This window comes from Anabrus simplex, chromosome 3 (genome assembly GCF_040414725.1).
Source record: "Anabrus simplex isolate iqAnaSimp1 chromosome 3, ASM4041472v1, whole genome shotgun sequence".
NCBI classification, from domain to species: Eukaryota; Metazoa; Arthropoda; class Insecta; order Orthoptera; family Tettigoniidae; genus Anabrus; species Anabrus simplex.
Genome location: NC_090267.1, coordinates 486,848,172 through 487,136,529, shown reverse-complemented (window position 1 = coordinate 487,136,529; position 288,358 = coordinate 486,848,172). Strand labels below are relative to the sequence as shown.

At 39.2% G+C, this 288,358-nt stretch overlaps 2 protein-coding genes across 4 annotated transcripts; one reads left to right on the top strand and one right to left on the bottom strand.

Moving 5' to 3' along the window:
• Positions 1-58,894: 58,894 nt before the first annotated feature.
• On the bottom strand, positions 58,895-99,903 carry SdhD (succinate dehydrogenase, subunit D). 3 transcript variants are annotated; one of them, XM_067143624.2, is made up of 2 exons: positions 99,791-99,903; positions 58,895-61,208 (listed from the first exon to the last, which is right to left on the bottom strand). In XM_067143624.2, the coding sequence occupies exon 2, from the start codon at positions 61,177-61,179 to the stop codon at positions 60,628-60,630; it is 552 nt and encodes a 183-aa protein (XP_066999725.2). In that variant the 5' UTR covers positions 61,180-61,208; positions 99,791-99,903; the 3' UTR covers positions 58,895-60,627. The 3 variants fall into 3 exon arrangements, with proteins under 3 accessions (XP_066999725.2, XP_066999724.2, XP_066999727.2); XM_067143623.2 differs by having other exon boundaries at positions 99,763-99,879; XM_067143626.2 differs by lacking the exon at positions 99,791-99,903 and adding an exon at positions 80,463-80,483.
• Positions 99,904-100,342: 439 nt separating this feature from the next.
• Positions 100,343-269,013, top strand: Rtel1 (Regulator of telomere elongation helicase 1). Its single transcript, XM_067144670.2, has 16 exons — positions 100,343-100,415; positions 109,231-109,346; positions 112,881-113,109; positions 115,682-115,848; positions 129,065-129,316; positions 142,413-142,526; positions 146,040-146,243; positions 147,446-147,637; positions 165,809-165,924; positions 179,589-179,795; positions 206,429-206,591; positions 231,052-231,309; positions 243,298-243,537; positions 249,229-249,828; positions 256,382-256,523; positions 267,974-269,013. Exons 2-16 carry the CDS (start codon positions 109,245-109,247, stop codon positions 268,048-268,050), a joined length of 3,063 nt encoding a protein of 1,020 aa, XP_067000771.2. The 5' UTR covers positions 100,343-100,415; positions 109,231-109,244; the 3' UTR covers positions 268,051-269,013.
• The last annotated feature ends 19,345 nt before the right edge of the window (positions 269,014-288,358 follow it).

The following is a 288,358-nucleotide window of genomic DNA, read 5'->3' as shown; positions in this document are numbered from 1 at the left end:
TCCCTTCCAATCTTCCCATCCCTCCACAAGGCCCCTGTTCAGCATAGCAGGTGAGGCCGCCTTGGCGAGGTACTGGTCATACTCCCCAGTTGTACCCCCGACCAAGAGTCTGAAGCTCCAGGACACTGCCCTTGAGGCGGTAGAGGTGGGATTCCTCGCTGAGTCCGAGGGAAAAACCGAACTGGAGGGTAAACAGATGATGATGATGATTATTATTATTATTTCTAAATCCAGGATTGGTTTGGGGGTTTATAGGAATTCGAAACAGTGATTTTACCCTATAAAATATACATGGCCAACCTTGATGAAAAACTACCACAGCCTTAATGGAAATCAATTTCTAAAAATGTTTTTTTCTGGTGCGCACCTTTTCGCTAGGAGGATAACAAGGGAGTTATGCACTGTTTTGCAGGCTTTCATGTCGTTTCAGTTTGGGTTAGATGTTTTAACTACACGGCTATTTTACTCTTTTCGATAGAACATATAATAACGGAGGCTATCGTCAGTGATTGGTTTCATGAGTCTTCAGCCACGCTGCCACTCCCGGTTTCAGATCAGAAATAGAGAGAATTACGCACAAATTAGGACCAGGAACTGTATCGTTCTAAAAACTCTGTGATCTGCCCCACTATTTCTCCACTTTGTCCAGCTTTATCGTACTTCACGTTACTGTCACGTGTTTTCGTAGGAGAATATCAGTTTAAGATGCCGTAAGAAACGTGTGAATACAGGCATGTAACATCGCATAAATTGATGAAGGAATCGTGAAATCGATTACCAATTTCCGTGCAAAGAACGGGCATGTATGCTAGTCATCTTTATATCTTAAAAGTTATTTGAATACATAGAATTCATCGGGGGTTAGCTGCCCGAAAATTAATACACATTGCAGCATTTTTAAAAATTCAATGAAAATTAATTAAATGTATTTTCTTATTGTCCTTACGGATTAATCAGCAGGCTGAACCTTTGTAGTTTCCCTAATATCAGGGCAAGTAAGATCAGTGAAGAAAGCAACGGGAAACTACCTCGCTCCTCATTTCCCTAGTACGCCTCTTCAGTGATACCTGGGCCAACTATGACGGCTGATGGCGGAGCTATTGAGGTCCAAACCAGCCTCCAGGCTGAACACTCAACATACACATATTCTAAGTGGATTCTCTCTCTCTTAGTTGAATCTTGTGCATTTCCTTTTGTTGATATCATCCTGTAGTCTTGGGTTCATCTCTCATGAGATACAGTCTTCGCTACTATTTCCCGTCGTATTTTGCAGTCCAGGTGCTGACTGGGATATTCGTCTTTCTTGTAGCGGTACTGAGTTCACACTGCGATAACCCTTCGGTCATTGCCTAGTTCCGGACGTACTGTATATGTGAATCACATATAAACCGAGATAAGTTTAACTTATTAACTATGGTATTCATTTTATTAGAGCCTCCGTGAATCAGGCGGCAGCGTGCCGGCCTCTCACCACTGGATTCCGTGGTTCAAATCCCGGTCACTCCATGTGAGATTTGTGCTGGACAAAGAGGAGGCGGGCAGGTTTTTCTCTGGGTACTCCGGTTTTCCCTGCCATCTTTCATTCCAGCAAAACTCTCCAATATCATTTCATCAGTCAGTCATTAATCACTGCCCCAGAACACTGTCTACCGGGCGAGTTGTGCCGTGCGGTTAAAGGGCGCGCAGCTGTGAGCTTGCATCCGGGAGACAGTGGGTTCGAATTCCATTGTCGGCAGCCCTGAAAATGGTTTTCCGTAGTTTCCCATTTTCACACTAGGCAAATGCTGGGGCTGTACCTTAATTAAGGCCACGGCCGCTTCCTTCCAACTCCTAGGCCCTTCCTATCCCATCGTCGCCATACGACCTATCTGTGTCGGTGCGACGTAAAGCCACTAGCAAAAAAAAAAAAAAAAGAACACTGTCTTCGCAATATACAGGCCGTGCTGTTGAAAGCGCGTCAAACCCATCAGCTGATTAATTGAGGCGAGCTAAACGAATGTTACAAATTGTACTTGTGAATGTAATTCATAAGGATTGGGGACGTTCTTTAGATAATTGTGGCTATTGAAAGACAGAATCTTATATTTAAGTATATTGCTTGTTTGTTCTTTACATGTATCACATCAGGATTTACGAAAACAGCTGTTATTAAGATAATGAGACCTCATAGTTTAGGTTAGGTTTTTTGTTGACGTCGCACCGACACAGTCAGGTCTTATGGGGACGATGGGATAGGGAAGGCATAGGAGTGGGAAGGAAGCGGCTGTGGCCTTAATGAATTAAGTATAGCGACTCTAACCGCACGACCAACTCGCCCGGTGGTTAGGTATGTTACCTTCACGTGGTGAGTGATATAAATTCAAGGTACGTAGTACTTCTCGTGGAATGTATTCATTTAATTGTTATCGTATAATACATTTTTGTAGAAATATAATGTGTTGCGAATTTAAATACAGTGTATGAAAGTCCGCAGTTGCCACAATGCTAAGAACTTGTGCGTTCCGCGGCGAAAATGCGACTATACAAGTAAATATATACTAATATTTTCATTTTCCTCGCATTAGGCAGGATACCTTCACGAAAAACGGAAATCCCAACCGAAAATATACCTGTTACGAAAAACAAAGAGTATTTTCCCGAGCTGATGATGAGTTCTGCTCTTGACTTTCTTATTACACAGATTTACAGCAGGGCGTTTTATCGTTGAAACACAACAAGTATAAAAGTGGAAACAGGGTTATTTATTGGATGTTGAGCACGCGTTGCCTTTTCTCTCCAAAATTAATGCGAGTAAAGACAAAACCCAGTCTAAAAATGTAGAACTGAATGCAATTTATAAAACCTAACCTTTTGCTAAATTATTTTAGAATATTTATGCATACATTTTAAAATTATAAAATTAACGATTGCTGGTAAATAACATTTAGATGTTAGAAGGAATACAACTTAAGAATTAAGTAATTGATACGTAAGTAATAATTAAGGAATTATTCCTCGGCAAATTCCATGAATGTGGGAAGTAACTAACAGAACTTGCTGATCAGCGCATTAATATTTGGGAAAACATGGGCTATTGCTAAAAAAAAAAAAAAAAAAAAAAAAAAAAGATACAAATATTTGTGTGGAAGAAAGGGTCTCAAGAAAGTCTTCAAAAGATAGCACCAGAAGTGTCAAGAAAGCTACTGTATTTGTGGACATCTAGAGTTATGGAGGTAAAGTCTGTTGTTGTTGTTGTTGTTATTATTATTATTATTATTATTATTATTATTATTATTATTATTATTATTATTATTATTATTATTATTATTATTGCACGTTCGTTGTCTCCATATTTGTATTAATGCATAATAATTATTTGTTGGGTACATTGACGAGTAAGACGCTCAAGCTTTGACTGCGTGGATCACACTTCAAACCTACTTCTCCTAAAATTACATAGACCTGGCTTACGAGTTACGATGCGATTACATGTGTTAATGACATCACCTGTTATACTAATACAACATTTGTGAATATTTCATAATTACAAGGTACAGACGTATCAAGTCTTAGCGTTGCACGGTTCGGACGGAGGAAACAGTTCGCCTCTTTGCGTGATGTCATCGGAGCTACAGTACGGCATGTACATCATAAAGGCAATGCCCAGAGGAGTGAACAGGCTTCGGTAGCCAGCACAATTGCTATCCTCGCCGCTAGATGGGGCTTCATTCATTCCATTCCTGACCTGGATTCCGTGGTTCAAATCCCGGTCACTCCATGTAAGATTTGTGCTGGACAAAGCGGAGGCGGGGCAGGTTTTTCTCCGGGTACTCCGGTTTTCCCTGCCATCTTTCATTCCAGCAAAACTCTCCAATATCATTTCATCAGTCAGTCATTAATCATTGCCCCAGAACGCTGTCTACCGGGCGAGTTGGTCGTGCGGTTAAAGGGCGCGCGGCTGTGAGCTTGCATCCGGGAGACAGTGGGTTCGAATCCCATTGTCGGCAGCCCTGGAGATGGTTTTCCGTGATTTTCCATTTTCACACCAGGCAAATGCTGGGGCTGCACCTTAATTAAGGCCACGGCCGCTTCCTTCCAACTCCTAGGCCCTTCCTATCCCATCGTCGCCATACGACCTATCTGTGTCGAATGACTGGAAACAGACTGTGGGTTTTTAATTTTTTCACTTACTTTATTTTTGATCATTCATTTCTAGTTGAAAACCACTACTGCACACAAATACAAACTGTTAGTGTTTCTTTTCTTTCATTGGATCCGCCTTGTCAATACCAGTGCCTAAATATAGTCACGAATTATTTCTACATTATTTCAAAAGTATATGTTTCGAGAACCTTCAATTCTCTTCATCAGGTCACAAATTCTAAAACCTCTTAACATATCTAGACCTTTAAAAATTATAGAATCACTAAATCTACTTAAAATATAATCTAAAAACTATGATTTTAAAGTTATTGGACTTTACAAACACATTTTGATGATCGGCGTGTGATAACCCTATAACCAAAGCCCATGGTGCAACAGCTCCGAAGGGCCATGGCCTACCAAGCAACCGCTGCTCAGCCCGAAGGCCTGCAGATTATGAGGTGTCGTGTGGTCAGCACCACCTGATGAACTTATAACAAGTTATAATAGCTGTAATGTTCTATAGTTGATTATGTCCAGCGCTGTAGTCCCAAAATGTAGTATCCGACTCCTCGGCTGAATGTTCAGCGTTGGGGCCTTGAGATCACAGGGTCCAGGGTTCGATTTCCGGTTGGCTCAAGGATTTCAATCGCGTCTGATTAATTATTTTGGCTTGAGGACTGGGTGTTTGTCCAAACAGTTTCCTCTTCAAATTGAGACAATACACTACACTACCAACCACCACAAAAACACGCAATAGTGATTACATCCCTCCATATAGCGTTGGCGTCAGGAAGGGCATCCGGTCGCAAAACAGGGCCAATTGTGCAGGAAAAATTACAGAAAAGGACTCTAAGTCAGGGCAGACAACCCTGGTGTCTGAAATTAGTGGGTTATAGCAACAGATACTTCCCTCACTTTGGCATAAAGGAGGAGTAGAGAAGATATTTTAAGAAATCTATATTTTAATCCACTACTTTGCTTATATAGTAGACTTGTGCTGGACCTACTTGCAGCTCCAAAATGCCTCTTTTGATTTCTGATCACACTTCTCACAGGAACAACCGCTTGAATTGACGTGTGTTGCAGTATGGTGGTTTTTCAGCCACGTCTCCGCATATTTCACTGGCTTAAACCGGTAAACTGACGGGGAATTTGAATCAGTAATGCTGGAGGCGTAAGCAACGAACAGTGATGACCTTAAATCAGTGACGGACTGATGATGATATTCACCGTTGATGTTCGCGATTACGATTATGAGCTTAATCGGAGAGTAGATCTCACTGACGGAATGGTGAAATTAAGGGCAAAAAAAAAAAAGCTGAAGATATACGCAAGAAATCAGAAGGCATACTCTAACGAGTGGAGTTAAGCAGAGGACATACAGCGTATACTCACGTGTGCCCTTAACTACAGCCCTGAAAATTTCACAAATTAAAAAATTTTAAAGCACAGGTAGGTCTGTTCACAGACATTGAATCACCACTTTGATGTACAAATGCGACGTTCTGAACTTCAGGAAGGTCTATTGGTTATCTATATTTCGTTTGCTGCCGGGATGAGTGACTCAGACGGTTGAGGCACTGGCCTTCTGACCCCAACTTGGCAGGTTCGATCCTGGCTCAGTCCGGTGGTATTTGAAGGTGCTCAAATACGTCAGCCTCGTGTCAGTGTATTTACTGGCACGTAAAAGAACTCCTGCGGGACTAAATTCCGGCACCTCGGCGTCTCCGAAAACCGTAAAAGAGTAGTTAGTGGGACGTAAAGCAAATAGCATTATTATTAATATTTCATTTGCGTTTAGCTTTACAATTAAAATCAAGCAGGTCTATTGATGCAGTCTAACGATATTTAAATCATATAGTTCCTCAGAAGTCCATTGTCAATTGATGCAATCTACTGACCAATTTGCTTTGACCTTGACCTTGACCTTGACCTTTGTACAAAGTGTTAAAACTAAACATTAGCTGATGTCTAATTTTGCTATAATACTCACCAGTTCCTTGGCAGTATCTGCTTCTATAAGTAACCGCTGGAGCTGACTGATGTACTCTATTGCTTTGTGTAACGTCTTTACCTTACTCACTCTCTTGCCCCTGAAATAAAAACAAAAAACCAGTGAGGTTTACTTCTTTCCAATATCAACAACAGACTAAATATTGCTGTGTTCAACTGGAAATTGTCATCGCTCCATAGTGCTGAATGAGAACTAGGGCTCAAGAAAAGGCTCGCGTACTATACACACTTTCGAACATGGTAGTGTAAGCGACTGATGAGCCACTCGGCTCATAATATGCTCGCAAGTGGGTACGCGCCGTAAGAGGCCCACCTTACGCCTTCAGTGTAAGTAATTAAATCTTGCTAAATAAAAATCGTCAATTTGCAATTGCATTCGTTATCGGAAACGATCAATTAAAACATAATAAAGAAACTGTTGCAAATAAATGACGTCCATTTTTACAGAAGCGGGATGTTTATTGTTTTCAAGGAACTTGGGAAATTGCTGGTAAACTATTCCAATTCTCAATTCCTAATTCCTCTTCCTATAAAAGAGATATTTTCCCCAACTTTTCCTCTTGAATTCCAAATTAATTTTTATAATAACATTTTTCCTGCATCCGCCGGGCTGGATAGCTCGCACGGTAGAGCGCCGGCCTTCTGAGGCCAACTTGGCAGGTTCGATCCTGGCTCAGTACGGTGGTGTTTGAAATGTGTCGGTAGTTTTACGTCACGTAAAAGAACTCCTGAGGGGCAAAATTCCTGCACGTCGGCGTCCCCCAAAACCGCAAAAGTAGTCAGTGAGACTTAAGCAAAAAACATTATTATTATTACTGACAACAGTCCCAAAATTGGTTTTCCGCTGTTTCCCATTTTCAAACTAGGCAAATACTGTGGCTGTACCCTAATTAAGGCCACATTCACTTCCCTTCCCACTTGTAGCACTTTCCTATGCTATCGTCGCCTTAAGACCTACCCGTGTCGGTGCGACGTGGAACAAATGGTAAAAAAAAAAAAAGTTTAAGACGACGACTTTTAATATTGAAATCTCGTCTAGGATTACAAAAACATTACATTTTTATATAAAATACTTCTTTACACCTTGCTTTACGTCGCACCTACACAGATAGGTCTTACGGCGACGATGGGATATGCCTAGGAGTGAGAAAGAAGCGGCCTTAATTCAGCTACAGCCCCAGCATTTGTCTGGTATGAAGATGGGAAACCACGGAAAACCATCTCCAGTGCCGCCGACAGTGTGGCTCTGAAATTTGGAGCGTGGGTTGGCGACCACGGGGCCCTCAGCTGAGTCTTGGCATTGCTTCCACTTGCTTGTGCCAGGCTCCTCACTTTCATCTATCCTATCCGACCTCCCTCGGTCAACTCGTGTTCTTTTCCGACCCCGACGCTATTAGGTTTGTGAGGGCTAGGGAGTCTTTCATTTTCACGCCCTTCGTGATCCTTGTCTTCCTTTGGCCGATATCTTCATTTTTCGAAGTGTCGGATCCCTTCCCTTTTTCCCTCTGATTAGTGTTATATCGAGAATGGTTGCCTAGTTGTACTTCCTTTTAAAACAATAATCACCACCAGTGGAGTTTGAACCAACTATCTCCCGGATACAAGCACGGCCAAGTCGCCCGGTATATAATGAATGATACCATTGTAATCTCCAACAATGGTAATTAACACAGCAAGATGTGTGAACCGCTCGAAAGGATGGGGCAAAATGCTGGATTTACTGTAACTTGGTGCGTCAATGATATGAAATCTCGTCTAGGATTACAAAAGCAATGTTTGTGCTAATAGAAACATTGCATTTTTATACAAATTACTTATTTTACACCTCGCTTTACGTCGCACCTACACATAGCGATGGACAAGAAACGTCTTGGGGCTGCTGATAGGAATAATTTTAAGAATATTGAAATGTTGACAAGACAGAGGAGAAAATACACAAAGGAGGAGTTTTTTTTCTTTACGTCGCACCGACACAGATTTGTCTTATAGCGACGATGGGACAGGAAAGGGCTAGGACTGGGAAGGAAGCGGCCGTGGCCTTCATTAAGGTACAGCCCCAGCATTTGCCTGGTGTGAAAATGGGAAAGCACGGAAAACCATCTTCAGGGCTGCCGACAGTGAGGTTCGAACCTACTATCTCCCGAATATTGGATACTGGCCGCACTTAAGCGACTGCAGCTATCGAGCTCGGTAAAGGAGTTCAAAGAAGGAAAAGCTGGAATGTACTTAAAGGTAATCTCAAACTTCTTTTTTTTTTGCTAGTGGCTTTACGTCGCACTGACACAGATAGGTCTTATGGCGACGATGGGATAGGAAAGGCCTAGGAGTTGGAAGGAAGCGGCCGTGGCCTTAATTAAGGTACAGCCCCAGCATTTGCCTGGTGTGAGAATGGGAAACCACGGAAAACCAACTTCAGGGCTGCCGATAGTGGGATTCGAACCTACTATCTCCCGGATGCAAGCTCACAGCCGAATCTCAAACTTCGTCGCTATATTCCTAAAATCTCTTCTTTTGTTGAGTAAAGCGTACATTTTCTCAGGATCTACTCAATTGATTTGTTTCAGATTATTAGGGTACGTACACTAACATCGTTTGCTGTATAACACGACGGCTGTGAAGAAATTATTACAGAAATTCTATTACAAAACGTGTCAGAAAAATTGTGCAAAAAATTATCATAGAAGTAAATATATTTAAATAACGGATAAAGATATATTAAATATCCTATATTCATTTATGGATAGATAATCTATCTGTAACTTGCAAAAATTGTTCTTTCTTAAAAAATTGTGCAAAAATGATCATAAAAATAATACTTACTCAACGAAGAAAGATATATTAAAAATCCTGTATTACACCATGCTTAAATAAACCTGTAAAGACTCCATTTCATTAAAATTAAAAATTTGCCAGAAAATTTTGCGAAAATTATCATAAAAGAAAATGTCATACTTGTATAACGAAGAAAGATACGCCTAGTAGTCTGCTCTTAAATTATGGCAAAATTAACCGACTGCAAACCGTAAAAATTATTTTTAATGTGAAATTTGTTGGAATAAATATGAATAAATCATCACGAAAGAAAAATAATATATTCATAACTAAGAAAGATATATAAAAATGTGCTCTGAAACACTATGGCTAAGTAACCCACCTATAACTTGTAAAAAATATCAGTCCCTAGCTCCCAGTACTTTCTGAGCAAACGTACACTTTGTAAAATGCTACTGTTTTAACATTGTTCAGGTAAGCATTCCAGGACAGCACAATGTCTAGAATAAAGTAAGTCCACTACAAAAAAGTCCGCAACCAAAAATTCGAATAAAAAAAAGATCACAAATTAAAGCGCCAAGTTTACAGAAATGGCCAAAAGTCCAAATATGCGTTATATGATTTAATTGTATGTTTGGTTTACGTTTCCAAGAAATATAAATGTTTGCTACAGAAAAGAATGATATTTCTTATTATTATTTTTTTTATTATTCTTATTCTTCTTTAATCCATTTAATCTCCAGGGTTGTTTTTTTCTTCCGGACTCGGTGAGGGATCTCACCTCTACAGCCACAAGGCCAATATCCTGGATGACCAGTACTTCGCCCAGGTTGCCTCCCCTTCTATGCTGAACAGAGGCCTTGTGGGGGATGAGAAGAGATAGACAAGGAAGAGGGAAAAAAGCAGCCGTGGCCTTAAGTTAGGTACCATCCCGGTATTCGCCTGGAGGAGAAGTGGAAGACCACGAAAAACCACTTCGAGGATGACTGAGGTGTAAATCAAACCCCAATCTACTCAGTTGATCTCCCGGGGCTGAATGGACCCTGTTCCAGTCCTCGTAGCAGGTTTCAAATGTCGTGCAGAGCCGGAAATCGAACCCGGGCGTCTAGGGAGTGGCAGCTAGTCACACTAAACACTACACCACAGAGGGGGGCTTAGTTTCTCGGAATAAATTGAAAGACTTTTTAGTCGATATAGGGATAAAATATAGGTTCTAACGTCATTTTAGGCACTATAGGTCCACCGTTCTTAATCTTATAAATACATTAAACGTGTAAATACAACTCCATTTTATGTTATTTTTTAGGGAACACAATAGGCTTTTGTCTAAAATCCGAGGTATAATAATGGAGCATTACCTGTTATTTTCTATCGGTACCACTTTCCGCAGACGACTGAAGGCTACGTTGACTGCTTGAACACGGCGTCGTTCTCGGGCGTTGCGCCTTGCCACAAGTTGGGGTGGCTTCTCGCGATGTGGAACGTGCTTGTAGTGCGAAGACGTCTTCCCCTTCGCATTGCGACCAGGTCGTCCTTTGATCTTCTCCTCCGATGACGATGGATCTTCCGATGTCAGTTCCCAACAACTAGAACTGCTGTCGTCATCTCTCGCCCACAAACATGAGGACGTATCTTGGCCCGCGACGTCGCCAGTGCGAGCAAACATGCAGGAGGGCAACACTACTGCTTTATCCTCCGAGTGCGTCATCGCACCGAACGTAGTCTCATGCCTCATGAAGCACACTGTAGAGAACTAATTTAATAACACAGAGCCGCAGCTTTCGGTGCTGGAAGTCATGAGCTACACCCAAACATCACCCTATCTCACGAAGAAGAAGGATCGGTGCACCCTGCGCTGTGGGAAGGAAGTCGAGAACTCACTTCCCAGTGTCCATTGATGATGCAAGATTCTGGTTTGATTTGATTTGATTTGATTTGATTTGATTTGATTTGATTTGATTTGATTTGATTTGATTTGATTTGATTTGATTTGATTTGATTTGATTTGATTTGATTTGATATAATTTTATTTTATTTTATTTTATTTTATTTTATTTTATTTTATTTTATTTTATTTTATTTTAATTTGATTTGATTTGATTTGATATGTTATACCCCGGTCCCACGTTGTACTGTATGTGTATTGAACCTGCCTCTTACCGGAGGCTAGGTCAAGGATTTTCTTTTACCTGGATCTGAGAGCTGGTCCGAGATCCATTCGGCCTACTTGAAAAAATCAAGGAAATAACTGACAGTGCCATAACAGTCACTAAGGAACTAAGAAACTGGCCGAGAGGGTTTGTCACGATGACTACGCGTCACCTCCTAATCTGCAGGCTCCGGACTGAGCAGCGGTCGCTTGGCAGGTCAAGGCGTATCATAACTGTAGTGCCACTAGATTTGTTTCTTTTTTCTTTCCTTTTTTTTTTTTCACTGCATCTAATTAATCTTAACATACATTGATGAGGCTGTCACACAAAATTTTGAACACTGGCTTACAAAATATACAAAAATTTGAATGACTTAAATCTGTGTTCTTTCGATTACTCCACAAACACTGAACCTGATTTTCTTCAATAACTAATGCCGACTTGGACAGAACCTCAAAACCGACAAATTTCGAATCATTTTCATCGGCTATGAGCTTTACCAAAATTTGAATGGCATAAAAATATTGTTCTTTGAAGTATTCGACAAACACTGTAGTTGTTTTTGTTCACGACCAACTCGGGTAGAACCTTAAGAACGCACTAGAAGATTACTAGAAGTTATCTTTGTTTAGATCTATCGAAATCAATGCCCCAGCACAGTCGATCACGTATGACACCGTAATTGTCCCCTGATAGCATATTTAAGCAGACACACTTAATACATTTCTCGTGTAATGGATGAGTATAGGGACCGCCTCTCACTCCCGTGGATCAATGGCACACGACTTAAAAAGTGACTGACACTCATACCGCCAGGTATTGCCTTATATCTGGGGCCCCGCATGCTCAACCCAACACCTGGCCATGGCAGAGGAGGAGTTCAAGGGGGTGGAGGAAGGTGTACGTATCTCTTCCAGGCAGAAGAGCATAGGGGTACAACAAGGTCGCAACCCAGGCACATACTCTCGCTAATCCATTCTCCTCCTTCTTCTTCTTGACCTTTTCCCAATTACAGGGTTGTTTTCTTTCTTGATATCTGAAGCCATGTCTTTCCAGCTTAGTGTTTAACTGTTAGGTCCTTCAGTGTGCCGAAACTTATTTTGAGTAATAAACCTCCTGAAGAAGAAAACATGTCCGCCTCTGTGGTGTAGTGGTTAGCATGATTAGCTGCCACCCCCGGAGGCCCGGGTTCGATTCCCGGCTTTGCCACGAAATTTGAAGAGTGGTACGAGGGCTAGAATGGGGTTCACTCAGCCTCGGGAGGCCAACCGAATAGAGGGGGTTTCGATTCCCTCCTCAGCCATCCTCGAAGTGGTTTTCCGTGGTTTCCCACTTCTCCTCCAGACAAATGCCGGGATGGTACCTAACTTAAGGCTTCGGCCACTTCCTTTCCTCTTCCTTGTCTATCCCTTCCAATCTTCCCATCCCCGAAAAGGCCCCTGTTCAGCATAGCAGGTGAGGTCGCCTGGGCAAGGTGCTGGTCATTCTCCCCAGTTGTATCCCCCGACCCAATGTCTCACGCTCCAGGACACTGCCCTTGAGGCGGTAGAGGTGGGAGCCCTCGCTGAGTCCGAGGAAGACACCAACCCTGGAGGGTAAACAGATTAAGAAAGAATATTAAAAACTCTTAAAAATGACATCCTCAGGCACGCACACATTCATACTTCAACCACTCAGTCAGCTGTCCTTAACAGGTCATCTCGGCAGGTGACCTTAAATCTTGATAACGAGCTAGTTTCTCTGACCTGAGCTGGCAGGGAATTCCATAATCTGGCGCTGGTCACTTTTTGCTAGTGGCTTTACGTCACACCGACACAAATAGGTGTTATGGCGACGTTGGGATAGAAAAGGCCTAGGAGTTGGAACGAATCGGTCGTGGCCTTAATTAAGGTACAGCCCCAGAATTTGCCTGGTGTGAAAATGGGAAAAAACAGAAAACCATCTTCAGGGCTGCCGACAGTGGGATTCGAGCCCGCTATCTGCCGAATGCAAGCTCACAGCCGCGCGACCCTGACCGCACGGCCAACTAGCCCGGTACAGCGCCGGTCACTTAAAAACACTTTAAAACGTTTAGAAACGTATATAAATTTATTTCAGAGCCTCCATGACTCAGGCGGCAGCGCGCCGGCTTCTCACCTTTGATTTCCGTGGCTCAAATCTCGGCCCCTCCGTGTGAGATTTGTGCTGGAGAAAGCGGAGACGGGATATAATTTTCACCTGGAACACCGGTTTTCCCTGTCGTCTTTAATTCCAGCAACACTCTCCGATATCATTTCATCTGTCAGTCATTAATCATTGCCCCAGAGGAGTGCGACAGGCTTCGGCAGCTGGCACAATTCCTATCCTCGCCGCTAGATGGAGGCTTCATTCATTACATTTCCGACCCGGTCGAATGACTGGAAACAGGCTGTGGATTTTTCATAAACATTTATTTTATGCTAGAGTTGAGAGAAGTGAAGACTTCATTAAAGTTTCAACAGAAATAAGTCCTCCTCTGTGGTGTAGTCGTTAGTGTCAGTAGCTGCCACCCCTGGAGGCCCGGGTTGGATTCCCTGCTCTACCACGAGATTGGAAAAGTGGTACGAGGACTGGAACGGGGTCCACTCAGCCTTGGGAGGTCAACTGAGTACACAGGGGTTGGATTACCACCTCAGCCATCTCGAAATGGTTTTCCGTGGTATCCCACTTCTCTACGATGCAAATGCCGGGATGGTACGGAACTTAAGGCCACGGCAGCTTCCTTCGCTCTTCCTTGTCTATCCCTTCCAGTCTTACCATCCACCAAAAGGTCGCTGTTCAGCATAGCAGGTGTGGAAGTCTGGACGAGGTACTGGTCCTCCTTCGCAGTTGTATCCCCGACTGAAAGTCTCGTACTCCAGGACACTGCCCTTGAGGCGGTAGAGGTGGGATCCCTCGCTGAGTCCCGAGGGAAAAATCAACCCTCACACCTTCGCGACCATAACCGCACGCACGGCCAACTCGTTCGGTAAAACTGTATTTATATTTAACTACCTAGCACCGGATTCAATTACAAGTATTTACGCCGACAATCAGACCACAGTGAGAACTGATGGTCGATAGAGTTATTGGTTCAAAATACTTACCGGGGTTACGCAGGGGTGTAATCTTTCACCTTTGTTGTTCATAGTATACATGAACCATTTAATGGAAGTTTAAAATGGCAAAGAGAGATTGAGTTGCGTGGAGATTGGCTGACGACTTGGTGTTAATGGCAGATAGTGCTGAAAGCCTGCAGACTAATATTTTGGAGCTTGGAAAGTCATACAGAGTACGATATAAAATTAGCATTTTCACGACTAAAGGGAAAATTAAAAATAAAATTATTGAAATCCAGGTAGGGGAATGCAAAAGTAGAACAGGTACCAGTGGACCAAGCATTAATCCGTGTGGCCTATGTGGGATTGAATCAAGGTGCAGTAGAGATAACTCAGTGAGCTCGCAGTTGCGATCAACAGTATTCCGTAAGAAAGAAATCGGCTCCCGGACGAAACCGTCTATTTCCAGACCGACTTTACTGTATGAGAGTGAAAGCATAGTGAACTCAGGATATCTTATTCTTAAGTTAAAACTAACCGAAGTCCACCAGTGGTGTAGCGGTTTGTGTAAGGTCCGGGTTCGATTTCCGGCTCTGCAATAAAATTTGAAAAGTGGTACGAGGACTGGAACTGGGTCCACTCAGACTCGGAGGGTCAACTGAGTAGAGGGGGTTCGATTCCCACCTCAACCATCCTCTAAGTGGTTTCTCACTTCTCCTCCAGACAAAGCCGGGATGGTACCTAACTTTAGGCCACGACTGTTTCCTGGTACTGACCCTCCTCCCCAGTTGTGTCCCCGTCCCAAAGTCTCACGCTCCATTACACTGCCCTTGAGGCGATAGAGGTGGGATCACTCGCTGAGTCTGAGGGAAAACCAACCCTGTAGGGTAAACAGATTATGAAAGAGAGAAAGGAGGAAAGAAAGAAAGAGAGAAAGACAAGTAACAGACAAAAGAAGTGAAAATTATTGCTGGTGCAAAGAGGTGTGAACAATGACAGGAGGGTGCTCGGAAGGAGTACCGGTAGTTAAACGCTAAGTTAGGAATAAACTCGATGGAAGAAAGTGTTCGTATAAACGGGCTTTGGTGGTTGGTTCAGGCGAGGCGAATGGAGGAAAATAGGTTTCTAAGGAGACTGATGGACTTGGCTGTGCAGGGTAAGAGAAGTAGAGGGATACCAGAACTCAGGCGTTGAACTAAACAAGGTTATGAAAAAAATTTTAAAGTATTTAAAAATACAATGCACCGGGCGAGTTGGCCGTGCGCGTAGAGGCGCGCGGCTGTGAGCTTGCATCCGGGAGATAGTAGGTTCAAATCCCACTATCGGCAGCCCTGAAAATGGTTTTCCGTAGTTTCCCATTTTCACACCAGGCAAATGCTGGGGCTGTACCTTAATTAAGGCCACGGCCGCTTCCTTCCAACTCCTAGGCCTTTCCTATCCCATCGTCGCCATAAGACCTATCTGTGTCGGTGCGACGTAAAGCCCCTAGCAAAAAAATACAATGCCGGCCCCGTGGTGTAGGGGTAGCATGCCTGCCTCTTACCCGGAGGCCCCGGGTTCGATTCCCGGCCAGGTCAGGGATTTTTACCTGGACCTGAGGGCTGGCTCGAGGTCCACTCACCCTACGTGATTAGAATTGAAGAGCTATCTGACGGTGAGATAGCGGCCCCGGTCTAGAAAGCCAAGAATAACGGCCTAGAGGATTCGTCGTGCTGACCACACGACACCTCGTAATCTGCAGGCCTTCACGCTGAGCAGCGGTCGCTTGGTAGGCCAAGGCCCTTCAAGGGCTGTAGTGCCATGGGGGATTATTTGGATTTAAAAATACAAGTTTATCATCTCCCGACTGTAACCGTTTCGCAGCTGAGAAAACCATGCCGTATTTAAGGGTTAAAATCAGAGCTACTCCACCACGCCTACTGCCCGGGGCGCCTCGCGTGCTGACCAGAGCTAACAGCTGCCCTCGCCAACACCTTGAGCACCGAATAGTGATCAATGGATGATGAGACGGATACATTGTTATTTGGCAGCTGCAGCTGGAAGGAATCAAATTAGCTGCTTGTTCATCAATCAAAAGACCTCTGATTGGTCGGCGTAAAACACAGGCTGTAAACCAACGTTTACATGTGCTCTCAACTCGCTGTTTTTTTTTTTTTTTTTTTTTTTTTTTCAGACAAGGGTATCATATGGGAGAAAAAGAAAGCAACGCATTATATGGATTTTATTTATTTTGCTTACATGTCGGACGAAATAAAGAAGAGTTGCTTAGGGTGATCGGTTTTACCGTCCAAAAGTGCTCAAAATCTGCGTTTTTTTATACAGTAAAACAGTTACATACAATTTTAGGAGAGACAATATTAGAAATACACTTGAGTTACCGCTCCGGAGTATGATATGAAATTTAATTTAAATTGGTGTCAGAAGGGAACGCTGAAAGGCACAGCAGTCTATAACGAAGATGTACGTATGTCGAACTACCGCATAATATTGTTTAACTACGTTACTACGGTGACCAACAAAACTAATCAGAAAAATGAAGGTTAGTTTCAATTCCTTCATTAATCTACAACCTGTGACAATAAAATTCGGTGAATGAAGTCAGAGCGGTCAATCCGGCAACACTGGCGACACGCAACGCTGCACCTGCATAGCAGCAGGTTTTGACCACCTGCTCCCAACGTTGTTCAGTTGAGCATCATGTGTGTGCCGAGTAAGACCTGTTTGACACAGTGCGTGTTTAGTGCGGTGGTTCTGAACTGCGAACAGGAACATGAACGACCAAAAGATCAATATACAGTTTTGTTTTAAGCTTGGCAAGACACCGAAAGAAACGCATGCGATGCTGGTGCGTGTTTATGAAAATCAAGCACTGTCCTTGAAGTGTGTGTACGAGTAGTTCGCCGATTTTCGAGGAGGCCGGGAACGAGTTTCTGACAACCCCCGTAGTGGAAGACCGGAACGACGTTGAATGCTGTACGGTACATTGAAATTTTGACCCGTTTTATGAAACGTCTACGCAGGGTACGGCCCCAGTGCGCACAAGGTTAATGGTTTTTGTCCATGACAACGCTCGCCCACACTCAGCCAATATCGTTAAACAGTTCATGGCAAAAAAAAGGGGGGGGGGGGGTGTGCAACTTGAACATCCCTCATACTCGTCAGATCTCAATCCTCCAGACTTCGTCCTATTCCCACGACTCAAACTCGCTTTGAAAGGAGAGAGATTTGATGACATTCCTGACGACCAACGAAACGTGACGAGGCTTTTGAACACCATCCCAAAGGAAGCCTTCTTCCAAAGTTTCCAGGGTATGTATCGCCGATCTCAGCAGTGCATAGTTATTTGGAGGGAACTATTTCGAATGACAGTAAGGCATACCTGCCAACTTTTGAAAAGAGCTGTCAGTAAAACTCACGCGCAACGAAAAATCTAAGGATTTTCGACATACCCCGGCTTGACGAAAATATTAATACTTCTGGGCTACAGAATGCAATAATTCATGCTTTAAACAGAATATTTCAATGAAATCAAATCTACCTAAATCATAGGCCAATGATTTGTAGTTGAAAATAACAATCAATAAGAAATCCATGTTAAACAGCAGCAGGCGTGGTGAATATTAGTTTGGAGCATACATAAGAGGACATCCTTGATAAATTAAGCAGATACGTGATAATCGAAAAAGGCTTTACACAATAAAACTTGTTTAACGTAACACAGGCAAGAAAAAATATAATACACACTGCAAATCACATCTACTTACACCATAGGCCAATGATTTGTAGATGAAAATAACAATCAAGAAGATTAATTAGGTGGCAAATGCAACCTATGACGGCAATACCTGGTTGAACTTCCTTCGTAACTGCTGAAACCCCATGTTCGTGTCCTATCATAACAGGAGCATTGTCGGAGCAGAAAGCCACACAGTTTTCAATTGGTATGTTATGAGAATTCAGCTGTGATAACATTAGGTTACCTATGTTTCGCCCTGTTGAGTCCCCCTCCAACGCTGGTATGGATAGCACAGTACTCACTACTTTTTCCCGCGGAATATCGTAGAATGCAACACAACAGTAGGATACAACTTGACATTCGTATCATTGCTTCCATCTGTTGCCAAAGAAAATGGTCCATTCTGAAGGCACTTAACAACTTCAGATGATGCATTTTTTGCCATTTTATTAACAATGCATGCCGTTTTTGTGCGACCACAACTGTATTTCTTTGCAACTTCTGATGTGGGGAACATCTTCTTAAATGCACCAGCATGATCAGCCGCATTAAAAGGCACATTGTGTTCCAACAAAAAGGAAGTAAACAGACGCTCAGCCCTAATTACGTCATTGTCAACGTTTCCAGACTTGGCAAAAAAAGGTGTTGATTTTCTTGTTGTCTTCCTTCGATTTAACGTAAGTTACGTGTTTACCGCACTCCACATGATTACCTAAATCGTTTCTTTCACCATGTGCAATATTAATATCACACCCACATACCGTACAAAAGGCAATTTTTTCTCCCTTTCTTGATTTCAGTATGCACGGAAAACCAACATAATATGATTCTTTAAATGTCTGGAAGTACTGTTTCTTGTTGGTTTTATTCATGATAACCTATAATAGGAATATAGCGTATGAAAATGTCCGAGAAGAAAATGTCTCTGTATCCATTCAAACATCGAAAGGAATCTGGATCACTGAACGTCACATAACATTATAACAAACACTGAAGGCAGTCAAACACTTCCTTAAAACATAGCAAAGCACACAAAGCCTTAAAAGATTAAATGAACACGACGCCAACCTGGTGAATGAAGAATGTGCACATGGTAAAAAACACACACACGAGGAACGAATGTAATTCTTCTTCTTCTTTTTAATTTAAGGGGTTTCGCTAATAGCGGTATACCCAGTCATTGGAACGAGTGTAATTAGTCCAAGGAATACAGGAAACTGCGAAGCACGAAGTTATAACACAAAACCTGGAACCCCTCATTAAAATATGTCAAAACTCAAAAGGCCACCAAAGAACAACAATCACGTGGTCAAAGAATATAGGAAAAATCACAAGAGAACGGAGCATCATAATAGTTTGTATAAAAATGATTAAGAAAAGGGAAAGAGCAGCCTATAACTCTCAGACATTTCACTTCACAATCCAACGAACGCGAACGGAGCGGAACAAAGAATTTGCGGAGCAGAGCCTGTCGACACCTAAGATTCACACGGAAGTACTGTTATCCCGGCTTTGAATTCAATTCCAACGACACAAACATCACACGATTAAAAATACCAATCATATCAAAGAATGAGTTATCGACTATCGTGAACGTGCCTTCGACCAAGACAGACCACGATATATTTAGTCGGTCTTGCCAAGACCGAGCGTGCTTCGACCCACGCAAACAATCGATTGTACGAAAGTGAAGCGATTATCAAATGTTAACGTTTCAAATTTCTGTCCGCGAAGTCGTAAAATGACACCGCCCATCCGTAAAACCGTAAAATGCTGCAAATTCCGTAAAAGTTGGCAGGTATGGTAAGGTCACTGTCGTGCATTGTTCATCTATGTTGACAGTACAGGACTATTCACCGAACTTGATTGTCACAGGTTGCATAATATTAAAAATGTAATTTCCTGACAGATTGGCAATAAACGCCCAGGCAAATCTAATGTACGTACAGAAATTACATTTTGGAAATACATTTCTTCCACAATTTAGGCATGCACTAAGGAAGGGTTTCAAAAAAATTCCACCTCTGAGGATTTGAAATGAGGGATAAAACCTTAAAAACCAAAATATTCATTACTCCGAAACCGTTCACCGGACAAAGTAGAAATTTCACTCAATGATAGCTCCTTTATGTACTAGATGTTAAATAACACAAGCTTAGAAAAATATCATGTTAAGGAATATGCCACAAAAGCATTACTTACCAGTGGACAATAATTACATGTGAAAGCGGCACGACCCACCCCAGTACTAGAAAGGCAAGGAACTAATATTAAATGAAGGTGTCAGCTCATTTACCGATGTCTCATGAAATGAGCAACACTAAAATAAAATAAAAAAATGAATAAATATATTCATAAATAACAGATGTCGTCTCAGTGGTGTAGTGGTTAGCGTGATTAGCTGCCACCCCCGGAGGTCCGGGTTCGATTCCCGGCTCTGCCACGAAATTTGAAAAGTGGTACGAGGGCTGGAACGGGGTCCACTCAGCCTCGGGAGGTCAACTGAGTAGAGGTGGGTTCGATTTCCACCTCAGCCATCCTGGAAGTGGTTTTCCGTGGTTTCCCACTTCTCCTCCAGGCGAATCCCGGGATGGTACCTAACTTAAGGCCACGGCCGCTTCCTTCCCTCTTCCTTGTCTATCCCTTCCAATCTTCCCATCCCTCCACAAGGCCCCTGTTCAGCATAGCAGGTGAGGCCGCCTGGGCGAGGTACTGGCCATTCTCCCCAGTTGTATCCCCGACCAAGAGTCTGAAGCTCCAGGACACTGCCCTTGAGGCGTTAGAGGTGGGATCCCTCGCTAAGTCCGAGGGAAAAGCCGAACCTGGAGGGTAAACAGATGATGATATATAACAGATAACATATACGAAGTTAAGTGGGGATCTATATGTTAAAACTGCCTGATAATTAAAATAATAACTTTAATATGATTTACCTCATATGTTTACTTAAATATACTAATTTCTGATAATCAATTAATTAATTATTTAAAATATCCCTTGAAGGAAACTGATTACTCCCAAGTGGGTTAGAGCACAACATCCGGAATCCAAAAATTATTACTGTTTGATAAGATCAGTAAAGGTAAGATCAGGAATATATATATATATATTGCAAGTTGCTTTGCGTCGCACCGACACAGAAAGGTCTTATGACGACGGTGGGACAGGAAGGGGCTAGTAATGGGAATACTAGCCGCACTTAAGCGACTGCAGCTATCGAGTTCGGTAAAATAAAAATTCTCAGCTTTTAAGGTTCAAGAATTCAGGTGACAATAAATTAAAGGTTGAGCCAGTATTAAATGGATCACTATTTAGGATACCACCACGAAGTGACAAGCTTAAAGAATATATGTTATATTCACCTGGCAACAATCCTTCCAATCAGTAACATCTGAAGTCTGTCCTTATTTTTAAAAACAAAAGAAAGGGCAAAAAACAACATCATCAAATAATTGCCAGTGGCCGGCAACAAAACCGGAACAATAGGCAAGGCAAAATATAACCTAAACTAGCCTTAATGCAGCTAATAATTTTGAGGTTTCGTTTACATTAGAAGAAATGAATGTGACGATATACTATTATCATTATTAGGCCTAACCTCACATACAAAACACTTCAATAGACCTTGAAGAAAGTTTAACCAAGAATTAGAATAACAACATAGATTCTAAATTTTACAGAAGAAAAGTTTTAGATTTAGCAGTTATTAAGGATTCCGAATAGACTTATGAACTGCAAGTACAGTTTACCTGCCGATAAAATCGACACAGGAATTAGCCATACATAAAATTTTGATTTAAATATCCCCCAAAACAATTTTAGGTTCCGGAATCAACACTTACTTAGTTAAGCTGAAATACATAATGAAATCAAACTACTACATGGGCGTAAGAAAAAGCAATTTTCCCCAAATTAAATAAACCTGTAAAACATCATTTCGGCGGCTAGCGCCAATGAAAAGGGTTTTTCAACCCTAAAACCAATTGAGATCCTTAGCCAGGATTATAATTCACTCCTTTAGACATCCTTTTTTGCGAGTAACACGAAATTCCATCCGAGGCTGACTCCATGTTAGTCCAGACTACAAAAGTCGTTCGCCTTTTGTCCATATCAAGTTATTTGGCACATTGTCACCAACTGGATGAAACTTTAGTAAATAGCGTTGCCTACGCTATAATACAAGGCCTTGAAATGCACTCGTGGAAACGGGTTGCTTCCTAGTTCACCATTCAGCCGCTAGGATCGCGGTCTTGCCCCCTTGTATTCGCATGGCCGTATATGTCAATAAGTAAAGTATATCCTAAATAAAAAGAACTGAATGTTTTTGCGAGTATTGACAGTACTTTATTTATAGAGCGGTGCTGCATTGGCTTGGATATGCCATTGAAGTTTCAAAACTTTCCTTCTGAGGGGCTTCTTATCATCATCATCATCATCTGTTTACCCTCCAGGTTCGGTTTTTCCCTCAGACTTAGCGAGGGATCCCACCTCTACCGCCTCAAGGGCAGTGTCCTGGAGCTTCAGACTCTTGGTCGGGGGATACAACTGGGGAGTATGACCAGTACCTCGCCCAGGCGGCCTCACCTGCTATGCTGAACAGGGGCCTTGTGGAGGGATGGGAAGATTGGAAGGGATAGGCAAGGAAGAGGGAAGGAAGCGGCCGTGGCCTTATGTGAGGTACCATCCCGGCATTCGCCTGGAGGAGAAGTGGGAAACCACGGAAAACCACTTCCAGGATGGCTGAGGTGGGAATCGAACCCACCTCTACTCAGTTGACCTCCCGAGGCTGAGTGGACCCCGTTCCAGCCCTCATACCACTTTTCAAATTTCGTGGCAGAGCCGGGAATCGAACCCGGGCCTCCGGGGGTGGCAGCTAATCACGCTAACCACTACACCACAGAGGCGGACGCGGGCTTCTTATCAAGTTTCAAAACTTACTCTCTTCTACTTGAGTGGCTCGAAGCAATGTTGTCTAACAGAGGTCTCAGAAATTTTCATAGTAGAAAAAGAGGTGGTTTGTCGCCTTTACACTTTCCACACTTAATTTCACTGTTCAACATGTCTTTCAAAAAAATTAACGTACATCTTTTAGTAACTCTCTTCGGGACAAGTACTGCGTAGTGGAAGTGACAGATTCCGTCGTTCACTGCAGAAGTGCCACGGACGATTTTCGGTATCTGAGGGCTCCTCGATCTTGAAAACGAATAAGATACAATGTTGAACTTTGAGTAGCTGGAGAACAGATATGTTCTAAACAGCCTTTATAGTCTGTTTTTTCTTTTGTCACACGAACCATAATGTCATTGTATTCCGCTTGGCGTCTTAGGTAGCTGAAGAAGAGCTCGATGTCATAGCTCGTTAGGTTCCTCATCAATGCATAATGCAAATGTATACTTATGAGGTATTTTACGCAGGCCACAGTAGACTGGGTAGTCAAGATCTATGCCTGATACATTTCTCTCATGATTCTTTTTTACTTTCTCTGAATGCATTTTTAAGTTTCTTGATATATGACAGGAAATCATTAATTAACCAACTGAGGAGTTCATCTTCAGTACTAAAAGATGCTTTTTTTTTTGCTAGTGACTTTATATCGCACCGACACAAGTAGGTATTATGGCGACGATGGGATAGGAAAGGCCTAGAAGTTGGAAGGAAGCGCCGTGGCCTTAATTAAGGTACAGCCCCAGCATTTGCCTGGTGTCAAAATGGAAAACCACGCAAAACCATCTTCAGGGTTGCCGACAGTGGGATTCGAACCCACTATCTCCCGGATGCAAGCTTACAGCCATGCGCCCCTAACCGTACGACCAACTCGCCCGGTTAAAAGATGCTCGTTTGTTCTCGTTCCTGAATATGTCCAATGTGAGGTGTTGCAGACGTTATGCGCATTAGTGTTGGCTACTGAATGAATGATTCGAAGCAGTGTATCGATTCATTCAAGTGTCCGAGTGAATCGATTCACAGGAACGGCGAGCTCACGGCACACGATTCAGCTTACTCCCAGCGGACAGTGCTGAGTGGCGCACTCACTAGACGTTGACGGGGAGCCGAGCTTCCGCTGCAGCGAGACAGTGAATCATGGCACATCGAAAGAATCGTGAACGAGCGCGGCTCAGTGAGACACATGATACACACGGCTCCTTATCGGCTCACTGGACACGCGGAGAGCCGAGCTTCCGCTGCAGCGAGATATACAGTGAGCCATGGCACACGGAAAGAATCGTGAACGAGCCGGCTCAGTGAGACACAAGATGCGCACGGCTCCTTATCGGCTCACTGCAGCGAGACATACAGTGAGCCATGCTACACTGAAAGAATCGTATGCTATAATGGACTCTCGAGCTCAGCTCATTTGAAAATAATACCCATTTGAATTCACTGTCCTCTTCTTACAGGGAGGTTTAAAATAGATGGATTTATTTGCAGTGTTAAAAAAGGTAGTCACAACATAATTCTGAAGTAGCTAGTAAGTAGGTAGGCTATTAGGTTATACTATTTATTAGTTTAATAAATCTTAGTATTATAACTTAGTTGACATTTGACAATTAAACTCGACTCTAGCCTGCCCTATGACTATGAGTCATGCTCATGACCACTCAAAAGTACCTGTTTTATATTGGGAAGAACGACTCAGTATTTTCTCAGTTCATATGTCACATCGTTGCACAAGACTTCAATCATATGTGGACAGACACAATAACAGTATGTTGAATCAGAAAACCAGCGGGCTACTGTACATTTCGGGTAGCCTATACAAAGTATGACGATTTAAAAAAATCCTCAGCTGATAGAAAAATACATATTTTCAAAAATGACTGAGCGAGTTGTCGTGCGGTTAATATCGCGTGGCTATGCGCTTGCATTCGGGGGATGGTGGGTTCGAATCCCACCGTCGGCAGCCGTTAAGATGGTTTTCCGTAGTTTCCCCATTTTCACACCAGGAAATGCTGGGACTGTACCTTAATTCAGGCCATGGCTGCTACCTTCCTAATCCTAACCTTTCCCACCCTGCGTCGCCGGAAACCTTCGATGTATTAGAGTAACTAGCATTTCTTCTAAGAAAGGAGTTCATAGTATGAAGACCAGATGGCAGCTGCGAGCACTGAATGCTGTTGCTGCCGTCTTACCAGCACATACTACACAGATGCAGTAGGAGCGGTGACCAATGAGCCGTGAATCGGATCACTGTATCGATTCAGTAACGTGAACGGAATCAAATGAATCGAATGTCCCATCACTAATGCGCATTAAACAATTTAATAAAATGCTCCAAAACAAATGGCTTATTTTAAACTGTATTTTATGCTCTCGGGACAAAACCACCTCCATACTTTACAAACCGGAGATTGTTTCAGGGGAAAATACAATTTTTTAGCTCTTGCTACATTCATTTTCGTGAAATTTGTTGGGCAAATTATTTTCCTCGTTGGTTTCCTAATTTAAAATTTCTGAGTTTGAAGATGCCTCTCAAATGATTGCTGGTCACGGTAGCATAGTTGAAAAAAAGTCCAGTGACAAATTTTGGGATCGTCCGATTCTTATGACGTAACTCGGATCAAAACTTAGGAACAGAGGCCTACTTCGATCAGCTTGAAGTCGTATCTCATGCGTAATACTTCCTCTGTATAATGTTTCGAACATTGAACATTCACTGGAAACTTGTGAAACGAAATTCCACTACCTTTAATTTCTCGTGAATAAACCATGACCGGAAGTGCGAATGCTTAACATCAGACAAATACATAATACATTCACAACCATCTCAGTTAATGAACACGTTTAAAGGCGCGAGCCTGGTAGACAGGGGGCAAGATAGCGACCCTAGCGGCCCGGCATTGAACTTCAGTGTAACCACTTCCATAGCGTTTTACGGGCTCTATTTCCAGGCCTTGTATTATAACGTAGGCAACGGTAAATAGTCACGCCTGCAGCGTTGAAATGCGTAGCAGCTGCATTTCCTCGTAACTTAAGAATTGAGTCGATACAAATTTCCAAGTATTTCTTAAAGTTTTTAAATTCCTTAGTAACGTTATGGGATAGATAGGCGTTAATAGCTGAAAACAGAAAATATTCATTTATCTGAAACCGTTTGAAATACAAAGTTGAAATTTCACATGATGAATACTCCTCAATATCTTAGATTTTAAATAAGAAGTGGTCTTAAAACAATAAACCCTCAGGGGCTGTGGGGGGGAGGGGGATGAGGACTCATGACAAAAATATCCATTTCCCTGAAACCGTTCGACATTACGAGGTTGAAATTTCACAGTATGGATGCTCCTCTATGTCTTAAATTTTAAATAAGAGCCAAAAAATGATACACACTTACGGGTTTTTGGCTGGGAAGTAGTGAGGCCTGATAACAAAAATATTCATTTCTCTGAAACTGTTCGACTTACGAAGTTAAAATTTGGTCCTCTTTGCATCAGATTTTAAAAATTAAGTAGTCCTCTAACATTACATCTCTAAGCGATCTTGTCGTGTGTGTGTGTGGGGAGGGGGGGGGAGTTTCACTTACGAAGTTGAAACAATACACCAATAAGGGGTTTTAACTAGTTGAGGGGGGGGGGTTGAGTGAATATTTATCACAAAATTATTCACCCCTCCAATGCGTTTGACTTATGAAGTTGTAATTTTACAAGAAATTGTTCTTTCATCTCGCAGGTGTCAAATATTTTATAAATCAAAATATTTCATGTACGTAAGGATTGCAGCCAGCCCCGTTGTGTAGGGGTAGCGTGCCTGCCTCTTACCCGGAGGCGCCGGGTTCGATTCCCGGCCGGGTCAGGGATTTTCCTCTGGACCTGAGGGCTGGTTCGAGGTCCACTCAGCCTACGTGATTAGAATTGAGGAGCTATCTGACGGTGAGATGGCGGCCCCGGTCTAGAAAGCCAAGAATAACGGCCGTGAGGATTCGTCGTGCTGACCACACGACACCTCGTAATCAGCAGGCCTTCGGGCTGAGCAGCGGTCGGTTGGTAGGCCAAGGCTCTTCAAGGGCTGTAGTGTCATGGGGTTTGTTTATGTAAGGATTGTGGTCATACACATGATGTGCAAGTTCTGAAAGTGACCAAGGGTTCACAACTGCCAAGATATTGGACAAAATTGTTTTCTAATTTACATTACCTACCAGCAAAATCTGTTTGTAAAATTGAGGGGTGTTACTGAAATAATCTTAATCTTAGTACGCGACTGGAAGAAAAACTATTCATACTCTATACCAGTAATAGTACCTGGGTACTCATTCCCACGTTTAACGTCTACATTTTGAAAAAATTAGACCTATCAAATTACTAATCAATTTTTTTACAAGCTTAATACATATACCAGAGTAAGTAGTGCTGGCCTCTATACACACAAAATGAAGTTTGATAGCAAAAATATTCATTTCTTTAGAACGTTGGACTTACGAACTAAATATTTCAAATCATATCCTAGGCGTTAAAGAATAAAAGGTTTGGAAAATTACCCCTCAGGGAGTTAAATGGGCGTTACGATCCAAAAACCAAAATATTAATACCTCCAAAACCATCCAACGTACGCAAACGGAATTCCAAATGGCGGGATATATTTTAAATCCTAGCTCCAGAAATGAAATTATTCATTCCTCCATAACCGGTTGACGTACGAAGTTGTAATTTTACAAGAAGGTTGTCCTTTTATATCATAGGTGTCATTTCTCGTGTAGGGGTTTTGAACGGGTATGCCTTTGACAGTCATTAAACACACGTAATCTTTAAGAATACACTGATTCATTTCACTGCAGTTGTCTGAGCACCAAGATTTTATTCGCATTTTCATTCCATGTTGTTTATGCATAACTGCTGGTTGCTAAGTTCATAGTTACGGCCAAATAACTTCCTTATGTTAGGTCCATGACCCAATCACGGTTTCGGTACTTAGGTGCGATCTTGGCCTAAGTGTGCTGCCCTCTGAGTGCGTCCTACAGTAGACAGAGAACAGCACTTGACTGTGGAGGTTTACTCTTCAGTTTGTTTGTCCAACCCTCGTTCCGTTTCTCTACGGGGTTGGGTATGAGGTGAGGTGAATCTGTTGTGGCGGGTTTTTATGACAGGATGCCCTTCCTGGCGTCAACCTCATCAGAGAAGTTAATGAGATGAAATGAATGGCGTAGTATATGACAGTAGGAAGAGAAAAGGTGAAATCCGGTGCCGGCACATAGCCTACTCCTGTCCAATAGCACCAAGGAGTCTAGTCAACGCTTAACGTCTCCATCCTACATACGAATCACCATCAACAGGGTCATATGCCCTCACTCCGTATGAGCACTGCGGAGAGGTTTAGAATTTAATCCAGGCTTTTGGCACGCCATCTAGTGATTAGAAATTGTATACCACCACCTCTCCTACCCTGCCGGCCAACATTCTGACGGTGAACATTTTTTTTCGACCAACGGGACTCTTCATAGTAAACACAGTATTCACAGTCTTCATCCTTCCGAAACCATTTCACATGCGAACATCAAATTTGGTCTTCTGTATCCTAGACATTAAACATACATACATTACCTATAAAGACTGTTATGCATTTCAGCGTTCAGTCTGCAACCTCTGTGAATATTTACTAAACGTCGCCACAGTCCTCTATTTGCAACTAGTGCTGTGGCCTCATTTACTTCTATACCTCTCATCTTTAAATTGTTAGAAACTGAGTCTAACCATCGTCGTCTTGCTCTACCTCTACTTCTCTTACCCTCCATAACAGAGTCCATTATTCTCCTTGGTAACCTATCCTCCTCCATTCGCCTCACATGACCCCACCAACGAAACCGGTTTATGCGTACAGCTTCATCCATCGAGTTCATTCCTAAATTATCCTTTATCTCCGCATTCCGAGTACCCTCCTGCCATTGTCCCCACCTGTTCGTACCAGCAATCATTCTTGCTACTTTCATGTCTGTTACTTCTAACTTATGAACAAGATATCCTGAGTCCACCCAGCTTTCGCTCCCGTAGAGCAAAGTTGGTCTGAAAACAGACCGATGTAAAGATAGTTTCGTCTGGGAGCTGACTTCCTTCTTACAGAATACTGTTGATCGCAACTGCGAGCTCACTGCATTAGCTTTACTACATCTTGATTCAATCTCACTTACTATATCACCATACTGGGAGAACACACAACCTAAATACTTGAAATTATCTACCTGTTCTAGCTTTGTATCACCAATCTGAATTTCTGACCTACTGACATCAATTTAGTCTTGGAAAGGCTAATTTTCATACCATACTCATTGCACCTATTTTCAAGTTCCAAGATATTAGACTGTAGGCTTTCGGCACAATCTGCCATTAAGACCAAGTCGTCAACATAGGCCAGACTGCTTACTACAGTTCCACCTAACTGAATCCCTCCCTGCAATTTTATACTTTGAGCAGATGATCCATGTAAACTACGAACAGCAAAGGTGAAAGATTACAGCCTTGTCTAACCCCTGTAAGAACCCTGAACCAAGAACTCATTCTACCAACAATTCTCACTGAAGCCCAATTGTCAAAATAAATGCTTTTGATTGATTTTAATAATCTACCTTTAATTCCATAGTCCCCCAGTATAGCGAACATCTTTTCCCTCGTTACCCTGTCATATGCTTTCTCTAGATCTACGAAACATAAATTCCTCTCGAAGCATTTTTCAATTACCTGGCGCACACCAAAAATCTGATCCTGACAGCCTCTCTGTGGTCTGAAACCACACTGGTTCTCATCCAACTTCCTCTCAACCACTAATCGCACCCTCCCTTCCAAGATGCCAGTGAATACTTTACCTGGTATCCTAATCAATGACATATCTCGATAGTTGTCGCAATCCTTCCTGTTCCCTTGCTTATATATAGGTGCAATTACTGCTTTTGTCCAATCTGAGGGTACCTTACCAACACTCCATGCTAATCTTACAACTCTATGAGGCCATTTCATCCCTACCTTCCCACTATACTTCACCATTTCAGGTCTAATTTCATCTATTCCTGCTGCTTTATGACAATTGAGTTTATTACTATCCTTTACACTTCCTCAAGCGTAATTTCATCAACATCATTTTCCTCCTTTCCATGAGTTTGGCTGTTCGCAACACCAGCAGGATGATTTCCTTTTACGTTGAGAAGAGGTTCAAAATATTCCGTCTACCTCTCCAGTGATTCCCTGGGATCTATTATGAGTCCACCTGAATTACTCAAAACACTGTTCATTTCCTTTTTCGTCTCCCTTCCTAAGATTCTTTATTACTGTCCAGAAAGGTTTCCCTGCTGCTTGACCTAGACTTTCCGAGTTATTACCAAAATCTTCCCACGACTTCTTTTGTATTCAACAACTATTTGTTTTGCTCTGTTTCTTTCATCTACGTACAATTTCCTGTCTTCCTGGGCCCTTGTTTGGAGTCATTTCTGATAAGCCCTTTTTTACGTTTACAAGCTGCTCTCCATCATTCCACCAATATGTTCACATTTTCCCCATCTTTACACACAGTTGTTCCTAGACATCCCCTTGCTGTTTCTACTACAGCATCCCTGTATGCCACCCATTCTCTTTCTTTATCCTGAACCTGATTACTGTCTCCCGTTCGAAACTTGTCACTAATCATATCCATGTACTTCTGTCTAATTCCCTCGTCCTGGAGATTGTCTACCCTTATTCGTTTGCAGACAGATTTCACTTTCTCTATCCTAGGCCTAGAAATACTTAGTTCACTACAGATCAGATAGTGGTCTGTATCATCGAAAAATCCACGAAAAACTCGTACATTCCTAACAGATTTCCTGAATTCGAAGTCGGTTAAGATATAGTCTATTATGGATCTGGTATCCCTAGACTCCCATGTGTAGCGCTGAATAGCCTTATGCTTGAAGAATGGATTTGTAACTGCTAAACCCATACTAGAACAGAAGTCCAGCAAACGCTTCCCATTCGCATTAGCTTCAATATCTTCCCCACATTTACCAATCACCCTTTCGTTTCCTTCATTTCTATTTCCAACTCTCGCATTGAAATCGCTCATTAGCACTATTCTATCCTTGCTGTTGACCCTGGCCACGATGCCACTCAATGCTTCATAAAACTTGTCAACTTCATCCTCATCTGCACCCTCACATGGTGAATACACTGAGACAATTCTCGTCCTAATTCCTCCAACTGACAAATCTACCCACATCATTCGTTCATTTATGTGCCTAACAGAAATTATGTTGCGTGCAATGGTATTACTGATGAACAGCCCTACCCCATACTCTGCCCTTCCCTCTCTAACACCCGTCAAGTACACTTTATAATCTCCTATCTCTTCCTCGTTATCTCACCTTACACGAATATCACTTACTCCTAGCACATACAGATTCATCATCTTTGCTGACTTAGCCTGTTTTACTTTCTTTCTTCCATAAGCCCCATTAATATTTATAGCTCCCCGTCGAATTCCATTTTGTTCGCCAAGTTGTTTCCAAAGAGTCCCTCGCCTGTCAAATGGGAGTGGGACCCCGTTACTCCCATAGGTCCGAGGCTTGCTTAAAATATTCTGAGCTCGGTAAATTCATGAAGCAGGATGCTACCCTACTTACACATAGTCCAAGTGAGGATCTCTCCTCTAACGGTTTAGGGACCACTGGTGGATTGTATTGTCCTAGCCGTCTGAGCACGAAGAGGGCCATAAATCAGAATATGTCCGAGATGCCCACTCCCATTCCACAGCAACTGGTATCCTGCCTCTCAAGTCCACTTACTAGGCCACTCAGCCGTTGCCCATGGTTCACGAACTAGGATGTGACTACAGTAACCCACACCATGAATCACCTAGATATTAAATAAGATTTTTTTAAATATTCTACCCTTAAAATAAACATTCCTCCATTAATGTTTGACATATGAAGTCAAAATCGCTTCTAAGTACTATGTTCAATAAGATAGGGTATAAAATATTTCAATTTTGTAGGTTTCAAATTAGTGTTAGATTCTAAAATAAATAACCGAGCAGCTGCTGTCGCTTAAGTGCGGCCAGTATCCAGTATTCGAGAGATAGTGGTTCGAACCCCACTGTCGGCGGTCCTGAAGATGGTTTTCCATGGTTTTCCATTTTCACACCAGGCAAATGCTGCGACTGCTCCTTAATTTAGACCACGGCTGCTTCCTTCCCTCTCCTAGCCCTTTCCTGTCCGAACGTCGCCATAAGACCTATCTGTGTCGGTGCGACGAAAAGCAACTTGTAAAAAAAATCATTCGTGAAAAACCGCTTGAAGTACCGTACAAACTGAGGCTCAGTCCACAGTGGACTCACCAAATTTTAAAAATTTTAATTGATAATATTCAGTTTAAAAGCGCAGCAAAGCACGGGTATCTTTCTATTAATAAAATAAATGAATAATGTACTTGAATCACATCATGAGGTAATTTCATACTATCTGATATTTAAGGTGCTATCTATCTATACTCACTGCCTTACAAAAAAATTAATCACCCAGAAGGAGTGGTTGAAAGTGAATGAAACTATATATGCTGAAGTGATTACCGTATGGGATGAAAGAGACAAGGCCGTTGGCAGTTACAAGTGGAATGTTGGCGCCAGGTCAGTAGGGTGTCGCACCTCCCCTGGCCGAAATGCATGCCCGTATGCGGTTCGGAATATTGTCAGACAAATCTTTGGATCCTCTCCTGGGGCAGGTTCGTCCACAGTTGTTGCAACTGTCCCTCCAGATCCCACAAGTTGGTACTGGGACGGAGTCCCCTTTCAATGTCATCCCACACGTGCTCAATGATGGAGAGATCCAGGAATCTTGCTGGCCACGACAGGACCTCAACATGCTCTAGGCCAGGGCCTCTCAGGGTGAATGCGCCTGGTGCATGCACTGTGCACGGTGCAAGAAACGACTTCGCTTGGTTGACCAGAGTGCAGGCCCCCACTCCTCTATTTGGAGCAATAGCGCTGTCTCGCTCTTTCCCCAAGCTTGTTTCGCTCGCTCCCCCCTGTCTCAGTCTTCCTCACTTGCTCCGTAGCGCTCCAAATCCGAGCTGAGTTGAGCCGAGCTTAGCCGAGTAGCCCAGGGACGAAGCGTTGGTCCGAGCTGAGCCGAGCGGGACCGATGCACTGTGCACAGGAACTCTGTGCCGCTGTTTGCACGCGTGAGATTTTGGGCGTTTGAGAAGCCTTGCTCTAGTCAGTCCATAGACACATGTGCTGTGAGTGGACGTGCATTATTTTGTTGGAACACTGTCCCAGGGTACTGTGCCTTAAGGGGTAGGACGTGCGGACGCAGAATGGCTGTGGTGTATCACTGTGCCGTCAAAGTTTGCCGAAGCACTATTAGAGGTGACCTGAACGCATATCCTTTCGCTCCCCACACCATGATGCCTGGGATTACGCTTGTGTGTCTTTCCACAAAATGGGCAGGATCTGCCCTCTGCCCTCGAGGCCGCCAAAACCACACGCGATGGTCATCGGAGGTTATGGAGAAGCGGGACTCATCACTGAACATGATGCGACGCGTCCTCTATCCATGCCTTCCGGGAAAGGCACTGCTCCAGGCGCAGGCGTTGGTATTCTGGTGTCAATGGAAACCGACGCATGGGGTGGTGGAACCCCAATCTGGCGGATGCCAGCCGTCGCTCGCGACACTGCAGGAACTCATAGGATGTTGTAGAATCTCCAGTACATGTTCGCGGATGGCTGGTGCCGAAGTTATGGGATCCGGCAATGATTGGTGCACAATACGACGGTCCTCCCTCGGGGTGGTGTTTCTTGGTCGATCCGAACCTGCACGACGAGAACATTTTCTGGCTCTTGAAAGTTGAGCGGTGGTGGTGGTGGTGGTGGTGATTATTGTTTTAAGAGGAAGAATAACTGGGCAACCATCCTCCATATAACTCTATTAGAGAGAAAAAATGGGAGGGATCCGACACTTCGAGAAATGAAGGTATCAGCCAAAGAAAGACAACGGACACGAAGGGCGTGAACATTAAATACTCCACAGGCCTCGAGAGCTCGAATGCCGTCGGGGTCGGATAAGAACAAGAGTTGACCAAGGGAGGTCGAATAGGATAGATAAAAGTGAGGAGCCTTGCGCAAGTACGTTGAAGCAATGTCAGGACTCAGCTAAGGGCCCCTTGGTCGCCAACCCACGCTCCCAAGTTAGGAGCCCCTGGGGACCCTTTCAGTCGCCTCTTACGACAGGCAGTGGATTGAACTTTGAGTACGGGTAAAGCTAATCATTAGGTTTAGCTGGAAGATGTTGTAATAAATCCTTAAGTTCTCCTCTGGTCATGATTTCAGCGCCATAAAAAATTCTGGAGAATTTTATTTGTAGGTACTGTCCGAAAATGGTATAGTAAGCTAGGGTATACTTAGGTATTCATGAATACTATTCCCCTGTGGGTGGGGACGGTAGAATAACACCCACGGTATCCCCGCCTGTCGTAAGAGGCGACTAAAAGGGCACCAAGGGCTTTCAACTTGGGAGCGTGGATTGGCGACCACGGGGTCCTTAGCTGAGTCCTGGCATTGCTTCCACTTACTTGTGCCAGGCTCCTCACTTTCATCTATCCTATCCGACATCCCTTGGCCAGCTCTTTTTTCTTTTCCTACCTCGACACTATTAGGTTCTCGAGGCCTAGGGAGTCCTTTATTTTCACGCCCTTCGTGGCCCTTATCTTTCTTTGGCCGGTACCTTCATTTTTCGAAGTGTCGGACCCCTTCACTTTTCTTTCTGATTAGTGTTAATAGAGGATGGTTGCCCAGTTGTACTTCCTCTTAAAACAAAAATCACCACCACCACCACCACCACTCATGAATACTAATTTTTGATCCATCTGTACATGGTACGATATGACACGTTCAAGGGTGTGTTTAAAAGTTTTCAAGGCCATTGCAGAATCGAAGTTAATTACAACTGAGAAAGTTACTCCTATAAACTGTTTTTACACAAGGTATTTCATTTTCGGGAGAGACCATGAAGTTTTCTTCTATCATACGACCGTTGTCATTACAAATTCCGTGAATTATGCCGATATTTATACCTATAACAGACGTAGTTCGATCAATTCTTGAATGACATCGGTGGAGCAGAATCTGTTTCCTTCCCAACCTGTAACGGTTAGCGCAGGTTTTGATCTGTGAGTACTTGACAACTACCCACAAACAGACTTATCAGATCACTGAGCTTACTCAAGATGTGGACAATTGTGAGTTTAAACAGTCCCGGTGACAAAGTTGAATCATTACACTTCCAGCCAACGTAACTGATTTAGTTAGGAGCCCTTTATATTGAACTAGCAAGATACCCGTGCTTCGCTGCGGTAGTATAATGGAATTTGTAATTGAATGCTTAACGTTGAGACTTTCCTAACTGTCTGACTAACTTTTGAAACATATGAAACTGCTTTTATATTGAAAAATCTGAATATCTGCATTTAACATGAAAATTATGAAAATTAACATTCATTAAATAAAATACACAATCGTCGAACCCTGGACTCACACTTACTTCTTATCTGCTTACTTACACATACGTTATTCGAAGGGCGCCAGCTACCACTCAGTGCAGCAATAATAGAATGAGAATATTGACTATCTCTAGGGTGTGGGGTAATGAGCTTACTTTTCACAACATACCATATAATCTGGGAAAAGGAGATTGGCGTTCGGTTTCCCCATTCATTTTGAGGTTAAGATATTTTACTGTCATTGAAATAAAACTATGAATTCGTTTGATAGAACAAAATATATTCTTTAAATAATATATAAAAAATAGTGAGTCTTGTTGCGATAAAACAGATGAGAATATGAAATTATGACATTGCAACTGAAAGAAACTAGGCATGAATTTGAATTCTTCTTGACCGGACATTTAACAATTTATACGAAATATTTCCCTCACTGATTCACTTGACTGTACCTTCAACACTTTGAGTGTAATTACGACGTAATCCTTTGATCTGGTGTTTACTGTAGATGTGTCACGCCTAACTTGGTGATGCATCCTTGTTACTGCTTCTTCTCCATATCATCTGACTTCTTTGTAAGTCAATATGGTATTACCTCATAGCAGGTGGTATCCCTCTCTGACTCCATGGTAAGCCCTTGCGTCTGTGTCTTCAACTAAGTAACCTCACTCTCTCAATGACCAATAATTAATGGCTCACTGAGTCTTCTCCATCTCTCGTTCACACTCGTTGACTGACCAACTGAGGCCTCTTCATCTCGTAGACTTCTTCACTGTTCAGCTTCCGTTTAACTAATGACTGACGCTACAATATGCATCCATCTTTTATAGACGTTGGTTGACACAGCTACGTAATCTCCAGAAATAACAATGACATACTCCCACAACGCCTCAAACCGTTGCATGTAATGGTGAAATCCCCTGGGACGGCTGAGTCTCTGAGCGCATCGCTAAAAGCTCACGATGACGTAGCCATGACGTAGCAATGACTTGGCAGAATCGCCAGTAGTATTGTACAATATAACAACGTCACATCCACATCTGATATATCGAAACTCTCACTGTACAGGTATTTAATGTTAATCTACATATACGTATATATGCATACACTCAATTACAAATACGCAAGCGACAAGCATTGCTTAATGGATTGAATAATAATTATAACAAAATAATAGTAATCTCACAATAAAATAATAATGATACGGACATAATAATAATAATAATAATAATAATAATAATAATAATCATCATCATAATAATAATAATAATAATAATAATAATAATAATAATAATAATAATAATAATAATTGTACCGGCGGTACACCTCCGCGCCGCTAATTCAAACTTTGCGCCAGTTGAAACTCCTCTACTGGAGGAAGCCTGAACTTTAACAACCATGTTAATTCTAAAGTTTCTCAGAAGATGTCGCTATAGTAAATTTTGTGGAGTTCTGAACTGTGTCTTTTTCGATTTATATTTGTTTTCTCTGTAGTGAGAAGTGTGAACATTCTCTTCTAGATGGCACTACTGAAGAATTACAATTGTGCACCCTGGTGCGAAGTGAAGGATCTTTTTTTGAAGAAATTTTGTAGTCATAAGTTTGTTCTTTGTTAAATTTCTTTCTGTCATTGTTTGAGTTGGCAATGTTAATCCGTTCGTTCCGCCAGTTTTGAAATTAGCCAATCCCGAATTTCTTAAATTCATTTTCGACCAATCGGGGCTTTCTTCCCCATCCTGCTCTGTAACTGTGTTCGGTAACCAATAAAATTTTGTGGGCGGGTTGTAATCATTCATGTAACGCCTCGAATCTTCCACGAGGATATATAAACTGCTGATTTTCTGGTCTCCTGGCCACTTCAGTAACATCTATCCTAGTGTGATTATGTAGCAGGGGGCGGGAAGCGCCTCTTTCTTCGGGCAGCAGTTCATCCATAAGGTAATGGCCTTTTAATAACTTCTTTTCTTGCTAGCTCAGCAGTTTAACCCTCGGGGCAGGTTCGAAACTTTTATCATGTAACCTTCCTTTAAAATGTAAAAGACACTTGGTATAAAGTTCCGTCTCCTTAACTACAAATCGGGATAGAGAGTGCCTAACCCTCTCGAGCTCCCTCTCATATTATTTTTGAGGTGACTACGTTTTCATAACTGTTTTTCTTCGCTTCATAATGTAATTAATGTTCCTATCGTGTCACCTCCGTAGTATGGGATTAGCCCTTGCATAAGCGGCCTAGGGCCAAATTAGGTTTTAATAAAGTGTATTAGGAGTGCTGAGTACGCCTCCACTCAAGTTGGTATTTTGGAGCCATGTCATTGTCCTGTTTCTTTACTGAATAGGCCTCAGTAGGTTGGGTATTTTTACCCCTGTTTTTATGTGTCCGGAGGACAGCTTGAAGGTGGAGTTTGGTGTGGCCGTTGATGGGCTTGAACTTTGAGAGCGGGTTGCTCTTTCTTAAATTTGGTTTCTGTGTGCCTCGAGCAGGCTTTACTGGGTAATTGGGAGCAAGTGCTCCTGGGCATGATTGGGGTTTTCTGCCCCTTTGTCAAACCTTGTATTTGGGTAAAGTTGGGCTAATTGCTCAAGAATTGTGAGTCTGGGGCTCGAAGCCCAAATCCTGTAGCAAACTGTAATTGTACATTCTTAATTGGTTGATATGCTACTGAATACCTGTTATACTTGTTATTTCTTGATCTTGAAAAGAAAATATAACCTTGTTAAATTTTAAATTAACTTTAATTTCGTAAGTTGAAACCTATTCATCCCAGCACCTTCTTTCACCTCTAACTACCACGGATAACTCCGTAACAATGATAATGATACAATAATAATAATATATAGATATTACCTTGTAACGGGATTTGAACCGTTACAATTCGCCTCCCTCATAAATAAATCGAAGAACAAAGAATCGATTGATTTATGAACAAAATTATATACTGTATATATATAAAACACTGACACATATGAACACTTTAAATGAATATACATCAATAATTTTCTTTTTCAACATCCATACATTTTATAATACATCACATATATGAGAATTTTTCTCGCACATTGTCATCGTAGATAACTGTCCAGTGTCCCATTCTCTGTCTCTCTCATACAATTCACAAGAGTATAGCACTTGATTAAACACATACAAATAATTTTAATTGATTATACTACATTCTTCTTTTTTGTTTACATATCAAAACATTTTGTGAAAATTCACTTATATGAGAACTTTTCTTGCATTTTGTCATCACAGATAACTGTCCAATGTCTTGTTCTCCGCTTTGGCACACAGTACGTGACAATGTAGCACTTATTCTTCCAATACACCAATACGACACTTGGTTCACACGCAAATTCATATATGCTACTTTTATTTTGCCAGTTTCTTAGAACAATTAATCATCTTATTCTTATCTCAACAAATCTCACGTGAAGTACTTCTTCAAATTCCTAATGTTATAAGTACCGACAATCTTCCCTTCCTGATCTTTTAAGGAATATGCACACTTCCCGATACGGTTCACAATAGTGAAATACCCCTGATACAAAAGAAAGAATTTAGACATATTTCCCGCCTCTGCAGATGATGGGAATGGAACTCTGAGTAACATCTTGTCACCCAAAATTGAATTCGTCCAATTTTGCCCTTTTCTGCTGGCGAATGCGTTTATTGCCTGCTTTGATTAAATTTTCCCTAGCCAGCTGGATATAATAATCCTTAGATTTTCCCTCTCCCTAGTCTAAGCCTAGCATACTTGCAATATGATCGGTTGGCTTCCTACCAAAATGAATTTCATAAGGCGTACGTCCCGTAGACTCGTGTAACGTAGTGTTACACCATCGTTCTACATCACCCAGTCGTGAAAACCACGAACTGTGCTTATCATGTACGTATGCTCTGAATATTCTCCCGATCTCTCTCATGACCCGCTCGACCATATTACCTTGTGGGTATCAAATAGACGAATATATGGCCTTAACACACAATTCATTCAACTTGGTAGTCCATATCTTTGAACTGAACTGACTCCCGTGATCTGATAATATTCTGAGTGGACATCCAAACTCAGGAATATATCTGTCAATAACCTGCTTTAGGCAGCCCCTTCAGGTAGCTTTTCTCAGGGGATACATTTTGACATATTTGCTGAAGGCACCAATCAAAACGAACACATACCGGTATCCATACCGAGATTTTACTAGTTGCCCGAACAGATCTACGCATATAAGTTGGTCGGGCTTGTCTACAATGACGGCTTGCCGTGGGCCCTCTAATGTCCTGTTAGGATGCTTACTACGTCGACATAGATCACAGGTCGCAAGTAATTTCCTAATACTCCTTCCCATATTCTTCCACACAAAATTCCCTTGAATAGCATAAAGAACCTTGTTTGCCCCAAAATGACCGAGTTCTTTGTGATAATACCAAATCATGTCTTCCTGTAATTACTTTGGTACACAAACTTTAAATTGCCCAGAATGACACTTCCTTGACAGGAAACCACTACTTAGTTTGTACTCATGTTTACCTTTCTTCACAACAACATCTGCCTCCTTATCTCTTAGCCAGGTCAGGATAGCATTCATCTCATCCTCCTTCTCTTGTTCCAACATGAGATGACGTAACCGATCTCGTTCTGTCATGTTGTCCGTTAACTTCCCCATACATACCAGTATTCCTTCTCTTATATCTACATACCTGGACTCCGTATTACCTCATAAATTCCTACTGAGGAAATCGGCTAAGACATTATCTTTACCTTTAATATGTCGAATAGTGAAGTCATATTCACTGATAGCTAAAATCCACCTTGTCATTCTATTACTTGTTAACTTACATGTCTTAATAAATACTAATGCCTGATGATCTGTCCATATCTCAAACTTATTTCCTAATACATACATCCTAAATTTGCTTAATGAATAAATAATGGCCAAGAACTCAATTTCCGTGATGGTATACCTCTTTTCTGTCAAGCTGAGTCCCCGACTCGCCAAAGAAACAATACCCAAATTTCCTTCGTCATCCCTCTGACACAAACATCCGGAAATACCCTTTTCCGATGCATCAGTCATGAGTACGAACTCGCGATTAGGTATAGGGTATTTTAACATAACGGCATCATTAAAACCTTTCTTCAGCCTAATAAAAGCCTCATCATGTTCAACCGTCCACTTCCATTTAGTTCCACCTTTCAGTAAATCTCTGAATGGCTCTAACAACGCTGCATATTGGATAACAAAACGTCTAAAATCATTACAAACCCCTAAAAATAAATTTAACTGTTTACTATTATGTGGAGTGCTCGTGTTGTTAATCTTCTCTAATCTCGTTTGTTCTGGTTTTACCCCTGTGCCGATACAGTGTGTCCTAAAAATGTAATCTGTTGTGTGCAAAATATTGACTTATCCAGTTTTAATGTGAAGCCCCCCTCTCTAATTTTCTGTAAAATTATGTTCAAATGTTCCATGTGTTCTTCAAAAGAGTGAGATGCTATTACCACGTCATCAATGTACATTGTAACAAAATCCCCTGTTTCCTGACCTAAAACTCTAGACATAGCACGAGTCAACGCTGCGGAAGAGGTTTTTGTACCAAAAGGGACTCTAGCAAATTGATACAAACAATTCTTATATGCGAAAGCTGTAAGAGGTCTGTCCTCTCTTCTGAGGGGAATTTGCCAAAATGAAGAAGACAAACCCATGATGGAAAACCATGTTTTCCCTTCAAAACGCTGAATGAGTACTTCCACTGTTTCAGGCCTCTGTTGGTCTGCCTCAATCCTCTGATTCATAAGCCTGGCGTCAATACACAGTCTGACTGACCCATCCTTCTTGGCAACGATAATTAAAGGATTAATACTGTGGCTACAAGATGGTTCAATTATTCCGTAATCCAGCATAATGTTTATCTGCTCTTCGACAGCACTAGCATATTTAAATGGAATGGGGTACTTAGGTCCCACAAATGATGAATGGTCATGCACAACACACTTGTGTTCATTTACATGTGTTCTTCCTGGTTTATCACTAAATACATCTCGATGCTCACCTAACATCGAACACAACTGCTCCTCCTGTAATTCACTCAAATTACTTCTCGCCACTGTCTCATACAGACTATCCCTTGGATCCTGCCGTATACACACGTGACACACGTCAAAACATCTCCTCTCACTAGAAACACTTTCACTCACCTCCCTAATATCTTTACCAGAACACACTTTATCAACACTTACCTCAGACCCTTCATAATTCACACATACTTGTTTGCTAGTTTTCCCCTAGGACAAATACACATTACCCGAATCAAAGTCTAATCTAGCTCCATGATTTGTAAGCCAGTCCGCTCCTAAAATAACTGAATACACCAAATTTGGCACAACAAGGCATGGTTGAAAGTTACATTCATCTTCAATCGTAATTGGTACCGCTATCATTTTATTTACCCTCTGTGACTTGCTACCCACCGCTGTTATAATGAAGGTTCGCCTCATAGGAATCTCTGTTATATTCTGACTTTCTTTCAGAATTTCCTCGTAAAGCTTGGAGCTAATACATGACCTTTCACTACCAGAATCTAATAGTACCTTCACTTTTCTTCTCCATATAATGATTTCTATCGTCGGAGTCACAACCTCACTACTTATATCCTCAGTATTATAATTACTTACATCACTTAACAGATCACTCCTTATATCTACTGTAGATTAATACTACTATTTCTTACTTTATGATCTATGACTACGTCATCACTTAAAACATTTGACTTATCACTACTTAGGTCACAATCACGTTGTTCTCTTAAATCTACTTTTACTACATAATTATCTACACTACCTACCATTTTTGACAACTTTTACCTTCGGACTGTTCTCGTGACCTGTTTATGCAGTCCGCTGAGAGTTTAAAGTGCGCTGGCTCAAGGGTGGCTCATGAATAACATTCGTGTTAGGCCTATTTTCATCTCTATGACTCAAATCCCCACGCCTCCCATTGTCGGATTGCCTCGGGTAACTCTGCTGACCTCTATCACTATTGAAATTCCTATTAGCCCTCGTCTGATCATAATTGTTACCTCTCCTCTGATAATTATCTGACCTGTTTCCCACTCCCTCTACAATTCTACTTTGTGGTCGATTACCACCTATGCTACTATTCAAGGCCTCAAAACTATCTAACAATACCTCCATTTCTTTGATAGTACTGACTTTCTGCATACACGCAGCTTCCCTAATCCTATCAGAATAATGTTTTAACATAATCTTTTCGATATCAACTTCTGAACCAATACTATTAAGATTTTCCAGATAAGCACGTGTGCCAGAAAGTATTCTGTCATAGACACTCCCTCCTTTTGTCTATATTTACCAAACATAATCCGTTCTCTCTCACGACCCTGGACAATTTCAACCCAAAACTTATTAATGAACTTCTCTTTAAATTCTTCCAAATTAGACATATTATTACGGTACACTTGAAACCAGGTTTTACTTTCACCGATGAAGGAATTAGACAAGATCTCTAACACGTATTCTCATTCGATAATATTATCCCTCAACTTATTTGCAAATCTTTTCTCAACTAATGTTAGAAATTCCATAGGATTAAATTGTTTTCCAGTAAACTTAGGCAAATCTTGGTCCCTATTGTATAAACCACTCGTTACTACTATTTCTCTTGTAATCTGATCTCTCATTTCCTGCCGTAGTACCCTCTGGCAATTCAAAACTTTCTCTTCCGCCACCTTCTCCGCATTCTCTTTCATTATTCTCAATTCTTCCTGTAATTTTTCCTCTTTCTCTGTAACCTTCTGCGACAAAGTTTCTTGTTTGTTCGTTAGTTCTCTGACCTCCCCAAGCTCTTTTTCAAACGTTTCTACCTTACTGACACATTCCCTCATATCTTGCCCCACTGCATTATGGATCTTGTCTAGTTTTTTTGTCTACAATCTCGTGAATTTCTTCCCGATTACTAGAAATCTTATTACTTAACTCTTTGATATTCTCTGTACATGTTCCTTTGACATGCTCAATTTGAGTATGAAAATCTCTCCGACTCAACTCCATTTCTCCTCTAAGGTCAACACACTCTTTATTTACGTTTTCTAACTTAGATATTTGACTAGTTACCTCCATTATCTTAGTATCTATTTTAGAATTTAGTGATTCGCTTAGCCCATCTATTTTATCATTAATCGCACTGTTACCACTAATCAATTCTTCTATTTTACTACTTAAAGAGTTAATCTGTTTATTACAATTTTCATTATTAGTACTAATTAATTCTTTCATCTCTTCCTTACTATTTTCGTTACTACTAATTATTTGTTCCATTCGTTTATTACTATTTTCGCTACTAATATCAATCTTTTCCTCCATTTTCACTACTACTACTAATTTTTTCTTCCAACTTACTACAGCTACCACTAAGTAATTCTTTCATTTCTTTCATCTCTACCTTACTATTTTCACGCAGTTTTTTATTTTCATTACTGATCTCGGTAAATCTCGCCATCATCAGATTTATAAAATCTTGGTTAATTCCCCCCGCGGTTTCCTTTTGAGTTACAGTGTGCTTCTCAATTTCTGCACTTTCCTGAATTACCTCACAAGCTTCCATCGTATTCACCTGCTCCCTACTCTGAATGTCACCTTGGATGTCCGCAGAAGCAATGACCTCGTCGTCACATGACTTGTCATTGTCTTCCTTGTCCATCTTTGGTTCACTAGTGATAGTGCGCGATTTCAAATTAATTTCCCTCTTCAATTCCTATACATAACCCAAAAATATAAATATATATGACAAAATTACACTCCTGATATTTACCGGTAATAATTCCGTTGGCTTAAATTGTGCATATTCCTCCCAAAATGAACCTATGATATGCTGTCATTCAGAACAAATTCTGAATTTATTCGTGCACCACGTTGCGTCGACACATTGTAAGAGTGTTCGTGACTTTCTGACTAGCTTTTGAAACATATAAAACTGCTTTTATATTGAAATATCTGAATATCTGCATTTAACATGAAAATTATGAAAATCAGCATACACAATCGTAATTAAATCGTAATTAAAATACACAATCGTCGAACCCTGGACTCACACTTACTTCTTATCTGCTTACTTACACATACGTTATTCGAAGGGCGCCAGCTACCACTCAGTGCAGCAATAATAGAATGAGAATATTGACTATCTCTAGGGTGTGGGGTAATGAGCTTACTTTTCACAACATACCATATAATCTGGGAAAAGGAGATTGGCGTTCGGTTTCCCCATTCATTTTGAGGTTAAGATATTTTACTGTCATTGAAATAAAACTATGAATTCGTTTGATAGAACAAAATATATTCTTTAAATAATATATAAAAAATAGTGAGTCTTGTTGCGATAAAACAGATGAGAATATGAAATTATGACATTGCAACTGAAAGAAACTAGGCATGAATTTGAATTCTTCTTGACCGGACATTTAACAATTTATACGAAATATTTCCCTCACTGATTCACTTGACTGTACCTTCAACACTTTGAGTGTAATTACGACGTAATCCTTTGATCTGGTGTTTACTATAGATGTGTCACGCCTAACTTGGTGATGCATCCTTGTTACTGCTTCTTCTCCATATCATCTGACTTCTTTGTAAGTCAATATGGCATTACCTCATAGCAGGTGGTATCCCTCTCTGACTCCATGGTAAGCCCTTGCGTCCGTGTCTTCAACTAAGTAACCTCACTCTCTCAATGACCAATAATTAATGGCTCACTGAGTCTTCTCCATCTCTCGTTCACACTCGTTGACTGACCAACTGAGGCCTCTTCATCTCGTAGACTTCTTCACTGTTCAGCTTCCGTTTAACTAATGACTGACGCTACAATATGCATCCATCTTTTATAGACGTTGGTTGACACAGCTACGTAATCTCCAGAAATAACAATGACATACTCCCACAACGCCTCAAACCGTTGCATGTAATGGTGAAATCCCCTGGGGCGGCTGAGTCTCTGAGCGCATTGCTAAAAGCTCACGATGACGTAGCCATGACGTAGCAATGACTTGGCAGAATCGCCAGTAGTATTGTACAATATAACAACGTCACATCCACATCTGATATATCGAAACTCTCACTCTACAGGTATTTAATGTTAATCTACATATACGTATATATGCATACACTCAATTACAAATACGCAAGCGACAAGCATTGCATAATGGAATTGAATAATAATTATAACAAAATAATAGTAATCTCACAGATAAAATAATAATAATATGGACATAATAATAATAATAATAATAATAATAATAATAATAATAATAATAATAATAATAATAATAATACAATAATAAAATATAGATATTACCTTGTAACGGGATTTGAACCGTTACAACGTTTTATATATATAATATATATATATATATATATATAATCTAACTCGTTTTCTGAGAGAATCCACCAAAATTACGGCAAAGTACCTCCCATTTTTCAATCTTTGTTTCCAACAATCGATTTCGTACTTCCCGGGCTAGGTCCAGGTATTCCACCAGGCCAGTTGGGTCCCTAAATCTTTGCCATCTTTTCCTATAAGCATTTTAATATGGATCAAATCCTTGAGGAGATCCGGCGTGGTGTCGTCTTGGGTGCTTTGGCGGTACTGAACCCGCGACCGGACTGCAATCGTAGTCATTACCCGGCCAGGACCCGTTTCCAGCGCGGTCCGCACATTTTGACGACGGTGCAGAACATTATTATTATTATTATTATTATTATTATTATTATTATTATTATTATTATTATTATTATTATTATTATTATTATTATTATTAATAGTCTGGAATCTACAGCAAGATGCGAGACCGCTACTTGACGGTAAATTACATCTTTTCTCTCCTCCCGCGCGTAGGCAAGTGCGCGAGATTTCGGCGACACGAATGATATACTTCCGTGAATTATTGACCTTTTTATAGAGGTGAACAATTGCACGATCAATATCATTCGTATCGCTTATTTCAAATGTGTTTAAATTTTTATTTATATGCCAGGAGAATCTACTGTAATCTAACTTTACGTACTCCAAAGGAAAAGAGCGTTCTTGAAAACGAACTCAGGAAAGATTAAAACTGATCAGTTTATGATCAGAATAAGTACATTATGAACAGTAAAATCAATTGGTCTCATCTCCTTTTTCACCCCACTGCCGTTAATTTGTTTTACCCCCCCCCCCCCCACAGAAAAAGAAGGCGTGGTTCCTTATGTTTAAAGGAGATTCCAAATACCAATTTTCACGTCTGTTACCTTCAGTTCTGAGATATAAGTATCCCCATAAAATTAATTCACTTTTTTCACTTCAACTCCTTTTCACCCCTGCCCCCAAAATGATTTCGCCCAAAAATGCTTTTTCCTTCGTTTTTAAAGGTGATCCAACTGTCAATTTTTACGTCTGTAACAATTTTAGTTTTAATTAGATGTAAGTATCCTCACACAATTAATTCAATTTTTTTAAATTTTCACCTCCCCTCCTTCATTGGATTTTCCGAGAATACGTGTTCGTTTAATTTTAAAGCAGATTCCAAATACCAATTTTCACGTGTGCGAAATCTTTCGTTTTTGGGATGATAGTATCCTCATACAAATAATTCAACTAATTTTTCAATTTCCCTCCTCCCTTTAGGTGGATTTCCGAAAACAAAAAATACGCATTCCTTTATTTTTAAAGGAAATTCCAAATACCAGATTTCGCGTCTGTAACATCTTCAGCTTTTGAGATATCAGTATCCTAATTAAAAGAATTCAACCTCATTTTGTCACTTTTAACCCTCCACCCAAGTGGTATTTCAGAAAACAAAAAATACATGCTTCTTTACTTTCAATAGAGATTAACAAAATACTATTTTTCACTTCGGTAACATGTTAAGTTTTCAGATAAACTGTAGAAATGCTCATTTTAAAATTTCACCCCCATTTTTAGTTCCCCTTAAGTGGAGTTTCCAAAAACAAATTACCTATGTTTCTTTACTTTTACAGGAGATTCCAAATACCAATGTTTACGTCTATGATATTTTACGTTCCTGAGATATACTGTAGACATAGTCTTTCTAAAAATTCCCCCAATTTGTCACTCCTGTTTTTAACCCCCGTTAACTGGATTTTCCAAAAACAAAAAAAATGCGTGCTTCTTTTTTTTCAAAGGAGATCCCAAATACCAATTTTCAGGTCTGTAATATCTTCTGTTTCTGAGATATAAGTAACCTCTTTAAGGCATTCAACCCATTTCTCACCCTTTTTCACCCCTCCTATTGGGATTTTCTGAAAACAAAAAAGTATGTGTTTTTTATTTTTAAAGGGGATTCTAAATACCAATTTTTACATCTGTTCACTTTAAATGTTTTGAGATATAGATACACTCATTTCAAAATTTCACCCCCCACTGATTGAATTTTCCAAAAACAAAAAATATGACTTTCTTTATTTTTATAGGAGATCCCAAATACCAATTTTCATGTCCGTAATATCTTCAGTTTCTGAGATATAAGTATCCTCATTAAAGGCATTCAACCCATTTTTCACCCCTTTTACCCTTCTATTGGTATTTTCCGAAAACAAAAATTACGTGTTTCTCTATTTTAATGAAGATTCTAAATACCAATTTTTACATCTGTAAACTTTCAAAGTTTTGAGATATAGATACACCCCTTTTAACCCTCCCATTAATTGGATTTTCCAAAAACAAAAAATTACGTGTTTCTTTATTTTTAAAACAGATCAAAAGTACCAATTTTCATGTCTGTAATATCTTCAGTTTCTGAGATTTAAGTACCGGTATTCTGATTAAAGGCATTCAACCCCTTTTTCACCCCTCCTGTTGGGATTTTCCGAAAACAAAAAAATACGTGTTTCGTTATTTTTAAAGGAGATTCTAAATACCAATTTTTTCATCTGTAAACTTTTAAAGTTTCGAGATATAGATACACACATTTTAAAATTTCACGCCCCTTTTCACCCCCTTAGCGAAGGAATATCCAAAAATCCTCCATTAGCGGGCACCTACATCGTAATATGAATGTATACCCAAAATTTCATTTCTTTATGTCCAGTAGTTTTGGCTCGGCGATGATGAATCATTCAGCCAGGACAAGTTATTTTATATGCATATATAGATTTGCATATCGTTTGAGATTGGCCACTAGAGAGACAGGTAGCTTGGAATCGGAAGATGATTGTCTAGAAAACAAACCGTCATATTTCGCGTCTTCATCTTGGCTGCTCATAGGTTGTGCTGGTGATAATTGTTGTTTTAAGAGGAAGAACAACTCACACTGGTTTGGCTGCTGCTTTTGATGCAAGTGTAATGGACTAGTTGACTTGGAAACAATTCTATAACCCATGGATAATTAATGAAAATATCGAGCTCGACGAATTATTACTTGTGAGGTGTGCCTATGAAGTTGTTTACATCTATTAGTATTAGTATTATTTATGTCCGACTCGTTGGCTGAATGGTCAGCGTACTGGCATTCGGTTCAGAGGGTCCCGGGTTCGATTCCCTGCCGGGTCGGAGATTTTAACCTTCATTGGTTAATTCCAGTGGCCCGGGGGCTGGGTGTTTGTGCTGTCCCCAACATTCCTGCAACTCACACACCACACATAACACTATCCTCCACCACAATAACACGCAGTTACCTACACATGGCAGATGCCGCCCACCCTCATCGGAGGGTCTGCCTTATAAGGGCTGCACTCGGCTAGAAATAGCCACACGAAATTAGTATTATTTATGTAGTTATGTACGGACGATCGCATTATTTGTGAGGTTATGTCATGAATCATCTGCTGTATCTATATTAATATGAGTTTATTTAAGGGAAGAACACGTAATTAATTGTATATAACTTATTATTACCTGTATATGGGTATGATGTATAAATCCAATGTAATATTGAGCAACACATGGTTATAGTCCAAAAACGCATCTTGTCACTAGAATCGTGTAGAAAATTCTTTTAATTATAAATAGGCTTTCGGAGACTGTCAAAACTACGGTAAAACATGTTGTGTCATATTCTTCTAGAAGCCTGGACAGGCAACGTATATAAAGAGGCAGTCTTGGGAATAGAGTTGAGTTGTTTTAACGAGACTTGTGTGGAAGTCGTGTTAGCCGAGTGTTTGAAGTCAAGTATGTGAAATGTTTACGTTGGTAGATGGTTGACATGCAAGTGTGAAGTCTTCTTCTTATTCTTCGTAACAGTGTTTTGTTCATGATGGCAGTTTATTAGTGCGTGTGTGTAGAATATGTATATATAATTTATAAATACAATAGCGTACACAATTGACAGATTTCCGTGTGTGCGTCTTTGTGGTAACCTCACATTCTTCTTGGTACCTTGAAATTTTCTCTTGCCCTGAATTCCTTCATATTCTTCCTGAATTTTATCTTGCGTTCCTTGGACCATTATTTCCTGGTCATATTGTGGTTTGCTTCTGTAAGGGATGTTAGAACGGGTCTGGTTTTAATACGTCAACTTCAACGGTAGTTACTTCTGTTAATTATTGTGGCTTGATTAATATTAACTTCTGTCAGATACTTCTCTACCTGCTCGATCCACACCGATCCACTGGCTTTAACCGTGGTGGCTACTTTGAAGATCTTATGGGTAGAGCCCTGAGCGGATATATAATTATCCGCATCCGCACTATCTTCATCCACACCCGCATCCGCGAATGATTATCCGCGGATATTGCAACTATTTAACTATATTACACCCAAGATATTGAAACGGATAGATCTGTTCACATAATCCAAGAGGTCTGATACTTGGTACCAACTGACAGGTTTTTGTGGGGTATCCTCTTGCGACAATAAGTACCAACATAATGAGCGTTTCTCATTCGGAACTTTTCTTCCCTCCTTCCACTAACTGCAGCAGGAGCCAGTTAAGTTTGGGACAGATTTACATTGCTCAAAATTTAAAAAGGTTGGCATTTCTGTATCAGTCATGTCCATAGTAACAAGGAAATGCACTTTTTAATTTTCCGTAATTTCTGTCTGTCTGTATGTATGTACACGCATCACGAGAAAACGGCTGAAGAGAATTTAATGAAAATCGGTATGTAAAGTCGGGTGATGAAAAACTACAATCTAAGCTATAAATTATTTTATTCACGCTGAGAGAAATGGTAGTATAGGGGAAGGCCTAAAATTTAATTCTCATATATTTATATTATTAGTGGTCCTATGTTAATGAAAATCGGTATATAAAGTTATAGAATAAGTCGCTACAATATAAACTGTAAATAATCGTGTTCACTCTGAAAGAAATGGTAGTTTAGGCGAAGGCCTAACATTTTATTCGCAAATATTTGTGTTAATAGTGGTCCTATCTCAATTAAAATACAGTAGGTATGCAAAGTCGGCGAATAAGTCGCTACAATCTAGGCCATAAATAACTGTATTCACGCTCAGCGTGGTCGTTTAGGGGAAGGCCCAAATTTTAATTCTCGAATATTTGTGTTTTTAATGGTCTTATAGACAAATCTATAAATATAAAATAAGAGTTTTGTCTGTACATTGCTCAGAATTTGAAAAGAATGGTATTTCTGTATCGGTCATGTCCACAGTAAGCAGGAAATGCACTTTTTACTTTTCCGTAATTTCTGTCTGTCTGTCTGTCTGTCTGTCTGTCTGTCTGTCTGTCTGTCTGTCTGTCTGTCTGTACACGCATCACTAGAAAACGGCCAAAGAGAATTTAATGAAAACCGGTATGCAAAGTCGGGGAATAAGTCGCTATATTCACGCTGATGGAAATGGTAGTTTAGGGAAGGCCTAAAATTTAATTTTTAAATATTTACGTTATTAGTGGTCCTATTTCACTAAAGATTGGTATGCAAAGTCGGAGAATGAGCCACTACAATTTAAGCTATAAGTAATTTTATTTACGCTGAGTGAAATTGTAGTTTAGGGGAAGGCCTAAATGTAATTCTCAAATATTTATATTAATAGTTGTCTTATCGATAGCCAAAGTCATAGAGAATTAAATTTCCGGTAATTTATGTCTTATACATTTTTACCGTACCGGCTATGATAATACAGATATTCATGAATTTGTATTTTTGTTGCTAAATCCATATCAACCCCGAGCCACGAGAAAATGGGTTAACAGAATTTAATGAAAATCGGTATATAGAGTCGGGGAATAAGAAACTACAGTCGATGGTGTAAACAATTTTATTCATCCTGGATGAAATTGTAGTTTAGGGGAAGGTGCTTAAAATGTAATTTTTAAATATCAATGTTATTGGTACTATCGAATGGTACTATATAAAAAGGTTATAGAGAAGACAATTTCCGATCATTTATCTTTTATTCAGTTTTACCGTACAGACTATGATAAGAGTGGTATTTCAGAGTCGGAAGAAAACGAAATGTGAAGGCCTATAATATCGAAAGTCCATAACATTGATCAACAATAACATTACATTGACCATTGTTTATTGTGATGTTCTTTGTCTCTTATGCTGCCTCTCAACTCCGATAGATGGGATTACTGCTGCGTTACGAGTATAACAGCCTGACTGAATACTGGCGGGAAATACCCGGGGAGTCAGAAAACTTTCTTCTTTAGAATGCCATTCCTCTGTTTCATACATTTTCTGATACAGCTGGTACGTAACACACTGGATCATCATAGTATTTCAACTATTCAAACCCTACTCTGACGCGCTGTTTTGAATGAGCAGTGTGCATACTTAAGGCAGAGCCTCACTTAGTAGTAGTAGTAGTAGTATGGCCAGGTTTGGAATAACAATTTAGGCCTTTTCCAAATTATAGCACCACAATATTCACTAAATAACTCAAAATTCAACTCTGAAAAGAGTCGTTTCTTAAGAAAAGCTTCTTTCTCTTCACTTGTATTAAATTCTACATTCAATTTATTCCAAACTAGCAGTGAAGATGGGGTTTCTCTTCTGGCTTGGAGGAAAAATTTGCCTTGAAGTCAGATAGATTTTTCCGCCGCCAGTGTAGTGAATTGATATTTTCCGACTCATCGGGTACTCCTAGGAAACAGAATAGTAATTGCCATAGTTTTTGCCCTGGGAGTTTCCACTATTCGACCCTCTCCCCACCGAAGAAAGCCGAAGAGTGTTCACGGATCACGGCTGTCTGCGGTTTGGTCATTCCAGGTCTGGAGCATTGGACTGTTAGATAGGAAGGGTAGTCCTGTTCGTTAAAGTGATAAAAATGTGTGGTGTTTCATTCGAACAAGTATTTCGTAATATGAAAGCATTGCTTTTAATCGCGCCATTCCTATTGACGTCATTGTATGTTCATTTCAGTTGCGAAAACCACTAAGACAGTCTTTCTGAGGATGTAAAAAGGCATTATAATGAAAACATCCCAACCTTATTGTGACTGATGGTATGAAATTGGGTCTACCATTACAGTGAAAATTCCCTCAGTCTTCATATGAGAAAAGATGTTTGGTGTCCTCCGTCGTGTTTCTAGGGTAACGTTAAGAGCTATACAATTTAAGACAATCTTGCTCACAACGTGTCTACACTACCTAACCTAGAATTCTGTATACAGTGTAGAATTCCGTAGCGAAGCACGGGTACATCAGCTAGTGGATAAATAAATTACGTCTAGAAAGAAAGTGTTACTAAGATATCAACTTCAAAGTTGTTAAAGCAATTATGGATAAATGAATGAAGAATTATTTAACAGGTTATTATATAAAGACTGAAATTAGATATATAATCAAGGTGTGAAGTGGACTGCTGTGAAAGGGCTTGATCGTTCATTTATGCATTACATTTTGAGCTTCAGCATTCCTGCCTGAACGTTCACGGCTAGATTTGTCTTTCTTCTCTTTTAAAAGCTGTATCATAACTGTCACAGGTGAACAATATTGTGGAAGTGAAAAGTGTTTTTGAAGACTTTATTTGTAAAGTATAATATAACGTTTTATTTGTAATGACCTAACCTGTACTGTGTAATATTTGTAACATATGTAATTGTAAATGGTAGATTTCTGTTCTGTACTTACTGGAAGTATCTAGAAAATTGTTGAACAGGGTGTGTGCATTTTGTGGGTTATGCTTTCTAGAAGGAATTTTCTTACTATTCTGGAAATGGAAGATTCGCGAACGTGTGTCTTCGAGAAGGTTAGTTAAAGTTCGCGACGGGAGTAGGAATTGTGATTGGTGAACCTAGGAGGGGATGGGCGGACTCATACATTCTGATTGGCTACTCCAAGCCAGAGTTTTCCTATATATAATAAGCGAGGCAGCGATCGTGATTATCGTCAGGTTTTACATGTAGGCTCTTTCTTCTTTCTGCCTATGTGGGTTTTCCCTGACCCTTCAATACCATACCTTAACACTATCCAACCAATACAAACTTTGCCGTGGTAGCGAGTCTGACTCGGAAACCGGCAGATACTCCTTGTATCACCTCCCACTCCTCCCTGCTATCTCTTTCTTCTTCTTAGAAATAATAGCATGTCGGAGGCCATGTAGATTGAGTCGATGGTCACGCGGGGGGAGCGGGCTTCGGGGGCCCCCCCGATAATAAAAAAAAGATCGTGATTATTCGGTCTTGTCTTGGCCTGATCTGCCTTTAGTCTGTGTTGGTCTGCGTCATGTGTAACGCCTCGTTCGGAAATGGCGCATCCTCGGGTAAGCACTCTTGAATTCCGTTTCTGCTAAAATTTCCGTAATGTTCCGATTTGCTTTTCATATAGGAGTCTGCCCTAGCCTAACCTAGATTCGCCAAATTAATTATTTAGGACGCCCTAGCTTTTCAGCTTGCCTGTTTGTTTTCGAGGCTTCCCCTTTTCTTATTTCACAAAATATGTAGATTGTAAGTAAATATATTTACCTTGGGCTTTGCCTCTGGTAGTTCTGTATCACTTGAGGTACGCTAGATTTTGGAGAACCTGTTCACTTCACTGTAAATTGAATTGCATGACTGCATTGGTAACTTGATGTATAGTTGATTTGAAATTTGAATTTATACTGCTACGAAGGTATTACCAAAGAACCTCTAAGTTATGTATATCACAGAACTTTTAGTTCGTAAGTCGGGATTGTATTTGGAATGTATTTGTAATATTCTTTTGTAAATAATATTTTTCAAATCTAAGGATCACGGCGATTTATTTCGGAATCCGCAATCTAAGCCATGTCCATGCCTTTGGGAGGTTCCCAGCCCTTTCCACCTTCCCAGTTTGTTGTCCAGTAGTTGGCCGTACTGATATTTACGTACATGTTGTTGGAGATCCGCGTAATACCAGCTAATGTTTTTCTGAGTGTGTAGTGTTCTCTGATATTGTGTAGTTGCTCTTACCTTCCCCCTTTACTGTGTTTGCGCCTTGTTTTGTGTAACCACTGTAGTTAAGGTTACATTTGAAAATCACCCATATTTTCTTCAGTGCCTGACAACGCATTATGACATTCCAAATGGGGTAACTTGGAACACAACCAGCCACACACATATGCATATGTATTTTCCTGAATTAAATGAAACCCACAGATCACACCTTCAACAACACATCAGTATTGAAGGTTAACTGCTGTACTATACAATAAAATAAGATTATATTTTAAACCAGTTAAAATGTGGTCGCGCAGGTCAGAAGTTTAGGAAGTACTATAAAAATCTCTTTGTAACTGGGAGAATATATATGCAAACACAATATTTACTTACATTTTCTTGTCACTAGGGAAACGGAAGAAAGACTGCAAATCCTTCTGCACTTCATAGTTATTGCAGCCAAACACAGCACATATCTTTCCACTCATATTGAGAGGAGATATAAAGGAATGATACGCGCTACTATTTACCTAAGACGAAACGCTGGTTAATAGAGCAAACGCCTGAAAAGCCTTACATCTGATCTGTTTTTTTTTTTTTTTGACATGCTCTATTGGTGGAAAAATATCTAATTCCCTCTAAGGGAACTTAGCATTTCCAGACAGAGCTCTAATCGCTGTCCCTCGATATCTCGCAGAGTGTCGCGTATTGTCTCTACTGTATGTGCTATCACCTCCATCCATATTTTTGAAATATACTTAACAAAAAAACCGGATCTAATATATATTGATCTGGCAACTAATACATTAAATACATAAGCCACTCCGTATCTAATTAAACTCTATAATAAACCAAATCACTTTATTACCTTAATACTAGGCTAAACTCCTGTGACATTCTCACAGGACTTCAAGAGGTAAACTGTGCCCAAAATGTTGTTTTCAAAACTAATATTTAGCAAAAAATACTAAATTGGATGTTCTTTTCTGGGACTCTGAAAAATCAGACATGCCAACTTTCAAGAGTAGAAAATCAGAATTGTTGTAGTGTAATGCAATGTATTATGACAAATCACTTATGGCATGACTTGTACTAATTCAATAACATTCAATACATTAACACCTCTATTATGAAGATGGACAGAACGAGAACAGCAAGGAATTACTCTGACAGAGAAGGGGAGAGGCCAGTTGGAAGGCCAAGGAATCGATGGATAGACACTGAAATAGGATGACACCATATCAGAGGACATAGAGGAACAAACAACTAAACTTTGACAGGAATAAGTAGCAAGCTAGTGATGGGCAGTCTGAGACGAGGTCTCGAGATTTCTCGAGACTAGCCCAGGCACTATTTCTCGCGAGAAATTTCGAGAGATCTCGAGAGCGTTGTTCCCGCATTGTGCGGCGAGCAGCGTGTCGTAAGCCTACAGGTAGTCGGAGCTGAATGTTGTTTGTGCCGAGTATGCGAATAGACAACCATGGGCCTTCTCAACTTCGTAAATACGTGTCAACAAGCGACTAGGGCGTTCACTTCTACCGAGGTCTATTTTGACGCAGTATAACAATTATAAAGGATACGCATTCTGGCATTGTATGCACGGGTAGGTACGCGAATGAGTGGTTTAAGTACAGAACCTACGGCTACTGTAGGTACACGTACCTGGATAGGCCCTACTAAATGCGTGAATTATTCGAACTCGAGACGAGGCAAGATGCGCCTTGCTGCATATGCAACCACCATTACGCATGAGTGAGATGTGTGATCTAAAATGCTTCAGTTTGCTCCAGTTCCTTCGACAGGTAGGTGTACATCGTTATCAGACCCCGCATTCAATAACATATGACCACTCCTTGTGTTTACCGATATTTTGGTGACGAAGGAAATAATTCCTTTCAATGTTATAGAGTATTCGCGTCATAATTAGGTAGTTCGATATATGACGGTGCCATGTGAAATTGTCTATAGTTGTACGCGACAACTTGAAGACTATGTCCGAAACGCAACGTAAGTCGTGAATGTCAGTTCTTTTAAAGAGATGTCACATAGCACAGCCCACTGTGTTGCTTATTCAAAAGAAGTAAATTACATCGGCGGAAATACTTCTGGGATGATCCGTCACTTACAAACGCATATCAATGAAGAGGAATCGTCACAGAACACCTCCGGCCCGATCTGAATCACAATAAGCTACCCTGCCGAAAACGATTGTAAAGCATCCAGGTAGGTTTACACCCTAATAACAATTAAAAAAAATATACTGGTTATTCAGCTAAGAAGTCCACCTGACATAACTCGTGAACAGTTTAAGATACTGGCATTCTGTATTCACTTTCGTTAATGGTATTAAGGAGCTCATAGTGCAGTGCTTTCCTAGGCTTTTGACAACATTTATCGTCACACACGTTTCCATATGAGAACTGCTGGTTTACACTCGTAGTTACTGGGACGTCGCACAGCTCGCAACACACGAGAATCGGTCTCGAGAGCGTAGCCCATCACCCCTGCTGAAAGAATTGGAGCAAAGTCGGGCATTTTAGATTACACGTTCCACTCATGTGTAATGGGGGTTGCATATGTAGCAAAGCACATCTTCCCCGTCTAAGGTTCGAATAATGCACGCCTGTAGTATCCAAGTAGGTGTACATCCTATCTACAGTTATTCAGCGAAGATGTCCACCCCAAATAAGTCGTGAACAGTTTAAGATACTGACATTCTGTTTTAACTTTTGTTAATGGTATTAAGGGGTTCATAGTTGAACATGCAGTACTGACAAAATGTATTGGCTCACGTTTTTCATATGAGAACGTTATTTCAGGCAATAACTGCCAATGATATACTATCAAGTTTACAGTCGTAGGCACTGGTGCGTCGCACAGCTTGTACCACAGGAGGATCGGTCTCGAGAGTCTCGAGCGAGAGCGTTGCCCATCACTATGGCAAGCGCTTGTACACCACACCTGGGAAACTGGAGGTGGAAAATGATGATTATGATCATATTTCTTTGACATTTTGGTCAAAAAATAATTGAGACATACAACCAAGAAGCCCTACTATGAGACGTTCCCTCTCAAGACGAGCACTGACGCAAGTCCTACCCCAGGTAGATGTCTATGGTAGTGGCATTCAAAGTGTGGTAAGCATACCATTAGGGGTAAGCTGGGGGTCGTCTCAAGGGCAAAGAGTTAAACCAGCTCATTTTCAATAAAATCTTGTTTTGATTTAGTGTTTTTGTCTATCATTACACAGAGCCCCCTTTTCGAACTATTCAGTCTACAATATGTGTCGGTTTGTACCTCGCATTGACTAGGTATATAAAAATGCTTCTTTATGCTGCACTGCTCTTTTTAATTTTTTTTGGTTCCAAAATCCACTCATTCACTTCAATTTTCTTTTTAACAGTGTAAATAGCACAATGGTAATTGTTGTATTAATAATTTATACCCGTGTATACATCGCTGCTAGGCAATGAAAATCTCGTAATTACACTCACACGAAAACAATGTTTCTCTACCTGTTTTGTGGAGCCTTGGGGGAAGGGAACAGAAAACTCCAATGATCCAATAATTGGGCTATCATTAACCAATGAAAATGCCAGGAACAGTTCTCCAGCCATTGCTTACCGCTCAGTATTGGCTTCTTCTGTGAACTTTACTCCGAAGGGGTTACGGGGTTTCCTTTGTCCAGCGATGATATATACACAATACATTATTGTTATTGGGGAACATGGTGGTGTAGTGGTGTGGTTGCTTGCCAGTCGTCACAGCAACCATGGTTTGATTTCTGGTGTTGGTGGCCACAACTCTTTCATGCTTCATAGCATGCAGAGTTCCTAAGCAAGTGGGATAATCTGCAGGTGGATGATGATTATAGTTAATATTATTTCATTTATTTCTGGTATAATAGCAATATACTCATACGTCGGAGGTACAAAAGTAAAACAATTGGATTTTGGGGGTACGCCAATGAAAAAGTTTGAATACCACTGGTCTATGTCATTGCTTCTTACTACTACTACTACTACCACCACCACCACCTACTTTTGCTGGAAGAGATCATGCCGCTATTTCACTGGCCACAAGGTCTACTGTATAGAGACCTTTGTCTGCCACCCTGCCCCGTAATACAACCATGATGTGCAAGTGTCAAACATATCTTACCTCTATACTTTACTCAATTTCTGTAACTGTGTACTGGCACGAGAATATAGGTGCTGCTAGTAAATGAATTTGAAGGAGGGGAGGGGAAACTTCAAAGAAAAAATTAAAATATGTATGCCTACATTCTGTTTACATACCTTTATTTTCAGATACCAAATGAGATTTAAACTTAAAAATGTACAAATGAAATAAACATGGGAACTATGGCTGTATATACAAAATTATGTTGAAAAGAAACTCAGAAAATTAGTTCAAAATACATTTATACATGTACAGTTCTCCAAAGACAAAATGTTGCAATTGAAATTCCAAACTTTTAGAATATTTACAGTAGGAAAGTTTAAATCAGACATTTAAGTCACTGAAACTGTAACACATCAATGTATAGTACAAATCATATACAATAATTAATTATCCACCCCCAGAATACATGAACTGTATTATAGGAGATATCTACACTCTTACATGAACTTCAATTGCTGCCTCCTAATTGAAAGAAATATTTGAATAATGTTAAGAAGCAACCACAAAAATATTCCTTCAACATGTTAAATAAATACAGAGTTATTTTAAAAGGAGATCTTACAGTGAGCAGAGCATATAATATTGCACATTTATTTGTCATAATACCTTTGGATATTCCAGTCATTCAATACCTAATGCAAAGAAAAAGGTAATGCTACGCAACATGTGTACACACTTAAAGAAACAAACACCAACAGAACTACTAAAATAACATGAGGGCAATGAGATAGTTGCCAGGTAAGTTCTACAACGGCAGTATGTCAGAGACTCTCCTTATATAGTTACTCTTTAAATTATAATAAAGATAACTGCTGTGTTCTGTCACTGACAACAAAGCAATTATATACTATTCAGAACTCTGTCATGTGTTTAGTATGACAACAGATTCAAATTACAGCATCTCAGTAATCCTAACTAATTGGTGCTGTAATCTGTATGGATTCAGAATGTCTGGATTATCCTGAAAAAACTGTATACACAGTACAGCTTAAATAATAATATTAAAGTACAGTCATATGATTGACTCCTTTCCTTATATTGCAAGTAGGACTTTAATTGTTTACCTCTATCACATATTCTGTTCGGATTATTCAAAATTTTGGGTCTGAAGGATTCAGATTGAAGGAGTTCTACTGCACAAAGTTCGAAGTTGCATCTTAACCAGGTACAGAACTCTGATTTTCCAATCAGATGTATCATTAGTTAAGATCCCACCATAACCACTCACATTAAGTCCACACAGAACCAAACTTTCAGGCACTTAACATTTGCACACACCGGACCCAAAATATATCTTTCAACACAACTTTATGTTACTGAAATAATTATTAAAATATCTGAATTATATAACTGAACACACTGAAATATAAATGGCAAGTATCTTCCTGAATTCTATTTCCCACATGTGTAGACATGTCACCAGCATTCACAAGTTCCTGAGAAAATATACAAATTTCAGTTGCCAACATGCATTAGTTGGCAGAATTATCACAATCATTGATTATAATTATGATCTGGTAAGTAAAGTCTTCTGGCGTGCACCTTCAAACTTAAATTGAAGGTAAAATAAGAGTGTTCACAACAAAATAGTGACATTCTGCTTGTAATGTATACAGTGGAGGATCTGTTCAAAGATTCCGATTTGTTTAGTTCTCCTTAGCTAATGAGTTTTTGGAAATATCCATAACACTTTGAATAATAAACAATATTACCAAAATTTCAGTTATACTGTACTCCTCCAATAACTTATTTACAACATAATCTACAATGTAAAATCTACTATTTCTTGCAATAAAGTTAGTTTTTACATCTGATCTTTCCTGCAAAACCTGTTACAGCCTCCACAGAAGTCTCAGAGTATTTACAATACCACAACCATCAAAAATTAGGTAGAACAGACCCACCAAAGTCACAATTGATAAGGCATAAACAAGACCATGAGCAATTTTAGGGATTACTGGTCCAAACAAAATAGGCCTCACATAATCTACCACAATAGCTTCAATGCCCCAATGAGTATGCATTACTAAAGAAACTGCCATAATGCACTCCAGGGGCTGGGATGGTGCCACTAATGCGGCTGGCACAATACCAAGCAAGGCAAGTGCAACTATGCGTTCAGCACTCCAGAGTTTGGAATGATTTTCATGTGCTTTAGACTGCAGTTTAGAACTTACAGAGAAGTCCATTTTTTGTAATAAAGGCAAAGCTACAACATTCTGTTTCCACACAAATTTTTGATGATCATTAAGAGGCTTGTAGTTAAATACTGGACTGCCAAGAGCTGGAGAGGTCCTCAGTAAGTGCCCAGTAGAAATAAACCTTCTTGTGCCATCTCGTAAAGATGAAGGGATACTCCTCAGGAAACAATTCAAAGCCATCATTCAGCTGATGAAGGTTTTCTCCAATAAACCTAGAAATGAAATTAAAGTCATCACTAATCTTATTAAACTGAAACTGATCAATTCTCTATCTCTGACACAATCATCAGAGATTTTAAGGTCAGCAATGACAAAGTTAGAAACTATTGATCCTATCACTTAAAAAAAAAAGTTTACGGCTGATTGCAATCAATTTTATAAACATACCTTCTAAATTTAAATACATTTTCTGAGTTATAAAATATTTAATCAAACTAATTACTGGATTACTAAAAAAAAGTTTTGTAAGCATCAATTTTCATTCTATTCCATAGATTTATCATCCATGTCAGTTTTATAACTGGCAAACGAGGGATATACCGTTAGTGATGGGCAGGCTGAGACGAGGTCTTGAGATTTCTCAAGACTAGCGCAGGTACTATTTCTCGCGAGAAATTTCGAGAGATCTCGAGAGCACTGTCCCCGCACTGTGAGGCGAGCAACGTGTCGTAGGCCTACAGGTAGTCGGAGCTGAATATTGTTTGTGCTGAGTATGTGAATAGCCAACCATGGGCCTTCTCAATTTCTTAACACCTTGAGTGCCACGTGAGACCAACGTTGACTCACAGAGCTTAATGCCATTCGGGCCGCGTGAGTCCGCCGTGGACTCGCGCACAATCTCAAAGTCTCAGGCCCTGTGATGCCATACTGTCATCACACTTGACATGTAAACGTATGTTAAATGAAAGTAGGTGGCCAGTACGTCACAAATCTATTATTGGCCTGTCCATTTGCGAGTCCGATGTGGCACCACGTAGCCTGTACGTCACTGTAATATATCAACCAAAATAAATTATGATGACATTATTGTTTTCTGATCGTGTCACGTGTACAAATAACAAAATATAGTACTGTATAGTGTACTCATTGTTCATTGTCTCATATCGGGGTCTATAGACAAATTGAAAACATAGGACAAAAAAAATTACATGAACTTTCTAGAAAAAATATTTGTAACTTTGTCTCATTCGTAATCACACCTCAAAATTGGTACACTTTTTGCATATGAATTTAAAGTATAATAAATGAGACTTTCTGAAGAAATATGATTCAAACTGTGTTTTACAATCACAATCACACTACAAATCTGTGCACTTTGAAGAAACAGTCCAAACAGAAGAAATTTTCACAGGTTGGTCATTTGAACTTAGACTGTAGAGTCTTCCTCATGGCATATTGCCTTCTTGATTCCCGATGGATCTCTTCATAACAATTACTGCATCTCCGTCTTCCCTGCCGGCCTACATCCTCCAGTCGGTGGGGTAATACCTGTTTCTTTGGTACCTGTGAGGGAATGTGAAAATTTTTGATACTGGTACCTGTTAACTATTCAACAATGTCCTCTTTGAACTGGGTAACAGATATACTCTCATTCCCAAGTTGATTGGAAATATAGATGGCATTTACTATACTTGTGCCGATCAATATCTCTATAGCTATTTTTTGTACCATTTTACTCCATCTCAGGGAAGTACTATAGCTCTTTTTATGATCTGATAAATCAATGTACGGTTTGTATTTGTTATACTAACACTCCATGGTTTTTGCTCTTCACCATCCCTCCTCTGAATAGTGATCATCTCACCAGTGTGTTTAGTTGTCAAAATTAAGATGTCTCTTTTATCATGCCACTTCTGAACAACCACATCAGTGTTACTTTCACGGGCTCTTGTCTTTCCTCTTGCTAACTTCCTTTTAGTAACATCGGTTGGATTATACTTCTGATTAGATTTCAATGTTCCAAAGAGATGAGTTTTATTCTTTAGTAGTTCATGAGCTAATAAGACAGACGTATACCAGTGTGTCAGGAAGGTGAGAACTGTGCTAGGATACGTGGTGACACATTGGTCTCAAATAAGAATTAAATAAAAACTTTTCCACCTGATCGATACTTTTATTATTTAACCTTAGGCTAAATTATGTCATTAAAAAAAACTGCAGTACATGTTTCAATTGCTTGGCAATCATCATCAGCTGCTTATCTTATAGCTTAGGCAAAAGAATATAAAAACATCTGATAATTAAAATTTAGGTAAAGAACACTTAATGGTGAGGGAGTGTGGGGGGTATGTTAAAATTAGATGTACAAATTAAAAAACCATTTCTAAACTAAAAACTTCCTTCTATGGCACTATATTCATTCTTCATTAGTTTCAGCTGTGTTTCACTCAATGCACAGTTCACTTGTCTTGATTATGTTGTCCTTCATTTTTCTAGATCATTCTTATTGTCCACTAGAAGAATTTATGCTAACTATGGTCGAATTTGTTCAGTATTTCACTTAGACTGATAGTTTGAAGTACGACCTGTAACCGGCAGGAAAGATATACAGTAGAGTCTCGATTATCCGACTTAAACGGGACCTGGAGTACGTCGGATCACCGAAAATGTCGGATAATACGGAATAACTTTGAAAATGAACTAAAACAAACAGGAAGACTATACTGTATTACGTACTATGTTTTACGGGACTCTATTTATTGACTTATTAATTCAATTGTACAGTAGATGCAGTACTCTTTTCTTACTACGCCTGTAACCAGGTGCAGACGTCTTGGCTTGGGCTGCAAGAGTTTTCATGTCAGCATTTTGAAATTTAGCCCAGTCTCAACACAATTAAAAATCTGATCACCGGTTAATCCTTCAGCAAGAATTATTTCTTGAAATTGTCTTTTAAATTTCACAACCTCATCGGATTTAGCTGACAGTTTTTCTCCACAGATATTAAGCTGCCCAATATCGTACCGTTTTTTTCCACCGATCAAGCCACCCAGCACTGGCAGCAAAATTAGGGTCCCTTTAGTAAACTCCTTCTGGATATACACCGCCATTTCTTGCAGAATGGGGCCAGATATTGACAAGCCCTTTTCCTGGTCTTTAGTGAACCAAAGAAACAGTGCTTCCCTTACTTTTTCGTACTCACATTTTTAATTGTTTTTTTCTAATTTTCAGTGCATCACTTGTTGCTCTCGTAGAGCACCACTTTTCAATTTATTCCCTTGTATGTTTCCAGTTTCCCACTGTAACACGTCCAACACCATAATCTGAAGCCATTTTTTGGAGTTTCCCCTTTGTCCAGTCTCTTTAACCCACTCTATTGTCTTCCACAGAAACAATCACTTTCTTACGTTTACTCGCCATACTCACAGAGGATATGAAAACTACTGTATAACATCCGCACCCAACCAATACTACATTGAACAATCCTACCGCATGACTGCCAGTGCTTGTCCCACAGTCGCACCCTCCACACCCCGTGTCCCAGAATTGCATCCACCTAAAGTTCAAGTAAGACTTCCAGTGTCGGATAACACGGAGTGTCGGATAAGCGAAGGTCGGTTGAGCGAGACTCTACTGTAATTATTAATTAAAAAGATTTTTGTTTAAGATTCTGTTATCCAAAGGAATTGTACGTATTTGAAAAGAATTGTAAAGGCCGAAACTTACCCCTATTTAATTGTTCGTTGTGTAAATTTGTTCTAAATCTTTTAAAGATTGGCACATTTGGTGTGACCTGAAACCGGCAGAAGAACGTGTTGGTTATTTAAGATAATCTGGAAACATGTTACTTGCACGGAGTTATTATGCCGTAAAGAAACTATTTTAAACTTACCCCTGTCCACTTTACTCTGGTTACGGAGTTTACTTGTTTATTTCCTTCTCTGTCTTCGACCTAGTGTAACAGCTGTGTGACAGGTGCGTTTTACTGGCTTGGTTTGGAGGGGGAAGGGGAAGTGAGAGTGTGTTGTCATTTGTTGTCGAGTTAAGGGGAATGGTTTCTATTTGTGACGTAGCTGCTTTGTGATAGGTTCCTGCTTTCACTGGGCGTGTTCGATTGCTTTCTAATACTTCCATGTATCTTAAAATATGTTCAAATAAGGGGTTTCTTTGTTCGTTTGTTTCATTAAAATGTTTATCCTTAGTAACATTTTGTCCGGAAATATGTGTATATTTTCAAAACTATTCATTAGTCTTCCCTTACTTAGTCTTTTGATAATTACGAGATCCTGGTTGATGCTTGTAAATTTGTGTCCTGTCAATAGTTTTGAAAGTATACACATATTTCTGGGCAAAATGTTAAATAAGGATAAAAATTTAAATGAAACAAACAAACAAATAAAGAAACCCCTTATTTGAACATATTTTAAGATACATGGAAGTATTAGAAACCAATCGAACACGCCCACTGAAAGCAGGATCCTATCACAAAGCAACTACGTCACAAATAGAAACCACTCCCCTTAACTCGACAACAAATGACAACACACTCTCACTTCCCCTTCCCCCTCCAAACCAAGCCAGTAAAACGCACCTGTTACACAGCTATTACACTAGGTCAAAGACGGTAGAGAAGGAAATAAACAAGTAAACTCCGTAACCAGAATAAATTGGACAGGGGTAAGTTTAAAAACAGTTTCTTTATGGCATAATAACTCCGTGCAAGTACCATGTTTCCAAATTATCTTAAATAACCAACACCTTCTGCCGGTTTCAGGTCACACCAAATGTGCCAATCTTTTAAAGATTTAGAACAAATTTACACAACGAACAATTAAATAGGGGTAAGTTTCGGCCTTTACAATTCTTTTCAAATACGTACAATTCATTTGGATAACAGAATCTTAAACAAAAATCTTTTTAATTAATAATTATATCTTTCCTGCCGGTTACAGGTCGTACTTCAAACTATCCGTCTAAGTGAAATACTGAACAAATTCGACCATAGTTAGCATAAATTCTTCTAGCGAACAATAAGAATGATCTAGAAAAATGAAGGACAACATAATCAAGACAAGTGAACTGTGCATTGAGTGAAACACAGCTGAAACTAATGAAGAACGAATATAGTGCCATAGAAGGAAGTTTAGAAAGTTTTTAGTTTAGAAATAGTTTTTTAATTTGTACATCTAATTTTAACATCGCCCTCCCCCCACCCTCACTAACCATTAAGTGTTCTTTACCAAAATTTTAATTATCAAATGTTTTTATATTCTTTCGCCTAAGCTATAAGATAAGCAGCTGATGATGATTGCCAAGCAATTGAAACATGTACTGCAGTTTTTTTTAATGACATAATTTAGCCTAAGGTTAAATAATAAAAGTATCGATCAGGTGGAAAAGTTTTTATTTAATTTTTATTTGATTACAATATCGATACGGAATGAAGTGGATAGTATGTAATACATTGGTCTCACGCGGCCACTGACACTACCTTCCAGCTGTATAGCTCTATAGTAAAAAAAAGAAAGAATGGCCTGCATGGAAATTTTTTTTACTGCATATGTGGCACTTAAGGTGTTAAATACGTGCCAACAAGTGACTAGGGCGTTCATTTCTACCAAGGTCTATTTTGACTCAGTATAACATAATTTTAATGTATACCGTACGCATTCTGGCATTCTGCACTGGTAGGTACACGTACCTGGATACCAGAGGAGTGCATTATTCGAACGCGAAACGATGCAAGATGCGCCTTGCTGCATATGTAACCACCGTTACGCATGAGTGGAATGTGTGATCTAAAATGCTCCAGTTTGCTCCAATTCTTTCGACAGTTAGGTACATCGTTATCAGACCCCACATGCAATAACATATGACCACTGCTTGTGTTTACTGATATTTTGGTGACGAAGGAAATAATTCCTTACAATGTTATAGAGTATTTGCGTCATAATTAGGTACTTCGATGTATGACGGTGCAATGTGAAATTGTGTCTAGTTGTACGCGACAACTTGAAGACGATGTCCGAAATCCAACATAAGTCATAGATGTCTGTTATTTTGAAGGGATGTCACATAGCACAGCCCGTTGCTTATTCAAAAGTAAAATACGTCGGCAGAAATACTTCTGGGATGATCCGACACATAAAAACACATAATATAAAGAAGAACGGTCACAGAACACCCCCGACCCGGTTTGAATCACAAGAAACTACCCGACCGAAAACGATTGTGAGGCATCCAGGTAAGTTTATATCCTAATAACAATTATTAACAAATTATACAGGTTATTCGCTAAGAAGTCCACCCGACATAACTCGTGAACAGTTAAGTTACTGGCATTCTGAATTCACTTTCGTTAATGGTATTAAAGAGCTCATAGTTCAACATGCAGTGCTTTCCTAGGCTTTTGACAAAATTTATCGTCACACAGGTTTTCATATGAGAACTGATGGTGATAACTATCAAGTCTACACTCGTAGTTACTGGGACGTCGCACAGCTCGCAGCACACGAGAATCAGTCTCGAGAGCGTTGCCCATCACCCATGCTGAAAGAATTGGAGTAAAGTCAGGCATTTTAGATTACACGTTCCACTCATGTGTAACGGGGGTTGCATATGTAGCAATATACATCTTCGTCGTCTCAGGTTCGAATAATGCACGCCTCTAGTATCCAAGTAGGTGTACATCCTATCTACAGTTATTCACAAATAAGCATGATTATTCAGCTAATATGTCCACCCCAAATACGTCGTGAACCGTTTAGGATACTGACATTCTGTTTTCACTTCCGTTATTGGTATTAAGGGGTTCATAGTTGAACATGCAGTACTTTTCCAGGCTTTTCACAACGTGCATTGGCTCACAAGTTTTCATATTATATTGGTACCGTAGTTACTGGTACGTCGCCCAGCTTGTATTACAGGAGGATCGGTCTCCAGATTCTCGCGAGAGTCTTGAGATCTGCGATGTCAGTCTCGAGATTCTCGAGTGGGAGCGTTGCCCATCACTATATACCATGGATGGTACACATGGGGAAGATATAAATAATGTACAAGCAGTCAAGAAAATACAAGGATACTAGTGCATTTGGCTTGCAGGTGCCATTTTGACTTTGAAGTGTTTTGATGTATCTTTTCCCTTTCCACGTAGGATAGCAACTTTTTATACAAATCAAAGCATACCCTTGCGAGCAACTGACATGTAGGCTTCCCATACCAACTTCCGTTATTTGTATATTGATGAAAAATTGTACAAACTTTCAACCTCAAAGCATGACTCAAGGAACGTTTTGAAGGAAACAGATCATAAATTAATTTTGTTTTCAGAAAGATGCAAACAAACATTTGTATATACTGTAATATGCCTCGTTTGAAACTGCCCAGACCCACAGATAGGTCCTTTTGTTACACTTTTCACTCTGTTATTTGTGATAAACAGCCATGGCAACCCAACACTAGATGAGCTAATAACAGATACAAATAAATATTTTTAAAATCAATAAATCTACCACATTACATATGTCAGCGTGACCTTGCATAGCAACGTACACATTTAAAAATGGATCAAGCATGAAACTATGAAATTTCTTCTCTATGTAAATTAAACAGGCTATATTATATAGGAAATAGTTGTTAGACCTGCAAATTGTTGTCTAATGAACAATATTAACCATGGATGGAAAAAAATACAAAATATTTCACTCCCATTTAATCCACCCTTCAAACCTCTTAGAATGTTCCATTCTTCCACCTGAGGTTGAATACTGATTAGAATGATACTGTGCTGAACTACCCAATTAATTTGTTCAGCACTGCTGTACAAATGAAACATTCAAGTTATCAGAATTTCATCTCATATAACTTATTACTTTGGAGTAAGTAAAATACCAACAACAGTTCTAGTGTATTTTATTGATTAACTGAAAGAAGCACAGTTTCATATAAAGTAAGAAAATCGTTTGTGTGTGGAACTTCGTATAAAGTAAGGAAATTCATTAAACCATTAATAGAGGAAACTAAATCCATAAGAAAACATTCCATTACTACAGAAATTGTTGCATATTTTTTATTAACGGAGAGAAGCATATTTTCATATTAAGGTAAAAAATAGCCTACATAATGATATTCCAAACAATGGACAATAATAAACAACTTCAGTCAGATAACGTTCCCGACTTTAAAATATTTGAGAGATACATCCCACAGTGCTGATCGTTTTAAAACTGATGGAATCGATTCTTGTGTTCCAAAAGAGGATGGTGAGATTGGGACAACACGCTTTTAGCTGAGCAGCAAGAAACAAACTGATCTGACTTGAAGCAGTGTTGGGCAGTAAGCGTGTGAGCAGTAGAGGTGACTCTGCTCTCTGGCCATGCCCATGTTCAACCGCTGGTTTAATTCTAACATATGAATAATAACACAGTAAAGGTTTCCACCTATTCAATACTAATATGTATTTAAAATATTGTAAATACTAATATGTATTTAAAATATTCAATACTAATATGTATTTAAAATATTGTAAATACTAATATGTATTTAAAATATTGTAAATACATATTAGTATTGAATAGGTGGAAACCTTTACTGTGTTATTATTCATATGTTATTCTCAGTTCAATACGGACCAACAACATGAAATTCATAACCCTTGGTGGTTTAATTCTACGCGCTCAACTGCTCAGGACCGCTTGTTAATGCTTGCTGCTTCAAAACTCTTTCTGCATGGCCTTACCCTTAATGGAGAAAGCCTATCACATGAGGGTTTCTCACTCCTTAAGAGGAAGAGGAGTCTCAGTATACACCGACCAACCCGAAACCAATTTTTGGGTGAATAATTGCATAGAATTGCCTTCGGAGTGGATAAACACCCTTAAAATTGCCGTCCAATATCTTGGGGGTTTGAGTATTCCCTGGAAGGTACATAAGCACAATCTGCTGCAATCATCCTGACTGTGGTGAGACAAACCTTCGCATATCTGCTTGGTATGTGTCCCAAAGAAACACTGCATCATAATAACCACCATCAATGGTTAGATCAGCTCTGTCTTCAGCAATAAGAGAAATGAAGTGGCTAGTTTATAAGGAAACATTGTACATCTTCAGTGGGGTCTTTTAGAAGAGCCAACATCATTGCAATTCATCCAAAAAGCACACTGCTTTAGTATTAGATCCAACCATGTTTTCAATAAACATTGAGCAGGTGATGGAAGTTCACTCAGAAAAGGAAGACATTTATGAACCTTATAACCCATACTTAAGCAAACATTACAACATCTGAATTAAAATTACCCAGTTTAAGAATTATTGGGTAGCAAGGGAGGTATTTCAAAATACACCAGGAATATTTTAAAAGGATTAAGTATCCCCCAGAATATACACTCATGTTCATAAAAACCAGAACATCTTGAAAGACTAAAGATAGGAAGTTCATATTCACAGGACACATGCAATAATATGTTCTGAAGAAATGATCAGCATTTGAACAATGTTGGCCCTTCAGGTTCAAAGTCCACATCGATATCTCGGCGCACAACCACCGACAGGTAAAATGTGCCCACGGCTCTCGTCACTTTAAACCGAAAGTAATGTATCAGTGTGACTTGAACAGACATGCAGAATGCCTCGATGATGTATGCGAGAACCATACCATCAAATGAGTGAGTTTGAAAGAGGGCACATTATTGGCATGAGAGAACGTGATGCATCCATCCAGGAAATAGCTGCTCGTGTGGGACGAAGTGTGTCGGCAGTGCAACAGGTGTGTACAGAATAGTTCACAAAAGGCCATAGAACACGACGAGTTGGGTTTGGTCACACCACCCAGACCACCCCACAAGAAGATCGACATCTCATCCGAACAGCATTGCAGGACAGATCTGCGACCCCCTCGGCTCTGGCGCAACAGTGGAACAGTGTAACACATCATACATCATCAGAAGTGACAGTCCGTCGCCGTTTATTGCGGTCTGGGTTACCGCGCGTCATCCACTTCTCCACCTACCTTTGACTAATGTGCAAAAACATGCCTAGACTGCAATGGTGTATGGAACATCGTCACTGAGGACAAGAATAGCAGCAGATAGTGTTTTTGGATGAATCCATGTTCTGTTTGTTTGAAAATGATAGCCGCATTTTGGTTCGCCACAGACAGGGGGAGAGGCATCATACCGACTGCATTTGCACAAGACATACAGCGCCAACTCAATTCCTTATGGTGTGGGGTGCTATTGGGTACAAACACAAATCACAGTTGGTGCGTGTTCAGGGCACTGTGACCAGTTTGACCCACATGAATGACATCCTGGGACCCGTAGCCATACCCTTTCTGCACGACACCCCAGACACCATATTTCAGCAGGACAATGCACGACCACATGTTGCTGCACGAACACTTGCCTTCTTGTTGTCACAGAATGTCAGACTGTAGCCCTGGCCCGCCCGATCATCAAACTTGTCGCCAATCGAAAATGTGTGGGATATGGTGAAATGACGGGTGCGGTGCTGTGACCCAATGCCAACCACCAAAGATGAACTGTGGAACCAGGTGACTGCAGCATGGATGATTATACTCCAGGATACCATTCGCGCCTGTACGGGTTGATACCATCACGCATGGAATAAGTTATCAGTTCCCATGGAGAACACAGTGCCTACAAGGCAACAGGACACATCTGAACCTAGGTAACTGAAATGCTAATAGTTTCTGCAGAACATACTAATGAACATGTCCTGTGAATATCAACTTCCTATCTCTAGTCTTTCAAGGTGTTCTATTTTTTTATGAGCATGACTGTACTCGTAATCATTATCAGGGAAAAGTGTCAAGTTGCTGTGTCCCATCTTCCACAGTTTCCTTGCAAATTTACCTCGTGGACTGGAAATCTTGAGTAGATTAATGCCATGGCAAGATCCGCACTGAACTCGAACAATGACCGCTGCTTTTCAGATACTGAAGCAAAGGCGTGCAGAGTAGTTTGCTTAGGTTTCGACTTGCGAATTTCAATGTTCTTTACACGTCTGCTGTACTGGATGTGCAGTTTATACAGTTCCCTTGATGCTTGTCATCGATTGCAATATTTACTACACAGACGGCTCGTCAAAGAATGATGCCATCAGTTTTGATAAAGTGCATACAACTTCTCTTTCTTAACCTTTGGTATGATTTTGTGTTGTGAAAAATACGTTCTGGTCTGGACTGGTAAAACACTAACATGACCGATAAGAGAGTAAAAAGTCAATAGGTTGAACTGATAACCCTTTCACTCCCAAACATTATGACAGGGTACGTGCAAGAAATCCCAGGCCCTTTTCTTGCTTTGTTGTAGTATTTTACTAAAATATGTATATTTCACTTATTTATTGTCCAAATTGAATAGTTTTTGTTTTATTTGTAAATGTATACTCGAAAAAATACTAAATGCAAAAAAATAGTCATGCAAAAAAGATATATAATTTTCCAAAATCTACTGATCAAATCAGAAAGTTTTTTTCTTCACATTTCTTCCAAATTTCAAATACAAAATAATAGCTGGCCTCGAACCATCCATATCACTTAAAAGAACATTTAAAAACGAACAAAACCACTAAATTTCAGAACTACAAACAACACCGTTCATTTCCGTCCAACAACGTAGACAGCTAATGCACAAGGTCAATTGCCTTCTAGATTTCGCTCTCTTCTTTTGGCACTGTATACTATACTAAAGTTTGTTGAAGCGGTTGATATGAATAGAACATTTCTTCCCAATTAATTTCGTGTATGTTATGCATGTATCTGACCCAGGTGTTATAACAGACTGTAAACTAACCTTCTCTGCTCACATTCACTCTATAAAATCCCGTGCTATGCGTACTCTAGGCATTCTTTACAGGGTTACTGAAATTAATGATATTAATGCCTTAAAATTATACTTTGTCTCGTATGTTCTCCCCATTATTGACTTTTGTTCCCCTACTTGGTCCTCATCTACTATCACAAACTAATCTCAACTAAATAGTATTTTTAACTTTTTCACTTTCATTGTTAAGACTCACAATCCTGTTTTTAAGAACAAAACTAAATCTGACATTATGAACTATCTGGGTATACTTGACCCGAGAAGCCGTTTACAGTTCTCTGATCAATGTTACATTCACAAAATAATCGTTGGCTACACCAAATGTAATACTCTTCCGGCGTACTTCCCTATACACGTTCTTCCCCACCCTACATGCAACCGGCGCACTCATCATGTGTCCCATCCGCGCCTAACTTTACAACAACGCTCTATCTTCCACCGTCTCCCTACTCTTGGTAACTCACTACCCGATATTGACATATTCACACCTTTCACATCCTTCAAACAAAAAATTAGCAGATTCCTCTAAGTCCTCCCCAGGTTTTCACTTTCTTCCATCCCTCCACCCTCGACCTTTCTTCTTCCTAATTTCAGTAACCGACACTTGCCAGTTACCTTTGTCATTGTTGTTACATTGTTACTGTTAAAATTGTTAATTTATTGTTGTTACTTAATATTGCTGTTTATACCTTTGTTATCTTTTATACATATTTAAACTAATTATTATTATTATTATTATTATTATTAGTGTAAAATGGCCCTCCATAGCCTGTATCTAATAATTAATTAAATAAAAAAAGTATATTTTCAAAAATTATTTATGAAACTTTTGCACATACTGCCGACGTCCGTATATACGGACCCTGGGAGCGAAAGGGTTAAATACATGCCAGTACTAACTGAACATCGCATAAACTGATGCAGCACCATTGTTTAAATTTTAATTTGATTTCACAGCTGCAGGTTGGCTACTATTGGTGGGATATGAATTACTGATGATTTCCATCAATTATATTTTAATATTTATTTATTGACTATTGTTGACTTCTGAGTAAACACAGTTTGAAATATCTGTTCAAGAAGATGAAAAATTCTGCCTAATATTTTAAAAACACAGATAAAAGTGTGGGGAAAAGGTGCTGAAGCATTAAACAGAAGGAAAAAGGTGGCAAAATGTAGTATTTCACAAAAAGGTGCAACAAAGTTTTTATGCTCAGGAGTACGATTTTTACAGGGTATTAGTACATATTTAGAGGAACATTTCTTGAAATTTTCATAAAAATATCGCTATTTGTTTTGAAGTAATTGAATATTTCGTTTATGATCATTGGAAAGAAAGTTGCTATATTTTGAATACTTACGGAGATCTCGACAGTGCAATCTGGGGATTACATTAAAAAATTTGTTACAGAGAGAGACAGATACCTGTAGAATATTTATAGTTCTAATAGAGCAACAGAATATGTTCCCACTTTCAAAAATCCTCCCTAATAGAACCACAGAAAGAGGCCATAAAACTAACATACCTTGACCCTAGCTGGACAGGAGATCCTTTAAAGCCACCCAAATCGTTTGTGTGTCATGTTATAGTGGTATATTTACACTACAGTGTAACATACAAACGATCTCCGTAGCTTGACGGGTCTCCTGTCCAGCTAGGGTCAAGGAATGTTTGTTTTATGACCTCTTTCTGTGGTTCTATTACGGGGGGAGGGGATTTTTAAAATGGGAACATATTCTGTTGCTCTATTACAATTATAAATATTCTACAGGTATCTGTGTTTCTCCATAACAAATTTTTTTAATGTAATCCCCATACTGCACTGTCGAGATCTCCTCAAGTATTCAAAAGATAGCAACTTTCTTTCCAATGAACATAAACAAAAAATTCAGTTACTTCAAAACAAAGAGATCTATTTTAATGAAAATTTCAGGAAAAGTTCCTCTAAATATGTACTAATTACCTGTAAAAAATCGTACTCTGAGACTAAATATTTAACGACAGGAATCATATTCATGAAATACGCAGTGTCCTTAAACTTTTGGTAGGACCTGTAAGTTTCAAATGTCTCGTCATTGTGCCAGTTGAAGATCCGTTTGCAAACAAAATAGAAGAACACAGATTGCATGTCACCCTGTCCGGTTTTATTCCAGTAAAAAAGTCGTAAACAGGACTCCAGTGCAACATCATTCAAAGTTTACCGTCTTTCGTACGGTATATATTACTAGGCTTCAATAAAAACACTCTTATAAAACAGAACGCATTAAGTTATCCGCAGGTACCGAAGGCCAGTTGCTGGTGCAACGGAACTCACATAACAAAGAGGATAACACGGAACACTCCAGCACATGGCGGCACACTGCCGGTATCGTTAGTCAGCTAGTAGGTGAAGGGCAGTGCATAGTGGCGCTTCTGACGGAACAGCGAGTCACGTCTAGTCTTGTTTCAGAACAACTGATGCTCCGTGTTCCGGAACAGCGGATCATAACTATGCACCGGAACAGTGTGCCGAAACAGGGACATAGTGCCCAACCCTAATCCACAGTACCTTCTGAAAAACATACAGACTTTTAAAATTATTAGAGTAAACATGCTCACTTCTCTTGTATATTTTTTCATGAGGCACCACATTATTAATAAAATCAGCCATTTCCTACTCTCAAAAACAATAAATCAGTACATACTCAAGCCTGAGACAACTAGCAGCCATACTCAAAACAAAGTGACCATATACTCCAATCTGAGAAGGTACTCTCTTTTTATTCATACCATGTGAAAATCTACAGTTAAAATTGAAATAATTGATAAATAGATTCAACCTATTCAATACAAAAGAATAAGAAATGTAGTAAATTACATTCCCATTTAATAATAAGTAGAAATGGTACCGGTTTCGACCCTAGTCCAGGTCATCGTCAGCCGTTTAAAACATGAAAAACAATGCATAGGAAAAGGAAAAGATTAAGTACACTCCGGATCAGTAGAAGAGGCGATATAAATGAACGGGGGTAGACACTGTAAAACTCAGAAGAAGTAAAATGCAAGTCACTCAAAAGAAAACAGTGCGCAATTCTCTGAGCGGCAGCATGGCACACGCAGCGCTAGGTAAAGTCCCACAATGTTTACGAATAGCGGAGAACGGTTAAATGAGCCAGTTTTTAAACACTGTCAGGCACAAAGTCACATCACAATCGAACACATACGAAGATCCATAATCGTGCAGGAGTTGAAGACAAGTAGATCCATTGAAGCAACTTGCCAGCTCCCAGTGATCACCGCGACACATTCAATATCAGGCACTGTGGTTTCAAACGCCAAAGTAAAATGGAGAATAGCTTGAAGATCCAGTAATTTTCCTCGGTCGCGGGAAAGTAAGTATATAGATAAATATAATACAATTCAATATAATTGGATAAGCAATTGTGCTCCTATAGAATACTTAGAACAGTTGACGTGAAAAAACAATTGTGAAGAGAAAAAAATATAGTAAAAAGCGCAATACCGGAAATAAATGAAAACCAATCAATCAATACTGATCTGCATTTAGGGCAGTCGCCCAGGTGGCAGATTCCCTATCTGTTGCTTTCCTAGCCTTTTCCGAAATGATTTCAAAGAAATTGGAAATTTATTGAACATCTCCCTTGGTAAGTTATTCCAATCCCTAACTCCCCTTCCTATAAATGAATATTTGCCCCAGTTTGTCCTCTTGAATTCCAACTTTATCTTCATATCGTGATCTTTCCTACTTTTATAAACGCCATTCAAACCTATTCGTCTACTAATGTCATTCCACGCCATTTCTCCGCTGACAGCTCGGAACATACCACTTAGTCGAGCAGCTCTTCTTCTTTCTCTCAATTCTTCCCAACCCAAACATTGCAACATTTTTGTAACGCTACTCTTTTGTCGGAAATCACCCAGAACAAATCGAGCTGCTTTTCTTTGGATTTTTTCCAGTTCTTGAATCAGGTAATCCTGGTGAGGGTCCCATACACTGGAACCATACTCTAGTTGGGGTCTTACCAGAGACTTATATGCACTCTCCTTTACATCCTTACTACAACCCCTAAACACCCTCATAACCATGTGTAGAGATCGGTACCCTTTATTTACAATCCCATTTATGTGATTACCCCAGTGAAGATCTTTCCTTATATTAACACCTAGATACTTACAATGATCCCCAAAAGGAACTTTCACCCCATCAACGCAGTAATTAAAACTGAGAGGACTTTTCCTATTTGTGAAACTCACAACCTGACTTTTAGCCCCGTTTATCAACATACCATTGCCTGCTGTCCATCTCACAACATTTTCTAGGTCACGTTGCAGTTGCTCACAATCTTGTAACTTATTTATCACTCTATAGAGAATAACATCATCCGCAAAAAGCCTTACCTCCGATTCCACTCCTTTACTCATATCATTTATATATATAAGAAAACATAAAGGTCCGATAACACTGCCCTGAGGAACTCCCCTCTCAACTATTACAGGGTCAGACAAAGCTTCACCTACTCTAACTCTCTGAGATCTATTTTCTAGAAATATAGCAACCTATTCAGTCACTCTTTTGTCTAGTCCAATTGCACTCATTTTTGCCAGTAGTCTCCCATGATCCACCCTATCAAATGCTTTAGACATGTCAATCGCGATACAGTCCATTTGACCTCCAGAATCCAAGATATCTGCTATATCTTGCTGGAATCCTACAAGTTGAGCTTCAGTGGAATAACCTTTCCTAAAACCGAATTGCCTTCTATCGAACGTATATGCACAGTGTGCAATTTTTTAAAACATAAAAAATTCAGGTCTTGATTGAAGTAGTCGAAATCGGCGCAAGGCAGAAGTTGAGTATGAATGAGAAGAACCGAAATGAAGGTGGAATTGATTTTTTTTTATAAAGAAAAGATAGAATAAATTAATAGAGGAAGAGGAATAGTGGAATAAGATAAGAATAAAAGAAACTGAAATTAAGTGGTGTTGAGGAAGGATAAGATAGGGAGATAGATGAGGGAGGGGTAGTTTAGGGTGGGTTAGGAGGGTGGGTTATTGGAGGTAGAAAATGTGGTTAGGAACTTTGTAAGGTATGGAAAATAAATTGGGGTTTTGAATTTTAGAATTTTTGAGAAGAAGAATTAGGAAGTCGAAAAGGATATTGGGTTTATCAGAAATGTCGTTTAAATTGAAATTACGGTTGAAGTATTGATCAAGGTGAATAAAACAATTTTCAGTAGTGTTTAAGAGGGGGCCTTTGTTTATGATTTTAAGTATTTTCATTTGGTGAAACTATGGTTGGAGTCTTGTATGTGTTGTCCTATGGCGGAGAATCTGTTGTATTTAATGGCGTTGATATGTTCGGAGTATCTGATATTGAAGTTGCGGCCAGTTTGTCCGATGTAGGAGCAGTTGCAGTTGTTACATTTGAATCTGTACACTCCAGATTTAGAAAAAGCATTAGATTTATTTAGTGATTTAGAGTTGTATAAAATATCTAAATTTCTATTGTTAGTTCTAAAAGAAATTTTCATGTTGTGTTTTTTAAAAATATTAGTTATTTTATAAGCATTTTGAGTGAAAGTGAAAGTAGAAAAAGCAGTTGGTTTTGTTATGTCTTTAGATAAAGTGGTTTTAGGATGGTGTTTGAATTTGTTGATGATGCGGTTTATGAAGGAGTTGTTAAAGCCATTGAATTTAGCGATGTTACGGATGGTGTTCAATTCATAATTTAAATCTTTTTTTAGACATAGGGGTGTTGAAGGCACGAAAAATTAAGCTGTTATAAGTAGCACGTTTATGTGCTTGAGGGTGCAAAGAATCTTGTCGTATTGTGGTTGCTGTTTGGGTTGGTTTTCTGAATATTTTGTAAGATAAAGAAGAAGGATGTCTAGTGATAGTTAATTCTAGAAAGTTAAGAATTTGGTTGTGTTCTGATTCGAGGGTGAATTGAATGTTAGAGCCTAAGTTGTTGAGATGAATAAGTGTAGAGGCTGCGTTGGTTGATTCATCATTTAAAATTACCAAAGTGTCGTCGACATATCGGGCCCAAAAGAGGATGTTGGAGAAATTATTATTATTATTATTATTATTATTATTATTATTATTGATTTTTGTGTTTTCTAAGAAGTCAAGGTAAATTTCAGCAAGAATGCCTGAAGCTGGTGAGCCCATAGCCAACCCATCTTGTTGATAAATGGTGTTATCAAAGGTAAAATAATTATTATTGAGAACCAATTTTAAAATAGACATGAAGTCTTGAATTTCAAGTTTACGTAGGTTACTGAATTTGTTTAGGTTGTTGTTTATTATGGGGAACCACAATACGACAAGATTCTTCGCATCCTCAAGCACATAAACGTGCTACTTGTAACAGCTTAATTTTTTGTGCCTTCAACACTCCCATGTCTAAAAAAGATTTAAATAATGAATTGAACACCATCCGTAACATCGCTAAATTCAATGGCTTTAACAACTCCTTCATAAACCGCATCATCAACAAATTCAAACACCGTCCTAAAACCACTTTATCTAAAGACATAACAAAACCAACTGCTTTTTCTACTTTCACTTTCACTCAAGATGCTTATAAAATAACTAATATTTTTTAAAAACACAACATGAACATTTCTTTTAGAACTAACAATAAAAATTTAGATATTTTACACAACTCTAAATCACTAAATAAATCTAATGCTTTTTCTAAATCTGGAGTGTACAGATTCAAATGTAACAACTGCAACTCCTCCTACATCGGACAAACTGGCCGCAACTTCAATATCAGATACTCCGAACATATCAACGCCATTCAATACAATAGATTCTCCGCCATAGGACAACATACAAGACTCCAACCATAGTTTCACCAAAATTGAATAAGACATGAAAATACTTAAAATCATAAACAAAGGCCCCCTCTTAAACACTACTGAAAATTGCTTTATTCACCTTGATCAATACGATGACCTGGACTAGGGTCGAAACCAGTATCATTTCTACTTATTATTAAATGGGAATGTAATTTACTACATTTCTTATTCTTTTGTATTGAATAGGTTGAATCTATTTATCAATTATTTCAATTTTAACTGTAATATTCTTCAATACGGAACAACTTAACTTTAACTTTAAATGTGAGAATCTATTCGCAGACTCTCGGAAATGTGAGTATATATTACACCACTTCCATAACATGAGTATATACTCAGGCGAGTGAGTACATCAAGTACTTTATTCTTATGGAGTGGAGTATATGCTCAGAAAAATTGAATACATATACTATGTTCTCATTTTTCATGCCACCCACTGAAGACATTCTGTGTAAACTTATGTGTCAGTTCATTTCTTTAGTGCTAGATGACAATCACATCTTATCTGACATGTCTTAACAGGAATCTGTTGGATTTAGATTACTGATAGAAAATACAAATTATATAATAAATATACCTCATTTCTGTTTTTCTGTATGTTGCCCACAACAACACCGGCAACATAGAGGCCATTCCCTGCTTGACAGATATACAGGGTGTAACAAAAATGTACGGCACAAATTGCAGGACACATTCCTCATACATAGATGAAGAAATATGTTATATGAACATGGGTCCGGAAACGCTTTGTTTCCATGTTACATCTCATTGTCTGCAACTCGTTAATCATGGGAAACACACAAGAACAGAACGTACCAGCATACCACATGCAACTCTTTCTCACAGAAGATGTTAAATATGCCCTCCGTGAGCTTTGATACATGCTAGCCAAGGTCGTACTGATCAATGGAACAGCTGATGTTACCTGTAAACAAGCAATGTCGTAAGTCGCATGGCAACAGGGACATGTAAAACAAAACACTGGCAGTACACCTACAATAATGACACCGTTACCAGACGTGACCAAGAAAGCATGTTTCCCATGATTAATAAGTTGGAGAAAATGAGGTGCAACATCGAAACAAAGTGTTTCCGGACCCATGTTTATATAATTTCTTCATCTACGTGTGAGGAATGTGTCCTGCAATTTGTGCCGTACATTTTTGTACACCCTTTATCAAGTTTATAGACCAGATTTATAACTGTTACAGTCATTGTGAAAATTGGTAGTCAAAATCTTGAAATTGTGGACTGTTTCAAATACCTAGGGAGTGAATTAATGTAGAATCCAAGACTGGACATGGAGATTAGAAAGAGGGTGCAACAGGGAAATTAATTCTTCTAGAGTGTAAGAAAACTTGTCTGGAATAAGAAAGTACCAAGGAAGTGTAAAGAGATAATGTACAAAATGTATTTTGCACCCATACTGATTTATAAGGCTGAGATCTGGACAGTGACAAGTAGGGAGGAGAGTAGAATTCAAGCCAGCAAAGTGAGATACCTAAGAAGTATGATAGGAAATACATCTACCAAAGATGTTAGAAAGGAAGTCTGAATAAGAAACCTAAATGAGAGAATTATTAGGAACAAGCTAAGATGGTTTGGACATGTAAAGAGAATGGAGGAGAAAATACCAAAGCAGATTTTGAATTTCAAAGGAAAGAGAGCAAGAGAAAGACCTAAGGTTAAATGAAAAAAAGAGTGCAAAACGAAGAAACCTGGAGTGGCATGAAATGATGGAAGAAGAATGGTGGAAAGAGAAAGGAAGGTGAATAAGTGCCATAAATTCCCTGATCCAGCATGAACTGGATAACGGAAAATAATAAATTATGTTCCAAGAAATCAGGACCTAATTTTAAAACCAAAATCTTTCCTACAAATTTAAACAGCCAACAAAGTACCATCCTTTCTTTCTTCTTGAAACAATTCTCATTCATCTCAGATTTTTAATAAGACGAAAATGTAATTGACTAAACAGTAAGAAATAACCGAGTCTTAAGATTCAACACAAAATGCATTGTATCAATTATAAAGAACAGAAAACTCATTAACTTCACAATAATGCCAGATATAAAAAGAGAAGTTTTAACAGAACCTGTGCACCAGTTCTGCATATTTATAGTATAGAATAGTTTGTGGTCCTTTATTTATTTTAAAGAAAGTATGTACTTCACACTTAGTTGCTATGCAATGCAATATGAAGGTGTTTTTCCTGTGCTTCCTTACCACTGGGGCTTAAATCTGTACTGGTGTTTCATTTGAAGAGCAGAACAGTTGCCACAGAGAGTTTGAAACTTTCACATGTCCTGGACGCCTGTCCATATGGTGATTTACCTTGCACCTCATGCCATAATGTAGCCAGATCAATGATAGCTAACGCTTTGAGAGGACAACGCTATAATGTCTATGAAAAAGTACACGGTCTCTCTAACAGAGGAAGCAACCAATGCATTGACATTATTTCCTTTGCTTGTTGTTTAGAGGGGCCTAACATCTAGGTCATTGGCACATTATTTCCTTTAAGCCATCTTGTTCTGAAGATTTCATCATTGATCCAACAATAGATTTGAGACCAACAAAAACCAGGCAAAAGAAGTCAATGCAGAAAAAAAGAAGAAATAGTCAGTGTTACCTCCTCTTGTACGCCGACGACCTGAATCCTCTGAATCCTAAGAGAAGTGTCTACGCCTGATGACTGTGATGAATTACAGACTGTTCTTAATTTGTGTGGTGACTGATTTAAGACGTGGAATCTTTCTCCCAATGTTAAGAAGTGCAATACAACCTCCTTTTCATTGCTAAAGCAAGGAATGAACATTGCATATACCATCCAGGGAAATACATTGCAATCGGCTTCTCAGGTAAGACACCTAGGTGTTATAATAGACTGTAAACTAACCTTCTCCGCTCATATTCAGTCTATAAAATCCCATGCTATGCGTATCCTAGGCATTCTTTACAGGTTCACTGAAATTAATGATATTAACGCCGTATGTTCTCCCCATTATTGACTTTTATTCTATATGGTCCTCATCCACTATAACCAACATACCTCAACTAAATAGTATTTTTACCTTTTTCACAGTGGCGGCTTGTGGATATCAGTTTCATAATTCCATAATATATCTCAAGTTCTTCAAACCATGTCATCAAGATACACACTTCAAACACTATACGGTGCAATGCATATGCAATTATTATTATTATTATTATTATGCGTGAATGGTCCCTTTTGGAACACACGAAGCTTTATTTATGATATGCTTTCATCTGTTGACTAAAGATCCTCTTCCTTTCTTACATCTACTTGGTACCTGCTCTTTTTGGTACTTCATTCTCTGGAGTAACTTCCCACGTGTCAATTTTCTTTCTATATATGTTTCGATTTAAAATGTCTTCGAGTTGAATTTGTGTGTTCTTCATGTCCGCTTTTGTTTGTTGTATTATTATTATTATTATTATTATTATTATTATTAACATTTGCCTGTTATTGTCCACGATCGAATTATGTTTACGAATAATTTCACTGTAGTGATCACTTAAAGAAGACACGACATTGACTTTACCAAGCATTTCAAAGTCCATGGTACTATTGATATCACCCCTGTGGTGATCCATTTATCTCCTTTCCTAGAACGGGAGAATAGCAGGCAAGGAATGCAGTAAAAGGTTTCTGAGATATCACTTCCACATATCCGCGCGTTCTTATTATATATATCAGGAGAATGAATTTGTCTTTGGAAAGCCCTATTTTCATTTTCCTTGGTCTCCGGTCTTTTCAACGAGAAGTCTGGTGTCGGCCTACCACACTCCTTCAGTTCGACTTTCTTCTCGATAGAAAGAGAAGAAAACGTTAGTTCTTTAATATGTTTGACGGTAATCATACTGTACGAAGTGCAAACATAACACTACGCCTACATATAAATCACAACCTTTCTCCTAACTTCACCTCGTCACAGTCACCTCACGACATCATTCATCAACACACAGCTAAACATCGCGCTCTCCAGTGAGTATGGCCAACATGAGTTAAGTGCGAGGAGATAGTAGTTACAGTCATTACTCGTTTCGTTAGTTAATAATCCTAAAAATTACAAGACTATTTTAAATATATGCCGGCACATTTAACTCAGGTAAGTGCCTCAGTAAAATAGTTCCTAGTTTTAGGAGAGAAATGGCAGAAACTGACCCCTGTTAAACAGAAATCAAATCAGCAATGTTTCGGGTAGGTTGGCTGCAACCATGGGCCGCGGCAGAAACGCGCCGGAATCTCCGTTAGAACAGCACATCTCTACTGTGCCTCTCATTGGCTCCCTCAAGGCCAGTCGAGCGAGACTTGGAGTATTTGGTCCGCTATGAGAGAGCGCCCTCCTGCGCCGGGCCAGCAGCGCATCGGGCCGCAGTACAGTACAACTCGCGCCCTTGATAATAATAGTAAAATATTTCGCTAATTTAATGGAACCCCGTGGGGGGCGCGCGCCTTAGCGCCTCCCAAACGAGCCGCCACTGCTTTTTCACTTTAATTGTTAAGACTCGCAATCCTGTTTTTAAGAACAAAACTAAATCTGACATTATGAACTACCTGGGTATATTTGACCTGAGAAGCTGTTTACAGTTCTCTGATCTATGTTACCTTCACAAAATAATCAATGACTACACCAAATGTAATACTGTTCCGACGTACTTCCCTATACACATTCCTCCCTGCCCTACACGCAACTGGCACACTCATCATGTGTACCGTCCACGCCTAACCTTACAACAATGCTCTATCTTCCACTGTCTCCCTACTCTTGGTAACTCGCTACCCAATATCGACATATTCACACCTTCGCTTCCTTCAAACAAAAAATTAAAAGATTCATTTGAAGTCCTCTCCAGGTTTCTTTTTTCTTCTGTCCCTACAAGCTTCGACCTTTCTTCTTCCTAATTTCTGTAACCGACACTTACCAGTTATCGTCATCGTTACATTGTTACTGTTAAAATTGTTAATTTATTGTTGTTACTTAATATTATTGTTTACTCTTTTGTTATCTTTTATACTTATTTAAACTTATTATTATTATTAATGTAAAATGGCCCTCCATAGGCTGTATAAAATAAATAAATAAATAAATAAATAAATAAATAAATAAATAAATAAATAAGCTCTCATGCATCTCTGTAACTGGCTTGATATTAGGTACTCAAAGAGCCATTCCTAAATTTTTTGTCAACTTTTGCAATACCTTTGGGCTGAAGTGAGATTTTATCTGCAACATTACCATTACTACTCTCAAGAAGTCCATCATGATTTTGAAGAACCATGGTTGTGGACCTCAAATGTTTGACGTGCCTCACTCTTCTCCTACTCATAAACTTCATACTCTCGCTTGTATCTATCTGTATCTATTATTATTGTTCAGGTAATCTTTGTCGTTGGGCAACCTGCAGCTGTTGCAGGAACATTGTATAATAAAATCTGATTGCTGCACAATCACAATATATCAATTAGCTCCCTCTGTAGCTCAGTAGTCAAATGTTGGCCTCTGGATCCCAAGAGTGAGGGTTCAAAACCAGCAATGTAGTCAGACTTTTGAACAAAAAAAAAAAAAAAAAATCCATTTGGCACTACATGTTATACGTCAATATGTTAAAAAAAAAATCTCTGTGACAAACTGAGCACATACCCAAAAAAAAAAAAAAAATTGAAGCTTGGCAATAGATTGACCAACAGAGTTCCAGTTTCTCTGCCATCTGGTAGAGTAAAATAAAACATCAAAATTGACTACAATATCAAGTCACTTTCACTAAAAACTTTTGTGCATTTTTATGACTGCTTAGCTTCAATTGTTCTTACAATCAGCAAAATCAGTGTATATCTCACATCTTCCAAAATTCCTACAAAGACTGGCTCATTGGCAGATGAAAACAAAATACTAGATAGCTCGGTGTTCATTTTAATGGCATGCTTGTTGATCCAGAGGGCTGTGCCAGCTCAGAATTACCCATGCTCGACTGGCCTCGATACAGAACCAGACTAACAAGGTACCCCCCCTCCCCAGGTTGCCTGGGAGATGTCTGTAATCTTTATTTTTCATTTCTACGTTTCTATCCTAAACTTCTTAAATTTCATTTCTCTTACTGTCTAGCCAGCCTCTCTGCCTGTGGTAGAATAAGTTTTCCCCACTGTGGGTGGGGGTGATAGAATAACGCCCACGGTAACCCCTACATGTCGTAAGACCCGATGTCTCTCAAAATGGAAGCATGGTATGGTGACCACGGGGACCTTATCTGAGTCCTGGAACTGCTTCCACTTGCACCAGGCTCCTCACTTTCATCTATCCTATCCGATCTCCCCTGATCAACCCTTGGGTTTTTTCCAACCCCAACAGTATTAGATTGCGAGGTCTAGGGAGCCTTTCATTTTCACTCCCTTCATGGCCCTTGTCTTCCTTTGGCCGATATCTTCCAAGCTTTTTCTCTGATTAGTGTGAATAGAGAATGGTTGCCCAGTTGTACTTCCTCTTCAAACAATAATCACCACCACCACTCTCCTGTCCCCATGGTCTGTCATTACTACAAGTAATACACTGCTGTGCAAAACTTAAGGACGAGATAGATAAAGCAACTCTGTGAAAATGAATAAAAGTGCGGTAACATGTTGCCAGAGGTCTCCCACACATGCAGAGAAACCTGGTGTGAGGTCAGCGCAACTATAGTATCAAGTGGGTCTGGCCTCACAAAATGAGGCATCTGAAGGAATGGAACAAGACAGTGCAAGTCAATCAGTGAGCTGTTACGGTGCACTGGGGTGGTGTTACTCATTAAAACATAGCTCAAAGACAACATTCGGATGACTTCACACAGGGAAAAATCATCAGAAAACTGGAAGGACGAAGTGTGACGAGTGTAGCCCAAGAGTTTGGTATTGCTCACAGCATTGTTTGATGTGCATGAAGAGCTTTCCGAATCACAGGCACTGCTGCCCAAAGGAGAGGAGGGTGTCGACAACAGCCAACTACACCAGCAGATGACTGCTACATTGTGCAACAGGAAGAGGAGACTCGCGTTAAACAGCGGGTGAAGTTGATATCACATTTAACAGAATTGCAAGTTACCCAATCTCACGCTCACCAGTGGCACGGCAACTGCATAGGGAGAGAGGGGGGGGGGGTGTGTGTGTGTGTGTGTGTGTGTGTGTGTGTGTGTGTGTGTGTGTGTGTGTGTGTGTGTGTGTGTGTGTGTGTGTGTGTGTGTGTGTGTGTGTGTGTGTGTGTGTGTGTGTGTGTGTGTGTGTGTGTGTGTGTGTGTGTGTGTGTGTGTGTGTGTGTGTGTGTGTGTGTGTGTGTGTGTGTGTGTGTGTGTGTGTGTGTGTGTGTGTGTGTGTGTGTGTGTGTGTGTGTGTGTGTGTGTGTGTGTGTGTGTGTGTGTGTGTGTGTGTGTGTGTGTGTGTGTGTGTGTGTGTGTGTGTGTGTGTGTGTGTGTGTGTGTGTGTGTGTGTGTGTGTGTGTGTGTGTGTGTGTGTGTGTGTGTGTGTGTGTGTGTGTGTGTGTGTGTGTGTGTGTGTGTGTGTGTGTGTGTGTGTGTGTGTGTGTGTGTGTGTGTGTGTGTGTGTGTGTGTGTGTGTGTGTGTGTGTGTGTGTGTGTGTGTGTGTGTGTGTGTGTGTGTGTGTTCGCCTGACGACCATTACATTGTGTTCCGTTGACACCTGCACATCGGCGGCACCGTTTGCGATGATGCCAAGAGCATCAGGTCTGGACCGAAGAGCACTGGGGTCTAGTGCTCTTCTCAGAAGAGAGCAGATTCAGTCTGAGTAGCGATTCACGTAATCTCATCTGGCGAGAGGTGGAAACACGTAATGCAACATGTCCACAGGCACCAACAACCATCCAACAGTTGTCAACCGCGCTGGTGGAGGAATGGAACACCCTACCACAAAAACTACTAACCAATCTTGTGGCCAGCATGGGAACCTGTTGCAGAGCATGCATCGCTGTCCGTTGTGATCACACCCCCTTTTAAGAACCATGTCCCTTCTTTTGTGATGTCATGAGTCACAGTGACTTACGTGTAATTTATTATCTCTGTATAAAAGTGTCATTTCTGTTCGTCTCATCGCATATCCCTTTCAGTTGCGTACCGTACCATACTGTAGCAGTTCTTCCTATGTATGGTTCAAGATGATTTTTTAAAAATAATTTGCTTCACGTCGCTCCGACACAGATAGGTCTTGTGGCGATGGGAAAGGCCTAGGAGTGGGAAGGAAGTGGTCGAGGGCCCAGCATTTGCCTGGTGTGAAAATGGGAAACCATGGAAAACCATATTCAGGGCTGCCAACAGTGGGGTTCAAACCCACTATCTCCCGGGTGCAAGTTCACAGCTGCACGGCCAACTTGCCCGGTCTTTGCTGATGACATTGTAGTTTAGTGAGATAACGAAGAGGAAGTACAGACACAAGTTGATTTATGGAATGAGGAGATAATAAATTTTGTAATGGAGATTAGTACTGCAAAAAGCAAGACTTTGATCTTGACAAGAGGTAACAGAAAATCCAGGGGAGTGATAAAAATAGGAAATGAACCTATTGAACTAGTGAAAATTTTTAAATATTTGGGTAGCATGATGTCACAAGATAGAAATTTGGATGGAGAAATTGATTTAAGAATACATCAGTCTGCAAGTTCCTACCAGTGTGTGACAGACATTGTATGGAACAAAGTGAATGAAGTGCAAAGTTTTATATTTGTCCTATTACAAACCTATGCTGACCTATGCTTCAGTAGCCTGGACGTTGACTAAGCGGAACCAAAGTAAGATACAAGCAGCTGAAATGAGGTTCTTGAGGAGCATACAAGGAAAGACAAGACGAGATAGAATACGATATGAGGAAATAAGGAGAAGAGTGGGAGTGTGTAAACTTCAAGAAGAGATTGATATACAAAGCTAAAATGGTTTGGACACATGATGAGAATGCCAGGAGAGAGAATACCAAAGAGAACATTCATGGATACAGAGACTCGAAAAAGGCCTAGGGGATGGCCTAGAATGAGATGGAGGAACTCAGTTGTGGACTGTATTGCAAATAGAGGAGTCGATAGCAATAAAGTACAGTATGCGCCAAAATATACAGTACTGGAAATTATGTTAGTCTTAATGTCATTACTGTACCCGATGCATTTACTGGACGTATTAAAAATGGCGCCTACGGAAGGTAGAGGCCAGTCAAGGCAAAGAAATGTATAATAGGATATCGATATTGACGTATGCTAGGAGGCCATGACTAACTTAAACCTACCACTATGAAGGCGGTGTACAATGGTGTAGAATCGATAGAATTGTTTTTTAAAAAATAAGAAGGATCAAACAGATTATTATAAAAACTGACTTAAAAAAATTGACGTGGTGAGAACAAGACGTTCCGAACATCGCTCTCAGAAATAAGCGAGATTGGCAATATTTAGCGTGAAGTATTAAGCTGAGAAGACGGAAATATTGAGCGAATCGAATAGATAAGCGTCGAAATACTGTAAAGAGGGGAATAAAATCCTGAAGCTTTGAAAAATACGTCCAGATACTTAGACGCAAAGTCGTTTGAGAACCAGAACTTGATTGAGACGTGAGAGCTCGAGATTGAGCCACATTTAGTAAAAAAATAATCTCAAGGACAACCTAAAATAAAGTAGCAATCACCATAAAGAATATATATATTCTACGCAGAACCATGATGGATTTATATTTTCCAGAATCAACGCATATTGTCTACTGTGTTGCTGAACAGATGATGGCTTGCTAAATCGGCATAGACCAACCTGGAGGGAGATGTCACCCTGGCCGTTAAAACCACCCGACCCGTGTGGAGGAGGTCACTCTACCTGAAATACCAGTGGTGGAGATCCTGCCCAGTTCCCGATCCAAGGACTACGACCACACCGAAGAGCAACTAAGGCCTGAGATATTGAATGGCGAGCTAAGTAATAGTATTAAGTAGTATAATTTCTTATGTAGAGTATTACCAGTATATACAATAGATCTGAATAGCCTAAGCGTGAGATGATTAAGTGTGCTGTGAATATGAGAAAGTGCAGTGTGAAATATTTAAGACGATATCTTGTTACAGAATGGTAACGTGTTTACTACATTATTTTATCCAAGGATGAAGGTATACGAGTTAGAAATGCAACATAGTGTTACAGCTGTTTTCAAAGAATCCCGGTTAGTTAGAAAGATCCATGAGTGATGTAGTACTAGTCAAACCCAGTTACGTCACAGAGGGACGCATATTGAATTGGTTAAGTTACCATACTCTTTGCTGTGTGATTTTATTGAAAGGAAAGATACTGAATTTGGGGTTATATATGGAGTTGTATGATAAAATGCGTTTTGAGGAACGAATTCTGCGCTATTGATGAGATACGTATCGTCGTGTTTAATTAATATTGGAGGTTAAACGCGGTAATTATGGATGTTAAAAGAATTAAATATGGATTGAATTGAAGGTTAATAGTGAGATAATGGAAGTGTATATAGTATTTTAATTGATATATTGCGCAGATTAATAGGAAGTAAAGCGTATTTGATATATCTAATGTGCGATGTTGGAGCACATGTAATGCGACTACAGAATATAAGTATGCCCCAGGGAGGAACCATAGCAAGGTATGGACAATAAAATTACGTATATTTTAATGAAGTGTGAAAGTGGTTTGACAATAATAACAACCGGTGATGGGTAAATGAATACATGATTATATCATATTCTGAATGAATGGTTATTGCATGGAAGAACAAGCTTGTATGCAAGTAGTATGATAATGTAATGTTGAAATATCTTTGTGTTGGCATTAGCACACCTATATATGAAAAATGCTTACTGGCTACATGTATATCGAGCTGGAATACGATACATAAGAAATTATTTAGCTAGAGTAGGGAAATTATTTGAGATTTACGTAGGATATCATCAATGTTTTGTTAATCTGAAATATTATTAGAGCGAATACTTAGTTAGGAGCCGTAATTTAAGTGGCAATCGGACCGAGAAACTTAGTGCGTCATTCAATATTTCATTTTCTTCACTGTAGTCTGCACCAACGAACTCAGATAATTTTCAATGTAAATTAGGTCACTGATATTTGTATTCAGGACACATTATTCAAAATTCAGTTCATTTCTGCGATAACTTGAACAATGTTATGGTTGTATTTTTCGATGAAGGTATATAATTAACACCGTGAGTGATGGAATAATTTATTGATAAATCGAATTTTGACCGTGGTCTGAAGACTGTGATGTAATACACTTAAGTGACCAGCTGTAAATTTTAATGGGAAGATAATTCATTTCAGGAATACGTAACCTAGAATGTTAAGATGTAAACTTAGTTTAGGAATTAGGCAGCGCTGACCTTAAATATTTAATTCAGTAATTAAAATATTTATTTATTAGATTGATAATTGAAAGCTTATGAGCCATATTTGACATTGACCATTTCTTTTGCTAATCTTGACAGTTTAATAAATGTGTTTCTTGATTAGTTTTTTATATAATGAAATGAGTTTTCATTTATACAGGTAATCAATAGTTGTACTTAGTGAGTAAGGTTCTCGTTGTGCGGATATATATATATATATTTTTAATGGATGACTGAAGTTTGCGTTCACAAAACTACTACTGAGCGTTGAATTACGTTATTCTGAACCGCGTATGATACCGTTATTTCTCTTCGAACACACGTTAAACCAAACATAGAAAAATTAACCATTTTTCTGGAGGCATGAATACCCTGAGATATATATATAACTGACTAGTTGGGAATTACTGTGGTTACCCTGACCCGTAGGGTGCATTACCTTACTTATCGAGATGATAGTGTAAATGTTCAAAATATGCTCCATTGCGCTGTAGGCAGTGTTCATAACGATCACGCAGATTTTCCAACATATTCTTGAACATAGGTTGCTGCAGAGTCTCGAAGAACGAGACCATCTTCTAACGTAATGCAGGCACAGTTTTGGGTGGATCTCAACAACTGAAAATTTGCTCCTTTAACATTCCCCACACGTAAGCATCAAGTGGTGCGAGATCGGGGGAATGTGATGGGTAGGGGAACTCGGCCCCGCAGGAAATTACTCGTCCTGGAAAGGTTTCTTGCAGCATAGCCATAGTCTGTCGAGTGGTGTGGCAGGTCACCCCGTCTTGTTGGAACCACTGTCTATTCATATGCATTTTCCTGGCAGGACAAAACCTTCTTTGATCCTGAATAAATGGCCTGATCACCATGTTCCTATAGCATTCCTGGTTAACAGCAAGAGGTGCATCATCATCATTCTCTATGAAATACAGACCTAACACACAGTTTCCTGACACTGCACACCAAATTGTCACACGCACACTATGTAGTGGTTTCTGGACTATAGTGTCTGGCCTCTCGAAACTAAGAAAGCGAGTTGTTTGGTGATTGATGATGATGATGATGATAATAATAATAATAATAATAATAATTTCGTGTGGCTATTTCTAGCTGAGTGCAGCCCTTGTAAGGCAGACCCTCCGATGAGGGTGGGCGGCATCTGCCATATGTAGGTAACTGCGTGTTATTGTGGTGGAGGATAGTGTTATGTGTGGTGAGTGAGTTGCAGGGATGTTGGGGACAGCACAAACACCCAGCCCCCGAGCCATTGGAATTAACCAATGAAGGTTAAAATCCCCGACCCGGCCGGGAATCGAACCCAGAACCCTCTGAACCGAAGGCCAGTACGCTGACCATTGAGCCAACGAGTCGGACTGGCAATTGAAAAAACCGTCCAAGTGCTGGATCCTCATACACCATGGCCAAAAATCGTGCACAATATTCCACCCTGACTTGCCTATCGTGCTCCGTCAATCGTTGCCCAACCTGTATTCAGTACGGAAATCCACCTATGTCTTTAAACAATCGTCGAAGTGACGCAGGGCTGTTCGGCGAAGACTTCGCTTTGGAGACTGCAACACCTGACTGAGGACACGTCCATGAATTTCATTTGTGGACACAGTTACTGGCCTACCAGACCTTCCCTTGCGTTGACACAATACACTACCCGTACGATGAAATTTTTTAACAATAGATAGCATAACTGTGTTGCTAGGTGCTGGCTTATTGAAGTGTTCACGATATTGTTCCGCCACTAACTTTAAACTCTGCCCGCCTTGATATCCGTTTCCGTACGAGCGAAAATAATACTCCACTATAAACACTTTTTCCTCTGTCGCGAGACCCATTGTCACTTCCACTCACAGAGCACAACGTTCTTTACACAACTAACAATTCATCATGGCGATGTAACAACACGCAGACGCTCAGGCGTGCGTGTGCGTAAAAATGAGTACTGTATATTTTGGCACATACCGTACTAGAAGAGGAATGATGGAAAGATTGAGTAAGGTGGAGGGCTTTGGTACACTACCCTACCCAGAGAGAATCTGGAAAAAGGAATAGATGAAGAATATTTGCTTTACGTCCCACCAACTTCTTTTATGGTTTTCGGAGACGCCAAGGTGCCAGAATTTAGTCCTGCAGGAGCTCTTTAATATGCCAGTAAATCTCCCGACCTGAGACCGATGTATTTGAACACCTTCAAATATCCCCAGGCTGAGTCAACATTGAACCTGCCATGTTGGGGTCAGGAGGCCAGTGCCTCAAACATCTCAGCTACTCAGCCCTGCCCACTTTTAAGTAGCTGACCATTTAATGGTACAGATTTGCTGTACTACTGTCCAAGGTCTGTCTAGGGAGGTCAAGTCACAAATGCTTCTTATGGAGCCGCCATATTGGGTCTGTAAACAAGCGTAACCAAAGGCAAGTGTATTCGAATTTAGAGGATTTCAGTGCCGTACATTGAAATAAAAACAAAATACCAACTATTTTTCATAAATAATTTAATTGGGCATCTACTGTTCATGTATATATAACCGTATAACACTCACATGATATGAATACATTCACAGCTATTTGAATAGGAAGATAATTGACAGAGCCTGAATTTTTTTTTTTTTTTGAGAAACAAGAATCAACAGAAAAGCTCATGTCCTACTCTTTTACTTCCTTACAACTTTGTCTTACTGTGTTTCTTATTAATATCATCTGTCAAATACGTAATCTTATTGACAGAAACATAGAAATCTGTACAGTACCTCTGTCATATGATTACCGGTAGGCCCTACATGAAATACTGAACTTGAAGTACTGTACTTAAAGTAATAAAAGACAGTTGTAATAAATTACCTTCAGGGTTTTCTTTATTACGAAAGTAATTACGATACTGCATTTCTAAAAGGTTATTCCAGTATGTTGACAAGCACTGAATCCCTCTTGAGTTGAGTGCATTAAATTATGTACGGTAACCGTTGTTAACCAGTCTTGTGGTATTTCTTTAGGTTCTAAGGAAAAATACTCTGCACATGTGCAACAAGAGTGATGTTCTTAGCTACTCTTAACTAGTTTATTGATAACCCATGCAGCTATATAGTACAAAGTGGTGGTGGTGATTATGGTTTTAAGAGGAAGTACAACTGGGCAACCATCCTCTAAACACTAATCAAAAGAAAACAAATGGAAGGGGTCCAACACTTCGAAAAATGAAGGTATCGGCAAAAGAAAGATGAAGGCCACAATGTGTGTGGAAATTAAAAACTTCCTAGGCCTCGAATGCACTAATGCCGTTGTGGTCGGGAAAGAACAAGTGTTGATCAGGGGAGGTCGGATGGGCTAGAATAGGTGAGAGCCTGACACAAGTAAGTGAAAGCAATGTAAAGACTCAGTTAAGGGCCTCATAGTCACAACCCAAACTGATTTCCCCCTGTGGGCGGAGGCAATAGAATAACACCCACGGTATCCCCTGCCTGTCATAAGATGAGACTGAAAGGGGCGTCAGGAGCTCCTAACTAGGGAGCGTGGGTTGGCGACCATGGGGCTCTTAACTTAACTGAGTGCTAACATTCATGCATATAATAATAATAATAATAATAATAATAATAATAATAATAATAATAATAATCATCATCATCATGAAAATGAAAACCTACAACCTGTTTTCCAGTCATTGACCGGGTCAGGGATGGAATGAATGAAGCAGATATAGGCTATTAGTACGTTGGGGTCGCCTCTCCCAAAGTGATTTATTAACGACTGACAGATGCTATGAAATGAGAATGGAGAGTGTTGCTGGAATGAAAGATGACAGGGAAAACCGGAGTACCCGGACAAAAACCTGTCCCGCCTCCGCTTTGTCCAGCACAAATCTTACATGGAACGACAGGGATTTGAACCACGGTATCCAGCGGTGAGAGGCCGACGCGCTGCCGTCTGAGCCACAGAGGCTAATAATAATAATAATAATAATAATAATAATAATAATAATAATGGTTAAGAAAATTAAAGCCATTGGTAGACAAGATTCCATAAGAAATAGAAATTCAGTCACTATTATTAAGTTAACCTAGGTTAGGCTATTTTAGGGATTACATTAGGATATTATGTTAGGCTACAGTACGTTAAATTACAGTAGTTGGTTAGTGCGAGTGTTGTGATCTTTAAGTATTTGTCCAGCCATATAATGTACTCCATAGAGCATTCAAGATGAATGAAATATAGCTGTAAATAATAACTACAGTACCGTATAAGACTGCTATTAATAATTGTTGTTGTAATGATGGCAAGCTGGACACAAATTGTTATTTTGAAGTGATAGGCCAGCGAAATTAACCATTTACGGTCAAAATTCCTGACCTTTCCGAGAATTGAACCCGGGACCCCTGTGCCAGCACGCTAACCATTTAGCTATGGAACCGGACACATGAAAAGGAAATTTTCATAAACATCAATACTACTATTACACATTTCCTGATACTTTTCTTGCTTGTTTTGAAATACAGTTCTCTTTCTTTGGGAGGTTTCCTATTATATGTCAAAGACTTTGGTGGATTAGGGACGTTGAAAATTGTTGGGATGGAATTCCACTTGAGTAATTTACGTCCATATGCCCTCTTTAGTTCCAATTGCAATTCTTAAAAATCATGCTAGAAGAAAGTACATAATAAGACCTATAAATATAAAACATCGTTCATATAAACATATTATTATTCAGGAATACTGTAATACGAATGTATAACTTCACTAACCGCGCACAAGACGGAATTATCTGTAGATTGCCATTTGTCACGCCTACAGTTTTGTACCCACTGAGCTCTCCTTTGCTTATCTCTCGGGAAGTGAAAAACACTAATTCCGTCAGTTGTCTTATTTTGACAATTTGGTGCGGTACAGTATCCCAATTTCCTTCAAAATACAAGTAATAACTCACGTCATTACATCGAGCACGCCCACAAAACAACGATATTTAAGACCCAATATGGCCGCCACCACAAAGGATTGTGGTAGCGTGACCAGACCTCCCTAGACAGACCTTGCTACTGTCCATTATCTTAAAATTATGTTTATATACGGATGTATAATATGCAGGAAAATATTTGAAAAATAACTAATAGGACAATGGGGTGCTAGAATCCTGAAACGGATACAATGGCACGGCTTAGGAATTTCCTGGGTGTTGCCATTTCAAAACTGATACAGTCGAGGAGAGGACGAAGTTCTTTTGAGAATTCTACAAAAGTCTTATGGGGAGGGAATCCTTTTTTCCACAAATCCAATATCCAATGTATAGAATTGTACGAATAATAAAATTACCGAGCGAGTTGGCCATGCGGTTAAGGGTGTACAGCTGTAAGCTTGCATTCGGGAGATAGTGGGTTTGAACCCCAGTCGGCAGCCCTAAAGATAGTTTTCCGTGGTTTCCCATTACCACACCAGGCTGTACCTTAGTTAAAGCCATGGCTGCTTCCTTCTCTATCCCATCGTTGCCATAAGACCTATCTGTGTCGGTGCGATGTAAAGCAACTTGTAAAAGAGAATTATAAGAATAAGAAATTTGGAAAAAAATTACCTGATAGTGCTGTATTTGAAGATCTGCCATGTTAGACCTACTTATATTTCAAGTTAATCTGATGATTCTTTTCCAAGAACACGTCAATAACAGAGTCCTCAAACGATGGGCGTTTCTGAAGTTCCCGAAGCAATTTCTTTTCCACTGATAATGCAGAGAGAGCAGTTAGATTATTTTGAACATGCGTATTGCGTAGATGGGTATGAATTCTCTGGACAGCTGAAAATGAGTGTTCTGCTGAATTGCTACTCACAGGAATTGTCAAGATCAGTTCACTAAGCATCTTCACTTCTGGCAGAGCATCTGCAACTCCCATCTTATACAAATCTTGATGAAATTCATAAATCTGTTTATTTCGAAATTCAAGACATGAATAAACATAATGAAGTTCACTTCTTAAGCGCATTATGTTAAAGTATTGCCCATAATGTTTAAGTAATGCATTAAACTTATCTTCTGGGAAGGCCTTGTCATACTCATCATATTTCGTACTATCAAGTATTGAAAGAAACTGCAACTGATCAATGTCCGAGAATCTATTATTCACTTGTGTGATTATTGTATCGATGATCTCATTAAATAATCTATGGTACGATTCTTTCATTTCATTTCCGTCCATATCCATTCTCTGTCTCTTTTTAGCAGTCTCTTGTTCTTCACTAGATTCAATCTTCGACCAAATCACCTCATCAAAATGTTCATGCAACAAACTCAGATGGTTTTTGAAGTCATCTACTTTTTGTTTGCAATAATAAATATCATAGATTTTTTCCTGCAAAATGCCAAACAAAAAATCTAACTGTGGGAACACACATGAAAATACTGTCAGCAGAAATATAAAATCAAAGCTCAAAAGAGCATGATAATATCCCATGGCACATGCCCTCGTTTCACCATCCCATATGTCTTTATCTACCATCATTGACTGAAAGAGCATTACAAGTTCAGTTTTGAAGTGAAAAATAACGTCTATCATTCTGCTTCTATAGTCCCATCCAGAGGCAGATACTGTTGACATGCGTTCTTTTACCTCATCATCTAGAGCTTTCGTTCTTTTTTGTGATTTGGAAAAAAATGAAGACATTCCTGCAATTGTCTGAAAAAATATTTTGCACGGTTTAATATGACTAGTTGATTGCTGTAAAACTAAATTAAGCTTGTGAGCATAACAGTGGACAAAGACAGCCTGTTTGTATTTTTCTCGAACTATTGTTTGTAAACCACTGTGCTCGTCAGCCATCACAGCTGCCCCATCATAGGTTTGTGCCACAAGTTTATTTCCACATTTAAATTCCTCCATGGAATCAAATAAAACCTTGGACAACCTAACTGCCCTGTAGTCACTACTGACATCACAAAAACCTATAAATCTTTCTTCAAGATTTCCATTACATGTGACATAGCGAAAAATTGTTGATAACTGGGATATATTGGGCAAATCACTCGATTCATCCATGATAACAGCAATAAAATTTGTTTCACAAATTTCCTTCTTAATTTCATTAGTCAAAACACGAAAAACACATTCAATTAAATCATTTTGAATGTCATTTGAATTTGATGTTCCAAAAAACATGGTAGCAGTCTGAAGGTTGTGGTCTAATTTGTCATCAGTTTGAGCAAGGAGGTGTAAAAGTTCCACATAATTGCCTCTGTTCATTGAGTCATCGGACTCAGCCCTACCCCCAAACGGAAGTTCTCGCTGGGCCAAGTAACACACCACACTTATTAAACGAGACATTACATATCTGTTTCTTTTCACAGATTCATTGTATTTTTCTGTTGATTTTTTAAATGTCTCGCTTAATGAGAAGTCTATTCTCGTTTTGCCAAAACGTGCCAGAGAAACAACGGATGAAACATGCTTTATAGAATTTTCGTGACGCACGCGAATAACACGGAAACTATCCATATTACTTACACCATATCTGCTCCAGTTGTTGTTTTCATTTGAAAAAAGTAAACACGGCCAGCAAAAGAGTCTTGATAATTTTTCACTACCGCACAGCCACGGTGATTCTGTATACCATGATACATTAAAATGTCTTTCGAAACTTCCATGTGATTTAGTCTTTAACTCTTTTAATTCAGGAGTTGGTCTACCATTCGAAATAATATTACTTTTCTCAATAAATGTACGTGATCCTAAGGGGCGGTTTAAAAGGCTTTCTATAACACAGTCACTATCATAGGAGAATAATTCCCCAATCAATTTAGAAGCCATGCTTGCGGAATACGGGCCGTAATTTTACCAGGGAAGCAAATTACCGTTCGTCTTTGTGATTAACCGGTAAATAATTCACACCAAGCGATATTCAGTCACCATGGCATCGAAGGTCACTTGCTACACTCAGCGTTGGTCAGTTTGCCGTTGGAGTGCTGTAGGCAACATGGCGTAAATCGGAAACATTGAAGGTGGTGTTTGTATGTAGGCTTATAATGTATCAGTACAATTATTCGCTGCTAGATAGCAATAATATCTTTCCTTGACATGTGTTACAGAGATCTGGTGGATTTAGATTGCTGATCGCAAATACAAATATAATGTACCTATTTTCTGTGTGTTGCCGACGAGCAACACCGGCAACGTAACGCCAGTCAACCCCCCCCCCCCCTCCACTTGCATACTATCAATTCTGGTAAATTTTGAATGGCGCTTTATTGGTCCAAAACACCTAAGCCGCCTCCTATCAAACACATTGTAACCTATACCTATTACCTGATAGTAATTCGCAGCTACAGTTTTGTAATCTGAAACTAGTATATAAAACACGAATGCTGTTTTCGATCTCCAACTCTTGTACCTAAAATCCGATATTCCACAAATCGATTTCGAGTAGCTCGTAGTTCGAACCATGGACGCTTAGATGAAAATCCAGTAGTTTCTTATTTCCTAATATTGGCGTTTATAGACAGAATACTGTTAAGAAACAAATCCTTATCCAATACAAGCCCAGCTACCAATCAATGAGAAAATGATGCTCAACCATGGAGCCAACCAAAATAGGGTTAAGTTACGTACTTATGTACTAATACCGAGCGTTCGTAAAAATATGTGATATATTCACCAAGATAATCACTCAAGAAAAATAATTTCATAAAAAACGTGGAGAGCACTTTCGATAGTAACCACTAAAGACAAAATCTGATACAGTACCCGAAATATCTTCAGAAGCTCAACTTACTCGAACTCGAAGAGAAAATATTTCGTCCTTCGTCGCAAAGATTGCTCTTCTTGCTCGCACCTCACTCTCTCGCAAAATTATTCTTCATAGCCAACTATAGAGAGTCAACATTCCTCGTACCGAGCATTTGTGTTTTTCTGCTGTGAATTGAATATGTTATCGTTGTAAATATATATTATTTCTCTTTTCTGTTTTTGTTTTTTGCTATTTGACCGCACCGACAAAGACAGGTCTTATGGCAATGATGAAATAGAACAGGAATATAGGAATACTTGCTCTTTACCAAAGATTATGTGACACTTTACTATTGTTGGCAATGCTCACTTACATGTGGTAGCTGAAACGCGCAACTCAACTCCTCCAATGGCGGTAAAAGGGAATGTATAATAGTTAACTTCGTTATATTATACGTGTGCTATTAAGAAACTTTCTTTTGCCGAAATGGTATTGGACTTCTATAAAATTTTCTAAGGGTTATATCATACAAGGAAACATACAGCCCGTTGATGGAGAGATGCAGAATATGTTTTCTTTAATAGAGATTCCATTATCTAACCTATAAGGTTCACAGTAATTATCGACATATTATAAAATAAATTAAGAATACATCCGCATCGATTCAGTCGTGAGTATCAATTCGTATGATTACGTATCTTTAGAATTCTGTTCTCCTTACTATTGAAGTAGCATCATCTTACTTGTAGGCTACTATTTCTATTGATCAGCTGTATGCGAGTGACATTCAGACCACATTCTCTTAGGTCCCGGCGGGCCAGTGAGGAGTTCTAGCCCATCGACCTCTTTCAGGCCTTATAGGTAGTGTGTGGTACTTTTTTTAAGGGATCGAACTGGCCAGAATATGGCCTGCGCCCCTTGTTGGGCGGGTGGTGCCCCTTGCGAGGCGAATGTTGCGGGGGGGGGGGGGGGGGGACGACGTTGGCACTCTGTTACCAGAGGCCAGCGGGGTAAGGGGTGGAGCGGTATCGGGTGGAGGGTCACCCATCCATTGGGTGACCACGCCCGATGTTGCTTAGTCTTAGCTTTTCCTTTTTATTAAATATGCTCAGAACAAGTAAGGGAGGTATGACAGGGGAGTCAGAGAAGGTGCTGGCGCTGTGGCAGGGGTATACTGATGAGGGCTTGATGAGAGGAGTTAAATCGTCTGGGTGCAGGGCGGGTATCAAACAGGGGGGATTAGCTAATGATTAGCTGTCTGCCTGGTAGTGGAGGCAGGTTTAGGTTCGAGAGTAACTGGGTAAGGAGCATGTTTAACAGGGTGGAGTTGTCAAAGCTTGGCGGGGCAGTATGCTGGGTAGGTGGCGGTACTGGGTTCGAGTGAGGAGTTACTTGGTGTTTGGGTAGAGGGGAAGGATTGGAGTGAGTGTTCAAGTGCTGAGAATGTCTGTAATGTACCCTTATTGCCTTCTTTAAAAAGGGGCAGCCAGGGAAGGAGGCGGTGTGACTACCTTCGCAGTTCACGCAATTCGCCTGGTCCCTCGCAACCTTGCAAACGGTATGACAGTGGGGGCCACCGCATCTGTTGCAGCGGGTATCTTCTGGGCACGAGGTCGCAGAGTGGTTTAATTTGAGGCAGTTGTAGCACTATGTAACAAGAGAGGAGGTGCGGGGTTGTGTAATTGTTTTGGAAGTATGAGGTGTTGTTGTAGGTTTGGGCATGGGGGCAGTTTGGTTACGCCTGCTCCCAGTTTGAGTGTGTTTGGATTGTGTGTCCTTGTCCGGTTGTGAGATTGAAGGGGTCTCACTTCTGGGCTCGGGAGGTGGCAGGGAGTCGGTGAGTGAGGGTGGTGAGATTGTGGAAGGTGTTGTCTGTAGATCAGGTGGAAGTGTGATGTCAGATTGAGTAAGTCTGGTGATTTTGGGGGGGGAGGCGGGAGAATAGTGTTTGGCTGTGTTTATGATTGATGGATGGGGAGGTCTTTGACACCTGGTGGGTGGTCTGTGGTGGGATAGAGAGAGGAGGGGTGGGTGTCTCAGGTGGGAGTGTGAAGTCAGTTTGAATGGCCATGTCATCAACCTCGATTAGCTGTTTACAAGCGTAATAGAGCACCTTGAAGCAATCCAGTTGGTCAGCAATATTGAGCCAACCTTCTCTGTCGTGTGTGAAGATGAGGACATAGCCATTTTCGAGTTCCTGAAGGAATTGGATGTGACGTTGGACGGGAGCAGTGGCTGTAGTTATGACTTGGCGGAGATTTTGGAGTTTGGTGAGATTGCCGTAGGGGTCATCAGTGGGTTTGAGAGGGATGACGATAGGAGTAAATGTGGTATTTAGTACTTTAGTGCGATGAAACAAAGGGGAGAGGTGGGGGGACTTGGGCGGTGGTGGTTTGGAAGTTGGGAACGGATTCATGGCTGGGATTGTCGGGGTCCCAGCTACTCAATCCACCAGGATTAGCCCGACTGGAGGGGCCAGGGGGGGTGTGGTGAGGATGGAGCACATAAGGGTCAAACTCCGAAGAGGACCAGAATAAAGCGCACTCAGTGGGCACCAGTCATGTCAGGTGTAGTTTTAACGGATCGCGCCGGGACAAGACACGAACAGGTGATCCACTGAGTATTAGACAGATTTGCTTCTTGATGCAGGTCAGCCCTAGGTATGGGACGGGCTGGTCGGAGAACTGGTGCGAATATGGCAGACCGCAGAACGATGGTACCCAGAGTATATCCGGGAGGTCGGACCGCGCCAAGAACTTGGCTGGCTCGTCGCTGATAGGCTGGCTTTGTTGGGGCAAGCGGGGGCTCGCAGCGAAGGCAGAGCGAGTGGGGAGTGCTGGCGCTTGGCGGGCGATGATGGCGAGCTGGCAGGGTGCAGCTCGGTAGGTAGCTTGATTCTTCGTCGTACTCAAGTGTTCAGGCTGAGGGTGGTGTGTGACAGTGACATTTGTGAACATCGATTGCCTTACTTATGTCTTTGCAAGGCAGTATAAATGGTATGTTATAACGCCTATGTTTACGAGATGCTAATTGGATCAAAAGGCCCTTACATTTATTTATTGTAATTCAGTTCGCAGGATAAATAAAGTTATTTAAAGTGATATGTTTTTAATATTAATTGCTTGCAATAAACCTGCCTGTGTTGCCTGGCAGTACATCTTTAGGTCAAAATATTTGGGAAAAAATGGCTGGAATGGTGTGTTGTCATGTAGGCAATGTCTGGCTCCAGGGCTAAATGGTTAGCGTGCTGGCCTTTGGTCCAGTGGTCCCTGGTTCGATTCCCGGCCGGGTCGGGGATTTTAACCTTAATTCATTAATTCCAATAGCTCGGGGGCTGAATGTGTGTGGCGTTTTCAGGATTAGAAATCATCCTGGGTAGGGCCCTCATCTTCACGGACATGCAGGTCGCCTAATAGGCCGTCTACGAGAAAAAGACCCGCACCAGGCCTCTCCGGAGGCCATACGCCATTATTAATATTATTATTATTATTATTATTATTATTATTATTATTATGTAGGCTATTGTGGTAAAACTGAAGTTTCAGTTATGAGATGTCCTATATTGAGATCTGCAGAATGTCCAAGTCAGGTAATTGGTCTTTCTCTGCTAATTCACTCACAGAGAAAACACTCATCTAGAGAGGTTAGTTGCCATTCTTCTGGAATGTGTTGGCAGTTTCATCATTTATGAATTACATATTCATATATCACAGAGGTTCACACTACTCAGCAATGTACCCAGCGACACAGTACGACGACAGATGAGCATTGTACCCATTACAGAGAAGATGTGCAATCTAATTGAGTTATCTTCCTCACAATATCGGTCTCGATAGCCAAGAATAACGGCCGAGAGGATTTGTTGTGCTGACCACACGACATCTCGCAATCTGCAGGCCTTCGGGCTGAACAGCGGTCACTTGGTAGGCCAAGGCCCTTCAAGGGCTGTAGTGCCATGGGGTTTGGTTTGGTTTTCAATTGTTAATAATCCTGATATACAGAAATTACAGCAAAAAGGAGTCAAAACTAACAAACACTGAATTTTAAAAAGACTCAATTTATGGAATTCAAGGCTTCTAACTACTGTGACGAAACTGCTACACTGATGGGACCATCACCCTACCTAAAGAAACTCATCCGCCCGAAGCTGTTGGTCACCTTAGGGGATCGGGTTATTTACTGCCACCGGACTCTCAGCATTGAGTCTCTCTGTATCCGTACTAGGGTAACCGGCCAGACAGTAATAATGTCCATAAATATCAGTTTTTTCATTTGATTATTTTGACCATTTTAACCATGGTCAAAGCCACCTACTGGACAAAATTGCCAGAGGTCTGAATCACTGTGATGGGTTAGAGAATCTGAAAAAAAGGAGGGATAGATTAAAGTTGAATGTACTTGGTATGACTGAGATGTGTTAACTGGAAGAGTCAAATTTCTGGTCAAGCAACTTCACAATTATTAACTCAGGATCAAGTAAGGAAAATGCAGAAGTTAGCTTAATAATGAATAAGAAAATAAGGCAAGCCAGTGCTCAGTACTTAAGCTAAGGTATAAGATTTAATATAACATGTAAAAGGAGATGAAAGGTATTATCGGCACACTTTTTAGCGATAGATTTACACCCTAGTGCTGAATCGGTCGACCTCGGCAATCTTCGAGATTCGTACTGGCAACCTTTGAAACACAAACTATGAATCGCTTATGCATCGCTGTGCGACATTTGGCGTACACTTTACGTCCTAGTACTGTTGTTGTTTACACAATAAAGCCAAACTATAGAATTCATGCTAGCAACAAGATTTAATCAAGAAATGTTATATAATGTGTGTGTGACACAGTTGTTGACTTAAGATAATAAAGGTTTAGAAAATTCATATCAAATGATCATATTATTGATTCAATTCAGATTTCATTTCCATTCAGTTGGCAGTAGTACCGGAACCAAGAGAGCTCCCTCCTTACTTCTCATCCTGTATACAAATCTATTGCTAAAAAGTGTGCCGACAATAATTGCTAATTGCTATGGGATACTGGAGTACAATGGTAGACCATGGAAGTGAAGGTAATGAAATAGGAGAATATAGACTAGAATAAAGAAATGAAATAGGAATTTGCAGATAGAATTCTGCATTGGTTATAAATTAGTTCTTGCCAACAGTTGGTTCAAAAATGAAGAAACCTAGGAAGCCTGTACAACAGAATCAGCTGTAAAGGGAAAGAGAAGCAGAGGGAGACCTAGAAGATGATGATGATGATGATGATGATGATAATCATACTCTGTATTAGACTTTGTACAGTTAGGTAGAGATTCAGAAACCAGGTGTGTGATTACAAAACCTTTCCTGAAATACACTTTGAATCTGATCACAACTAAGTCTTGATGGTCAAGAAATGCTGACTAAAATTGAGCAAAAAAGAAACAAAAAAGTAGATACTGGAAAAGAGAAAAGAAATCCACGAAGTGTGCTTCCAAAGAATTAACTGAAGAGATTGAAAGAAACTATAGATAAAATGGACAGTCGTAGGGAATAAGATTAGTATGGCAACTGATGAAAAATATAGACGGAACCAAGATCAAGTGGGAATTAATGGATAACTGAGAAACTAGAAGAACCTACTTGAGAAGTTAATAACGAACATGTTGGTTGAAGCTAAGGTTATGAATCATCTGTAATGTTGAGGTGGTGTGAAGAAGAATGATAAGAAACCTAGGAAGCCTGTACAACAGACTCAGCTGTAAAGGAAAAGAGAAGCATAGGGAGACCAAGAAGATGACGATGATAATAATCATACTCTGTATTTATCAATCAATCAATCACTACTGATCTGTATTTAGGGCAGTCACCCAGGTGGCAGATTCTCTATCTGTTGTTATCCTAGCCTTTTCTTAAATGATTGCAAAGAAACTGGAAATTTATTGAACATCTCCCTTGGTAAGTTATTCCAATCCCTAATTCTTCTTCCTATAAATGAATATTTGCCCCAATTTGTCCTCTTGAATTCCAACTTTATCTTCATATTGTGATCTTCCCTACTTTTAAAAACACCACGCAAGCTTATTCGTCTACTGATGTCATTCCATGCCATCTCTCCACTGACAGCTCGTAGCGTACTGCTTATGACTTAAAGGGCATCTTCAGCTGTATACAATCTTAAAAGTATTACACATAATATTAAAAAGAAGCTAGAAAATTAGCCTTGTAACCGTATTACTTAAAATATTGGTACATATAATGTGAAAATGGAAAACATTTGATAAAATCATGGTAAAATGTCAATGGAGCACTGTCTATGGTCATTTTAAAATCATTTGGTCTGGGATAAAAACTTCTTAATAAATTTTGAAGTTCTAATAAAATGGTTCAATTCAATTTGTCTGTTATTTCTCCTAATGCGATAGTACATACAGTTTTTGTCTAACAAAATAAAAGCGATATCACCAACACAGAAAAAGATATCTTACAAAAGATGTGGTCACGGTCGCTGCTTTTGTCATTAATGTGAAGGTAGTAAAACACTCGAAGGGTAGTTGAAAGTGATGTGGAAACTGAAGCCTCGGTATACGATCATGAGAAATGTGGATCGTCATGTAGGCATAATTTTGCAGAGTACCCTTGCCAAGAACTTTCAATAGTCTACTGGAATAATTGTTCTCTGTAAGGAGAAGAAAATAAAGTCTTAAAAAAGTTGTAAACAAAAAGAGAGAGAGTTCTTCTATTTGACTATATTAGAGTGAGGACTTACGTGTTTGTTATAAACAGTTACCCACTACCTTCCATTATATCAGTAAACACTCTTCTGTTGGCTCTGTGTCTTATATTGTATCTGCAGAGGCAGTGGTGAACTCAGGGGGGAAGGGGTTGAGGAGTGTGGAAGGGAGGAGGAGACAGGTGGAGCTATCTGTGTCGAGGCTGACGAAGGAGCGGAGTTATCAAATTTGATGGAAGCGGGCTTGCTATTCGGAGAGCTGGAAGGAGCTTTAGAGCGTGAAGTATTATACATATTAGGGATCCTAACTTTATCTGAACTAACCGTATTTAATAATCTAGGTGTTAATTCATGTAATATAAGTGGACAAAAGTATTGAATAGGTGGATTAATAAATACCTTCATTGGTTTTTAAGTCATAACAACTTTCAATATGGATTAATCATGAGGTTTATAACATGTAACATACCACTTAGTCGAGCAGCTCGTCGTCTTTCTCCCAAGTCTTCCCAGCCCAAACTTTGCAACATTTTTGTAACACTACTCTTTTGTCGGAAATCACCCAGAACAAATCGAGCTGCTTTTCTTTGGATTTTTTCCAGTTCTTGAATCAAGTAATCCTGGTGAGGGTCCCATACACTGGAACCATACTCTAGTTGGGTCTTACCAGAGACTTATATGCCCTCTCCTTTACATCCTTACTACAACCCCTAAAAACCCTCAACCATGTACAGAGATCTGTACCCTTTATTTACAATCATATTTATGTGATTACCCCAATGAAGATCTTTTCTTATATTAAGACCTAGGTATTATTTGCACACTTTTTAGTGATTGATTTTTGTACAGGGGTGAGGAGTAAGGAGGGAGCTCTCCCGGTTCCGGTAATACTGACAACTGAATGGAAATGAAATTAGAATTGAATCAATAATATGATCAATCGATATGAATTTTCTAAACCTTTATTATCTGAAGTCAACAAATGTGTGTCACACACACATTATATAACATTTTTCAATGCGAATCTTGTTCCTAGCATGAATTCTGTAGTTTGGCTTTGCTGTATAAACAACAACAGAACTAGTACATAAAGTGTATGCCAGATGTCGCACCGCAATGCGTAAGTGATTCATAATTTGTGTTCCAAAGGTTGCCAATACGAATCTCAGAGATAACCGAGGTTGATCGATTCAGCACTAGGGTGTCCATGTATCACTAAAAGGTGCGCGTACTATACTTACAATGATCCCCAAAGGGAACTTTCACTCCAACTCAGTAATTAAAACTGAGAGGACTTTTCGTATTTGTGAAACTCACAACCTGAATTTAACTCCATTTATCATCATATCATCCATCTCACAACATTATCGAGGTCATTTTGCAGTTACTCACATCTTTAACTTATTTATTACTCTGTACAGAATAACATCATCTGCAAAAAGCTTTATCTCTGATTCCACTTGTTTACACATATCATTGATACATATAAGAAAACATGAAGGTCCACTAATACTGCCTTGAGGATTTCCCCGATTAATTATTTTAGAGACAGATAAAGCTTCGCCTACTCTAATTCCCCGAGTTCTATTTTCTAGAAACATAGCCTCAAGTCCAGTTGCACTCATTTTTGCCAGTAGTCTCCCATTATCTACCCTATCAAATGCCTTAGTTAGGTCAATCACAAAACGGTCCAATTGACCTCCTGAATCCAGGATATCTGCTATATCTTGCTGGAATCCTACAAGTTGAACTTCAGTGGAATAACCTTTCCTAAACCCAAACTGCTTTCTATCAAACCAGTTATTAATTTTGCAAACATGTCTAATATAATCAGAAAGAATGCTTTCCCAAAGCTAACATGTAATGAATATCAGACTGACTGGCTTGTAATTTTCAGCTTTATGTCTATCACCCTTTCCTTTATACACAAGGGCTACTATAGCAACTCTCCATTCATTTGGTATAGCTCCTTCATGCAAACAATAATCAAATAAGTACTTCAGATATGGTACTATATCCCAACCCATTGTCTTTAGTATATCCCCCAAAAGCTTATAAATTCCAGCTGCTTTTCTAGTTTCCAACTTTTGTATCTTACTGTAAATGTCATTGTTGTCATAGGTAAATTTTAGTCACCTCCTCTATCTGGACATTATCCTTGTAACCAACAATCATTACATACTCCTGACTGAATACTTCTGCCTTTTGAAGATCCTCACATACACAGTCCCCTTGTTCATTAATTATTCCTGGAATGTCCTTCTTGGAACTTGTTTCTGCCTTAAAGTACCTATCAAATGCCTTAGATAGGTCAATCGCGATACAGTCCAAACTGCCTTCTATCAAACCAGTTATTAATTTAATGTTGTGAGATGGACAGTAGGCAACGGTATGATGATAAACAGGGTTAAAAGTTCTTAAAGTACTTATTTATTGATTCTAAGACAAGATATATGGAAATAGAAGGTAATGGACATTCAAGAGACAGCAAGGCTGAACATTGTATAATGCAAATGTAGATTAAACAAAAGGAACTATATATTGCCACTTCTCCAATCCTAGTTTGGCAGTCTTTTAGGTCATCAGTTAGAATGAGGCAACTGCTGTGATTTGATGAGTTTTTTAACTAGTAGTTGTGATAGAGAAAATATCACCTCTTTTCTACCCAATTTTGATTAGTTTTACTAAAAATCTCTTTTTTTTTTTTTTTTTAATGTATCATTTCCTGTTCAGTTGTAATGAGTCAATTTAATGATGTTGCTTGTGATTTTTAGGTGTCGTCGAGGCAATGCCAGAATATATGATAAGTGGTGTTCCTGTTAGTTTTCCTTTTGAGCCATACGATGTGCAGGTCACATACATGGAGAAGGTCATTGAATGCCTTGAAAAGGTGAGTGATGAAAATGTATTAAAATATTTAAAGTGGCTTTACTCCAGAAATAATTATATTTGTTTGTTTGTTACAATGAGCCATGGAAAGCTACGTCCATTAAAATGACGCCTTTTTTACCATCAGTTTCCCTTTTCCAGCTCCTGCTAGGTTGATGCTTTTCTATCTTCCTTTATGCACCCACTGTTGCTGATCAACTGTAACCCCCCTGGTGGTCGTGATCATTAAGGCACAATGTCTGTATGGTCTGACAGCACGGTGAGCTGGTTCGAGTCCCATTGGTGGAAAAGTATTTCTCCCTCAGAATGTTAGCTGATAGGGCAGAAGTGGTGGTATACAATTTCTAATCACTAGAATGTGTGCCAAAAGCTTGGATTCAATTCCAAACCTCTCCGCAGTGTTCATATTGCACGAGGGCTAATTGTGCTGTTGATGGCAACCATGGGGTCCTTAGTTGAGTCCTGGCATTGCTTCCACTTGCTTATGCCAGGCTCCTCACTTTCATTTACCTTTTCCGATCTTGGTCAACTCTTGTTCTTTTCCAACCCTGACTCTATTAGAGCATTTGAGAGCTTGGGAGTCTTTCATTTCCACGCCATTTGTGGCCCTTGTCTTTCTTTGGCTGATACCTTCATTTTTTCCTCTCTGATTAGTGGTATATAGAGGATGGGTGCCTAATTGTACTTCCTCTCAAAACAATAATCACCACCACCTCGTCTGTTGGATAGAGACATTTAAGTCGTGAGCAAACCCCTTGTTATTATCATTTAGACTTTCACGGCCCGTGTAACTATTTATGAAGTATATTTTGGGCTTATGCCATGTAATTAATTATAAACACACACTACGCGTTTCGAAAGGAACCTTGCCTTCCTTCATCAGGAGACAATAGAGAAATGAAAACGACGCATTAAAGGTTGCTAGGAGAAAGCAACAAGGAACTTGAATTGGTGCCCTAAGATGTAAAAGGGACGCCATTTTAGCCCCATGCTAGAGAGAATGATTGGCAATGGTAAAGCATTATTCTCTAATGGTTCTGATAATAGGTAGCCATGATTCACTGAGGTTGTAGCCTGTATCACGGTTGAAATTATCTGGGTGTTCACGTATTTTGATGACATTAATTTGTTGGGAAAAACAACAAGGACAGTTAAAGAAGTATTTGAAGACTTAAGTAGAGAAGGCAAAGAGATTGGACTTAGGATCAATGAACAAAAGACTAAGGTAATGGTGCAGGCTCGAAGAAGGAAGTATACAGATGACCAACTTGTCCCTAAAGGATCCAAAGTGTAGGTGATGGATGAGTTTAAAATATCTTGGCGTACATCTAACCAACAAGAATGAGGAAATGGTAGAAATACAAGCAAGAATTCAAGCTGCCAATAGAGCATACTTCACAGTACTACCTCTTTTCAGAAGTAGAGATATAAACCAGAGCCTAAAAGTTATGCTATACAAAACCCTCATTCACAGTATAGTGATGTATGGAAGTGATTCGTGGACCCTCCCAAAGAAAGCCATGGAGAAGATAGATTCCTTCGAAAGGAAAATCCTGAGGAGAATTTATGGACCCATATGCGTACAAGGGGAATGGAGAATTAGATATAACAATGAACTATATTCCCTGTATGGAGGGGCACCCCTGTCGCATGCCATTCGAATTAAGAGACTTAAATGGGCAGGTCATCTAATTAAGATGGAAGAACACCGAATCCCAAAGAAGGTAATTTTAGGAGACTTTGGAGGAGGAAGGTCTGTGGGAAGGCCACGTAACAGATGGGAAGGTGGTGTACATCAGTACGCAGCACACATTCTCAAGATCCGGAATTGGAGAGTTGATGCGCGAGATCGATAAGTTTGGCGGAGAGCAACAGGGGAGGCCATGACCCGAAAACGGGCTGTTGCGCCATAGGGAGGGAGGTTTACGTATTTCAACCACTTCCCTGATCATTCTCGGCCGATATTACTTTATACGGGCAAGATCATCCACTCCTTGGAACAAGACATCATAATCCGGTGTTAAGGCTTTTTTTTTTCTATTGGCTTTATGTCACACCGACACAGATAAGTCTTATGGTGACGATGGGATAGGAAAGGCCTAGGAGTTGGAAGGAAGTGGCCGTGGCCTTAATTAAGGTACAGTCCCAGCATTTGCCTGATGTGAAAATGGGAAACCATGGAAAACCATCTTCAGGGCTGCCGACCGTGGGATTCGAACCCACTATCTCCTGGATGCAAGCTCACAGCCGCGCCTCTGACTGCATGGCATAGCTGATTTATCAGGTTGGTTGAGTCTGATACATCTGGTATGTTCTTTGATGTGAGTACATACCGTTCTCGAAGTCTGCCCAATATATACCTTGCCACAAGTACAGGGAACTCTGTAGATACCAGGTTGTTGCAATTTAGACAAGCTATCCTTAGTTGGTAGCAGGAGTTGCCTAATCTTAATTGATGTTTTGTATGTGGTACTTACGTAAGATTTTAGCAATATGATCCGTCGTGTTATGTATGTAAGGTAGGTAAGCAGTTCCTTTTACATCTTTTTCCTTAACAGACGTCCAAATTATGTGTCGATTTCAGAACCGTTGAGATCAAAGCTCTGCTGTAACCATTGCTCTCAAAGGTGGTTCTCAAGGTGTTAATTTCCTCTTGTAGAGCTGACACTTCACAAATCCTCCTGGCCCTGGTAGTCAGAGTTGTAAGGATACCATGTTTCTGGGAGAATCTGCGTGGAGATATTTATAGAAGAGTATGAACTTTTTCTCTCCCACTGTACAGAAGAATATTTTGGAATATCTCTGAAGAGCAATCTTGCAGTGCGAGGAGCTAAGCCTCGCGGTAACATTACGTCAGCTAGTGGTAGCCAGTAGCACACATGCTTGGTGTCGCATGTTTTAGAGTTGACATCATGGCTGACATCATGGCTGCTTAGAGTCATTGTGACTCAAACCCCAGACACTATTCATGAACCTGAAATGTAACAAGAAATTCATGTTGAAGTAAATCTGAACCTAACTGCATTTTAAAACAAGTAATTGATAAAAATTTGACTGTAGTAGAAGTAACAGTTTTTTATTTCATTTTTCAGATTTGGCGATTTGGAGCTGATATTCTTCAGATCAATATTAGGAGACAATTTTAATTTTTCTGTAATTTTTGGACTATGAATAGTTGTTTATGAACCAGAAGTGTGACTGTTAATGCGATAAAGACAAATGCAAAACTCAAAATATCTCAGTACCATGTCTGTGTGGTTTAGCTACCTCTCGCATTCTAGCAGTCAGTTTCAAGGTTTTGTTCCCCAAATTTTTTCAGTGCCTTTTCACTTCACTTTCTCCAATTGTTGCACAACAGTTTTATGATGAATAACTTGTAATTGCTCTTTTTGCTAATTATTATGTTGATTTACTTTTACACATTTCTACAAAATGTAATTGATTTAATTTCAAGTGTTAAAGGATTCTGTTAGTTTTTGTAGACATTACTATAACAACATTCATAAACTGAGTGACGATTTAATTCATATTCTAGAGACAAAATGGAGTTCTGGAGTCCCCAACTGGAACTGGTAAGACTCTCAGTCTACTTTGTGCATCTTGTGGGTGGATGATGCAAAAGAAGGCTCAGCTGCAAGCAAAACTACAACCCCAAATGTTTAAACTACAGGATGGAGATTTTGTGGCTGGACTTCAGAATAGTCTGAATATACAACCGGGAGCTAATCCCAACTCTGCTATTAATGAGCAGAGCTTCATGTTTAGTAAGTTGCACATTATTTTTGAAGGAGTATCAAATATTTTATTTTATTGCCCCATCACTGGGCATCATCTTTTTTTTGTCTTTTGTTGACCCAACAATTAGGTGGAACAGTAAGGAAAGTGTATGTATGTATGTAACGGAGGTCAAACCTGAATGTTTCAGTATCTTGTGCAGTGGGTCGCTTTGTGTGTTTCGATTGATTGATTGATTGATTTATTTATTTATTTATTTATTTATTTATTTATTTATTTATTTATTTATTTATTTATTTATTTATTTATTTATTTATTTATTTATTTATTTATTTATTTATTTATTTATTTATTTATTTATTTATTTTATCAATGATTGATCAAGTAACTTAATGTATAATTAAATTATAATTAAAGGGAACATATCTGAAAAATCAAAAGTAAGTTTGTTCATTATGCAATTCCACAAGACTCCACTGACACATACCAAGATTCACACCAAGGCACGTGAGGCACTCAGACGAGTCATAGAGGTAGTTATATTGTCAAATTCAAATTTAAACTCCATGCTGATGCTCGAAACAAAAAACAAAAAAAACAAAAGAAAATCCATAAAATAGGCATAACATCGAAGTTGTCAAAGAGGATCAGACACAGCTGTTTTTTACACCCCTCACTGCAACAAACAGTACTCGGCAAGGGGACTCCAGAAACAACATTTTAAGGCCCTAAAATCAATCATTTCCAAGATATTTCCAAAAAAACTTCCCACTCTTGGAAACTGATCAGGGATTGGCTAGCAGTAACTATGGAAATACCAGCTCGAGATGTCCCATGCATTTTTCCTACTAGCTTTCTAAGAGGCAGTGCCCCACCCATCTCTTGACGTCCTCAAAAAATGCTTGTTTAAGTCTTCAAGCTCTTCTGTGATGCTCTATGGCACAATCTAGCAGTTCATTCTCTGGAAAATTTACCTCAGTTCCATTAATGAGTATGGAATGATTGCTTTCAGGTGATTGCTTCAATTGTACGTATAAGGGCAATTCAAAGAGAAACAAACCGGAGGCTATAAAATGAAAGCCTGTACAGTTATTTCAAAAGTATTGGCCAGCACTGTTGAGGCACTTGTCTCACTGCAACACAAGGCGATGAATCCCCGTCTCGTAAAATTCCTGGGGCTGCGTTGTGAACCAGTTCTGAACATACTGCTTGACATCGGTGTCCAAGGTAAATCGTTTGTCTCTCAGGACCTTCTTTAGCACACATTGGATTTTTTGGGTGACAATAACCCTGCATACTTCCACTGGAGACTTTGTCGTTTTGACTCGGGTTTGAAATGATGACACCATGTCTCGTCTCCAGCGACCACTCTTGACTGGAACTCATTCCCTTCCTTGGCACAGCACAGCAGATGTTCAAGAGAGAGGTCCATTGGACATACTTCCTGTGCTGGTTGAATACTGTGAGGCATCCATTGGGCACACTTTTAGCAAAATTTCAATCTGTCATTAATTCTTGTAGTGCCAGGTGGCCGATCTATTGGCCATGGGAGCTGCTGCTAAAAATGCTGGGGGCCGATCTGTCGGCCATGTTTTTCTTTCACCTGTATATTGAATTCTCGCTGCACGATGGCAGCATAAGTAATACCGCTGAAAAGATTGAAGCAATTACTCTCCGAATATATAGATAATAACATGTGATATCGATATCAGTGAAGTTTTATAAAAGCTTTCTTTCAACACATTGTATGTTTTGCATGTGGTAGCTCTGCACTCTGCCACTTCGTGTCAGTTGTTTGTTATCTCGTTTGTTTATACGTTTGTTTATTTAATTCCAATAGTGTAAGGATGGATGAAGCCTCCGTGGCTCAGACGGCAGCGCGCCGGCGTCTCACTGCTGGATATCATAGTTCAAATCCCGGTGACTCTATGTGAGATTTGTGCTGAACAAAGCGGAGGCAGGGCAGGTTTTTCTCCGGGTACTCCTGTTTTCCCTGTCATCTTTCATTCCAGCAACACTCTTCACTATCATTTCATAGCATTTATCACTCATTAATAAATCACCTTGGGAGTGGCGACCCCATTGTAATAACAGCCTATATATGTTTCATTCATTACATCCCTGACCCGGTCAATGACTGGAAAACAGGTTGTAGGTTTTCATTTTCATTTTTATTCAGTGTAAGGATGGATAATTATATTATAGATAATTAAAATACACAATGTTTTAACATTAAGTGATTCATTAGAGAATAATTTATCAACTGACAAGTATTCGAATAAAGAAGAGATTGTGTACGTAACCTGTGCGTGCATAATTTTGTAAAAATTCATAATTCTCAAAAAGTACTATCAAGAATTGTATAAAACATGAGTTTTTTAACTCAATATTAGCTAAATAGGCTTCTAACACACTTTTCTGCCCTTAATAAAGTTAGAATTTCATAGATCAGTTCATTTATTCCATGGTATTGAACCCTGGAGAATAGTGCATTATTTTTAAAATATTCTTTACTGTGAATTGTCATGTACTTTCTCATCATTACAGGATACCATTATATTTTTAGATAATTTGAAATATAACTTTTTTTTTCTTTTTCAGAGCCACCTAAGGTTATATATGCATCTCGTACACATTCACAACTTTCTCAAGCCATACAGGAGTTGAAACGGACTTGCTATAGCCACATCAGAGTGGCTGTGCTTGGTTCTCGAGATCAAATGTGCATCCACCCGGAAGTATCCAGAGAACCAAGCAATAGCATGAAGGTCAGTAAACTATCCATATGATCCTTAAGGTTGAAATTTTTTTTAAAGCATTTGTACATTTGTAAGTTAGTGTTTTAAAGCATTTTGAAGGACAACATGGAATTTTGATTAATAGGCAATGTCTCTAGATAATGCAGTATGCGGAGAGACAAACAGTACTGTGTTGAAAATGTACACTGGTACGTCTCATGCATTGTTCATAACAGTCCTGTAGAATGTACACTGTCGAACATGTAGGTGAACACAGGTTGTTGCAAGGACACAAAAATTGACTGTATCTTCTCTCGTAATTCAGGGCATGGTCAAAGAATCTGGTTTCCAGACAGATAACCCAGCTAGGAATGATCCCGAATTATGAAAGAAGATACAGGCATTTTGTGTGTCCTTGCTCCAATTTGTCTTTATCAACATGTTCGACAATCTACAAGACCATTATGAACAATGTATAAGACATGGAGGTACATATTTTGACCACTTGCTGTGCTGACACTGTTAGATACATGTTGCCGTTGTCACTTTTAAGATGTATAATGTTCAGAGCAAGTTTATAATTTGAATACAGTGGGACCTTGATTCTCCGTTTTTGGAGGGACCACGAAAAAAACGTACAACACGGGCAAACGGAAAATCTGGGAACGAATGAACCATCAACAATTTGGCTAAACATGACAAAAATGAAATATGTATACTTATAATCTTACAAACGCCCCTAAACCAAACCAAACTACAGCTCCAATGGGCCTTCCGCCTACCAAGTGACCACCCTTGGTCCGAAGGCCTGCAGTTTTCCAGGTGACTCGTGGTCAGTGTGATGAATCCTCTAGGCCATTAATCCTGGCTCTCTAGACTGGGGTCGTCATATCACCATTAAATAGCTCCTCAGTTAAAGGTAATCGTAGAATGACTGAACCTGGAACCAGTTTTCATTACCAGCTAAATTAGACCGCGGAGCTGGCTTCTATCGTTAATTACGGTACGAGACTTAAAAATCTCGAAATTTTACATTCAGTTTTACCGGGGAAACTTCGTCAGTTTCCTCTGAAAACGTTGTCATATTCCTTTGTAAACTTCTTTCAGTTCAGCAACTTTGATCAGCCAAACTCTTCGAAAAATTTAATACCCGTAACACCAAGCCAAACAACAATAGACCACAAGTAGTTTTTAATTCTCTAATCTAATAAAATAAAAACACAATAGAAATAAAAGCGTCCAGCATGATGGCGAAATCTTTTTTATTTTTTTATCTTCCATTGCAATTTGGTCACCAGTATACTGTTCCTAGTCAGTTTATGGAAATCTTGTGCCTACATCAACTTTTAAAGGTTATCTTGAACTCGACAATATGGTTTTGAATGTATCAATCCTCAGGTTCTCAAAATGCATTCATTATATTCAATTCTGCCCGTCACTAATCACAATCAAATTGGAAAGAGAAAAATATCATTAACACTTCCGAAATTAAGATTATTCGCAACCTTGAGCTCAGCTGGAAAGCACGCTCACTGTACAAGTGCGAAATGATACAGAGTTTTTAAATGTAATGTGCATAAATACAACTATTGTGGTTTTTATAACATTTTAACACAAAAGCGTGAATTTCCCAGTCTTATATTAGGACGAAAACGGTAATAAGCAATCCCAAATACCTCCCATGGCTTTACGTATGTAAGGTGCTGTATGTCTTTTCATGAGAGTTTAATCCTGATATAAACAAACAGGCGGAGCACATTGCCTTTGCACGTGGACATGGACGTAGTTGATTGGAGAAGCAACCGTCGCACTCACTCGACCATATGCGAGCTCGAAGAAAAGTAGTACGTGGCATTAATTTTTTTTATTGGTTTATTACATCTAGGGAGTTTAGAAGAGTACGTAATCAAATTAAAATATGTTTTTCATATATACCGGTGTATATATATATGTGTTCTTTTTTAATATAAAATAGTGATTAAATAACGAGAAATGAAGGCTTAAGGCGTGGTGTAATACAGGAAGTCTTCTCGTAGTGAGGGAAAGTCCCAAACTGTACAGCGTGGAGTTAAGGTGTTGCCACTTGCAGCAGCAGTCAGTGTCAGTATTCATAGTGAGAGAAATGAAGCAATAGGTAGGACCATCACGTGTAGTGAAGCACAAAAGAGGAAAACCGCTCAGAGGTAACCATAGGCGGTGCATTGTGAATGTGTTCAATAAACTAAGTGAACAGAACCAGGTTTAGTCGTTTATTTAGAAGTTCAGATCTTCGCACTGTTATCGTATGTGATGCGCAGCACTGTACGTCCGAACACGAGATGTTGACGAGGTGGAGGTCGGTACTACACGTCAGCGAATCACAACTCTTTCTTTGGCGGAGGCGTGGACATACCATGTTTACATCAGGATTAAACTCTTGTGAAAAGACATATACATCTGTTCTGGTCTTGGTAACCTAATCGTATATGATAATATTAAAATACTAAATTTGTGTTACTTACGAAGGAGCAGTTTCGATTCCTGCGTGAAAGCTCAGTGACTATACAGTGCCCTGAGGGAAATGCCGAAAACCTGTTCGGCGATACACTCGAAAAAAGTAAAATAAATAAATAAATAAGTAAACACCTAACCCTGGACATAATGTTAATGTAGACGTTTTGCAAACATTTGAGGAAACTCATTCAGTCTTCAAATAGAGCTGTCGAAATGCGCCCTGTCTCCTTCCAGTTGTTGTTGGCACTCTCTGCTTTATGATTTCCGAGTATTCTCTAAACAGTACTACCCGAATGCGATGTTAGGATGATCCCTTATGCAAGTTCACCGCCGATCGCCTTTCCAGTACAGTACTTCCTCAAATTATCGCAATGACGGGACGTCAACACCAAGATCCGTAAGTATGCCGTAGCCGTCCTTTCATAAGATACAGTTTCTTGAAAAAATGCGTAATCGAGGATTTAGCATTGATGGGACTGAAATTTCTGGACGGTTGATCAGGGAAATTGTTTCTTTGAGGAACGGAAAATGCGGGATTTTTACAACGTGATTTAATTAGGATGCTCACGGGACCACGTAATTTGAACTAATAATACAGGGAAACGAAGTTTCCGGGAACGTATAATCGAGGTTCTACTGTAATTGCATCATAATTGCATAGAGCCCTGATCTACGAAGCCAAGAATAACGACCAAGATGACTCGTCGCGCTGTCCAACACCTCACAATCTGCAGGTTCAGGCAGAGCAGTGGGCACTTGGTAGACCAAAGACCTTTCGGGGTTGGTAGCACCAGTGTGGTATTCTTCTTCTTCTTCTTCTTCTTCTTCTTCTTATTATTATTATTATTATTATTATTATTATTATTATTATTATTATTATTATTATTATTATTATTATTATTATTATTATTATTATTATTATTATCATCATCATCATCATCATCCCCAGAAATTTTTGTCAGTCGGGTAGCAGGAATGAGTAGGTGGTGTGAGGTATACTACTTTAAAAATTGAATGTAATAAAATATCAATTTATTCCCCTCAGGGCATTAACAATTATATGAAGCTGGTAAACAAACTGGAAAATTTAATTCTTTTAGTGTTATTATCATGAACAAGACATAACAGAGGTATTTTGAACTTCTAGTGTTCTCCTGCTTGTTCATAATCATGTAACTCGGGGGCTTACCACTCGGTTGCTGTGGAGTGCCATACGGGTTTGTGACAACGTGTGGAATAGAGTGCTCTCATGCGATTCCACGCTAATTCAGGCACTGCTCGCGCACACTGTGTGATAATCAAGCTAAACATTTAAACTCTGATGTAACAGATGCAATATACAGACAGTAATGATTTTTCATTTAAATAAACATTTATACAGTATTTTAATTTAGAACACTCATTGACTCAAATATGTATTAATATTATGTAACTAGCACATCTAGGTTATGGTAGCCGAGCGGTCAGTAAAAATGGCAGGGCGGTGATTATTATTATTATTCTGCCGTTTTTCCCATACCTGTAGGGTTACAGGTACAAACTGGAACACATGGATTTGACCCCGTTTTATGACCTTATGCTGACCTGATATTGGAGAGATGTAACCACTATTGCATGTTTCTGTGGTGGTTGGTAGTGTAGTGCATTGTCTGAATATGAAGAGGAAAGTGTTTGGACGAACACAAATACCCAGTCCCCGAGTCATAAGAATTAATTAGATGCGATTAAAATCTCCAGCCTAGCCAGGAATCGAACCTAGGGCCCTATGAACCACCAAGGGTCTCAACGTTGAACACTTAGCGAAGGATTCTGAATTATTCTTTTTCTTCTTCTTCTTCTTCTTCTTGTTCTTGTTATTAATCAGCACCACTGTTGACACATTTTGTTCAGTCTTTCATGTTCTCCCGTCACTTACTATTAAATTTTATTTTCTGAAATATATTTGAGCCTAGCTGTCACCAGCTTTTGCAGGTATTTCAAGAGAAAAAGTAATTCTTCAGTTTAAGTTTCCAGAAGAAGAATAAAAAAATGTAAGTTTTATTTAAAAGAAATATTGGTTATACAGTTATTTCTTATGTTAGTATAAATTTTAGATTTTGAGTACCGGTATTTTTCACATTTTATCGCACTTTCGAAACACTTCAAAAGTGGATTACAGGTTGTGAAAATGAAAATACAAAGTACTTAAGCCTTTGAAGCATTTCCGTACGGGTAGTATCATTGTTGTTAAAAATCACTACTGACCACCCCTGACGATGTATGAGGTCCAGTTTCACCAACACATGTTTGTTGAAGAGGTTCAACAGATAATTTAACTTTTGGAATGTGTCATCAATCTTTGTTGGACCTTACATTTGTTAACTTTTCTTTGAAACTTAACAGTCCATCTATGAGCTGTTAAACTGATTATCATTTATTTAAGGTCAAAACGGTGGCCAATTACATATCTGCTATATGTGCATTACCTTAATGCTGCTGAAGCCAAAGATGAGAGTTACTGCTAGAAAGAATAATTTTGGAAAGATACAGATCATCAAAGAGAGAAGTGGGAAGAGTATTTTCTGAAATTGGACATTTAACAGATGGGAATCTCCCTCTCCCTTCAGTGCAACAATTTCTAATTGCTTTGTGAACTTTTTTTTTTTGTGATAGAGTCCTTCTAGATAATTGTGGGAGACACTGCCAGAGTATCAAAAGCAACCGTATGAACAACAGTTCACAGGATGTCTTCTGGTGAGACTATTGCCCCCATTTTACTGGGCAGCTCAGCCAGTAAGCAAGAGTCCCAGAGGCGGAACGTTCACTTACAGGCAACGCAAAAATTATTGAGGACAGGGACAACCTAAGGACTGACGACAAATGAAAACACTAAAAATGGGTTTTTAACATTTATTAAAAATTATTAGCACTTTTCAAAATTCAATTCATATTTCCAAAATCTTGAATAAAAATATTTAATTCTTCCTTGTTGGAATTCACCCACAATTCTTCATTAAATTGCATTCTGCAAAGATACGAAACTGAGTTTTTTAAATCATATTAGAAAATTAATTAACTTATTATCTGAGAAAATCCTATCTCAAAATATCAAAAATCTGATTTTTCATATCATTATTTAAATTAACAATATTCTGCTATTTACTCTTAAATGAATCAAACTTTCACCTCTCATGAAAAATCAAATAATCATTTATATTAATTAAATATTATTCTGATGAATTATTTATGCTTCAAATTATTTAATTAAATTACTTTGAAGTCCTATATTCAACTCCTTATATTTTCAATCTCGAGTTATTTGACCTAGTGTTGTGCACAACTCACAATAAAGACTTAAAATTCTCACTGTGTAAGGTTAAACGTTTTACATTTCGTGAGCTTAGTTCATTGACGTGATCCTTAAGTATTTTTTTCGAAGCAAAGATCCTAATCTGTCTTATTTTATCATAAAATCGCTTAAAGATTTATAATTGAGCCAAATATGCTCGCCACAAAACAACAAGAAATCGAAAAACATTATGCGCACTGCGTACACATATCATGACGAAATATCACCATGAAAAATCACATTTACAAAATATCAATCATTCATCCATCTCACATTCAAGCTTAGGTTCCCGGTAGTATTATCAAATAGATTTATCGAAACCTATCTCTTGATTTTTATTTTTAAAAATTATTTGAAATATGAGAGTTTTCCCGATGACGATATCAGATAAGGGCTACCATTGCGATCGTCTGGCGCGTGATTGTAACAGGATTATCACTTTTTCAACGAAATAGATTCCACAACGATGTTCCAGGGTAATTTTTTGGTAGAAATCATCATTAAAATTCCATAGAATTGCCTACAGTCATAGATAAATAAGCATTCGCGCATACGGTCTATGAGTCACGCCTTCGTTATTTTAATCTCCTATTTTCTCAAATTACCGATCAATATGTGCTGCATAAGAAGAAGTTATGTTCAAAGACATACACTCTTCCTTAAATGACTCATGTAATGGACACACAAATAAAATCCTATCTCAACATCCATTTTTCAAGTCTCAAAAATACCACACAACAGTAAATGCAAAATTTGTGAACATTCAAGTCACGACCAATATTCCAGGCCTACATCTACTTCAATATAGCACACATTAATCACTTATAAGCACAGTAATAATTACACTCATGACCTTTAAACATTCTATTAGACCGTAATAATGTTTATTATTATTATTATTATTATTATTATTATTATTATTATTATTATTATTATTATACGCGCGCGGTCGCGTCATCGTAGGCTAGGGTTTAATGAAATCATAGATGACTCTATCCTATCTCGAATCTATGATAAACCACAAAAACATCAAGGAAAAATCCTAAATTCACAGAACACGTCGATATTCTGTCCCAAATAATTAAAAAAATATTCCAAAATTATTGAATAAATTAATAAATGTTATCGCGTGGGTCAAATACTTTTAACACTTTCCTCGACTTATTATGGGACAGTGAGAACATGTCACGAAGCACTCACTCAAATAGAATGAAATAAAGGTCCCAAATACACTCTCACACACATCAAACCTACCAACACCATAGAAAGAAGAGTGAAATTTCTAACTACAAAGACTATTAGAAATTATCTCAAATATTCAAGCAATGACTACGTCAACATAATTATTACAACAGAAAATAGAGAAAAATATAATTTAAAATCTTAGCTGTAGTAGACTTGGCTTCTGGACTTCTGAATATTTAACCGGACTTCATCTCGGATATTATTCTCCCCTGGGCTGAATTATGCCTCACATTTTAATTACACATGGCTGCAGCAGGCGAAGACTTAGGACAGTTACAAACTCCGTCGTAATGTTGAAGTTCCATTCTTTCGAAATAATTCAGGACTGCTAGTGATCTTCCGTCTTCTGGTGAAAGCTGAAACTAAAAAGTTTGTTTTAGTAATAGTTCCCAACACACACTTGATTCTCCAAGTTGGCACAGTTTTTACGTACTTTAAAAGTTCCTCAGGTTTGTAAAATTAAGGAAATCTGAACTGCGGTGTTTCCAATATTTTCCGTATCTCAAAATTTCCTCAGAAGCAGAAATAATATCATCCTTCATCAAATGAACGCTTATAATTTTTAATATCGTATATGCCGTCTCCAATTATACATGTGCTCTTATAACACGACGACGAGTACTTGTACGAAGCAATTATTCACGTAGAAAGCCGAAGACAAAAGAGCGCAAATTTCCCCAGATACATGGGTATTTATTTCTTCAAGACGTAGGTGTGTTTGTCAGTTGAATTTTATTGGCTGAGATTTAGCGATCGGGCTAACCTTGCGATCCAATTGGTTAAATATCATGACGTCAAAATCTCAAAGTATTGATCGCTTTTGGTCTGGTAAAATTCGTGTCCACGTGCTACTCAGCTGAGGTCTACAACAAGGCACAAAAAAAACCCATACTTGCTTGCACGGCAGGGAAAAACCTGTTCTGCTGCTGGCTAGCAGAGACAGTGCAGAGTTGAAATCTCCTTCCTAAATGATAATTTTATGCATTGTTCCACACCAGTAATAAAATATTCTTTCCATACAGGCCAATAACCAATTTTCAAGGGTACACTATGATCTGTTAATTTCCCTGATGCAGTTTGAGGAGGTTCTGCAATTAGAAACTTCTTTAAAACAGCACATTTTCCAGGTGTTTTAGGGGCTATGGAATGTATACATACTGGAAGTGCAATCTCTTGGTGGTGGTGATAGAGGTGAAAGGATACTTTTCTATCAGTGTTCAGGGAATCTCTGACACTAAACTTATGATAAGGGACATTGTTGTTTGATGGCCTGGTTCAGTCCGCAGTAGTATAATTTTTTAGTTACTGTCGGGTCAGAGCCTCATTTGAAACTGAAAGGATATACCAAGGAATTCTCCTTGGAGACTGCCGTTACTCATTCATTGTTTTATTTTTTAAAATCTTTATCTGTCAACTCTAAGGAAAAAAATGTTTTTTCTTGAGACTTGTAATTAACACTACAGGGTCTCTTGTACAAACTAAGACCGTCAAAGCGGCGTTTTTACTCTCTGAGACACGCTGCAGTATGGGAGGTGCACACATAATTTTTGACCTTGCAAGCAGCCTTCACGTGTTCAATCTGGCAGGCATGAGTCGCCAGCCTGAATATCAGCTGTTAACATGGTGAGAAAGTTATCATTGCAACACCATATTTTGGTATGTAAAAGTTCTGGTTTCATCTTAATGGTCGTGTGAACAGTCGTAACTCTCGTTATTGGTGTGCAGAAAATCTTAATAATGTTTATGAAGTCCCCCATTATAATAGGAAGATTGCTGTTTGGTGTGCTGTTAGTGCAAGATGGATAATTGGGCCTACTTTTTCTAAGATGACAGTGAAAGTAGAGAGGTACCAAGCTGAAATTTTGATGCTGTACTTCCATCACTTAACAGAGGAAAAAGAAGAATCATGTGGGTGGTTTTAACAAGCTTCAGCCCCTGCTCATGGAGCAAAAGATTCCCTTCTTACAATCTCGGAAGTGTCTACAGACAGAGTGATCAGTGCTGGTCTATTTCCCCCTCATTCTCCAGATCTAACAGTGTATGATTTTTATTTGTGGGGTGAACTGAAAGAAAAAGTATATAGAACAAATCCTCACACATTGGAGGAACTAAAAGAAAACATTACGAATGAAATCAGAAATGTTACAGTGGCAGAACTCACTTGCGTCGTTCCCCCCTGTGGGTGGCGAAAGTAGAATAACACCCACGGTATCCCCTCCTATCGTAAGAGTAATAGGGGTTCCAGATACTGTGAACTGTGGAGCATGGGTTGGCGACCACGGGGCCCTTAGATGAGTCCTGGCATTCCTTCTACTTATTTGTGCCAGGCTCCACACTTTCAACTATCCTATCCGACCTCCCTTGGTCAACTCTTGTTCTTTCCCGACCCCAAAGGTATTAGAGCAGTTGAGGCCTAGAGAGTCTTTCATTTTCACGCCCTTTGTGGCCCTTGCCTTCCTTTGGCCAATACCTTCATTTTTTGAACTCTCGGATCCCTTCCATTTTTTCTCTCTGATTAGTGTTATATAGAGGATGGTTGCCTAGTTGTACTTCCTCTTAAAACAATAATCTACCACCACCACCTCACTCGCGTCAGCCAGAATGTGGTTACCAGATACAGTGCCTTTATAACACAGGAAGGACGACACTTCCAGCATCTTTTATAAGTTAAGATTTCATATCAAATTGTATACACGCTTAAAGCAGGACGGCCGCGTACGACGTAAGTTGGGCTGAGGCAGCTGCCGTAGCACAGAGTACAAACAATGTGGGTTCGGTCTTAGTTTATATGAGAGACCCTGTACATGCATCGATCCTTGCTGGTTTCAGTCTCCATTTGTACAAACTTCCTTTCTGCCATGGCAACAGACAAATGACTATAGTAAGTGTAAAAGATTCTCTTTATGTTGTTTCTACACTCTCTTGGCAACATTCAGGAATACAATACCAGCCAGGGTCTTCTAAATTCACATAATTTCTGACTGAATGAACTGTTACCGTAGTTAACATGGAACTGACATAGATTGATGAAACACTTTGATTTTAACATGTTAAATCATTTATCATTCTTGCATTTTTAACAGATTGTGAAAATGAGCCAGATGTAATTTTATAAGATCATACCTGTTAATCATTTTCTATTCAGGATAGGGAAAATTGAGAAACTTCATGTAATAATCTTTTCGAAACAGACTTTCAACGTATTTGGTCGTGTTACGTACATGTAGTACGTATTGAAGAGATGTTAAGTACAGAACAAAAATGGCCAGCCAGACACCAGTGGGATCCAAACCCACAACCTCCCGATTTCGCGTCGGTTGCTCTACCAGTTGAGCTATGGTGGCCTAGGCCATCTTTGTTCTGTTTGAAAGGATCTGAGCTACAGGTCTGACACTGCTGCTAGCACACTGTAGAGTGCGTTTAAGTCTCCCGTTGTGGGGCATGTCAATGAATATTGAATTTTCATTAATAATCTTTTGTTTGTGTATATCATCTCTGGATAAAATGTTTACCTCTATAAATGATGTCAAATTATCAGCATACTTCTGGTGTTACCATAATGATTATTGATGTTTGATGTTGCTAAGCTTTCTGACATAAATACCATGATTTGTGACTTGTTTGTTCCTTTCTGTTATTAATTCATTCATTGATTTTATGGCAGGTGACACTTTGGTTATCATTGCTGTATTTTTCTGTGTGTCTAATCAGTATAATTAGTTGAAATATACTTCTGGCTTATTAGACCTGTTGCTCAGATCCCTTCCAACAGAACAAACATGACCTAGGCCACCATAGATGAATCATTGAAGGACCTGATGCAAAATCATAAGGTTATGGGATTGGCCATTTGATCTGTACTTAACATCTCCTGGTGGCCATGATCGTTAAGGCATTGAAGTCTAAACGGTCTGACACCGTGGTTGGCCGGTTCGAGCCCCGTTGGTTGAAAATAATTTCACCTTCAAAATGTTGGCCGGTAGGGTGGGGGAGGTGGTGGTATACAATTTCTAATCACTAGATTGCATGCCAAAAGCCTGGATTAAATTCCAAACCTCTCCGCAATGCTCATACAGAATGAGGGCATATGCCGCTATTGATGGTAATTCGTCCGTCGGATGGAGGCGTTGTTAAGCCTTGAGCAGACCCCTTGGTGCTATTCAACAGGGGTAGGCTGTGTGCTGGCACTGGGTTTCACCCTCTCTCTTTCTACTATCATATATCACGTCATTCATTTCATCTCATTAACTCCTCTGGTGAGGTTGATATCAGGAAGGGTCATAAAAATACGCCATGACAGATTCATCTCACCTCATACCCAACCCCGTAGAGAAACAGAACAAGGGTTGAACAAACAAACGTAACATCTGTTTGACACCGAGCGGAGTGGATGCGCATGTTAATGCACTGCAGGTATGGAACGAAGCTCTGTATTTGGGAGACAAGTAGGTTTGAACCCCACCTGATGGTTTTCTGTGGTTTGCCATTTTCACTTCTAGGCAAATGCTGGGACTGTTCCTATTCATAGGCCACAGCTGATTCATTTCACCTAATTAGCTCATTTCATTCACCATCGTTCATCTTCATTAACTCCTCTGGTGAGGTTGTGTCAGGAAGGGCATCCAGCTGTAAAAAAAACATCCTATAAATTATCATCTTACCTGATCCCTGTTTCAGAAAATGGGAGTGAGGGATACACTTAACATAAGAGTGCTAGCCTTCTAAGCTCAAGTTGGCGGGTTCGATCCCGGCTCAGTATGGTGGTATTTGATGGTATTTGAAGGTGCTCAGATACGACAGCCTCATGTTGGTAGATTTACTGGCACATTAAAAACTCCTGCAGAACATAATTCTGGCACCCCTGCATCGCTGAAAACCATAAAAGTAGTTAATGGGACATACAACATGACCAAATGAGCTAGAAGTTTATTTCAACTACATTGCAGTCGTGAAAACTTAATATTCATAGTGTAATAATTAGGTTAACCCTCTTGCTCTCACCCTATATGCAGGAGATCTGTTCAAAGCAACCAAATTACAAAAAATCAACACGTAGACAGTTTAACACATATTAATAAAATCAAATAAATCCCACTAATATAGGAAACTGTAAGCATTTTAGAAACAAATATAATATCTTGGATGTATTGTTATACATAAAATGGTGGTGGTGGGGGAGTGTATTAAACTTTGAAAATAATTTTTGAAAAATAAAAATTGGTTTTCAATGACAGAAATAATAGACTTTATTTCTGTCATTTCTTTACTATGAAACCTGGAATTCTGAATAACTTGATGTCAGTATGATTTTGTGCTGCAATTCACTCATGAAGTATGACACAAAGTTATTCACTGTACACATAACTGTCATTGATGTCAGGTTCTTCACAGTCCACTGCACGGTGAGCAGCTGTGTCTGGCGGAAATCTTCAGAAGTATAGTCGTCACTTCCCGCATAATTGGAATCACTTTCAATAACAAAGTCACTACTGTATTAGGGTCTAAATCATTTGATTATTCAAAGATATCAGAACCATTCGGCCTTGTACATGGCCCAGCCATTGAGAGGGAAAGGTGATGCAAGCACATTCAACAAAGAGTAATGAGAATATCTATAACTATGGTTTGGGAAGTACAGCGAACACTCCTTATACCAATGAAACAAATTTGTCAAAAATAAAAACATTTCTTAGGGTTGGTGGTTTTATCTGTTGATACAAATTCAGAGCTTTAAGTTACTGTCACAATCATATGTTACCATTTAACAGCCACACAAATGATCAAAACCCCTAAATAGGACAGAGTCAATGTATCAGCCATAATCTGTCGCGACGATAGATTGGCGCGTTGAGTGCAAGAGGGTTAAGCAAATAATCTTGCTCATTGCTATTTGTCCTGGAATCACTGGTTTACATTTGGATCTCTCTTCTCTTATTAAGAATAGATGGTTTTCCATGGTTTCCCATTTTCACACCAGGCAAATGTTGGGGCTGTACCTTATTTAAGGCCACGGCCGCTTCCTTCTCACTCCTAGCCCTTTCCTGTCCCATTGTCGCCGTAAGACCTATCTGTATTAGTGCGACGTAAAGCAAATAGCAAAAAATATATATATATATATAGATATCATTGCCAATGGTAATTGAGTTCATTCGTAAACTGTAACTTGTGTTCCCTCTTCAGGTTATTATGTGCCGTGCCAAAGTGAACAGCAAAACTTGCCATTTCTACAACAATGTGGAGAGAAAGAAAGATGATATTGCTAACCAGTCCGGTATTCTGGACATTGAAGATCTGGTCAAAGTTGGTCGGAAGATGCAGTGTTGCCCATACTATGCTGCTCGAGAATTGAATGCAAATGCTGATATCACGTTCATGCCGTACAACTACCTCCTTGATCCAAAAACAAGAAAAGCTCTTGGTATAGAACTTCTGGTAATTATCTTTGTTATATTCTCTTAATTATGATTGTCTTTGGTTCTCCTCACAATGCTGGCAACCCTTCAAATCCCACCGCTCTTCTGAAAATCTGGTTGCACTGTCCCCATTGCTCTTTGTCCTTGTCATGGACACAATCACACAGGACCTACAAAGGATTGTCCCTTGGACTTACTCACATGCAGATGATGTCACCCTTGCTGATACCATCAGAAGAGGATTGCAGCATCATGTTGAAGACTGGAACATGCTGCAAGTGTGTAGTGGACTAGTATAACTTGGAAAGAATTCTCTAAACCCATGGGTAAATAATGAAATATCAAGCTTGATTAGTAGATGCTGTTATTGTTGTTGTTGTTGTTGTTGTTGTTCTTCTTCTTCTTCTTCTTCTTCTTCTTCTTATTATTATTATTATTATTATTATTATTATTATTATTATTATTATTATTATTATTATTATTATCTCCATAGTTATGTAAGACAGGTTGTCAGTACAAACTTTATTTGGTATAAATCGTGGCGTATCATTTATTATTTGTGTGTTGTATGATCTGTCTTGTGTAACAGAACATGTGAGGTTATGTCACGATACTTCTGCTGCTGTTGTTGTTGTTGTTGTTGTTGTTTGGGTCATCAGTCCATAGACTGGTTTGATGCAGCACTCCATGCCACCCTATCCTGTGCTAACCTTTTCATTTCTACGTAACTACTGCATCCTATATCTGCTCTAATCTGCTTGTCATATTCATACCTTGGTCTACCCCTACCGTTCTTACCACCTATACTTCCTTCAAAAACCAACTGAACAAGTCCTGGGTGTCTTAAGATGTGTCTTATCATTATATCTCTTCTTCTCGTCAGATTTAGCCAAATCGATCTCCTCTCGCCAATTTGATTTAGTATCTCTTCATTTGCAATTCAATCTATCCATCGCATCTTCAGCATTCTTCTGTAACACCACATTTCAAAAGCTTCTATTCTCTTTCTTTCTGAGCTAGTTATCATCCATGTTTCACTTCCATACAATGCCACGCTCCACGCGAAAGTCTTCAAAAACATCTTTCTAATTCCTATATCAATGTTTGAAGTGAGCAAATTAATTTTCTTAAGAAAGCTCTTTCTTGCTTGTGCTAATCTGCATTTTATATCCTCCTTACTTCTGCCATCGTTAGTTATTTTACTACCCAAGTAACAATATTTATCTACTTCCTTTAAGACTTCATTTCCTAATTTAATATTTCCTGCATCACCTGCCTTCGTTCGACTGCACTCCATTACTTTTGTTTTGGACTTATTTATTTTCATCTTGTACTTCTTACCCAGGACTTCGTCCATACCATTCAGCAGCTTCTCGAGATCTTCTTCAGTCTCAGATAAAATAACAATATCATCGGCAAATCTCAAGGTTTTGATTTCCTCTCCTTGGATTGTGATTCCCTTTCCAAATTCCTCTTTGATTTCCTTTACTGCCTGTTCTATTTAAACATTGAAAAGGAAGGGGGACAAACTGCAGCCTTGCCTCACTCCTTTCTGGATTGCTGCTTCTTTTTCAAAGCCCTCAATTCTTATCACTGCTGACTGACTTTTATACAGATTGTAGATAATTCTTCGTTCTCGGTATCTGATCCCAATCACCTTCAGAATCTAAATAGCTTGGTCCAATCAACATTATGGAATGCCTTTTCTAGATCTATGAATGCCATGTACGTGGGCTTGTCCTTCTTGATTCGATCCTCTAAGATCAGACGTAAAGTCAGGATTGCTTCACGTGTTCCTACATTTCTTCTGAAGCCAAATTGATCTCTCTCAACTCAGCTTCAACTTGTTTTTCCATTCTTCTGTAAAAAATATGTGTTAAAATTTTGCAGGCATGAGATACTAAACTAATGGTGCGATAGTTTTCACACCTGTCAGCACCGGCTTTCTTGGGAGTAGATATAACAACATTCTGCCGAAAATCGGATGGCACTTCTCCTGTCTCATACATCTTACACACTAAATGGTATAACCTTGCCGTGCTGGTTTGTCCTAAGGCAGTCAGTAATTCAGAGGGAATGTCATCATTTCCAGGTGCCTTGTTCCTATTTAGGTTGCTAAACTGACACTAAGAACACGACAAAGACCCAGTGCGGTGGATTTGGTCAAAACCAGCAAAAAACTGCCAGGAACTGGACCCCGGCCTCTTACAGATAACAAACATAATTATAAGAGATGCAAAGAAATAAAAATATAACAGTAATAAGGGCAAGAACTTATATTTATTATGGAGAGAAAATCAAAAAAGAAAAAAGAAAAAAGGAAGGTTGCCTAGGTAAAACAAGGGGGCCAAAAATCAAATAGGTAATATTAATAATATGTAGCCCATAATCAAAATACACAAGATTCATAGATGCACACATGCTTACCTTCATAAAAGATGTGATGAAAAGATTGGTATAAGGACTTGGCATCTATTATAATTAATTGAAGAATATGAATTCAGGTGAGTACAAAGCATTTCTTTGTAGCACATCAGGTCTAAACAGCCAAAAGTTTAGGGAGTAACAGCACCTAATCATAAAATTCTCCTATTCATTTCATAAGGTAAGACTTGAAGCTCTCAACAATAAAAATCCACATCCCCCAAGAAAACAAGGTCATTAAGTAAAAGAGCTTAAAACGGGAGAAGAGGGAAGGGTGCACCGAGCTTATAAAATAAAGCGAAGAGAAAAGGGGCAGTTAACATGGTTTCACGCCAAACAACTAAAATAACGCAGAAGGCGCCCAGCAAAGAAAAAACAAATTAAAGTAGAAAATAGGTAAATAAAGCCAATGACGGCAATGTGAAACGAACAATAAATAAATTAAGACACAAAAGGTATCATAGACCCAAGCGTCAGAACCACCCACGCTCACACAGAGACCAAGGGGTTAGGTCGCCGAATAGAGGGACGTATAAGAACGTCAACGCACAGCACATAACAAAATAAACAACCGCACACGAGCTCAGACAATATAAACCAGAAAGTGGTCCATTTTACAGAGACGGAGTGTCTCCAGCACAAACACACAGAAGCAGGCCAATCGCGTTGTTAGCTTGTATTCATACCAAGTCTATGAAGTTTACATGAATTATACAGAACACGCGATGTTAATGAAGCGACATGAGTAAAAGGTCTCGGCCGCACACAGCAAATAATCTCATACACACACACACACATGAATCCGTGTCGCCTTCTGTTCTCATAATAAACATAGTGGATCAGTAAAAGAAAATACAGAAAGAAGCGTGTAAAAGTAAAGTTAACACACAAATAAATTAGAAACACACGTAATGAGAGAAGCCTTTCTAACCCAACCATGGTGAGCACAGAACGAAGCAATAATAAAACCAAGAGAAGATTAAAGAAAAATAAATACCTCGATCACATAAGCAATTAACAGACTCGAAAGGCCGAGATGTGTACAGACATCTTGAATCTGTTAAAATATTTTTTATATGCCACAAAGGCGACTTGGAAATCAAATCCTTCCATCTTCTCAAGTCAAAACTCCCCACACAACCAAACAGAAAGATAACCCAACAAGACGGGGCAGAAAAGAAATGCTTTGACCTATGCTATTGTATGAGATGCCATCTACTGGAATAAGGAAAGATTACATAGTGGTAACAACACATGATGGTAAAGAGTAACAGTTCATAAATACAAGAGTTCGCTAGGAACGTGAAGACTTCAGAAAAGTCAAACGTACCATAAAATGATATGGTGCGGTTGATCGCTCACAGCTCTGTCAAACTCTGACCTCAAAATTGGATCTCCCATTTCATCAGCATCAACAGCCTCTTCTTGATCCAGAACCAAATTATCTACATCTTCACCTTAATACAACTGTTGGATATGTTCCTGCCATCTTTCTGCTTTGTCTTCTTTCCGTAGAAGTGGCTTTCCATCTGAGCTCTTAATATTCATACACCTGGATTTCCTTTCTCCAAAGGTTTCCTTGATTTTCCTGTATGCAGCATCAACCTTTCCTAGGACCATACAACCTTCGACATCCTTGCAGTTCTCCTTCAGCCAGTCTTCCTTAGCTACCTTGCACTTTCTATCCACTTCATTCTTTAATCGCCTGTATTCTTTTCTGCCCTCTTCATTTCTGGCTTTCTTGTATTTTCGTCGTTCATCAGTCAGGTCTAGTATCTCCTGAGTTATCCATTGATTCTTAATCTTTTCTTCCTTCCTAACATTTATTCAGCAGCCCTGCTGACTTCATTTTTCATGACTGTCCACTCTTCCTCTATTGTGTTTCCTTCAGCCTTTTCATTTAGTCCTTTTGCAACATGTTCCTTGAAACAATCCCTCACATTTTTTTCTTTCAACTTGTCTAGATCCCATTTTTTTTGCATTCTTTCCTTTCTTCAATTTCTTCAGCTTCAGATGGCATTTCATGACCAACAAGTTGTGGTCAGAGTCCACGTCTGCTCCTGGAAAAGTTTTGCAAACCAACACCTGGTTTCTGAATCTCTGCCTAATTATAATAAAGTCTATTTGATACCTCTCAGTGTCTCCAGGTCTCGTCCACGTATAAAGCCGTTGTTTGTGGTGTTTGAACCAAGTATTGGCAAGGACTAAATTATGATCAGTGCAGAATTCAACCAGCCGACTTCCTCTTTCATTCCTTTGTCCCAATGCGAATTCTCCTACTGTATTAACTTCTCTTCCTTGGCCTACCACTGCATTCCAGTCTCCCATCACAATTAGATTCTCATCACCTTTTACATATTGTATTAAATTTTCTGTTCATTCGATTTCCTCATCATCCTCTGAGCTAGTGGGCATATAGACCTGCACTATTGTGGTGGGCATTGGTTTGGTGTCTATCTAGACGACAATAATTCTTTCACTATGCTGGTCATAGTAGCTTACCCGCTGCCCTATTTTCTTATTCATTATTAAACCAATTCCTGCAATTCCTCTGTTTGATTTTGTGTTGATAATTCGGTAGTCACCTGACCAGAAATCTTGTTCTTCCTGCCAACGTACTTCACTTATACCAACTACATCTAACTTTAGTCTATCCATCTCCCTTTTCAGATTCTTTAATCTACCACAACGATTCAAACTTCTAACATTCCACGCTCCGACTTGCAGAATGTCAGGATCCATCTTCCTGATGATCGCCCCCTCTCGTGTAGTCCCCACCCGGAGATCCGAATGGGGGACTAGTTTACCTCCGGAATATTTTACCTAGGAGGAAGCCATCATCAGTACATCATTCATACAGAGAGAGCTGCATGTCCTCGGGACTTAGTTACGACTGTAGTTTCCCGTTGCTTTCAGCCGTGTAGTAGTATCAACACAGCTAAGCCATGTTGAGTATTATTACAAGGCCATATCAGTCAATCATCCAGACTGGCGCCCATGGAACTTCCGAAAGGCTGCTACCGCCCTTTCGATGAACCATTCCTTAGTCTGGTCTCTCAACAGGTACCCATCCGATATGGTTGCACCTGCGGCTCGGCTATCTGCTTCATTGGGACACGCAAGCCTCCCCACCGCGGCAAGGTCACTTGGTTCGCTGTATGTTTATTAGTACGACTTTATTTAATGTAGGAACACGTGCAAGCTTGATCAGTAGGTGTTGTTGTTGTTCTTCTTCTTCTTATTATTATTATTATTATTATCTACATAGTTATGTACGACAGGTTGTCATTATGGACTTTATTTGGTATAAATCATGGTCATATCATTTATTATTTGTGTGTTGTATGATCTATCTTTTGTAACAGGACATGTGAGGTTATGTCACGATACTTCTGTCGTATGTTTATTAATACAACTTTATTTAATGTAAGAACACATAATTAGTAGTACATCATTTATTATTACCTTTAAATATGGTGTGTAAATCCAATGTAATGTTCTGCAACACAGGTTAATAGTCTAGAAAAATGCACCATGTCACTCGAGTTTTACAGAATCTTCTATCCATTTGTACATAGGTTATTGGAGTCTCGAGAAGGTACAAGAAAGCATGTTGTGGTATACTTTCTAGAAGCTGGGTTAGGCAAGGTATACAGAGAGACAGTCTTGAGTTGTTGAGATGTTCACAAGTTGAGATGAATTGAGTTGTTAGTGAGGAGTCGTTAGTCGAATTCAGTGTGTGAACTCATGTTGTGATTTTGTTGTGTTGGTAGCTTGTTCACATGCTAATGTAGCAGTCAAGTGTTTCAGTTCAGGATGGTGGTTCATTAATGTGTGTGTATAATGTGTATATAATTTGTAAATAAAACAGTGTACACAATTGACAGCATCTCGTGTGTGCGTCTTTGTGAATACGATAAACAGCTGTCTGTCATAATACGGTCTTAGAGTGAACAAAAAGAAGACCAAAAACCTGGAAACCATCCCAAGCAACGGCTCCATCCAAGTTAATGGAGAGTGACGAAGAACGTACGCTTCAGGTATCTAGGATCTCGCTTACAGACTGTTGGTAGGATAGATGATGAAATGCAAAGTAGGATAAAGGCAGCATCGATGAGATGGAGGGAACTCACAGGCGTACTCTGTGACAGAAGGATACCACTACATCTAAAGTCCAAACTGTACCACATAATAGTACATCCTGTTGCTGTATAAAGTGTTGAATGTCGACCAGCTAACAAAGCTACGAAGTGCCAATTACATACCATGGAAATGTATGCTCCATTTGTCGATGGACATCACTCTCCTGCATCAAGTAAAAAATGACACTGTTCGCCAGCAAATGGGCATTGCACTCATTACCGAGAAGGAACGGGAAAAATGTCTCCAATGGTAAGACCAAGTCCTGCATGTTGCATCTGGAACAGTTGCCAGTATCACCCACTCCTTTGAAATTAATGGGCAGCGTCCATATGCACGTCCGAAGCAGCGCTGGCACGACACAGGAAATGCTGATATGAAGACTCTGAATTTAAGACCAGATGATGCCTAGAATCGTACAAAATGGTGAGCCAAGCTTAGAACAGCAGACCCTGCACCAGCGGGAAAACACTAGGAAGAGGAAGATTCATTTTAATGACAAGTGGCCTGTGCTGATTCACCTCAAATCAGAGCTGTAGTTCCTCCAGCGGCATTGTACATGACTGAGAGCTGGCCAGTTACCAAAAGCGCCGAGTCCCTCTACACACCATGGAGATGTACAGGTTACATTGGTCTCTTGAGTTTCACTCCTTTATTACATAACCAATGACATGATCCAGCAGAGGATGGGAGTTGTTCCCATTCAGTAAAACATGTGAGAAGGGTGTCTGAGATGATACAGCCATATCGTGAGAGATTAAAACTTCAGTGGTGTTCACACAACATTATTACCATGGTTACTGCTTACATCGCCAATATCTACGCGCGGTATGACTGTCCTATGTTTATTCTTGCAGGTGACTCGCAGACGTTGTGATTGAGCGAAACACAATGCTACCAACCACTCTACTTAGGAACTAGACCATTAGTGAGCAAAGGGGGTCTGGGGCATAAGCCCCCATGTTAGAGCCACGAAGCGTTCTTAGGCCTCTACTTACCTGAGGAAACACCATTGGTCTGCACTGGTTAGGGTAGGGCCTGGACAAGACCATTGGTCTGGATTGATTAGGGTAGGAGCTGGACAAGACCAAGCGGCAAAACCCGATAATTTTATCTAACACCCTCAACCATTGCAGGATACTATCCTCATTTTTCCGTATTGAAAGTCAGTTAAAGGAGAACAATAAAACTTTGATTTCCACCTATTCAATACTTTAAAAGCAATTATAAAATTAGGATCTCATCCTTATTTTATTGCTAAATTATTAAAAACATAGGACATGTTTCGTTCAATTTTTTAATATCTTCAGCTATACACATTTTTAACAAGGTTACAACCGGTAACATTATTCTATGACTTGTACTTATTGTTTACTGCTAACAGACTTAATCATCATCATCATCATCATCATCATCTTCCTTATTGGGCCATGTGACCCGTTACGGTCTTGCATTTTACTTTTTGCAAGATTTGAAAGCAATCAAATGTCCTTCCGACGGGTTGCTAGCCTGAAGGAACAGACTTAATCATAATAACTATTAAAATTCTTTTGAATATAAAACATTATATATTACGTCGTCTTATTAAAACAATATAACTATTTGTAGTGTTTGAAACTTTAAAATCTTGTTCTAATATTTGAAATACAATGTCACAAGTTAGTCATGTATAAATACATTTACAATCTGTTAAAGTTGTTGAATATCTTAAAATTATTTGTTGGAATACGCATTAAAATCTTTTTGTTACTACTGGCGTGAGCTTTACCACACATTGTACCTTATGGATATAAAATCTTAGTGCACTCTCAAAACAGCTGATTTTAAGCGTGACTAACATTCTTTTCGTCCGTAAATTAACAAAATGAAGCACACTGTTGATTATAGGTTATAAATTTGTCGTACTTTAAATATTTAACATCCAATTTTTCAAATTCACGACTTGCTTGTAGACTTTAACAGTGTAGAGCAATTCTACAAACGTTAGCAAGAACTCAGAACCTGAGGTAGTTGTCAAACAGCTGAGTGCACTAGGCAGGCAGAAGTAGAAAGGAGATGTCAACAAACTTACTTTCGTAAAATTCGATGAAGTTACCACTTGCTTATCGTCAAAACTTCACTGTCACCATTTGACTGAGTTCTTGCTAACGTTTGTAGAATTGCTCTACACTGTTAAAGTCTACAAGCAAGTCGTGAATTTGAAAAATTGGATGTTAAATATTTAAAGTACGACAAATTTATAACCTATAATCAACAGTGTGCTTCATTTTGTTAATTTACGGACGAAAAGAATGTTAGTCACGCTTAAAATCAGCTGTTTTGAGAGTGCACTAAGATTTTATATCTATAAGGTACAACGTGTGGTAAAGCTCACGCCAGTAGTAACAAAAAGATTTTAATGTGTATTCCAACAAATAATTTTAAGATATTCAACAACTTTAACAGATTGTAAATGTATTTATACATGACTAACTTGTGACATTGTATTTCAAATATTAGAACAAGATTTTAAAGTTTCAAACACTACAAATAGTTATATTGTTTTAATAAGACGACGTAATATATAATGTTTTATATTCAAAAGAATTTTAATAGTTATTATGATTAAGTCTGTTAGCAGTAAACAATAAGTGCAAGTTATAGAATAATGTTAACGGTTTTAACCTTGTTAAAAATGTGTATAGCTGAAGATGTTCAAAAATTGAACGAAACATGTCCTATGTTTTTTATAATTTAGCAATAAATTGAGATCCTATTGCTTTTAAAGTATTGAATAGGTGGAAATTAAAGTTTTATTGTTCTCCTTTAACCCTCAACCATCACAAGGCCCCGCTTTACTTGTTCCAACGTAACAATTTTACTATAAACTTCACTTGAAGTGAGCAACGGTGATGTCTCTTTACTAGCTTTAATATGTTTTAATACTCCATTTGGAATTATCAACTACATTTTTTCTTTTATCATTATTCTAACACCCTCAACCTCCACAGGGCGCCACTTTACAAGGTTTAACGTAACAATTTACGTTCTTATAAAATTACCAGTATACAGTTTGTTACCAATTTTTAAACAAGGACTTTCAAGAAAGTGTATAAATTTACGACTATTTGTTTTTTAAGACTTTATTAAGGCTTCATTTTAAGAATATCATAACTATTGTTAACCATTTGCTCACCATTTGAAGCACATTTCCAACATCATCCTCACTTTCATATATAATTTTAATACAATCAGGTACCTGATTAATTACCTTTTAGATTGAGATTAAGGCTGAAGATGTCCTTAAGTAAAGGGCGAAACATGTTCCCATAATTTTATTCAAGATTTAATTTCTTAATTAAAATCTCTATTTATGTATTGAATAGGTGGAATAAATAAATTTTAATATTTATTTGACTTCATTGTACATTTCAATATGGACCAAAACATGAGAATTATAACATATAAGCCAATAGCAATGTGCGTAGCCATTCCAGCAATGGAAAATGATGTACTTTTTGGGGTGGGTTGGTGGGTCCCTGGCCATGGCAATGGACACATCTCTTCTCTAAAAGGAATTCCACGTAAGTTTTGCGTGCTTTATTCTACATCAGCCCCTTATAAAACTTGCGGGAATACAGCTGAAGTTTCACCCGTGAGAGCGGCAGATGGCTCTGCCTTTTGTGATGCATACAACTTCACTGTCGATGGTAAGTTTCCACGTGGAAGGCCAAGTACAATGGCAAGACACCCTAGCTACAGACATGAAGATTGCTCGGCTGACTCCGAACGTTGCATCTGATCACTTAAGAAGGTGTTCATCGATCCAAAGAGCGGACCCTTTGCCTGCGAGAAAACTTTCAGTTAAAGAAGAAGAATATTCTTGTAGATATTGTTTTGCAATTGCCACTTAAATTCTCACTTTGTTGAGTGATTTATTTTCTCCATTTCTAAGTAGCATTCTGAAGTTTTAGTATACTTGTTGGCAAATTGTACTCTCCAGTTTTGTTTTGTGTGTTTCTTGTGCTTTCAGTTTACTTTATACTTAAATAAGTAAAAATTAAATATTATGTATGAAATAGTTCTCTGAAATTGCTGCCTTTAAGTAGGATGGAAAATAAATGGTATCAATCAAGGACAGGTACGCAAGGGTACATGTACAATAGAGGCAGATGCAGATTGCCAGCAGTAACCTGCACAAGAAAATGTCTCACATTTTCAAATGGGAGTGCACATAGTAACAGCTGGCATCGGCATGTGTAAACTGAGTCAGACTGTTTGCCGGAATGAAATATTCATTCTTGTTCCGATATGGGTTTGATCAATTGTCGCTTTATGTGCGTTTTTATTTATTTTTAATTCCTGTTGTGGTTCTGGCTATGGATACAGAAATAATACTGATATCATAGTCTTCACTTGTCATCAAAATTAATGCGACCAGAGTTTCAGAAGAGCAGTGGGGTTTGAACAGTTTCCAGCATTCCAAGGAGAACCAAAGACCTAATCAATATTTTGTTTTCATATGACATTTGCACCACATTATTAAGTAAAACCAGTAAAATTATGGGAGGATAGATAGAAATTATTATATATTTTTATTAGTTTATCAATAATATCATTGTTCTCTAGCTTCATTTAATAACCATTGATTGAGAACTGATAAAGTCAAATTTAATTTAATTAAATAGAGCTAAAAAATTTCTGTTAGAAGCAACTATGGGAATTAAAACTAAAATGAATAACATATCTTACCTCTAGGTAATTGCAAACTGTTCTTCTGGTAGAATCTTCTGCTTAATAAAGTTATGCCAATCCTTGATTAATCAGGGTTTAGATTTTATCTAAAGTGTAGCCAAATATTTTGGTTTCCATTCTAAAGTATTTTAATAAACTGTCTCCTATCTGCTGTTCACCGAGGGAACAATTATGGTATTCAGCATATTTTTCTTTTATTGCTGGGTTAATTTTGTCTGTTTTTAGTAGCAATTGATAAAAAAATTACTTTCTCGTTATTTGACTCCTTGCTGTGAACAAGCAGTTTCAGAGCCTACAATATGCCTTTACCAAGTTGTAATGCTGCTAACCTGAATCTGACCTTGTATCTGCATTTCCAAAGAATAGTTTCCAGTGCAGTCCAATATAAATCATGCAATTGCTTCGTGTCTCTTTCACTTTATTGTACTTCTGTCTCCTTGATTTTCTGTTCATTCTTCTGTAATGAAGAATTAGTTGTGTGATAATGTTTTATAGAATTGTCATCAGGTGTGGGAATTAACCTGGTTCTCATTTTTGGTCTTGGCTTAGTGAATCTCAGGGCCATGTGCACCTTCAAAATTGGAAATCTTGTTTCTTAAATTTTTCAACTTCCTGGCAGGGAATTTAAGCCACATCCTTTCAGGTGAAATGAACATGCCTTTCCTGCCTCTGCTAGGCAGCCCCTATGGTATGACTGGGTGTAATATAAAATGTATGTATGGGTTATAGTAGAAGTGGATGGTTAGGGAAGGTAAATCTTCCCTAGTACGTGTATACAATCACTAAAATGATTGGTGAAAGCTTACCATAAAATGAATAAAACACATCCACTAGTGAAGGTGTACCATCACTGGCTCCAGTTAGTGGATGTGTACAGTAGCAGATTATTAATGAACACGACCTCCTATTAGCGTCCAACAATGGTACCAGGCATCAGTATGAATGTAGTTGTCATCACTTGGTTGTTGTTATGCTATACATCAGTGCAGTTATGGTTGAATCAGTGAAGTTCTACGAACATCTTAGAGTGGAACGGGGAAACCCAATTATAATTGTCTTCATGGACAGGGAAAAGTATTAGTCACTTATCAGCAAGGTTAAATTACTCAAATCGGGGCGAAAGAGGGATGGCAACGACTACAGATTTTTTAAGAGATATGAAGTGCTCGAGGTGAACGGAATAATGAAATTAATACAACCTGTTACTGAAGAAGGCAAGATTAATTGCTGTAATAAATGAATGTTCAATTCTGTTTTGTTTTGTTTTTTGTTTTTTTTTCATTTCATAAACTAAAATGCAACATTCAGTACAGAAAATTATTTTTTCTTGTTTTCCAATTGCAGCTCATAAAATGCAACTTTTGAAATATGACTGTGTTTGGTTATTGCAGCACCATGGTTCACATTTCTTACCTCTTGGCAGTGAAGGTATGCCATCACTAGCGATGGTGCACTATCCCTAGTAAATGTGTATTGTGTGGCAAAACTGGTATCAGTAATCCACTTTCACTAAAGGAGTCACCTTCACTGAAACTTTCACTTCCACTATAACATACGTACAGTATGTATGTCGAATCCTCAGCCCGAAAGCTGGTTGGATCCCCAACAACTCTGCCATCAGCTTCTGGGGAAATGTAGTATCCCTTTGCTTTCCTCATGGTAGAAAAGAGTTTTACGTAAATAACACCTGTAACATTTACACAGCAACAGCATGATTAATATTTTTTAAGTGTAAAGAGGGAAAGGAGAAATTATTTTTTTGCCTATGTATTTATGTTTTGTTCTGTTTTGAGATCATGACATTACCTGTATTTCAGGATACCGTTGTTATTTTAGATGAAGCTCATAACATAGAGAAAATGTGTGAAGAGTCTGCATCTATAGAGTTCAGTAGCACTAACATTGCCATGTGCATTGATGAAATTACTGTGGTAAGTACCATGTATACTCGTCTTTTAATATTTTCATCAAATTGCCTCAGTGTTTTTCTTTTCCGATTTCCTTCTTGACTTCCTCATTTCTTGCCTTGTCAATTTTTTTTTTTTTTTTTTCCTTTCCCTGTGATACTTCTTAAAAATTTAATCTCACTGGCCTGGATTTTACTCTCCATTTTTTCATGTGTGTCCAGATCTCTGCTGTATTTGTTAATACGCGGCAGTAATATTTGTAATATTTGTACATCTCTTAAACTTCCTGGGAACTTTGTTGTTCTTCAAGTTCTTTACACTCAGTTAAAATGCATTTACCTGTTGTGTCCTCTTACTCTCTGCACCCTGCATCAGTTTGCTTTCCAAATACTTGAAGTTTTCTACAATTTCAGGGTCTCACATCCATGCAATTTAAAAAAAATATGTTTACCTTCTCTTTTTCATATAGTCGGTGCTATTACTTTGCTTTCCTCCTTACTTATTTTAATTCCATAATTACCAATATACTCACCCAATATGTCCTTTGCCATTGTACTTCCTCTCCGTTTGCTTGCCACACTAAATTGTCATATGTGAACCTCATAATTTTCTGCTCACTGTCTCCATATTTACTTTTTATCGCCTTCACAATTTCATCCATTACCATTGTGAGGTCAAGAGGTCAGCCAAGGAAGAGATGGATCGATGAGATTGGAAATGATCTAGTTGGACGAGGTCTGGATTTAAAGTAAATGAAGAGCGGTCATTCACTGCACCCAGGAAACTGGATGAAACTGGTTTAAGATCATAGGATATAAACTTCATGGTTTTGATCCGTATTGAATTGTGATCACAATAATAATTATTAAATTAATGTCGTATGGTCCACCTTTTTCAATACTATATTATGCAATATTATTGAATTACATTACTAAACTAGAGACTAGTTTTGGCCTTGGCTGGCCACCTTCAGTCTTAATGTAATACATCTGATAACTAAACAAATGTAAAAACACACAATTGACATGAAAACTAATGTACAAACAGATAATTAACATTGAAATCTGGGATGAACTAAGTGTAAAATCTGAAAAATAAATTAGGCTCTAAATTCTTAGCATCTGGAGTATGCTCATCATCCAGACTCTTTCTTGTATTGATATTCATAGAATTGTTAGTTCCATCACTGCTAATCATTACAATTTCAATTGCATATGATGATGATGCTTGTAGTTTAAGGGGCCTAACATCAAGGTCATCGGCCATTTCAATTGCAAAATGTGATGATGAGCATACTCCAGATGCTAAGAATTTAGAGCCTAATTTATTTTTCAGATTTTACACTTAGCTCATCCCAGATTTTAATGTTAATTGTGTGTTTGTACATTAGTTTTCATGTCAATTGTGTGTTTTTACATTTGTTTAGTGTTAGATGTACTGTATTATATTAAGGCTGAAGATGGCCAGCCAAGGCCGAAACTAGTCCCTAGTTTAGTAATGTAATTCAATAATATTGCATAATATAGTATTGGAAAAGGTGGACCATACAACATTAATTTTATCATTATTGTTATTGTGGTTTAAGATGTCATAAGCGCAGACAAAGAGTGTGTGTGGGAGAGGAGTAACAGCTCTGTAATAAACCTTTGTCCAGCTGGCCCGGCCAAGGGCTCCTTGCCAAGGTTACGGTGAAGTTCTTAACAGCAGCTTTGGTGGAGACCAGCGGAATAACACAGTTGGTGGATGAGGCATTCCGGTACTCAATCTGCTGCCTTTTACTTGATGTATGGGACTACCAAAGCCCAAGAAAAACTCTCGACTGTATTAGGCCTAGCAAGTCAGCAGAAGAGGAGGAGGGATGACTTTCAACAATAATAGTACAAGCCTCACCTCGAATTATGTGGGAAACCGATAGAAAAATGCCTGGCCAAGAGGAGCTCAAAATGGCAGAAGATACTGGAAGAAGCTTATTCATTCCCACATCCGAGCTGCTGGAGTAGAGAATCGATGGTGATAACCATTATGAAAAAGGATGGTTACAGCACCCGTATTTACTTGTGTATTATACCCCCCTCTCGCGTATTAGACCCCCTTGGCTTTTCGAGACGAAGAAAATTAAAAGAATAAATCTCACATACAAGACCCCCTAACGTAATTCGTCGGAGAAGAGTAATTCCGCTTCTAAGCAGGTACAAGCCTTACTGCATCTCTGATGATATCACACAAATTTGTGAATAGTTTCATCCGTACGACCCACACAGTGAAAACACGCATCGAAGTCATGCGGTACATCTGTGTTTCATAGTTAAGAAATGCCCACCTCCGTAGCGTAGGCCTACTTCAGCTCTGGTGATGTCTCACAAATAGGTGAATAGTTTCGTGTCCGACAGTATAATTTATAGCTCTTTTATCGCATATTGGTCCCTCCCTCCCTCTACTTTGTTGGGCTGTAAAAGTGGAAAAAAGGGGTGGTCTAATATGCGAGTAAATACGGTACTTTCATGACAGTCTAGTTACATTCCAAAACCACTCTGGCCTAGCAACAGGGGTCTGGTTAGTGAAATTTTAATTTTCCCTTGCCACAGTGTAACATGCATCCCTCATAAAAATTACTGGTATATAGGAGTAGTAGTTTTATATTTATTACTGTTCAAATGTTGGCTCTACCAAAAAAAAAAAAAAAAGCCTGGAAAGTTGCATTTGAGTAGCCTCAAAGATCTGTGGGAGAGGGTTAAAAGAGGCTTTTGTCTATCCACTGTGTTCAAGTACTTACTGTACATTGCATTGTTACAAATTACCACTTTCACTGAGCAGTGGAGCATGTCTGATCCTAACTCCTAGTACTAGCTGATCCAGACAAGTGCAAGGTCAGTTAGGGCACCACATTAAAGATGAGTATGATCTGAACAGTAATTGTGGAAACATTTTCCTTTCATCTTTGGTAAGTTGGTAGAGTGAATGAATTTCAAGCTTTGTTTGGGAGAATATTCCAATAGAAAATAGGTTGCAGTTGTGGAAAAAATTGATTATGGGTTGTATAATACTGTTCGAACCAACCCCATGATCTAGGTGTAGCATGCTTGCCTCTTACTCAGCGACTCTGGGATCAATTCCTGTCCGGTCATAGCTTCCGTTACAGGATCTGTGGCCAAAGAGGATCTGAGGGCTTCTTCAAGGTCCACTCAGCCTACAAAATTACATGAATAGCTATCTGATGGTGAGATAGCGGCTCCAGTCTAGAAAGCCAAGAATAACAGCTGAGAGGATTCTTCCCTCTGACCACACATCACTTCGGAATGCTATGGGGGTTAGTTTTATTTCTAGAGTATTGATTGAATAAAACTAGATAAAACATGGCCTGTGAGAAATCTGGGAGAATTATTTGTTAAGGGAAAAGTGAAAATTCATTCTCTAAGAAGTATTAATACTGATTTGGTTTTGAAACTTGCTTAGATTCCATTAATATTTAGATTGTTCTTTTAGTAGCACCTTTGAAACAAAATTACTACTGTTTACTCTGTTTCTTTCTGCTGGCAGGCTATGAAAGATTTTGCTGATGAGGCTCAACTCAGCTCAGAATTTGGAGATGATGGAGGTTTACGCAAAGAGAAGGACTTTACTCCTGATGATTTATGTTTGCTAAAAGCTATTTTTCTTGAATTGGAGAAGGCAGTAGATGAACTTACAGAAGGATCAACGTTTCCTGGCGACTACATCCTTGAACTGTTAGCCAAGGCCCAGGTATGTTTAAAATTCAATGTTTTGAACCATACTTGTTGATATCTTAGAAGTGAAGCTTCCACGGTGTGAAGAATTATTTAATTTATTTTCCGGGTTGAACCGTGTTGTACTTGTACGCATATCACGTACAGTTTGCCGACGTTTTCGAATACATTGCAGTATTCTTTGTCAAGGCGACTGAAATACCCCTACTCGATCCGAGGTAATCAGTCTCCCAGGCAGAAATTACACTGCTAGAGTGGCCTTGATCTTGGCCTTTTATATCCTAGCCTATCTGGCTGACGTAAGCCCTGGCTGTCTCGCGAGGCTTCTGGAAAGTTTATGTCACAGCCAGGTAGTGGGGGCTTGCCCGCGCTGTTATGTAATGGGGTTGTGGCCCGTGTGTTTATGTTGTGGTCTGTATGTCTTAAACTATGAATGCCAAGACCTACAGACCACAACATAAACACACGGGCCACAACCCCATTACATAACAGCGCGGGCAAGCCCCCACTACCTGGCTGTGACATAAACTTTCCAGAAGCCTCGCGAGACAGCCAGGGCTTACGTCAGCCAGATAGGCTAGGATATAAAAGGCCAAGATCAAGGCCACTCTAGCAGTGTAATTTCTGCCTGGGAGACTGATTACCTCGGATCGAGTAGGGGTATTTCAGTCGCCTTGACAAAGAATACTGCAATGTATTCGAAAACGTCGGCAAACTGTACGTGATATGCGTACAAGTACAACACGGTTCAACCCGGAAAATAAATTAAATCATACTTGTTGATGATGATGATAATAATAATAATAATAATAATAATAATAATAATAATAATAATAATGGTGTGTGGCCTCCAGAGAGATCTGGTACAGGTCTTTCTAGTTTACGCCTGACAGGCGACCTGCACATCTTCTATGAAAATGCTGCACTACCTATGATAAATTCTAAAGCTGAAGATGCCACTCACACCCAATCCCCTAACTGTCGAAATTAGGCAAGGACAGTTAAAATCCCCGACCCGATAGCATGAAAATAAGTGCATACTTAAATGCATAATTCACCACTTTTTGCAGCATTCTTGCTCGCTTATATTGGTGAATTATACAGCATGTGACATCTAGTTATAGTTATAACTATAACAGTAAATTTCTGTGATCCACCAGTAGAGCTTAAAATAACATTATATCACATGATAAAGATGCTTCTAAATTTTCTTTTCAGCTAACACCTGGCAAGAAAACTATTGTTATGGAAGTCTTGACCAAGATTATTCAATACTTATCAACAACAAGTGAATCACCCTTTCAGCGTAAAGGAACTGCTCTCCAAAAGTTCAATGACTTATTGTCTGTCGTGTTCAGGCATGACTCTGAAGGGATGCAGTATCTTAGCAAATTAAAACAGAACTACAAGGTAAGTAGTCATAATTTATTATTGAAGATTTATTAAACACGCTGTTTACATTTAACAGTTACATAAATTCCTGTCATCTGCTTAATACGCCAGCGAATTAGTCCTTGCTAGGCAGAATAGAATATGATACTATTCACATCGCTGTCCACAGAGACTGCAGAAACAATGAAACGATACCTGGCGAAATTCTCTTTGGCCACAGATCCTGTAACGGAAGCTATGAACTACAGTCCTGGTGAACACGTGCTGAAATGCAAAGTTAAGCTCCTTCCATTAGTTTGAATGAAGGGCAGGTGTTAGATAGAAGTCCTGATCAATGCCCGTGGCTTTTTTGTCACTTTCTGTGACATGAGATGCTGCTGTATTTTATAGGCCGCGATCTGTGCTTGCTCTCTGATAAAGAAGTCTGTGTCAGTCATTCGATACACAAGTCAGGTCAGTGCTGTTCACGATAGTCAAAGGGCTCGTTTAAAGTATGCAGCTTTAACTGGCTTCAGTCTCTTCAAGTTAGCAGGTGTAAGATAGACATCGTTTCCACCTTCTGGAAAGTCAAGGAAAAACATTTTGGTCAGGGAAAGTCAGGGAAATAGACAAAAAAATCTGGAAAGTCAAGGAAATCTTCCCCAATGATGGATTTGAATGGATATTTTTAGGCTCTAGTCTGTTGTAACCCAGGCTATTGTAGCATTTCTTTTTCAGGTATATTTTTCACAAGAAGTGCATAATAATTCTAAAATTTTTGTTGTGCCCTAGTGTCATTTCTTTCAACCATTTTTGTGTTGTTCTTTTTTTATTTCAGTTGTAGGATGCTTTCTTGAAACTCAGGACAATGGCTATCAAGGAGTGTACATGTAATAAACTTTGGCTGGACAGTAAAGTATTTTAATTTATAATAATATAAGAAATTTATTTTAACTTCAACCTATTCAATACAGTATAAGATGTTAACGTATTAGTTAAACATCGTTAAAATAGTTGAGACATGTTTCGCCCCTTCTGTAGGGCGTCATCTGTCATATCCAAACCTCAAAATTCTACCAAACGTCTGGTTGGAAATTATAAAAATACGTTGCATGAGTGAAGACATTAAAAAAAACATTTACAAGATCTTATCATTAACAGAATATCAAATTGGTTAAAAAATGTACACTAGTGAACACGTTGGTGAATTTTCCCTCAAAACAAGCCCGTCATATGTACAGTATTGACAATACTCGTAATTTAAAGTCTTATTTGATGCTAAGTTCGAAGACAGTTTGAAATTTATATACAAATATTGGGAATGAATGCAGAATATATATAATTACAATTACTGTACACGTATTTTACATTGTAAAAATGATGTGGAAAAGCATTCCAAATTTGTATTAATTCCTTTTTTTTTTTTTTTTGCCTCAATATTTCGTTCCTGATGTAGTCTAATCAGAAATAGATTCAAGATGTGAAATTTATAATTTATGACCAGCTCATGTAAAAATGTTGCATTATGTCGTAATTCATCTTGGATGTCTATGTTGACTAATTATATTTTAGGCTCAAACAAATTAGTTCGCCGAAGTATCCATGGGCTAATTACACCTCTAATAAGAAATATTTGAGAATTACATTTTTGGCCTTCCCCTAAACTACCATTTCACTCAGCGTGAATAAAATAATTTACAGCCTAGACTATAGCGACTTATTTTCTGACTTTGTATACCGATTGTCATCAAGATACGACTACTAATAACAACAATATTTGAGAATTATATTTTAGGCCTTCCCCTAAACTACCATTTTTCTCAGCGTGAATACAATTATTGATAGCCTAGATTGTAGCAACTTATTCCCCAACTTTGCATACCCATTTTCTTTAAAATACGACCACTAATAACATAAATAGTTGAGAATTCAATTTTAGGCCTTCCCCTAAACTACCATTTCACTCAGCGTGAGTAAAATGATTTATAGCCTAGATTGTAGAGGCTCATCCCCCGACTTCACATACCGATTTTCATTAGACCACTAATAACATAAATAGTTGAGAATTCAATTTTAGGCCTTCCCCTAAACTACCATGTCACTCAGCGTGAGTAAAATGATTTATAGCCTAGATTGTAGAGGCTCATCCCCTGACTTCACATACCGATTTTCATTAAATTCTCTTCAACCGTTTTCTCGTGATGCGTGTACATACATACATACAGACAGACAGACAGACAGACAGAAATTACGGAAAAGTAAAAAGTGCATTTTCTTGTTACTATGGACATGACCGATACAGAAATACCATTATTTTCAAATTCTGAGCAATGTACAGACAAAACTCTTAATTTTATATATATAGATTAGACTACATCAGGAACGTAATATTGAGGTAAAAAAAAAAAATTATTGAAATTAATACAAATTTGGAATGCTTTTCCACATCATTATTACAATGTAAAATACATGTACAGTAATTGTAATTATATGTATTCCGCATTCATTCCCAATATTTGTATACAAATTTCAAACTGTCTTCGAACTTAGCATCAAATAAGACTTTAAATTACCAGTATTGTCAATACTGTACATATGATGGCCTTGTTTTGAGGGAACATTCACCAGCGTGTTCACTAGTGTAAATTTTTTTAACCAATTTGATATATTGTTAATGATAAGATCTTGTAAATGTTTTTTTAATGCCTTCACTCATGCAACATATTTTTATAATTTCCAACCAGACGTTTGGTAGAATTTTGAGGTTTTGATATGACTGATGATGCCCTGCAGAAAGGGCGAAACATGTCTCAACTATTTTAACAATGTTTAACTAATATGTTAACATCTTGTACTGTATTGAATAGGCTGAATTTAAAATAAATTTCTTATATTATTATAAATTAAGATTCTTTCAATACGGAAAAAATGATTTTCATTACTTGTAAAGTAAAGTATTTCCCGAAGTGAGTGGGTGGTTGGACGTATTGGTAAATGATGCAACTTCAGCATATTGTCAAGTGTGTTGTAAATCATTCAAACTTAGTAATATGGGCAAACAAGCAGTCACTTCTCATGCGAAAGAACCTACTCATATAAAATATATGAAAGCTAAGTCTTCCTAGCCAACAGTTTCTTTCTTTGCAAAGAATACCTCTACTTCATCTCCACTTGAAGATACACAACCAAGAGTTAGCACTACATCCATAGTTACAAAGGAATTAGCAATGCCAGGGACAAGTTAAAGGAGTTTAAAGACTTGCTGTGTGAATAAAGATGATGTTATATCGGCTGAAGCCGTATGGGATCTCCAGGTTGTCACTGGAAAGATGTTTCTCAACTCTTGTAATGAAACCTCCGCAGCATTCAAAACAATGTTCCCAGGCAGTAAAATTGCTCAAAACTTTACTATGGGCCAGACTAAGGCTTCCTATGTTATAAATAATGGATTAGCCCTATATTTTAACACATTGCCACCCGGATGCTTGAGCTTGTCACCCTGTGGACCGGACATTTTTCTACTAAGCATACTAGGGTGCACTTGATTTTAAAAAACGTACATAAATATTAAACCAGTCAAGATTTTATCTTTAAAGTTGGTATGAGTACTCTCCAATGCCCCTAGTAGTAGTGGATCTGCCTTTACAAAACCATCTTCAGCGTCAATTCCTAACACATCATTAATGTTTACATCGTTGTCGTTGTCAGAGTCACTTGAATAAATAAGCACACTAGGTAAATTATGGCGTGTAGAGGCTTGAATATCACTTTCATTATCACCTTCGCATTCAGTTTCCACTTATAATTCTTCTAAAATATCGTCGTCAGCTAACACCGTATTCCGCGGGCGCTCCATCTTGTCATTGACTGAACCGGCAGAAAGAAAGTTGACGTTTTGAAACTAAATCAAAGAATAAAAGAGGCCGTGAATAAAAATAATAATGTCTGAAATAGTTCAATATATGGTCAAGAGATGTCACAGGAAGACCGAAATCAATGTCGTGAGTAAAACCGAGATTTCTCAGGGCCCGTCACCTACCGCTGGCGAGCATACTACGAGATTTCTTGGGGCCCGTCACCCATGTGTTAAAGAAAGTTTGCAAAATGACTTAAAACAGTGCTCTAGCTATGTTGTTTGTTTTGATGAATCATTAGACAAATTTGTCCAAAGAGGACAAATGAACTTGTGTGTAAGATTTAGGGATGTAAATCTTCAAAAGTTGCAACAAGGTATTGGAATAGTATATTTTTAGGCAGGGCAACTGCAGATCATTTATTAGATGGGTTTATACATGGACTGTCCTTACCTTTAGGCAGTATTTTGCAAGTCTCAATGAGGGGTGAACCGAATGTTAACCTCAGTTTTATTTAAAAACTTGAAAATCATTTGCAAGTGCTAAACCCTGAGGCCAAATCTCTTCTTGATATAGGCATATGCAGATTGCATACAGTGAATTGAGCCATGAAAACTGAGATCTCCAAAAATGATTGGGACCTTTTTATTTTTTTCAGATCTCTGCACAGTTTGTTTAAAGAAGCTCTGCTCGACGTGCTAAATATATAGATATAACAACAAGCACTGCATATCCTTACGAGTTCACTGCAATAAGAAGATTTCAAAGTCAGAAACCTATGGTGCCTATGCCTGATTTGTCTTCAAAACTGTTTTGAATATAGACCTTAGACTAATTGGAATTCATTATATTCACGTACATTAGAACACAAGTTAATTACGTTTGATCTCAAGAGTGCTTTAAATCCACATGAAATTATGAAATTAACATCTTTAACAATCTAGCAACTGTACATTTTTCTCATCCTCCAACAGGAGTATTCAAGGAACCACATTTCTACTTCATTATAGAGATTGAGCTGTTTATTGCTCCACCCTGAACAGGTTTTGGGCACATTGACGCAGCGCTCCAGAGAGTGTAATCTTGTGAACTTGTAATATGCAGCTTGATACTACGGTTTTAACCAAGGACATTCATATAATTTTATGTTAGACAAATACCTACATTGATATCCTCTTTATACAATTTGTAAGAACAATCAGGATCCTGATTATTCCCCTTACAGGTTTGAGTTTGAGGCTGATGATGCCCTAAAAATGGGCGAAACACTTCCCTTGTAACCTTTTATGATAAGATTTCATTCTTAATTTACTAAATCTCTTTGTATTGACTAGGTGGATATTAAAATAACACTTGTAACATAGTTGTATGTACGTACATTTCAGTACGTTTAATTATAACGTGTAATATGAATGTTGGTCAAGCTTAATTACTCCGTATTTGCGCCCTGGTTGTGTTTGAGTTATACAGACAGCTTCTGCAGTGACGAAAATGATTATAGGAATGGCCTCAGAATGATTTACAACCCTTGCCATTGTGCACTCAAAGAATTAATTTGACTCAACAGAATGTTAATAAAATCTGACTTGTGTTCTGAAATTAACCACTTGAAAGTAATTGAATGCGATAGAATGTCACTAAAATTGAACACGCAACTCGACATTGCTTCCGGAAATGTTAGTAGACTGAGTCGAATGTCAAATGGAATCAAACTCGTAACACAAAATAGCCACTCTGAAAATTGTATAATTGTATAATTTTGCACTGTCGAATGTCACTGGAATTGATTTAGGAAGTAATACAAATAACGCAGTACTTGACAAAATAAAGCTTTATCACTCGGTGATTGTTCATAAGTTTACACAATATCTTACAAATTTGAAGGTTATCACTTCAATAAATTAGCAACGGAAAACTTCATCCTGTGAATTTAGTCTCGTTCACTGTAGTTAATCACAAATAATATTGTAACACAAATGGAGTTGAATCTGTTTATAGGCTGTCCTTGGTTCGACTGCACAAAAATTAAATACTATTTACAGAAACACAAGTTCAAATATACTGTTCGTAGCTAAGAACCTACAGAATGTTTGGAAGTATGTGAGAAAGAATCTCCTCTTTGCAAAAATACAAGTTCACTGAAGCATTCAAAGTACTATCTCAATCATCTATCACTCGAGAAATCCTCTTTAACGTTATACTTTGTCAAAATATTTCAATCACTTGATGAAAACTTAGGTATTAATGCACTGTTCGAAGTCTATCATCTGAAGAAGTATTATTATCACTTTGAAATGTAAGCATTGGGTAGAAAATAATACAAGTCCCAGAAACACTTAACTTGAATTAAAGAAATGATAAGTCACTTGGAAATGAACCCAAGTTAAATTACACTGTTCAAGTTCATGTTGAAAAGTTTTATCACTCGCGAATGGACAACACTGAAAATTTATAAGTTTGGTTTATGTTACCGCGGGGTTAAAGTTTTCTAAGTACTTCATCAAACACTTGACATTCGGCAAAACCGTAGTTTATATTGCGAAGGATAACGCAACCACCGACCGTCCAGTCTCGACTTTGGTACATGACTGACTTTGTCCTGCTAACTGGCCCTCCTTTTATACAAGAATCGTGGGAATTTAAGTTATTGCATCCTCTTGAATATCTCCCTTGATTCTGGTTGGATTCTCTTCAAACTTGGTGAAAACGGGGATATAAAATTGGTTAACACAATGATGTTGTGCTTTTCATTATATCTTAACCCAAAAAAAATGTTATTAGCAATAGAACGTTTCGAATGTTCTATCGGCTGACGTAATCCAGCTGTGACAAGATAAGGTGGGATGTGACGTCGCATGTTCCACGTCCCACTCTGCCTGCTGCTGCAGCTAGCTATGCGCTAACGCACAGCGTGTAGTTCGAGTTCAATTGGCGGGGACTCTGACTTGGACCAGCGTTCCTGGTACAATATATATGAAGTGCCCTTCAGTGTAAATGTTTTTCTATAAATAATTGAAAAAAAAAGGAAGTGGAGAGAGAATTAGGCCAGCTATGGGAATGGTGGAGGCTGGAATTTCCTTCTTTTGTTCCTTGTAAAACATGCTGTTCGGCGAAATAACTTGCCGCTCATTTTTCGTAAGTCAGGGAAATTTTTCTTAGTAGGTCTGGGAAAATCAGGGATACTTGAGAGAACATTTCTGTGGACAGTATGATTGATCCATATCCCACTGAATGCATAGCAGACAATTGGTGCTCTCTTAATATAAAATAAGTGCAAAGCTGTTCCTAGTGAGAGTTTCTCAGTTTTCTCTCTATCAAAGATTACTTTGACTGCAGCATAAATCTGTCTTCTATATGCTTGTTACAGGTTTAACACTACTACTTGTAAAATTATTCCCAAGGACTTACAGGAGTCGCCTATTCCAGGTAGTAATTATAAATAGTAATGCTTTTTCTTTACTTCAGTGTTCTTAATTAAAAGATCAGATCACATATTTTATCGGTTGTTTCACAGATCGTCATTTGGAAGACTACAGTTTTATTTTTACTATTTTTATTGAATGTTCAGAAACCTACATCAAAGACAAGAAACTAGGAAAAAAGAAGATAGGATTGTACACAAAGAATATCGTATTTACACAAATAATCTCTGCATATCTTTTTAAAAAATGAGGCACGAAATTGGAGTGCGGGTTTTATTTGTGCCAAGGTTGGCAATTTTTCGATGTTGGATGTACAGTTACGCAAAGCGTAACCGCAGATGGAAGAAAACTGCCTCCATATGTCATGTTTAAATGGAAAACAGTTCAGACTTTTAATTTAAAACTGGATTTACATTTTTTTAAATGATATTTTACAGAGTAATTTAAATTCAAAATTTCTCCATGTCACGATAGAATGCGTCTTCCGGAACATACAGGGGTAGCTTTCTGCACTTTCTTTCACTTCGGTGTGTCGACTGTGTGTTTCATAGTTGCTAATTTCAAGTGAAATCATAATTCTTTTGTATTCAGTATTTTAAGAAACACCACAATATCACTTAACTGGTAGTATGCAGAGAAGCACAATCCGCAAACATTGGTGATGCCGACAGTTGGCAAAAAAAAGCGTGGCTCATAATTACAGTCAATTTGTACGCACTGAACAATACTGTCAATGCCAGTGAAACTTCATTGGGATTTTTTAATGCCTAGCTAAAACGGGTGTTGCAATGCAGTCGGAAGCGAAAGAATTCCTCCCCTCGTAATAGGAAAGCTTGATAAACCACGATGTTTTAAGGACGTTGGGTACTTTCCTTGCAAGTACAAGGCATCTAAAAATGCAAACAGAAGAGTAATCCAAAAAATAAAGCACCTGCACAGGGGAGCAGCATAATTTGTCTTCGTCTGTTGTGAGGGAGCTCTGCTATCATACTGTGGTGTATATTTGATTATGTGGTGTATATTTGATTACCAATACTGTAGGGAGCTCTGAATACCAAATACTGTAGTGAGATAGCGTGCGATAAACAAATAGTATCAACCAAAGTGATATTATATAGTATGGATAATAATAATAATAAATGATTAAACCATGGAAACGCGCAGTAAGAAGGAGCTAGGCCAATAGGAAGACCAAAAATTAACAGTATGAATAGAATATATTTAACAATCAAACATAGTAACAAGATAAATAAATCGAAGACAGGCTGTGAGCTTGCATCCGGGAGATAGTAGGTTCGAATCCCACTATCGGCAGCCCTGAAGATGGTTTTCCTTGGTTTCCCATTTTTGCACCAGGCAAATGCTGGGGCTGTACCTTAATTAAGGCCACGGCCGCTTCCTTCCAACTCCTAGGTCTTTCCTATCTCATCGTCGCCATAAGACCTATCTATGTCAGTGCGACGTAAAGCCCCTAGATATATATAAAAAAAAAAAAATCGAAGACAAATTTTAATAAGTGGTGAAAGATAAATATGTAAAACTTGAGAAAATTAGAAAAGTGTGCCACATTTACAAATATAATTTCCGAAATGCATGTAAGAAAAGCCTATTGAACAAATACAAGCGTACAATGAATACATACAGAAACTGAGTAAGAAAAGTGGGAGGAAACTCTGAAAGAAAAGAAGTACGAAAGGAAGGGGAAAGGGAAGCGGGATAAGGATCGGAACGGGGAAAGGATTTTCTTCACCGGGTATTCCTATGTTACGAGAACAGAATTTACAAATGGCATACGTCTTAGAAGAGAACTGAAGTGATTACAAATAATTTTATGTTGTCCGTAGTGCAGTTCGTGTAGAAGTGCAGTCTTTCATAAGGTATTAAGTTGGTGGAAGAAAAGTTCAGCAGGCAAATTGCCCAGATGAAAAATGAATGTCCAAATAATGATAAATCTTGCTCACCAGATAGTTTGAAGATATACAGTCCAGATGGAATTGACATAATACAAAGTAGCACGGTTATTTTGGTGCTCCACCACTCCGAGACAAAAGCAGACTCAAATGTGGAGCAGCGGAGTGGGAAATATATAGTGGTGTAGAAAAATCTAGAAAAGTGAGGAGGCTACAAGCCAGCAAGTTTGAGAAGCATATCATCACGTGTCCAATAGGTGAGCACGCAGCGCACACGTCATAGTCACGTGATGAATGGCGCAGGCAGAGCACAGGTGAGCGGAGTAGTGGAATGCTTGATGTGGCGAGGACAAGATCGAAGAGAACAGCAGCATGCAAGGTAGGGAATACACGTTGTAAATTCGGCGATCGTAACATATTCCCCACGTGCCAGCGAAAGCGAAGCGTCGAGATGATGTAGAGACGATGGCGTAGCGGTCTTCACAAGTGGCACCAACTCGGAAGAGCGAAGATCGTGCACTAGAAGGAGAAAGCAGACGGGTGAGAAATGGTGTACCCAAATGAAGAAAAGGGGGGGGGGAGATGGACCGGTCCAAAAAGAGGAAAAGAATTGAGCGGTGATATATAAACATTACATAAGTAGTACAATATAAAGTATAGAATACAAAAAATTGTATGTGGCACAGAAAAAAGTAATATAAGTATGTATAGTTAAGAATACGTAAGTTACCAAAATAAATTCCATGAGGGCAAAGTAAGGGGAAAAAAAAAAGGAAATTATTTAGCCTCTCATGGGGAGTCCGGGTCGAAACGGAGTGATGGAGACCAGATGTGATGAGCAACAGATATACTAGAAAAAGGTCGGAAACCCAAGGACCCAAAAAAAAGGGAACATTAAATAAGCGAACAGTGCTAGGACCAAAGAACAAGCCGCATAAAATAGGGGTAGTTGAAAGGAAACAATCACTCTGGGAAGAAAATCTTTCCCCAGAAAAAAAGGGAAGGGGGAAAGGAGGGAAAGAGAGAGAGAGAGAGAGAGAGAGAGAGAAAAAAAAATAATTATCAGAAGTAGGAGCATGGAATTTTTTAAACTGAGAAATATGAACACGTTTGACATCAACAGAATCAGAAGTAGACTGTAAGAGGGCATTAGCAGGAGTAGGCAGGGAAATTATGCGAAATGGGGCTATCCACTGAGAAGCTAATTTAGCAGAAAACTGATCACTGGCAGAACTTTGGGGATGATTACGTAAGAGAACCATGTCACCAAGTTTAAAGGTGGAGGGTCGATGACGGGAGTCATGTGTTTTCTTGGAAAGAAGTTGAGCAGCACGAAGATGAGAAAGAGCTTCGGTCCAAAGAGATTGAATAGATTTGGAATTATCAGAATCTAAAAGGGGGTGAAGATCCCAAGTAAGTGATAAAGGAGTATGAAGATCGCGGGGTTTGTTGGGTAGAAGAATTTATGCTCGAATTGAAAGCAAGGACTAAAGCAGAAAGATTTAGATCCCAATCCTTATGGTAGGAGTTGTGGAAAATAGAGTGAGCGATTTTAAGGTTTCGGTGATAGCGTTCGACGTTGTTAGCCTGGGGATAATACGGAGAGGTATTTATCTTCTTAAGTCCGAGTTGGAAACACATTTGAAAGAAAGCTTTGGAAGTAAAAATAGAGGCATTGTCAGAAACTAAATTAGAAGGCAAACCAATAAGGGGAAATATGACGTTGAAGAGAAGATTGATAATAATGGAAGAAGTAATTTTGCGTAAAGGGTGAAGTACCAAATACTTAGAAAAACCATCCAGTAAAGTAAAAATATAGGTGTTACCACATGATGAACGAACAAGAGGTCCAACCAGGTCAATAAAAAAAGTTTGAGCTGAAAAGGTGGGAGGAAGAGCGGAGTGTAGACCGGCAGATCTAGAATTTAGAGGTTTAGCTAACTGACAAGGTTGGCAAGTAGAAACATACTGACGAATATCTTTACGCATGTTAGGCCAGAAATAAAGAGAAGCAATGCGAGCATAAGTTTTGGCAAATCCAAAATGCCCTCCCACAGGAGAAGAATGATAATAAGAACATATCATGGGTTGTAGAATAGAAGGGACAACAAGTCTGGCAGAAGATTTAGGGGTGGGTTTAAAAAGAAGTAAACCTTAGGAAAACACAAAAGGACCGCGATAAGAAGGGTCAGAAAGCAAGGCTTTCATCTGAATGCAAAATTCATCCTGAAGTTGATGAGATTGGCATGATTGAAAAGATAACGGGAAATAAATCAATGAACAAATTAAATTATCCAAAGGCAGTGAATCAGAGGTGGGGAGTGACTGAAAAGTGGTAGTAGAAGGAGAAGCGTCAGAGGACGAAGGATCAAATAAACGAGATAGAGCATCTGCAACACAATTCTGAGTACTGGAGATGAATTTAATGGAAAATTTAAAGCGAGAAAGATGGAGCAACCAGCGGCCAGTTTTGCCAATTTTTGGAGCATTAGAGAGAAGCCATGAAAGGGGCTTGATTATTGGTTTTGACGAGAAATTGTTTATGATCGAGGTACTCAGAAAAATGTTCAAGGGTGGTGACTAAAGCCAAGGCTTCTCGCTCATAGATGGAATAGTTACGTTCAGCGGGGGAAAGTAGTTTACTAAAATAAGCAATAGGCAGAGGGGTGCCCTCAACAGCTTGATTAAGAACACCAGAAATAGCATAATCAGAGGCATCAATGTAAACTTCGAAGGGTAAAGAGAAATCAGGGAACTGCAAAATGGGAGCTTTGATAAGAAGAGATTTAAGAGTAGAAAAAGCATGTTGTTGAGTAGGAGTCCAAAGAAATTTAACAGCCTTACGCTTGAGATAGTGCAATGCTTCAGCAATATGAGAGAAGTTGGGAATAAAACAGTTATAAAAAGAAAGCATGCCAAGAAAGATACGCAGTTGTTTTATGTTTTTAGGGGGGGAGAGTTGAGTAATAGCCGCAATACGATCAGGATCAACGGAAACACCTTGGGAGGAAATGATGTGACCTAAAAGTTTAACAGAAGTTTGTGCAAGAGAAAGTTTGGAAGGGTTAATAGTGAGGCCTGCCGCACGAAGACGAGAAAGTACTTCAGTAAGATTAATAATATGGGAGTCAAAATCAGGAGAAAAAAATCAATAAATCGTCTATGTACGGATAAAGATATTTGTACTTAATATCAGAAAAAAGAGAATCAACAAGGTGTTGCATGACCTGGGATCCAACATTAAGACCAAAAGGAAGCTTAGTAAATTGATAGAGACCATTAGGTGTAATAAAAGCAGTAAGTTTAGAACTAGCCGCATCTAAAGGAATTTGGTGAAAAGCGGAGTTACAGTCAAATATGGAAAAAATATTTAGCATTAGCAAAAAATTGAAAAGCGTTTTGCAGCTTAGGAAGAGGATAAGCATCATATTTAATCTTACTATTGAGATGACGGTAATCAATGACAAAGCACGTGGAATTATCAGGCTTATTGACCAGAAAAGCAGGTGAAGCATAATTCGAAGTAGAAGGGATAATGGTCCCATCAGCAAGCATTTGAGATATGTGTTGCTCCAAAAGTTGCATACGAGGTGGACTAAGATGATAAGGGGGAGATCTGATGGGAGAGTGGTCCAAGAGATCGATATGAGCCTGATAATTGCGGATAGTACCAAGCTGTTCCGTAACCACGTCAGAAAATTGGTTTAGAAGCGAGGTTAAAACTTCCTGCTGAGACTCAGTAACATAGACATGCGAGTTAGAGAGATGTAATGAAGTAGGGTAATCAGAAGGATTGATCAAAGGAATGCTAGTCATAGAATCAAAATGAAAAGAAATGGAAGAAGTGTGAGTGTGGAGAATTAAGCCAGTATGTGAAAAAAAAAAATCATATCCGAGTATAAGGGGAATAGGAAGATCTTGAGCGACGTAAAAGGGAAAGGACCATGAAAATTTAGAAATCTTTACTGTAAGAATAAGTTGACCAAGAATGTTTAAAGGGTGGCATGAGACAGAAGTACATAATAAATCCGAAAAACGTAATTGAAGATGTGGATGCAATTGAAGTAATTGCTGGAAGAAAGAGGAACTGAGAAGTGAAATAGAAGCCTCTGAGTCTAATAATGCAAGAGAGGGAATATTCTGAAGTACAGCAAGAATATAAGCCGATCGAGCTGGACACGGAGCGGCAAGTGGCAGATTTTGCCCTATAAACCGAATGCTGCCTACATACAGCGGGAGGGAGCATTTCCCGATTGTGGAGTTGGACAATAGCGAGCGATATAGCCTCGACCTTGACAGCGAAAACAAGAGAGAGTGGAAGTGGTTGGATGAAGAGAAGAAGAAGAAGAAGAAGAAGAGAAAGGTGGGGTGGGAAAGATGTGAGGAGGAGGGGGAACGGAAGCATAATATGAAGCATTACTAGAAGAATTGAAAGTGTCCATTTGAGCAATATGATAAAGGTGAGAAATAGATGTGGGAGGAGAAAAAGGGTTAATTAATTGCCGAAACGGAGGAGCAGCATAAAAACGAACCAGAGAGATGATTTCCTGAGGGTGTTCAGATATGGCAAGAACATCAGTAAAGTTAATGAGAGAATCCAAAAAGTCATAAGTCGTTTCATCAGGACGTTGATGACGACGTAAGAAAACAGAGCTTAACTGTTGGTGAATTTCATAGGGAAGAAAATAATTGTGTACAAGGGAATGAAATTGAATCCAATCGTAGCAATCAGACATGTGTTGTAACAGAAAATTACTAAAATGACCAGAAGTTTTAGAATACAAGAGGGAAAGTAATTGAAAAAATGGGGCCAAGTTCAGTTTTAAGAATTTACGAGCGGCAAACAACCAGAGTGTAAGTACTTGTGGATGCGTCGAAGTGAGGTGGGGGACAAAGTCTAAACATTTCTTAATAAGATGAAAGTTAATAGCCTCTGAATGAGAAGAGGTAGAGAAAGGATTAGGAGATTCATACAAAAATTGTGGAGACGGAGTAGGCGGTGGTGTAGGTTGGGGTGGGGAAGCGTTTGAGAAAGGGTTGGGAGGGGGAGGGGGCGATTGACATAAAGGGGATTTTGTAGGCAGAATAAAGGCGGTACAATCAAGAGATAGTTCTTTCGGCAGTAAAGAAATTTCAGAAGAAGATAGGTCAGAAGACAGCGTAGAATCCGTAGTGGAAGAAGAATTATGAGAAAGTAAATCATAAGTAACAAAAGCGTTTGGAGCCGAGAAATTAAGAGGATTGGAAGAAGATGTAGAAGAAGTGTCGGATTGATAAGGAGAAAAATTGTCTGAAAAGTAAGCCATAGTAAGAAGACAAGAAAAAAAGCCACAGACTATACCAAAAATAAAAATAAAAGAAGAGACGGGAATCGAACCAAAGTTATTCTGCTACCATACTGTTGTGAGGGAGCTCTGCTATCATACTGTGGTGTATATTTGATTACCAATACTGTAGGGAGCTCTGAATACCAAATACTGTAGTGAGATAGCTTGCGATAAACAAATAGTATCAACCAAAGGGATATAATATAGTATGGATAATAATAATAATAATAATAATAATAATAATAATAATAATAATAATAAATGATTAAACCATGGAAACACACAGTAAGAATCGTGTTTCTTTTTTCTTTCATTGCGTGAGGTTATGTTTGCCACTGATTTATTCAAGTTCATTATTTGAATACTGCAAATGCACCTTGTTGGAATTTTTTTTTTCCAAGGCATTTGAAAGGTTTAAACTGTGAATCAGTGTTAGTTGCATGCAGTAACGGGTCTTGAATATTTTGTGACGCGGCACGGGTTGGCATTTCTGAAGCACGAGTTGGCATTTAATTCAAAATCCCGTCATTCAAAGTCAGATTTTTGCATCCCAAAGAGTTTGAATTAACAAGATTTTACTGTATCGCAAAACTAACATCAGTGTTCGCCGGAGTGTCTGTTTCAAGTGTTTTAATTTCACAACAACAATTATCCACCAACGGACGTGTTAATATCCAAGTAAAATGAGACCGTGTGTGAAAAGTGTTTTAGACGTGGAGTGTGACAAATTTGTAAGTAATTTAGGAGAGGATTCTAGTGATGCAAGAGACAACGAATCTTCCGATCTACAGGAAATCGAGCCTATTGAAAGTTCAGATTAATGAAATACATAGGCCTGCTTGCTACTTTTCATGCCAAATATATTTTATAGCAGTGATAATGTATTTTTATGTCCCAAATATGTTCAGGCAAAGCAGCTATATCCATAAATTTACATGTTCATATTTGCATAAAGACCACGTGGACCTTGCGGAGTGATATGAAATGTTTGTTTATGCCTACTTTACTCCTTCGATGGAAGGAATGTTAGTTCATTTCATTTTTTCAGAATGATCCTTCCTAAAATTAGGGTGTGGGGATTATTCGCGTAAATACGGTAAAAACAGTGACAAATCAATGTAAGCAAAGGAGCCACAACTTGATTTATCCCTTGTTTGTTCCTTTCGACTATTTATACTGACCTGTTTCCTTTCTCCTTTTGTGTTTATCATGTGTTCCAAGTCTTTTTCCACCAGTATTCATCTGTGTGGCGACCCTGCGATGTAGGGTAAATTTACATGTTCATATTTGCATAAAGACCACGTGGACCTTGCGGATTGATATGAAATGTTTGTTTATGTCTACTTTACTCCTTCCATCAAAGGAGCAAAGTAGGCATAAAACTGGATTTAAGGGCTAGTTTAAGGTCTACTCAGCCTACGCGATTACAACGTTAATCAGCTGTCGTCTTCCTACACATTACTCAAATATGGCTAAGCATGAGCATAACTTGCCCACAGATAAGAATCTCATAATATTATCGACACTAAAGCGACACCGTACGAGGAAGTGTAGCTTTGATTAGAGTGTTGTTATGATAAGAGTAATCCAAATAGCTTCGGCGAAGGGAAGATGAAACTATAGTACTGTGTTACCGAATGAGTTGTATGGGCCACATAGATGTAGCTTGCATTCTGGAGATCACATAGGTTTGAAACGCACCATCGGCAGCTCTGAAGATTGTTTCCCGTAGTTTTCCCATCTTTACACCAGGCATATACTGGGGCTATTATTATGGCCACGGTTCTTGTTTCCCAGTCCTTGCCTTTTATTTATTATTTTATTTAATCAGTCCTTGCCTTTTCCTGTCTCATAGTTGCCAAAAACTTATCTGAAGTAGTGTGGTGATTATCCACAAAAACAAAAACAAAAAGACACACACACCACTTACTTTTTAGTTGTCAGTATTATGTGTGCTTACTTGGGAGTAAATATAACTGAATCCTCCCGATTGATGTATGTGACAGCCCTCTTGACAATCGGGACAAGTAATTCTGATATGGATGTAGTCTAAGTGACCTATAATTCCATGGAAATTATCCCATGTATAATAAAATATATCGGTTACCAAGAATTGTAGTCAAGTTGACAGTTACCAGACTGTCCCTTTGTCAGTCTGTCATGATCGTAAGGACTGGACAGGCTGGGGACTTAGGTTCGGTTATTAGGAGCTTACTCTAAGCAATGTCAAGGCTGTTCTTCCCATTCACTAATACCGAGACGAAGAAAATGAAAAAAGTAAATCTCATATACAAAACCCCCCAACGTAATTCATCAGAGAAAAAAGCCTTACTGCAGCTCTGACATCGCACAAATTTGTGAATAGTTTCGTCCATACAAACCCCACAATGAAAACACACGTCAAAGTCATGAGGTACATCTGTGTTTCATATTTAAGAAATGTCCGCCTCTGTAGCGTAGGCCTATTGCAGCTCTGATTGCGTTGCACAAATAGGTGAATAATTTCATGTCCGACCCGCGCATTGCAAGCTCGCATCATTCATGTGTAGATGTATGTTCAGTCTTCTGCCCTAAGGCTGGTTGGATCCTCAACAGCTCCGCCATCTGCTGTCATAGATGGCCTAGGCATCACTGAAGAGGCGTACACTAGGGAAATGAGGAGTGAGGTAGTTTCCTGTTGCTTTCCTCACCGAGCCAGAAGTTGCTATTACATATCAGTCTGCCAAGCCCACTGAAATGCATGCACCAACCGACCCTATGAGCAACATTTTCACACCATTCATAGCAGGGACTGGCTGCAGAAGGAATGCCATTACTAGCATCGCTCATACCTCGGTCCCTTTCATATTGTCAAAGTATAAGACAGAGACAGATCAATGAAAGTAACAAAATTACTCTCGCCCATACCAGAAGACATAGTGCACTGTAAACACTAGGTCCTGCCAGCAAAGGCAACATGTATATGTTTTCGCAAAGGCCCTGTAGGTTGGATACTAGATACCTCTGTATAAAACTATTTTCAATTTGTAAATAGTGCCTTGAGAGGCCAGAGATTGTCAGATTTTCATGTAATGTTGCCTTGAGTAGGCTTGAGAAACTGAGAGCCTGTTAGCTCTTTTTCCAAAATTTTGTAAGAGTAACGAGTGCCTCTGGAAGGCTAGATATTGTAATTTTGGGAGTAAGTGCTCTTGAATTAGGGGATTTCTTCTCTTAACTAAATAATACCACTTTCTATTTTAAATTTGAGAGGCTTGTAGCCCAGAATTGTCAAGGTCTGAATCTTGAATTTTCCATTTTATGAAAATGTCATTGTACCTGATGTCATTGTTATGTTTATTCAGTGAAAAATTGTTAAGTTTGAAGTTCTAAAAGAAATATAACCTTCAGTTCAAGTTTTAAATTAATTTTGATATTGTAGATATACCCATTCACCCCGGCACCTTCTTTAACCTCTTTCTGTTCCACAGGTACCCCGGAACACTTTAAATCAGCTCCTGTGTAAAATTATGAAATCTTGACTTGCCTCCCTTGTCCCCTGTAGTCTTTATTTATGTTCCTCCCTTTCTAGACATGACTCACTCGCCAGTTGTTTGTTCCTTTCCATTGCATGTGTTCAGTTCATTTATCTTGATATTAAATCCTCTTCCAAAGTTCGTGAAATAATATTGACTGCAGTTACTTTCTTCCATTTCTCTAGGTGCATATAAGCGTTCAGGAAGTAAAAAAGAATAAGAGGTCTGATTCTTGGTCAGTTACCAAGCCAGCAGCAAATGGCAGAGTCGTGAACTTCTGGTGCTTCAGTCCTCAATTTGGGTTAGTTGTGCTCGTAAGCATATTATTTTAGTGTAATCGTTGTTAATTATTATCTTTTGTTAATTAGAACTAGTAATAGCTGTGTGTGTGTTTGTTTCTGCTTATTTTTTTCTGTTATTAGTAACATTTAACCTATGCAGAAGAGATATTTTTGTTTCAATACCAAGAAACATGAAGAATGTCAAGCCTGAAGTGACTAACCAACAAAATCATGAAACAAGGGTCAGTCTTTCCAATCTACTCTCAGGATTAAGATTCATTTTGTGTGTGACATGACTGTCACATTCTAGTACTGTACAGTGTTTCAGCATATCATCTTTCTCTGGAACAAAAATAACATAGTACTTTTCTTCAAACCAGAGATGACTAAGCCCATACTCTACCAAAGAAAACAGTCAGCCTCCGTAGTGTAACGGTTAGCACTATTAGCTGCTGTCCTTGAGGGCCCCGGTTCAATTCCCAGTACTGCCAAAGATTTTAAAATGGCAGGAGGACTGGTATATGGTTAAAGTGGTACATGCAGCTTACCTCCATTGGGGGTGTGCCTGAAAAGAGCTGCACCACCTCGGGATGAGGACACAAGTCTACTGTACATTTACCAGAGAAAACTATCCTAAGCGACAAGCAAGGATATTATTGACAAACAAGCAAGAAGCTCCGACAAATTCAACAGTGTTAGAGATCCAGATGAAGCAGCCCTGCTGGCAAAGACGAGGAAATTTATTTTGACCAACACTTCGCTGTGATACAGAATCTCAAGATTTTCACACAGAGACGGAACACATGTGATCATTGGGTTGAAATAATTTCAAACACCGATAAGAAGGAGCCAAAATTTAAGGCAATGGGAGTCATTTTCAACCCAACGTTCCTAAAAAAAGGAAGTTGTAAACAAGAAAAATATTGGACCCTTCTTCAAAAGACAAATATTTGAGTCCTGAAAATGAAATAAACTTTCAATGAGGCCTATCCATTTTTATATTTTCTCATGAGTAACAGGAAAGCACCAAGTGCGTAGAAAAATACAACTGTACAGCACTTGCTAAGATGAAAATTGTTTATTTGATTTGTGCTAGGATATTCCACTAGTTCATCATTCCTTCTGAAAATAACTGAAAAACTTGGATATGTTGAATATTGTGAAGCTCTATTGGACTCTGGACCAATTGATAAACGGTAAATTGTTTCCTCATTTTGAAAAAGATGCAATGATCTCTTGGTTTTGGTGGTATTTTACGTGAAAGCTGTTTGAATGACGATATTCCAATGTATTAAAATATGCCTTGTAATGTGACCTTGCTCTGTTAATATGTCAGAAAAATTAAAGTTTAGGAGAGGCTGCAATCTAATGTCTTAAAACTTGAATTGAGCATGATATGAAAATTAGCACTTCCAAAACTAAAGTGATGTCGGTAGGGAAGAAACCTAAAAGGATCGAATGTCGGGTTGGGAATTCAAAACTGGAACATGGTTGATCATTTCAGGTATGTAGGATGTGTATTCTCCCAGGATGGCATTATAGTTAAGTGAAAGTAAAGATGCAGTAGAACAAATGCTGTCAGCTTGCAGTTTCAGTCAATAGTATTCTGTCAGAAACTGTCTCGGCACTGGTATCCTTTCAGACCAACTTTGCTGTATGGAAGTGAAAGCTGGGTGGACTGTGGATGTTTTATTCACAGATTAGAAGTAACAGACATGAAAGTAGTGAGTACAAGCTGGTTGGAGCAATGATACTTGGAATGAATAGATAAGGGCTAAGCTAGGAAAGAACTCAGTGGATGAAGCTGTGGACATAAACAGGTTTTGGTTGTGGGGTCATCTGAGGCAATTGTAAGAGGATAGATTTGTAGTATCCTTACCCTAAACTCATTTCAAGAATGCACACATAAAACCATATGCACCTGACCATCATGTATACTGACATCGCCAGGAATCCGCTATCTTTCAAGTATGCAGTCTTGGTGTCGCATGCTTTTAGTTAAAACAGTACTGTAGGTGATCTACAGTAAATATTATCATGGGACCTGTTTTACGTTATTCAGAAATGTTGCACAATTCATCCCAATACACTAACTAAACAATAAGTAGAATTAAAATATGAAGCAAGTCATATAACGTTTTAAATTTTCCATACTCTCACCTTAGTTCTTCAGTGTGTGGTATGGCTGGAAGTGTTCCAGACAAATTTGAACTTTGTACTGATCGCACTGCCAGGTAGTCTCGTTCCTCTTCTGGTACTTCAGGCAAGCAAAACACCTCTTCATTGTTTCGGAACCCTTCACAGCAGTAGGCTCAACTTGACTGGGATGTGATGTCCGGTCAGTCTCCACGGGTGACGGAATGCCTCTTGACCATCCCTTCTTGCAATGAAGATTCGCTAATTTCTTCTGCCAGTCTCTGCTTGAAAATGTTGAATGGTCTGTCCTGTTTCCCATCACACTTCGATGCAGAATATGACAGATCAGAAGTATCACGTCCAGGAGGTAAAAACAAAATATCTTTTTATAGGCCTTGTGAGTTCTACGCATGACATGAAATTGACTAAGAAGCTGATCTCCTAAATTTACACTTCCCATGTAAGCATTATAGGCTATAATTGCTGTGGGTTTGAATCATGACTCCAGTCTTCCTGTTGGTCTTTGTGGTACCAGCAAAGTCTGGTCCATGCATTGTAGACAGTACAGTAACATCCTTCTGGTCTTTCCATTTGATGGAGCAGATATTATTGCATAAAAATATTGCTGCCTCACCTTTCTGGAGCTGTATTTTACTCAGTTCTTTGGGCATGTTTCTCCTATTGAGTCTTCCTGCTCCACACACATTTGTCCCTTTAGTGTGTAAAAAGTGGTACAGGTCTGGAGAAGAATACCAATTGTCAATAAATAAACAATAACCCTGGTTCAATAGACATCATATTGATAACTACTTTGCTGCTAGCTGGCATATCATCCACTTTATCATGACCCGCATAAATTTTGAATGTGTGTATATAGCCATTCTTAAATTTGAAAGTTTATAAAATTTTACTCCAAACCATGCTCACTGTGATTTGTTATAATGAATGAAATGCAAATGGCCTCTGCATTTAATTAGCGATTCATGTAATCAAATATTCCTGCCAGGTGTATACAGTGTCCTAAATTTATATTCAATAATTTCTATTACATTAGGTAATTTTCTAAGCGGATCAAATTTATCGGCAACTTCATCGTCCACAATATTTAAAAATTAAGAGGGTTCCTCCTATTCAGTACAAAGATATTTATTAATGTGAAAGAATCACATATCGTTCAAATGAGGTACTAGTTTCGGCACCAGATATGTGCCATCATCAGCCACAAAGTCAAATCGGGCAAACACAATAAAACCCTAAAACAACTTTATACACACTATAACATCTGCATGGATGAATATGAAATATGACTTTAAAACAACTTTAAAAACACATTATAACATTTGCACAGATGAATATAAAATAAAATATGGTAGATGAAGTTGCATTCCATTTTAAAAACTGTTAAAATGATGACTCCGTTGTTGTATACCCATGGCGGTTTGTCCAGCTTATATATATCACATTAGTTTTCTAAAACTGTTAAATTATGCTGTGAGGTTTATTGTCATATGAAGTTGACACTATGTGTGTTCTGTAGTTTGGTTCCGGAAAACAAACGTAAACATGAACTTGGTAAGATCCAAAGAATTAATTCCCACTTCAATATGGGTTGAGGAACCTGGGGAAGAAATTAGAAGTCAAATTAGGCAAAAGATCGGAACGAAAGATCAAAAAGAAAAGAGTAGAAAAACCCAGAGAATACTAGAAACGGACTCACCTTGAGCAGCCTGAGTGATCAGCGGACAGAGCTGGACTGATGGATGCAATTATAAGGTTAAGGGGCGAGGCGTAAGGGAGAAGAGGGGAGGGGTAGAGGCGGAGCAACTGTCGCGGAGCTAAGGTGGAGCGGAAGGATGTGGTAGTGGGGGTAAGTGATGTGGATATTGAAACATGCTCGTTTAACATGTTCATTACATGTAGGTTTATCTATGATTGCTAAGAGCTTGCATTAGCTCTCGTTTGACTTCACTAAACTGGCTATTAACTATTTCCCAAACTGTACCGCAGAGGGCAGCGCCCCTGCTTTGTAAACGGATGGTCCTCATTTGAACAATATGTGATTCTTTCACATTAATAAATATCTTTGTATTGAATAGGAGGAACCCTCTTAATTTTTAAATATTGTAATCCCACTTCAATACGGATCATGAAATTTCTAAATATTAACTTCATCGTCCATCAAATGTAAATATTTACTGGGTTTGAAGAACCTAGCACGAGGCATGACAGTTCTAAAATACGGCTTGTCAACACACATCTTTGCACTAGTAACTCAGAATCGTAAGCTTCTGTACTAATCCCATTAGGATGCAAAGAGCACTATGCGTTTGTTGGTAAAAAGTCCAGAGAGAGTACTGACGTACCTATTGGTTTCATCTGCAATGTACTGTACTATACTATCATGTAAGTACTGTCTGAAAACATATTCCCTCCTTATATTTTCACAAATTCCGTTGGTAAGGTGCACTGCACTTGTTCGTGAAAAGGTACGAATAACTAGAATAATCTGTTCATGTACTCAACAGGCTCTTCACCTTCTTCACTAACATTGCTTTCACTATCAGTGATAATACACACACAGGGTCAAAAAGAAATTGCACTTCACTCTCACTGCTGAAATCATAACTTAAAACATCTAGCAAACTTTGAATTTCATTATTACTGAGCTTTTCCTGCTCTCGCTTTAGCAACAGAGAGAGCAAAAATGCCAGAAAACAATCAATCGAGGTATCCAGATTAGAGTTTCAACTAAAAATCTTTCACCTACAGCACTTGGACATGTTGTTCTACAAAACAATGCTGCACGGTGTACCAGTCCGCTTTTGAATATTTAGCCTGGCTGATAGATCACGTACCAGTCTGCTTATAGGTGCATATGGATTTAATGAAGGAAAGAATGCTGTTAAAGATCAACAGTTGTTATTGTTTGAGGTAGCGATAATGATCAAGAGTACAATGTAATTCCACCTAGTCACCTGGAAATTTTTAACTGCCTTGAATATTTTAGAACGTTTTACTGCAACATCCGAAGTTTACTGAAACTAGGAACACAGCTGGCCGTGAAGTGACAAGGCACTTTTGTTCCTGTGATCGAAAGCAAAACGTACTCAAATTTTTCTCCCAAAAATGACTTGAGTACCATAACTGTTACAAGTACAGTATTTATGTAGTGTCATGACTGAACTCTGTAAGTACTGTACTCTGTAAGTACTGTAAATACTGTAAAGTGATTGATATTCTAATTCTTAAATTTTAGTATTCGTTTAACACACAAAAAAGAAAAAAAAAATATTAACACAAACTCTTGGTTTTCTGGTCCCTCTAAATTCTTGTTAACAAGGTTTTCTGTATATAGAATAATAATAAATAATAATAACATTATCATATGGCCGAGTTTTAATTAATTTTGTCGGGTAAACGCCTAATGTGTTATCAGACATGCCAACATCGTATGACTTGGAGAGTCGAATGGACTTCTTCCTGCCTTCAAAAATCCAACTACCTCTGCCAGGTTTGATTGTGAAAAGAAAAACAAAATAGGATAAACATCATGTTCCTCTCTTTATATGACTTGACGATGATAGGTCAGCGTGGGAATAGGGAGAAATAGGAAAAGGAGACAAATACAAATATGAAAACAGGAAAGGACAAGGACAGTCTCCACATCCTCGCATACTGCCACCCTCTAATTCCAGGTAGATGTGCTCTTCTGCATTAGTCCCAGTTCTTCTAAATCCATTCCTCCTCCCTCCCCCCCCCCCCGCCCCTTTTCTTTAACTCTTTCGCGCCCATATTAAAATGCATGTTTTCCCCAGAATTAAAGCAATTCTTTTCAGCCATCATTATGATAATGCAAGTAAGCAGCATGCTCATTCGTTTTCTGAGCAATTAAATCGAAAATGTTTTCATCAAATATAAGGGAGGAATACTCTAATGCTGTACTACCCACAGGAAAAGAATGGCAAGGTCCTACCTCTTCAGTAAAGTCCGCCGATTCGACGTAAGACAATGTATTTGTACACTGAAAGTTAGGCCTACAGTGTATGTCATCACGCATGTGTACGTTGTCATTTCCTGAAATATCGTCACTTTCATTTTCACTTTCCACTTCACTGAGTTCACTTAAGCCACTACTAACAGTTTCACAGTCAGAATTATCGTTCACCAAACGTTCAATGTCGTTATCGCATAAAATATTTTCACGCGAATTAAGCGTCGACATGTTTGTTTACAATATGTCACTGTCTTCCGTATTTTGTGTTCTAATATGCCTGCTAAGGTTTTAAAAGAAAAAAACTAATATCTTTGGTCTCTAGGAAGTGCACATGCTAGTAACAGTTAGTTATATTTGTCTATCGGCCGATAGATGGCTCATACATGTGACTAGAAGTATAAGTATGCTTTACAACGCTATGGGCGGGAGGCCCTAAGCTTTCGCGCTACGCATTACTACGCTATGGGCGGGAGAGGGTTAACACTGACACAGATAGGTCTTACGGCGATGATGGGATAAGAAAGGGCTAAGAGTGAAAAAGAAGCAACCATGGCTTTAATTAAAGCACAGCCCTTGCATTTGCCTTGTGTGAAAATAGGAAACTATAGAAAACCCTTTTCAGGGCTGCTGACAGTGGGGCTCGAACCCACTATCTCCTGAATGTAAGGTGGCAGCTATAATAATAATAATAATAATAAAAATAATAATAATAATAATAATAATAATTTCAGTTACCATGTGCAGACATTTCAATTTGACGCCATCTGGTTGTCTGCTCGTCAATTTCGACGTTCCGCTTTACTCTAGGTCTACTAGATGGCAGACCAAGTAAACCGGAACTCTCTTGGGCTGAGATTTAATCAATTTTGTCGGGTAAACACCAAATGTGTCACTAGAGATCTTTTACATGCCGACATCGTACGACATGGAGTGTCTAATGGACTTTTTTCCGTCCTTCAAAAATCAGACTACCTCTGCCGGGTTTGAACCCGCTATTGGGATCCGGAGGCAGACACTCTACCACTGATCCGCAGAGGCAGCTAGCCAACAGCTATGTGACCTAAACCGCACAGCCACTCGCTCGGTTCTCCTGTGGAATAATATATATTATGCCTTTTGACATAAATATTGTTCGTCTTATGGCTAGGGGTTATCTGAAAATTTGTGTCTCAAAATTAGCGATACAAAACGTGCAACAAAATGTTACCTAGCATCCGTACAGACTGTGATTTGAAGTATTGATGTATAGTTATGACTGACAAACATATAGGTTTTTTTTTTTCAGACACCTCATCTCATTATTTTTATTTCTTTGTACTTCCTACAATGATAGGCTGCCTAAATCTAACAAAGTATATCATAACACTTGAACTTTGAATGTATGTGTAACCGTGAAGAGTTTTCTGGACTTAATCCTTCTCGATGCAGTACTGTAGAGGTGATTTCTAACAATTAGGGCAGAGCCTTTAATGGGCAAGACGGCTAAATCACAGTACAGATTCTTGGGAATGCCCACACTTTTGAAAAACTTGACTAAGAATTTTGATATGGTTCCTCTTGCTCCAGTGAAAAGTCATACAACCCTACAACTTTGAAGTAGCTGATGGTTGGTTCATAGATGGCTCGCTTCTCCACGTCTACCTCTGCTGGCTGACTTGAGTCGACCTCATATCTGATGGTGGGGTCCAGAATATATGCAAAGTCTTTTTCTCAGTCAATTGCAATTATATCTACTCTGCGGTTGCTTCCTCCTTCAGAAACACGACACCTCTTCATGTACCTTTTAACCTCTCTGGGAGAATGCTGCTGACTCAGGCAGCTTGTTTTCATGGCCTTTCCATATTTATTCTGTTATGCCTAACATTCCTAAGCAAATCCCCTGGTGGGCATGAACCAAGAACATGAGCCAGGGTTTCAGGCTCACTGCAGTGTCTGCAGTGGACTCCATCCCGCCTACGTCCAGAGAGGGCCCGTACAGGAACCATGTTGTACTGCATTTTCAGCGCATCTTTTCACTTTGATCCGGAGAGACCATTTAGGGTGTCGATCCATCGGTTAGTTAGTGTGTTTACCTGATAGAGGATGGCTGCCTTACTGTGAGTTCTTAATTCACACCATTTGCTATACTCTTGCTAGAGCAGAGGTTTTCAAACTATTATGAGGTTCTATCCCTCACTCATGGCTAAAAGTTCAATGTAACCCCACAAAAAAACCTAAATGATAGATTTTTTAAAATATGAGTACCTGGCTAATTATTGAGACAAGATTGTTAAATACATTTTTATAAAACATCACAAGAAATTCAAGAGTTTGTGTTGGTATCAAGTATAAGTAACTTATCTCATTTTGTTCCGTATTGAAGATAATAATAAGTAAAATTATTTCAAGAATAAAATTTACTGTGTCCACCTATTCAATACAATTATATTCTGTAGTCATTAAATCCTACAAGAATTACAAACACTAATTAGGAACATGTTTCTCCCTAGTTTTGAGCATCTTCAGCCTAATAATAATCTTAAGGTCAAGTCTTTAAATCTATTAAACATTGGAACTTAAAACTAAATACATTGGTCTTATGCTAAAGAATTTTTACAAACAGTTGTGCTTTAGGTGTATTTACATAGTTTACAATGTGTACATTAATTAAAAGCCAGAATTTGTGACAAGGAAGCAATTAAACTTACAGTGACTGAAATTGTCCAAAGCGTAAATTGGAACTTCTCCTACTGTATGGATGAAAGTTTATGCTAATGTGTTCACATTGACTAGAATTGACCACAGTGTAAATTGGAGCTTCTCCAACTGTATGGATGAAACATTAGGTGGAAGGTTTATACAGTTGTGTTCGTTCAAAGGTGGTTATGGTCACATATGTCGTAAGTATACTGTTACAAAAGCGGAACTGTGGTATATGCCGATCTTGTTGGTTTTGAATATTCCTTTAGAAAGAAGCATGGTTGGATGGTAATATTTTATGGTTAAAACATGTATGTTGGAACATATTGTTAATATCATTCATTAGTCAGGTGCTCATTTGATAAAATGTTTCCTGGAATTTTGTGCCATTCTTGTCGGATTAATGTTCCCGTTGGTTTGTAACAGTATACTTACGACATATGTGACCATAACCACCTTTGAACGAACACAACTGTATAAACCTTCAACCTAATGTTTCATCCATACAGTTGAGAAGCTCCAATTTACGCTGTGGTCACTTCTAGTCAATATGAACATATTAGCATAAACGTTCTTCCATACTGTAGGACAAGCTCCAATTTATGCTTTGGACAATTTCTAGTCATTGTAAGATAATTTTAATTGCTTCCTTGTCACAAATTCTGGTTTTCAATTAATGTACACATTGTAAACTAAGTAAATATCACCTAAAGCACAACTTTTTGTAAAAAAAAAAATTAGCATAAGACCATTGTATTTAGTTTTAAGTTCCAATGTTTAATAGATTTAAAGACTTGACCTTATGATTATTATTAGGCTAAAGATGCCCAAAACTAGGGCAAAACATGTTCCTAATTAGTGTTTGTAATTCATGTAGGATTTAATCACTACAGAATATAGTTGTATTAAATAGGTGGACAAGTAAATTTTATTCTTGAAAGAATTTTACTTATCAAGTATAATACGAGTACAATGATAATAAAGTAACACAGGATATGAAAGTTTCAGAAAATGGTATATTTTAGCCTCAACATCAAATTAATGAATAAGAATGAAAAATTCTCCCTGTGGGTGGGGGGCGCAGGCGAAGAATACACACACGGTATCCCCTGCCTGTTTTAAGAGGTGACTAAAAGGGGCGACCAAAGGATGAACGAATTAGAACAATGAGACTACTTGTAATTAGTACCACCATGTGGGGAACGCCATGGGTCATCTTTACTTTCGTGTAGTACCACTATGTTAGGTGCACAATAGGTTTGTGATTAGTAGCGACAGTGTGTGAATCAGGGTGGGTTTTACAGTACTTGTGATTAGTACCACTATATGAGCGACACCATCTGTCTGCCTTGCCTATGATTAGTACCCACTATGTGAGGAACACCACGGGATAGTACAAGTCCCTGTGATTAGTGCACCTATGTGAGGAACACCATAGGTTTGCATTGCCTATAAATGGTGCCGCAATATGAGAAACCCCATAGGTGTGCGTTACATATGCGCAGTGTTCTCCCTAGGACCTTTTTAATGGGTCCATTTTTAGAGACCGCCCAGCTAATATAACCTAGTTATGTGCTAATTTCATAATATTAATATGTAAATACTGTAAAACTATTTACCTAAATTATAAATTTTTATTATTAGCATAATTGCATCAGAGATTAAATGTTTAGCTTGACCACTACGTAGTCGCGAACGGGGGTCTGGATTAGCGTGGATTCGCATGCGAGCCCTGTATTCCGCATGACGTCACAAACCAGTATGGCAGTCCATATATCCACAGCAACAGAGTGGTAGGTCAAGTCCGCTGTTACATGATTCGGAAGGAGCAATGGAACACTAGAAGCTCAAAATACTCTGGTATGTCTTGTTCATGATAATAACACTAAACTAGTTCAATTTTGCAGTTAATGTTTACCTGTCTGATATTTCTGTTAATGCCCTGAGGGAAATGAATTGAAATTCTTTTCATATTGAAGTTTTACCTAGTATTCCCCGCCCAGCCACTCATTCTTGCCACCCGGCTGACAAAAATTTCTGAGAACGCTGATGCGTATTACATTACCTGTGAGTGGTACCATAATGTGTGTAATACCGATATTCTACGCTACTTTTGATTAGTACCACAACATGACAAATACCATGGATCTACTTTCCTAGCGATAAGTACCATTATGAGCGGCCGATGACCTGGATTTTGGACCTCTTTAGACTACAAGCATCATCGATTCAGGACTGTGCTTTAGTAGCAGTCCCTTGGTCAATAATTATTGTTTAACGCTAGTTTCTGGGAATGTGAGGCATTGGGAGTTGGATCCACTGATTGTTTTAAATTCATATCCATCCACTCATTCTTCGTCATCACGGTTTGAATTCTGGTCAGTGGATGATTTTGGACTTTTAAATTGTCATTGCATTTCGTCTGATTTCATACCATTAGGGGCTGATGACCTAGATGTTAGACCCCTTTAAACAACAAGCATCATCATCATCATCTTCGATGAAAAATTTTCAATATTAATTCCGGAATTCAGACATTGCAAACCATCAAAATTTCATTGGGATGGGTGTGCATGCATGGCATAACACAGTTTTGTGATGTGCCATGGTTCAGGTGACTCTTTCAAGCGAAGCGTGGATCCATAATTTTCTTATTTTCATATTTTAATTTTTCTTCATTTTTTTTCATGAAGGCTGCCCACATACTGCCCTAAAGGTCTTAGGCCTGCTCTAGAGGTACGCTTAACACAGTTTAAGAACCACTGTTCTAGAAAAATTATTATTTTATTCATGGTAGTTTCATAGGCCCCTTTTGATGCACCTACATTTGTAGACTCCAAATACCATACAGATGTGTCTCAAACACAGTTAGTTTGATGCAAATAAATTATCAGTTTGAGTTTCATTTATGATCATTTGATTTTTCCCAAGTTTTTTTTTTCAGGAAAACTACTTGTGCACTAACTTGTTTTAAGTTCAATACAGAGCTCATTTAGTTTTGAAAGCAATTCCAAATTATTCAGAAGCTGACTTGCTGGGCCTATCCCGAAGATTTTTCTGTCGGGGTTATCTCCCTTAGCCTTTAATAGTCCCCTATCAACCTGCAAGGCAGAAGGCCCTGAGTCAGATCTCAGGGATCAGATATTGCCTCTTCCGCCAGATCCGCCGTACCAGTGATTTTCACTTCCGCCTTCACTGCCGTTGAGGTCTTCACCCGTATCCCTGGTCATGGTTTCTGTGTTATACCCCACAGGACTGGGTTCCCGACTGAACTCAGCCATCCTATCACTCCGGCCTACTGAAGTGTAGGGTGCCCACCCCCGCGACGTGGACGCGCCAGACAGGAATTACTCAAGTGGAGGAATAGGAAAGGTGACCCTATCTCCCTTGAACCGAGTTAATGGTTGTGTATGGTGCCACAACCAAAGGCCAATCCTGACCTATGGTTGCGAAACATGGACCATGAGAAACAAAGTAGAATCCAGGCAGCAGAAATGAAATTTGTCCATAGAATGATCGGCAAAACACGGAGCGACAGAGTCTATAATGAGGAAATCCGCAAGCAGGCTCAAGTTGTAAGACTGCAGGACAAAATAACAGTGCAGCGACTGTGATGGTATGGACATATGCGACGCATGGGTGATAACAGATTACCAAAAAAAAATGTACGATCTAAAACTTGAAGACAAATGACCAAGAGGGCGACCAGGTACAAGGACATGGTGAAGATTGACATTCAACAGAGAGGACATACTTTGGAAAGCATTGAAGAAGGAGAGAAGTTCAGGGACCGCAACTGGTGGAGAAGCCTCGTTTGCCGACCCATCGCTTAAGATGGAACGATGTGGGATATGTATGTATGTACAGAGCTCATCTTTACTTCTCTATCTCTAGCTATATTGAGTTTCAGCCTCAGGATCCCAAAATCCCTGGTTCAGACCCAGGAGAGGTAGTCGGAATAACCAGAGTAATCTCAAAGTCAGCCACAGTTGCCCAACAGAGATTTCCTTTACTGTGTCATTTGGTAGGCCCTTCATAAAAGAGAACATTAAAATAGCTGGGCTGAGTGGCTCAAGGGAGTTAAGGTGCTGGCCTGAGCCCAAGTTGGCAGGTTTGACCCTGGCTCAATCCAGTGGTATTTGAAGGTGTTGAAGTAAGTCAGCTCCAAACTCCTGCGTGACAAAACTCGACGTCTCTGTACATTTTGTATTGAAAAGGTGGACCTTAATAATTCATTAGCTTAACTCTATTGTAATCTCCAGAGACCGTAAAAGTAGTTAGTGGCACATAAAACAATTGTTGTTGTTATTATTATTACTGTTATTATTATAACTTTTCTGCTAGCCTGTGGACTGAAACAGCAACTTTAAATTCCATATAATTTTACCATATCTTCAAATGAGTGAGTGAATAAAAAGAAGAGGATTTTGAGCAATAACTCCACCTTGGAAAAACATATTAGAAGGAGGTTTAAGGGGATGTTTTTCACAAAAAATGTACACAACACAAACCAAAGTATTATAAGTCCAACACTCAAAATTCAAACATTTCAAAATTGCCTTTTCTATAACTACAAATAGCTTGCTGCACTGTGTCATCACTCATGGTTCTGTGGAGACAGAATTAAAGTACTGCTCCACAGAACACCTCCTTCAAAACAAATGTCAGGCAAACGACCACCACCGGAATAGAAGAACCTTGTTCGGTAACCTATTCCTCCCTTCAGTGGGTGTTAACACAACCTGAGGAGAATACAAAAAAAAATAATAATAATAATAATAATAATAATAAATAAAAAAAATTAAAGAGCTGCATTAAACACGTGGACTCTCTTCTCCTATACTTGTGTAAGTATTATTTTGTTGTTCATTTCAGGATGGAAATGTTGCTGAATCAGGGAGTCCGTTGTGTAGTGCTTACAAGTGGTACCCTGGCTCCTCTCAAGCCATTCATTTCTGAGCTTGGAATCCCTGTTGCAGTGCAATTGGAGAATCCCCACATTGTTGGAGCTGACCAGGTGTGTGTGGCTGTTGTCAAGAATGGACCTGACAACTGCCAGCTCAACTCCTCCTTCAAAACCAGGTGGGTCTCTATCAGAGAAGGTTGTCTCATTTTAGGTTTACTTCTGTTGCATTGTAGGATCTTAGACTCTCAAAGTAGGCTCATATACCACAATGAGGTGGGTGGTCTGAATTTCATTTCCACTGTCGCAGTGGGAGCACAAAGATTATCCTCCTTTATACAGGCCTTTGGCTGTATTCATTGAGAGAAAATGTGGCAAATTTTGTTGGAAATGGGTGTTCCTGCAATCTGGTTTGGCTGATAAGGAATTTTTATGAAGCCAACTCATCTAGGTTAAAATAAATGGCAAACTGTCTGGGAGTTTCAAGATCCAGAAAGGGGCCCGGCAGAGCTGTATACTGTCACCCATGCTTTTCACTTGAGGATTGGGATGACAGATTTCCTGTTGGTGGTAAGAAAATGTCTCACCTCTGTTAGGCAGACGATACTGCACTCATAGCTAGTAATGAAAAGGAAATGGCAGAGCTCAGAGATAGATTTTCTGCCTGAATTTTCAACAGTGATTTCATCCTGTTTTGTATTGTTACAAAACCAATATTTTGTAAACTAAGAGGTCTGCAACCTCACTATGTGCACCTATTGTTCATTTCAGTCTGTATCATTTGTTTTCATTTCTTTTCTTCTTAGGTTAACACAGTTTTTAGTTTCAATTATGTTTTGTATTAACCCTTATTTCACTGAATTCTGTCGCAGTGAGTTGTTTTTTGCTCCACATGATGATATAAATATTGTATATTGTGCTAATTTTGTTTCTGTCTAGGCTCTCTTTTGTTTTTTCATTTGTTCTTTCATTATGTTTTCTTGGCATTTTTTAGCTTATATTATGTAAATTATTTCAACCACCCCCCCTTTTTTTCACTGAAGATGGCTCAAATGAGCCGAAACATGTTTGAATTTGATTACTCCGTCTAATGATGGAATAAGTGAAGGGAGTAACGTGGATACATATGGGAAGGAGAGAAGAGATTTGTACCTGTTAAGAAGGGTAAGATGACCTCAGACCCTGTTTATTATACAAGGGAAATAAGAAAATTAAAAAGAAAATGTAGAATAGTAAACAGGAAAATCAAAGAGGGTAGGGAGAGTAAAGAAACTAGAAAACAGCTAATGAGGGAACTGAATAGAGTGAAAAAGGAAGCAAAAGAGAATTATATGAATGGCATACTTCAAGAGGGTAATGACCACAAAGGGAAATGGAAAAAGCTATATTCATATATCAGGAATCAAAAAGGAAAAGGAATCCAAATTCCTACAATGGTGGGAGAAGGGGGTGAACACTATTTAACAGATACTGAGAAAGCAAACCTATTTAGTAGGGAATTTAGAGATTCAGTAGATGATTGTCAAGAGTTGGAAACCGAAACAGAAGATAGAGAGGGAGAGAGACAGAGGGAAACAAGAAGCTTCTCATTCACAAACGAAGATATTTTCAGAGAAATCCAACTGCTTCAGCAAGGAAAAGCAGCAGGAAGTGATCAAATTACTGGGGAGGTATTAAAGACAATGGGGTGGTACATAGTGCCTTATTTAAAATTTCTCTTTGACTATGTCATAAATAATAGTGTAATACCAAAGGAATGGAAGGAATCTATAATAATACCAATTTATAAAGGAAAGGGTGATAAAAGGAAACCAGAGAACTACAGACCAATCAGCCTGACCAGTATAGTTTGTAAAATACTGGAGAGTTTAATATCGAAGTACATCAGCGGGATATGTGATGATAAAAATTGGTTCATGAGGAGCCAGTATGGATTTAGAAAGAAATTTTCTTGTGAGGCACAACTGGTGGGATTTCAGCAGGACATATCAGATCAGTTGGATTCAGGAGGTCAGTTAGATTGCATAGCCATAGATCTTTCCAAAGCCTTTGATAGAGTGGAACATGGAATATTATTAAAGAAATTGGAGGGAATAGGATTGGACGTAAGGGTTACACGTTGGATAAAAACATTTCTAAATTCAAGGGTTCAGAAAGTCAAAGTAGGAAATAATGTATCTCAGGAAGAGAAAGTTTGGAAGGGAATTGCACAGGGTAGTATAATCGGTCCATTACTTTTCTTAATATACGCAAATGATTTAGGGAACAATATAACATCAAAAATAAGATTGTATGCAGATGACATAATTGTTTATAGGGAAATAAACAACATTGAGGATTGTTCAGAATTACAAAGGGACCTTGAAAGTATCCAACAATGGGTTGAAGAAAATAATATGAAGGTTAATGGAGGCAAATCAACTGTTACAACTTTTGCAAACAGGAGCTTTAAAACTGAATTTGAATATACTTTGGATGAGGTAGTTATCCCAAAAGATGGCAAGTGCAAATACTTAGGTGTGAGATTTGAAAGTAATTTGCACTGGAAGGGTCATATTGATGACATTGTTGGGAAAGCATACAGATCGTTACATGTCATAATGAGGCTACTTAAAGGATGCAACAAAGAATTAAAAGAAAAAAGTTACTTGAGTATGGTTCGTCCATTATTGGAATATGCAAACAGTGTTTGGGATCCTCACCAAGAATACCTCATAAAAGAAATAGATAGTGTACAGAGGAAAGCAGCAAGATTTGTAACAGGGGATTTCAGGAGAAAGAGTAGTGTATCAGAAATGTTAAAGGAACTTGGGTGGGAAACTTTAAGTAAGAGAAGGGAGAAAACTAGACTTATAGAATTATATAGAGCCTATACAGGAGAAGAAGCATGGGGAGATATCCGTGAGAGGCTTGAGTTGGAAAATAATTATATCGGCAGGACTGACCACAAATATGAAATTAGAAGGAATTTTAGCAGAAGCGATTGGGGTAAATTTTCATTCATTGGGAAGGGTGTGAAGAAGTGGAACAGTTTACCAGGGGTAGTGTTTGATCCTTTTCCAAAATCTGTACAGATATTCAAGAAGAGAATAAACAGCAACAGGGAAAATAAATGAAGTGGTAGAGGGCATTCGACCAGTGCAGGTTATTGTAAATAAAAAAAATGTGTGTGAATAAATTAATTCCATCCCCTGGTCTAAGGAGTTTGGACAGCCAAAGTAGGGAACTGCCTGTAGGGGTGAAGTACAGTTCGGACTTTGAGGGCCCTGGGACCGCTACGGTAGCTGTGAAGGCCCTTCAGGAACTCTGAAAAGTGGTGGCAAAAGGGGCTCTGGTTAAGACGCAGCAGGTCGTTATGCTACTTAGGATCCAGAATGGGTAAAAAAAATAGTAAATAAATAAATGCAATGTAAATATTAATCTTATACCAGTTGTATAGTATCATTTGAAGTAATTCCACATACTGTATATCAGTTGACTATATTTGTAAGTAGTACAGGAGATATTATAAGTAGAATTTTGTAAACAATATAAATTTATTAAGGATGAGCTGTGTGTGTAATAGAAAACATTGTTAGCGTAAATTGTATAATATTGTATTATAGGAAAATTTTCTTCTCTTGTTAATTTAATATTTAGTGCTTGACAATAAAGTATTTTAGTGTACCATTTGCCACCGAGGCAGACACCTCATTTGCAAATAAAGAGATTTTGATTTGATTTTGATATATATTGTATTGAATAAGGAGGATACACTCATTTTTTCACAATTGTAGTCATTTCTCATGTCAAAAATGTCAGTTTTCAAATGGGACTACAAATTAACATGAAATAATGATCGTTAATAGAGCCGAGAAATTAGCCAGCATAAACATCTTTAAGGAATTGGAGAACGTCTCAGAAATTCTATACCTTGGTTCATTTCAGGTAGCTGTGCTACAGATCTGAAGAAAATCGTTTCTTTTGAAATGTGGTGCTTCCAAAGAATGTTACGCATACCTTGGACAGCATTTCACAACATTGATTCCATTATAAATCAGTTCAACCTCAGAATTAGACTATCATCAATATGTAAACAGAGAGTCGCTGTGCGACGTGGGACTGACAGCATAGAAAAACTGATCATTCTTGTAAATGTTCCCAGTAAGAGAGATCATGGACGAGTTCCCACTTGATGTTTGAAAATTATCAAGAGTATAACTGGGTGCAGCACGTCTTGTCGAAGACTGCAAGAGATGGAAAAATCTGTCCAGTTGCCTTCTCGAAGGTCAGGATCCTGAAAATTGAGGGAATTATGAGAGAGTTGTCAGACTCCATATCCCCTCTGCCATTTTATGTTTACCAGGTGTATGCATAAATCTTTTCCAGTTTCATTAAGAGATAGCGCCAGTGAACAGTACGCAGCGCATGACTTTGACACATGCGTCAGTTTGTTCATCTGACATTAATCTACCAACACACACAGACGTCCGCCAAACACTAGTATCTGTGTTGTATCGTTCAGAGATCATGTCGATGTTTGTGCCTGAAAAAAGAACATTTGTGGCACACATTGCTTTTCTTATTTAATCAAAAGAAAAAGGCAATGGAAAATCACCATTTGCTGGTAGAAGCATGTGGTGAACACACTCCATTGATTAGAACATGTGAGACAAGGTTTTGACAATTTAAACGTGGTGATTTCAATGTGAAAGACAGTGCACGCTGTGGTAGACCACAAACTCTTGAATCCCGACAAAACCATTAATGCACAACGCTATCGCCAACAAATGATTAATTAAAATCACGCATTGATTGAAAGACGACCGGAATGGGCCAGAAGACATGGCAAAGTGATTTTGTTACACGACAATGCGTCGTCTCATGCAGCAAAACCAGTGAACAACACCTTGAAATCACTTGGATGGGACATCCTTCCACACCCGCCATACTCCGCCGGCCTGGCTCCATCTATCACCTCTTCACATCAATGGGGCACGCGCTCTCAGAGGAGCACTTCAGCAATTTCGAGGAAGTTGGAAATGGTTTGACGCAAAAGATAAGTAGTTTTTCTGGCATGGTATTCATAACTTACCTGAAAGATGGGCGAAGTGTGTAGAAGCCGATGGCCAGTATTTTGAATAAACAAAAAATGAATTTCCCTTGAAAATTACGTTTTCTTTACCGCAAAAACTTATGCATACACCTGGTAAGACCTTGGGAGGAGCACGTTAGCCTGACCCTGGCATGACGTCACCAAGTTAGGGCCACACCTGCTTGCTGCACAGCAACTAGTCAGGAATGAGCCAAGGCCAGATCTCTCTGCCATCAGTCTATTATCTCATTGGAGACCTCCTGCCAGTGAGAGAAAGAACTAGAAGATGCACCTAGATCATTTGGAATCAAGAGAACTCTAGATCCTTTCGCAAAGGAGAAGCTGGCCTATTTAAGATGGCCCGGATGAGCTCGAGTGGTTCAATTTGAGTTGAGGTGTCCGGCTCTGTGTGTGTGTTTTTTTCCCTGTGGAGTAGGCCTACTGTGAGAGGATATCGCCATGGTGTTCAATCAGTCAGTGGTGCAGTACAGTGAGTGTTCTGTCCATGGAACTGAGCCTATCATTCTTTCTGTCTGTCTTCGAGGAGTTAAGTGTCTTTGGGTCTAACTGCTGTGACTGTACATGTATGTCTGGCGCAGCGTGAGAGAGGTCAGCGAGGGACAGCAAACGAAGTCTGTTGCGAGTGTACAGACAGTGCACAACGTACATGATTGTGAGACTGTATTGCGTGTGAGCTGTGAACTAAGGGTCTGTGATAGCATACGGTGAGAATAATTATGGAACTGATTTGGAGTATATGTGACAGTAGTGAAACAGTGTGAACATGTATTGTGGTGGTGTGCAAGCAGTAGAGTGAACAACCCCTGTGACTGATTGGAGCTGAGAGAGAACGCAAACTGGTGTAATTGCATGTACTGTGTAGTGTAAGCTGTGGTCCTGGTATGTCTGTATAGTGTGTAAGCAATTATTTTATTAGTAATAAATAAATAAGGCCCGGATATTGATGACGTAAAGAATATTAACAAAATGCACTTTTAAATGTTTAAAAATGACTTTACTAAATGACCTTGAAATTGAAAATGCAATGTAAGACGTAAAAAATGATGTTTAAAAATTCTTCAAAAAATAACTACTTAGACACAAACTTACAAAATATATAATATAGGCCTTTTATTTGGAGACTGCTCGAAGATACAGAATACACAATACAATGAATATTGGTTGAAAAAGAAACTGTTTGAAAAGAACTTGAAATAATAAAACAACTTGTGAAATTAAAGTCTACAAAAACATTTTAAAAATTATAAGAAACAATTTGTGAAATTAATTTCTACAAAATTTGAAATATAAATATGACTCAGAAACAAACAAATTAGAGTGAAATATGGCGTCGGCAGTGCAAGCTTCTAATGAGTGCTCCCAGATTTTGTTAGAAAACAAAGTGAAGTATGCTGTAAGATGTACAGAAAATGTTACAGATGGTGAAAAGAACAGTCAAGGTATTCTCAGTAGGGAAAGTAATCACTCCTTCTCTCCAGAAAAAAAGACATTTGTACCGGTAATATCAATGAACATGAGTGTGTGTGTAGGCCTAAAATGATGCCTTCATATTACCATGAAGCTGTTGAATCTCTACACAAAATAATAGAAGTGCTACATAAGGATTTAGTAGAACCAAACCTTGTAATTAAAAAATTATGGTCTGAAAAGGCAAATCTAATTGAAGAGGTGGAAAAACCAAAAAATTGCAATGGTGTTGGCGTTGGTGCATAGTGGGGTGAGGTGGAAAATAAATAAATACTTAATTGTGAATCTATTGAAGTGCGATACGGGCCATGAAGCTGATTTTATGTAAGCAAAGGAAAGTGTCGCTAAAAGGCCTAATTCATCTGGAAATCATCCTGCAGTAACGAACAGATTCAGAGTTTTACGCCAAGTTCGGGAAGAGCAAGGAAGCACTTCTTTCTCCCAAGTCGTGAGTTCTCCGACGAAAAAACACCGTATTCGCGCTGATAATGTGATCAAGAAAGTAAGGAAGGAGAAGAAAGTGAAACTGTTTGGTGAGAGTCACGGTCGAGGCCTTTCAGCAAATCTAGCAGAACTGCAAGAAACCCCTCTTGAGGAAAACTGATAAACTTTCGTCAAACAACGTCATTTAAAGATAAAAATTTCATAATGTTCCATATTGAACTGTATCACAATTAAATTGAAACAAGAAATAAAGTGGTTCAACCTATTCAATACAATGAAAATAAGAAATGTAGTGTTACTTTCTTATTTGATAAAAGCAGTACCGGTTTCGACCACCAATCTGAGTCATCATCATCCGATTAAACAAAAACACAAAAATAATGCATAGGAAAACAAAAAAGTGAAGGATAAGTCTTTCACAAAAGCAGTTCAAGAAGCACTATAACACAATAGAGATTAGCACTGCGCGATTTTAAATCCTATGAAGCCAGGCGTATGTTGTGTTGATCTTCAGGAGCTAGCATCTTACTTCATTTAAGTGACTTGTCTTCGACTTCTACACAATTTTGGGACTTCTGATTTATTTAATCGTGTTGTGACTTCGTGCCTGGCAGTGTTTGCAGGCTTATTCACTGAACTGTTCACCACTTCTCGTAAACATTTTGAGGCACAGTGCCGGAAATTACGTGTGTTGTGCTGCTCTTCAGGAGCTTGCGCCTTGCTTCATATAAATGACTGATCTAAGACTTCTTTTGGATTTTAGGATTTAAAATCGCGCAATGCTAATCCCTATTGTGTTACAGTGCTTCTTGAACTGCTTTTGTGAAAGACTTATCCTTCACTTTTTTGTTTTCGTGTGCATTGTTTTTGTATTCTTGTTTAATCGGCTGATGATGACCCAGATTGGTGGTCGAAACCGGTACCGCTTTTATCAAATAAGAATGTAGTACTAAATTTCTTATTTTCATTGTATTGAATAGGTTGAACCTCTTTATTTCTTGTTTCAATTTAATTGTTAACAACGTCATAGTTATTGTCGGCGGAACCGACGACGAAACGAGAAACAAAGGCCATCAGGCCGCAAGTATTCTGAAAAGGACTCTAGGTAAGCTGACCCATACAAATGTGATAGTGACAAATGTGCCCCATGGGCATGATTTAACTGACTTGTCAATTGTAAATAAAGCTGTCAAGGACACAAATGAGAAATTCAAGCAAATATGTCGTCATTTAAAAAATGTTACATTATTAGACATAAGTAAATTGAACCGAACTTCTCACATGAGGCATGGCATGCACTTGAAAAGACTGGGGAAGCAGTATGTAAGCAAGTTAATAAGTAACATCATTACCAGTAAAGATCAGGAAAAGACTGCCCTAGAACTACCTATTCTGGGAAACATGTTAGATTCTGGACCCAATAACATTTCAATCCAGAATGTGGATCCAGAATTAAATAATGACTTGGAGGTTGGGAATAGGCAGTTCAAAATATTTCATCAGAACATTCAGGGTGGCGTGCACCATCGTGGAGTAAATTACTACGGAAGTAGCATTTACTAAAGAAGTCCATACTACAGAAGTAAATTACTAAGGGAGTTATTTACACCGGAAGTAACGTCGGAGAGTTGATGTACAATTTTCTCTTTTAGTTACTACTACAGAAGTAGCGTTCGTTACTCGCGTAGTAGTGTTGTGTTCGTGTATCATCTTTAAAGAAATTTAAATGGGTAAGGTTATGTGCGATAGGAAACGGGGGAAAAACGTAAGCAAAAATGATAAATGCTTGTTAATAGTGATAATGACGATCTATGCAAAGGATATAGGGTGTAAGAAACATAACATAAAGATGCTGGATAAGAAAAGACATTCATGGTAAGTCATGACAGAAGAATTCAGTGCTTCAAGTGACGGAAAACACAGTGAAGAGCAAGTTAAGATTCTGTAGAAGGACTTAAAAGCGAAGGCGAAAGCAAAGCAGAAAGTCATGGACAAGCGGGAAAAATTAAAACTGATGGTGGTTTCTTCATATAGATCGCCTACATCCACAGCAAAATTTTCCCATTTTCACACCAGGCAAATGCTGGGTATGTAGGCCCTACCTTAAGGCCACGGCCGCTTCCCAATCCCTAGGCCTTTCCTGACCTATCGTTGCCATAAGACCTATCTGTGCCGGTGCGACGTTAAGCAAATTGAAAAAAAAAAAAAAACCTCTTCCGATTTCTGAAAAGTTCACCGTTGTCACCGAGAGGGCAAAAAATGGGAATATGCGAGCAGTCACAGTCAATTGCACCCACTATGTGTGGAAACTGCCAACGTGAAGTATATCCTTTTATTTTCCGAACAATCATCATCATTTGCAGGCGTACCTCCCTCTTAGCCTCAACAAATACAGTAGAGACTGCATTTGGCCTCAACTAGTGCTTTAACCACGCGATCAAAGATATGGCCAGCAGTTGTGCAGTAAACGTTAATTAGATCACCGGCAACTGTACTGAAATGTTCCAGTACGAAACACTCGTAGGGCATACAGCAACTGTAATTTGAGAGATACAACAAAATTAAGATAGGAATTCGGCTGTAAGTAATCTCCAAGTAGATTTAGAAGGAAAGTAAAGGATTCCTTCCTAAGACCAAAAACGTTCCTGAAACTCACCCTGTGCACATTACACATCTCTCGCCTTTCACGCACTATTACATTTCCCATCGTTTTCTGCGTCGAGATCGTCAATATAATCTAAGTAATCCATAAACACATTTGAAACGTCTTTCCTCTCATATACGGCACGATATTATCATTAGTCAACAAGTCCATGCACGACGTGAGAGTAAATTCTAACCTATATTCGTACGTTATTTACTTCTTTAGTAATATACTACAAGATGGTGCTCTTCAACATTTTACTCTTGTAGTAATTTAATCCAGGATTATCTGAAAGGACTAAAATACTTTGGAAGTAATTTACTCTCGTATGGAAGTTGCCGAATGCTGACTTCAAGAGTACTTTACTATGGAAGTAGAACTTACTCTTGGTTGGTGCACGCCACCCTCAGTGTCTTAAAAATAAAATTTTAGAATTACAAGTAATTTTAAATTCAATACAGGATATTATGTTTATCTGTTAGGATGAACATTGGTGTAATAATGATGCACTTGAACTCATTAATATCGAAGGTTATTATATGGCAAGTAGTTCCAGTCGGGTTAATAAAGAGCATGGGGGAGTTTGTATTTTTGCTAAGTCAGGAATTGAATGTAAAGAAGGGAAGGATCTTGATGTGCATAATTCTGAATTAGAATTTGAACTAACTTCAGTGGAATTTAAGCTTCCCTATGGTAAAAGAGTAATTCTGTTAACCGTGTACCGTTCACCGGATGCTGATGTTGAGATTTTCTTAGGAAAATTAGATCAAGTCCTTCATAAGATTGTTGGTAGGAATAGCAGCGCAGAAATAATACTTTGTGGTGATTTTAACATAGATTTCGCTGAAGTAAACCTTCCGTCAACATCATGACTACTGCACGTTCTTCAAAGTTGTAATCTAAAACATTTCATTTTTACACCCACCCGGGTAACTGCCACCTCAGCTACAACGACAGACAACATTTGTATTAATTTCCATTGTTCTAAAATGCAAGCGACCAATATAAATTTGGAATTATCAGATCATCATGCTCAAATTTTGCAAGTAGAAATTGAGGATGTTAACAAGCATTCAACCAAAATGAAGCAAGCACAATTAACTGGTTTTTTCTCTCTGCAGCTGCATGTGGCAATTTCATTGAAAGTCTTAAACTTCAGACCTGGGATCCAATAACATTTGGTCATAGCATTGACCAAAAGTATAGAACCTTTTTAAACAGCTTTTTAATGCAATTTGATTACATCTTCTAAAAATACTTGCAGTAATTAATGAAACTTCAAAAAAGCCATGGATCACTGAGGGTATACGGATTTCAAGTCAAAAATGTAAATTACTAAGTAGATTAACACAGCAGAGTTGTGACTTGGATTTTTGCAAGTATGTTAAAAACTACAAATCAGTCTATCGAAGAGTTCTTAGGGCAGCTAAGATAATGCACAATAACAAGAAAGTTAAAGAGTCGTGCAATAAATCACGAACCATATGGAATACCAACAGACATGAGGTTGGAAATAAAGTTACTGCCTTAAAAAAATGATAAGGGAATACAAGTGAATGACCCTCATCATTTGGCTAATTATATAAATGATTTCTTTCTATCCCTACCATACAAACTTGAAAATGCAAATTAATCTGATGTAATACCAGAACTCCCAAACTTTGCGCAAAACTCTATGCAACTAACTCCAGTAACAAAATTGAAAGTTCTTAAAATCATACAGTCTTTGAAGAACAAAACTTCCACACGTGTAGATGAAATTCCCACAAAACTTGTTAGAAAATGTGCTCCTTATCTGGTACACCCTTTAACTTATCTCATCAATGAATCATTTTCTACCAGGTGAGTTGGCCGTGCTGTTAAGGGCACGCAGCTGTGAGCTTGCATCTGGGAGATAGTGGGTTTGAACCCCACTGTCGGCAGCCCTGAAGATGGTTTTCAGTGGTTTCCCATTTTCACACCAGGCAAATGCTGGGGCTGTACCTTAATTAAGATTTGTTCGGTAATATTTTGGAGAATTTTCACTCTAGGTCATTTTGTCCCTTTTGTCATGTTACCATCTTATTTTATGAAAGGGAAAGCCTCAACAAGTAGTTATACAAATAATAGTTTTATTCTTGTTCTTTCGAGTCTTTGTTCATTCATTCATTTATTTAGCTTCCATAGACTGTATAATTACATATTTTGAAATATGCCAACATATAGGAGTTATCGAGTGATTTCTTAATAATAACAGTATTTGGTGTTCTTTTTCTTCTTTTTCAAAATGTTCATTATTTTTTTGTTTTTTTGCTAGTGGCTTTACGTCGCACCGACACAGATAGGTTTTATGGCGACAGTGGGATAGGAAAGGCTTAGGAGTGGGAAGGAAGGGGCCGTGGCATTAATTAAGGTACAGCCCCAGCATTTGCTTAGTGTGAAAATGGGAAACCACGGGAAAACATTTTCAGGGCTGCCTACAGTGGGGTTCGAATCCACTATCTTCCAGATGCAAACTCTCAGCTACGTGTCCCTAACCGCGAGAGAAACTAATAGGACAAGGTAAACCCTACATAGCATATGTTGTAACGTGTATTTTTCTTTACCAACTAACAAAATATCTGTACCCACACGCTTTACATTATATATTTATTTGTTTGTTTGTTTGTTTGTTTGTTTGTTTGTTTGTTTGTTTGTTTGTTTGTGTATTTATTAGTGCCTTCAGTACAGTGGCAAAGTTAGGGCTCCAGGCCCTCTCGTACACTTAACCACATACTAATCAGAATCTGAAATGAAATACTGAGATACTTAAAATAGTTACAACTACTTAAATTAATAGAATTGAAAATAAATTTAAATATACTACTAACTAAATTAATATTAGAACTAATAAATATTAAAAACTCTAATCCTCAGGAACGCACAAATTCATACTTCAACCATGCAGTCCGCTGTCCTCAGCAGGTAGTCTCGGCAGGTGACCTTAAATCGTGATTAAGAAAAGCTAGTTTCTCTGACCTGAACTGACAGGGAATTCCATAATCTGGCAACAGTCACCACAAACGATCTATTAATTTTATTTGTGTGGTGCAGTGGAATAGAAATAATGAATCTAGAACGTGTATTTAAGTTGTGAAATGATGATAAAAAGATGAATTCAGAAGAAATATACAGTGGCTGACTTTCAACTAACACTCCTAAACATCATCATTAAAGTGTGTAGCTGCCGACGTTTATCAGGCTTCAGCGATGAGACAGCCTGATAGTATGGGGTGATATGAACATCGTACCCGATATTGTAAATAAATCGCAGGCAGGAATTCAGTGCTTGTTGAAGTTTAAGCGTTTCTTCTCATCATGTCAACTAAAACAACGTCACAATAATCAAGAATAGGGAGAATGAGTGTCTGTATTAGTTTGGCCTATATCTCAAATGGAAATACATCCCTCTGCCGTTTAAGAGGGTGAAGAACTCCAAAAATCATTTTACGTATTTCTTTCGTGTGATCAGACCAATCAACTGTTTCATTCATCATTACGCCGGGATTTTTTAACCGTTTTACTGTGGGGAATAATGTTACCATTCAGTAGGATAGGCGGGATTGGGACATTGCTTGAGCAGCTCAGTAATTTTCGTGATCCAATTATAATTGTCTGAGATTTTTTACAGTTTAGTGTAAGAAAGCTTCGTTGTGCATATACACTGAGTCGTCGGAGGTCCCTGTTAATATCTCGTCTTGCAGTGTCGATGTATTTGAAGATCGTCAGCACAGAGGTCATGGGTGTTATTTCCTGTCGCAGATGGTATGTCATTGATATAAAAACAGAAAATTAAGGGCCGAAGAATACTGCCCTGTGGGGCAACACTAAGTTTCATTTTCCATTTTGAGGCCTGTCGTTCAATGTTACACGCTGTTGACGGTTACTCAGATGTTGTTGTTTGAGTCATGTCCATAGACTGGTTTGATGCAGCCCTCCATGCCACCCTATCCTGTGCTAACCTTTTCATTTCTACGTAGCTATTGCATCCTACATCTGCTCTAATCTGTTTGTCATATTCATACCTTGGTCTACCCCTACCGTTCTTGCCACCTACACTTCCTTCAAAAACCAACTGAACAAGTCCTGGGTGTCTTAAGATGTGTCCTATCATTCTATCTCTTCTTCTCGTCAAATTTAGCCAAATCGATCTCCTCTCACCAATTCGATTCAGTATCTCTTCATTCGTGATTCGATCTATCCATCTCACCTTCAGCATTCTTCTGTAACACCACATTTCAAAAGCTTCTATTCTCTTTCTTTCTGAGCTAGTTATCGTCCATGTTTCACTTCCATACAATGCCACGCTCCACACAAAAGTCTTCAAAAACATCTTTCTAATTCCGATATCAATGTTTGAAGTGAGCAAATTTCTTTTCTTAAGAAAGCTCTTCCTTGCTTGTGCTAGTCTGCATTTTATGTCCTCCTTACTTCTGCCATCATTGGTTATTTTACTACCCAAATAACAATATTCATCTACTTCCTTTAAGACTTCGTTTCCTAATCTAATATTCCCTACATCACCTGCCTTCGTTCGACTGCACTCCATTACTTTTGTTTTGGACTTATTTATTTTCATCTTGTACTCCTTACCTAAGACTTCATCCATACCATTCAGCAACTTCTCGAGATCTTCTGCAGTCTCAGATAAAATAACAATATCATCGGCAAATCTCAAGGTTTTGATTTCCTCTCCTTGGACTGTGATTCCCTTTCCAAATTTCTCTTTGATTTCCTTTACTGCCTGTTCTATGTAAACATTGAAAAGGAGAGGGGACAAACTGCAGCCTTGCCTCACTCCTTTCTGGATTGCTGCTTCTTTTTCAAAGCCCTCGATTCTTATCACTGCAGACTGATTTTTATACAGGTTGTAGATAATTCTTCGTTCTCGGTATCTGATCCCTATCATCTTCAGAATCATAAATAGCCTGGTCCAATCAACATTATCGAATGCCTTTTCTAGATCTACGAATGCCATGCACGTGGGCTTGTCCTTCTTGATTCGATCCTCTAAGATCAGACGTAAAGTCAGGATTGCTTCACGTGTTCCTACATTTCTTCTGAAGCCAAATTGATCTTCCCCCAACTCAGCTTCAACTTGTTTTTCCATTCTTCTGTAAATAATACGTGTTAAAATTTTGCAGGCATGAGATACTAAACTAATAGTGCGGTAGTTTTCACACCTGTCAGCACCGGCTTTCTTGGGAATAGGTATAACAACATTCTGCTGAAAATCGGATGGGACTTCTCCTGTCTCATACATCTTGCACACTAAATGAAATAACCTTACCATGCTGGTTTCTCCTAAGGCAGTCAGTAATTCAGCGGGAATATCATCAATTCCAGGTGCCTTGTTCCTATTTAGGTCACTCACAGCTCTGTCAAACTCTGACCTCAAAATTGGGTCTCCCATTTCATCAGCATCAACAGCCTCTTCATGTTCCAAAACGAAATTATCTACATCGTTACCTTGATACAACTGTTGGATATGCTCCTGCCATCTTTCTGCTTTGTCTTCTTTCCCTAGAAGTGGCTTTCCATCTGAGCTCTTAATATTCATGCACCTAGATTTCCTTTCTCCAAAGGTTTCCTTGATTTTCCTGTATGCAGCATCTACCTTTCCCAGGACCATACAGCCTTCGACATCCTTGCACTTCTCCTTCAGCCATTCTTCCTTAGCTACCTTGCACTTTCTATCCACTTCATTCTTTAATCGCCTGTATTCTTTTCTGCCCTCTTCATTTCTAGCATTCTTGTATTTTCGTCGTTCATCAATCAGGTCTAGTATCTCCTGAGTTATCCACTGATTCTTAGTTGATCTTTTCTTCCTTCCTAACATTTCTTCAGCAGCCCTACTGACTTCATTTTTCATGACTCTCCACTCTTCCTCTACTGTGTTTCCTTCGGCCTTTTCATTTAGTCCTTGTGCAACATGTTCCTTGAAACAATCCATCACACTCTTTTCTTTCAACTTGTCTAGATCCCATCTTTTTGCATTCTTTCCTTTCTTCAATTTCTTCAATTTCAGATGGCATTTCATGACCAACAAGTTGTGGTCAGAGTCCACGTCTGCTCCTGGGAAAGTTTTGCAATCCAACACCTGGTTTCTGAATCTCTGCCTAATCATAATGAAGTCTATTTGATACCTTCCAGTGTCTCCAGGTCTCGTCCACGTATACAGCCGTCGTTTGTGGTGTTTGAACCAAGTATTGGCGAGGACTAAATTATGGTCAGTGCAGAATTCAACCAGCCGACTTCCTCTTTCGTTCCTTTATCCCAATCCAAATTCTCCTACTGTGCTACCTTCTCTTCCTTGGCCTACCACTGCGTTCCAGTCTCCCATCACAATTAGATTCTCGTCACCTTTGACATATTGTATTAAATCTTCTATCTCCTCATATATTCTTTCAATTTCTTCATCATCCGCTGAACTAGTAGGCATATAGACCTGCACTATTGTGGTGGGCATTGGTTTGGTGTCTATCTTGGCGACAATAATTCTTTCACTATGCTGGTCGTAGTAGCTTATCCGCTGCCCTATTTTCTTATTCATTATTAAACCAACTCCTGCATTACCCCTGTTTGATTTCGTGTTGATAATTCGGTAATCGCCTGACCAAAAATCCTGTTCTTCCTGCCAACGTACTTCACTTATACCAACTACATCTAACTTTAGCCTATCCATCTCCCTTTTCAGATTCTCTAACCTACCACAACGATTCAAACTTCTAACATTCCACGCTCCGACTCGCAGAATGTCAGTATCCATCTTCCTGATGATCGCCCCCTCTCGTGTAGTCCCCACCCGGAGATCCGAATGGGGGACTAGTTTACCTCCGGAATATTTTACCCGGGAGGAAGCCATCATCAGTACATCATTCATACAGAGCGAGCTGCATGTCCTCGGGAGGTGGTTACGGCTGTAGTTTCCCGTTGCTTTCAGCCGTGTAGCAGTATCAACACAGCTAAGCCATGTTGAGTATTATTACAAGGCCGTATCAGTCAATCATCTAGACTGCCGCCCTTGCAACTACCGAAAGGCTGCTACCCTTCTTTCGATGAACCATTCGTTAGTCTGGTCTCTCAACAGATACCCATCCGGTATGGTTGCACCTGCGGCTCGGCTATCTGCATCATTGGGACACGCAAGCCTCCCCACCGCGGCAAGGTCACATGGTTCGCAGAGGAGGGTTACTCAGATAAGAACTAAAAATCTTAAGCGCAGCCAGGTCGAAATTTAGCAGTTCCATTTTCTTTATCATAGTCGGAATTACTATAGTGTCAAAGGCACTACTGAAGTCAAGAAGGATAAGTATAGTGAGCAGTCGTTTGTCCATGGCGTTTCTAATGTCTTCAGTAAACTTCGAAAGTGCTGTCGCGGTACTGTGACCCTTCTCAAATCCAGATTGCAAAGGTTCCGAAAGAACATTTTATTTAGGTATTCCAGAACTTGCTCGTATACTAAACGTTCAAAGTCTTTAGAAAGCGCAGGGAGTATGGACATAGGACGATAGTCAGAGGGTGATTGTGGCTCTAAACTCTTAGGTATCGATATAATATTGGCTGTTTTCCAGACAGTAGGGGAAGTTCCGTTTAGTAAACAGTAGTTCAGTATATGCGTCAGTATAGGCAAGATAGCACCCATAATGTTATGTATAAAAGTAGTAGGAATATCATCTACACCTGTGGTCTCTGCTTTAATCAAGTACAAAGCCTGATTTTCTGTGACACTGTGAAATGTAAATGGTGGATTGGCTGGAGGAGAGGGCGGTGAGTCGGTGCAGTTAATTTGGCTAGGTTGAATATTTATTCTACTAAAGTAATCGTTCAGTTTGCCAAGTGGAATGTCAGGAGTTGTCTGTCTCTGTTGATGCTTTCCTATTCCTAGAGCTCTAAGTTGCCATGCGCGATTAGAATTTAAGTTGTTAGCTAAATTCCGGAAATATATAAATGTTTTATTTCTGATTAACTGCTTTGTGCGATACACTGTCCAATACACTCTTTGATTCTGAGGCAACTTGATTTTTGTGTTATGTTCTCCTTTAAGATGTGGTTATATTCGAAGTCTGTGTTATCTAGGGTTTGTTTATAATGTCGAAATAACGAACCATGGTGGGCCATCATTCTCTTGCCTTCATCATCTAGCCATGGACAAGAAGGACGAGAAACCTGTATTCGACGCGTGTGTGTGTGTATATATTTGCCGCATTATTTGTATAAAATGTCACTTCTTTATTGCTTATCACATGACCATTATTATAATAACATTACCATATTTATTCTAAACCAGAATATTGCATCCTTACTCAAACTGTTTATTCTTGCATTCATTTCACTTGTACTTGGAATATATGAAATGCTGCAGTTATGTTGGATCGAAGTAACAGAGGTAACCGGAGGGGAGGGAGGTTGCCATCCAAGGAGTCCAGACACCCCAGGAGTTTTAACGAATGTACTTTTATTAAGCATTTTATATGTAATGTATATTAATATTAGCTTCCGGAGTCAGACTCATGCGCTGAATGATCAGTGTTGAGGCCTTCGGTTCAGAGGGTTCCGGGTTCGATTCCTGGCTGGGTAGGGGAGTTTAGTCGCGTCTGATTTATTCTTCTGGCTGGGGACTGGGTGTTTGTCCCAACATATTCATATTCACACAACATACTACACTACCAACCACCGAAGAAACGCACAACATTGATTACATCCCTCTATATAGGGTTGGCATCGAAAAGTTCATCCAGCCGTAAAACAGGGCCAAATCCACATGTGGGACACAGTTCGCGACCCCACAATGTGGGAAAAGCGCGGGAAGAAGAAGAAGAAGATTACTATTCGCTTCCGGAATCAACACGAATCCACCGCTCTTACTTGGATCCAAGGACACTCATTACCTTTTTAGGTATTCTACACCACCTAAACGATGGAAGTTTGGACACCTATCAAAATAAAATTCTGGATGAATGGGCCCCCCCCAAACTGAAATCCTGGCTACGCTACTGACCGCACTTGTACCTGAAATAATTGCAACAACCATGCCCAGTCCTTAACCTGTTGATACGGCACCAGAGGTTCCTCGGTAGGTCAAAACCGTTTGGCTTCTTTGTGGGATCAAGATGGTGGGCACTTGTTCCGTGTCTACCGTCTTCACATGTACACTTTCCGACCAGACAGGAGCATAGTACTCAGCAGCCGAGTTGACAAGGCTAATGTTAGTTAAACATAGACAATCAGCAGAAGCTCCCCAGGAGGTACCAAAGAGCTTATGCAGTATGTTGTTTCTTGCGGCGACTTTATGAGAAAGCTTAGTGATGTGTTCTTTGTAGCTAAGGGTTCTATCTAAAGTGACTCCAAGATATTTTGGGAAAGGATTGTACCACAGCTTTCATCCATTGAGCAGAACTCTTGGTTTGTAGTTTGCATCACGATTCGCTAGATGGAAACAAGAGACTTCAGTTTTTGTTGGGCTGGGGATCAATCTCCAGGTCCTAAAGAAAGTTGACATCTTCTTAAGGTCCTCCGTCAGAATTTGTTCACCGTCCTCAAAGTTATTACACTGTGCTACCAGTGTGATGTCATCAGCATATATGAACTTAGTTGATGTTGTGTTTGGTAGGTCATGAATGTACAAATTGAATAGCAATGGTGCTAATGACGATAATGATTAGTGATGGAATATTCGATTCATTTTACGGAATAGATTCATTTGATTCCGTTCACTTTACTGAATCAATACAGTGATCCAATTCACAGCACATTAGAGTCACCGTTCCTGTTGCATCTATGTAGTGTGTACTGATAAGACAACAGCAACAACATTCGGTGGTTGCTGCTGCCATCTGGTCTTCATTCTATGAACTGCTTTTCTATGCATCATCTAGCTTTCAGATTCAGGTTTCTCCTGAGCCATGTCTTCTCATCAGATTTTGATGTTACGTAGCCTTTCCCCCCACAGTGACAACTCCACTAAATAAGTATATAGAATTAGATGAAAAAATATCTGTAAGCACAATCATCAGTGATCCGAGCAAGTTGGCCGTGCGGTTAGGGGCGTGCAGCTGTAAGCTTGCATTGGGGAGATGGTGCGTTCAAACCCCACCGTCAGCAGCCCTGAAGATGGTTTTCTGTGGTTTTCAATTTTCACACCAGGCTGTACCTTAATTAAGGTCACAGCTGCTTCCTTCCCATTCCTAGCCCTTTCCTATCCCATCATCGCCATAAGACCTATCTGTGTCGGTGGGATGTAAAGCAACTTGTAAAAATAAAAAAAAATAAAAAAGTGTTTTACTAAATTTAAGTTTGAGAAACATGTCCCTTTACACTTCAGCTATTTCTGTCTATCAAAATTTGATAGACTAATAGGAAGTGTCATTATTCATTCACAGTGCTTAAAAAAAAAAAAAAAAAATTCACAAAATATATGTCACAATACCTGAAACGTATTTACTGTATGCAGTGTAGGCCAATGTCTGAGAGACATAGGGGGCCGTTTCCAGAAACGATGACTAGTTTTAAGCCTTGGACAACGTCTAAGTTGATCACGATCTTCCATTGCATAAACAATGTTCAGCCAATGTTTAGCTAGACATCGTTTAACACATTGGGTGCCACATGCCGCCATATGGTGTCACGCTGGTCTTCAAATTTGAGATGGCGTGACGCCATATGGCGGCACAATAGAGTTTCGGCCGATGCACTGTAGAAAATCAGCTGTGACATCTATGTGCGTAAAATTGTTACTGTGTGAGGAGCAAACTACAGGGTCTATTCCAGCTATGTATTGCTACTATGTACCACCATACGGTGCCACAGTATTCTTCCAAAATCACTGACTGGACACTGGTCATTCTCACAAGTCAAAGCGCGCCAGGTATTGTTTTTTCCTCGTTTACATTTGAATTATCATTCGGTTTGAGTTGTGCGAAAATATAAAGAAATGGAAGATATTGGTAATATTCTTGGTGGAAATGGTAAGTGACTTACCAAAAAGAGAATTAGTGAATTGGATATTTGTGAATTACTGATGGATTCTGATGGAGAGAAAGATGTAAGTGTTGATGACAGTGAATATAACACTGGTGACGATGAGTGGACTGACAGCATGACGGATGTATCGAGTAATGCGGAAGACAGTGGCGATAGTGATAGTGACATTATAGGTGGGGATGGTGCGAGTGCAAATGGTGTACACAATCATGTGAACAATGATGACTGGGGTCCTTGTGTAGGGGCACAGAAAGATATTCCATTTACTAGCCAGGAGCATCTAAATCTTCAAATTGATACTTCTTTAGCCACAGAAGTACACACATCAAGAATCTTGAATCGGTCTACAACAAACCCTCAAAAATAAAATATGAGGACGGTTTGAAAAGTTCTCAGAATCACCACTAGATGCCCGTGCTAGAGCAACGAGGTTCCCACGCAATAATCACACATCCTTTGTGAGTGAACATGTGGCGCGTCAGTGCTCTAGTTGCAGGAGTGTGGTAGTGATGACTCTTTGTTGTTGTTCCCACGTAGTGATTTGTGACAATGGAAAAACCTGAGATTCGAGCAGTAAAGAAAGGTATGAAAGCAAAGGAAATTCATGCCGACTTTCAGAACACTGGGGGACTCTGCTCCTTCATTTTCAACTGTTGCCAAGTGGACCAGCAAGTTTAAATTTGGTCGGGAGAGCTTGGATGATGATCCGCGTAGTGGACGGCCAAAAAGTGTTACGACCCCAGAATTTATCGCAAAAGTGCATAAAATGGTCATGGAGGATCGTCGACTGAAAGTGCGGGAGATTGCTGAAGCTGTATGGATGTCTTCTGAACTGATGTATTATATTTTAACCGAAGAATTGGGTACGAAAAAATTATCCGCAAGATAGGTGCCGCGGCTCTTGACATTGGACAATAAACGCACCAGATTGGAAATGCCCGAACAAATAGTGGCCCGTTTTCGGTGCAACCAGGAAGATTTTTTGCACCGGTTTGTTACTACAGATGAAACTTGGGTCCACCACTATACAAAACAGCAGTCAAAGCAGTGGAAACATGCTGATTCACCACCACCAAAGAAAGCAAAGGCAGTGCGTTCGGCCGGAAAGGTCATGGCCTCAGTTTTCTGGGATGCAAAAGGCATTCTGCTGGCCAAACAATTACGGGGCAATACTATGCAAACCTCCTAGACCAACTACAGGAAAAGATACGCGAAACAAGGCCTTGTTTGGCAAGGAAAAAGGTCATCTTTCATCAGGACAGCGCTCCGCCGCACACAAGTGTTATTGCCATGGCAAAACTTCATAAACTGGGGTACGAATTGTTGCCACATCCACCTTATTCACCTGATTTGGCACCATCAGACTTTCATCTATTCCCCAAGCTGAAAATTTTCCTCGGTGGACGGAGATTTTCTACAAGGGAAGAACTGACAGCCGAATTGGAGAGGTATTTTTCAGGGCTGGAGGAATCTCATTTTCGAGATGGGATCAAGGAAGTGGAACATCGCTGGACCAAATGCATTAGTCTACAGGGAGACTATGTTGAAAAATAAAAGCAGTTCCACCGAGGTAAGATAATTCTAGCTGGGGCTGTACCTTAATTAAGGCCACGGTCGCTTCCTTCCCACTCCTAGCCCTTCCCTGTCCCATTGTCGCCATAAGACCTATCTGTGTCGGTGCGACGTAAAGCAAATAGCAAAAAAAAAAAAAAAAAAAAAAAAAAAAAAAAAAAAAAAAAAAAAAAAAAGATAATTCTAGTACATTCCGAGAACTTTTCAAAGCACCTACGTATGACCCTTTTAGTCACTTTCTATGAGAGGCAGGGATTACCTGTGGATGTATTCAACCCTTCCCATCCACAGGGGTCCAATACATGGTACCAAACCACAATCAGTGCCCGCGCCTAGGTCGCCCCTTTTAGTCGCCTCTTACAACAGGCAGGGTATACTGGGGGTGTATTTTTCATCTTCATCTCCCCGCCTGCAGGGGTAACAGTACATAATGTAATATAAGTACTTGTTTTGCATTTCAGTATGTTTTCATAAATATTGTGTTAGTTTGAATTAGCACATAAATTTGATGTATTTGAAATTTGTGTTGTATAGTACATTCCATATAAAGCTTCAAAACAGTCTGTGACACCATATGGCGTCACGCTATATTGTATACATAAATCATCATTATAGACCGTCATGCCTTTCAGCGTTCAGTCTGCAAGCCTCTGTGAATTCACTAAATGTCGCCACAATCCTCTATTTGCAACTAGTGCTGTGGCCTCATTTAGTTCTACACCTCTTATCTTTAAATTGTTAAAAACTGAGTCTAATCATCATCACCTTGGTCTCCCTCTACTTCTCTTAACCTCAATAACAGAATCCATTATTCTCCTAGGTAACCTGTCCTCCTCCATTCGCCTCACATGACCCCACCACCGAAGCCGGTTTGTGCGTACAGCTTCATCCATAGAGTTCATTCCTAACTTAGCCTTCCTATATTTTATGTTTCGTAAAAATTGATGTGACACCATATAGCGTCACACATGACCTTGGTATGATGAGATAAAGTTTACATCATATTAATATATACCAAGATTACATAAACAGCCTATAAGGCGGAATATTATTTGAAATTCATGGCCTGGCACCAGTGGAATAGTGTGCTACAATCAGCTCGGCACTCAACATGTTAAAGCTTCAATATTGGAAATGGAAATAGAAGTATCTTCCATGGAATTCTTTGCTTGTCGCAACCAATGAAATTCATTGGTGCATGCGCCAAACGTTAGCCAGCTGTCATCTTCCTACACATTACTCAAATATGGCTAAGCATGAGCACGACTTGCCCACATATACACTGACTGACAGAGCAAATGCAACACCAAGAAGGATTGGTCAGAACTTTATGCCAATTGCAGGGTAGACTGACGTCACTGAGGTATGCTCATGATGTGAAATGCGCCGTTGTGCTGCGCACATAGCGAACGATAAATGGGACACGGCGTTGGCGAATGGCCCACTTCGTACCGTGATTTCTCAGTCGACAGTCATTGTAGAACATGTTGTCGTGTGCCACAGGACACGTGTATAGCTAAGAATGCCAGGCCACCGTCAACGGAGGCATTTCCAGCAGACAGACGACTTTACGAGGGGTATGGTGATCGGGCTGAGAAGGGCAGGTTGGTCGCTTCGTCAAATCGCAGCCAATACCCATAGGGATGTGTCCACGGTGCAGCGCCTGTGGCGAAGATGGTTGGCGCAGGGACATGTGGCACGTGCGAGGGGTCCAGGCGCAGCCCGAGTGACGTCAGCACGCGAGGATCGGCGCATCCGCCGCCAAGCGGTGGCAGCCCCATTCTTCAGCATGTGCAAGACACCCTGGCTGTTCCAATATCGACCAGAACAATTTCTCGTCGATTGGTTGAAGGAGGCCTGCACTCCCGGCGTCCGCTCAAAAGACTACCATTGACTCCACAGCATAGACGTGCACGCCTGGCATGGTGCCGGGCTAGAGCGACTTGGATGAGGGAATGGCGGAACGTCGTGTTCTCCGATGAGTCACGCTTCTGTTCTGTCAGTGATAGTCACCGCAGACGAGTGTGGCGTCGGCGTGGAGAAAGGTCAAATCCGGCAGTAACTGTGGAGCGCCCTACCGCTAGACAACGCGGCATCATGGTTTGGGGCGCTATTGCATATGATTCCACGTCACCTCTAGTGCGTATTCAAGGCACGTTAAATGCCCACCGCTACGTGCAGCATGTGCTGCGGCCGGTGGCATTCCCGTACCTTCAGGGGCTGCCCAATGCTCTGTTTCAGCAGGATAATGCCCGCCCACACACTGCTCGCATCTCCCAACAGGCTCTACGAGGTGTACAGATGCTTCCGTGGCCAGCGTACTCTCCGGATCTCTCACCAATCGAACACGTGTGGGATCTCATTGGACGCTGTTTGCAAACTCTGCCCCAGCCTCGTACGGACGACCAACTGTGGCAAATGGTTGACAGAGAATGGAGAACCATCCCTCAGGATACCATCCGCACTCTTATTGACTCTGTACTTCGACGTGTTTCTGCGTGCATCGCCGCTCGCGGTGGTCCTACATCCTACTGAGTCGATGCCGTGCGCATTGTGTAACCTGCATATCGGTTTGAAATAAACATCAATTATTCGTCCGTGCCATCTCTGTTTTTTCCCCAACTTTCATCCCTTTCGAACCACTCCTTCTTGGTGTTGCATTTGCTCTGTCAGTCAGTGTAAGAATATTGCTTACGGTGGAAATAAAATCTCATAATATTATCAACACTAAAGCGACACACCATTGTACAAGGAAGTGTGGCTTTGATTATAGCTTTGTTACGTTAAGTGTATTCTAAGTACCTAGCTTCTGCGATTGGAAGATGGAATTATAGTACTGTGTAACTGAATGAGTTGTATGGGCCAAATAGATGTAGCTTGCGTTCTAGAGATTATACGTTCAAAACGCACCATCGGCAGCCCAGAAGATTGTTTTCCGTAGTTCTCCAGGCAAATACTGGAGCTGTTGTTATAGCCACAGCTCTTCCTTCCCAGTCCTTGCCTTTTCCTATCTCATAGCTGCTGAAAACTTACCTGAATTAGCGCAACATTTATCCACAGAAAAACACACACACACATATAACCTACTTTTTAGTGTCACTATGTGTGCTTACTTGGCAGTAAATGTAATAATTAAATCCTTCCCGGTTGATGTATGTAACCGCCGTCTGACGATCGGGACAAGTTATTCTGATATGAATGTGGTCAAAGTAACCTATAATTCCACCGAGCTCGATAGCTGCAGTCGCTTAAGTGCAGCCAGTGTCCAGTAATCAGGAGATAGTGGGTTCGAGCTCCACTGTTGGCGGCCCTGAAGATGATTTTCCGTGGTTTCCCATTTTCGCACCAGGCAAATGCTGGGGCTGTACCTTAATTAAGGCCACAGCCGCTTCCTTCCGATTCCTAGGTCTTTCCTATCCCATTGTCGCCATAAGACCTATCTGTGTCGGTGCAACTTAAAGCAAAAAGCAAAAAAACCTATAATTCCAGGGAAATTATATCAAATATAGGCATCAACGTCTACATCATTTGATGGCCAGGCAGGCATCTATTTTTTGGAAATGAGACATAGCTCTCATAGTGCATTGGCACTGCTGGTGGCTTCAAATAGCCTATGCAGTGGCCTCCACGGTATGCACTAGCCTTGCGTCTTGGGTGGTATGCTAAGTCCCAACTGACGAGCCTAACTGAGCACACAAGGGTGAAACGCAGGCAACCAAGAATGAGTTAGCTGGAAAATTTATAATGTCCAAAAATGGACCATTATATTGGTATTATAAATTTACTCATTCAGGACAAATATTTTAGGTTCCCTATGGGAATCAACATCTACATCATTTGATGGCCAGGCAGGCATCTATTTTCTGGAAATGAGACATAGCTCTCATAGTGCATTGGCACTGCTGGTGGCTTCAAATAGCCTATGCAGTGGCCTCCACGGTATGCACTAGCCTTGCGTCTTGGGTGGTGTGCTAAGTCCCAACTGACGGGCCTAACTTAGCACATGAGGGCGAAACGCAGGCAACCAAGAATGAGTTAGGTGGAAAATTTATAATGTCCAATAATGGACCATTATATTGGTATTACAGTATTGATGTGTCGCACAATGCGTGATAATTTTGTGTTCAAGATCCCCCTTTATCAACTTTGTGCTTTTGTTGCATTTCTGTTGCTTTTGCATAGCTGACTGCATGTTCTTTTTCTTTGTATAGGTAGTATCATCATCATAGAACCTCTCCAGCGTGCCACATAGGGTGGTGTTAAACGAATCTTTGCTATCGTTGTCTGTCCAGAAATGCCTTCTCTCTCACCAGTGACTCCCAATTCCCTCTTCTTCTCGCCACATCCTCTGCCAGTTGATATACCCTTCATAATGTATTATGTACATACACATTGCAAAATAAAAATGCACTAATCCAGAATATGAAAAACTTTTTAGCACTGTATTAATTCATGCTTTGTTTAAGTCATTTTATGTGCAAGTTCAATAACTGATAAATATAAAGAATACTGAAGAGGGCCAAAAGAAATAATATATGTACCCAGATAATTCTAAATTACAACCCTGATTGAAATGTGTAATGTTCCAGAGATAACCCACGCTACATGTCTTCCTTGGCTCGTACCATACTTAACCTAAGTCGTATCATCCCAGATGGCCTGTTGATATTCTTTCCTTCTTACCATTTTATGAGGAAGTGTCAAGAGGAATGGCAGAATGATGGAATGTGGGCCAAAATATCAGCACTTAAGGTAAGTTTATAAAAGAGGATGAGTAAAATATGTCAGGAATTTGATCTAAGAACCAGATGTGGTGTGTGTTTCATATAGACTACATAACAGCCATTTGCAGAGTTTTATGCACAGGAGGTGCACGCTCACCTGTCCCGGCCTTGGATGCAAGGCAAGCTTGTTATTGAGTGAGTGAGTGAGTGAGTGAGTGAGTGAGTGAGTGCCTATCAAAAGACATGTTGTCAAGTGGTGTGCTGTTTGTTTTGTGTATTAAATCCCGAAATATATTATGGGTCTATATGTATTTACTACTACACAATATCATACGTTATGAATTTCTTCATAGTCCGTATTGAGAATTGATCACTGTCAAAGGGTAGAGAAGGGTCCACCTGTTCAATACCATCATCATCATCATTTTCCCTTATCCAGCTCCTGCCGGGTCGGGGTATTTATGGTATTTCTCCATCTTCTTCTTTCCTTCCACCATTCCTCTTCCATGATCTTGTCCCAGTCTAAACTTTGTCTTCATATGCCGCTCTTCACTGATTCAATCCATCTTGTTCTAGGTCTTCCTCTTGCTCTCTTGCCCTCACACTTTGCCTCTAGCATCTGTCTTGGAATTATATTCTCCTCCATCCTCTTTGCATGTCCAGACCACCGTAGTTTATTCTTTTCAACTCTCTCATTTGGCTTTCCTATCCCAACTTCCTTCCTAACATCTTCATTTTTCACTCTGTCTTTCCTATCATACTTCTTAGGAATTTCATCTCACTGGCTTCAATTCTACTCTCTTGCTTACTAGTCAGAGTCCAAATTTCAGCTGCATAAGTCAGTATGGATACATAGTACATTTTTTACATCATCTCTTTATTTTTCCTTGGTACTTCTTTGATCCAAACAAGTTTTCTTATACTTTGGTAGACTGCATTGCCATGCTGTATCCCCCTGCTAATCTCCATGTCTACCCTAGCATTTTGCATTAATTCACTTCGTAGGTATTTAACCCTTTCCGCTCGTGTGTCGACCCTGAGTCGACACAATGTTTCGCCGCTCGTTGCTATGGTTCATTCGATGTTAAGAAAACAGTATTCCTCTTATGACAACAGGGTTGCTATATCGAACGGCTCTGCGCAACACAATCACGCGGAAACGGCGGCACATAAATCTGTGAAATTCAATATTTAACCTCAAGATAACAAGCGGAATAAACTAAGCTGCAAATAATTTGTATGAACTAAAGGGGACGGGGAGTTTACAGGGGCTATTTTTTGGTTTGTACAGAATCGGAGGTAAAGAACGGCACATAAAAAACCTCAGCATTGAAGTAAATCGGCGGAGAAAATAGACAAATAATATTTTTATGAGCTCGAAGGGTGAAGGATGCATATAATAAATTTCCCCAGACGGGCTGAGTGGCTCAGACTGTTGAGGCGCTGGCCTTCTGACCCCATCTTGACAGGTTCGATCCTGGCTCAGTCCGGTGCTATATGAAGGCGCTCAAATACTTCAGCCTCGTGTTGGTAGATTAAGCCTACTGCCACGCAAAAACTCCTGCGGGACAAAATTCCGGCACCTCGGCGTCTCCAAAATCCGTAAAAGTAGTTAATGGGACGTAAAACTATTATTATTATTATTATTATTATTATTATTATTATTATTATTATTATTATTATTATTATTATTATTATTCACCAGGAAACACGGGGTACTACTGCTCAGTCGTATCGCTTAACAAAAGACAATAGTAAAAATTAAATGCGGTCTTAAAGAAAACAGCGGTAATTAAAATGCGCTTAAGAAAGAACTGCTAAATAACCAAACCAATCACAAATGACATGACAAATTTTTGTATCAGTACAAGTTATACCATGACTTATCGCTGCCCACCACAGCATCAAAATCTTCAGTAACAACTTCTGAACAGTACGAAAATAATATAAAACACACACATATTATGCAATATACAACCAAAGTAAAATATATACCATTAGACAACTTTATGGACTCACTCAACAGAAGATTATTATAACAGAAGACATGTTCGCACTGATTTACAACCTAAAAACACACGTACAATAAAGAAAGATTGTACATGACTTCACTACAGAAGTGAGCTGTCCGCGGTTCACAGATGCTTGTACCAGAGCAACATAGAAGGCAAATGAAGCTAGGCAACGAAGCGATGGCTGTTCCCGCCATTGTACATCCTCCCTACGAATGTATTTATGAAAAATAAAATGTTATATAGTTATTTTAATATCTCACGTGCAAAAATGCCTCATCCTTTTTATTTATCTTTCATAATACATAACGAAGTACAGTATAATATCTCTTAATCTTGAGGAATTATGGGTGTCTCAGAGGGGGTATGTTCACTCGTTGTAGGTCTGTAAGAGCAATACTGTTTTCTTAATGTGGAATGAGCCATAGGTTACCTGGAATGCCAGGGCTTTTGTTCTTCGTTTCGTAAGTGCTGGTCCCTTCCGGAAACCGAAATAAACCAAATGGGTGTGTTTTAGTTTCTCTTTGCTTGGCAAAATTGCTCCGTTTCCTTGACAATGGAAAGCAGTCGCGTGAAGCAACATGGCGGCGCACAGTCTGACCGAAGCTGAGATTTTTGCGTCTGTTTCGGCTGATTTTTTATAGTGACCATGAAAGTGATGAAAATTTTGAATCTGGCGATGAAAGTGATATATCTGTTAGTGATTCAAATGACGATATTGATATCAGCATTGCAAGAAATCGTGGAGGAGGCGATAGTATTTTGACTCGTCCCGGTCCCAGTCATACATTGCTGACTTCAAACATACCTTGGAGATCGCGGAGAACGGGTGATGCAGGATTACCCAAATTTCCTTACAGATTAGTCAGTGTATTCATAAACTGTGGCAATAGACTTAAAATAGAACTAGAGTACTGGTAGCTATTTTTTACTGATCAGTTGATAACCTCTATTGTCCATGAGACAAACAAATTTGCCAAAATGAAGTCGAAGCAAAATACTCCACTTCAGAATAGATCTAGTTTTCTTGGAAAGCTTTGACATTAGAAGAGCTGAAGGCATTTATTTGTGTAATTATTAACATGGGGATGAACAGTAAGGCAGAAATGCCGGATTATTTTAGTGCAGACTGGTTGGATAAACAAGCAGGGCTCCATCCAAGCATTTGCTTTGAACGCTTCCCCACACACACACACACACACACACACACACACACACACACACTCAAGACATACTGTTAAGAAAGTGAAAAACATGATTTTGTGTCATGTGCAGACCATACATTCATTAATTTTGGAGTTTCGTCCTTTATATATTGTTACAACCAGTACCTAACACCAGGTTTTAAAATATGAAGAATGCTGACAGAAATAAATACGATTTGGGAGAAATCAGAACGTACAAATAATTCGAGTGGAAAGGGTTAAAGCTGTCCCACAATTTCCAGACTCTTGACTTCCAATTTTCAGAGTTCCCTTTCCTTGCCTTTCCGCTCTCGACATCACCATAGTCTTGCTTTTATCAGTACTCTGTACTAATTTTCATGCCATACTTCTCAATTTTTTCGTTCAGTACATCTAGTTGTTGCACTTCCTTGCTGTTCTTTCCTGATATCACATCATCATCTGCAAATAGTTGTATCTTCATCTCTCTATCTCCCTAGGCTTCCTTTGTTTCTTTATAATTTTGTCCATGACTATAATAAACAAAAGAGGTGACAGCACATTCCCCTGTCTTAGTCCAGTCTTATTCCTAAAGTGTTCTGTCTTTCCAACTGGGGTCATTACTCTGCAAACCAGTTGTTGTACACTGTGGCTCCAGAAACAGTAAATATCTTAGCAGATTAATGTTAGCTTTGAGTTTAAAATGTTTAAGCAGAATCTCTTTGTAGCCTTGCCTACACTCACGCATGTGCCTACTTCAACCACCAGGCCTGTATCCTACTGTAGTCTCATTTCCATGGTTATGACCATTTCTTCATCTGATTCCTAGAGCAAGGATAATGTGGTGCCATTATCTCCTGATTGGTTTTAGGGCCTTAAAACATCGTTTTCAGTTCCATATGATCTTACCAAGTTTTGATCTTCACATTTTGAGGCTTGAAATGAGCTTTGTCTTGTCTTTGCACAACAAATTCAATATTTCACCTATATTAGCCTCTGTTAATGTGCCATAGTGACCTAAATCTAGGGAAAGGAGACGGCTGTTAAAATTTATTGCAAACAGGGTTACCCACAGGGTTCTAAAAGCTAAGTACAGTGGAACCTCGATTCTCCGTTTTTGGAGGGACCACCGAAAAAAAACGTACAACACGGGAAAACGGAAAATCCGGGAATGAATGAACCATGAACAATTTGGCTAAACATCACAAAAAAAGAAATATGTATACTTAAAATCTTACAGATACCCCGAAACCAAACCAAACTTCAGCCCCAATCGGCCTTCTGCCTCCCAAGCAACCGCTGCTCGGTCCGAACGCCTGCAGATTACGAGGTGACGCATGGTCAGTGTGACGAATCCTTTCGGCCGTTATTCCAGGCTCTCTAGACTGGGGTCGCCATCTCACCATTAAATAGCGCCTCAATTAAAGGTAATCGTAGAATAAGTGAACCTGGAACCAGCCCTCATATCCAGGTAAAAATGCCTGACCTGGCCGGGAATCGAACCTGGGCCCTCCGGGTGAGAGACAGGCAAGTTCGACCGCGGGGCCGGCTTCAAACATTAATTACCGGTACGCGACTTAAAAAGTCTCGAAACTTTACATTCAGTTTTACCGTGGAAACATCGTCGGTTTCCTGTGAAAACTTCTTTCAGTTCAACAAAATCAGTCAAACTGTTCGAAAAACCTAATAACATCAAGCCAAACAATCGACCACAAGTATTTTTTTAATTCTCTAATCTAAGAAAATAAAGCACATTGGATGCAAAAGCGCCCAACATGATGGTGAAATCCCTTTTTCTTTAAATCTTCCATTGTAATTTGGTCACCGGTATACTGTTCGTAGTTAGTTTGTGGAAATCTTGTACCGCGCAAATTAGGCCTACAGCCTACATCGACCTTTAAAGGTTATGTTGAACTCAAGAATATTGTTTCGAATTTAAGTATCAATTCTCAAGTTTTCGCAGTGGCGGCTGGTGGTTTGAAAGTTCAGTGGTGCACAATTTTTACCATTGATGTAATATGATTACAGGCTAATTTTCAAATCCAGGTACATCAACAGTACTATTTATTATTAAAAATAAAACAAACATTTTACATTTCTATTATCAGGAATATTACTACAACCCAGTAACATATTTTTCATTTAAGAACTCTTTTTACCATATTGAAATGAAACACTTTGAGGTAGCCTAATTCCGGTATTGTATCTGGTTTTGAAATTAAACGTCGCGTGGGCCTACCGATTCGTTTCACCACAGATTTTTCTTTGGCAGTCCGTTGCGGAAACGGCCCAGACATTAAAGACTGCACCGAATTCATGATCTTGCAAAATACCACTAACTGATAAAAACGCACAATAATAAAAACACACACGCTGACACGAATGTTTACACAGTGAAATCGATAAGCTACGTAGCTTGTACGCACATAACGAAGTTCACGACTACTGAAAGAAATGGTGGTTTTTATTTTCAAATTTAAAGCCATTAATTTATATCCAGCAGATGAACTTCCATCCAATGTCGCTAGGTGACATCCCTGTTATATAACAGGCTCTCACATTGAGTGCCAACGGTCTCTAGCAACTTTGCTTGTAAGTGGTTACATAGGAGCACAGTTGACTGGATCCCTCGCTGCGCTGCAAAGAGCTAGCTAGAGCAACGCATCAAGTCGGCCGTGGTAGGAGGAGCCTGGTTGATAAACCTTCATTTAAGCAATGTATAAGAAGCCACGCCTATCATTATCTCTCCCCGCGCACCCCTCGGTCAGCGCTGCACACCCCTCTGGCAGCCCATGTTTCCTCCTACCTCAGGTTGACTCTCTTTTGCAAACTTTTCAGCTTCTGCAGTGAACATCCAAGAGTACCAGCTTGTAGTCTCCTGTAGTTAATATTTGCTCTTTCAAGCTCTTGAAAGGTTTGTCTTGTTGAATGAAAGTACAGTAGTTGAGTAATCCAAATTATATAACTTTACCTAAAATAAACAAAAATTTAATGGGGGTAGCGCAAACCTGCAACCTTATGGAGAAACCGCCCCTGAGTTTTCGAATGCATTATATTCATTTATGTCCGTCACTAATCACAATTAAATTGGAAAGAGAAAAAATATCATCAAAACTTCCGAATTTACGGTTATTCACGACCTTGAGCTCAGCTGGAAAACGCGCTCGCTGTCCAAGTCGGTACGAGTGCGAAATGTTGCAAAGGTTTTTACATGTAACGTGCGCAAATAAAACGACTGCGGTTTTAACATTTTAACACAATAACATGAAATTCCTAGTCTTACATTAGGACCAAAACAGTAATAGGCAATCCCAAAACCTCCCATGGCTTTATGTATGTAAGATGCAACATCTGTTCTGGTCTCAATAACATAATCGTATACGATAATATTAAAATACTAAATTTGTGTTACTTAAGAAGGAGCGGTTTAGATTCTTGCCTGAAAGGTCAGTGACTATACAGTGCCCTCAGGGAAGTGCCGAAAACCTGTTCGGCGATACACTTGAAGAAAAAAAAAAAAAATTAACATCTAACACTGGACATAATGTAGACGCTTTGCAAGTATAAACATTTGACGAAACTCGTTCCGTCTTCAAGTAGAGCTGTCGAAATGCGCTCTGTATCCTTCCAATTGTTGTGGACACTCTCTGCTTTATGATTTCGATACCACCCAAATGCGATGCTAAGATGGTCCCTTATACAAGTTCACCCGCCGATCGCTTTTTCGCTTCCTCAAATTACCACCGTGACGACATTAACACCTTTCGTGAGATACAGTTTCTTGAAAAACGCGTGATCGGAGATTTAGCATTGATGGGACTGAAATTTCTGAACGGTTGATACGGGAAATCGTTTCTTCGAGGAACGGATAATGCGGGATATTTACAACTTGATTTAATTAGGATGCTCGTGGGACCACGTAATTTGAATGGATAATAGGGAAAACGTAGTTTCCGGGAACGTATAATCGAGGTTCTACTGTATACAAAATTTTGTTCAGATTGGTGGAACGGTATGGATTTGTATAAGGAACGGACAGGCGGACAGACATTCTTCTATCGATAGATAGATATGTATTAACTCAGCTCATCAAGCCCAAACGTGTTTTCAAGAAAGATTCCTGCTCGTCAAAGTTCCAGGTCTCATAATAAATTTCAGGCTACAGGAAGTGTTCAGCCTAAGATACCAAACTGAAATCTTTACAAGTAGGAATTTCTTATGGCTCTGCATTTAAGTCTACTAAATGATTGAAGTATATAAAATGACTGTGGCATATGTTTTTTCAATAGTGTTATACTGTATGTAGATGCACATTTTGTCAACGGATTCTGGATAATGTATACAACAGTGTAACAGACCCAAATTTAATGTTCTTCTTGGACAAGGCGTGGTTCCACCTCCATACTTGTGTGAATACACATCTCCTTCCATTACGTTGGGTAAGTAATAAACTTTTTTAAATAGTGATACTGTTGTTTGTTTACACCACCACTGAACTCTGTCTATACACAGCAGCAACTGTCGCGCTCGCCGATAGCAAAAACACTGCTCAGCCGGTTCTTGGTTCAAATGTTCTCTCTTTGTTCAACAAAGCTATTGTCAAACTTGGTTTGATGGACACAGAAGATTGAGGTTCAGAAAATTATTGTTATAATTAATAAAAATGATAAAGATTAAATAAAATTAACCCTAACAAACATCAAATCCAAAGTAAAATTCAGAAGAGAAATGTTCGAGTCGTTCACGATTAAAACAGCATTAAGCGTTAAGACAGGCAGATGGCTTATCGCCATTACTTTTCAACTATGCCCTAGAATGGGCCTATGTGACGAGAGAACGGGACAAGGAAAATCCTAAGAACATAAAAATTGGAACTAAGATCAAATAAACTTAAAGTGCTTAGAATTCACATATGACTTACCGTTACTAGCTGATAACGTTCAAAAAGCAAGAAATGAATAACAAATCTACAAAATATAACACAAAAAATATGGTAGGACTCCTGATATCATTCAGAGAGACTGAGATAATGTTAGCAGATCCACAAACAACAGGAAAGTAAAAATAATGAAACAATTTAAATACCTAGCAGAAATTATAACTTACTACTTGGTTGAGAAACCTGTATGTTAAGAAAGAACTAATATGACTTCAGGAGTGGAAGATCTACAGTGGACCCAATATTTAGCATGAGACAGTTGATGTTTAAATTTAAGAATTGATGGAAAAGAACTGGGAATATGGAAAGGATCTGGTCATGACTACATAGACATAGAAAAGGCATATGATAGTGTCCCCAGAGAGAAGGTTTGGGAAACCATGGTTAAAAAGAGACTCGGAAGAGAAATGTTAGAAATGGTGCAAGCAGTGTACAACAACTGGTTTGTAGAGTACTGAACCCAGTTGGAGAGACAGAATGCTTTAGGAATAAGACTGGAATAAAACAGGGGAGTGTGCTGTCACCTCTTTTGTTTCTTTCTTTCATTTTGGCCAACTGTGGACCACGTTAATTCGATTTCAGCTGCTTCTGGGCTTTGATCTGCGCCCAGTAATCCTTCATTCTTTCATTCTGCAACCTTCTTCTCTCTTCCGTCCAAGGTGTTTGGGTCCGCAGACTAACTTTTTCTCAGAAAGTCTTTGTGTTCTTTTTTTTCAACTTGTAAGTTTCCCTGTTGCTTATTTCCGATCCTTGTATTCCCATTTCTATCAGGTCTTTCTTCACTTCCTGATGCCAGCGTACCATAGTTTTCATGGTCTCAAAAAACCTTACTATCTGGTTGGTCAGTCTTCCAGGGTCCATTCTGTAGATGTGTCCAAAGAACATGGCTCTCCTCTTCCGGATGGTGTCTGAGATCTTTTCTATCTTGCTGTCCAGTTCTTGGTTTGCTTTCTTTCTGTATGATCCATCCTCTGTTCTTTGGGCTCCCAGTATCTTCCTTAGAATTTTTCGCTCCACCAGTTCTAACTTCTTGACCAATCCTACCTTTATTAGGTTCAAACATTCAGCTGCATATAAGGCTTCTGGACGGATCACTGTGTGGTAATGTCTGAGTTTTGCATTGATTGAGATGTTCTTGTTATAGGTGTTCATACTTAGCTTGTATGCCAAATTCATTTTGTTGATTCTCGATATCAGTGCCTCTTTCTCCGACAGGTTGTTATTTATCCACTCTCCCAGATATTTAAATTTCTCTACTTTCCGAATCCTTCCTCCCTCCACTGTCATCCATCTGGCTGCTGTTTCGATGTTGGTCATGTACTGTGTCTTCTCGAAGGAGATCCTTGCTTGTTCCTGGAGCTGGGCAATCTGGTTCCGTGCCTCCTCTATTGACTCTGACAGAATCACAATGTCATCCGCAAAGGCTAGGCAGTCGACTACAGTCCCTCTTCTTATATCCCATTCGTATACCACCTATTCCTTGCATTTTCTTGTGCCACTCTCTAATGACCTTGTCAAGAACACAGTTGAATAGAAGAGGAGAAAGCCCATCTCCCTGTCTGACCCCTGTTTTAATGCTAAAGGATTCTGATAGTATCCCCCTGAACATGACCTTGGATGTTGTGTCAGTCACAGTCTGTTTAATGAGCTCTCTGGTCTTCCTATCTAGACCCATTTCTTCTAGGATACGGATCAGTGTTTCTCTATCTACCGAATCGTAGGCCTTCTTGAAGTCCACAAATGTGAGCACGAATTTCTTGTTCCTCTGTTTCTGGTGTGCTGTGATCAACTTCAGGTTCAGGATCTGTTCTGCACATGATCTGCCCTTTCTAAAACCTCCTTGATACTCGCCAATTTGTGGTTCCAATTGTTTTTCTGCTCTATCTAGCAGTGCCTTTGAAAAGATCTGGTAGTAGCGATATTCCCCTCTAATTGTTGACGTCTGCCTTATCTCCTTTCTTGTGAAGAGGGTGTATTAACGCTGATGTCCATCCATCTGCCAGCTTCTCTTCTTCCTAGATTGTGTGTAGGATTCTTGTCAGTTCAACGATCGCTCTGATGTCAGCATATTTCCAAAGTTCTGCAGTAATCCCATCTTCTCCAGGTGCATTGTTGTTCTTTAAGGTCTTGATGATTCTCGTGACTTCGTCCACAGTTGGGGAGTCCGAGTCTGGGTTTGGTTCCTTGTGACTGTAGTCGAATTTCTGAGACGGTGGCTCACAATTGAGGAGCTTTGTGAAGTAGTCTGTCAGAATCTGGCAATTCTCCACATCACTGTGAGCTACTTTTCCTTCTTGGTTTCTGAAGTTGAGGCTTGGTGGATCATATCTACTCAAGGTATTCTTGAATGTTTTATAAAAGTCCCGAGTGTTATTTTTTAAAAATCCTGTTCAATCTGAATCAAGCGTTCCTTTTCCTCTTCAGATTCCTGATGGTCTTGGATGTTCTTTTCCTTGTTTCCTGGAACTTCTTCTGGTTCTCTGGTGTTTTCTGGGAACACCAATTCTCCCACGCATTTCGGCGTTCTTCGATTGCATTATCACATTCAGATGACCACCAATGCATGTTTCCTCTTCTTCTCTAGAGGAACTGTGACTCTTGCAGAATCAGTCATAGTATCTTTTAACTGTTCCCATCCCTGGTACTGTCTTTTGTTTAATTCTGTTGCCAAATCTTCGTGCATTCTGAGATTTTCTCTGTTAAACTTTGTTGTTTGAGTGTTCCTGTTTTTCTGGGATCTTGGGATGATCTTGACTTTGATCTTGGAGAGGAAGTGATCTGAATCTAAATTTGCACTCTCAGGACTTTGACATTTTGGATCTCCTTTTCTGCATGTTTTGAGATCGCTATTTGATCAATCTGGAACTCTCCTAGGTTGAGGTTGGGAGATATCCATGTTTTCTGTTTTCTTGGGAGGTGTCTGAATGCTGTAGATTTCATGACCAGATTGAAGGTTCTACATAACTCCATCAATCGCTCTCCATTTTGATTAGTACTTTTGTGGGCTGGATAGTCTCCAATGATGGCTCTGAATCTCCTTTCTTTCCCCAGTTGTGTGTTAAAATCTCCAAGGAGTATAATCACATTGTTGTTTGGTACATTGGATATAGTTTCCTCCAAGTCTTCCCAGAATTCCTGTACTTTCTCTTGGTCTTTCTTGTTGCTCTCATTTGTAGGTGCATGTGCATTGACTAGCGTGTAGAGTTTATTTGCACCTTTGAAGGAAAGGGTCGAAATCCTGCCGTTCCTGGAAGTGAAGTCTGTGATTGCTCCTAGGATTTGCTTATAGATTATAAAACCCGTTCCCAGGTGAGGGACATTTTTCATCACTCTCTTGCCTGGTTTTCCTTTCAAAATCCTGTACCCTTGTGATTCAAAAGCTGACTCATCTGTGAATCTTATCTCCTGTAATGCTGTCATCACGATGTCTTGTTTGGACAAGATATTGGTCAGATGTTTGAGTTTTCCAACTTCAAGGAGTGAAAGTTGCAAAGTGAGTTACTCTCTTGCTCTTTAATCTATTGCTGGGGCTGTACCTTAATTAAGGCCACGGCCGCTTCCTTCCAACTCCTAGGCATTTCCCATCCCATCGTCGCCATAAGACCTATCTGTGTCGGTGCGACGTAAAGCCCCTAGCAAAAAAAAAAAAATCTATTGCAGGCTGGTGCGAGCTCCCCAGAATCCAAAGGCTCTCTGACGTTCTTGACAACGGTAGATTGGTTACCACCTGCCTATGCTAGATTTTTCCATCATGCTGAGTCAAATGATTTTGGCTTGCGGCCGATGCCTAGACATCGACAAGAGATACAACTGAGCTTGTTAGCCTCAGAGGGTTAGGTTCACAGCCGCTCCTAACATGGAGAACAGACGCTGCCCCTGAGCCGCCGATTGTGGGTTCAGACACACAGAGTAGTTTTGGTAACTGCACTCTATTAATCCCGAGTACTGAGCTGCCTCCTCTGCCACTTACGCCGTACCAAAGTCCACCTTCTCCGCCATAAATGCCGTTGAGGTCTTCGCTCATCACCTTGAGCTGGGACCCTTACCAGATGTTACTCACCAGGTCAGTGTGGTCTGGGACTCACGTGGGCAGGGTCGCCACTCCCTGAAGTAGAGCTGCCTCAAAGAGGGTCTCTACCCGCTACCACTCTTCTTTTGTTTATTATGGTCATAGATGAAATTGTAAAGGAAACAAAGGAAGCCTATGGAGATAAAGAGATTAAAGAGATTGCAGATGATGTGATCTGGGGAAAGGACAGCAAAGAAGTGCAACAACAACTAGATATACTGAATGAAAAAATTGAGAAGTATGGCATGAAAATCAGTACTGATAAAATCAAGACTATGGTGATATCGAGAGGGGAAAGGCAAGGAAAGGGCACTGTGAAAATTGGAAGTCAGAGTCTGGAAATTGTGGACAGCTTTAAATACCTAGGATGTGAATTAATTCAAAATGCTAGGATAGACATGGAGATTAGCAGGAGGGTACAGCAGGGCAATGCATTTTACCAAAGTGTAAGAAAACTTCTTTGGAGCAAAGAAGTACCAAAGAAAGTAAAGAGATAATGTGCAAAATGAACTATACATGCATACTGACTTATGCAGCTGAGACTTGGACTTTGACTAGCAGGCAAAAGAGTATAATTCAAGCCAGTGAGATGAAATTCCTAAGAAGTATGAAAGGAAAGACAAGGAAAGAGTGAGTGATAAATGAAGATAATAGGAAGGAAGTTGGGATAGTAAAGCTAAATGAGAGAATTGAAAAGAATAATCTAAGGTGGTTTGGACATGTGAAGGGGATGGAGGAGAATAGAATTCCAAGACAGATGCTGGAGGCAAAGTGTGAGGACAAGAGAACAAGAGGAAGACCTAGAACAAGGTGGATTGAATCAGTGAAGACGAAATTTAGACTGGGACAAGATCGTGGAAGAGGTATAGTGGAAGGAAGAAGGAAAATGGAGAAGTGCCGTAAATACCCCGACCCGGCAGGAGCTGGATAAGGGGAAATGATGATGATGTAATAAAATTATAAAAGCTAAAAAATTAACATGGTCTGCATACAAGAAAAATGTTTATTGATCGAAACAAAATTAAAACATTACAAGACGGTGGTTCAACCAGGTGACATACAGAAGCAAAACTCTTTTTAAAGTCACTCAGAGAAACAGAATCGACAAAATCCTAGAAGTAGAGAGAAACGAATAGCTAGAACATGTATAAATAAAAAATATCAAAAGTTGTACAATGGTGAATGAAGTGGTATATAGAGAACTGGAGCCCATCACAGATACTATAGGGAAGAAGAAGATGATCTCTCGTTTTGGTCACATGATGAGGACACCAGGCAACTACAAGAGCATCATTATGAGTGCGGTAAAGATCTACTGATGGCCTTCTTGGACTTGGATTTTGAGAAAGCATATATGTGATATATATATGTGATTGTGCGTGCAGGAACAAGGTATGGAAAGCCTTACAGGAAAAAATGTGTCGAGAAGCAGAAAATAGAAAGAGTGAGGGAGATGTACCATAGGAATGTCAGTTGTGTGAAAGTAGGAGGAAAGAGAACAGACTGATTTGAGCAAACAAGTGGATTAAGACAAGGAAGGGCTCTGTCCCCTTTGCTCTTCATTGCAGTAATGGACAAGCTAATGACAAAAGTGGCAAGGAAATATTAAAGTGATAATGTTTGCAGATGACTTCTTGTTAGTATGGGGAGAAAAGGAAGAGAATATATAGGAACAGTTAGATGCATGGGAAGATGAGGTGGAACAATATGGAATGAAATTTAATGCCAAAAAGAGCGAGATAGTGATGACAACTAGAAAGAAGGAGAGACCAATGAGAGGGATAGTACTTGGAGGGGAACAGCTTAGGATGATAGAGAATTTCAGGTACCTGGAAAATATCACAGAGGAAAGTGGAAGAAATTATAAGGAAATGATCGAGTGTGGAAGACAAGCAGGAGCGTTCCTGAAAAGTTTCAGAAGCCTCTTCTCGAACAAGAATGTCCCTCAGAGAAGCAAAAGAGTGATGTACATGACGTACTATATACCTATTGTGATGTATGCAGCATAAACTTGGGTAATGAGGCAGCCGAGCTGTGACTAGGATACAGGCAAGTGAAATGAAATTTCTGAGAAGCAGGATAGGAGTTACAAGAATGAATGATGAAATGAGAAGGTTAGAGATACAGTACAAGAGCCACTACAGAATAGGACAGAGGCATCTAGACTTAGATGGTATGGACAGGTTATTTACAGATGAGGAACAACAGAAAACGTCAGAACGAATGAAAAGCTACTGGGCAATTCCGAAAGAAAACTTATCGAAGAAGATGACTAGAAAATGATTGACTCAAATGGTCCAGTAAGGCCGTAAAAGCAGAAGACTCCTTGCAGGTGCTAAGATGACCTCATTATGATTTGATTGGAGTGTTAGTAGTCAGGGCTGTGTGGCCGAAGCGGTAAATGCATGTTTGGGTCATGTGGAAGGACGTGGATTCGATTCCATGTCAGGAAGTCAAAAATTTAAGAAACAAGATTTCCACTTCCAGAGGTGCACAGGCCCTGAGCTTCAATCAGCCTACCCCAGAAGTGAGAACCAGGTTAATTCCTGGGGGCAAAGGCATTCATTCATTCATTCATTCATTCATTCATTCATCTTCCATAGACTGTACAATTACATATTTTGAAATATGCCCACAGTATAGGAGTTGTCGAGTGATTTCTGAACACATTGCTGTCCGGCCCATCTGACGTATAACTGGCCCCTGTGGCCGGTATGTTTTGTCAGAGACATGGAGTTATTGCAGGGTATCATAATTTAATAATTTTGGGTACATTCACAGTTATATGTGTCCACTTTAATGTTTTTGGTGAGATTTTATATTTCGGTTCATTATTGTAATGATTGATTCCACCACCATATACGCCAACAAATCATTACAAATGAACAACTTGACATCATAACCTATATTTTCAGGTTCACGCGGCGAAACGTTAACGCCAGGCGTCCACAAGAAAGACTTCAAACACAGTATATTATTCTGTTAGGCCACTCACTGCCAGAAATAGGGAGAATATTATCAACAGTACTTATATCTAGACCATCTTTGCAATCTGAAGGAACAGGTCATTGTTCACATGGTGCAAGAAACGTGTCATTTACCGCATCACTTCCACATAAATGCATGACACTAGCACTAGAATTATCATTAGACAATTCATATTCACTCTCCTTACAATCACGGGAAACATATGACAATTTATCAGGGTATAATTCATGTATAATATCACCAGGAGTCAATCCACTGTTTTTGTTTACCGGCGCTGCCATTTTTGTTTACCAGCATTGATGGATACACGCAAGATATTCGAAGGCAAAAACAAATGTCACTGACGCACTAAAACGGGCAAAACCAGTACTAAAAGAAGCGGAGATTTTCTAAAATTTAGGTACATCAACGATAATCTCCAAATAGTTCCTCAATACCCGTTAGATGGCATCAGAAGACAGGCTTACACCAACACGTATTCATACGTGATCGGCTGCAGAGCACCATGCTTGGAAACACGTATTGATACGTGAGCAGACAGCATTGTGTTAATACTAACAATAATATATACACAATAATGAACATTTTGAAAAAGAAGGAAAAGAAACAAACAGAAACACCAAATACCTCAATGTTAGGACAACCCATCTTAATTTTTTAAAATAATTAATAATATTAATAACCAATATTTACAAGACAAAATAAAAATAAAAATCTCTGAGTGTGGTGTTAATAATACGTACATAATCAGTGTGACATTAACATATTTTTAAGGCTATATACTAGATATTAAGAACGTTTACAAGTTAATAAGTAATAGCTAACCACTCTTCCTCACTAACGAGGGAACATCGGCAATGGTTAACTCACATGTAATTAATCTCATAATAGAACCGTATTGAGGACAATATATTAAAATTATAAAATCCTTTTAATAACAACCACCTACTCAATACATTATATTACTCATTGAATTATAAAATAATCATGAGGTGTCTTAAATAAAGGAACATGTTTCGTTCGACATAGCGAACATCATCAGCCTTAATTTACAGAGATTAGGTCAGGGCCCTGAGCTGAATGATAAAAATTGTTAAAAGACTGACAATGCCATAATAAAAAGTAAAATGATAACACTAGACTTGAAATTATAACTCTCCGATCGCGGTGAAACTTGGAAAACACATTGAGGTACACGTAAAAAAGATGTTAGCATCAATTTTGGGTGCTGACATTCATTAGGGCGTAAACTAAGGGGCCTAAAATTTGCGACATATCTAGTTCCGCACAAACAGATATGAATACCTGCTGGCCAATGCTAAACCTGCCTCGTGCCACACCTATGCACCTCCTCCCTTCCCCCATTCTTCTGGTTCCCCGCCGCACGTTTCCCTTCACCCCACGCCTAACGTCTGCTTAGCTGTTGAACGGGACCGGTGCTACACATTGCGTACTCTTATCAGCCTTCCTCATAGCTCTCCTTTATAATTCCCACATTGTATTTGTCAGTTTACTTTTTCTGAAATGTTGATGAAAACGTTTGCGGCGATTCCTAAAGCGTAATGTTGTTGAGCGCGTAGAAAATTATCCAGTGCTGAAAATTAAAACCTAAAATTCCACATGCAGTGCAAAAGACCATGCTACCACCTCAGTCGCGTCATAAAGCTGCAGCTCCCAAAAATTCAGTGGACCTTCTTCACCGTGACTTCCATGATTTGCTTGAAGATGAAAAATAATTTTTGACACGCTCAACGACATTACACTTAAGGAATCGTTGCAAACGTTTTATAAGCATTTCAAAGTGACAGATACAATATAGGAATTATAAAGGAGAGCTATAAGGAAGGCTGATAAGAGTACGCAAAGTGCAGCACCGGTCTCCTTCAAGGGTTAAGCAGATGTTAGGCGCGAGGAGAAGAGAAACGTGCGACGAGAAACCAGAAGGATGGGGGAAGGGAGGAGGTGCAGAGGTGTGGCACGAGGCAGGCTTAGTATTGGCCAGCAGGTATTCGTCTCTTTTCGCGTGAAACTTGAAATGTTGCAACTTTTAGGCCCCTTAGTTAACGTCCTAGTGAATGTCGGCACCCGAAATTGATGCTGACATCTTTTTTTGCGTGTACCACAATGTATTTTCCAAGTTTCATCGTGATGGGAGACTTAACCATTGCCGATGTTCCCTCGTAAGTGCCGAGTTTATGAATAGTGGAATTCTTTACCTTCTACTGCACCCAGGGCCTTCATGACCTGCAAAGAGGTGACTTTTGCTGCTTTTATGTTAGTAGTTCGAAGTCTCTGCAGCAAAAGAGATAGATAGGCCTAGTATTGGCTTTAGTGCACTTGTGTTGATCTATGTTATTATATGTCTTTAAACGTAAGGAACTTCATCTTTTGGTCCGTATTGAACTGAGATTACAATTAAATTAGAATCTAGTGGGTTCCACCTTTTCAATACAAAATACAATGTTGTTGGATGGTATTCACAACATTATTTATTACAGAACATGTTTCGGTGTTCAATTTTTGACACCATCATCAGCTGCTCAGAAAGTGCGAAAAAACTTGGCAATCTAAACATTAAACAACATATTGTCATACGTAACTCCTTAATATACATATATACAAATAATAGAATATTGCACTAGTTAAATGCTAAAACATCTAGAGTAAATTATGCTATATTAAAACTCTAATATGTAACAAGAGAATTCTTGTAAGTCATAAATATAAAATTTCTCGTCTGCTTTGATGAGTTGTCTTCACATTCCTTAATGTCTGTGATTTTGTGCTATCGTACTATCGAATTCAAATGCGAACTTAAGCTTGAGGATTTAAAATTGTATGCAGTCCATTTGATGTTAAAATGTTCATTTCATGTATATAATAACCACTTAGATGGATTAAAAGCTCGTTATCTATATATACAAAATAAGAGTTTTGTCTGTACATTGCTCAGAATTTGAAAATAATGGTATTTCTGTATCGGTCATGTCCATAGTAACAAGAAAATGCACTTTTTACTTTTCCGTAATTTCTGTCTGTCTGTCTGTCTGTCTGTATGTATGTATGTATGTATGTATGTATGTATGTATGTATGTATGTATGTATGTCGGAGAATAAGAAACTACAGTTTATGGTATAAAATATTTTACAAATCACAGAGTCGAAAGAAAACTAAATGTGAAGGCCTACATATAGAAATGTATGTATGTATGTATGTATTGAACCCTTTAGGTCCATATTGAGGGGTACCTACCTTCCTTACCTATCAGCAAAGTTCATGAGATCTGTCTCTTGGGTCGTTTCGGGTTCTTCGTCACTTGCTGAGGTAAAGGTAGGGTTCATTAATTCTAATCTATCTACTGGAATGAAAGGTCTGTTTAAAAGATTCCTATTTATTCAGGAAAATTCTGAAGTAATTTACTATGTCAACGGTGTCATAGTCAATTGTGTCCACTGGACACCACAATCATTTTTACATAAACGTCAGAACACTGGTGTGAGACTTTAACGTAACTGCCTGATGGGCATTCTTACTAGAAACCATTATCTCAATTATTAATCATTTAAGAAAGGAAAGTCTGGAAATCCTTAAATTCGGCTTCCATGTGAGACCACATGTACCATCATAGTGATTCGTTATGGTCCAGCCCTCGTAACACGAACTCTGGACTCTGGGAATAATTAAGGCCGTCCAATCGGTGTGTGCCACACAGTGGTTCTACGGCATGGACCCTTAATTGAATCGATGTGACCTGCGTCTATGTCATGGACCGACATCTAATCTTTTAAGTTACTTTAAAGTCATTGTGGATGATGACCGCAAGGAAATGATGCTACGATGGCATATGGCCCTAATCTAAGTCACTGAGGTTGATGACCCCCTGACCATCCATGTTTCTAGGCTGAAGGCTACACACAATTAAATTACATCGGTTTATGACCGAAGTTCCACTTTACTATCCCCAGCATATTCACTGCTCAATCCATCAAAGTTCAATAATTACAACAATAGCAATGCTCACAAACTTAGTGGCAGAAAAATCCATTTTCTTCGGATATGTCCCCTTAATCGTTACTTTATTTTTATATTTCCCAGAAACAAACTAAAATTTCCAGAATGCATCTCCAAGTTATTCGCTTGATTAAAGTTATTTCAAAATGCGGTTTCACTGAATTTAATAATTAAATAAATTTAAATGATTTAACGAAATGTCAAAGATCAGTAAATTTTATCTCCGCGGACTCTGGTTTCTTCACAAATTTCTACGCAGCTGTGATGTGAGTTCAATATTGCGATGTTTATCTGGCTGGAAAAGAATTTTTACATAATTCATGTCCAGCTACATATATCCTATCTCGTGATATCATGCTTAAAAATCTAATCTAGTCCTAACCGTTATTAACACTTGGATATCATAATAATCTACGTACAAACCAAACAACTCGCCATATAATTACGATGTCATATCTCGTCATCACTGAATTTTGCACACCCCTCGCAGACAAACCGATCGTCACGACCATCGCTCTATATTTTGGACAACCCTGAAATTGGGTTACTCTGTTCCTTATACTCAAAGTTCGTGATTTCAAATGTTCACTACGTCCCCATTTACAGTATTTCACAATACTTATATCATTACCAGCTATGAATTTCAACCAAATCCAGCATTTTAACGTTTCCCCTGGCCGAGAATTACAGTACAATCTCAACTCCACTTCTTTCCCGCTATCATAGCTGAGGTCTCTCACCCCATGCTCGCTTGGCAGTTACATAAACCACCCGGTTCGTTCTACCTGACTGACTTCTCAAAATGCTCCCTTTAAACTCTGCCGACATAGTTAAACAAATACGATATTCTAACCAACAAAATGCACAGATTATGCTTCAAGATGCCCACACTAATTATACGCGTCGCCAATTATACCGCTATGGATTTCTATGAATTTCTTTCCATTCTCAACATTATAAAATATTGTTCGGGTTATCATGTCCCGGCTTCAAATGACAGGACTCTAACCTGATTCGCACATCTCATCTCAACTCATATAAAACATTCCTCGGGCTTCCGTGTCCCAGCTTCAATGACAGGTCCAACCTGATTCACAAAACTAACCTCTGTTTCCCAGCTCCACAATTATCCTCGACAAAGAACTGGAATAAAATCCCCACTAGAAATCCCGACGTCTAATATCGCACAATGCATTAATCATGAACAACTTCGCATAAATGATATCGTATTTAATAACTTGATTTTACGAGAAATGACTGAAACATTCTACTAGATCTTTTATTGTCAGTCAGACACAGTTTAAAAAATGGGCATTAAATAAAAACGTTTCTCTCCGTGACCAAATTCATCACCCTAGGTTCTCATCCAACAGCGCGCTTCCACTCGATTGAAAATGAGTGACCATGGATTATTATTATTAACGTCAAATTGCAGACAGAAGAATTTTACGTCGAATGAACATCTTAATTTGACATCACAAAATATAGGCAGTACACTCACACGGATGACGATCTACATTGGACGTGATATCACTTCGGAATCCCGTTCAATAACTTTTTACAACATTATACGGCCCTCGCAAGACTTCAAAATTTTATCCAAGTGGAAAATAAAACAAATGACTCTTTTAGTCGTACTCTCACATTTACAAAACTTAGTAGGGCGACCACTGCGTCGTATATCCCCATTCAAATACACTTTTAGAAATCACGAGACGAGATATAAGAGGTAGTAAGATGGAAAGCCACCTACCTCATGTCGTCACGCCAGTATTCGTCTTAGGGCTCACCTGTGACCCTGGCATTTTATTTAGCCATCTTTACATTCATGGCTGTACATCTCATTATGTTTCTTCAGGTTTCCTGGAATAAAGCATAAAAAAAAAGAAATACCCTTCACTTGTTTGCGGAGCGCACACGATGGATTATAATTATTCCCGCACACGAATTACTTAATCACATTAGAATATTTCAGTACTTTGACCGTCCTATCTGGTACAGTTATTTCACTCAAGAAAACTATCTCCTCATGGAGTCAAGACTTAGCCGCAATGGCTAAAATCTGCAGTTGAACTCAGTCTACTTTCGTTGGTTTGATTTCGCAGAGCAGCTCAACAATTTTTCGTCCGCTTTGTATCACAAATGCCGGAGAAGGAAGCTTCGTCATGGCGTCCCTTCATATTTATAGCAGTTACCCCCTCTCTTCGGATCTCTCCCTTTTGCCGCCAAGAAATTTCCTATAAACTTTCTGACTTACCTAAACTGTAATTTCAAGAGTTTTGAAAGTGACTACATGCTTGCTACATTTCTGGCGGTAGTGTTCATGGACATTTAAAAATTTTACGGGTTCGATTTGTGAGATGATTGACCTCCTTTGATAGGCACTATATTTTTTTTTGACTTGGCGTGGTCACGCCATGTACACGCGCTTTGAAATAGTTCATAAAAATGACTTGAGATTCTTCCGCCGTCGACACGTGTGGTTGACGTCACGTACCCCAGAGCGTGGGACCGAAGGTAATCACCCCCTCGTCACGTGTCAAATCCATGCTATCCAGAATCCAACTTTTAATTTAATTGTTACATTATGCATAATGTTCTTAGGGCACAAAGGTCATGGGTTCAGTATGTACACGCATCACGAGAAAACGGTAGAAGAGAATGTAACGAAAATTGGTATGTGAAGTCAGGGGATGAGCCTCTACAATCTAGGCTATAAATCATTTTACTCACGCTGAGTGAAATGGTAGTTTAGGGGAAGGCCTAAAATTGAATTCTCAACTATTTATGTTATTAGTGGTCTAATGAAAATCAGTATGTGAAGTCGGGGGATGAGCCTCTACAATCTAGGCTATAAATCATTTTACTCACGCTGAGTGAAATGGTAGTTTAGGGGAAGGCCTAAAATTGAATTCTCAAGTATTTATGTTATTAGTGGTCGTATTTTAAAGAAAATGGGTATGCAAAGTTGGGGAATAAGTTACTGTAATCTAGGCTATCAATAATTGTATTCACGCTGAGAAAAATGGTAGTTTAGGGGAAGGCCTAAAATATAATTCTCAAATATTGTTGTTATTAGTAGTCCTATCTTGATGAAAATCGGTATGCAAAGTCAGGAAATAAGTCACTATAGTCCAGGCTGTAAATTATTTTATTCACGCTGAGTGAAATGGTAGTTTAGGGGAAGGCCTAAAATGTAATTCTCAAATATTTCTTATTAGAGGTGTAATCGATAAATGCTACATAGCTAGGGTTATGCAGTATAGTATTAAATTTCCTATTATTCGTGTCTTATACATTGTTAACGTACTGGCTATGATCACAAAGATATTCATGATTTTGGATTTTTGTTACTAAGTCCATATCAGCGCCGAGTAACCAGAAAATGGGTAAACAGTATTTAATGAAAATCGGTGTGTAAAGTCGGAGAATAAGAAACTACAGTTTATGGTATAAAATATTTTACAAATCAGAGAGTCGAAAGAAAACTAAATGTGAAGGCGTACAATATAGAAAGCTCATAACATTGATCAACAATAACATTACATTGACCATTGTTTGTCGTGATGTGCTTTGTGCCATCTGTTACCCCTCATCTCCGGTAGATAGGATTACTTCTGCGTACAGAGTATTTTTCAATTTGATTTACGTCGCACCTACATAGATAGTTTTTATGGCGACGATGGGATAGGAAAGGGCTAGGAGTGCCTTAGGCCTTAATTAAGGTTCAGGCTCAGCATTTGACTGGTGTGAAAGTGGGAAACCATGGAATACCATCATCAGCGCTGCCGACAACGGGGTTCGAATCCACCATCTCTCGGATGCAAGCTCACAGCTGCGCACCGCTAACCACACAGTCAACTCGCTCAGTCGTACAGAGTGTAACAGCCTGCCTGAATATTGATGGGAAGTAGCTGGGGAGTTAGATAACTTTCTTCTTTAGCATGCCATTCCCCTGGTTTATAAATTTTCTGATACTACTGGTACGTAACTCACTGGATCATCATAGCATTCGGGCTATTCAATCCCTACTCTGAGGCACTGATTGGAATGAACAGTGTGCAAATTAAGAGGAATAATGGCAGATGAGTGTTCATGGCAATCTGCGGCCTGGTCATCCCAGCTCTGGAACTTTGGACTATTAGATTGGCACCGCAATCTAATCGCAGCACTGTTCGTTAAAAGTGATAAAATGTGCGGCTTTCCACTTGATCGAGTATTTGATATGATAGCATCGCTTTTAATCGCTACATTCATACTTACGTTTTTGTAATGACCTATGTTGATTTCATGTTAAGAAAACCACAAAGTCAGTCTTTCTGAGAATCCCGTAGCGAAGCACGGGTACACCAGCTAGTATACAATATGATTGTTAAAACTGGGCCGTCTTCTTAAATTTATTAAGTACAAAAACTTCGTATTTTTAATGCTGTATGCGTGGTTGGAACTGTAATTTCATTTGTCCTACAGTTGTTAGGCAGACATGTCTTCTCAGTTCAATAGAACCCTGCAATAATGAAACCCAATGTTAAGAGAAAAGCAGGAATATTGATAAAGAAAACTAATTGAATCTAACTGTTGATACGGCTGACTCACCTCTAAAGCTGTGTAATTCGCATGACGGCTGCGCCGCGATGAGTGTGTCTGCTAGTATCTTGTGCTCTGTAATGAAGCGCAGGGAAGGAGAAGTAGGGGCGGCAAAGGGGAAGTTTCTAGAACGTCAAACTTTTTGGGAGAGAGTCCGGGGGCGTTGTGGACGAAGACAGTAGTAAGCAAAGTTGTTATGTAGAGTTCGGAATACGCTCAAATTTTCTGGAATTTTTAACCTGTTAAGTAATAGAATCAAACAGTCAAATAAAATCTTGGGTTTTTCCGAGATTTCATTCAAATTCAGGTTAGCGTTATAGTATTGGTCTAGATGTATTAGACATGCCTGCGTAATGTCAAGCTTCTGGTTTTCCGTGGTTTCCCATTTTCACACCAGGCAAATGTTGGGGCTGTACCTTAATTAAGGCCACGGATGCTTCCTTCCCACTCCTAACCCTTTCCTACCCCATCGTTGCCATAAGACCTATCTGTATCGGTGCAATGGAAAGTAACTGTAGAAAAAAAAAAAGAGAGAGAGAGAGATCAAGTGTCTAAAATATCGGGCTTATGTTAGGAGCAGCCTCCTTTTAGCAAATTGGCTAATTTTCATGCTTCTGTGTTTCACTGGTGGTTTATAATTTATAATATTGTTAGTACATTGGTGATTAAAACTGTATTATGGCACGTTTTATGGAGTTATTTCTGTTATTTCTTTCAGCCAATATTTGTGGAGCCACAATCTAAAGATGATTTCACCAGCACTATGGATGGCTACTACGCTCAGGTTCAGGATCCTTCCACCAGAGGAGCGTGTTTCATGGCTGTAACCCGGGGCAAAGTGTCCGAAGGGCTGGACTTTGCCGATTTCAATGGGCGAGCTGTAATAATTACAGGGCTCCCATATCCTCCTTTCAAAGATCCTCGAGTTGTGCTGAAACAGAAATATCTACAGGAGATACAAGCTCAGGACAAAAGTGTAGGTCTACAAGCAATTTCTCATTAAAGATTTTTTTAAATAGATTTTAAACCCTCAAGCATGCCATTTTTTAACTCCAGGCTCCACTCACAGCGTGCTTTATTTCTAGCCTACTCCCAATACTGAGTGTGGTATTGTATGAATTTTGCTATCATTTCCAAATAGGCAGGCAAAAAAATATAAAAAATACAATAATATATTACATAAATTATAAACATATGCTAACCTTATTATCCCTGGACAGCTGCACGTCAGTAGTGTGACTTTATATAGTAGTCACCCGATACGTTCACATTTGTCGGCATATTATCATGAATTACATTATCAGCGCCAATATCTTCACTGTAGTTATAGCAAATTCATCCTCTGTATTTCTCATACTCTGAATTACTTTACCCGCCATTAATAACGAGTAAATTGGATATTTCTGCATAACCAACAACTCCGCCAGGACCTGCCATGTTTACAAACAAACTTGAAACATGTGCATCATCATCATCACCATCATCATTATACAATTCCAGTTTCCTGGGTACTGTTAATGAGCCTCTTTCACTTCTTCCTGTCCATGTACATGTACAACTTGTCATGGAGAAAATCATCCACTGTCCATCCTCTGGTAACTAGATCAACCTTGATCATGTCCATCCATCGGGTTTTAGGTCTTCCTGCAGGTCTTTTTCCCTCCAAATTTATTCTGACTGTTCTTGTAGGCTCCATCCTGATCACATGCCTGTACCACTGTAGTCTGGATGTGCCGATTCGGTCTAATAGGGATGTCTTCATTCCAGCTTCTTTCCTCACCTCCTCATTTCTTAACTTGTCCATCTTGGTCTTCTGGATGGTAGATCTAAGAAATTTCATCTCTGGTGCTTACAGTCTCGATGAATCTCTTTTTGTAAGGGTGAATGCTTCAATACCATCAATATTGGTATGAAATAGCTGTTAAACATCATCCGTTTGGCTGGTTTTGGAATCATTTCATCCCATAAAAGTGTTCTTACGTGTTGGTAGAATTCAGATCCCTTTTGCACTCTGTTTGTAATTTCCTTTCTGACCAAATTATCACTGGAGATTACACTTCCAAGGTAAGGAAAACTATCCACACACTCTATCTGGTGGTCTCCTAGTTTTAAACTTGCTGGATGCCCTTCTCTGTTGACTGCCATCACCACTGTCTTAGTCTCGCTGATGTTGAGGTTATATTCCTGGAACTGGGATTTCCATACGTTGAGTCTGGTCTGTACTTCCTCTTCTGTTTCACCCCAAATCATGATATCTTCAGCAAAGGCCACTGCATTCAGTTCACCTTTCCTTGACGTTCTTCATTATATTGTCCATAACAGTGATGAACGGTAGTGGGGACAGTCATTTCTTTGCTGAACTCCACTCTTGGTCTCAAACCATGATGATCGACCTTCCCCAATTTGTACACAGCTAGTACAGTCTTTGTACAACGTCTGAATTTTCCTTACCAGTCCGTCATGCACATTTCTTTTCCTCAGACACTCCCAGATCTTATCTCTTATATAACACTATCATAGGCCTTTTCTATATCCAGGAATACAATGACCAGGTTCTTGCCTTTCTCCCAATGCTTTTCCATCCGCATGCGGGTGCTAAAAATTAGATCCGTTGTTTATGTGTTACTTCTGAATCCATATTGCTCCTCTAATTGTGGTTCAATGATGGTTCTCAATCACCTCTCTATGATCTTCTCTAGAATGTTTAGCCATCTGCTGCCTTTCTTGTCTGTCCATACAGCATTTACTACTCTGTGCAGCCATTGTATACCCTGAATGCCCGCTGCCTTTATCTTGTCCACATTCACTTCATCTGCACCTGAAGATTTTCCTTTAGTCATATGTGTGCAGAGCTTTTAAAAATAAATTACTGTGAATATATGCAACATCTCTTGGCAGTAATAGATAGCTCAAGGTATAGGTGAAAGTTGCCTCTTCCTGCCATCTTCCGATAAAGCGAATAACTATTATGGAATCCACTGGAAATGTCACTGCAAACTGACCATAGCATGCCAGTGGGCGCTCTGTTGCACCGTACACGCTAGGGGGATTAAAGTCGTGGTCATGAATAGTGCAGTTATTTGTGCACAGCTCTAAATGAACAGGGTATTCTATTTCTTGAGTGCAGCTTTGGTTTCCAGAGCACATTATTTTTTAAATATAGTAGAGTCTCTGTAGTCCGACACATCCGGTAGTCAAACACGAGCCCCGGTCACGTGACATTTTCATTGTCAGAGAAAGTTCTAAAAACCTACTTTTTTTAAAACACAAAGGGCCAATTGCAGAAATGGTGTTTAGACGATGTCTGTGGCTAAACATTGTTTAAGTATGGCTGCCGCATTGCAGAGACTTTATTTATCACTTACGACACTGTCTAAAGTCGATGTTCAAGACGCCATGTTTAAACACCGCTGAGAGCACTGTTTAACCTCAAAATAGGAGCGAATCGCAGTCGTTGGTGGTTTACTATGGAGCGTGTAAATTATATCGCTATGTTGAGACTGTTCAGAAGAGAAATATTAGTCAAATGGCCTCCTGTACGTCGCCTGCTACGAGATCAGAGCAATCCTTTTGAAATGTACGGGGAGGCACAATTTAAAACATGATTTCACTTTTCAAAGGAAACTGTAAGGGAATTGTTGCACGACGTGGGAGAATTAATCAAGCACGACACAAGAGGTAGCCCATTACCTGTCACCCTGCAGCTCCTTCTGACTTTACGAATCTTGGCAACCAATGCATTTTATACTATGAACGGTGATAGGGCAAATGTCAACGCAGTGACTGTGTGCCGGACAGTGGATCGTGTTCTAACTCCCATCAATAGCTTGAGGAGAAGATTTATTAACTTCCCTAACAACAATGAGCTACCTTTTATCAGGAATGATTTTGCTGTCCTTTCCAGGTAAATAGGCCTAATCTTCTTTCTGTAGATTGAATGTAATGATCATCTCTGTGATGTGTGAGCTCATAAACATGTTATCCATTTACACTATGGAAAGTAATTATTATTTCTAGGGATAACTTGTCCCGATCGTCAGAGTGCTGTCACGTACATCATCCGGAAGGGATTCCATTCTATTAACTGCCAACTAAGTGCACATAACACTGACGCAAAACAGAACTTATTTTTCTGTAATGGCTGTTATTTGTACTCATCCTAACGACAATACTCTTATTAAAGCTACACTTTATTGTATGGCATGCACAATAGTGGACATAAATATGGTCTAACGAATTCATGTTAACACTCCTTTGCAACATGTAGCAACAACAACAACAACTACTACTACTACTACACTTGAAACCTACTTACATACAGCGGTTTTTATTTCATTGCAGGTGATATGTAACACTAAGATGAGAATAAGGAGAATAAGAATATTTCGATATTCTACTATCCACGATCGCCTGGAAAGAGGTGGTTAGGGGACATCTTGTCAGAGATTCTGGCTAAGCTTGTAAGAAATACTTACTCACTCCGATTCTGAACTCAAGGAACGCAGCTGATACTCGTTATAATCAAGCTCATCCCCTGGCCAGAAATGTAGTGGAAAGAACTTTCGGTTCGTGGAAAAGAAGATTTCCCTGTCTTGCACAGGGTCTGCGAATGAAAGTTCGAAAAACCCTGAAAATCATTATGACGACTGCTGTGTTACATAACCTCGCTGTGCAGCGCGGTGAACTTGACCTGGAGGCAGACTTACCAGATGATGAAGTGCCTGTTGATCCAGTAGGAGATGATGTGACAGGAAACAGATATCGTCAGCTCATAATTGATAATTACTTCACCCACTAGAAATCATGCTAAGATAAGATCACCTCAAGTGAAATGAAAATATATCATTTATTCATTAATTATTATTTAACATGATTATCAATTAATTGAATTATACCACTCCAGCAAGTCATAACCTTTTTTTTTTTTTTTTTTTTTTTTTTTTTTTTTCACTTCCTGTTCTATGAAATAAATGTCTAACAGTGCCTTCCTTTCTTGAAAATCTAAGACACGCAACTGTGTCTTGTGGATTTCTTGCATCATTTTCACCGCCTCGTCCTCTTCAACTTCCTCATGTCCACGAAGCTACTACACTGGCGTAGCAGGGGGAGAGGTGATACTCCCACATGGCGCGTCCCAGGTGGCGGATACGGCTTGCCGGCGGACTTGAGGGAAATAAGATACCTCTTGCGGAGCAAACACACAAACCCCCTGTGGACGCAGATGAAGAATACACCCACGGTATCCCCTGCCTGTCGTAAGGGGCGACCAAGGAATTATTTTATTAGAACCATGAAACTACTTGTAATATTTACCACCACACGGGGAACACCATGGGTCGCTTTTACTTGCGCGTAGTACCACTATGTTAGGTACCAAATAGGTTTGTGATTAGTAGCAATAGAGTTCATTGCCGGCTTCTACAGTACCTGTGATTCATACCCCTATATGCGCAACACCATGGGATTAGCAACACCATGATTCTGCCTTGCCTATGCTTAGTACCCACTATGTGAGAAACACCACGGGATAGTGCGGGTCCCTGTGGTTAGTCCACTTATGTGAGGAACGTCAGGTTTGCGTTTCCTGTAAATAGCGCCGCAGTGTGCAAAACACCATAGGTCTGTGTTACATGTGCGAATTTCATTACCTGTGAGTAGTACCATACTGTGTGGAATATCATGAGTCTTCGCTACTTTGGATTAGTACCGCAACATGACAAATAGCATGGTTCTATTTTCCTAGTGATAAGTACCATTTTGAGGGGCCAATGACCTGGATTTTGGACTTGTTTCGACTACAAGCATCTTTGATTCAGTATTATGCTTTAGATGCAATCCCTTGGTCGGTAATACTATTATTTAACGCTAGTTTCTGGGAATGTGGGGCATTGTGGGTCAGATCCACTGATTGTTTTAACTTCATATCCATCCATTCGTTCTTCACCTTCATGTTTTCGAATCTGGTCAGTGGAGGATTCTAGATTTTAAATGGTCATAACATTTCGTCTCATTTCATACCATTAGGGACCGATGACCTCGATGTTAGGCCCCTTTAAACTACAATCATCATCATCATTATCATCATCATCAACATCATCCTCGTGTCATCTTTTCCTGGACTTGACACTGGAAGTACACGAAAACATAGACCATGTTTAGAGGTTATACTGTACTTTTCCTTTTAAAAAAAAAAAATGTTACATTCAGTAGAGAACAGAAATTAATTCATATTTCTGACCACAATTTACCTTGGAGTTTGAGGTGAAGATCTCTCCTTTGTGAATTCGATCAAGTCCTCCTTTTCCACCTCCTTAACTTCGGCGTCAGGACGGTAACCTCTCTCCACCTCACGCTCGCTGAGCAGCAACAGCTGAGCGGTAACACCTTCCGCAGGGATCTGTTTTCATACGGAGCAAATAAAACTTTCATCGAGCAATTTATTTACAATGCATTTCCTACATCAAGAGTAATGATTATTTAATAGTATCCATTATACGAATGTAAGTGAGCTGTCCCTCATCATCATATGGGTTTTTGAGAGGTTTGCTTGAATTGCCTAATACCTCCAGCACATTCTCCTTTAAAGGACTTAACGGGCTTGTGGAGGCCCACCTCCTGTTGTTTTGGATTTTTTTCTTTTATCCAAGCTGTTTTTAGCCTGGAGCTTCAGCCTTCACCACAGTCCTGTAAAAATACCCCAATACATACTAGTGCATGCCTATTGAGTCAGTTTTGCCTTTATTTTGATTCAAAATGATTAGTTTTGCAATATAGAATAGCTTAATTTGCACTGAAATAAATAAAACCTGCAAAATTAACTTGGAACTTACCCAATAGAATATTGCTGTCATGTGGGGGGGTTCTGAGGAAAACTGCTGTTGAAAGCCTCTGTAATCTTCTGCCAGGCTACCTTCTTTTTCTGTATTGTATCGCTGTTGTATGCCTTATATTCCACAACATCATGCGACTTAACAATTTCAGAAAATGCTATTTTTTCTTCGCTTGAAAAGTTTTCTTAAAGTCTTGCCATTTTCACAACACAGAGCAGCTGATTAAAGATGGTGCCTGCATTGGTGAGTTTTCATAGGTCCCAGCTGGCAAAGAGTAGCTTTGAAGACACTTCTATTTTCGTTTTGGAGTTGATAAAAAAAAGAAATGGTGTATGGCTTTTAGTGCCGGGAGTGTCCAAGGACAAGTTTGGCTCACCAGATGCAGGTCTTTGTATTTGACGCCCGTAGGTGACCTGCGTGTCATCATGAGGATGAAATTATGATGAAGACCACACATACACCCAGTCCCTGTGCCAGCTAAATTAACCGATCATGGTTAAAATTTCCCACCCTGCCGGGAATCGAACACTGGACCCCTGTGTCCAAAGGCCAGCACGCTAACCATTTAGCCATGGAGTCGGACTTTCAAGCTGATATGGAAACATAAACGATGTCTTGATAAACATGAGCTGAACACCGTTTAAGCAATGGAACATTGAACATGACTTAGACGTTGTTTAGTTAGACATTGTCTAAGGCAATTAGTCATCGTTTCTGCAATCAGCCCAAAGAGTAACAATTTTATTTTCCAGGCTTGTTTAGGGTTATAAAACTGCTATTCATTGAATAAAATGTCATTTTCATTTAATATGTCTTTATAAATACAGCATCATTGGTACGACCATCTGTCGGCCATGTTTACGCAATCTACCTGCCCGTCTGTCACGCAGTCTAATGCCCTTCTCCTTGCACTCTTGCTAAGGATCCTCAAGATCTTGGCTTCTCTTTCCTCGTTCTTCCATCGAGATATTCTGTGGCTTGGCCAGTGGCTTTTTGGGTGCATCCCTCACTCCTACAAAGAATTTTCCTAAATATCGTTTTGTCCTGTATCTCTTCCTCCTTGACACCCACTTCTGCTAGGACCTTGTGCACATGTGTAAGCCACCCAGTCTGTTTTCCACTTTTCTTGCAGAAGGAGTATTCTGTTGGCCAAGCTCTCTTAATTTACCTTTTTAATGCATTTGTAAAAGTGTCAGTCTCCTTTTCCTCATCGTCATCATTTTTTAAAAATGGTTTTATAGAGTTCTTGGTTCATTATCAGCCGGGAAAGTATGTTGGTGTTTTTGTGACTCTTGTGAGCCCAGGATTCTTCTATTATAATAATGTACTTTTATGGCCTGAAATACCAACAGCCTCCATTGTGGCAGCCCAGAAGATGATTTTCTTTAGTTTCCAGTTTTTACACTAGGCTTTACCATAATTAAGGTCATGATCACTCACCTCATCACCATAGAACCTTTCTATATCAGTGCGACGTAAAGCAAATTACCAGCCTAGGTCAGACGCTTGAAGCGCTGGCCATGTGATCCCAACTTGGCAGGTTCGATCCTGGCTCAGTTTGGTGGTATTTGAAGGTGCTTAAATACGTCAGTCTCATGTGGTAGGTTACTGGCTCGTAAAATAACTCCTGCAGGACAAAATTCCGGCACCTCTGCTTCTCCGAAAAACCAAAAAGTAGTTTGTGGGACGTAAAGCCAATAACATTATTAAGAAAATTACAAACAAAAATACCACCAGCAAGCATTTAGATTTGACGCCATCTAGGCTGCATGCACGGCAATTTTGACATTCTGTTTTACTCTACCTGATGGCAGAGAAAGGGATCTGGCTGAGTTTTAATTAGATTTGTCAGGCAGACACCAAATATGTTGCCAGAGATCTTTAACATTGTCCCCGTTTCTACCATCAAGGTAATTTGCCCCAGACTTGTCAGCCGATCCCAGGCGTGCTCAGTCCAAACTATGATAAAATAATGCCTTAGAATACATACACCCTGGATGTTGATGGGGAACATATAAGTAAATACGGACACGGTGAGGTCAATTAAAACTACAAATAAAGCGAGGCGAAGCATGGCGTCAGTTTTGGAGGAAATCCTGTTTATTAAAAATAAACAAGAAAAATATTTTAAATATAGCAAAGTATCAAATAATCCAGATTTTACATGACTCAGATTGTTTTTTTTTTCAGCTTGATAAAGTCCATCTTGAGAATCAGAATATATTAGAAATTTACAATGTATGCTGACACACATACTTAGCATATCAAATCAAATCTTGAAGTTTCATTAATTTTAACACATGGGCTTGCATGCTCGCACCACGCTCCTGGCTTTACTTTTTTTCAACACTTTGAACTGTAGATGAGTACATTCCCCATTTCTGCACACTTGACATTGCAGTGGGGTCCCTAACCTTAAGAAAAGACGTGATTTAATGCGCAAAAAGGGGGGATAAAACTAACCTAACTGTACAATATATATAACACGCTGAGTGGTAAAACATCCTACGCACAAAATATATACATCTCGAGTCACGAGCAATCTCATAAGCATAACAAACAATGTGGATCGGAACCACACAAAAATTAAAATCATATAAATGGCAAAATATATACATTCAAAGAAACAAAAACATATCATATTTTCTAGGGCTCACCAAGAAAGCATGCGGCATTCACGCAACTCGCATCCACTCAAAGCCTCAATGGAAATAGAAGGAAACATAATTACACTTTAAACAACACTTCCTATTCAACGTTGCGAGACTGAAATCCCAGAAACCTGCCTGGAAGACGGCCAGGGAACTAACTGACATACCTTTTAGACCTGACGAAGCATGGAAGCAAGAATGGGCCAGATTACACCCTCATGGTGTAATCAATATCGATGACCCAACAACAAAACCTCCTGGGTTCAACCTCCCACGCACCATCTGGACTAGATTAAACAGGATATGCTGCGACATTGGAAGAACAGCTTCTGCACTACACCAATGGGGATGGTTGGAGTCTCCTTCCTGCAACTATGGTGCTTGAAGTGCAAACCTACCTACCTACAAACCCCCCCCCTCCTCCTCTCAATATGTTTATACTTTTCTAATAACACTTATATGTAAAACACATTTCAAACGATTGTCAACTGAAGCATCATACGTTAAATAAATAATAATATTCAATGCAGGTTCCTGAAAAATAATTACATGACAAAATCAATCAAGTGGTGGACTTTACAATATCACACACAAATCAACGTGGATTCCTGAAATGAAATTACGTGACACAAATTCATTTTAAAAAATGACAGAGTAGGCTTTACCTTTCAACACCTAATTCAACGTTGTATCCTGGAAAAGATTACATGACACAAAATATTCCTCAGTGCGGTTATATTATAAAAGAAGATCTGAAACAAACGTCGCGATATAACTCTCGTCAACTGCAACAACCTTAGAGACATGGACAGAAACAATAAAATCATGAAGTATAGGCCGCTCAAATAAAACTCTCCTCGGTAGACAAACATATCACCCTCGCCAACACACGGCGAAATGACTCAAGTGGAGATTCACATCTCCCAACAATAAAGCAGCAAATACCAAAACCACAGGGTCCAACCCTTTACACACGCTGCCTGACAGTCTACCCGAGGCAAGTCACATAATCAAGAAAATGCAGGCCTTTCAAATGAGGAACGCATCCTTCTTACTCAAAATCACACTAAATAAAATCTCGTGTCCTGAAGTTGCATAAAAACCGAAGAAATATGAAGGACATCTCTAACATTCGCATGAAAAGTAACAAGACCGCGCTGGACACAAATTAGAGCACTCGCACTCAAAGTAAACATGAATAATAAAGTGGCCAACACTGCAATAAATATGATAAACTGAAACTAAGAAATTGCCACATTGACAATCAATCATGTCTGAACATCGGGAAGTTACTGAAATATCTCAATCCCACACCGCGAAAAACTCGTATTTATAATAATAATAAATTAATAATAAAAATAATAAATGTTAAATAAATTTTTCTAATATTCGGAACTCGAAGTATGAAACAGCGTTCGTGGAACTCGTGAATCAATTACTAATTTACAACCTAGATATACAAAATAATCGTGAAGATGAACAAATTCGTGGATCTACACTCCACCGTCTTACACGCTCTCATTCATACATCATGCAATAAATCCCAGAAAACATGACGGCATGTTTCCGTACACTTTGAGCTCCCATTGATGATACTTTAATCTAGCCCTTCCTGACTTTAATTTAAATCCCTATTTACATTTACAATTAAGCCCCGAGACGTACACAACGTCTCAAACATCCAAGCAAAACAAATCAAAATATATATGAGGCTAAAATAAGAAACTGACTCATAAAAGAAATGACGTTAACCATTCGGCTAAATAAATCAGAATAAAATGTAAGAAAGCAAGTTGCGACCTCATGCAAACGGTCCACATTTACATTACAATTTTATTTACATTAACAAGCTTCCTATCATTTACTTTAAAAAGGACATAGTCCTTCCAGACAAAGCTACATCTACTGAAATTAAATATCAAAACTAACCTATCCCCTTTTGCAACATTAAACACGTTCACACTCACATAATTACATTGAAAACTCTGTACTCATCTGTTTCGTTGACGTATCGCCAGCAGTCATCAGGAACGGCTGACCCCATCTTGTTTTTAGCCAGCCATATCGATGATGATGCTGCCTTCAGAAAAGACTTGGATCAGTCCTTTTGTCTCCATCGAGGGGTAGAAAGGTGATGTCGTATTTTCCGTTGCTGCTTCTGCTTCTGGATGTCGTCTAAAACATCCCCTCATTCACGATGTAGAAACTACGTCAAGATCAACCTGCCGGTTACTAGAATACTACAGCCGGGGGTAATTTCCACTGACCATGAAACCAGTTCCCATTCAGTCATGGAACTGCTTCTCTTATGTAATCCCGTAACTAGGTCAAATATTTCCCATTTATAAAAGGCTGGACTAGAAATTGTAAAGTTTATGCTCTTGGAAAACTATTTACTCAGGCAGGCAACTATGCATTTTGAAATGATTAAGTGGAACTGTTCTCTTGCTTTGGTAATCGTAAGTTAAATGCCATTCTCCCAGTATTAGAAAACTTGAATAGATTAAATGCAGACTGAGCGTCTTCCAACAAAATTTTACAAGTCCCCACACGATCACTCGCGTAAATAAAAACTTCTTCTTACGATGTTACCTGTACAAAATCTCGCCGAATAATAGGGTAACTAACTGACGCGGTCATCGTTTTTATTAACTCGTCCTTGAAGACGCCATCGTATCCTCAATTGGGGTCATCTCTTCCCTAGACCAGTGCCTAGCCTTCTCCACGGTGGCTCTATCATTTCATTGGCTCAACACATCACTTACCTGATGCTTACTTCAAACATATCTCGTAGGTGACCCTAGCCTCTCGCCGGGTATCCAAAATGTTGTCTGTTGGAGTTCTATTGTTTCCCTGTTCTGCTTTGTGTATGTCATGTCGAAATTCCACCTTCCAAACTTAGCTGGCGAGCAAGCAAACCCGAGCTCCAAGCTCCCTGCAGGAATTGCGACATATGCTGCTGAGTATAATGTTTCCCTCCAGTTACTAGTACTTAAGAAAAATGAAATATTTTCTGTATATTTGAATAAATGACTGATTAATTAAATGAGCACTTCAATAAGGGCTCAACATGGAGACCTCATTCAACAAGAAGTGCCAAATGGACTTGTTTTTGCCCTTAAATTCTGATTAATTCTGCCAGGTTTGAACCCATGATCGTGGGATTTAGAGGACAACACTGTCACTGATCCACAGAGGGAGCCCCTTTTTTTTTTTATAATTGCCTGTGGTAACTTCATGTTACAGCTACCATTTTTTTCTACCAAGACTAGCATTGATCAGCTCAACAGACATTTCACTGAGAATGAAAAATATTGAATTTCAATTGAAAATCCAAAATTCTAAAAACTAAAACATAATCGAAAGTAAAGTAGAAATTGTGTTTATCCTTTGTTTTATGTTCCTATCTTCTTTGCCATCTTACTGACATTGACCACTACATTGTCAATTTTATGTGAAAGTTATATCAATTGACCTTTTCAGTCCTTGTCAGGAATGGAGTGGTACCAGCTAGAAGCCACTCGAGCTGTAAACCAAGCTGTTGGGCGAGTCATTAGGCATGCCAAGGATTATGGTGCAGTACTCTTGTGTGATTCTCGCTTTGATAACAACAACATTAAGAAACAGCTCTCTGCTTGGCTACAACCACATATCAAAACATACACCGACTTTGGAACACTTACAAAGAATGTGAAGGAATTTTTCCGTTCAGCAGAAAAGAATGTAAGTATGTTCTATCATTTGATTTTACGTTTCATTATAATTTTGAGTTAGACCTAGTGTTTTAATCTCAAAAAGAATTCACTTGTATCTTCTTTAAGGAACATTTCTCATTACAAGCAAGACCTTAATAGAGAAAACCCATGTAGTAGAAAAAGCAAATTTTAATATTGATGTGCTTGATAGCTCCTAAAAAAATGTTTTCTTGATGATCGTTAATAATTGCTCTATTTTAGCTAGACACTGAAGAAATTATATGTTTACAATACTCATATTTGCTATGTATGAATGTCATCTTCATCTCATTCTGCTGAGAACTTTTCCTTCCAGAATATTACAGATAAATTTATTATGTCCAATTAGTCTTTCTCTTAAGTTTTGTGTTCATTATCTGTTGCCTCTCTGCTATTTTCTTATGCTCCTCTACATTTTTTCCTTACTGTCCAACTTGTTCTTGTTCTGTTTTCTTTTCTTTTCTTTTCTTTTTAGTAGAGTGGTAATACTTTTTATAACATTAAATCATTTAGATGAGAATCTTAACCCTTTGACTGAGTATGATGCCTAAAGGCTTCAACAGCAGGTGCGCTTGTTTGGGTATGATGCCTTTAGGTGTTTTTGAAATTCAAATTACATAAGTTGAATTAACCTCCTGTAGGTCTCTGAGTATTTTGTATCACTTCTATCATCTCTTGGTGCATTTTTTATAACTCTTTCTTCTATTATTATTATTATTATTATTATTATTATTATTATTATTATTATTGTTATTATTATTATTGAATCTTCACAATGCCACTGGAGCTAGATGAGGGAAACTGATGATGACAATGATGATGATGACGATGATGAATGCCACTTCTAATTTAAATATTTTTTAAATTTAATTAATCAGCAAAAATTAATTCAAATTACATCCTCTATAAGTTTGTTACATCTGCTGCAAGCTTCTGTGTATAATAGCACAATTGGCAGGTGATTCACTGGTTGTTTGGCGCTAGGAATCTATTTGCCCAATCAAGCGGTTAAAGCTTGCCAGTGGATGTACAAGAATGGTTAGGTTGAGAAATGAAGTAGTGAGACAAAGGCTTAAGCAGAGAAAATCTCAGAGAATGCAGAAAGAAGCTGAGCTCAGGTGGTATGCACATGTTAGGCAGCAAAATGAAGAATAGATTGGGAGGAAGATGTTGGAGATGAAGCCACCAGGGAGGACGTCCTAGGAAGCGATAGAGAGTATAAGGTTGTCTGTGGAGCAAAGAAGCCTCAGAGAGGCTGGTATTGTGATAGTACATATATCACACCCTCGAATTGTATGTAGAAGTTAGAGATATTATTGTCAGTATTCAATTTTTTATTATTATTATTATTATTATTATTATTATTATTATTATTATTATCATTATTTCATTTGTATGTTTTGTCATTTATATTTATAAGCTGGGAGATCTCCACATATGTAGGTATGAGTAATTTGTTTTGCATGAGTGGGAAAACATTGCTTTAATAACTCTGGTAATTTGGATGAGTCATGTGGTTACCCCAGTGTCTTACGAGATGTATTTGTTGTTGTCGTCGGGAAGTTCTATGAGTCATGTAATAAACCCGAGTGTTTGTTTATGTCCTGGCACCAAGGGGAAGTTCAGGGCATGGTCTTTTTAAGAGGATCACTGATGATTGGCTGACAAGGACCAATCCAGACATATCTGAGAGGAAGGGGAATGCTGATGTCTATAAAGGTTGATCAAACGACGGGAACCAGACAATCACTACGGAAGAGAACCACAACTGACACACTGTACGGGAAGGAAGTGATGCTGATACACGGTACTGGAGTGACACGGCTGCAATGGACTGGACTTCAAACGTTCGTGGAGCGTAGTCTTGTTATGTTCGTGGAAAGTGGCTGATTGTGGAGTGCTTGCGCTTTAAGTATCGTAGCGCTTGTGGCGGCCTGGCATTATATGTTGGTGAAAGCTATCTCAGACTTTCCATAATTTATGTTCAGGATCGATAAGCCTGTGTTACTTAAATATATATATCTTTACAGCAAGTGTTAAAGTCTGTGATCACAGTATTATGAGGTACAGTATCTGTGTGATGTTAGAAGTGCTGATTATGAGAATTGGCAAGTAGTATTGATACAGAGACAGTGAAGGGTATTTATCTACATATATGTACATTGTTCATCGGACTATCTACAAATGGTAGCTTCGTTCTCGCTTTTGTTTTCCCACTGTTTTCATTGTTGTTGTTGTTGTTGTTGTAAATATGGAGTCTTCCAGCAATATTTTATGTATGTATTATATGTATAATTTTGTGTGTTGATGAGGTGCTCATGAACAGATTTTGTTAAGAATATAGTTAGCTATTTTAGAATCAGTGGAGTTATTGATGAACCTAGGTGCAGTTCCTACCTATTTAGTAGTTTTCAGGAGGTTAGGTAAGGCCTGCAGCAGATGTACCAGTACGCAGCATTATGTACACGCCCTGGGATATAAAGTTTATCATGCTCTATCTAAATTCGAGGGATCCATTCTGGTGAACTCTGGCGCCCATACTACGGACATTTCGATTAACTATTTTTATTAATTTAATTTATTTCAAGTATTTTATGAAGTTTTTGAGCAATATTTTTTATTTACATATTTTATTCATGATTTTATTTATTGGTAATCATCAAAATGTTACCGTATTTCACCAGGTATCTGACCAACCACCACTGCTACCACCCCCACCAACACTACCTTCTTGTAGTTTTCAGTGGAGACAAAGTAGAAAACTTTTCAGTTTTCAGCAAGTCCACATCTCTCTCGGTCCTTCCCTCATTGCTGAGGACCTTGTTCTTAGATATTTTTGCAAGGGTTTTCCATGTTGTTCTCTCTTAAGCTTTCCCGTATGCAGCAACCGCTATAGGACCAACATTAGTCTGACAGCCTCCCACATGGTATTTCACCAGGTATCTGACCAACCACCACCGCTACCACCACCACCAACACCACCTTCTTGCAGTTTTCAATGGAGACAAAGTGGAAACCTTTTCAATTTTCAGATCATTTAAAATCGAGTCATTAGTTGAGTCCAAGGAATACAGAGCATTCTCCTCCAATACCACATCTCAGAAGCATCTATTTTCTTCCTATCTGATGTTCTAACAGTCCACATCTCTGCGCAATAAAGGAAGACAGACAAGATGAATGCACAAACTTTCACTGACTTAGAAAGAGAACGGTCTTTCTAAATTGGGATATTGCCGCATAATGTGAATAGTAAGCTGAAGGAGAATAACATTCACTGAGCAAGTGGCCATGTTGTGGTTAGGGCCATGCAGCTGTGAGCTTGCATTCGGGAGATAGAGAGCTTGAACTCTACTGTTGGCAGCCCTGACGTTGGTTTTTCCATGGTTTCCCATTTTCACACCAGGCAAATGCTGGGGCTGTACATTAATTAAGACCCCAGCCATTTCCTTCCCACTCCTAGCCCTTTCCTTTCCCATCGTTGTCATAAGACCTATCTGTCTTGGTGCAACGTAAAACAAATTGTAAAAAAAAATTTAAAAATCTGTGAATATTGTAGTTCTTTGCTACTGTGAAAAACAAGTTTGATCAAACAGAAACAAATGAGTTAACATCGTAAATAACAGTGAAGAATACACTTTTGCCAACTGAACATGAGATGAGCTGTTCTAGTTCTAATTTTTATGTATTCTCTGTGTTTTGTGCTCTTAAATCTTGTCTTTGTTGGAATTCATTGTTATGAATTGTGAGGTAATTAATGAAGTTCATTTGTAGGATTACCTGTACACCTGTCATAATGAGAATGAATGAGTCCTAAATCCTTGATATAACAATAACTGCCTTTACAACAATATTTTTCTCTGGTCCACCCGGTATTCTCATATCAAGATTTCACTGAAATCTGTCACAGTCAAAATATTAATCCATTGTGTTTGCGCATCTAGATGCTACTGCGCTTCTGTACTGGATAAGCAGTTGTTTTGACACTCATGTACATGGTCACAAGTTCTAACATGGGTTTCTTGTCACACCATTGCCACTGCTCTGCTTACGTAATGGAACATGTTCCAGACTGCAGCAGATATTATTTGTTTGTGTGTTTGTGTCAACTTTACATAATGAGTTTCATAGTAGCTTTGAATGACCGTGGCTGTTAAACAGATAGAAAACCACCCACCTGCGCTAGGCTTAATACAGAAGGAGGGAAGGAAGCAGTGAAAACAATGTTGCACGGCATTGTTTCTGTCTTTTGTACATAGAAACCTGGTGATTATTAATGTAAATGTTTATTCCGTATTAACCTATTTGCATCATTTGATGAGCTGTGGTCAAGGCAAGTTGTTATGGCATAGGAATGTGTCTTTGTCAAGAAACAACAGTTTATTTTTATTCATATTCTTTAGTGACCTCAGTTGCCATCTTAGCATTGAGAAGTTGTAGTCATTCAGATGAAAATAAAATAAGAAATCTCCTAGAAAGTGATCTAAAGAGTGATTCCAAAGACAGGGATTTTAGCAGTGAATCGGTGTGTGTACTAATATTAGTATTGATAAGGAGGAAGGTGACATAAACAATTCTGACGTGCCGGCACCTGCAAAGCGATCTCGCATGATGATATAGATTTTGGTTCTCATAGGGAAATTGAAATAGTTGTCCTGAATGAGTAAATTTTTAATTTCAATATTGGAATTTATAATTTTCAGAAACAGACCAATTGTAGTGGAATTATTACTTGCATGACAACGAAAAGAAAACAAGCAGTAACTGGAACTGGACAAAAACTGGTGAAGACCACGTTATTTATACATGTACTGAAGTTTTTTTAAACCCATTGCGCGACAGCCCCAAAGGGCCTTGGCCTACCAAGCAACTGCTGTTCAGCCCGAAGGACTGCAGAATATGAGGTGTCGTATTCAACACGACTAATCTGCTCAGCCATTAATCTTGGCTTCCAGACTGGGGTTGTTATCTCACCACCAGTTAGCTCCTCCATTGTAATTTTGTAGTTACTTTGAACCAACCTTCAGATGCAGGAAAATATCCCTGTCCTGGCCAGGAATCAAATCCTGGGCCTCCGGGTAAGAGGTAGGCTTGCTAACCCTACAACCCTACATAAAACTTTACTGGACAAGTTTGAGATCCAGCCACCTTCCTAACATGTTGATTTTTCAGAAATATGTGGAAATTCTTTTGGCAAAATTTCTGATGAAATATATATACACACACACACACACGACAAAACTATTGAGCAGTCCTGACAAAAAAAAAAAGTTGAAAGATACGTGTATTCCCCCAACAGAATAAATGTCACCAAAAGGTGCATTGCTTGGTAGGCAGTGTAAAAGACATGGTACTGCTCTTCATCTAGAAGAATGTTTTGAAGTCTTACCATATCAAGCATTTATACTGAGGCAAAATAATTGGCGAGTTCATGTTTTTGCTATTAAAATATTTCTTGGTTGATTTTATAGGATACTTTTTATGTTAGCATGCTTGTAACCTTATGTTAGGCCATTACAGTATGATTTTTAGATCAGCTCAGAAGGTGTTTAAATTTAACATCATTGGGTTAACATTCCATTCTTAATACTTGACAGTGTTTCTGCTGTGATTTTTTTTTTTTTTGGTGTGTGTGTGTGAATTTTTTCTCTCTTTCTATTATGTTTTTTCCTGTTGGTTTCAGCTGCCTGCTCCAAAAACTAAGTCAAAAATTCTGTCTGGTGATATGGATCGTCTTGCTCCAGTTTCTGCCTACTTTGACACAGCTTCGAAAGGTTTCAGGAATCCAGATTCTAGATCCTCATCAAGCAGTAATGCAGAGAAGGACTTGGGACCTCTTTGGTCTCCAAAAGACTACTCAGTGGCAGTCGAACCTGCACTAAGCAATGCTCCAAAATCAGTTGATGGTCTTTTTGGAGCCCTTGATACTTCAAGTCATACAATTGATTTTAATGACACTATGGACAGTACTTTTGTTAAGAAGACAGAAAGTGGAAGTATGAAAAGTGACAAAGAACAAAAATGTGAACCTGTGACTAAGCGACCTAAGTTAAAACTTGCCCCCCTGAACTTTGATCCATTTGAAGTCCCAGATTATAGCAATGTCTTACAAAATAGTAATAAGACAAAACGCAAATGTGAGTTAAGTTCAAGTGTCTTCACCCCTGGTACTAGCTGTTCGGCAATGCCAAGTTCTTCTTCAAGATCAGTAGCATCTTCAGAAAACATTGAAAAGGGGAGGGATCCTGCAGTCACATTAGAAATTGCTAAGTATTTAAAAGAGGTGAGTAACTCTCTTAAATTATTGACTGAACTAATAAGTGATGTGAGAGATTGAATTAGGTTTGCCATGTGTCCCGTATTATATGGGATTTCCTGTATTTGAAACTCTGAAGTAATGTCCCGTTTTAACAGCATGCGGGACGCCCATTTTTTCCCATATTTAAACAGCTCACTTTTGCCATGGTTAAAATGTCCTATTTACAGTAGCTTTTAATGAAGCAATACTTGAGCATGAAAAAAATAAACTTTCCATTGTTGAAACTTATGATACAATGTCAAAACTGACGTCTGTGTTAATTTGTAGGAAACATGATTATTCTTTTGGTGGGGAAGTTAAGTCATTAATAGATCAACTCCTTCCAGATCTTTGGAATGAATTAAGTGAAATCTAACCTAAAGAGCTTTTGCAATGCTGCAATAAATGATTTGGAAAAAGTTTATGACTCCAGTGATTTTAATATTTTTAAGAAACCAGAGGATTTACATTTGAAAGATGTTACATTTTTGGTTTTGAAGAAATGGTTTATCCTTGGACATTTACTGTAATTTGTCCAGCTTTTAATTTGGACAGCTTTGGTGAAGAATTTTCTTCCCATAACATTGAATTATGTGGTGCTGGATCTAGATATACCCAAATTGATACTGACAGTGATCAGAGTTATAATCTAAACTCTAAATGGGTGATTCTTTTTTTCTCTACAAGTTAATTTAAATGCTGTTCCAAATACAGTCAATCCTCATTAGTGCATTCCTCATTAACATTTTTTCCTACTTAGCACATCGTGAATTCGAAGTCCTGATTCTCATCGTATTAAATTTATATAAAAATACCTCACGTATCGCATCACAAATTTTTGCTATTACCGCTTAGTACGTTCATATTTTTTCTAGCCCTGAAAATGTTATTTGTAATCCCTTGTGAAACCAGCATGATTTACAACTCGGGTAAGAGCCATCTCCACAGTTACGTGATTATGGAAAAAAGCCTTAAATTCCTGAACTCCACAGGATAAGTTGCACCTTTGGGGAGCAAGTCGTTAGCCTCAGAAATGTTCAGTTTTGCTTGCCAGTTAGCAGCAAGATTGCTGAATAACACACTGAGCCTATTTGTGCTTGTATTTTGCATTCTATTCAGAAGTTAAAAATTTATTTTTTGTTGAGTGGTACAGTTAAGTTTTGCCACATGATGTCTGTCTGTTAGGTCATCAGCCCAGAGGCTGGTTGGATCCTCAAATAGCACCACCAAAGGTTATGCGGTTAAAAGGAAACCGCAAAAACCAATGGCAGCACCAAAATGAGGCGTACTAGGCAAGACGAGGAGTGAGGTAGTTTGCCATTGCTTTCCTCACTGGGTCAGAAAGTGCTATTGCAGCACGACTGACCCTATGAGCAACACCTTTCATAACACTCAGATGCACTAGTCGTGCTCTGAATGTCATTACTCAGCACCACCAATACCCCAGCAGCTTCCATATTGTCACAGCCATGGATTAGACTGGGACTTTGGTGGAAGCTACACTTTACTCTGGCCTGTGCCAAGAGATGGATACAAAAGTACTGTATCCATCAAGAAATGGCAGCAGGTTGTCCTTGCAGAAACGTCTTAATGAGGTTTAACTGTATACTATTGTTGGTATATTGTAGGGTATAAAATTCATTAGACCTTTTTGTACAAGTATACTCCGGCTACCAAGCTGCTCATACATAATTATGTTAAAAGAGATTTTTCAATGCTTAAAAACAAATCGAATTATGAATAGACTTTCTGCAACCCTGATAGTCAGAAATTCTAGTCTCACTGATTTTGATCATAGCTGTCAGAAATTTCATGGCTTGATTAAAGGAGCTTCAGCGTTATTGAGAAAGTGAAAAAAACTAAAAATACCAGTTTTAACCTTTTTATGTAATAAATGAAACACCAAAATACTGTGGTAAAGTTTGCGCCTGCAGTGTAAAAATGTTGTTACGCCGTGTCGACATGACCTGTCCCTTACTGGCATTTCAAAAACGTGGCAACCCTAGATTGATTGAACATAATTCTGCTTCATCCTACCTGATTTTTTTATTTATTTTATGCAGATTTCCAAAATTATGCATTCCCGCAAGACAGAGTGTACTGAAGACTTCATAATTTTTGTTCATTGTTCTTCTTGGGGTCCTTAAGGTCACTTTGGCCCATGTCCATAGAGATGATTTCTTCAGTATAAAGATTAAGCCTTTTATAGGCCACTAAGTTCATCTGGTTGTTTACAGATGATCTCCTAATATGGGGAAACAGCGAGAGTGAAGTGCAGGAACAGCTAAATGTATGGGAGGAAGTTGTGTCATCTTACAGAGTGAAGTTCTCAGCACAAAAGAGTAAAGTGCTGGTAACGACACGAAACAAGAACCGAGTGTGTAATGGCATGACATGAGAAGGGGAGCAGTTGAAAAGAGCTGAAAGCTTTAAATACCTGGGAAGTGTAATTGAAGAAAATGGAGAAAACAAGGTGCAAATCAATGAAAGAGGAAGGTGTGCACATAGATTCTGTAAGAGTGTGGCAAGATTGATTTGGAACAGGGATGTACCACAGAGTTGTAAAGGAATTATCTAAGACTTATTTTGTGCCAGTTTTGACATATGGGTCAGAAACATGGGTGATGAAGGAGAGGGATGAAAGTAGAATACAAGCAGTGGAAATGAATTTTCAGAGGTGTTGAGTAGGTTTAACACAAGAATGGACAGAGTAAGAAATGAGACAGTTCGGGAAAGATAGAAAGAGAGAGAAATCAAGGCTGCAGTAGTATGGACATGTTAAGAGAGTAGGACAAGAGAGGATACCAAGAAAGATGTTAGAAATTGACTTGAAGGAAAGGAGACCTAGAAGAAAACTGAGGGACAGATGGCTGAAAGGTGTAAAGAAGAACATTGAGACACGTGGAGGGAACTGGACGACAGTGAGAGAAGAGAAGTGGTGGATGTACAGAAAACGATGTTCCGAGCAGACGCAGCCTGTGGTTGGAAACTGCTGCAGATGATGATGATGATGGTGATGAAATAGTTCATCTGGTGCTGGGGACTGTTTGAGAGAGAAAATCCACTAAGGATAGCTGCCCTAATACTAGGGAAACCACAAAGGCTCAGCCTACTGATTAATTCGTAAGGACGATAAGATAATACATTTAATTCATTTTCATTGGAATTTTTTAAAATCTTGCAATACTTATTAATTTTTGGGCAGCTACACCCCAATGGATTCTATTTATTCAAATAACTTAAGTTTTACAGATGATTTTGTACTATTTGTAGGAATCTCTCAAAATTGCAGTTTACATTTTGTGTAGAACATTAGTAAGGAGTCGAAATCTTTTGAAAATATTCACGGAGAAATTTGTGATTACAAGCGATTGTTCCGCACGCACCAAACAAATTTGGAACAAAGACGAGCCTTGTTCCTAAGCCCCTTGTCACACAGAGCATCGAATGATCAAGAGCAACCAACTGCCATTGAGTACTAACGACTAAATTCATTTACCTTGGAAACACAGTAGTTTAATGGAATAATATCAATAAGTTAATTTATTGAATTTACCGCCTAATCAGTGTATTTATTTATTTATCAGTGTATTGATTAGGTGGTAAATTCAATAAATTAACTTATTGATATTATTCCATTCAAGTATCATCAATACGGATCAAGAATGATATTTATCACATGTAACACAGTAGTTATCCCAGACATCTGGGATCTAGTTGCCCAAGATGTACAGCGGTGTCAGATGACCATTTTATAACTTTGTAGGTCATAGTATTAATATCATATGCTAGCAAAGTTCTGCTGTACATAATAAATCAACGACTAACAACTTTCTTGCATTCTCAGATCTCTGCTGACAAGTAGGTTTTGTGGCAGGTAAAGGTACACGAGAGTCAATAACAAACATGAGGCAGATAATTGAGAAATGCCGTGAGTTCTGTGTCCCAGCATATATTTGTTTCCTTGATTATGAAAAGGCCTTCGACTGTGTCAAATGGGACAAGTTGTGGGAAGTGCTCAATGAATGTGGAGTCCCAAAACACTTAACGTCATTATTGAAAGGTCTTTATAATAGTCATAATGCAACCATAAGGGTGGATGGTGAATGCTCAGAATTTTTCAATGTGACAAATGGAGTCAGACAAGGTTGCATAGTGTCATCCCAACTCTACAATATCTACGCAGAGTATGTAATGAGAAGAGCACTGGATGGCTGGGATAGTGGAATTTCAATCGGTGGTAGGAAAATCAATAATTTACGCTTTGCTGATGATACTGCACTCATTGCAAGAAGTGGACAAGAACTTGATGAATTGCTCTCTAGAGTGACAATCATTAGTTCGGATTTTGGTCTAGAAATTAACATGAAAAAGACCAAACTAATGGTTATCAACCGACAAAGTCAAATCCCAATCCAAATAACAGGATGTCTGAAAGATCTGGAGTTGGTGAATGATTGTGTATATCTGGGCTCCATAATCAGTAACACGGGAAATTGTGATAAAGAAATAAAACGACGGATTGTCCTAGGTCGTGCCGCAATGCTTAAACTCACAAAGATCTGGCAGAACCAAAACAGTGAAAATAAGATTGGTGGAATCACTGGTGTTCTCTGTTTTCCTATACGGTTGTGAGACCTGGACTGTGAAGGCTAGTGACAAGAATCTAATACATGCCTTTGAGATGTGGTGTTGGCGGAGAATGCTCCGTATACCATGGACAGAAAGAAGAACAAATGCCTCCATTATAGAAGAACTGAGCATCACAAAACATCTATCTTCCCGCGTTAGTGAAAGTTACCTCCAGTTCCTGGGACACATTTTGAGGAGAGAAGGAGACAATTTAGAAAAGACCATTCTGCAAGGCAAAATTGAAGGCACCAGACCAAGAGGCAGAACAACAAGTAGATGGTTAGACCAAGCAAAGAAGATCACCGGTCTACCTCTTCACAATATCTTAAGAAGAGCTGAAGACCGCTCAGCATGGAAAAATCTCGTTAAGGATGCAGTTACTAACAAAGTGAAGAAATGAGGTCACGACGCTCAGCAATGAGTAAACCGACTGATGATGATGATGATGATGATGATGATGATGATGTCATAAGAGACTGCAATTTAACTGCAGTGCATGCAAGAAATCAACTAGTACAGCAGATGAAGACTTCGAGAAGCAAACCTGACATCAAGAAAACCTGCCAGAGGGCCAGAATTGTCTATACAGCATTGAAGGGCCCATCTACAGTTCACCATAGAGCATCGGCATTCAGCATTGGGCATAAGAGCATTGTAGCCAACTTTCTTTTACAGATGAGTTGAGATTCAACCTCTGGTCTCCAGATAGGAGGGAAAGGGTTTGGATAAAATCAACGATGTGCTATACTGCCTGTATATTTTCATCAAGGACAGCATATGGAGGAGGATCCATGGTGTGGAGTGGCATCAGTTCTGACACCTGAACTGAGCTGTTAATCATGGAAAACAAGGGCTCTGATTGCACACCACTACATTGAGGAAGTTCTTTTTCCACATGTAATCCCTGTGCTCCTCACATTGGCGAGAACTTTATGCTTATGAGAAATAAATTGACAAGAGGGGGTCCACCTCTTCAATACAATATATACAATACAGATAGTTCATCAACATGACATTCACACCTTAATTTTAAGCATACTAAGCAGGATACAAGCTGTTATTCAAGCGAGGGGTGGTAACACCTCTTATTGAACATTGACTGAATGTGCAAGGATGTTTTAAGTGTAAGTGTGTAATGAGAAGTGTGAAAGATTGGAGAGAGAGAGAAAAAACTGAAGATTTCTGTATACAAAAATTGCCTGGAATTGTAGTAACTGAATGAGACTTGTTCTTTCTAATTATTTTTTCAATTAAATTTATGTTTAAGTATGATGTTTGTAATTTTAGCCAGGCCGAGTGGCTCAGACAGTTGAAGCGCTGGCCTTCTGACCCCAGCTTGGCAGGTTCGATCCTGGCTTAGTCTGGTGGTGTTTGAAGGTGTTCAAATATGTCAACCTCGTGTCAGTAGATTTACTGGCATGTAAAAGAACTCCTGTGGGGCAAAATTCTGGCACCTCTGCATGTCCGAAAACTGAAAAAGTAGTTAGTGGGACGTAAAGCCAATAACATTATTATTATTGTAATTTTATGTTCTCAAAGTTAATATTCTTGGAAAACATCCAAGTGATTTTTTTGGCTGGCAGTAGAGTAGAGACCTTGCTTTCAGATACTTTTGCACTCACCAAGTATACAGGGCTGATGACCATGATCTCAAACAAATATATTTAGGATTATACGTGTAAAAGATCAGCTATAAGATTACAGTGTAAGGTTTCCCAGAATAAAATGTCATTGTTCTGAGAGATGATAAAGTCGTTAATCCTAAGTGAAAAAATATACATTCATATCCCAATCCTAGCAGCTGCAAAGATGAAACAAAATGCTCTGATCTACTTCATGTCTTTGACAATGTGATTAAATCTTTATAGATATAATCCTACAATTCACCTGTCTATTTTACTTGCAGTTAAAGAAGACACTCGATACAGAGTCTTACAAGAAATTTACTGTAGTGACCTCGCATTACAACCAGAACAAGGATTTTGACCACCTAATAGAAGTTTTAAAAGATATATTTATTTCCAAAAATCTTCACTCTCTCTTTAGAGGTAAGTACTAGATGTTTTATGGATGAGGTATTGTAGATATAGCAGAAATGCATGATTTCTATGGGTGGTTTTTAATACCATCTCATTCCTGTTTGGTGATACAGTAGCTATAAAAATGCAGTAAGTTTCTAAAAATACAGTATCTGTGTGAACAAATTTGCTTGTACCCACCATTGCATGTTTCTGGAAGTTTGCTGCAGTACTTCTGAGTCGATATTGTTGATTTTGGTGGCTATATAAAATAAATTTTTGGAAGATAAAATGAATATGTTTTGGTTTTCATCAGAAAGTATTAGCTTTATTTTTAACAGTGGCATACAACTTTAACCGTTTTATTGATAATCACAACAGGGGAGATCCCTCCCCGCCCCACGGCACTCAGCACCCTTGAAAGGGCTGTGGCCTGCCCAGTAACCGCTGCACAGCCTGAAGGCCTGCAGATTAAGAGAGGCCTGTGGTAAGCACAACGCATCCTCTCAGTCGTTATTCTGGGCTTTTGAGACTGGGGCCACCATCAGATAGCTCCTCAATTCTAATCACATAGGCTGAGTAGATCTCGAACCAGCCCTCAGGTCGAGAGAAAAATCCCTGACCTGGCCAGGAATCGAACCCAGGGCCTCCGGGCGAGAGGCAGGCATGCTACTCTTACACCAAGGGGATGGCACAAAAGGGGAGAAGGAGGGCAAATTATGTTCAGATGCAGCCACTTAATCATAATCCAGCCCAGTGAAGAAAGGTTCCTCAAATGATAGCTGGTTGTCGTCATGGGGTACGTGCCGGGGGACTTAAAATAATGTACTATCTAGCATTTGCCTGGAAAATCCCACGGTTAAACCACACTCAGGTAACCGCTGTCAGCACCAAGATTTGAACCTCAGATCTCCAAACGATGCAGCTTCTCAAGTCTCGTGGAGTGTGAGTAACATTGATGCAAAAATCCAATATCATTTAAGATGCGCTAGTGCGGCTTTCGGTCGTCTCCTAAGAAGAGTGTTTGACAATCATGATATTAGTGTGAGAACCAAACTGTACGTTTACAATGCTGTTGTAATTCCTACTCTTTAGTGTTGGCTACTGAATGCATGATTCGAAGCAGTGTATCGATTCATTGAAGTGTCCGAGTGAATCGATTCACAGGAACGGCGAACTTCACGGCACACGATTCAGCTTACTCCCAGTGAACAGAGCTGAGTGGCGCACTCACTGGACGTTGACGGGGAGCCGAGCTTCCGCTGCAGCGAGACAGTGAATCATAGCACACTGAAAGAATCGTGAACGAGCCGGCTCAGTGAGACACAAGATACACATGGTTCCTTATCGGTTCACTGCAGCGAGACATACAGTGAGCCATGCTACACTGAAAGAATCGTATGCTATAAAGGACTCTCGAGCTCAGCTCATTTGAAAATAATACCCATTTGCATTCACTGTCCTCTTCTGACAGGGAGGTTTAAATAATAGATGGATTTATTTGCAGTGTTAAAAAGTTAGTCACAACATAATTCTGAAGTAGCTAGTAAGTAGGTAGGCTATTAGGTTATACTATTTATTAGTTTAATGAATCTTAGTATTATAACTTAGTTGACATTTGACAATTAAACTCTACTCTAGCCTGCCCTATGACTATGACTATGAGTCATGCTCATGATCACTCAAAATACCTGTTTTATATTGGGAAGAACGGCTCAGTATTCTCTCAGTTCATATGTCACATCGTTGCACAAGACTTCAATCATATGTGGACAGACGCAATAACAGTATGTTGAATCAGAAAACCAGCAGGCTATTGTACATCTCGGGTAGCCTATACAAAATATGACGATTAAAAAAATCCTCAGCTGATAGAAAAATACATATTTTCAAAAATGACAGAGCGAGTTGTCGTGTGGTTAGTATCGCGTGGCTATGCGCTTGCATTCGGGGGATGGTGGGTTCGAATCCCACCGTCGGCAGCCGTTAAGATGGTTTTCTCTAGTTTCCCCATTTTCACACCAGGAAATGCTGGGACTGTACCTTAATTCAGGCCATGGCTGCTACCTTCCTAATCCTAACCTTTTCCACCCTGCGTCGCCGGAGGAAACCTTCGATGTATTAGAGTAACTAGCATTTTTTCTAAGAAAGGAGTTCATAGTATGAAGACCAGATGGCAGCTGCGAGCACTGAACGCTGTTGCTGTCTTACCAGCACATACTACACAGATGCAGTAGGAGCGGTGACCAATGTGCCGTGAATCGGATCACTGTATCGATTCAGTAACGTGAACGGAATCAAATGAATTGATTCAGTAAAATGATTACATAAAATCAGCTTCATGGTCCGTATCGCACTTCAATAGATTCACAATTAAGTATTTATTTATTTTCCACCTAGTCGATACAATGATTGCTTAAGGCAATTTTTAATGGTCAAAAGTGGTACATGTTTCGTATATTATCAACATCTTCAGCCACATAACACTGTTTAGATGAAAAATATATAAAATTGACAAAGTAATGCTTTAGAGGAAGTGTCCTTAAAATTAACATAAGATTGACAAGATTAAAACAAACAAATAACTCAAGAGAAAATATATAAATTATTTCTACAATAGAAAGCAGTCGTCAAGGAACCACTTGTACAATATTCCATAGAGAAATTGTCCTAATAAATATTCTTTTCTTAATAATTCATGAAAAAAGATCAATTTATAAATTAAAAATTATACAATTTATAAGTAATTATCGAAATGAAGAAATCCTGATATCACAGTGCGGCTCTTATTATTAATGTAGATGAAAATATAACTAATTCCTAGTTGTCAAATCTTATTAAGCCTGCTTTCCTTTGGAACAGTAACTCCTGTGATTCTTTCACAGTTTTGCGCCGGGTATAATATTGATGATGCGTTCTTCCTTGCTGTTGCACCTGAGGAGGTGGAGGAGCGGGGTATATAGGTGTGTCAAGAACTTCCTTGCTGTCACCTATAGCTTCAACTGGGGAGGAATAAGTTGTAGGGCTATCTGTAGGTGGAGAAATTCCAATTCTTTTTTCTTGATCCTTCTCAAGCATTTTCAAATATACTAGAATTTGATAATATAATGGATTCTTATATTCTACAGCCTCATTAAGGTTATCATTTTTCTTTTCTTTTTTCATCTAAACAGTGTTATGTGGCTGAAGATGTTGATAATATACAAAACATGTACCACTTTTGACCATTAAAAATTGCCTTAAGCAATCATTGTATCGACTAGGTGGAAAATAAATAAATACTTAATTGTGAATCAGTAAAATGAATCGAAAGTCCCATCACTACTACTCTTATCTATGGTTGCGAGACCTGGACAACCTACAGGAGAAACCTAAAATGCCTAGAAAAATATCATCAACGATGCTTGCGGAGAATACTGAAAGTTAAATGGCAAGATTGTCGAACGAACATTAGCATCCTCGAAGAAGCCAACGCTACAAGCATAGAGGCAATGATAGTCAGGCATCAGCTACGCTGGGCTGGTCATATCGTCCGCATGCCAGATACACGCCTCCCAAAGAAAATATTGTACTCCCAACTAAAGAATGGCCAGCGTAACCATGGAGGGCAGCTTAAACGGTATAAGGATGTTCTGAAGTATATAATCTTAAAAGATGTCATATTGATATGATCAACTGGGAAACTACAGCCGAGGATAGGCCCAAATGGCGTAGCATTGTATACAATGGAGTTGAACATCTAGAAAAAGATAGGAGAAGATTAGCTGAGAGGAGGGACCGCAGGAAAGAACGAGTGAATGCGAGGTGTGGCATTCTTGCACAACCATCTGCTACAACTCCTAGTTTGTCTGTCACTGCAATAAAATCTGTGCATCCAGAATCGGTCTGTTCAGCCATCTGAGACGACACAATTAATGTGTCCAAATAACATTGTATTTATATACTGCATATTCGTTGACGAATAAATGCCTATGATGATGATGATGGAGTGTGAGTAAATACGCTCAGCTGTGGAGGTGAATAGAACACAAAATACTGGACCAGAACATGAAAAGAAAAAATACTTTTACCATTTTTCAGTGATAGTATTAATTTTTGCGCACAATTACATTATCCACCCAAGCTTTTCTGGTTCACCTCTGTTCATATTGTAAGAATCACCATTAACCCTTTTCTTCTCTTCCCTTTCCCAGTTTCTGACATTCTTTTGATGTTTTCTGTAACTTCCACTGGTAGAACTCATATTATGTTCACGTAAATTATCTTCACCTTCAGAAGCAAAGCCATCGTTGCTGTGTTTGAATACAGACAATATGGCCAGTAAGAAACAATAAATGTCTGTATAACCCTTCATAATTTACATTAATTTATTGCATTGAATACTCTTCTAAGGCAGTGCATTCTTAAAATGAAAATAATATCTGCATTTTTGATTCCATTTTGGAATTATCAATAAAATGGTTAAAGTTGTATGCCATTGTTAAAAATAAAGCTATGCTGCCAATACTGTGGTTCCATCATACGCAAACTTTTAGTAACAATCAGGAACTTGGATATGTTGAAATGTCCTCTTTCCGAATGAAAAGCATTCTTGATCTTAAGCAAGTTCACTGATCATTTATAGTACATTGGCCAGAAGTTTTTAAAATCGAAATCATGCCACACTCAGCCATTGTTGCAGTTCCTCGAGCCATCTTGGATGCCTTACAGATTAAGACCACAGATCTGCTACACTGTGTAAATATGATCCTTTCTTCATATCGGCCATGTTATGACACTAAACTTCCTGTCACAGGACAAGAATGAGTGATTTAAAGATAAAATTTTCATGATGTTCTGTATTGAACTGTATCACAATTAAATTGAAATAACAAAAAACATAGTTCAACCTATTCAATACAAATAAATAAGAAATGTAGTGTTACATTTCTATTTAATTATAAGCGGAAGCAATACCGGTTTCGACCCCAATCCCAAGCCGAATAAAATGCACAAACAATGCATAGGTAAATAAGAAATTAAAGAATGAGTCTTTCACAAAAACAATTGAAGAGGCAAAATAAGATAATGGGGATTGGCACTGTGCAATTTTAAATCGTAAAATCTAGAAGAAGTAGAAGGTCAGTCACTTATATGAAGTAAGGCGCGATCTTCTGAATAGTAGCACAACACACGCAAAGTTCGGCACTGTCTCAAAATGTTTACGAGAAGAGGTGAACAGTTAAGTGAGCCTGAAAATATATGCATGCTGTTACGGCGATTTATCTTAATACATGGTGTGAATGGACAGTTATAGATTTTTAATGAACATAGTTTTGATTATTATGTCTTTGCTTATGTATTTGTGATTATTTTATGGCTGATGATGACATTATATATGTTGAAACCGGTCCCCAAGTTGAATAAAAGGTATTTGTAACATCAACATGTAATTAGTATTGAAAAGGTTGAACCTAATAGATATCTTATTGTTGATCTCAGTTCAATACGGAAACATTAATGAAGTTCATATATTTGAAGAGCATTCTTGTCGAAAAAATGAGGTCTAGCGTTGATCTGTTCACTCCAAATCCATGTTGTTCTTCCTCAAGTTTAGGTTCAACAAATTTTCTGATTTTTCTCTCCAGGATGGTCTCATATATATTTTAACCCATGAGATAGAAGGGTTACGCCTCTATAGTTGGTACACTTCTTTCGGTCACCTTTCTTAAATAGTGGAATAATCACTCCTTACCTCCAGTCACTGGGGATTTCATTTTCTTCCCAAAATTTATTTAGTACTCTGTACAACCTTTGTATTCCAGGTTCTCCAAGTGCTTTGATCATGTCCACACTGAACTCATCCAATCCTGCAGACTTGTTTTTCATTTTACATATTGCAGTCTCCACTTCCAGCCAGGTCAAACTTTCTACATTATAATTTATAGGGTTTAGAGGGTCATCTTGTGTGTCATCAGTTCAGTTCAGTAAGTGATCGAAATATCTGCTAAACTCCTGTAACATTTCATTTTCATTTCTAGTTACCTCTTTTTGGGAGCTCTACTGTGTTAATAGTACTATTATCATTTCTTTTGTTTTTAACAATGCTATACAGTAGCTTCTTGTGTTTGTCTTGCCCTATTCTATTGGCAAGATCTTCTTTGCCTTTCCTTTTCTCATTGTCAACTATTCTTTTGACCTGTAATCTTTTTTCTCTGTAAAATGACAGTTTATCCTCAATTTTACTTGGATTTCCTCGCACTCTGGCGCGGTACAAAGCTCTTCTTGCGCCATTGACTCTGCCTCTCGCATATTCTCTCAGCTGTCTTCACTAATACTCTCCTCAGGTTATCCCATTCCTCATTTGCAGATCTCAGATCTTCTTTGGGTAACATCTTTCGAACATTTTCTTGAAACATTTCCTTCACCCTTGGTTCAGAAAGTCTCCAAGCTTTTATTTTTGGTGTTCTTTTGTTGTAGACTTTAGGAGGTCTTCTCTTTATGATATCTGCAACCAATAGCCTGTGGTCTCCATCAAAATTTTCACTAGGAATTACTTTGACATCATTTACAATCTTCCAAACTTCTTGGTCGGCGAGTATATAATCAATCACAGTTCCATAGTGATCGTCCCAACTATATCTTGTAATCTTATGCGAGTCCCTTTTCTTGAACCAAGTGTTACTCACAACCATATTATTCCTCATACAAGGATCTAGAAATTGTTCACCCTCTGTCGTCCTATTCCCCATTCCATGAGGACCCGGGGAGGATTCGTAGCCCAGTCTGTCTGATCCAACCTGAGCATTAAAATCTCCCATTACTACCATATTTTCACAATCCATATGGTCTTCCAAGTTGGACAGGAAGGCTTTTTTTTCATTTGAACATCCTGATTGTGGAGCATAGACCTGGGTTATATGATATTTGTCTCCATTCCAGTTTACTGACACTTTAATTATTCTGGCACTGACAAATTCAATCTGGCTACAAACATCAATATCTTTATGAAGTATAAAGCCCACTCCATTTCTTGACTCCAAGTTATTTCCAGACCAGTATAGTTTATAGTCTAGACAGAGGTGTCTTATTCCTGTTGCCTTCCATTTGGTTTCACTCATCCCCATGATATGAATTTTCCTCCTTTCCATCATATCAACTATTTCTTCAGTTATATTTGTCAGTGTTAGAAAATTCAATGTTCCAATCTGACAAGTGGGTCTTGATTTGGGTTTTGTAGCTGGTGAAGCTTCAGGTTGTGTGCCGTCATAGAACCTAGCTGTTGTCATTGCCTTGAGTTCTTCGATCCAAGCTCATATTTTTCTTGAAAGTGATTGCAATTAATCTCCAACTGACTTGCTAGGCGTAACATTAGAGAAGATTTTCTGTCAATGTTATCTCCCTTAGCCTTTAGCAGCCCCTGCCACATCTACAAGGCAGCAGCTTCCTGTTGAATGTATGTGTCATTTCCTACACAAAGGCTTCAACAAGCCCCCCAAGTGTGAACTCCTCTGCCCATAGCCATTGGTTCTCCCTTAGTTTGTCAGGTTTGGTAACAGCTGCCTAACCCTCGGCCAGACAGTCGCAGGTAGTACCGTCTACTGTCGCATACGGTAGCAGGATGTACCTGACCTGATAGTCAAATCCTATAAACGAATAATTAGGTCTATTCAGAGACATACAGTATTCAGTTAATTACACATACCTGCAAGGCAAACGGGTCATTCTCGCTCTTTTTCGAACACCACCATGGCCATTGTATTCGTCTCTTCTTACACAAGCTCTTTTAATAATATTCCTTTTATATTCTTTTGGTTGTTTATTTCTTTTCCTTGTCTTTGCTGGAAATTAATCATATTCCCTCCCGCTCATCTTGAACACTGTATCATAATCACCAGTTACCAGCACAAATATTAATAAAAACACTACTAACGTTGCAACTTTCCACAGACAAATGCGAGTGTAGACATAACCTTAAACACCAACTGATGAAACAACTGAAAACTGGTCCAAATAAAGCATGCAACAAACATTGCATGTTAAAAGGGGCTTGAATCAATGATTGAAGTACCTTCTTAAAATCAAATCTAAAAACTCATGACCTAGTACACAATGATAGACGGGCGATATTAGAACCATTTTAACACTCAAATGTGTATCTACCCTCAGCCAGTTTGAATCTGTTACTGTTGAATGGAAATTGCTTTTTCGAGTAATGGGGAATATGGGACTTGACTGGAAAGACATGCACTTTAGCTGAATCTGTATCAAGCTCAAACCATGGAAGTTAATATTAATGGTACTACAAGAGAAGCAAAAATTGGAAGAGGAGTACGACAAGGCTACCCACTGTCAGCATATTTCTTTAACCCCTTCAGTCCCGAATTACAGTCCCTGACATTACGTGTTATAATTCTCATGTTAGGTCCGTATTGAAATGTTCTGACGTCGAAAAAAATTATTTTTTGCTGCCTAGCAGACCCCTTGGGATTCTTTTAAGCCATATTAGAAAAAAAATCGTTTTTGTTGCCATTGCTTCAAAAAATATTTTCTTGTCCAATATATTGGACACTGGGTCTGGGAGGTTGTAAGATCATGAAATCTTAAGTGACTAAAATGCAGGTTTAAAAATACTTTTTAAATACGTCAGCCTTGTGTCGGTAGATTTACTGGCACGTAAAAGAACTCCTACGGGACAAAATTCCGGCACCTCGGCATCTCCGAAAACCGTAAAAGAGTAGTTAGTGGGACGTAAAGCAAATAACATTATTTATTATTAAAAATACTTTTTATTGCAGAATATGACTACACATCGTTAATATCAATGATATGTATAAATAAATCGCAAAATAATTAAGACTGGCTTTCTACTTCAAAAGAAATACTCCCGAGAAACAAAATAACTTGGATTGACTTCACATTTTTACATTTCTTCCTAGAAATCTAAGCTGTTTGCTGTCTGTATACCTGTAAAAAGGAGGTACTGGTATTTCTCCTTGTGAAAATCGAATGATCATAAATATGTCTTTTAATAAAATGTGTATTGCGATGTAACCTAGCAACCGTGCAGGCTGTGATGTGACGTATTGATGGATGGCCATGACATAGAGATCTACGGACTGTGCAGCTTCCTATATACAGGTCCATGACTTATTTCCTACAGCTCAGTGTAGGCATATCAGTGCTTTAATTTTACTGTCATTGGTACTTTTGAAATTTGTTTTACCAGACTACAGGGCATAAATATTTGTATATTTTGCAAAATTTTCAAAATCATCATCTGTGATATACTTGATGAAGAAATCAATAGGATAATCTTGAAAACCTTGAATGTCACTGAAATCATGTTGGAAACGAATAAAAGAGAGAAAGAATGACGCCTGTATTGATTTTCAGTAGTTTTTTTAGTTTTTCAGTGAGATAATCCTATAGTTGTCTCCCCAGTCCCTAACTGTATAAGTAAACCTACAGCTTCTTCCCCACCTTCTGCCATTAGTTGATCTGTCACAACACGTTCACATCCAATATCATCTGCCAGTCCTGTGAATCCCATTTAGGTTTCATGTCTTCCTTGAGTGAAAGATTTGTACATCCTATCCTGACGCCTTGGCCAACAGCAGCTGGAATATCTTCAAAATTATCCCTTTCATCTGACATATCAGTATCAAACAGATCTCCGTCTTCAAGCACGTCCAGTATTCCCTTGGCATGCATTTCATTCAGAACACTGATGTTTTCCTGCATCCTAGAAGTAAAACAAAATATTACATAATTTCTAAAAATAACCTCACATTTTTATTGTTGAAGGGCAAAACCTAATTATTATACATTTTGGAAGAATTATTATATAATTTAAGCCTGTAATACTTTGTAAAAGATTCACAAGTTGTGAACTCTCATCAGCATCCAGGTCATGAACTTCAGAAGAAGTACTACCATTATGACCTGATGTCCAAAATTTTGGACATTGAATTCCATCGCTTAGGAAGCTCAAGTAAACTTGCTTTTTCAGTTATCATATTATAAAGCTGAAGCTTATGTTACTCTCTTCCACACACATAATTTTCTCAAGTCATATGAAGCAGATTGCTCAAGTATTTAATACAGAAATGTGACTTACCTGATGATCCTGGCAATGAGTCTGCCATCTTGCATGTTTTGATGTTTACTTCATAACTCTATCAACAGAAGGCAGAGATATTCGATGCCTTGCACTAGCCAAACGTCCAAAATAATGATCATGAGGTTTGAATGGTAATTGAGATAATTTACTGCATTTAAAATAGGATAAAAGTTAGTGTCCAATATATTGGACACCAGGTCTAAAGGGTTAACCTGTCCATAGAAACTGCAGTTAGAGAAATGAAAGAGAATACTAAAGGGGTGAATTTTAATGGTAATAAGGTTCACAGCATCTGCTTTGCAGATGATATTGCTGTCTTAGCTAATTCTGAAAAGGATATGAGTAAGTTGCTAAGAACATTCAACAAATCCTTAGAAAAATTAAAACTAAAAATTAATATAAAGAATGATTGTAGACAATAGGAAGCTTACTTAGTACTCATCTTGAACACTGTATCATAATCACCAAACACACTGATAGAACAGTTCACAGAATTCTCCTATTTTGGTTGTGTAATTACCTCTGATAACAGGTCCCTTTCAGAAATCAAGAAAACAATAGTGGTAGCAAAACAAGCCTTCCAAAATAAGAAAAACTTATTGCTAAACAACCATCTCAGTTTGGAGACCAGAAGGTCATTCCTCAAGTCCTTTGTTTGGAGTGTGCTACTGTATGGTGCAAAATCTGGACATTAGGGAACCAGGAAGAAACCAAACTTGAGGCTACGTAAATGTGGTTTTGTAGAAGAATTACAAAAACAAGTTGGATGGATAAAAAAATGACCTTGTTTTAAAGACCATAAAAGAGGATTGATGTTTATTAAATATTATAAAGAATAGGAAAACAAAGTTTCTTGGACACGTACTGAGACATGGCTTTCTTCTCCAAACCATCATCAAAGGTAAAGTACTAGGAAAGAGACCCAGGGGACGACCAAGAATGTCATACATCAGGAACTCTGTCGGTGAACTGGCATGTAGCAACATAAAGAGGCTAGCAGACGATCATCAAATGTGGCTACAGCGGCAAGGCATTGCTTCTAGTAAATGATGATGATGATGAACTCAAACAGACCAATTTGGTGACTCAGGTCCCTTTTAACAATCATCCATTCACTTGTATTTTATATTACGAATGCATTCTTAAAAGTAGTATAATAATTATTTTTAAAGATGAATGTCTTCCTAATGTCAGTTTCGAGTTAGAGCATTGAAGGATGCAAAAGCCACAGGCAGATTTTCTGTCTTCTCTTTGCTTATTGATTCTGATTCTTTTCCCAAGACTAGTGATGCCAAAACAGTAGCCTAAGTTATACTAGATAATCTTATTTTGACTTGTAGGCTTCTTACCAACACTAACACATTATTGTCTGTTTCAGGATTTCATCGGTTTATCAAGAGAGAACATAAAGAAAAATTTAAACAACTCTGTGAATTATTAGGAGAGAAGACCTAATATTTTAGGAAGATTATGTATATTCTGTTGTAAAATAATGTCCTCTGTAATATTTTGTATCTTCTTTGCATATTACTGTATATCATAAAATCAAGTTATGAATTGTAATCTCCAAAATGGTCTGAAGAAACCCAGACATTTTGTTACATCATTTTGACAAACTAGCTGTAATCATTTGTTGTGAGATATTTGTATATGAACTTTATTGAGAATTGTATTCAGGTTAAGGAAAGCAGCGACGTACTAGACTATATGGATTCTTTTTCCATTCTCCAGTAACAAAAGATGTACTACAATGTTGCAAGACATGTGTTGTCTCCTCCAGTAACTTGCTGCTCGCTATTTGTTTCCCTAACAAGGAATATTCATGTGCCTGTTTTAACACTACCAGAATTAGAGCCACCTGACATCAAAAAACTGAAGCATGCAGTTATATCAAACTAAGTCTTTGCAAACTATTTGCTGTTAAACATTGCTAATATATTTGGGTTTCCATGTATGATAATTGAGCAGGACGCATGACTCTCTCTAATCAAAAATATTCAGACACCTACTCGAAACTGTCCTTTGATTGTTCCTTGGGTATATTGCCGAGTAGTGGACAGTAATATGCCGCCTTTGGTCTTTATTACAGCTCAAACTCTGCAGGGAGACTAACTACCTGGTGTTGGAACATCTCTGGGGGAAATTGACAGACCATTCTTCGTGCATCAATGTAGTAATTGTATTTGGTGATGTTGATTGTTGGTGTCTGGAGTGAAATTGCTGTTCTAGTTAATCCCAGAAGTTCTGTATGATTTTTATCAGAGCTCTGGGCTGGCTATTCCATTTCAGGAACACTATCCACAAACCACTCATAAACAAATGCTGCTTTTGGCAGGCTGCATTATCATGCTGAAACACTCAAGCTTTTCCGAATTGGTCAGAATGTCTTTATATCCATAAACTTTTTTTTTTTTTACAAGTTGCTTTACGTTGCACTGACACAGATAGGTCTTCGGCGATAATAGGAGAGGAAAGGACTAGAAGTGGGAAAGGGTACAGCCCCAGCATTTGCCTGGTGTGAAAATGGGAAACCATGGAAAACCATTTTCAGGGCTGCCGACGGTGGGATTCGTACCCACTATCTCCCAAATACTGGATACTGGCCACACGTAAGCAACTGCAGCTATCGAGCTCAGTCCATGTACTTTTAACGTACTGTATAGTACTGTGAGGACCGAGCTCGATAGCTGCAGTCGCTTAAGTGCGGCCAGTATCCAGTATTCGGGAGATAGTAGGTTCGAATCCCACTGTCGGCAGCCCTGAAAATGGTTTTCCGTGGTTTCCCATTTTCACACCAGGCAAATGCTGGGGCTGTACCCTAATTAAGGCCACGGCCGCTTCCTTCCCACTCCTAACCCCTTCCTGTCCCATCATCGCCGTAAGACCTATCTGTGTCGGTGCGACGTAAAACAACTAGCAAAAAAAAAAAGTACTGTGAGAAGACTAAATTCCTTCCGTGATAAACATCTTCACTCTATCTCCCCACCTCTGCCAAATTTCACTGTGGTCACTCTATAGGCTGACATGTATTGTTTGTTTGGCCTTTGTCATACCTTTACCCTCTCGTCTGACTGCCACATAGTATAGCGTGATTCATCACTGTAATTCACACATCTCTAGTTGCCTGAAGACCAGTGACAGAGCTCTACACCAACGAACATGGTGCTTTATCCAGCAAAAATATACAGTTTATGCGCAGGTACTAATCCCCAGTCCTTGTATTTCCCGGTGCACAGTCATGGTGCACATTTAGTGGCACTGCAGAACTCACAGCTGATTATATCACGTAATATTATGCAATTTTTGCATAGTGCTTTTGCAGTGGTCAACAGTCCCTATCAGTCAATGCGCATGGCCTACCTGGCTGTGGTATTGTTAGGTCTTCCCATTTCACTTCAGAATCACATCCCCAACTTGAGAAGGGTGGAGATGGCCCTGACTGACTGTTTGCTGCTTACACCTATCCCACGTTCATAGTCCCATGGCTTAAATGTTCATAACTATGCATTATTCTCATATTAAATGTAAATTCCCAAAAAACACTAATAAATCAAGATTAGTAGTCAAAAACAAGGTGAGTTACTGTGTATACATGAATAATTCCTGCGTATGTTTTTTACAAAATCTTACAGCGAAAAGTTGGGGTGCAGATGTTATTTGCATCAAGATTGCTCTTGACATACAGAAATCTGGAAACTGGCAACTCTGTTCCTGTCACAACCAAAAGGGTTGCCACATCATTGTGGGGTATGTATCGCATCATTTGCACACCGGCAGTTCAAGTAGTAGCACGTATTTGGGATGACTGGTGTGAGTTCTCATTATTGATCGTTCACTTCTAAAGAGAAACTCCACATTATTGAAGCGGCAGAGCAAATTTGTAACCGTTCTGTGGGAGGAAAGTAAGATGACGACATGAATTGCAGTACTGTATGTGATTGGAAGAAAAATAAAAAGCTCATCTTGAACGAGTTAACCACCGGGCATTTTGTGGTGCCATATTGGATCGTTTGTTTACAAAAATGAAGCATTTGTACCAACATGACAGTCTCATACTTCACTCTGCTATAGTTCTTTTTTAATTTAACGATTGTACAAGTGCTGTTCTGAGGAGGACTTTGGAGCTTCTGAGGTATGTGTGGTGTGGCAGATGCCACTCTAGCCATAGTGATTATCAAATTCACTCAGTCATCTTGAAAGAACTACTGAAAACAATCTGTTATCACCAGAACACAATGCACCAGCATTGCAAATATAACACGAGTGAAAGCTTTGAAGTAAAACCACAAGATGTTGCAGCAATCAAAGCACATTTCACATTTCAGTGTTGCTAGCTCTGCATACAAAGTTTACCAAAAACCTACTGAGTGAGGACTAGGAAGAAAAGAAAAGAAAAAAAATGGTTTCCCATTTTCACACCAGGCAAATGCTGGGGCTGTACCTTAATTAAGGCCACGGCCGCTTCCTTCCAACTCCTAGGCCTTTCCTATCCCATCGTCACCATAAGACCTATCTGTGTCGGTGCGACGTAAAGCCCCTAGCAAAAAAAAATAAATAAAAGGACTAGGAAGCCAAGCACCCAAGAAAACTTGCGCCTATAGTATATGGTAACTCCCCCTCCCATGGCACTACAGCCCTTGAAGGGCCTTGGCCTACCAATCGACCGCTGCTCTGTCCGAAGGCCTGCAGATTACGAGGTTTCGTGTGGTCAGCACGACGAATCCTCTCGGCCTTTATTCTTGGCTTTCTAGACCAGGACTGCCATTTCACCGTCAGATAGCTCCTCAATTCTAATCACGTAGGCTGAGTGGACCTCGAACCAGCCCTCAGGTCCAGGTAAAAATCCCTCACCTGGCTGGAAATAGAACCCGGGCCTCTGAGTAAGAGTGAGGAACACTACCCTTACACCATCAGGTCGGCGGAACAACAATGAAGTCTACAAAAATGTGGAGAAATTTCAGGGACCATGAAAAACACCCCATAATCTGCAGGCCTTCAGGCTGAGCAGCGGTCAGCTGGTAGGCCAAGGTCCTTCGGGGCTGTTGCACCATGGAGTTTGGGTTTGGTTCATCGTTGTTCCGAAGTTTCCAGCCGGTTTCAGTCTGGATTGGGCCCCAGATTATCCGTAGTATCCTTCTTTCTAGAATCTCCAGCTTCTCCAACTTGTAGAGGCATTCGCTGGCATACAGGCATTCTGTTTTTACTACAGTGCCTTATTTTGGCATTCCATTAGATGCATTTCTTATTGTAGATGTTTTTAGTTAGTCTACAAACTAATTATTATTATTATTATTATTATTATTATTATTATTATTATTATTATTCAGAGGGGTTTCCTACATATTTTACAGTAATACCAAAAGCAGGATATGTTAGGTAATGCATAAGAAAACATTCATGTTACAGAAATTAACTCAGTTTGCAAAGATTTAGGAGTGATATTTTTCTAGCTAGTTTGTTCTGGATCTCATACAGAATGTGCCTACGTTTGAACGATAAACGTTAGTGTAATAACCAGAGTAAGTCTCTTTTGTTTGAGAAATGTATCTGTTTGTAAAAATGTTTAGAAAGTGGAAAAATGTAATAAATAAATTGTGTTCATTACGGTAGATAAGGTAAAGTCAAATTGAAAGTAATTTATGTTATGTAAAAGAAGTATCATAGATACTCGATATGACTAGAACTTTCATCCAAATCTTTCTGGTCCTTGTAATCCATCTTTCATGGTGTTGATGTGCATTCAGTGTGTGTACTGCCTAATGCTTTTTCTAGTTTTTTATATCTGAACTTTATATGTAATGTTTGCACAATTCAAGTGTGATTTTTCAGAATGTATTTATTGTTGCTGTATGAAGGGTGATTCGTAATCTTTTGTTTAATTAGGTTTCCCAAAGAACAATTTTAGCATATTTCATAACAGAGAAAAGCTGTGTACCCTAGCATCACAATTTAAGTCAGAGAGAGGGCAGGGGAGGGGAATAAGAAAGGAGTGTACACAATAGGACAATACAATCACAGATCAGCGTGGCATGAGGGAACAACAGAAACAGGAGACGAGGACAAAGATGAAAAAACAAAAGTACTAGGATGATCTCCAGTGTTCTCCCCAGAAATTTTCATCAGCCGGTTTGCGCGAATGAGCAGCTGGTCAGGGAATACTACATAAAAAAATGAATATGATAAAATTTCAATTTACTCTCCGCAGGGCATTAATAATAATATCAGGCAGGTAACTGCAAAATTGAACTATTTTAGTTTTATTATCACGAACCAAATGTAACAGAGTACTTTTGAACTTCTAGCGTTCTACTGCTTGTTCACAATCATATAACACCGGGTCTTACAACTCGGTTGTTGTGGAGTGGCATACGGGTTTGTGATGTCCTGCGGAATTTAGTGCTTGCATGCGATTCCGTGCTAATCCAGACATCGCTCGCGCAGGACACTGTGTGATAGTCAAGCTAAACATTTAAACTCCATTGTCTTCTTCTTCCTGATATGTTTGTGTTTATGCAGGTCATTCAAAACTCCATTGTAATTGATGTAATCATGGTGACAATAATGATTTATTATTTAAATAAACAGTTTTACAGCATTTACATTTTAATTTGGAGCATCTAATGACTCAAATATGAGAAATGTTTGTTCAAAAGGTGCTATTTCCACCTTACGAAAGTTGTGGAAAAAGCGCAATAAACATAAAATTAAAGGCACATGGAACATACCCATGACCTGGTTTACACTCCTCGTATCTATTAATATTATGTAACTAGGACATATCTAGCGGTCTGTAAAAAAAAAAAAAAAAAAAAAAAAAGGTCCTAGGAAGAACACTGGATCTCCACATCCCCAAATAGACAGGCCCACCCCTGTTGATGCTGGGAGACAGAGGCGGGCTCATCGGGGCCTGGGAAGAGATGGAGATGAACTGGGACTGGTGAGGGGAGTCCGCCCCCCATCCCCCTTCTCATTCTCTTTCTCTCTCTCTCTCTCTATATATATATATATTTGACATTTGTTTGTTCCTTTCCTATACTTGTATAGCATCCCAATTTTTGTAATAAATATATTTTTTTTTACTGTTTACATGCATATTTCACTTAGAGACTCTGTTCAGTTTCACTCATTACAGTTACAGTGAACCTGTCTGTCTTTTATTCATTGTACTATGACTTCCAATTATAGGGTTGCAAAATATATATTAAAATCTCACAGGCAAAAATAAAGAAGAAGAAGAAGAAAACAACAACCACCAGAAGTAGCGATTGGACATCCTTGTGTCAACTCAGTCTGGTGATTTTGACAAATGGAGTGTAGGAAGACTGGCAGATTCATCAAAACAACTATATTTTACTTAGGAATTAAAATGAAGCTGAATTACTTGTGTTGACCAAATGATAAAAATATAAATTTTCTAGGCACCAGATACAACAAACAGCACTTTGTTGTCACACCTTTCCCATGGCTGCTTATTTGTCTAGGGAATATTTCACAGGCATTACAAAGTCTTCTACTTTGTGTAGTTTAGTTGATTCCAACCATGAATACTTGATACCCTAGCTTCTATGGGCATCTTTGCCTATGCAGTCATAGTTTCCAACATTTAAAGTAAGTTTCAGTCATCTGGCTAGGACAAAAATACGAGGGCTACTTAGTTATTAATGGCAACTATTAATTACAACCAATACAAAAGAAGGAAAATAACTCTATGAAATGTCTACAGTCTCTCAGTGTATTCACCAGCATTCAGACTTGCTTCCCATTTTCTTTTTGTTTCATGGCCTCCCTTAAGAGACAATGTTGGTAAGTAGGCTGTATGTTATCCCTGATCATACTCTAATTGTATGTGAAATTTAATCCAGATGCATCAAGTTCCTTAGACTCGATAGTCCTGCAAATATCCGAACACATTTTCACATAATTTATGTGCGTGTGTATATACACCCATGTAGTATATAAAGGGCTAATCAATGCTTTATACGTTAAACACTTATTTCTAGAATTCTAACTGGCCGAACTGAGCAATTTTTATTTTATTCAAAAGCACTGGCTTAGTGGATTAGAAGAAATGCATTAAAGTGGTAGGTTTGTCAGAAGGAGTTGGAGTGAAAGACTCTCTAACTCCTCAGCTGTTAAAGATGTCAAGTTGGGACCATTCTTGTTCAATCCCCTCATCCAGAAAATTAGAAATGTTTTATGTGAATACATGAATTCCAACAACTTTGGCACATACTTTTTTTAAAGCATCATGAATCAATACCGGCTAATTTGAAGAAAGCTACTGAAATCACTCCCTCTGATGTCTGTTGACAGTGGTACTGGACATCATGAAGACCACGGTGTGTGACATAATGTCAGATAATGTAACATCATGTATTGTGATGGAACATGAGGTGATGGTTGTACTGATTATTGTTCTAAGAGGAGGTTCACTTACTGAGAGATATATTAGAACCACCTTTTCAATACAGTCTGTGATGTATTAGATCACTGTGTTACGAAACATATTTAAAATTGTAAACACATAGTTAAAATGACACTGTTCACATATTTAAGTAGGATTTATAACCCCTGTATGGTCTTAAAAACACTACAATGCCCTAGTAAAATGTAGTACTGTACAATTTATGTATTTAATCACATGGTGATTTTATACAATATATATACAAGGGAAAATCAAACTTTAAAGTCCATCCTTCTCAGGCATTCAGTTAAACCGGGTGTGAGAGCAAACAAATCGTCTGGAGTGCCAGGGTACGAATGAAGAGGACAGCGTTGGACCAGGTGCTCAATCGTCTGTTCTTCCAGGTTACAATCACACATTGGTGAACTGATCCAACCCCACCTGTACCTGAAATAATTTAAAGTTACTCACGTCCGTAGGTTTTACCTCAAATTACCCTACACGTGACCCCTGGGTGGTGCTAAATGAGTAAGTGTTAAAGGTGATATACACTATGCACAGTACTGCACAGTACTGTACTGCCAAGCAAGTTGGCCGTGCATTTAGGGGTGCGCAGCTATGAGCTTGCATTCGGAAGATAGTGGGCTCAAACACCTGAAGATTGTTTTCTGTGGTTTCCCATTTTCACACCAGGCAAATACTGGGGCTGTACCTTACTTAATGCCACAGTCGCTTCCTTCCCATTCCTAGCCCTTTCCTATCTCGTCGTTGCCATAATACCTACCTGTGTCGGTGCGACGTAAAGCAAATAGTAAAAATAATACTAATATGAGAGTTATCTTCAAGTCACATTGCGACTTGTGTATTAGACAATACTTTGATGAACTGCAACACCGCCATTGACAGTCCCAACCCCATATGAGAAAGGAGGAGGGGGAGGAGTAACACCTCATTAAAAATCCTTGGTTCACCTGTCCCGGGTGATAGTACCTTTGAGGGACCTTTACCAGGGTTACGGTGAAGACCTCAACAGCGTCGAAGGCAGAGATGGAGTCCATTAGTACGGCAGAAACAGCGGAAGAGGCAACCCACGATGCAGCAGCGGCTCCCAAATAGGGCGGCTGCCATCCTAGTTGTGGGAAAAAGAGGCTCATAGATGTGGTGAAGTCAGCTCTTGTACAGGACACAACCTTGATACCAAATCGGGGGTAGGTCAGGCTCTTTAGCTGTGGTGGAAGCAACTGACGTAGGGGACGGAAATTTCTTACAAAATTGTACAAAACTGTTTTAATCCTCATAGTCAATACTACATATTTTACGTCCAGTTAAGACGAAACTTTACCTATTGGACGTAAAATCTATAGTATTGACTATGAGGATTAAACAGTTTTGTACAATTTTGTAAGAAGTTCAACCGTCAATGTGGATTTAACATGAGATTCATAGTCTATAATAGGGGACAGAAAGCCCAAAATCAAATGACCTGGTCCTCCAGGTTGGGGGTTGAATGTAGGGCTAACAACCCCACTCTAGAAATATTTTCACAGTTAATGAAACACAGAGTAAACCGGACGGACACCTCGTTGACGACCTTTGGCTTGAAAACAAGGAAAAGAGTGGGCTTTTGGAATGTAAGAACGATGTTTGAGTCAGGGGAAATTGGAACAAGCCTCCAGGGGGATGGAACGATATAAGTTGGTGATACTTGGATTACGCGAAACCCGGTGGAATGGTTTCGGAGAATACAGGTTGAGAGATGGCAAGACTCTTTTGTACTTGGGGAAAGAAGAAGAAGACCATGAAAATGGAGTCAGTATGCTACTGACAAGAGAAGCCTATTAGATTGGAAGCCGATTGCAGATCGGATCATTATAGCACGATTCAAAACCCGAGTAAGAAATATATATCATGTGCAGCGTTATGAACGTACAGAACAAGCAGATGCTTTAGACAAGGACAACTAGCTAGTACTAAAAAGAAATGCATAAAAATTGTGATGGCAGACCTTAATGCCAAGATTGGTAGTGAAAATGAAGGGTTAGAGCGAGTAATGGGAAAACATGGGGTTGGGATCCAAAATGACAACAGTGAGTGTTTTATCGAAATGTGCTTAAATAACATGCTGTTTATTGGAGGATCAGTGTTCCCACACAAACTCTGACATAAAAATTACATGGGTCTCACCAGATGGCAAGACACAGAATCAAATTGACCATTTTGCAATTAGTCATATGTGGAGGCGTTCCCTGCTTGATGTCCGGAACAGAAGGTGCCGACTGTGGAAGTGATCACCACCTTCTCATAGCTGAAGTATGGGTGAAGATTGCTGCCTTAAGCCAAAATGCAAAATGCAGTCAGAGAAGACTCGATATAAGAAAACCGCAAAACAAGGGCATCAGAAAAGAATTTGTGTTGGAGTTGAAAAACCTGTACAGTCAGTTGGAGATAGATCAAAGAGGAGAATAGGGTAATGCACATGTAGACAAAGGGTGAAGGAAAATCAAGAAAACATTCTTAAATGCCAGTGAGAAAGTATTAGGATTTCAAGACATCAGAAGGAAGCCATGGATATCTGACCATACATGGCAGAAGACTGAAGAGAGAAGAGGGTAAAGGCTTTGATTAACCAATGTGGAGACGAAAAAGAGAAACAATGCCTCAGTGAAAGGTATAACGAAGTTCAGCAGCAAGTGAAGAGATGCGCAAGAGCTTATAGAAATCAGGTGGAACAACTTGCAGAAAGGGCTCAAAAGGCAATGGAAAGGGATGACTCAAAAGAGCTGTATGGCATCACACAGCTGTCCCGGAAACGTTTTAATGAACGTAAGCCAACAAATTCGAAAGAGGGTGAGCAGTTGACTAACAGCAAGGAACAGTTGAAGCGATGGAGGGAATATTTCAGTGATGTATTCATACCTGCCAACTTTACAAAATCAAAAATCAGGTGATTTTGATATGAAAATCAGGCAAAATCAGGAGATACAATTGGTCAAAACTGCTTATTCTACATGTCTTGTGCAATACTGTACTATGATATATTTGTAATACTTATATTGTCTCAAAGCCCGACTGTTGCTATAGGAGGCTACAAGGCTAAAAATTATACATCTCTATTCTCTCACAGGAAGTATGTGAGTGAGATAATCGGTCTCTGATAAGCCTTCCGAAAATAGTATGAACTCATGCTCCACACGTGTGAATCAGTCGTGCACTTAAGATGCCATTACTTAGCAAATGCATAGATTAATACACTAGTGTCCTAAGTTAAGCATAATCACTAAACGAGGCCATACCGCCTAATAGAAATGTCAGCCGGATTGCTGAACAAACGGAAGCTGACTCACACACCATATGTCACACAACTTGTCCAAAAAAACAGTGTCAGAAAGGTTCTGATAGTTAAGGTACACCTTTGACAACAACTAATAAAACTTGGCAATGTCTTCCACAACAAAATATGCTTTTAATAGAGTGTATGGTTACCCCTAATGGCCACACATGCTTTGCAGAGACGTGGCATGCTCTCTATCAGATGGTCCAAGAGCTCTTGTGGCAGTCGTCCCATTCCTCGGAAAGGGCAATGCAAAGGTCTTGGAGGGTCCTTGGTTGAGGCTGACGGGATGCAATTCGCCTCCCCAATGCATCCCAGGCATGTTCTATAGGATTCATATCTGCAGACCTCGCTGGCCAATCCATGCCATAAATGTCTTCCCCAGCCAGAAATTCATCCACCAGAGCAGCGCAGTGCGGTCGGGCATTATCGTCCATTAAGAGAAAGTCTGGACCAACCGCACCTCTGAAGAGTCGAACGTGAGGTCTCAGTACCTCATCCCTGTATTTCCAAATGTTAACAGTGTTCCTCGGACAGACCATGAAGGTGTGCAGGTCCATACGGCCATTCAACATGATGCCGCTCCACACCATGACGCTACCACCACCATACTGGTCCCGTTCCATAATGTTCCTGTGGTTGTATCAGCTACCCAGTTATCTCCAGATTAATGTGTGACAGGAATTGTTCTGCAAACTGAAGTGGGATTCATCTGTGAAGAGCACATGCCTCCATTCTTTCATGGTCCAGTTTCGATGTTGACGGCTCCACAGTAAATGGGCCGGTCTCGTGCTGGAGTGAGCAGGACGCACACCGCTGGATGTCGGGCAAACAGCCCTGCTGTTCTGAGCCTCCAGTACACAGTTTGCCGGGAAACGGCAACCCCTGAGACGGCTGCAAGCTCTGCCGACAACTTTCTTGCAGGTGCACTCTGATTTCATCGGGCGGTTTCCAGATATCGGTCCTGTTGTGGGGTGGTTATCCTTGGTCGACCTGGTACTGGTCTACCACTAACATCTCCTGTGTCTCGAAATTGCCTCCAAAGCCTGGAAATGACACTTTGTGGCATATTCAAGGATACTGTGACTTCGGTCTGTGTCTGGTCTGCTTCCAGACGGCCAAGTATTGTACCCTGCAAAACGGGGTCCAAATGGTGTTGTTGCGCCATTATATTGTCACGTTCACCACGAGGCTACACTCCGCACACTATAACAGGGCAAATACGACTGAGGTAATATGGGGCGCAGACACTGGCTGTGTTTACCTTGAGGTTACGCCGCTAGTCAAAGCAGGGATCACTGCTTTCCTATACAGAGTGAACACGTAAGGTTGGTAGGTGCATATGTCGTGCGATTTGCGGTCTATTTCTTGTTGCCTTGCTTACTCGTAACTTATGCTTAACTTTTGGACACAAGGGTACTACGGTGTCGATCTAACAGTTCAAAGTTCCAGAGCTAGAATGATCAGGCTGTATATAGCTGCGAACACTCCTGTGTCATTATTCCGTTTAAGTGTGCACACTGCTCATTCCAATCACTGCCTCAGAGTAGGTATCGAATAGCTGGAATACTATGATGATCCAGTGTGTAACGTACCAGTAGTATCAGAAAACTTATGAACCAGAGGAATGGCATTTTAAAGAAGAGAGAGATCTAACTCCCCAACCAATATTCAAGCAGGCTGTTATACTCGGTACGCAGCAGTAATCCCATCTATTGGAGATAAATGGTAGCAGAATACAAAAGCACATCACAACAAACAATGGTCAATGTAATGTTACTGTTGATCAATTTTATGAGTGTTCTATATTGCAGGCCTTCACATTTGTTTTCCTTCCGACTCTGCGATATTAGAGCATCTAATGTAAAGCGAGTCCTCCTTTCTTTCATGACTCCCTCTTGTGTTATTATTCAAGTGATCGTTCCTTCATGACTTTTTCCTCTTTCTTATAATCATCTTCACAATTTAATCACCATCACCACCAATATTATTATTGTCGGTATGGTAAAACTGAATAAGAGATAAATAATCGGAAATTGTATTCTCTAAAACTTTTGTTATGTAGTACACTGACTGACAGAGCAAATGCAACGCCAAGAAGGAGTGGTTCGAAAGGGATGAAAGTTGGGGAAAAAACAGAGACGGCACGGACGAATAATTGATGTTTATTTCAAACCGATATGCAGGTTACACAATGCGCACGGCATCGACTCAGTAGGATGTAGGATCACCGCGAGCGGCGATGCACGCAGAAACACGTCGAGGTACAGAGTCAATAAGAGTGCGGATGGTGTCCTGAGGGATGGTTCTCCATTCTCTGTCAACCATTTGCCACAGTTGGTCGTCCGTACGAGGCTGGGGCAGAGTTTGCAAACGGCGTCCAATGAGATCCCACACGTGTTCGATTGGTGAGAGATCTGGAGAGTACGCTGGCCACGGAAGCATCTGTACACCTCGTAGAGCCTGTTGGGAGATGCGAGCAGTGTGTGGGTGGGCATTATCCTGCTGAAACAGAGTGTTGGGCAGCCCCTGAAGGTACGGGAGTGCCACCGGCCGCAGCACATGCTGCACGTAGCGGTGGGCATTTAACGTGCCTTGAATACGCACTAGAGGTGACGTGGAATCATACGCAATAGCGCCCCAAACCATGATGCCGCGTTGTCTAGCGGTAGGGCGCTCCACAGTTACGGCCGGATTTGACCTTTCTCCACGCCGACGCCACACGCGTCTGCGGTGACTATCACTGACAGAACAGAAGCGTGACTCATCGGAGAACACGACGTTCCGCCATTCCGTCATCCAAGTCGCTCTAGCCCGGCACCATGCCAGGCGTGCATGTCTATGCTGTGGAGTCAATGGTAGTCTTCTGAGCGGACGCCGGGAGTGCAGGCCTCCTTCAACCAATCGACAGGAAATTGTTCTGGTCGATATTGGAACAGCCAGGGTGTCTTGCACATGCTGAAGAATGGCGGTTGACGTGGCATGCGGGGCTGCCACTGCTTGGCGGCAGATGCGCCGATCCTCGCGTGCTGACGTCCTTCGGGCTGCGCCTGGACCCCTCGCACGTGCCACATGTCCCTGCGCCAACCATCTTCGCCACAGGCGCTGCACCGTGGACACATCCCTATGGGTATCGGCTGCGATTTGACGAAGCGACCAACCTGCCCTTCTCAGCCCGATCACCATACCCCTTGTAAAGTCGTCTGTCTGCTGGAAATGCCTCCGTTGACGGCGGCCTGGCATTCTTAGCTATACACGTGTCCTGTGGCACACGACAACACGTTCTACAATGACTGTCGGCTGAGAAATCACGGTACGGAGTGGGCCATTCGCCAACGCCGTGTCCCATTTATCGTTCGCTATGTGCGCAGCACAGCGGCGCATTTCACATCATGAGCATACCTCAGTGACGTCAGTCTACCCTGCAATTGGCATAAAGTTCTGATCACTCCTTCTTGGTGTTGCATTTGCTCTGTCAGTCAGTGTACTTTTTGATATGACCAATAAGATAGGTACCAGTAATTAAAAATTAAATTTTTGGCACCTTCCGCTAAACTACCATTTTGAACAGGGTGAATTAAATTATTTATAGCGTAGACTGTAGTTCCTTATTCCCCGATTTTACATACCAATTTTCATTCAATTCTGTTCACCCATTTTCTCTTACCGGTACCTCGGCGCTGATATGGACTTAGCAATAAAAATCCATATTCATGAATATCTATCTCTGTTATCATAGCCGGTACGGTAAAAATGTATAGACATAAATGACAGGAAATTTGTATTCATCGATAGAGCCAATAATAACAAATATTTAAGAATTAAATTTTAGGTCTTCCCTTAAACTACCATTTCACTCAGCGTGAATAAAATTATTTATGGCCTAGATTGTAGCGACTTATTCCCCGACTTTATATACCGATTTTCATTAAATTCTTTTCAGCCGTTTTCTTGTGATGCGCGACATACAAACAGATAGAAATTGCAAAAATTGAAACGTGCATTTCCCCTTGTTACGGTGATCACGACCGGTACAGAAATATTATTCTTTTTAAATTCTGCGCAATGTATAGACAAAACTCTTATTTTATTTATATTGAGAGAAATTACAATTATTCAGAATTGTCTCCAAATGGCTCCTAAAATCTCTAAATAAAGTCGCTAGTCGTTATCATTGAAATTCTGTCATTAAATTACTAAAAAAGACTCCAAATCTAGCGACTAGTCTCTAGAATCGACTAGACTGATGCTAACGAACACGAACATAGCACGCGAGAACAAGAGATTGACAATCGATATACGCATCACGATATACAGGTTTCAATAAACGTCGCACATTCGCGTACATTTCTCGCATTAACAAACGTCGATATTTCGTTTGAAAGCAGCCAGTGGGCAAAGGACTTCCAGCCGCTGGTGTAAAAAAGCTGAAACGGTGGGATTTGAAAACAAATGTTTGAAGTTCACCAAAAAATAAGCTAAAATTGGGAGAAATAATAGAATAATCGGGAGGCGGGAAAAACTGTCGAAATTCGTGAGTCTCCCGCCTAAATCGGGAAAGTTGGCTGGTACGTGTATTCAACAGGACCTTGGTCCAACAACAGAAGCAAGAGCAGGAGGAATCTGACCAACAGGAAATGCCTGCATTGCAAATCAATACTCACCCTCCCAGCAAGAGTGAAATTGTCAAGGCTCTTCAAAATTGTAAGACTAACAAAGTACCTGGTGTGGATAATGTGGTAGCGGAAATGCTCAAGGCAGACTATGAAGTAGTGGCAGAAATGTTACTACCATTGTTCCAAGAAATCTGGAACACAGAAACCATCCCAGAAGATTAGAGGAAGGGAATCCTTATCAAGTTGCCCTAGAAAAGAGACCTGACGAAGTGCAGTAATTGGTGTGGCATCTCACTTTTGTCAGTACCTAGTAAAATATTCTCAAGAGTTGTTCTCAACCACCTTAGAGGGCCAATAGATAGTAAGCTCAGGAGGGAACGGGCTGATTTCAGAGAAAGCAGATCATCCATGGATCAAATCAACACCTTGAGGATTATTATTGAGCAATCCATGGAATACTTGTCTCAACTATATCTGGCTTTTGTCAACTTTGAAGGAGCGTTTGACAGAGTGCAGCGAGAAACCAAAACAATGCAGACCTACGGAATACCTTCAAAGATAATCAGTATTGTGAAGATGATGTACAGAGAATATACTTGCCAAGTGAAACATGATGGCAACCTCTCAGAACCATTTAATATAGATTCTGGAGTAAGGCAGGGATGTCTGCTCTCATGACTGCTGCTTTTGCTGACATTGGATGGGGTCATAAGGAAGGTGACTCAACACAAAAGCAGAGGTACACAATAGATTCTAACTGACCACTTGGAGGATTTGGATTTTGCGAATGACATCTGCCTTCTGGCCCACACTTTTAAGAATAAGAGTGAGAAGCTTAAGGAATTGGAAACATAAGCTCAGAGAGTAGGATTAAAAATTAACACAGCCAAGACTAAAGAGCTTAGACTGAACAGCAAAAACAAGAATGTATTGACCGTGAAAGAAGAAGAGATTGAGCTGGTGGAAAGCTTTTGCTACCTGGGACGTATTGTTTCTAAGAATAGAGGGGGGGACAGAGGATATTGTAAATAGGATTAAAAAGGCAAAAGGATACTTCGCGCAGCTGCGACCAGTGTGGAGATCTTGTGAAATATCATTGAAGACAAAGCGTAGGATCTTTGACTCAAACGTGAAATCAGCTCTATTTTATGGGTGTGAGATGTGGAAGGTGAAAGTAGAGATTACGAAAAGAGTCCAAACCTTCATCAGTAAATGCTTGAGGACTATAGTGGGAGTACACTGGCCAGAAGTCATCTCCAATGAAGAACTTTGGCAGTGCACCCAACAATGGAAAGCTGAGGTAGTCATTAAAGAAAGGAAAATAATAGAGATGGATCGGACACACTTTGAAAAGAGGCCCACAACATATTTCAAAGCAGGTGCTGGAATGGAACCTTCAAGGAGCAAGGTGGAAAGGCAGACCAAGGACGACCTGGCGCAGGACCATTGAAGCAGAGGTGACAGTCATTGGGTACTCCTGGACTAACATCAAGAAGATGGCAACGAACAGGATCAGATGGAGAGCTCTAACATGTGCCCTATGCTTCACACCAGAGTGAAAGGAATTAAGTCAAGTAAGCGGATGAACTGCAATATTGTACAATACACTGTTACATGCTCTGACGTACAATTTTTTTTTTTTTTTTTTTAAGTTCCATTGATATTGATAGTATGAGAGTTCAGTTAAAATCACATCAAAACAGTCTATTATTGAATGAACTTTAAATTAGTCTAATATTGAATATAAAATAATTTCTGGTGTGTTTAAGCTGTCAACAACAGTGTAATGTACAGGACTGCATTTGACTAAAGCATTGTAAAACAGTCACTTAATGTTTTTAAGACCATAGAGGGGTTATAATTCCCCACTTCAATATGTGAACAGTGTCATTTTAATTATGTGTTATTCAATCTTGTGTTTATGTAACCAGCTGAAGAAATCACCTATTTGTGAAACAGCTTTCAAGTCTTTATAGTGCATATGAACTCCTGCTGAATTTTGGGTTGCCTGGAAAGTTCTGATTATTTTCAAATGTATAAATGTAACTAATGTTTGCCTGTGCCTTCGCCAGGTGTAAATGACTCATAATTAGGGCTCGGAAGTTGAGGAAAAGTCCCTTTTTTTCTCAAGTGCCCAAAGACGAGGCCATAACTCAGAAAATGGTGGGTTTTACTTGTCCTTTTTTGCCTTTTTCAGCTTTTTTTGTTTATAGGTCCTTTTTAGCCATTTTTTAGGACTTACTGACTTCATTTGCAACTTCACCTTCTTTCAGTTACATTTGTACTGCCCATTCTCAATTCGAATTATCATTAGTTCATCAGGTGGTAAGGAGTAGTAAAGACCCACTATATTATAAGAGAGAAGTAAAGAGACTTAGAAGAAGGTGCAGGTTGGAAAGAAATAGAAATGGCTGTGGAAATAAGGAGAAATTGAAAGAACTTACTAGGAAACTGAATCTAGCAAAGAAGTCAGCTGAGGATAACATGATGGCAAGCATAATTATTGGCAGTCATACAAATTTTGGTGGAAAAAGGAAGGGTATGTATAGGTACTTTAAGGCAGAAACATGTTCCAAGAAGGAGGACATTTCAGGACTCATTACTGAACAAAGGGAGTGTGTATGTTAGGATCCTCAAAAGACAGAAGTATTCAGTCAGCAGTATGTAAAGATTGTTGGTTACAAGGATAATGTCCAGATAGACGAGGTGACTAATACAAAAGTATTAAAATTTACCTATGGTAATGACAACATTTACAATAAGATACAAAAACTGAAAACTAGAAAACCAGCTGGAATTGATAAGATTCCTGGGGATATACTAAATACAATGGGTTGGGCTATGGTACCATATCTGAAGTACTTATTTGATTATTGTTTGCATGAAGGAGCTATACCAAATGAATGGAGAGTTGCTATAGTAGCCCTTCTGTATAAAAGAAACGGTGATAGATATAAAGCTGAAAATTACAGGCCAGTCAGTTTGACATGCATTGCATGTAAGCTTTGGGAAAGCATTCTTTATGATTATATAGCGTGGCGCACGATAAGTCACTCGATTGAATTTTGATCCTACAAGTATACTATTGGGGCAATAGCTTTCAAATTGTGTGCTCAACTTCGTGCAGTTCATGGAAATTACTCCAGATTTTGTTACGAGTTCATCGCTTTCGTTTTGAGTCCGCCATTCCAGTTTGCCACAATGGCGGACAAATAAGGACAGTTGACCGTCGCACAAAAGACGAAGATTGTGTTACTGTTCACGGCAACGAACAGTGTTACATTGACACAGAGAAAGTTTCGTGCTCATTTCGGCACAGTGGGCTCCAGCCCACAGACAATACGCAAATTACATCACAAATTTGCAGGTACTGGATCTGTTTTGGAGTGTAAGCGGCCACATGCACTACCGTACATTCGCCGCAAGATATTGAAGCAGTTCAAGTGGCTTTGACTCATAGTCCGAGTAAATCAACAAGAAAAGCCAGTGCCGAGTTGGGAGTTTCATGCCGATCTGTAGAAAGAATTATTCAATCTGCGCTTCGTTTGTATCCATACAAGACGACTGTGGCGCATAAGCTTACTGCGAGAGATAAGGAGCGGAGACTACAGTTTGCAAGGTGGGCAATCGAGCAAGACCAAGAGGCAGTGCTACGCAACAGATGGTTTTCGGACGAAGCTTATTTTTACATGAACGGTGTTGTGAACAAACAGAACGTTCGATTTTGGGCACGTGAACCTCCTCGAATAATTCACATGAAAGACACCTATGGGAAGAAAGTGTGCGTGTGGGTCGCGATGTCAAGCCATGGAATCATCGGTCCGTTTTTCTTTGATGTTACAGTAACCGGTGAACTCTATTTAGACGTGCTGCGAAACCAGTTCTTTCCTCAACTCATGGCCACAGGTCTTCCATTGCAGACACAATGGTTAATGCAGGATGGAGCACGCCCCCATACTGTCAACATTGTGCTTGATTTCCTACACAAAAGACTTGGCCTTAGGGTATTGTCAGATTTCCATAACGTTATGAAGGAGGAGGAATGTGGCCACCTCACAGCCTGGACATTAACTCATGTGACTTCTTCCTTTCGGGGTTCCTTAAAGAGAAGTTGTACCATAGAAAACCCGAAAATGCAGTGCAACTTAGGGCCATCATATATGAGTTATGCTGCGTCATTCCAGAAGATTTGTGTCGGAGAGTCTTCACAAATGCACGTGTACAATTTGAAGAATTTGTAAAACAAAACGGCAGTCATATTGAATGTGTGTTTCATTAGGTTGTATTTCCAAGCTGTATTCTTTACTTCTACATCAATAAATTACAAATCTTGTCAACAACAAATGTGTTATTACAAACAAATTAGGTGACTTATCGTGCGCCACCCTGTATTAGGCATGTTTTCAAAATTAATAACTGGTTTGATAGAGGGCAGTTCAGGTTTAGAAAAGGTTATTCCACTAAAGGTCAACTTGTAGGATTCCAGCAAGATATAGCAGATATTCTGGATTCAGGAGGTCAAATGGACTGTACCATGCTTGAACTATCTAAGGCATTTGATAGGGTAGGTCATGGGAAACTACTGGTAAAAATGAGTGCAACTGGACTAGACAAAAGAGTAACTGAATGGGTTATCAGTAGTTCATCACGTGGTAAGGAATGGTAAAGACTCACCATATTATAACAGAGAAGTAAAGAGGCTAGAAGGAGGTGCAGGTTGAAAAGAAATAGTCAGAAATGGCTGTGGAAGTAAGGAGAAATTGAAGGAACTTGTTAGGAAAATGAATATTGAGTCAGCTAAGGATGGCAAGCATAATTATTGGCAGACATACAAATTTTGGTGGAAAGGTGGTGGTGGTGATTATTGTTTTAGGAGGAAGTACAACTAGGCAACCATCCTCTATATAACACTAATCAGAGAGAAAAATGGAAGGGGTCCGACACTTCGAAAAATGAAGATATCGGCCAAAGGAAGACAAGGGCCATGAAGGGCGTGAAAATGAAAGACTCCCTAGCCCTCGCAAACCTAATAGCGTCGGGGTCGGAAAAGAACAAGAGTTGACCAAGAGAGGTCGGATAGGACAGATGAAAATGAGGAGCCTGGCACAAGTAAGTGGAAGCAATGCCAGGACTCAGCTAAGGGCCCCGTGGTCACCAACCCACGCTCCAAAGTTCAGAGCCCCTGGGGCCCCTTTTAGTCGCCTCTTACAACAGGCAGGGGATACCGTGGGTGTTATTCTACCGCCCCCACCCACAGGGGGATTTTGGTGGAAAAAGGAAGCGTATGGATAGGTACTTTAAGGCAGAAACATGTTCCAAGAAGAAAATTAGAGTAGGCAAAGCTGTAATAATTAAGAGGGGAATTCCTCAAGGTAGTATTATTGGACCTTTATGTTTTCTTATATATAAATA

Coding starts and splice junctions, on each gene's coding strand:
- Rtel1 (XM_067144670.2), top strand. CDS start 109,245: ATGCCAGAATATATGATAAGTGGTGTTCCTGTTAGTTTTCCTTTTGAG. Junction 147,638..165,808: donor AATTAAAACAGAACTACAAG/GTAAGTAGTCAT, acceptor CCATTTCTCTAG/GTGCATATAAGCGTTCAGGA. Junction 179,796..206,428: donor AACTCCTCCTTCAAAACCAG/GTGGGTCTCTAT, acceptor GTAATGTTCCAG/AGATAACCCACGCTACATGT.
- SdhD (XM_067143624.2), bottom strand. CDS start 61,179: ATGATGGCTTTGAATTGTTTCCTGAGGAGTATCCCTTCATCTTTACGA.